Source organism: Cnephaeus nilssonii (assembly GCF_951640355.1).
Source record: "Cnephaeus nilssonii genome assembly, chromosome: 6".
Lineage (NCBI taxonomy): Eukaryota > Metazoa > Chordata > Mammalia > Chiroptera > Vespertilionidae > Cnephaeus > Cnephaeus nilssonii.
The window spans coordinates 46,108,647-46,376,434 of NC_137077.1; the positions used below are offsets into that span (position 1 = coordinate 46,108,647).

The 267,788-nt window shown below is 52.2% G+C and overlaps 5 protein-coding genes across 18 annotated transcripts; 2 read left to right on the plus strand and 3 right to left on the minus strand.

The window, feature by feature from the left end:
• The first annotated feature begins 11,338 nt into the window (after positions 1-11,338).
• Positions 11,339-18,608, plus strand: SLC48A1 (solute carrier family 48 member 1). The gene is made up of 3 exons (XM_079774315.1): positions 11,339-11,570; positions 16,752-16,919; positions 17,447-18,608. Exons 1-3 carry the CDS (start codon positions 11,435-11,437, stop codon positions 17,581-17,583), a joined length of 441 nt encoding a protein of 146 aa, XP_079630441.1. The 5' UTR covers positions 11,339-11,434; the 3' UTR covers positions 17,584-18,608.
• Positions 18,609-19,530: 922 nt separating this feature from the next.
• HDAC7 (histone deacetylase 7) lies at positions 19,531-55,736 on the minus strand. Of its 9 annotated transcripts, none has more exons than XM_079774310.1 (26): positions 55,490-55,688; positions 55,047-55,216; positions 39,763-39,813; positions 36,118-36,305; positions 35,912-36,014; positions 35,493-35,604; positions 34,809-34,924; positions 34,546-34,671; positions 34,087-34,178; positions 33,812-33,922; positions 33,114-33,674; positions 32,727-32,897; positions 31,767-31,986; positions 29,983-30,116; positions 29,704-29,824; positions 29,407-29,456; positions 28,057-28,164; positions 26,848-26,903; positions 26,625-26,712; positions 25,427-25,546; positions 25,101-25,198; positions 23,577-23,695; positions 22,499-22,632; positions 22,097-22,181; positions 20,849-20,987; positions 19,532-20,679 (listed from the first exon to the last, which is right to left on the minus strand). In XM_079774310.1, the coding sequence occupies exons 2-26, from the start codon at positions 55,063-55,065 to the stop codon at positions 20,634-20,636; spliced, it is 3,168 nt and encodes a 1,055-aa protein (XP_079630436.1). In that variant the 5' UTR covers positions 55,066-55,216; positions 55,490-55,688; the 3' UTR covers positions 19,532-20,633. The 9 variants fall into 9 exon arrangements, with proteins under 9 accessions (XP_079630440.1, XP_079630438.1, XP_079630439.1 ...); XM_079774308.1 differs by lacking the exons at positions 55,047-55,216; positions 55,490-55,688 and adding an exon at positions 50,328-51,991 and having other exon boundaries at positions 19,538-20,679; positions 33,114-33,310; positions 33,494-33,674; XM_079774314.1 differs by lacking the exons at positions 55,047-55,216; positions 55,490-55,688 and adding an exon at positions 55,712-55,736 and having other exon boundaries at positions 19,531-20,679.
• A 20,304-nt stretch (positions 55,737-76,040) lies between these two features.
• VDR (vitamin D receptor) lies at positions 76,041-140,482 on the minus strand. Its single transcript, XM_079773602.1, has 10 exons — positions 140,433-140,482; positions 119,832-119,912; positions 116,700-116,847; positions 104,509-104,639; positions 96,733-96,917; positions 96,377-96,497; positions 94,736-94,907; positions 80,478-80,629; positions 80,171-80,287; positions 76,041-78,855 (listed from the first exon to the last, which is right to left on the minus strand). The coding sequence occupies exons 3-10, from the start codon at positions 116,843-116,845 to the stop codon at positions 78,596-78,598; spliced, it is 1,284 nt and encodes a 427-aa protein (XP_079629728.1). The 5' UTR covers positions 116,846-116,847; positions 119,832-119,912; positions 140,433-140,482; the 3' UTR covers positions 76,041-78,595.
• A 48,619-nt stretch (positions 140,483-189,101) lies between these two features.
• TMEM106C (transmembrane protein 106C) lies at positions 189,102-200,456 on the plus strand. Of its 6 annotated transcripts, none has more exons than XM_079773434.1 (8): positions 189,102-189,239; positions 195,059-195,270; positions 197,002-197,065; positions 197,546-197,705; positions 197,797-197,937; positions 198,362-198,411; positions 199,104-199,157; positions 200,212-200,456. In XM_079773434.1, the coding sequence occupies exons 2-8, from the start codon at positions 195,087-195,089 to the stop codon at positions 200,306-200,308; spliced, it is 750 nt and encodes a 249-aa protein (XP_079629560.1). In that variant the 5' UTR covers positions 189,102-189,239; positions 195,059-195,086; the 3' UTR covers positions 200,309-200,456. The 6 variants fall into 6 exon arrangements, with proteins under 6 accessions (XP_079629560.1, XP_079629557.1, XP_079629556.1 ...); XM_079773431.1 differs by lacking the exon at positions 189,102-189,239 and adding an exon at positions 194,393-194,486; XM_079773430.1 differs by lacking the exon at positions 189,102-189,239 and adding an exon at positions 194,545-194,669.
• A 4,519-nt stretch (positions 200,457-204,975) lies between these two features.
• Positions 204,976-235,618, minus strand: COL2A1 (collagen type II alpha 1 chain). Its single transcript, XM_079773918.1, has 54 exons — positions 235,316-235,618; positions 231,032-231,238; positions 229,578-229,594; positions 229,350-229,382; positions 229,213-229,245; positions 229,063-229,116; positions 228,826-228,927; positions 227,757-227,834; positions 227,081-227,125; positions 226,927-226,980; positions 226,460-226,513; positions 225,655-225,708; positions 225,231-225,284; positions 225,047-225,100; positions 224,701-224,745; positions 224,165-224,218; positions 221,174-221,218; positions 220,673-220,726; positions 219,086-219,184; positions 218,764-218,808; positions 218,570-218,668; positions 218,343-218,396; positions 217,841-217,948; positions 217,401-217,454; positions 217,217-217,315; positions 217,039-217,092; positions 216,495-216,593; positions 216,057-216,110; positions 215,636-215,689; positions 215,269-215,322; positions 215,027-215,080; positions 214,762-214,806; positions 214,476-214,574; positions 214,158-214,265; positions 213,777-213,830; positions 213,446-213,499; positions 213,027-213,080; positions 212,575-212,628; positions 212,170-212,277; positions 211,547-211,600; positions 211,084-211,137; positions 210,226-210,387; positions 209,916-210,023; positions 209,659-209,766; positions 209,353-209,406; positions 209,087-209,194; positions 208,935-208,988; positions 208,681-208,788; positions 208,362-208,415; positions 207,861-207,968; positions 207,241-207,529; positions 206,634-206,821; positions 206,083-206,325; positions 204,976-205,560 (listed from the first exon to the last, which is right to left on the minus strand). The coding sequence occupies exons 1-54, from the start codon at positions 235,398-235,400 to the stop codon at positions 205,414-205,416; spliced, it is 4,464 nt and encodes a 1,487-aa protein (XP_079630044.1). The 5' UTR covers positions 235,401-235,618; the 3' UTR covers positions 204,976-205,413.
• Positions 235,619-267,788: the final 32,170 nt, after the last annotated feature.

Genomic DNA, 267,788 nt, shown 5'->3' on the forward strand with positions numbered 1-267,788 from the left:
CAACTAGGGTAGTGTGTCTGAGGAAGACGTCCCAAGCCAGATGGTGAGTCATCTTGGGGACACATGCCAGGCCCTACCCCGACTGGACAGATTCATAATAATAATAATTAACATGCACGGGCCCTGTACTTGATACTTTATATACATTCACTGATTTAATCATCACAACAATCCTGAGATAGGTATTATTATTACCTCACTTTACGGATGAGGAAGCTGAGACACCAAAAGGTCAAATGCCATGCCCAAGGTGCCATGACTAGGAAGATGTGGAGCAGTGAGGGATTCTCCCAAGCAGTTGAGCCCGTGTGCATTACCACGCGCCATCCTGCCTCAGCCTGACAGTTCCCGCCAAGGGGGAAAGCCCACATCCAGAGTCACGGCCCCCAGGCCTGGGTGCTCACAGGCTGCAGAGGTGGCGGAGGAACAGGCAGATGATGGAGGCTGAAGAGCAGGGCCCCTTGACTCAGTCTATCCTTTTGCCCCATTCTCTTCAGGCGGGTGGCAGGGTACCGCAGAGGCTCCCAAGTAATAGTTGAGGAGGGTGAGTGGGTAAGGAGGGCTTTTCAGCCCCTGGCTTTCATTCTGGGCCATATTCCTCCCACACAGGCCTGTTTGCTTGTAGAGCCTAAAGCTTCCTGAATGTTCACAGGTCCTTCTCACTAGGCAGGTCTAAAACTCCCTTTCTACCCACCTGCCCCTCCTCCTGCCTTGCCCCTCTCGGCTTCCTACTCCAGGAGCCTCACCGCTGCCTAAGCAAGGAACCTTGTTCCCTCCTTCTCCCACATCCAATCAGCCACCAAGTCTGGTGGGTTCAACTAATGAATAATCTGTTGCATCCATCCATTATACCCCGCCTACTCTCCCCCCCAACACACACCTGCTCTAGCCCTGTGATGGTCTCTTCCAGCAGTCCTATGTGCAGGGCACTGTTTGCCATTTTATAGACATCACCTTTTAATCCTCAGAACAATCCCTATTTGCAAATGAGGATACTGAGGTCAGAGAGGTAGAGTAGCTTGCCCAAGCTCACACATTGAATTGGGCGGAGCCCGACTCAGGCAGTCCGGCTGCAGAACCCACACTCTTCCCCACTATTATGTACTGCCTCCCTGACTACTACGCTCAACATCCTCCCTATGTAATGCCACAAGAATGTGTAATTCATTCCACAACATTCACTGCAAGTGCCAGGAACTCTGCTGTACACTGACGATCTAAAACTGAGCAGATACTGGGCTTCAGGACCACAGAGTCTAGTGGAATTTTCGTTTATCACCCTAACACACTAATCTGGTTGGGCCTCTCTACCCAGCACAGTGTCTGGCATAAAGTAGGTGCTTACTGATTATGGGTGGAAATCAATGGGAACTGTGGGAAGTCATCTGGTGCCAGCCCAGGGCCTACACCCAGCGCAGGGTGGAAGGGATGGGGGGTGGTTTTTCAGTTCCTTTTCGGGGCATTTTTTTTTTTTTTGCCATCTCTCTCCCTCCTTGCTGCTTCTTTGTCTCCTACTCTTTTCTCCTGGGCTGCAGACTTTGCTCACAGACTCAGCTATGTCATTTGAGGTTGATTGGCGGAAAGGAGAGTGGGAGGTTGGAGGAAGTTTTAACTAACAGGGCTCCACTGAGCCAGGCCTCCTGCAGAAAGGGCCAGCGTGGAGACCAGAGGATGTAAGGGCCACTGCAGCCTCCCTCGGCTTCCCTGGGACTCCACCTTGGCCATGGTTGATCCACATGGAGAGGGACTGAGAAGAGAAGATAGGTACCGTCATGTGGGCTCTACCTTTGGGCTCTGGAAGGTTCAAGGTCCAGTGATGCTTGCCCAGGCTCCTTCCCCCAGGGGTGATTCCACTTCAATTCCCTCACCTCCCCCCTGCCCATTCCTGGGGTGGGGGCAGAGGCAGGGAGCTGGAACCCTGGTGGGCACTGAGCCAAACCTCCTTAGGACTAGCAGGTCACAGCCAGTCACTTATGACAGAGGTGGGGCAGGGAGGCAGAGGAGAGATGGGCTCCTGTCTTCTCCAGGAGGGAGAGGTGAGCAAGTTAGAAGGAAGTTCATGAGGGCTAGGCAGGGCTGGGACTAGTGGGGAGATGACCGAGGCAAGAGCAGGGACCCCCCCTACCCCACTTTCATGGAGGCACATTCTTCTGACTGGTGCTCACACTATCCACGCATGAGAGGGGCGAGGAAGCAATCAGTGAGCTGGCCAGCGGTGGTGACTGGGCCGTAGGGGAAGCAGAGGCGGGGAGAGCAGCAGAGACTAGGAGGGGAACAGGCCTGCCTACCAGGGAAATTGGGTGTTATATGAACGTGCATAAATCCGTAGCTGAAACCTCCCTCCAGCTGCTACTTTTTCAAGGTATGTGTGTTCCAAATACCCAGGAGACACTGCATCTGACCTTGAGGAATCAATGTTCTAAAATGGTGGCTCCAGTCTGGTTTTGGCCACTTTTCCTCAGGCTCGGAGTGTCCTTTTCCCTCACTCGTGCACCATATCCCAGCTTCTGGTCTGCACTAGCCTCCCCCCAGCTACACCACTCCCCAGCCACCACCCACACTACCTCCTCCCCCTTCCGTCTTTCCATCATTCCCAGCCTTTCCAAACCCGGTCTCAAACCCTCCCATCATCTAGCCTATCCTGGCAGCCTTTGTTCAGGACTCAGACTCTGTGCTCACTGCGCCGCGTGTTTCAGAGACCAGACAGTCAGCTACAGGGGCCTGAGAGAGCCCCAGCCCCAGCTCGGCTCGCAGATGCCCGGTTCTGTCTGGATCCAGAGCACTGGCTGAAGAGGGGGCAAGAACGTGGGTAATGAGGCCAGCAAGCCAGGGAGAGAGGCCCCTTCCTAGCATCAGAGCAGCCCGAATCCTGCCCCGAACCCTACTCAGGAAGTGCTGGGGCCTCGGAGGAAGCTGAACATTCAAAGACTTCCAGGCACCAGAGCTTCTGCCCATTTCCTCCCTCCAGGGAGGACCTCTGAAAGCCCAGGGAAGGCTGCAAAGATGGGGTCCAGGGCGGGACGCGGAGAGAGATGGGGTCCAGAGCAGGAAGTGGAGGGGAGAGAAGTCTGCAGCTATGAATGGGAGAGCCGCAGGCCACTTCCTCTCCGCTGTCAGTCTTTCCCTCCCTACAGAAAGGCCGCTCCCGCTGCTCAGAGGTCCCGGCCCAGGTCCCTGGCAGTCCCTTCCTGCTCTTGGCTGCCCCTCCCAGTGAGGCCTCGAAAGGCCTGAATCCCAGTTTAATCTTCCCTGAGGCTTCAGTTCTCCCTGGGCCTCAGGCTCCTCGGACCTTAGCCAGGGTGCTCACAGGGGCCCTGGGAGCCGGGCAAAGCACCCCTGAGCTCAGCCTGGTTCCTCTCCCCTGGTAGAGCCCCAGCTTGTGCCAGGATTCCCCCTATTTCCCTGCCAAACGCCTGGCGCTCACCAGAACTGAATTGAAATCTGCCTAATTATCACCAGCGATCCCTCCTCTAGGAGAATGTAAGCTCCCAGAGCGCAGGGACTGGCTCTGCTTTGCCTGAGGCTGCAGCACCTCAGAGTCAGGGGCCTGCACGCGGAGGCCCTCCCCAGAAGTTTGCTGAGTTAAATAGGTGAACTGATTTCCCCTCTCCTGCCCTGGGTCCTTTCACCTCCCTCATACCCTCCCCCGCATCTGTCCTTCTTCCTGGTACCTTTCTATCCTCTTCCTCCTCCTGGAAGTGCCTCAGATGTGGCCTCTAGGGTGCTATTTTGGGGTCCCATGCTCTGGACTGAGCATAGGTGACAGACAGCCTTATTTCTAGTCCCTTACCTTCACCCAGTGCCTTGCAGCTGGACTAGAGGAGGATCTGTATGTATTGATTAAGCCTCCACAGTTAACTTTCCCATTCAAACATCAAATCCCCAAATTCAGATGTAAAGGACAAATATATATACTCATCCCTGTGCCAGGCTTTGTCCTTTAGGAAGAGTTAATGACCTCCCCCTCCTTCTCTCAGCCTTAGTATTCTCCCCCCCTCCCCTCCCGCTGTACCAGGTACAAGGCCATGTAGAGGTTAATTGCAGGCTTTGCCGCTCTCCTTCTCTCTCTTCTCCCCCTCCCCTAGCCAACAACAACCTCAAAGTGGAAGGAAAAAGAGAGTTGGAGTAGGTACCTTGGTTGGGGCGTTCAGGTCAGGAGATGGAAGTCGCCAGAGAATGTTAGGAGAGGTGAGCAGGCCTGGGCCCCTCCATGCTGCCCCCCCAAATGCTACTGCAGCTGCACGAGCACATGCTTCCCCGCCCCTCACCTTGATGCCTCTCACCCTGCCTCGGATACTCAGATACTCATTACGCTCTTGAGCTCTGAAACCTGTTGCTTCCACTCAGCATCCTCTCAGCAACCTGCCCACTGTGTGGACTTCCTGACTGTCGGTGAGCAGGCAGAGGAAGTGGGTCTCAGCGAGAAGCCAGATGCTGAGCAGTTTCTCTAGCCCTGAGGAGGGAAGATATCCCCTTTGAGAGTCAGAAGACAGCCACAGCCCTGGGGAGCAGCAGTGGGGAGCCAAGATGAGCCCCTGGATCTAAGCCCTCAACTCAGGATGCCTTCCTGCAGCCTGGGCAGCGGGGATGTTCATGATGGGGCCAGCACCTCCCTGCAGTGAGCCACCTGCTCCTCCTCTCTAAGACAGTCTTTTCTGCTCTGTGGTCTGTAAGCCTGACCTGAGGAGGAAGATGAAGCTGCAGAAGGGGGCCAAGGTGGGGTGGAGACAGGGGACCCAGCTCTGTGTCAGGCACAACCTTGGGCTGCCTTAATCAGAGTTCGCAGCCTTGAACTCCACAAGAGCTGGGGATGGGCAAGGGAACCATATAAGATTGTTGGGGAGGATCATGTGGAACTCACCACCTAAATTCATGCGCAGGAGATTTTAGCCCAACTTTGCAAAGCTGGGTGTCAAGTCACAAGGTTGGGGAAGGCTGCCCCCTAGAGCCAGGATCAAAGAATTCTTTATGGACAGCCAGCTTTTTCCTTCATTCATTGCACAAATATTTATTGAATTCTACCTATTCACCTGGCATTAGACTAGATGCTGGGAACGCAGAAGTGATCAAGGCAGGAAATAGGGTGACTAACCATCACGGTTTGCCCTAGACGGAGTGATAAAACCAGGACAGCTCTGAACAAACCAAGAGAAGTTGGTCCCCAACCGATAAAGCCCCTGCCCTCATGAAGTTATATTCCAATGGAGTGGCAGGGGCGTGGATGGAAAGGATAAACAAATACATAAGGTAATTTCACATCGTATAAGTGCTATGGGAAATAAAACAGGCGAGGGATTGTACTTCACATAAGAACAGGATTGCCTCTCTAAGGAGGTAATATTTGAGCTGAGACTAGAGTGATGAGGGATTGATCTTATGAGCTCTCAGAAAAGAGCTTTCCAGGCACAAAGTACGAAGACCCCGAGGCAGGAACAAACTCGGCACATTCGAGCACAGAAAGAAGGCCAGTGTGCCAGAAGTGAAACCGGCGGGGGGGGGGGGGGGGGGGGGGCAGGGCTGAGACTAGTTGGAGTTGGCGAGGCTCCATCACTGCACCCTACGAGCTGGGGGAAGCTATTGGAGGGATTGCGGCAGGGTAGTACCATGTTCGGGTTGTTGTTGCTTTTTAAAAAAAATTTTTTAATTGATTTCAGAGAGGAAAGGAGAGGGAGAGATAGTAACATCGATGATGAGAGAGAATCATTGATTGGCTGCCTCCTGTATGTCCCCCACTGGGGGTTGAGCCTGCAATCCAGGCATGTGCCCTGATTGGGAATCGAGCCCTGACCTCTTGGTTCATAGGTCGATGCTCAACTACTGAGCCACACTGGCTGGGCAGGTTGTTATTTTTAAAGATCACGCCAGCCGCTGGGTGGAGAATGGATTGGAGGGGAAAGAACGAGCAGAGAAGACCAGTTAGGAGGCTGTTGCAGCGGGCAGTGGAGGTGATGATATGACGGGACTAGGGTGGTGGCAAGGGGATGGAAAGAGGATAGGGCAGACCCAGCTCATGAACTGGATGTAGGGGGTGAAGGAAAAGGAGGACTCAGTAATGGCGTCTAGGTTTGGGGCTGGAGCCACAAAAAACTAGGACATGCTCTAGATGACATCCTGCTGGGTGGGGATTAAGGAACAGAGAGGAGGAAGTCCTGACAAATTTTATCAACTGGAATATAGCTTAGTGAGGGTAGCCTTGGCGTAGCGTTGTGGGAGAAGATATGTCTGGAATGTGCCTGCTTTGGGGGAGTGAGAAAGAAATGCCTTCGGAGGCAAGGTTCCTGCAGGTGGGAATCAGAAATCTGCCTTAATATTGGTGGGACCCAATTCAAAGTGACTTCAGAGGGATTGATAGTTCAGACAGGTTAGCCATATAGGCTATGTCTACATGGCCTGCAATGGAATGAAGATGATGTGTTGTAATAATAAGGTTAACTGTAACAAACAACCCTGAAATCTCAGGGGCTTAGCCCAACAACGGTGCACTTCTCACTCATGTTACAGTCGGATGAGGGGCTGGGGGATGGAGGGAGGTGCTCTGCTCCATTCATTCATTCAAGAGTCCTAAGCTGTCTTCAACATGTGGCCCCTGAAATCATCACAGAAGAGGAAGAGGGAATGGCAGATACACGGGACATTTTTATGGGTCCAACCTGGTAATGGCACACATTGCTTCTGTGCTGATTCCATTGCTCAGAACTCCCTCCCATGGCATCCATTTAACTGCAAAGAATCTGGGAAGTGTTCAAAGTTCAAAGTTAGTATGTCACATGCCAGAAAAAGCTGCTAATAGTGGGCATTTGCAGTTTCTGGGGGGTGGGCAGTGGTTTCTGTCTTGGATTGGGCTGGGAGTGTGCTTTCTGAAAGTACTTCAGAAAGGAAGCTGATGTGGGAAGAATCATATGTACACCTTTCTGCTTGTAGCTCCATAATCCTTCCATTTTTTCCATTCTCATGGGCTTTCTCAAATAAGAGCTCAACGCACACTTTACCAATGAAATAGCCTTATGAATGCTTTCTCTTTTATAGTTTTCTTTCCCATTCAATCTAACCTGAATACCACAGTCTAACTAATATTCCCAAGACATGGCTTATGTCATGCTATTCCTGTTCAATAACAATAGTAAACAATTTCCAACAACAGCAATAAAAATGTGTTGAGTTATACTGTGGTGAGTGCTTTAACTGAAGAATCTCAATAAACCTTAACCATTACAGCCAGCCTATGCGGCAACATCATTCTCATTAGATAGATGGAGCAATAGGGGCTCTGAAAGGACCACATGCTAATATGATAGCCACATGTGGTTAAATTAAAATTAAAAACCATTGAAAATTCAGCAAGTCACATCCTATCTAAGAAAGAGGGGATATGCTAATTGACCATCACACCCTCACAAAGATGGCGGTGCCCACAGCCAATAAGGAGGGAATATGCTAATTGACTGCCACACCCTCAAAGATGACAGCGCCCACAGTCACAAGATGGCAGCACCCAGTCCCCTCAGCCCCACTGGGGCGGCAGGCGTGCAGCACAGCCAGGCCCACCCTGCACGCCTGCCTCCAGAGTTCCCCAGTTCCCTCAGCCCCCCAGCCACCCAGGACCAGCCTGAGATGCAGGCAAGCCTCGGATGGTGGCTGCCCAGCCACCCAGGGCCTCCCGAGGCTCAGGTAACCAGGGCCGGCAGAGGCTTGTGCTGCCGGCAGTGGCAGCAGCAGAGGTGTGATGCGGGCATCACCTTCCCCTGATCACCGAGTCGCCTCCCGCCCCTGAGGGCTCCCAGACTGTGAGAGGGGGCAGGCTGGGCTGAGGGACCCCCCACTCCAGTGCATGAATTTTCATGCACCGGGCCTCTAGTATCAAATAATACCGATATATGAATAATATCATTTTGGAGAGTGCAGATATAGCAATTTTTTTTCTTGGCAGAAACTTCTATTAACCTTTTGCACTCGGATGTCGAGTATGACTCGACACGGTTAGCATCGGTAGCAGCTCGTATGTCGAATTGTATTGAATGTATCAATAATTTGAAATATAAAAAAATCCAAATAAATAAGTTTGTATGAAAAGAAACTCCAGTTTTTTATTCTACTGTCGTGCTTTGTAAAATCTGGGGTATTTAAAAAATTAAATCCCGAGTAGAATAAAGGAATCGAGAAAAAAGCGAGTGCAAAGGGTTAAATTAGGAGCCAAGGGCCACAGAGTAAGTGGTAACCCTATCTGAGTATAAAATCCTTCAACAGTTAGGAAAAAGTTTCCACAATTAAGAAAAAGTTTCAGCCTGCCCTTACCCTTCTTGTACAACCTGGGCCCAAGCTACTGTTGCATCATTATTTCCTCATTATTTTCTTGCACAATTTCATACTCCAGCCTAACAAGTTTGCTCCCTACTCTATAATACTCCTAATATGTCCACTCATAATATTTTTGCTCTCCTCCTTTCTGTCGGCCCAGCTAATTAGTTCCTACCTGACCTTTAAGGTTCTGATAGTTTAAGTATCTCCTGAGTCAGCTCCCTTGTTTCCATTCTCACTGCCTTGACCCAAACCACCTTTCAGACTCCCCACATCATTTGCCATGGCAGCTGGTCTGCTGCTACTAATCATGCTTGTGGACATTCAAAGAGCACCTACTATGTGCTAGGCACTCTTTTAAGCAGCATGTCCTCATCACAACACTTGTAGATTTCACTGCTGTCCCCACTTTACAGGCGGGGGAAATTTCACCCTCACTATTACTCTGGCCACCTTTCTAGAACACAGAACTGTTACTCTCTTCCCTCCCCTGGCTCCACAGGGAGGGGGCAGCCTTCTTAGCAGAGCACTCAAAGCCTTTATGTTCAGAACATTTCTAACTTCCAAACCCAGCACTCCACCCACAGACCACAGACTACTGACAGATTCCCGACCTGACGTGCTATTTCTTCCCTCGGTGCTGTCTGCATGCATGCCGTTCCCACTGCCTGGAGTGTCAGGCCAGCTGGCCAGTGTGCCGTGGACTCTGAGGCCATCCACGGCAGTGTGCTGTGGACCTGGGGGCTCACTCTCTTCTCTGACCGTCAAGCTCTGCGTCTCTCCATCAGTGGTTCCCGGAGGAGGGCTGGGTTCTCACCACATTAAAATCACTTCTCGTTAAAAAAAAAATATACTCCCAACATTCAAACGTAATGGGCCAGGAGAGGCGTCTGGGGTCTTTTTGTTTTTAAAGAAGCTCCCAGGCGATTCTGAAATGAGGCAGATGGCGTTTATTTACACGGGTTTGCATCACTCATTTTGCAATTAATTAATCATACCCTGCCTAGGTTTCATGTGCATGATTGCTATTTAATGCTTACCTTTATTCACTTGCATTCATTTTATTTATTTATTTATTTATTTATTTATTTATTTATTAAAATATATTTTATTGATTTTTTACAGAGAGGAAGAGAGAGGGATAGAGAGTTAGAAACATTGAGGAGAGAGGAACATCAATCAGCTGCCTCTTGCACACCCCCTACTGGGGATGTGCCCACAACCAAGGTACATGCCCTTGACTGGAATCAAACCTGGGACCCTTGAGTCCACAGGCTGACTCTCTATCCACTGAGCCAAACCGGTTTCGGCAGTTGCATTCATTTATTTAACTAATGTGTATTAAGGGGCTATTGTGTGCCAGGCATTCATCTAGCTGTTGGGGTGAACAAAGGTGGTGCAGGCCCTGCTCACGGAGTTTACTTTCAGAAGGTGTGGTAGTCAGAATAATGCCTCTCCCAAGATGGCCATGTCCTAATCCCCAGAACTTGTGAATATATTACTTTACATGGCAAAAGAGATTTCGTTGATGTGATTAAGTTAAGAATTTTTAAAATATTTTTTTTATTGATTTCAGAGAGGAAGAGAGAGGGAGAAATAGGAACGTCAATGATGAGAGAGAATCATTGATGGGCACCTCCTGCATGCCCCCTACTGGGCATCGAGCCCGAAACCTGGGCATGTGCTCTGACAGGAATCCAACCGAACCCGTCACCTCCTGGTTCATAGGTTGATGCTCAACCAATGAGCCACGCCGGTTGGGCAAGTGAAAGATTTTGATGTGGGCAAATTATTTTGGATTATCCAGATTCTTAATCACCAGGGTCCTTACAAGGGAAAAGAGGGAGGGAGCAGAGTCAGGGAGAGGGAAGATGTGACAACAGAAGCAGAGTTCAAAGGAATGCTTTGAAGATGAAGGAAGAGGGCCTTGAGTCAAGGAATGTAGTTAGCTATGGACGCTGGAAAGGGCAAGGAAGAGAGTTTCTCCTGGAGCCTTCTGGAGGGCAGTCCTGCCACCCCTTTCATATTAGCCCAGGGAGACCCATTTTGGGGTGTACAGACTAGATTATAAATGTATGCTATTTTAAGCCATTAAATCCGTGGTAATTTGTATGGAAAAGAAATGAATACAGATATACTGGCTACTTATTCTGTGCAGGTATGTGATGGGCCTTCCCAACTTGATTCTAAGTTCCCTGAGGGCTCTGTGTTAGGTCGGGTTTTCCCTTTCTTCTGATTCCGAGGGTGGAGGTGATGTTTGGTAGGGATTGGGGGGATTGGGGGGCTTGTGGAGATGAAAGGAAAGGGGAGCTGTGAGCGATAGTTAGAAGGTGATGGTGGCAGGGATTCTCAAGCTTCCGTGTGAAGTACCGTCTGTTTACCCCAAACATCCCCGTCTGAAGCAAGTCTGGGAGAGAACCGGGCAGGGCGGAAGGAATCATATTCACTGTGTACTTTCATGTTTCTTTTGTTTGTTTGTTTTAATTTAAAAAAAATATATTTTATTGAATTTTTACAGAGAGGAAGGGAGAGGAATAGAGAGTTAGAAACATCAATCAGCTGCCTCCTGCACACCCCCCACTGGGGATGTGCCCGCAACCAAGGTACATGCCCTTGACCGGAATTGAACCTGGGACCTTTCAGTCCGCAGGCCGACGCTCTAGCCACTAAGCCAAACCGGTTAGGGCTCATGTTTCTTAATTTATGTTTCCATTTTTAACGAGGCATTTAAATCTCAAATTTTAAAAGAGAATGTGCCTCCTACCCAGAGGTTAAACGTTTAAAGCAGCCACCGCAGCTGGCTTCTGTAAACATGTATTGCTAGGCCCCGCCAAAGCCCAGGTACCCTGATCCGGTGGGTCTGAGGACACGCCCGGGATCTGCCCTTTTAACAGGTAACCAACCCCCTGACGATCAGAAAGCCCAGCCACCTCTGGACCTCAGGCGCCAAGCTCTGCGGCTCTGCGGCCCCGGCGGCCTCCGGCCAGGGAGGGCGCTGTGCCGGCGGCGGCGCGGGGAGGGGAGAGGGGGCGGGCCGGGGCGGAGCTCGGGGCGGCCGGCGGCTCCGGCTCGGCTCCCGGCCCTGCACCTGTGACTCTCCGCAGGCTGTGCTCGCCCTCGCGCCCGGCGCCCGCCGCCCATGGCCCCGTCTCGCAGGCAGCTCGGCCTCCGCGCCGCCTACTCCGGCCTCAGCTCCGTGGCCGGCTTCTCCATCTTCATCGTTTGGACGGTGGTGTACAGCCAGCCGTGGACGGCGGCTATGGGGGGACTCGCAGGTACCCCGGGGCTCAGGGGGCGTTGGGGCCGGGTGGTGGGGCGAGGGGAGGCGCTCTGCTCCCGAGGCTCCTCGCGGGTGGCACCTCCCGGGGGAGCAGGTGGGGGGTTTACCCCAAACATCCTTCAGCAGCGCAGGCCTCTCCCGGCCCAAGCATTCTCCCAGCCCTGGCGCTGCCCCGGGCGCCCACGTCCCGCTGCTGGGGCTGGCACCAGCCTGCCCGCCGGGCGCCGCCGCCTGGGTTAGCGCGCGACCCCCCCGGCCGCCCACTGCCTGTGACAGCCTCCTCCCTGCGCCCCGCTCCGCTCGCCACCGCTCCACAGGGCTGTCCCTGCGCTAAGTGTGAAGGACTCCCCCCAAGCACACCTGTTCTGGGGGGTCCCGCTCCGGAAGCGCCTCTTCCTTGGGGGCTGGGTGAGAGCAGAGAGGGGTAAGGGGAAAGGAGGGCTGGGGGTTCCCGGGAAGCCCACCTGCCTCTCTCCAGGGTGGACCCCGCCCAGCGGAGTCCTTGGTGGAGACCTGGAAGAGCACTCTGGGGATGTGAGGGAAACGGGACATTTGTTTCCGCCACGTCGGTGTCTCTTTGCCACCCTGTGCTGTGACTCCTCCACCAGTATCTGCTCACCCGCCCTGGCCGCCCTCTCAGTGCCTCTGGGAGGGAAGCGGAGGCAAGGACCAAAGTGAGGACGTCAGCACCCTGGTGGCAGCGCTGTGCACCTTTGGGCATGCCATTAGCCTCTCTGCGTTGTAGAATTGGTGTGAAAATGAAACATTTTTTTTTTTCTACGTGCCAGACACTGTTAAGCAATCTGCTTCCATTGTCTCGTTTAATCCTTATGTTAGTCCTGGGAAGTAGGGATTATTATTGGGCCTGCTTAAACTGAGGCTTAGAGTAAAGAAATAGCTCGCCCGGGGTTACACAGCTACATGAAATAGTACGTGTGGGAAAAGACCTTTGGGGAAAAAAAATACATGTAAGGATAACGCTTTTACCTGTGATGTACTTATTCCATTACTAAAATCCTCTGCCCAAAGAGATCTTAATGGTCTAATGCAGTGGTCGGCAAACTCATTAGTCAACAGAGCCAAATATCAACTGTACAACGATTGAAATTTCTTTTGAGAGCCAAATTTTTTAAACGTAAACTTCTTCTAACGCCACTTCTTCAAAATAGACTCGCCCAGGCCGTGGTATTTTGTGGAAGAGCCACACTCAAGGGGCCAAAGAGCCACATGTGGCTCGCGAGCCGCAGTTTGCCGACCACGGGTCTAATGACAGATAACTAGATTTGCTCATTGCCCCTGAGCTTACCGAGAGCCATCCCTGGGTAGAAAAGGAGCGGGAGGTGAACGTTCTGCCTTATAAGAGGGCATACATAGCCACAGCCAACGCAGTGCCAACCAGAGCCCTGGGGAGTCACCAAGGGCGGTGGGTGCCTTGGCTGGGCCGCTCTCCTGCCCGCCTGGATGCCCACCACCTGTGGCTTTCTGTTCTCCCTGTGGGCCGCCGGACTACCTCTGTTCACCTCTGCAGACCCCTGACTCCGCCCTCCACCCAGAACCCTCACCGTCTACCCTGCTTCTCCTGGTTCCCTGCTTGCAGTTTTTTCCCTGTTTCTTGTCAGCCCTCTGCTTTCCCCTCAGAAAGGTGGTGTCTTCAGGCCAGGCGCTGTGGTGGTACTGATAAGACCCCAGATGGGGGCTGGTTGGGGGTGAGGAGGGAGGGCCATCCCTGGGATCAGAGCTGGGTGTGTTGGAGTCTGGCCTGGTGCAGTGAGCCCAGCTGTGTGACCTTGGGCCCATCAGGGCCTCCTGGGCCTCAGTTTCCTCATCTGTAAGGAGTGGGAGGAGATGCCAGGGAAGGAGATGATCTCAGAGACACCCCTACCCCCTCCACCCCCCTCCACACCCTCCCTCCCCACCCCCCACCCGCTTTTCAGGCCTGAAATGTTACAATTTGTGTCCTCTCTCATTCATCTCACAGCTGCCGGTTGGAGGGCCATGAACTAGCTTATGCTCCAGGGAGTCCTGGGGCTTCCCTCTGACCCCAGCTCTGCCCTCTCTCCCTCCCTGCAGGCTTCCCTCTGAGGCAGGCCAGCTGTGGAGTTGGGCACCAGGGCAGCCATCAGCGGGAGCAGGTCCTGGTGCCCCCCTGACAGTCTGGCCTTGGACAGCCAGGAGGTGGCCATGGGAGAGCCAACGCCGCCTGGCAGTGGTGTGCTGGGGCGAAGGAGGGCTTGCTGGGCCAGGGCTGCCCACGTGCCCTCTCCACCCTGAGTGGGTTCTGAGAGTCTGTAGCCAGTCAGACTTCTTCCTCTTTTTGGGGGTGATGCATCAGCGAATTTACTGACTTGTGAGCACCCCACTTCTGACTTGGCATTTTCTAGCTCAGAAACTGCCGAGTCACCAGAGGGCAGCCCTAGTGTGTTCCTTCTTCCTGGGTACCAGGCAGTGGCCAGTGGGGTGCTGGTTTCTGGGACAGGGTGAGCCTGGGGCCCCTGGGGCCAGTGGGAAGAGCGTTCATGGGTGGAGACCCGCGCTCTCCCATCCTGGTAGTGCCTGGGAAGAAGCTTGGAGGAAAGGCAGTTGCAGAAGAAAGTTCTGCGGTGGGAACCCTGGGGAAACACGCACGCTCTTACTCTACGTCCTGCAGACAAGGAAAGGGGAAAAGAATAGAAAAGTTACCCCAGGAGTCCAAATGGCTCTGTTCTTCCCATGGGAGCTGTGAGTGAGAGGAGCTCTGGGCCTTGCTTTCCCCTGAGAGCAGCAGGGTCTGTTCCTGGAAGCAGGTCGGGTGGAGCGAGGGGTGAGGCCTGGCATGGACATGCGTGTGGGTGGGCCCGGGGACCTGTCCATTCTGCCTGGATTGAGCAGACCAGGCTCCTGGAGCCCAGGGCTGAGGGGCAGTTGCCTCCTGCCTGAGGGGCCAGTGGGGGCTCCCGCTCCTTCACCTTTGGGTGGAGTGGGTGAGAGAGGTCCTTCTTCCACAGAAAGTGGTGAGAGCCGGGGTGGGTGAGACTGAGCCTGCTCCCAGACTTGGCTTGTGTTTACCTGAAGGTGAGCCCTGTGTGCAGGGGAAGTGAGAGGTGGGGAAGGTTGTGCCTGCTGATGAACAAAGGCCTGGGACCTGGAACACCCAAGATAGCCATCTGCCTTTTCCTCCTGCTCAGCCCTTTTTGGCATGTGGGTCTATGTGGGGGTGGGGGTTTTGGGGGCACCAGTGGACTAAGAGATGGCATTTCCATAGGCCCGTATTTCAGCATTAGAAATTGCTGAGTCACAGAGGAATTGCTCTGACCTTTTTTTTTTCTCCTGAGCTAGCTTCCAGAATCTTTGAGTGGCAGAGGATCTTAGAGCTCAGCTACCCCAGCCACTCCGTGGCATATTAAGGAGACAGAGGGCAACGGGGCTGGCCCAGACAGGTGCCATTCTGACTGTTCCTCACACACACTCAGTGACAATAAGCCTCCTTCCTGGGCCCTTTAAGAAACCATTGGCTCTCCAAATGAGCACTTAGGATGCATGCGAGAAGGCAGGGAAAGACTCTGGGAAGGGTGGCTGGCACACAACCCAGATCACAAGATGTGAGCTGAGCTGAAGCCGTGGGGTTGCTACTCTGTCCACCTCTGGCCTGCTCCCACTTCCTGCCTCAGCCATGGAGAGATGCTTGTTCGGGCTCATCCTGATCTCAGAGGTGGAAGGACCCATGTTCCAGGCCCCCCACTCCTCTTGGCAGGTCGGGGTGGGCAGGGGCCGAGCTGGGAGAGTGTGGGTGACACAGGGTAGGAGGGGAGGCTGCAGGGTTGGCAGGGCTGCACCTCACTAGGGTGGAACTGGAGCCGCCCAGGTTTCCATGCTGGCGGGACCTGTGGGCTTCACCCTCTTTAGATGTGAAACACTAAGGCTCTGAGGGGTCACGAGGGAGTGGCGTGGAGTACGGCCCCGGGCTTCCTGGCTGGCAGTCTCACGGTTTTCCTCCCTTGCCAGGCTGCCTGAATTGTGACAACTTCTGGGCTGGTGACCAGAGCATCGCTCTGTGAGGATGCTCCCCTCTGCCTTTTGTTTCCCCTAACTTCAAAAACATTTTTATGAAATATTTTGGGCAACTGAAAAAGGGTAGATAATGTAACCAACACTCTTACACTTACCACCCAGCCTAAGAATTAAGAGATCGTAGATTCAAAGCACTCTTCCCACCCCCACCTCTTTATCAACTTCCTTTTCTTCTCTTTCTTGCCACAGATAACCAACCCCTTTCCCCAGCCAGATGGCCCTCCTTCCTGTGCGTGTGCGCACAGGTCTCCTGACTCCCAGGACCCCCGGCCTGTGTGGCCACACCTGCCAGGCTTGCAGCTGGCTCTGCCTCTGTCCTCATTCCTTGCAGGGACCCTGCAGGCCCGCTCCGGACCCTTGCCAATGGAACTGATATTTGTTCCACTCTTGAGGCTGTGCGGCAGGCACGGCCTGGCACAGCAGCTGTCATTGTAAGGGAGATGCCCAGCCTGGCCCAGAGGGTGGGCCCGGGAAAGGCTGAGGGCATCGGGCCTGCCCTCTGCCGCAAACTGGAGGAGTGACAGGGAGTATGGCCATGAGCAAGGTCTTCAAAGCCCTGCGGGCTGGGTGGAGGAGCATCAGGGTGGGAGGACTGCTTCCCACACCTGTGGCCCTCAGGCCGGGCCCCTTTACACTCTTGAAAAGTAGTGAAACCCCAGGAAAATTTTGTTTTTGTGGGTTATATCTATACGTACCATATTAGAAGTTAAAACTGATAACATTTTTAAGCATTTAAAATATTAAAAATAACATTGCATTAACACAAGTAATATTAGTGTGTGTGAGGAAATAGTCATGTTTTCAAAAAAAAACAAAAAAATTAGGGAGAATGATATGGTTTTATCTTTTTGCCGATCTCTCGACTGTGTGACTGAAGAGAAGGCAGATTCCCTTATCTGCTCTTGCAATCAGGCCCTCGTGGTATCACAGGCCCTATAGCCTCCAAAAACTCCATTCCAGTCACGAGACTGTAAAGACCAACACTATCTTTGTGTTTCAGCATTTCCCAACCCAGAAATAGGTCTGGCCTAGGGGTCCTAAAGGTCCCTGGAGGTCCCGGGGTCACTGGCTGGAGGCTGGGAGGAGAGGGTGATGGCAGTCTGTCCCTCTGACCGAGTCTGTCCCACAGGTGTGCTGGCTCTGTGGGTCCTGGTGACGCACATCATGTACATGCAGGATTACTGGAGGACCTGGCTCAAGGGGCTGCGTGGCTTCTTCTTCGTGGGCGTCCTCTTCTCAGCTGTCTCCATTGCCACCTTCTGCAACTTCCTTGTGCTGGCCATCACCCGACACCAGAGTGAGGGCCGGTGCTGGGGGGCGGGGTGGGGGGAAGGGGGTGCTTACATCCAAGGGTCTGGGCAGATCACTTAAAATCCTGTGTCTGTTTTCTCACTGTTAGAGTGGGTTGAATGAGAGTACCCATCCCCTGGGGTTGGAAGGGTTCAGTGAAATGCGTGGGAAGTGCTGAGCACAAAGCACACTGCTGGTTAATTGCAGTACCATGTAGTAGGATGGGAGTGCCCCCTGGTGGCTGCAACCAGCAAGAAGCCAAAGGCCCTTCCTTGTTCCTGACCCTAGGGAATCTGGTGTTCAGGCAGGTTCAAGGGGGTGGGAAGTGGCCGAGGGTAAAAGTGGCAAAAGCAGAAGATGCCACACACCTGTGAACGGCCAGCCCTGACCTTCCCTCATCCCCCTGCCTGCAAACCCTGAAGGCTGGTCCAGCCTCTATTGGAGGCTGGAGAGGGTGGCCCCAGCCTTGTGGGATGGGGCTGGGAAAGAGGGCAAGGCCCTCTAGAGTCACAGTCGGGCTCCTCTCCCTTGCAGGCCTCACAGACCCTAACAGCTACTACCTGTCCTGCGTTTGGAGCTTCATTGCCTTCAAGTGGGCCTTCCTGCTCAGCCTCTACGCCCACCGCTACCGGGCTGACTTTGCCGACATCAGCATCCTCAGCGATTTCTGACGCAGGGGGTGAGATCTCTGCACCCTGGGGTCCTCAGGACCTGGACTCAGCTGCTGAGACATCAGGTGGGACTGTCCCACCCCTGGGGTACCCCAGCACCGTGGCAGAAAACACACGACAGGAAGACTTTGGTCTCCCAAGACGCTGTCCCGTCCCCTTTGGGGGAAACCTGGGGGTGGTGGAAAGGGGTCCTGCTCTGTTGCTCCTCATTAGCCTGGCTAGAGGGAAGCTTCAAATAGATCTATTTTCTTAGCACTCAGTGAGGAATCCTTGTAAGGGCCAAGGCAACAGTTGAGGGGCAGAGAGGCCCTGACCCATGCCTGGGGGCAGGTGATTTGGTCCCTGCTGCCCCAGGAACTTTCCCTCAGTCCAGGGTGGAAACCTGGGAAGGGAAGGTCAAGTAAGGGGTCTCTAGTAGAGACCTCACCCCAAACCCCAGCATCCCATCCTGTTGTTCCCCCAAGGTCTTGGGCAGAGAATTCAATGTCCCTGTTCCACCCAGAGCTGGCCTCCCGAGTGTGCTGGTCAGTCACCTCCTTCACCACCCAAGTCTTCCCTTACACGCATCACACACCTCAGAGCAGGACCCCCAAATGAGGCCAGACTAAGGGTCTTGGGGAAGGTGCTCCTGCCCCCAGAAGGGCTTGAGTAGGGGGCAGCATGGTGTAGGCCGGAAGGACCCCAGATATGTGCCTACACACCTGCAGCCCTGCATTTCCACTCGGCCTTCTCACACCTGCCCCTGGTTACACCCAGATCACCCCCTGCTATGAGATGCCCCCCAACCACTGCCCCTCACCTAGAGCTTGTATCTTTATTTTATCTCCCTTTTGAAGGATAAAGCTGCTCTCTCTGCCCATATACTGGCCCAAGGGCTCCCCTGACTCGGGAGGGAAGAGGCTACTGGGATGTGTGTCTTTTTATGTTAGTTGCCATTTTGCACGGTCTACCCCTTTCCCACCTCAGCTCTTTGCCTTATCTGTGTTACTGTCACTTTAGCAGAAATACAGCGACTGTTTGTATCAGACAGCCTCTGGTTGTTTCTTGGGGGGATTGCGAGAGCAGCGGGTGGGAGGGCTGGTGGTGCTGGGTCTCTGGTTATCTCGTAATGCCATTTCCTTAGCTCACAATGTGCCCTGGCGGGCAGGAGGGGCTGGTGTCTCGGGCTGGAGACCCTCTCCCGCTGGTCCCCTTGGCATGGGGGAACCCACCGGCTTGACTTTCTTCCTCTGGCTCTCAGCACAGCCTGGCCAGGATGAGGATGCCCATGGACACAGCCTCAGCCAGGACGGATAGGATTTAGTGTCTGTCACCCAAGAGGCAGGACAGATGGGAAGGGGATAGAGCCACTTGCCTTCATACTCTCCCAGGCTGTGAGGGCTTGGGGCCAGGTCTGAGGTAATGAGGCTCTACTCCCGCAGGCTGGACAAGCCTGGCCCGCTCAGAGCCACAGAGACCGGCGCTGGCAGCCCTGGCACCGTCACCTTGGCATGCGCTGAGCTTGTCCGGGCCTGTGGCCTCACCTGTTCTCTCTCTGAGGCTCAGTATACGCTGAGGAAGTCATGGTGCATTAGAGCAGGAACCATAAACAGGGCCTATTTCTGGAGCCTTTAACTGGTAAACAGAGGCCCCTAGAGGTGACATGACACACCTGACCTCCCAGCTGGGACTGGAACCAGGTAAGTGTGATTCACAACTCTTTGGGGATGCCTTCGTGAGCAGGTTCTGAACTGCTATATACCCGCCCCCCCGCCTCCCTCACCCCACAGTGGGCCCTCTGTCTGTGGACTCAGCCCAAAGCTGCCACCTCCCTATTACCCCAGGTGGGGCAGGCGGGGGCAGCTAGTGTGTGCAGAATGGGTTCTTCCTGCAGGGCAGCTCCACAAGGGGCTGGAGGGGGGCTGGTCCCTCCTCCACAGCGAACAGATGCACGCTGAGCTGTGGAGCTGTGTGCCCACTGCACACCCCATCCCCTGTCATGTGCACCTTTAAAGCAAATAAAACATTTATTGTTCAGATTTTTTTCCATTTTTTTTCCTCTTTTTTACAAAAACATGCATACATACACAGGGTATGCTAGTCCTAGGGAAGACATGTACGCACACACACACTCGCACACACACACTCGCACACATGCGCGCACACACGCTGTCCTTCTTGGCCCCAGAAGCCTTGACTTTGCCAGTCTGCCTCCCCTCCCCCATGTCTTGCATCTACTCTCCCACCCCCTTCCCCCTCAGCCAAGCTAGTCCTATGTGGGGCAGGAGTCAGCTGGGGTGGGAGAGACCCCAGAGAGAGAACACTCCTGGAGGGGGCAGTGACCGGGGGATCCCTGGGGGTCACACTGTGCTTCTGAGGGGAGATGAGGGTTTGGCACCATGGGATCAGGAAGCACGGAACTCCGAGAGCACCCATCTCCTCCACCAGGGCACTGAGATGGTCAGCACCAGAGGGGGGCCTACCGATGACTGCTCTTGAGGGAGCTTTGTCTCACTGCCCGATGGCGGTGTGGGGGGTTGGGGTGGCTTCCATAGTCATGTGAGTAAACAGGAAAGAGGCGGGACTCCCCCTGCACTCGTGGATATGGGACCCCTTGGCTCCTATCCGTCTCCCTCCCCCCCAGTCCAGCCCTCAGAGCCTAGGAAGGGCTACCCTGGCTGAGGCCAAGTTCACATTTCTGTGAGGAGCCTGGGGCTGTGTGCAAAGTCCAGGGTCTACAGCGCCAAGAATAGTGGTTATGGGTGGGCCTGACTGAGCCAGTCCTCCATGCAGTCCTGAGGAATGGGGGCCCAGCAGGGCCTGGACCCCACACGGGCAGACTGTTTTTAGGAGAGCCCTACATGGGGTTGGCCGGCTGCCCTGCCTGCCTCCTCAGTGTCCTCTTTGGTCCCTATCCTAGACCCAGGGGCCTTGTCAGTCAGGAGTGTTCTCTGGCCACAGCTACCTGCCCAGAGGACCTCTGAAAACCCCAGGAGCAGGTACTATTGCCAGAGGTCAGAAGAGAACCAGGTCCGAAGGGCAGGATGGGCCAGCAGAACCATTCCAAAGCCTTAGAGATTCATAGGTTCTTCCTCCTCCACCAGCTGCTCTGAGGGCCTGGGGGAGGATAAGCATGGGGTTGCTGGGGGGCCAGGGCTACAGAAAGGGCCTCAGCCCACCTTCCCAAGAAGACCAAGAAGGCTGGGCTGGCTGGGCTGGAATCTGGGATCCTCAGGTTGGAAGGGCTCAGGGGGTGGAGAGGCTGTCGGCCGGGGGTCGGGATTACCTCTCTTCAGCCAGGATGCCAACGGAGAGGGATGCCAGTGCAGTCACTGCCTCCACTTCTTCTGTGTCGGCTCCTGGCACCCTGGGCACCCAGGATTCTGGACAGGCGGCCAGGCGCTGCATGCAGCCCCAGTATTTACCTGGGACAAGAAGCCTAGTCAGAGAGGGTTGGGGAAAACAAGTCCTCCAGCCTGCCTCCCCACACAGCCTAGACCGGTACTGAGACCGAATATCTCAGGCCAGGGTCCAAGAGTAGTGGCCGTGTCCTCAATCTGGGGTCAGTTCTCTCACCTGCCTCTACCCTCAAGACACAACCTTCCTCGACTTGGCCCCCACAGCCCTGACAAGGGGAGCAGAGCAGGTTCAGCATGGCTACAAGGTGGCCTCATAGGTGCCCACGCCATTCTCCCCCCTTTGGCTGAAAGGTCGCCTCTAGCCTATTCCCATAGGTGCAGGGTTCCTAAGAGCATCAGCCCCAAGCAATGGTCAGCCCAGGACACAGGAAAGGAGCAGATGGTCAGTCCAGCAATGGTCAGCCCAGGACCCAGCACGGGGAGAGCTGACTGTCATCACGGGGTGGCCATCGGCTAGCCACTCACCCGCCCCGGGCTCCCACATGGACACGCCCACCCTGCCTACTGTCGGGTCCAGGGAACACGCCCAGAGCCTGGCCCAGAGAGAGGGCTCTGTACAAAGTGCCAGCGACATCTTTATGTTACCTACATGCCCTTACTGAGCCCGGATGCAAGGAAACGTAACTTATTCCTTTTTGTATCCCTAGCATAGATCATGGGTTTTTACACAAAATACTCCATAGACAGAGTTGAAATGGAGATTTTAAAGTGCTCTCCAAATGTGGGATTATCTTAAGACCCAGCCCCCAAAACGGGCAGAGCTTCTGAGGCCCTCGTGGCCGGGACTGAGGGTTGCCGTGGGAACCAGCACTGTTAACCAACAAGCCTGAGGGTAGCTGTTCACTGGCCCGGGCCTGGGGCTGTGGCTGGAGATCAGAGCTCAGCCCTGCCTTGAGGAGGCAGGCCACTGTCGGGTGGTCCCTGCGGGGTCCATGGGGAGGCTCTGAGGGTATCCACACTTGGGGTGCTGCCCCACCATCCGGCTGAGGTCACTTATAGGAAGCCTGTTCCTGGCCAGCCCCAAGGTTCCTGGCAGCGGAAGCCCTGGTGACTGGGAACAGCACCCCTGAGGTCCTCCCAAGTCTGGGGTCCGCAGGTGTCCTCTCCACACTCACTGTGCACCCGGATCACAGCTTCCAGAGAACGGATGGCGTTGAGGTTGGGTTTCTGTTTCCAGCCTTTTTCTGCGAGGGGATCGACCTACGGAAGAAATTAGTACATCAACCACCAGTCTCGGGGACCCCTAGCCCAGGTCCCCCCACGCCAAGGGCCCTGGCTTTCTGGTTTCTGGGCACAGAGAGGCATGTGCCTCTGGCTCTGCCTAGGGCAGGAGGTTCTGGCTCCAAACCTTACCTGGGGAAGAGGCATCCCCTCTGTCCCCCTTATTCCAGGCCGGGCCATCCCTGCCCTATCTGTGATCCCTCAGGGACGCACCCCCTTTGTCTGCTCTTTGGGGCAGTCCTGCGAGTGCCAGGCTCCTGTTCCCACAGAGGCATGGATGGGGGCGAGCAGCTCACCTTATTGCCCAGAAGAGCAGCCACACAGGCCTCGGAGGCGTCACAGATGGCTGTGAGGTCATGGCCGCCCTCCAAGGCCAGCACCACTGCACCTCCCGCCAAGCTCATCAGCTGCTGCGTCATGTACCCAAAACCTAGACAGTGGAGGAAAGGGGAGGAGAGGCAGGGAGAGGGGTGGAGGAGAGGTGGACCCTCTCCACCTATTATGTCCCTGCTTGCTTCTTCCCTTATAAATAACTAGAGGCCCAGTGCACGACTTTTGTGTACTAGGGGAGGAGAAGAGGGGTCCCTCAGCCCAGACTGCACTGGCGATGACCCGAGGGGTCCTTAGCGCTGCCTTGGAGGCGGGAGAGGCTCCCACCACCGCCTCTGTGCTCACTAGCTGTGAGCCCAGCTTCTGGCTGAGCAGCTCTCCCCTGTGGAAGCGCTCCTGTGTTGAGCATCTGCCCCCCTGGTGGTTAGTGTGCGTCATAGCAACCGGTCGATCTGCAGTTCGGTTGATTTGCATATTAGGGCTTTATTATACAGGATGATTCAGATGCAACACTCTAGCATCCCAAGCGCTTTCACATGGAGTCCCATGTAAAACCTATGAGTATGCCTCACTCAGGGCTCAGAGAAGTTAAGATCCTTGCACAAGGTTTCACAGCTAGGACTTGAACCGGGGGCATTGACTCCAGTGACATCCTTTTCAACTGAGCCTCACCATCTTTTCTTTCTGTCCTGCAGGCCCCGTGGCCCAGCAGGCTGAGGGGGCTCTCTCAATTCTGAGAGCACTGCACCTCTTATCCTCCCTCAAGAGAAGCTGCAAGCCCAGCCTGGGAATGACACACTTAGGGCGGGGGGAGTCCTATGGCTGAGTGTCCTGTGTCCCCAGGGTGTGACTTGGTCAAGCTTTCCATGGTGAATGGAGCTGGTCGTGAGAAAGGGCTCTGGGCTATGCTAGGCTAGGAGAACCCAGGGAATCCCAGGGCCAGCACCATACCCCAGTCCTCACACTCGACTTGTGGTCCTGGCCGGACACAGCCGCCTTCCCCTCCAGCCCGGCCCTCATTCCCCTGGGCTGGGCCCTCCTTACATTTTGCGGAAACATGGTAGCCACCCAGTGGGGCCGGGTGACCCTCGGCAGCATCAAACCCAGCCGACACCAAGACCAGGTCCGGAGAGAACTCTCGGGCAATGGGCATCACGACTATCCTGTGAGGGTGCGAGAAGGAGGGCTCACCACACTGTAGCCTTGCAGGGCGGAGGCCAAGGGCCCCCATGGTGCCAGCTCTCTCCACCACCTTTACTGTGGGGCAGCCTGCTATTAGGACTCCAAGATACCCAATCTCCCAGAAGGATTAATGGATCCCTCTGACTTCCTTTTGTTTTTTTTAATCCTCAGTCGAGGATATTTTTTCCATTGATTCTTAGTGAGTGGGAGGGAGAAAGAAACATCGACATGAGAGACATCAATTGGTTGCCTCCTCTCCCCGCCGCCCCCCCCACCCCCCCGCTTGAGCCCCAACAGGGGCTGAGGTCAAACCTGCCACCGAGTTATGTGCCCTTGACCAAGAATTGAACCTGCAACCCTTTGGTCAGTGGGCCACTCTAACCACTGAGCAAAACTGGCCAGGGCCCCTCTAAGTTCTTTGACCTTAGCTTCTGCACAGGAATGTGCCATTACCCTGACATAGCCTAAGGGCTCAGCCACCAAGCGTGCTTAACTGGTACAAGGCAGGAAGGAGCCAAGATGGGGTACCAGAGGGGATGAAAGAGTATGTGTGTGTATCTATAGAGTGCAGCGGTCAGAGCCACAAAAAAGGTACAGGTCACTGAACCTCAGGGATTAGAAATACTCAGTACTTAGTTGCCACCACACCTCGCCACTCACCACCCAAGAGCTGACCAGGGTGCCTAGACTCTGAGATCCTGGGCTACCCAGATGTACTCTCTCCTGCTCAGCCCCTGCCAACCCCACAGCTGCCTCCCTACATCCCTGACCCACCTCTAGGGTCCATTTTGGTGTCTTCCAAAGCCCTGGGCTATGGGCAGGGATTCTACAGAATGAGCTCTCATGGAAAATGTCTCCAGGAAAGTATTTGGAGACCTACTTCCAGATTTCCTTTTCCCAAAAGGAGTAGTGGAGCCCCAGAAAGAAATATATAAGGGCTCTTGAACAGAGCCCAAAGCTGCTCTTCTAGAATGGCAGCAATATAGACATCATCTGCTTTCCCTCTTTCTCTGCAATTTAAGTTTCTCACCTTCTGCACAAAGCCCACCTCCTCCAGGCAGCTTTCTTGGACTGAATGCTCTGCTCACTCCACCAGCCTGTCACCCAGCACTCAGTTCAACATTGGCTCTTGGTAACAAGTGACTTTATAAAGTGCCCTTTGACTATTCCATTCTATTTCCTGTCTTTGCATTGGAGCTGGAGGCTACTAGAAGCCAGTATAACAGTGCCGTTGCTTTGGTTTGCCTCGGTTCTGGGGCTGGCTTATAATGTCTGGTAACTGAATGAGGACAGGCTGACAAACCAACTGATTGCCTCCAACCTGGTGCTGCTGGGAAAAAGGGCAGGAAAGGGTGGCCTTGATGTGCTAGGCCTCAGAGCACTTACCTGAAAGCAGCCAGGTACTCAGGATCCCCCATTGGGGGGTCCAGACCTCCGGCCCAGGCCACATTAACGTTGAAGCCCTCACCGCTGCCAGCTCCCACCTGGAAAACAGGACGCAAGAGAGACATGAGGAGAGTAGAGTCCCAGGAGAGGAATCCCAGATGTTAGCTCTGCAAGACCAGCCCTTTTACCCTCTTCACTTTCAGATGGAGAAACTGAGGATCAGCGAGGCTAAACAATCTATCCAGGATCACACAGCTAGTTGGAACAGAGGCAGACTAAGGGTCACGGGAGAGAGTCTGGAAGAGGTAGACCCGACACGTGGTTACCTCCTCCACAGCCCCGCTGCCCGGGAAGAAGTTGCCATCGTCATGGCGATGCAGGGAGATGTAGAGCACACTGGGGTCCTCGTAGAAGGTGTGCTGGGTGCCATTGCCATGATGAACATCCTGTGGGAGATGGGCAGTGGATTAGGGAAGGTATGAAAGCAGAGAGATGGAGACTGGAGCAGGTTGGAAGGGTTTTGAGGTTAGTGACCCGTTTGAGGGTCAGGACCCTAGACAGGGGGTGAGGAAACTGGAGACCCTAGAGCCAAACTGTTGAGTGGCCCCAAGTAATAAATCCATGGCCCTCTCTGAGCCTCAGTCTCCCCACGTATGCAGAGATGTGTACATAACATGCTGAAGGGGGGTGGCTACCATATGAGCCCGAAGGGGAGGAAGCCGGCCTGACCGTGAGAGAGTGTGTGGGAGTGGGTTAGTGGGAGAGAGGGACGAGTCCAGGATTATACATCAGAAAATCTCACTGCTGTGTCTTGTCCAAGGTCATGGAATGATGCGGGCGATGAGAAACAAGCTCAAGTACCGAGGGGCAGGTACGTGAGGCCCATCGCCATCCATCCTAGGGAAAGCAGTGGCTCTGCAGTCGGTAACTCACGGCCATGCATGGCTGCACGTGTGGAAAGCTCCACTGTCCTCAGCTTCTGTACAGGCGTGTCCCATCCACAGGTGTCAATGCAGAGTGGGCTAGCTTATACTTAGATGCACGTACGCTAGCACTAAGCAACTGGTTTCAAATCTGGCTCAGGACAGACTAGGTGCGTGGCTGTACGCAAGTTACTTAACCTCTCTGTGCTCACTTCCTTTGTCTGAAAACCAGGTTACAGTCAGGAGTAAATACGTCACATGTGAAATCCATCCGTGTTTGGATGTGATTAGTGGGATGTTAACGTTATCTGCTGTTACTATTACTGTCACTGCCTACAGGGGAAATGCAGAAATTAGAGCTGCAGAAAGAAGCCAACAGAGGCCAAAAGCCAGCACTCAAATGGTTCCTTCCTCCCACTGTGGGGGTCTGTTATGGCTGAAGGCCTTCCCAGACACCCTCTTCTCCCACATTTTATACAAGGGGGAAACAGGCTCAGGAGGCCAATCCCGAACTAGGACATGAACCCACATATCCTGACGCCAGGCTCAGGACGCTTTCCACAGGGCTGTGGGTCTGAAGGGGCGAGGCACCAGGACATACCCAGTCCACAATGAGGATCCGGCCGGCCTTGCCCTGTTGTTGCAGCTGCCGGCAGGCGATGGCCACGGAGTTGAAGAAGCAGAAGCCCCTGGGAGGAGGAAAGGGAAGTCCTGACAGCCCATCCTTCCTGCGCCTCCACCTCTCCGGCCTCCCCTCTCTACCCGCTCCTGGCCTGGTCCCGCCCCAAAAGGCTCACCCCACCTGGGCCTTCCCCAGACCTTACATGGCTGTGGAACGGTCCGCATGGTGTCCTGGGGGCCGAACCACAGCAAAACCATTCTGGAAATGGAAAGAATGCTTATCAACCCGAGGGCCAGCCCTCTGACCCCATCCCCATAAACATGCCCCAGCCCCAGCTCCTCCCAGGGCCAGGATGGGTCTGAAGTGCCCGGAACTCAGCCCCAGGCTTGGCATCCTCTGCTTTCAGGCTGGATGTGAACAGAGAAACCCCCGCCCTGTGTGTCCTGGCCATTAGCACTTCGTAATAACAGCTGTTCGTTGGGCCAAAACTACGTGCCTGGCACTGTGCTAAGCTCTTTATAAACACTGGATTTCATCCTCATAACATCTCCATGAGATAAGCATTATTATTAGCTCTAGCTTACAGACAGGAGAAATCTGACGCTTAGGTGGGTTAAGCAATTTGTGCAAAGTTGCCTGGTTGTAAATGGTGGAGCCAGAATTCTAAACCCAGTTCTGTGCCCTTAACTGCCAAGACCCACCAAAGGGCTTTGACACTGAGGACACCGTGACCACCTTGGGCTGAGCTCCTAAACAATGGGGGGGGGGGGAGAACCTCAGGACAAGCCCCTGTAAGGTGTCCAGCCCAGGTACCAACCCAGTCTATAAAACTTCAGCATTGCAGGGCGGGGGGGGGGGGGGGGGCGTGTTTTGGTGGGGGAGCCCAGCCGGTGTGGCTCAGTGGTTGAGCACCAACCTATAAATCAGGAGGTCATGGGGCACATGCCTGGGTTGCAGGCTCGATCCCCACTAGGGGTCATGCAGGAGGCAGTCGATCGATGTTTCATTGGTGTTTCTATATCTCTATCCCTCTCCCTTCCTCTCTCTAAAAATCAATTAACAAAAAACTTCAACACTGCAAAGAAACAATCTGCCAATGCACGGAGGTCCAGAGATGCCTGCAACTCGCCTACAGTCACACGCTGGGTCTATGTTAAATGATCCTGGGTGATCATGACCTGTGTCTCTTAGAGACCAAAGGTCCAGGGTCACAGTGGTGGACTCTCCACCAAGTAACATGAACCTACGGTTCAAATCTCATTTTGGTCCCCAGAGCTCTTGATTCCCCTTCCAAAACCCTGTGGTGCTACCCAAGAGAAATGAGATGTTGGGGCTCTGGGTCTGGCCCCCCTGCCGCCCCATTCTGCTACCTCCTTCCGTGGCCTGCCCACCTTCAACCCAGATGCCCTACCTTCAGCTCGCGGGAAGCCACTTTGAAGGCCAGATCGGTTACGCTGCCGGCGGCCCAGCGGGCTGCATTGGAGGAGTGCAGCTCGTTCCAGATGGTGTCAGTATCCACCTGTGGGGGCCAGAGTCAGGGCCCGCATCATCCAAGGCTTCCCACAGGAGCCAGGGCCCATGGGCGGTGCCCACCCCGTGGCCAGGACCCCAGGGGCAGGGAGCTGGGCAGACAGTGCTGCCTCCCCAGTGCCCCACCGCCCAAAGGCAAGGCCTCCTGTACCCCCAGTCCCAGCATGACGTCTCCTTCCCAGCTTCAGTCCACATCACCAGCCCATATCTGGCCAGCACTCCGCTGGCGGCATGGCGCCTGCCTCCCCGGTCAGAGGAGGGGGCATGGCGTTACCTGGGCGGGACTTGGGGTTTGGGCCTGGAGGGGGTTTTAAGCCCCAGCTGGCTCTGCTCAGGCCCTGCGGGACGTCGGAGCTCGAGGGGCCGTCTGCACCACTGTCTTCCACTCAGGGCCCCTAGCCCAGGCTGGGAGGCCCCCCAAACCCAGTCCCTGGGCCTCAAGGCTAGGGAGGGGCCGGGGGGCATGATGGGGAGATGGGGAGGGCGAGGCGGACCAAGAGAGGCGAGGAAGGCAGAGAGAGTCTCAAGAGGCTGGAGAAAGAGAGAGAGACAGAGAGAGAGGGAGAGGAGGGAGGAGAAAACAGAAGCAAAAACAGTTGGAAAAATCAGAAAGTGGCAAGAAATGGGAAGTTGTGAATAGGGCGCTGACTGGCTCCCAACAGTCCCCCCAGCTACAGCTCCCCTTTCCCTCCAGAACCAGGCCTCCATCCCCTGCCTCCACACCTGGCCGGGCAACCACCGCAGGGACCTTTTAGGCAAGGCGGGCACTGCTAGGGAGGCAGGAAGCCCCCACGCAGTGTGAGGAGGGAGGGAGCAACGTGGGGAGTGGGAGGGGAGTGCCTGAGTCCCCAAGGACAACGGAGGCACCCCACAGTCCCAGCCCAGGCGGCCCCGACTCTGCCTGGGGCTCACTCGGTGAATGGCCAGTCCCGACCCCTGGGGTCTTATGAAGGGAGATGATCTTGGCCCTGCTCTCTGAGCCTCACTCAACATTTACCAAGCACCTTCTAAGTGTGAGGCACAGGCTCCACACTGAGGAGATACTGGTGGGCTGAGGACACACCTGCCCATAAGGCGCTTCTAGCCAGCAGAGGGGCATTATGGGAAAGTCCCTGGCCCATCGGGTCTGGCAGAACCACAAGAACAAGCAGGCAGGGTGGGGCCTGGGGGAATGGGAAGGAGGCCTGAGAGCCCGTGGCAATGCCTGCTCGAGAACCCCGGGCACACTTACCCCAACCCCACCACAGGGCAGCATCACAAATATCCGCTGTGCCAGGAGCCCTGTGGAGAGAGAGAGGCCAGGGGTGTGGGAGCTGAACCCTGGCAGCCTCTGGCCTGGCCAGGACACAGGGAGGCCCTGGAACGAGGGCCAGGGTGGGTGCACAGGTGAGGGGATGTGCAGCAGAGGGGCCAGGGGAGGTGTGGGGATGTCAAGGATGCTGGCAGAGCTGGGACCCGAGAGATTTGGGATGGGTAGGCGAGATGAGCCGGCGGAGGTACGAGGGTCCCAGACGCCGCTGGGCCCTACCTGCCAGCTTCCCGTTGTCCAGTTTGAGGCGGCTGAGCGGGTTGGTGCCGTAGAGGTGCACGTGCCGCTCGGAGTGCACCGACTGCAGCTCCTCCAGGGAGGCCTTCCGGCCTCGGAGACACTGAGGAAGGGCCCACGGAGCTCCTGAGGCCCTGCTTGCCCTCCCCTGCCATTACCACCACCCGCCTACTCCTTCATCTCCTCTGGCTCTAGGCCCTCGGCCCCTTCCCTTCCATTACTCTGACCTCCCAACTCCACAGCCCCCACCCACCTCCTCACCTCACACTGGCCTCGGAGCCCCCGCTCCTGCAGCCGGGACCAGATGCTCTGGATGCGGCCCGCGTGCTCGGGGTGCCTGCTGTTGTCCCCACAGGAGCACTGGTGCTTCAGCATGACCGAGTCATACACCAGCCCTGGGGACAGCGGGGGTCAGAGTCAGGACCCCAGGGAGTCCCCAGTGCCCCCCCCCCACATGGAACCAAGCTTGGCACACACACCCCACACCCCATCCTACACCTTGGCCCTTCCCATGAATTCACACCCCCGGCTGCTCACCCAGGCAGCCTCACCACCTCACATGCACACCAACTCAGCCCCACCTTCCCGACACACGGATCCTCCTCACATGGCCACTACCTTTCCACGACATCAAGAACTCAGAGCCTAACAAAGGGAGGCCCGATGTTGGGCTCTCACACTGGATGTACTGACTCAAATAGGAGGAGTCAGAGGAGAAAGAATTCCACAGAAACTCCAAAACTGGGAGCGGGGAGGCCCAGAGTGACACGGGGCCATGTTACAAGACAGATGCTGTTTTGGGGAGGGTCTGTTTCAGCTTGATCAGCGAACACCTAGGAAGGCCCCGTGCACTGCCAGTGGGACAGTCCCTTTCAGCAAGTCTAGGATGCCAGGGTCTTCAGAATTCTCACACCACTGGACCCAGGGATGCCACTCCCTGAGACTGACCCTTGGAAAACAGTCCCAGGGATGAATGAAGGTGTAGGCACAAAGAAATTCAAATGAGGAAAAATGAGTAACCATCTAACTGCCCAACCAGTAAGAAATATATATAATAAAAGCCTAAGTGACCTTGCAGTGGAACGACCAGAACAACCAGTCGCTATGATGTGCACTGACCACCAGGGGGCAGCTGCTCAATGCAGGTAAGGAACGAGGGATCCCGGACTGCGAGAGGGCGCAGGCCAGGCTGAGGGACCCCCGTGCACTGGGCCTCTAGTCTTTAAATAAAAATAAAGTACTATGCTGGAACACTATAAAAACCTCATTTCTGAAAATTAATTTTATCACAAAGTGTTCGTAATATGTTAACTGAGTAAAGCGGGGTACTGTGTCTGTGGTACATATGGTGTTGTGTGTGTACAGGTGACCAGGACAAAGACAGAATAGAGCAATGTGGCTACCTCTGGGTGGTGGGATACTGATTGGCGATTTTTATGCTTTTCCTGCATTTTTCAAAACTTCTAAAATGCTTTTTTTTTAAAAAAAAAAAAATAAAGTATTTTTTATTGATAAGGGAGAGAGAGATAGAAACATCAATGATGAGAGAGAACCATTGATTGGCTGCCTCCTGCACGCCCCGCACTGGGGACCAAGCCTGCAACCCAGGCATGTGCCCTGATCGGGAATCAAAATGTGACCTCCTGGTTCATAGGTCGATGCTCAACCACTGAGCCATGCTGGCCGGGCAAAGCTTCTAAAATGCTTTTGAGCTCTTTTTCCAAGCAGAGCAAAACCAATAGATGTCATTTTTGAAAGGCCTGAACTAGTTGTCAGGAGCTCCCGACAATTCTTAGCCCCGTCTGCCAGCTTGCTATTTGACCACAAGCTTGTCACCTTAGATTTCCTGAGCCTGGTCTTCTCGTGTGTAAAACGAGAACCACCACCTATTCCCCTGCTTCACAGATGCTGTGTGGGCATCACGAGACCAAGAAAGTGCGCTGTGGCCTCGTCCTGAGTGGTACTGCGACGCAGACATGGACCCGTGCCCGAGCCTCTGTGTGTCCCAAGCCCTTCCTTCTGCCCCACTCTAATCCAGGACTTACCTGTGGTGAAGGGCAGGGTCCTGGCGGGGGCCTCTGAGCTGGGCAGGACACGGGCCTGGTTGGGGGGCTCCGGCGTTGGCAGTGAGGCAGGTGCAGCTGGGGATGACTGAGTCCTAGACAGGAGCCGGTGACCGCCCTGGGCCGGGGAGAGCAGCACAGAGTCCCCAGTGCCTACCCGGGGCAGGCGTCCGGCCAGTCGCTGCTGCTCCCAGAGGAACACCTGCGGGACACAGGGGCCTCAGTCTCCAGGTTCTCAGGATCCTGCTCCCTGTGCTTCTGCCCAATGTCTCGGAAACCTCCAAACAGGCCCCTTTTCCGGCGTGATTCCAGGGGTGATGCCTCTAGTCTTGCCTCCCAGCCAGGCTCCGGCCTTTGACTCTAAGCTCCCTACTCCCACTAGCCCCCAAAGGTCTGCACCTCAGACTGACCAGCCCATTCCCCTGAGCTCCCTGGGCCCTCGGGACTCCAAAGCCAGAACCCAGGTGAGGGATTGCAGGGATAAGGTCCGTGCACCTGCCCGAGGACATGGGGACAGCAGCCCTAGCAAATGCTGACCCCATGGCTTGACTCACAGGTGAGAGCGCCTGGTTAGTGAGCTAGAGCCTGGCTCTGCCCACTTCCTGCCCTAGGCACCTTCCTGGACACAGTACAACTGGTCCCGCCCGGGGAGAAGCACTGGGAGAGGCAGGTGTATGGCTCCATCCAAGGCTAGTCCCACTGCTGGACAAGGGACACGCTTCACCCAGAGCCTGGCACGCTGCTGGAGTGCATGTGTAAGTGCAAGTGTGCCTGCATGCATACATGCACCGTGTGCGCCTGTGTGTGTGTGTGGATCTGGCGGACAACCACGGGTCTCAGAGCTGTTCCCCGCACTGATAGCCTATCTCCCTCCCTTCCGTCTATGCCAGGCCCCCGCGTTAACCAACTACACCTCTGAGGGGCACTCGGGCACTGCCATACCTGCTGGTGCTGCTGGAGAACAGGGCCTCTGGCTTCATGCTGCCCCGAGCTCGACCCCCTGCATGCCAGGCTGTCATCCCCCGGGGGCCCCACTCCCCCACCATCCGTCTCCAGGTCCTCAGCCGAGGGTATCTGCCGTAGCCGGGGCTTCTCACTCGGCTTGGCTGACCTCTGGGGAGGGAAGAGGCCCGCTGAGAAGCCATGCTGGAGGGTGGGGTGTGGGGTGGGACGTGGTGGGCTGGGTGGCCATTTATTTGGCTGGGATGCCATTGGCCAAGTAGCTCTCGGCCCTCCAGATCCCTGCCCTTCCAAATCCTCCCTTCTTCTTTCAGCCCCCGTGGGCCCAGTGAAGCAACCCTTCCACCTCCCCTCCCCAGTTCCCCTCACCTTGATCAGCTGGACGTGAGGGCTGAGCCGCTCCAGGCGGGGCTGCAGGGGGCCCAGTGATGGGGGGGCGGTGGCGCTTGGGGGCAAAGGCTCTGAGCGGGTCCGGCTCAGCGGCCAGTGGAGGCCTGACCCAGAGAGCCGCTCGGTGGTCAGTAAGGACTGGGCAAAGTGGAAGGGCAGGGGCCCAAACCCGGGCACTGGAAAGAACGTGGGGGGTGGCATAAGGGGGGAACCATGGGGAAGAATGGAAAGAAGCAAGGGCACGGGAGGGGGGCAGGACCCAGCAGGGAGATGCACAGAAAGATGGGGCAGCGGAGGGGGTCGGCCCTTACCAGGGTGCAGGGATCCAGCCCCTCCCCTGGGGAAGCAGCAGGACTCACCAGTCAGCAGGGGGGGGTGAGAGACTGAGGGATCCAGGAGGAGAATGGGCTGCAGGCGAGAGGGCATGGTGCCCCCAGCCTCGGACTCCAGGCCAGGGGGCAGGAAGAGGGGAGCATGGGGGCTCCCTAGGACTGGCCCCCGAGGGCCCAGAGTTGGATGGGTCCTGCGGTCACCATCAGCCTGGGGGAGAGGCGGGGAGGGGGTCACAGGGGAGCAGGTTCCAGCAGAGAGGACAGTGAAGGCGATGGGTGAGGCAGCAGAAGGGAGTCAAGGGAGCTGGGGAACTTGGCATGTGGGAGGGCGCCACAGCCACTCACCCTGGCAGGGGCGGGCAGCCCCAGTGTGATTGCGGGCAGCAAGGACACTGTCGGCAAGGCGAACGGGGCCAGAGAGGTCTCCTGCCTCCGCAGCCGCTGGCCCAAGAGCGCCTGCCGTGGGGAGCAGGGCAGGGGTCACTGGTCCCAGACCTCCACCCCTGGGCACGCCTTCCCCAGAACACCCAGCCCCAGCAGCCCCGCAGCCCCAGGGCCCCTGCTGAGAGGAAGACTGAGCCTCAGAACTGCCCCTGAGAGTCCACCCAGCAGGGCCTTACCTCCGAGCCCAGGATGGGGTTGGGGCCGTGCTCGCTGTCATTGGGAGAGCTGCACCCTGACGCAGGTGTGCTGCTACTACTGGGGGAGGAGTCTGGGGAGCCGGGGGGGGGGGGGCGGGGGGGCGGGGGAGAGGGAGGCACAGTCAGAGACCCGAGTAGCCAGTAGCCAAGGGGGCCGCCTCAGCTTCCTGCTTGCCTCCCAGAAGGGCAGGAAGCAGGCAGGCCACCACTAGTCTCCAGGGCCTTTGCACGCTTTTTTCAGGCACCTCTCCTGGGCAGCTTAGCCAACAGAGCAGAGGCTGGCTTCCCGCCCCAACTCACCCCTGGCAAGTGTGTAGGGCACACCTGTACAAGCACCCGTGGTCACCCTGAGGAAGGGACCCATCTTGGTGGGACCTCCCCCAAAAGGACAAGATCAGTCACCCCTGCCTGCGCCCGGGCCCCGCTGCTGGCCCTCACCTCCGAGGGTCTCGGCAGGCCGCCGCCGGAGGCTGGGAGGGGCGCTCTCCTTTCTGAGCAGCGGGTTCTTCCTCCGCTCCAGGGACTTCTTGGGCTTGTAGCGCAGCTTCAGGTTGGGCTCAGAGACTGTGGGAGCCCCAGCATTACTTGGCCCCACACCCACCCTCCTCCCCTCTGCCCATTAGCCCTCCCTCCCGGTCACCCCATGTTCAAGGCCTTCCCCCTAACTCCCGGAGGGGTCCCCGCCTGCCTGTCGCACTCACCTGTCTTACGCAGAGGGTGGTGTTCTGGGGGGTCACTGGGCAGGCTGGGAACAGAAGGCAGGAAGCTGCTGAGCATGGAGCGGGCAGCTCCTTCCGTCTCCAAGGGCTCGAGAGTCCTGTGGGGTGAGTGCCAAGGCCGCTTCAGAGGGACGGGGGTGCCCAGAGGCCTGGCAGCAACCTCATTCCACAGAGGCCCCTTGCTCAGCATGGCCACCGGACCGGCCAGGGGAGGGCAGCCAGCAGGGTGGGCAGTGGGGGCCTGGCAGGAACAGGGGCCATCTCCAGGTGGCAGCAGCGGGCCACCCACCCTACCAGCAGCCAGGGTCCCAGACACACTGGGGACCGTCTCCCCGGAGAGGAACCTGCTCTAGGAACCAGGACATTTTTGTGCTTAGGGGCGACACAAACAAGAGAAGGGACTTGTGTGGAAGAAGAAAGCCAGGGTGGGTGGGTGTGTGTGCACAAAGATGGAAGCCTCGGGTGGGGGGTGGGGAGGTAACTAAAGAAGAGAGGAGGGCAGGTGTCAGTTGGGAGAGGGGACCGGGCAGGAATTACCAAGGGAGGTGAGGCATACGGATCAGGTGATAAGCAGCTGGGAGAGGGTAAATGAGTGCTCACAGGTGGACTTATAGGGAGGCGAGGGCATGGCAGGGACAGGAGGGAACAGGGGGGAGAGGGCGTTACCTGTAGGGAATGCTGGGGCTACTGGGATGGACTGTCCTCTCTAAGGCTGCCTGCTGTTTCTTCAGAATCACCTCTGCCAACTTCTGCTTGACTACACTGCTGGCCACGGCGCCTGCGGGCGGGGGGGGGGGGGACCCCGAGTGGGGCTGGAGTGGGCGGACAGGAGGCCGGCCTGCACATTTTCTGCCCGTTGCCTTTCCACACCCCTAGTATAGTACAAGGTGACCCAGGATTCCTCAGGCAAGAGCCAAGCCCGAGGTCCCACCTCAGACCCCCCCCATTTCTACCCCACCTACTAGTACATTCACAGGCAGAGCCCAGCAAGCAGAGGGAGACCTGAGCTGGCGTCACTGCCACCCCAGCCCTGCTGTGCCCAGGTGGCTGGGCCATGCACACAGGCGGGAGGCCTCCATCCTTACTTCGCTTGCTCTTGTCCTTATTGAGAAGCTGCCGCAGCTCTTGCTCCTGCTGCCCCATCGGCAACTCGGGCATCGGCGTGTCCATGGAGAGCTGTGGGCAGGGCTGGCCGTCCAGGAAGGGGCAAGGAGTTAAGGGCTGGGACAGGGTCTGGGGGGGAGGGGATGAAGGGAGAGAGGGGGCTTGGGAGCTGAGCTCGTATCTTTACCCTCATGGGCTCCACCGAGCGATGCTGCTGCAGGCCTGCCAGGAAGAGGTGGTGGTGCAGGTGCTGGGGGTGCTGCAGGGCCAGCAGCGCGGGCTCCAGTGGGGGCTCCACCGGGGGCCGCTGGCCCACCCGCAGGTCCATAGGCTGGGGCTGAGGGCCTGGCGTGTCGGCGAGGGGCCTGGGGCAGCCTGAGGACACACAGCAGGGAAGCAGAGTCAGCTGAAGAGTCTGTACGCAGGGGCAGGTCCCAGCCTCATGGCCGCCTTCAAGGCTCATGTGACTCAAAACAAAACATGCTTTAGGGGCCTTTTCCTCTCTCCATCCTCACCGTGGTCCTAGAAGGTAGGTATTTTCAACTCCATTTCTCCCAGGAGTAAGGATGTGATCTCAACTGTCCTTGGGTGGTCTATCGCTTGTGGGGTTCGAACTGAGCCTCTGACTCTGAGCATACTGCTTTCCCACTAAAAGACGGGAGGCTGGGATGGTGGGGATCTAGAAACAGCTGAGAGGAGCTGATCCTTATGCCTCACCTCCCTTAGTAATTCCTGCCTGGTCCCCACTCCAAACTGACACCTACCCTCCTCCCTTCTTTAGTTACCACTTTGGCGGTACATTCTGGGCCTTGCTCTCTCCTTCCCTTCTGCCCACCTGGAATGAGGATTTGACCCACTTGCCCCCAATGAGCTGGGCTCAAAGACAGAGATCAGACAGGTGCACAGCCCCCCTTTATTCAGCCTCCAACCCCAAAGGGCCTCAAAGGCCCTCTCAGTCATCACCCTCCCTACTGTAACGCAGGCCATAGGATAAAGAAGCGATGCCTCGCCCGGGCCAGTTTGCTCAGTGGTTAGAGCGTTGACCCGTGGACCAAAGGAAGGGTCTCGGGTTCAATTCCAGTTAAGGGCATGTAGCTTGGTTGCACGTTCCCCAGCCCCAGTAAAGGCCCATGTATGAGGCAGCCAATCACTGTGTCTCTCACATCGATGTTTTTCTCTCTCGCTCCCTCCTCCCTTCCGCTCTCTCTAGAAATCAATGGAGAAAATACCTTCAGGTGAGGATTAAAAAAAAAAAAGAAGCGGTGCCTCCAACCTGCAGCCAAGCCCTGGCCACCACCCAAGGGCTGCACAGCCCGTGTGCCCATGGAGCCTGCTCTCGGGTGCCCTCACCCCAGCTCTGGGCCAGCACTGATGAGGACGCGACTCAGGTGCCTCTTCTCGAGTGTCCTCTGCACCCACGCCAGGAGCACCCTGCCAAGGCTGTGGGTGCAGGGGCTATTTATAACTAGCTGCCGGACCAGGTTCACCCGCACAGCCAGCTGAGCCGGGTTGGGCTGAGCAGCCAGAGATGCTACGGAGAAGTGAAGGCAGACAGGGGCGGGAGCAGGTGCCCTCAGAGCACAGAGCACTGAAGCCTTTCCGGAGAGGCCTGCTTCGGCTCATCGAGTGCCGAGCAATCCCCAGCAGGGCAGCCCCAGGCTGTCCTCGGGGCCCGAGGCTGCGGGGGACTGACGGCGCTGTGGCAAAGCACCAGCCGGGGAGCCAGGAAACACGGCCTCCAGGCCCAGCTCAGCCATGACTAGTCACTGTCCGAGCCTCTGTAGCACATGTGCACGTGTGGCTGCAAAACCTTCTCACCTCATCACCACCATAGGCCCTGGGAGGTGGTTGTCACTCTTCTCTTAGCCCAAATAAGGAAAAGGAGGCTCAGGTAAAGGCCACCCAGCTCCGAGCAGACTGAGGGCATGGGTTCTGGTCCTGCCGAGGCCAGCGTTCCAGCTCCACCTTCCCAGTGACTCTCAGCCAGTTGCCTCCCCTGGTGCGTGTTTCTCACCGGGCACAGAGGGGCCTCAGTAGGCTGAGGCTGAGGGGCACCTGCTCTCACATCCTCTCGCCATGGAATGGACAGAGAGAGGGGCAGAGCAGGTGTCAGAAGCCCGGAAAGGATGGCTGTGCACCCAGATGCAGCCCGTCACGGGCAACGCACAGCTTTGATTCCCGGACCCCTGGTTCATGCATCCATCCGGGGAACCAGGTCACTCTGGGCCTCCACTGCCAACCCACTCCTGCCCCAGGAAGGGTCTCAGTTCTTCCTCATCTGGTGTCCCGGCTTCCTGGGGTGCCTCGCCTGGTGATGCAAGAGGGCTTGCAGCTGGTGGCTTCGGCCACACACGGACCGTGAGCAGCCCCATCCCTCACTCCCAGCACCTCCAGGGTCCAGAGCAGAAATCTTCTGGAAATGGCTCTGTCTAAAACCCTGGGAATGGCTTGCAGGGCGATTCAGCATGTGGAGGTCTGCACCGTCTGGTGCTAACCCTGCTTCTTTCACCTTTTCTCCTACATCTGAACATAAATCCTCCACCTCAGCCATCGGCTCCCATCCCGTCACAAGCCCATGTGCCTTTTGTCCTCTGAGTGTTGCGTACAACGTCCCCCTCCTGGTGCTGTCCTCTCTCTTCAATTCTGCTTTTCCAGGTCCTACCCTTCCTTCCAAGCCCAGCTAGAATCTTCCCTCTTCCCTGGACCCAGCCCGGTGCCACGTGGATTGCAATGACGTTCCCAGTCCTGTGCCCACAAGCACTGCGTGGTCTGAGTGAAGCCCCAAGGGCAGGGATTGGTTTTGCTTATTGCTCCCTGTCCCAGAACCCAGAACAGTGCCTAGGACGTGATAGGCACCCAATAAACACTGGCTGAATCAATGAATACATCTCTGTATCCCCCCAAAAAATGCATAGGAAGGTGCCCCTGGCACAGAGACGGGGTTAGTTTTTCTTTTTCTAATTTCTGTATTTAATTTTTAGAAAATTACACATTTCTGAAGACTAAATAGTAATAGATGGTGAATTTAATGTTTCTTGAATGAATGGATCATCAACACATTAACCAGATGTCCCCTCATTTGGCACTGGTCACATATTGCAGTCTGCTATTATTTTTCTCGCTTTGTGTCCTATCTCCCCAACCTACCCGTAAGCTTTTGGACAGCCAGGACGGATGCAAAGAGGCCTTCATTTCTCCCTGCCATGTGTAACTATTTGGCGTCAGGTATGTACCTAGTAGGTCCTCAGTGGATCCTGGCTGAAGTAAGGGAGCCCTCATCCAGCCTCAGCCCCAGCCCACAGGCATGTCCTAACCAGAGCAGCAGCAGGAAGTCCACTCCCCCCCTCGCTCAGTGCAGCCTACTAGGAGGCAAGGGAGATGAGAGAGCCAGGAAGAGGGGTCCCTCCCCTCCTACCTGAGCAGCACAAGGCATCCTCCATCCTGCAAGAGCTGCCATGCCACCTTAGAGGGGGGCGTGAGGACAGAACGAGCCAACAACCAAGAACATGAGCCTGACGTGAGGCAGGGGCCCGAGTATAAATATGAGCTTCCTACTTGCCTTCCTGTTTCACTGCATCCTGCCTTTCCTCTTCCTGTCGTGCTTCCTAGCACTGGGGCTGGCCTGGATCCAGAGCGGCCTCTTTATCTCCACTCCTCACCCTTTCCCCATGCAACCCCAATTCACCCTCTCCCCCAGAACCCCAACCTCCTGACTCCGTGGCAGACCAGCCAGCTCCCCTGCCCAACCACTGCTCAGCTACTCGCCCGTCTCATGTCCTTTCCACCCTCAGCTCCCACTTCCCACCCAGCCTCCCGCAGGACTGATGCTTACCTGTGCCTGGGGGACTGGGGCAGTGGGCACCCGGGGTCACCTGGGTCCCATCTGTAGAGAGAAGAGAGATGGAGTGAAGGGGCTGCGGGAAGGGGGCAAGGAAGAGGGAGGGAAAATATCCAAGCCAGGCCGGCCCCTGCCTCTCCAGGGGGCCCCCCTCCAGCTTGAGCCCTCCAAAACCTGGCACCTCCAACAGAGGCTCACCAAAAAGAGAAGACTCCATCCTATTCCTTTCCTCAAATCCCCATGCCGGATGACAGCGATCCTCAGCTCCCTCTTCCTCATCCAGTCTACTAAGCGACTCAGATATCTCACCCTGCGGGAGCTCAGGCCACAGCAGGAACCCAGGGAGGCCCCGGTTCACCCAACAATGCCCTCAGCCCTCCCAATGTGCTCAGATACAATCTTCCCTGGGCCCAGGCTCCCATAGCCCCAAGGGAAAGGAGAGGGCTGGGAGGTGAGGTGGGGCTGGAGGTGGGACAGCAGGGCTGGTGAGACCTGTTGAAGATGCCAAGAGGGAGGAGGAGGAGGAGGGGGGGGGGGGACGGAGGAGGAGGAGGCAGCGGCGGCTTGGAAAAGAGGCTTCACAGTGGGGGAGGGACTAGGTCATGGCCTAGAGGTCAAGTCAGGCCTGGTGGGCGCTGTAAAGTGATGGGTCTGGAATGCGCAGCCCAGGGACCCCATAGTAGGTACCCCTTTCCTCCTCCTGCTCCAGCCTGCGCCCTTCAGCCAGTTCCCCCCCCCCCCCCCCGCCCCCCGAGAAAGAACTGCTCAGCCTTTTTCTTGAATAAGTTGTAACAGAAGTGTTTCCTTCTGGCAATGGCCACCTGCCCCAGCCTCCTCAGCCCAGCTCAGACCCATCCCATTCGGAACCCATGAAACGCACGGTAGGGCCCGAGCTGGTGAGCAGCAGGGAGGCCCTGAGGAGTAGAGAGACCATGGGGTGGGGGAAGACAAGGTGAGTCCGAGGCCACCTGTCCAAAGTGGACACTTTCCCGCCTGCTGTCCCAGCTCAGGGTCGAGAGACAGGAGGCCAGGACTGGAAAGCTGGGAGGGGGCGGCTGGTGGCCACACAGGAGCCCTCCTTAGGCACAGGACTATTTTCTGGAGGACAACTGGGGAGCGCTGCTCTTTGGGCTGTGTCGAAGGGGCAGCCAGTTCCTCTTCCAAAGCTGAAAAGGAGAACTCCCTGCAGGCAGGCGCTGGGGGAGGGGGCAGCTCCAGGCACAGAGACTCCCACCAACTGGCTTCCCTCACCAGGGCCCGAGCTTCGAATGGCAATGTTTGGGAGGGAAACACCACTCCACCTATTCAAATTCTGCCCACCTTGTGGAGTCCAGTCCAAGCCCATGTCCTCCTGAAGCTCACCCTGACCTCTCCTGGCTCCCCAGAGCAGCCATTCTGTGTCCACCACCTGCACACTCCATTAATCATGGTCTCTGGGTGTCGTGTGTAAGCCCTGCCCGTCTGCACCTAACACCTTGCTGGGCACACGGCGGACACCGGTGAATGGAACATAATGGCTCTCTCCTGGCCCCTTGCCTGGGACAGGGCATGCACATTTCTCAAGGTCTGTGAGCCCCAAGGAACACTGGTGTGGGAGGCAGCCTCTCCATCCCAGGACACGGAAACCCCTATCCCAAATTCTCTTAGGACCTCCTCTTTCTTTTGCAGGACCTGGTCCCCCAAGACAGGTTTCTGAACCAGGCTCCGGGGTACACTCTCAGAGGCCATGTCAGGCCTGGAGTCCCTGCCTCTGGGGAATTCTCTCCTACCTCAGTGGGTCCCTGCCTGAGGCCTGGTCAGCAGCCTTCACGCGCTGGAACTGAACCCGGTTCTCTGCGCTTCACTCCCCTGGGAACTACGGATTCTGGACACCCTGCACTTTGTGGATAGGAGAAAAATTAATGGCCCTGAACTCTGTAGTGTTTGCTGCCTGGCCCCAAAGGGATGTTCTGTGATGCTGATTGATGGTCTAAATTCTGTTCAGAAAAAGGGTGTGTGTGTGTGTGTGTGTGTGTGTGTGTGTGTGTGTGTGTTGCCAACAGGGGCTGCTTCCAAAAGCAATTCCTGGAAAAAAGTTCTGCTTCTCCCCTAACTCCCTGGCTCCGTGCTGACAACCTCCGAGTTCAGAAGAGCCCAGAACAATAGAGAAAAGATCCCGGGAACAGCTTTCCTGTGTCCCAGAGGGAGGAAAGCTATTAAAAGGGACACAGTCAGTGGTTGAACTGAAACCAGAAAGTGAACATCCTGCATCCCAGGCTTGGGGATAACGCAGGGGACCCCTCTTCTCCTCGGCCCCTCTCAGAGCACTGTTACCACGAATGTGGGGTCTAACTGTAATAAGATCAGGAGTGACTGGACCGGAGGGACCGAGAATGCTTCACAGGGCTGGATCCTTCTCCACACATCTCCTGGCCAGGTGGGGACCTCTCCTTTTCGGAATCCTGGCTGCCTCCCATTTCTACCATCTTGGGAAGCAGCTGTAGTCAGGCTGAAGAGGCAGTTTACTCAGCACCAAGGCACTGGGCCTACCGAGTCACCTCCCCAAACCAGAACACCAGCTCTCATCCAGAACCAAAGAGCCCCAGAAATCCTGCTCCGGTGGTCCACCCCGGCCCTCAGCAACCTCCAGAGCAGACACAAAGGCCATTCTTCTGTCCCTGGGCACCTGCCCGAGCTGCCCTGCCCTCCTACCTTGTTGCCTTGGGCCCTTACCTGCCCCGCAGAAAGCTGAGCCTGCCTGATCACCTGCTCCCCAGTGTGGCAGGCCCCGGTCAGGGACAGGGCTTCCCGAGGAGCACTGCCACCCAGAAGCCTCCTCCCAACACCGCCAAAACCTTTCTTAAGCGGTTCCACATGCCTGGTCTCCTGACCAGCTAAGGAGGTCCAGGCCCAGCAGCCAGAGGAGAGCAGGCAGCAGCAGCGGTAGGCCAAGTGCCAGGTCCGGGCCGACCCCTGCCCGCCCCACGCTGCAGCTCTGACACAGGCGGGACCAGGCTTGACTCCGTATCTGGCTGGCAGAGAAGAGGAACACTGCGGGGTGAAATGGCTTCAGGAAGATCCCCAAATAAACCAACACAAGAAAGAACAGCATGGTTGCCAGACGTCTCTGACACAGCGAGGGCTGAGCACGGAGAAGCTCTTCTTGAAGGCACTCAGGTCACAGAGTCTGAGAACTTTAGGAACTGTGGGCTTTAGGGACTGTTCAGGCTAACACAGAGGAGGGACGACAGAGGGAAAGGGGCTAGGTCACGGTCACCTGGCAGGTCAGTGGCACAGCCAGGCCAGATCAGACCAAATGCAGGGAAAACCCAAAAAGTCGATCCCAGACACAGGTACTTAGGACCTCCATGTGAGGTCACTCATGTGGGGGTTGAAGAGATGGAAATAGGAATGAAATCTGGTTCTCACTCTCAAGGAGTTTAAAATAAAGCACACTTTTTTTTAAAATTAAAAAAATGCTACTTACAGATACTAACACAGTTTCAAGGAGCCTCAAGAAGTATAAAACAAAGTTTCTCACTCACCCAACTCCCTTGAACTTCCCTAGAATCAACCCTTTTTGACAGTTTCTTGAGTCTCCCTTCCAGAAATTCTCTTACTAATTTTCTTGGCACGAAGCCGCCTATTGCTCAGAATTACCCAGAGCCCAGGGAGTGGAAGCTGCCTGGAAACTCCTGCCACGTGAAGTCATGGAAGTGAGGGTCCTCAGAGTAGAGGACGTTGGCTTTGAAGTCAGATGGACCTGGCTTCAAACTCTGACTCCCTCAGTGACCAGCAGGGAGAGCCAGGGACACAATGTAACCTGGTCAAGCCTCAGCTGCCCCTGTAACGAGCGGCTAAGAATATCTGCGTGGGAGCAAGTCATCTGAGATTAACCGTGCTGTGCGTGAAGCACCAAGCATGTGGTTGGTGCTGCCTTAATGGCTGTGATCAATACTACTGCTTGCTCCTGAACTTGCCTGCAGCCCCTCTGGCACAAGCATTTCATCCTCCTCTCCTCTACCACCGTCCATTTTCTCCCAGACACAGTCCCCAGCTCCCTCGTTTATCCCATGCCTCTCCCAACCAGTCTCATCGCTTTCTCTTCCATCTGAACTTTTGTAAACTAACACTTGACTGTATGCCAGGAGTTGCTCTAAGTGCCTTGCATGTGCTAATTCATCTAACCCTCATGACAAACCCACAGATGGTTACTGTTCTTATTGCCATTACATAGATCAGTAGGCTGAGGCCCAGCAAGGTTGTCTGAAGTCACGTAACTTGGAAGTGGCTGAGCCGGGACTTGAGCCAGGCCATGGGGCTCCAGAATCCAAGTTCTCAACCAATACACCCAACTGCTCCCCAACACTTTTTCTCCCCACAGGCCAGCAAGGGGAGAGCAAAGGCAGGACCTAGCTGGGCACAGGCCAAGTCGCAGAGCCCCCAGAGATCCCTACCAGCAGTAAACCCCACCCCTGCTGCAGGCTGCAGGGGAGAAGCTGCCTGTTCCATCTCTGGGCCCTGTGAAGGCAATCCTGAAGAATCGCTTCTGGAAAGCAGCTAACTGTTGTCTTCCCAGATTCCACGCGATGACTTCAAACTGTGTGTGGGCACACGGGGCTGGTCTTGGAGGAGCATCGGCTTCACCTCCCCTGCTCTCCAGTGCTCCGCCATATCCCTTCTCTAGAGGCTCCCAGGTCCCTCCAGGCGCTTCACTAGCATCCCAAAGCAAGGTCCACAGTGCAGGCAGAGGGGCCAGCGGCCCACGGGGGCAGAGGCTGGGCTCCCAGGTGAGCTGCCTGGGACGTGGGGGCTGCCACGACACAGGCCTCCTGTCAGCCTAAGGCGAGGGGACTGGAGCTCTGCAGGCTGGGCAGCTGTGCACCAGCAGGAGGCTGGATGTGAGAGCCGCAAAGCTGGCCCTCCAGCCTTCGCAGCAAGCCTGCCCCTTTCCCCGCGCTGGGGCCGGGTGGCAGCTATTTTTAGCTCTTGACACCTGGGTATTTTGCAGCCGCAGGATGTCCGCTTTGGAGTCTCTTTCTGGGAATCCCGCAAGCGGCTGTTGTAAACAGCCCCACGCAGCGGTGGCCAAGCTGGGAGCCTCGCCCCCCTCTTTCTGCTGTTCGAGATGAATCAAACAGGAAGCAGACGTAACCATGGCAGCGGCAGCTTGAGCTCTCCAGGGGTGGGAAAAGCGCCCTCCCTGGCTCCTTGCCCAGCCCCAGGTCCTCTTCCACTCCATGCCTCTCATGGATGGAGACCCCTGGACCCTAAGGCAGGGGGAACTGGGCATTCTGAATGTGGGCAGCCATCGGTTCTCGGGACTAGCGCTCTCTGGAGAGCCTCCCAGTCCCTTAGCAAAGAAAAACGGGGTTTCCTCCAAGCCCTGCCGGCCTCGGGGGGCCTCTGGGACCCACCACTCAGTCCTCCCAGCCTGCTCTTTGTGAAGGTGTGAGGGCAAGAGCCGAGCTACTTGCTCAGGGAGGCAGCCTCCACTTCCTGTCACCCACAGCCTTCTTGCAGCAGGGGAGGCCCGCCCTGCCACTTCGGGAATTCCTGAGCAGGCCGGCTCCCCTCGTCCCAGCCCCGTGGTCCAGACTGCCCCACTTCCTCAGGCCCTGAAGCACTCAAAAATGAACGTTCCCACCTACTCTCACTCCTTGCTCCAGTCGCTCCAATCCCTACGATAGGAAGTTCACCCTAAAGTCTAACCACCATCATTCCTATCTTAGGCAAAACATCCCGAGCAGTCAAGATGGGAGCCCCACTGTAACATGAGGAGAAGAGCTGAGGTTCTGTCAGCTTCTGCTTTGGTCTCTCCCCCTCTCCCACCTCCTGGTGCTCCACTTAAACCCGCTACTCCCTCTTAGCAGACAGTCCTAGACAATCTTTCTCAAGGGCCAGCGCTTGCCCCAACAGGGGTGCTTCTCTCTCTCTCTCTCTCTCTCTCTCTCTCTCTCTCTCTCTCTCTCTCTCAGGCCACACGCCTGGGGCTGCCTCTCAGGGCCTCCCCGTCCCCCCTCAGAGGTCTCATAGTCATTCATTTGCCATCCTTGTTGTTCCCTCCGCTCTGGGCCCTCCACGGCCAGACCCTGCCTCGGTGTGTGTACCCCACTCCTGCTTGCCCGCCCACCTGCCTCTCCCGGCTGCACGTGAGCCAGAAGCTGGGCCTTCCTCAGCTCCTCTCACCTATGCCAACCATGAGGCCACTCAGCCGCTCCAGAGACTGCCAGGGAAAAGTTTAAGTTATGTTAATAATTATCATATTATAATTAACATTAGTAATGATCAACAACCATGTATTAAATGTTCACTGTGTGCTGGTGACTGTACTAGGCATCTCTCTTTTACTGTCTTGCTTGGTCCTCAAAACCCTATTAAGGTAGATACTATTATCACCCTCATTTTACAAAGAAGGAAACTGAGGCTCGGGGAAATTAGGAAAATCGCTGAGGTCACACAGATGGCAAGAAGGGCTTCTGGGACTCCAGAACCTAAGCTCATAATCACTACCCTGGTGTGCACAACTAGTTCCACCCACCTCCACTGAGGGGCCACAGGGCACAGCTGGGGCCCGGCCTCTGAAGGCCTGGGGGTGATTCCCAGTGCCAACATGTTCCCACAGTGTGCTTGGTCTTCCATCCGGAAAACATCCACAACAACAAAAACGAAAACAGAGAATAATCTCTGCATGTGTCCCTCACATGTTTTTGGCCTCCAGGAGGCACTCCCCAACTCCATCTTCACTCCCTTTTTCATCCTCTATTTTTCCTGCTTTTTCAATGTACATGTTACCATTTTGTTTCCTGTGCACTGCCTCCAGCAGGGTTTAACTAACCAAGCAAAGCTCCCAGGGCTGCAGGGGAGGGTCACAGGCTGTGTGGAAGCACTCTGGAAACTGTTGGGCCTATATAAACGCAGGTTGCATAACCACAGCAAGTCACCCTTATAGTGAGCAAACTCCCTTGGGAAGAGATGCTGTCCCAAGCTCGCTCTCTCTCTCTCTCTCTCTCTCTCTCTCTCTCTCTCTGAGGCCACACACACACACACACACTGCACCCGTGGGCTGGTAGAAGGGATGGAGCACCCACTAGTGTAGAAGGGAGCACCCACCTTCATGGCAAGTTCCTGGGGACTAAGAATATAGCCAAAGGGCTATTGACACCCTTGCACCTGGGTTAGGGGAAGGCAGAGGCCACAGTGGGGATCCTGGCTTGTTCCATGGCTTGGGAGCATCATGGGTATGAATCTGTGAATGGCAACAAGCTATTGATGAATGCTGGCATTAACAGGGAAGCCACATTAATATTAATGACAGTAAATACCCTGGAGATTGCCATCCCACTTAGGCCTTGGTAGCTCCCTTATTTTGCCTGTTATTTTTGGAAGATGGCCAGTGTTCAGGGCAGATTCTCCAGGTGACATGATTCCCTTTTGTGGCCACGGCTACCCTTAAGACTTGGTGAGCCGGATTTTTCCAGATCACAAATCCAGCCAGGGTGCTTACCCAGCCTTCAGGGAATGCAATAGCCAGATGCCTGGTCCTGGGTACTGATTTGGACAAACCAGATGTGAACAATTTCTGGCCAACTGGGAATTTGATGAAATGAAAAGTGACCTTAGTGGGAGGTGGAGAGCACTGCCCGGGGGCACAGCACACACAATGTAATCTCATTTAGGTAAAAGGTATGGTGTATAAAGGCCTGTCAGGAAATGGGAAGGTGTGCACGGAGGTATCGTGGCAGTGATCTCCGACAGCTGGGATTGCTCGCCGTTTTTTTGGGGGTTTTTTTAGTTTTTAATTTTTGTTTGTCCGTGTTGTCTGATTACCTGCAACGCACATAAACTGCTTCTATAATAATAAAAACAGAATACACACACACACACACACACACACACAAATATAAACTGACACAGCCAATGGGTTGCAGAGTCAAGACCCAACCTCTGGTTCCCAGAGACCCACACCACTGGGCTTTCACTGACTCCATTTGAATTCTTGCACCTCCAAGTCTTTTGAGGTTCTGAGTGATCTACAACCCAGCGTCCTCTGCCTCTCCTGAATCACACAGAGGACCTAGCACAGGGCTGGGCACACAGTCAGGACTTACTCAATGAATGCCTGCAGGCTGAATAATGGTCATTTACTGACAGAAATGCCTTCTGCCTCTTCCAGGGCGCTGTGCTGGGAATACTCACTGCTGACATCACTGACCTTCCATCCCTACTCTGCCTCATGTTCCTCTTAAGAGCTGCCAGGGAGGGGCTAACCAAAAGGTCACCCCAGCAGATGCTGGCGAGGTGCTCCACATCGGGGCCATCGGGGTGGTCCCGTCCCAGGCCCTCTCCAATGCCAGCTGGACTCGAGACCCTCAGGTCCCCGGCGTCCTACCTCCCTGGGGAAGGCTGGGGGCAGTGAAGTGAGAGAGAAGTCCACCCTGTGACTTCTGGCTCCAGACGCCTGCTGCTCCAGGCCCTTATGGGTGGAGGAATCTGGAACAGAGAATTTGGCCTGATTTTTTCCTGTGAACTGGGGCTGGGCCCAGTTTCTGTTCTTAGCGTCTTCAGCATTCCCTAACCCTGACCTTCAAAAATATGAAAATAACACTAATAATAATGACGAATATTCTGTGTACACTGACTTCATACCGGGCACGGTGTGAACATTACTTACTTTAATCTTTATAGCATCTCCATGAGGCTGAAACTATTATTATTTTCATGTTACAGATGGAGGAATTTGAGGCACAGAGAACCACGTACCCAAGGTTACACGTAGCTGTAAGCCCTTGCGCAGGAGAAAGGGCTCTGCCAAGGTCATCCAGGCCTCCCCCTGTGTCCTTACAGGAAGGCCCTCCCGCCAAGCTCTGCAATGGGCACAGCAGACCTAAGGTGGTAATGAACTTCTGTCGGATGCTGTAGAATCCACCAAGTGCTTACACATGCATGTGAGAAAATCCCCACTTGAAAGACTAGGAAACCAAGGCTTAGGGCCCTTGGCAACCTTGCCCAAGGTCTCTCAGCCATTCGGCTGGGTTTCAAACCCAGGGCTTTGGCCTCAGAACGGCACACTTCTCCCCCTCTATGTCGTCACAATCCCCCTGGCCCAGTTCTCCAGACAGCCCCGAAGGCCAGGAGGGAGCTGCACATCCTCCCGAACCCGGGATGAAGCCTGCGCTCAACCCCTGCGCCAGGGTCGCGGTGCCAGCACCTCCTCAGCAGCTCCACGGTGACTCACTCCTGGGACCCAGGGGAAACAGCCCTGCGCTGTGGGCAAACACAGCTTGCCACCGCCCCGCCTCCAGCTCCCCGCCTCCACATTTGCTAACTGAAACCCGGCTGCTGCTATTTTTAACCCTCCAGCTCCCCCTTGCCTGGGGCTCCCCGCCTTCACCCCACCCCCACCCCCTGACCCAACTGGGTGCCACCAGCCTGTCATTCTGAGAGCAGTTCCACAACCTGAACGCCCCAGAGGGCGCAGCGGATGCCCAAGAAGGTTTGTGGGGCAAGCAAAACAAGCCAGTTTCAGCCCAGTCCCCAAATTCCCCCACCCCGGGCTCTTTCCGACCCTGTGGCTCCCAGCCCGCCCTGCTTCTCCCTGCCATCCTGGGAGCTGGGGGAGGGAGGAATGGGGTGACTACAGAGCCAGAGCTGGGCTCCTTGAAATGGGCTCTGCAGGGAGCTGAGCGGGACTCCTGAAAGGGAAGAGGGTATACCCCTCATTCTCTCCAAGGCTCAAGCTGGGCCCTGAAGGCCCAAAGTCTCAAAGCACCAGGGTTTCCAATCCCTGCAGGCAACTGAAGGGAAAAAGGAAGTGGCTGGAGACAGGGCGGGGATGGTGAGTGTAGCCCAGGGCCCTCCTCATTAGGAGAAGTCCCCTCCCCACCTTGCTGTGGAGGTTGTGGAGTGGCTAGGGTTGAGCCTGGCACAGGAGTCCAGGGGGTTTCTGCACCGAGCAGCCTAAAGGAGGCCCCGGGTGGAATGCCAGCCGAGGCGGGACAGGCGGGCCTCTTCTCTTAGATGAAGCCTCCTCCAACTCTCAGCTCTCTAGAGAGGGCTGCACCGTTCTGCAGCCTGCAGCTCCGGGGGCCCGACCAGAAGAGGTTGGAGGTGAAAGGGCCTGAAGGCTGCTGGCCGATGTGAAAGTTAACCTGCCCGAGGGGGGCATTGCCTTCTAGCTGATGACTCCCCCTGGGCCGAGAGTTTCAGCCAGTTTGGGGAGCAGATTCCAAGGGCCCAAGAGAGGCTCTGCAGGCCCTGCCAAAGGTCTCTTCCGCGCCCTCTCTTGGCCCTGTCCTCTACAGTATGTGCCCCAACCCTTCTTTTGGGTTCTGTCCTATCTTCCAGGGTCTAGGTCCTCTCTCAGCCTGGACCCCCTCCCTCTCTCCTCAGTGATTTCTGAGCCAGGTAAATAAATTCCAGTGGCCACAGAGGCAGCCAGGCTAGACCTAGAGGGGAGGGACTTGGCACAGGAGCTCCAGGGTGGGGAGATGGGAGGAAGGAAATGAGGTGGGAGGAAGGTGAGGCAGGAGGGTCAGGAATGGGGCGGCGCTTGAGAGCTCCTGGAGAGAGGCTGCTACCTTCCCAACATCCAACGTGCCCACAGGGCCTGGGCTCGCCTACGAAGGAGCGGCTGGCGGCTGCTCTCCCAAGCCACAGAGTGGCCTCAATGTGGACCCTGTCCAGCTCTCCATCTTCCTCTTCTCCTTGGCCAATCTCTGGGGGCTGCTGGAGGAACAGAGACCCTGCTGTGTCCCATGCCAGGCAAAAGGCTGGCAATTCAGATCCCCTACCTGGATCCAGGCAGTTTCCAAGCATGCTCAGAAGGCTCTGAGGGCTCACGTCTAGTCTGGGGAGGTGAGAGAAGGCGTCAATGTCACCTTCTCAGGCAGGCCTCCCCTGGCCACCCTTTCTAAGGAAGTCCCACCTTGTTATTCTCTATTACTGCACCCGGTTCATTTCCTTCTTAGAGCTTATCACAACGTGTAACTAGATATATATACTCATTTCTTTACTTGCTTACTTGTTCTGTCTGTCTCCTCTACTAGAGTGGAAGTTCCCTGAGGTCAGATGCTCTGCTTATGTGTTCACTGCATATCTGTGCCTGGCACGTGGCAAGGCTCAGTAAGCATCCGGTGAATGGATAATAGCTGAATGACTGGCTCAGTAAATAGGGCCTCCTGGTTGCCAACATTACCTTTAGGATTGACGCTCAATAGTTCCAGGATTTCCCCAGGGAGATGGAGGCAGGATGCAACCAGAGAGCAAGATTAGGAAGCCTGGGACCCCGAGGGAAAGGTCAAGGCCCAGTTAGTGTGTGCATCAGCCTCCCCTAGTCCCCTCCATCACGCTGAGTGTGGACAGGGGCATACCTGCACACACAGAGCATGCATAGCTAAGCCCGGACCAGTCTTCATAGGCTTGAGTTCTTCCTCTCAATAGCCCCTGTGTCCCTGGACAAACTGCACACCTTCTAAAAGTCTCAGTTTCTTCAAAAGAAAAAAGGAAGAGGTTGGCCCACACTGGTGGTCCTCATGTCCTCAAACGCGGCTTTGCACCGGAATTGCTAAAATCCAGATTCCCAGGCTCTTCCCCTGCAGATTCTGAATCTGTCTGGATGGGGCCTGAGGCTCTTTCTTTTTAATACGCTCCCAGGTGACTCCCAAACAAATGGTCCAGAAACTGAGACTTGAGGACCACGAGTGAGATGGTGCTTTCCAGCCAACATCTGGACTTCTATTAAAAAGCCATTTCTGCACAGGTATACAGCCCCCCAAAACATGAACACATTCCCCACACAGAGCCATAAACTGCAAAGGTATACACTACACGGATGACATACATCTGCATTACACGTGTACACACTCCCAAAAGACCCAACACAAAGCCACTACGTGGATCACAAACTGTCACAGAACCACACCTGCAAACATAGCCTGGGGCACACACACAGGCCCCCACTACACACCCAGTGTGCACACACACCCATCACATGTTGACCCACACTAAAGAGTCGCTATCCTGAATTTATTTTGCCTCTGGGAACTGGTCCAGGACCAAAGAAGCTATGCTCCGCTGATGAAAACACCCCTCCCGCCTCCGCCACCTCCACCCTTATCCCTTGCCCCAGGCAGCGTGCTGTCCACCTCCCCCTTTAGGGGGGATGCTGAAGGAGGGCAGTGGAGAGATGGGGTGAGTGCAGGCACAGAGCCCGCCCCAAAGTCCAGCAGCCCTTCTCTTCCCCTTTCCCTCACCCCAAAGAGATGCAGAAGGGCCTCTACCCAGTCATCCCTCAGTGCTCTGCCCACTTGCCTGGATTCCCAGGCCCTGGTCCTAGCAGCCAAAAGGGTTAAGGAGGTGGCCAGATTTAGGGACTCCTCCTAATACTCAGGCCTCTAAGGAAAGGGCTGTCTGGGGGCACCTTCCTGCAGCCCAAAGGCCTGGGTCCCCCAGGGAAGGTTACCACAGAAACAGGGGGGAAATATCACAGGGAAACACAATACCCGGCAGGGTCACCTGGTGACCAGGCTTCCTGCTGTATTGCCCACCACCCCCCTCATCTCAGCAGCCTCACAGCCTCCTTCTCCAGCCTCAGCCTGGGCCTCCTCACCAGTGCTCTCCATCCTGCCTTCCCTGGGTTGGGGGACCCAGCCTGTGCCACAAGTCTGCCCCCTCTGTGGTTCCAAACAACAACATCAGGGATGGCCCAGAGCGGAGCCCCCCACTCCTAATCCTACCAAACGCCCCCACCACAGGAAATCAAAGCTTCCTGCCCCAGAGGAAGTACCCCATCTAGTGAACAAATCCAACACACACAAACGCGGTCCTGGAGCCTCAGGGAGGACACATGCCCTCCCCCCAGCTCCCAGGCCCATGACAGGCCCCAGTCTCAGTCTGGGCTGAAGGCAGACCAGGGCCAAGCTCTGAGGGGCAGGCATGGACAGGACCTGAGCCAGGAGGGAGAAGGCCAGGAGAATGGCACCGGCAGGGTTAGGTCTGCCTCCAGCTCCACTCAGCCCGCCATTCCCTACTGTGTGACCCTGGGCCTTGCATTAGCTCATCTTCTCTCGGGCCCCTGCCAACTTCCAAATCACCAGCTCGTAATGAAAAAGAGGTGGAGGTTACATAGGCTTTTTCCTCCCGGGTCCTTGGGCAAGCATGCCCACAGCCAAGAGAGGGTCCCCACGCCCCCATCACACATGAGCTCACTCCCATTATCAGGATTAAGGAAGGGACGCAGGAAGGAAAAGTTCCAACTCTCATTCCCAGAAGCCACCAAGGATGAAAGCTGGTGTCTGTTATCCCTGAAGGTGGTGGTGGTAGTGGTGGTGGTGGTGGGCGCATAATAGCCCTCACACTGAACATTGATCCCTCTCTTTATAGTTAACCTCTCCTCCTCTGTGCTCTGGGAAGTGCCCCTGAAATTTTCTCCCCGTTTTATTGATGGGGAAACTGAACTTCAGTATCAGAGCAGAGTGACCATTTTAGATTCTTGGGAGGGTCAGTGCAAGACCTGGATGCAACCTCGCAGCCTCACAATGCCAGCCTAAGACCTGGTGGCCAGAGAGACACCCACCCGTGGGCTCAAGCTAACAAACACAGAGGCCTCAGGAGAACACTTCCCAGACCATTCCAGATGTAACACCAGCGGCAGCTCTGAGCTTGGCCCTGCTAGGTTCCAGGAGCATCAGGGGACTAAAGGCAAGGGAGGAGTCCCAGCAGGTCCAGGACCTGGTTCTAGTCTTGGTTCACTGTGCATAACACAGCACATCTGCTCTGTGCCTTAGTTTCCCTCAGAAGTGACTGCAGGAAAGAGGAAAATTACTTATTAACTGAGGTGGGTAGAAGGAACAGAGAGCAGAGAAGAAGAAGGAGATGCTAAGCTATGAGGAGCTATGAGATGGCTTGCAGATGCTGAAAAGGGAGCCTGGGATGTCTAAGAGGGCTGGTGTGAGGAGAGAAGTGTGTGTGGCAACCTAAGCCGCTTCATGGAAGGGTCCTGTTGGGGAGAAATGGGCTGCCAAGGTGCCCCGTTAGGGGGTGGGAAACTGAGTCACAGTCTCCCTTCTTTCAGCCCAGTGCCGGGGAAGGAGTCTTAAAGAAGACCCCTGGGTCCAGGTGCAAGTCCCGAAGGAGCAGGCTGAACGGTCCAGAGGCTGAGTCCCCAGCAGGGCCACTAAAATCCAATGCCCCATTCTCACCCTAGAATTTGGCAGGTCAAGCTGGGCCTCAAGCAGATGTTAAACTGGTGTGTGGAGAGGGATGGGCAGCAGCAATACAGCCAGTGTCCAGATGCAGGGGGAGGCCTCTGGGTATGCAGGACAGCCAACAGGGGCTAGGGAATGGCCTAGACTTGGTGGGAGGAGCAGCAGTGGCTGGAGAGGTCAGATCCAAATGTGCAGATCCGAATGGGCAGCCAGAGGGAAGGAAAAAGGGGTTGGGGGGAGCTGGGCGGCCTGCAGGCCCCAGAGAGTCCTCTCTCAGCGCACAGGTCTAGAAACTCCCCGTGTCAGAGCCCAGCCCAGCTTCCAGATCTGCAGCCTGCTCTCACACTTCCCTGCACCAGCAGACCCCAGGCCTGAGGGTGCACACATCCTGTCCCCAACACTCAGGACACCGCCTGCGGTTCTACCTCTGTCAGCCCCCCCGGCAGGCAGAGCACTTGGGCACAGGTGTCTCTTCGCCCTAATGGGTGAGCAGGGTGCGGGGCGGTGCTCAGAGAAACCTCCCAGTCCCGGACCCTCCATCCAGGGGATCACTTTGCCCCAGCCTAGGGGTCGGGGTAAGGCCCTGCCGGGATCCGCGGGATGGGATGTCCAGCACCACCGGCCCGGCCACAACTCAGTGGGTCCTGCCCTTTGCCCTCGCGCTTCCAAACCTTCCGCCCCGGAGCACCGCCCCCTCCCGGGGCCGCGGCAGCCGTCCCTCCTTCCCCGGTCCCCCGATCCGTCCTCCCCAGGAATGGGGGTGAAGGGACCCCGGGCCCGAGCATCGGCGGCCCGGGGCCTCCAACTCCCTCCCTCGGGCCTGTCGCTGCCCCGGGGCGGGCGGATGTGGGCGCCCAGCGGGAGGCCCGAGCCCTCCGGCCCCGGAACCAGCCCCGGCCGGGAGCCGGCCCGAGCCCCGCGGAGCCGGGTGGGGCGGGCGCGGCCGGGGGGCCGCACGCGGGACCGGGCCGCGGGGCGTCCGGAGCCCAAACCGGAGCCCGAGCCCGAGCCCGAGCCCGAGCCGGGCGGACGGAGCGGGGGAACCGCGCAGGGCGGGGCGGGCGGGGCTGGGGGCGGCTGCCCGGTACTCACCAGCGCGGGGACTGTGCATCCAGGGGCCGCGGCCCTCAGAGCGGGGGGCTCATGGCGGGGCTGGGGGCCGGGGCGCTGGCCTCACATCCCCCCAGTCGCCGGAGGCTGCAGAGCGACTGAGAGACGGCAAGAGGAAGGGAGGGGGCCGGGAGGGGGAGGGCCCTGGCAGCCTGGCCGGCCGGGTAGGATGACAATGGAAGGAAATGCTTTATCTGAGGCTGCGAGCGGGCCAAGGGGGAGGGGAGGGAGGGGGCCGGCGCGCGCGGCCCTGGGACACACCGCCCGGCAGACGTGCCCCGCGCGGCGGCGGACACACCGCGCGGCCGGGGAGGAGCGCGGGGCGCGGGACGCGGCCCCTCTCCGCGCGCGGTCGCCGCGCTGCCCGCCGCCCAGCCCGAGGCGCGGCGCACCGGCCCGCGCACAATTCCCGGAAACTCGGCTACCTGAGCGCCCACAGCCTTGCGTGCACGGCACAGGCACACATCCATGTTTACACAGGGCCAGGGTCGTTTACGCAGACACACTTTCAGGGGAGGACCTCCGTGCGCACAAGCACAGACAAGTCCAGCCCACGAGCACACAGTCACACTTAGGGACACGCGTGGAGTCTCAAGCCCTCTGAGATTCCTGGGCACCCCCCCCCCCGCCCCCCGCGCACGACTTGCCTGAAGAAGTTCCAGGATCTGATTTGAATCACTGCCCAGCCCTCCCCCTTTACCACCCCCCACCCAACGCCTGCAGAGGGGAACCGAAGGGTCCAGCCTGTTCCTATTAAAAGAAAAAGGGGATGGGGGCGGTGCGGATTTGGAAAGTTTTCTTTTTTTAAAGAAATTTCTCAAGGGATTTCCTTCCCTCCTCTCCTCTTCCTCTCTTCCTCCCATTCCTCCCCCCCCCCAACCCTCCCCCCTTCTTTCCCCCTCCCGGTCCCTATGAGTCAAACTTCAGCAATGTGCCCAGTGTCTCCCAGTGCATTACAGCGGATCACAGAAATGTTCCAGTCTGTGAGTCGGAATGCAGCCGCCTCCAGCCCTCCCTCAGCTAATAAACTCAGCTCCTGCCGGCTTTTTTGGCTTTTCGCAGCAGCCCTCCCTGACCCCCTCCACCCTTGTAGCCCAAGGAGGTCAGATTCAGGGGTCAGAGGCTGAGGACCTCACCACTCTGCTTCCCAGCCTAGTCTGTCAGCCCTGTCGCCTCTGGCAATCTGCTGGGTTAGAGACACAGGGGCTCCTGGGAAGGGGAGAGGTCCACAACCTGACCCACCAGGCTCTCGGTTCCCGCGAGGCATCACCACTGGAAGGCAGGGCGCAGCCTCCATCTGACCCCAATCTTCCCTTATTCCCAGGAACCCCGAGAGCCTCAGGATTCTACAGAAGGAGAAATTGAGGCTGAGCCAGAGGCAGCGTCATGTCAGACGGAGAAACAAGAGTCCACAGGGGCCTAAGAGGGCCTGGCCATATCGAGGTCCAACTTCTGGCCATAGACTCCTAGTTCCCACAAGCGCAGCTCCAGCCTGAGCACTGGTTGCTAACTGGGATTGTTAGCAGCCGACTTGGTCTTCCGTCCCTGTGGGTGTCCCAGCACTCAGTCAGCAGGCAGTGAGTGCACTTGTTAACTTATCCTCACAAAGTCCTTTCCTGGCCTCCGAGCCCCCCTGCTGCCTGGCTCATACTCCACCATCTCTCTCTCTCTCTTTTGCTGATGTTCTGCCCAGTGCCTCCTGGTACTTAGTGCTCAACAATGTCAGTTGCTATGATTACTATTATTATTTCAGCCAAAGTGGGCTGCTGGCTGCTCCCCATTGTGTTCTCATTCTTTCCCACTCCCTCACCTTGGCTCTCCATGTTGCCTCCAAAAATGAATGTCCTCACAGTCCTTTCTCCTCCTGTTGAAACCTTTCCAATCCTCAAGTCCATACCAACTTCTCCAGGAGCCATTCCCTGATTCCCATAGCCAGAGGGATCTGTCCTTCCATTAAAGGACCCCACCCCACGTTGTCAGTCTTTTCTCTTTACATTGACCTTTATCCTCCTAGTCTGTCGACTTGTCCCAACTCTCCTTCAAGGTTGGACATCCCTGAACCCAGCTACTGCCTTAGTCATGACTGCATTTCTTGTAGTGTCTTGCTAAGTGCCTTACACAGAATTCAAGCTCCCTATAGTTCTTTGCTGAATTGGGGCAGATATTCAAGGCCTTCAAGGACCGTACCCCAGCTGGACACCTCCAACGCACCCTTTTTTACTCATGACTCCCCATGCTGACTCTGCAAGACACATGTTCTCCCACCTCAGGTGTGTTCTTCCCAGCCCTTACTTCCAAACCACATCACTCTCCTTCCAGATGCCTCTTCTGTGCCCATAGCCTCCAGAAAAATTGCTTGGTTACTTCAGACACTCCGTCTTTTCCCTGTGCCTCTCTCCTTTAGCCCCCCGCCCCCCCCATGCCCTCTCTTAATCCCCTCAGGACTCCTGTCGTTATTTCTGGACTGAAATCAGGCCTTTGTGTACTCATTTCTACCATGTGCATCAATCATGTATTTATTTGTGAGCCTTCATTTTCTTTTTTACATAATCACTGAGCTCTGAGAGATTTGAACAAAAACAGTCTCTCCTGCCCTAGCTGGTTTGGTTCAGTGGATAGAGCTTTGATCTGTGGACTGAAGGCTCCCAGGTTCGATTCCGGTCAAGGGCACATACCCGGGTTGCAGCCTCAATCCCCAGCAGGGCGCGTGCAGGAGGCAGCAGATCAATGATTCTCTGTCATCATTGATGTTTCTATCTCTCTCTCTCCCTCTCCCTCCTTCTCTGAGATCAATAAAAATACATTTTGAAAAAGGGGGGTCTCCCCCCCTGCCTGTACCCAGCACCTGACTTTCTCCACACACCAGGACTCACTGCCCCCAAAGGATAGACAGAGAGAAAGATAGCTTGTGAGACCTGCATCTGGGAAGGTGGACTGTGCCCCTCCCTCCCTTCCCAGGTTTACTTACCATTTCACACATCCTAATTCCCATGACCGAGTCTTAAGCCAGTTTCTAAGTCACATGTCCCTTGCTGGGATATGTTAGAGAGCCTCCAAGAACCCTAAGAGACATGAGGCAGAAAAGTACAGGCTACCTCTCTCTCCTCTACCCTGGTTACCATGGGAAGTTTTTTTTTTTAAAAGGCTCTTGAGCCCAGGCTTCTCACAGACTGCTCAGCTAAGCACCTAGCAGAAGAGATGAGCTCCATGGGACCGCCTTGTCTCCCCTGAGTCTTCCTGGAATCTCTGCCCATACAAGCCTGAGGGGCTCCTCTTCTGCTCCTCTTTGTGGTCTGGGCCTACTGGACTTTTCTTTCTCCTTTTCCTCTTCTTCCCATACTTAGCTTTTTCTTTTCTTTTTTTTTCTTCTGACTATTTACCATGTAACAGTCCTATACTACCCCATTGGCAAACATCAGATCATTTATTCTTTTTTTGGTTTTTTTTTGTTTTTTTAATATATATATTTTTTATTTCAGAGAGGAAGGAAGAGGGAGAGAGAGATAGAAACATCAATAATGAGAGAGAGCCCTAGCAGGTTTGGCTCAGTGGATAGAGCGTCGGCCTGCGGACTGAAGGGTCCTGGGTTTGATTCCGGTCAAGGGCATGTACCTTGGTTGCGGGCACATCCCCAGTAGGGGGTGTGCAGGAGGCAGCTGATCGATCTTTCTCTCTCATGGATGTTTCTGACTCTATCCCTCTCCCTTCCTCTCTGTAAAAAGTTAATAGAATATATTTAAAAAAATAATGAGAGCGAATCAGCTGCCTTCTGCACACCCTACACTAGGGATCAAGCCCAAAACCCGAGCTTACAACCTGGGCATGTGCTCTGACCGGGAATTGAACTGTGACCTCTTGGTTCATAGGTTGACGCTCAACCACTGAGCCCTGCTGGCTGGGAAGATCATTTATTCTTAACAATAACCCTTATTATGGTCATGATTAAAGTATGGCTCATAAAGGGTTAAGAAACCTGACCAAAGTTACACAATTAGTAAGTGATGGGGCCATTCATTCATTCAACAAATATTACCGGGTGTCCACCTTGTGCCAGGATTCAAAGCTCCAGAAGGTCATCTGGTTTAAACTCAGGGCTCGAGATCACGCCTGATCCGGCCATTCTGATACAGGAGCCGAAGCCACAATCCATCCCCCAGCCCACACTTTCCACACACTCTCCACAAAGGCAATCAAAAAGCGCTCCGTCCCCAAAGGCTGGTGAAATCTCTGAGGACTGTCTCATTGAGTTGGACTGGGCCTTGCATTCCAGGTTCTGAACCTGGGATCAAATGCCAATTCATAGAGTTTTGAAGTGGCAGATTAATAGAGGGGGCAGGTCCCCAACTCCAAATAAAGTGTTTCATGGGACCAGATATAACAAGTGGAAGGCAGGAAGGAAGGGAGGGAAGATAATTAGGATTTACTGAGGGTCTCCTTTGTATCATATGCTGTTCAAGGCCCTTTCACTTACGTCTCATTATTATCCCTATTGTTTTAGTGAGCAAACTAAAACTCAGAAAAACAAAATGACTTCCCCGAGGCCACAGAGCCAATAAGTGACTTAATCCTAAATATGTCTGATTCAGAGCCTGTGCAATTCCTTCTAGCAGGTCACAACAATGGAGAACCTGCTGTCAAGTCTGGTAATACCTGGCTATTTGAGGTCCCAGCTGACCTAGGTGTGGCATCCTAGATGCCAACTTTTCTTCCTCACTGACCCAGCCCTGTCATTTCATCTCTGGTTCCCACCTTTCTCAGTTGTATTGCATAGGCGAGATTAGGGAGCTACATAAGTATTCTGGCTAGGATTGGGGAGCGGGTTATGTGGCTTTGGGATGCAGCTAGGCAGACCCCCATCCAGGATTTCAGGATCTGAGAGAAGAAGTGATAAGCCTCCTGGGCCATAATTGGATGGATAAATGAAGAAGAGGCTGGGGCGTGGCTTCAAGTCCACATGGCTCTGGTTGGGAGGCCGATGACCGTGGGGATTGAGGCAGGTGGAGAGAACTAAGCAAGTCCCTTCCCCTGTGCCCCTCCCTCCCTCGGTGTCAACAAAGGTGATGTGGTTTCCCCTGTGGTCTGTCGCCCTAGACACCTGCAGTTCTGAGTATATGTGTATGCGTCTATGTGCCAACAAAGCTGTGAGGGGACACAAGGAGAAAGCGGTGGGACAGGATGGGGAGGGGCAGGAAGCCAAAGACAGGCTTTCCTCAACCCCAGGATGAAGAAAGAGCAACGAATATACAAGATGGCAAAGATCACCCCCTTGATGACTCCAGGTGCTCAGGAACATCAGGAGAGAGCCCCAAGAGAGGCATTGTGGGTATCAGGGCCCCTGGTTGGGGCTGGGAGTCAAGGAACTTGAATTCTAGGCCTGGTTCTGCCATTAACTTCCTGGGTCTCACCTTTCTAAGTCTTAGTTTCCTGCTTTGTAAAATAACAATAATTTGGCTACCTACCTCACTGGGCTGCTCTGAGATCATATGAATAATATATGCAAAAGTTTGGACCAATGTGAGTTTTAGAAGTATTGTCCTGAGAGCGTAAGAAATATTATAATTACTTACTCTAGCCCTGGGTACAACACACCACGTGCGTGCACGCGCACACACACGCTCCACAGTGGAGATAAAGAACATTAAAGGCAAAAACAAAAACACAGCCTCTGCCCTCATATAGATCACAATGTGTTGAAGAAACAAAACAAACACATAAAATACTTGAAAGCCTCTTGGGAAGCCAACTATTTTAAAAATCTCACTATCTGTGCGATCTTGGCCAAGTCACAAGTCCTCTGGGCCTCAGTTTTGTCATCTGTCAAATGAGGGAGCTGGTTTGGATCATCTCTACTTATTTTTCTGAGTCTAAAGCAGTTTTCTGATTCTGTTATTCCAAGTGTAAATGGGTACATAGCAAAGAGGAGAGACTTGAGCAGAGCCTGGCTGGAATGAAGCAGGCGAGTGTTGAGCTGGGTTTTACAGGAGCCCAGAAATGTGAGTCAGTGTGGGGGCAGGGGGGGTGACATTCCAGGTAGGGAGAAAGGCATGTGCCAGGGCAAGGCAAGGAAGCAGAGGGGTGGCAAACAGATTAGCAGGCTCAGGAATGAGGTTGGTGAGGATTGAGGGAGTCTGGGGAGGAAGTCAGGTCTGGAGGAGGAGAAGGGGCAGTCCCCAGGGCTGAGGCAGCTGAGACACGAAAGTGGGGGAGGAATATGGGTGGGAAGACTCTCTCCCAGCCCCAGAGGTCGGTGCCAAAGCCCGTGCAGCCAAACTCCACCCAGGAGAGAGGGAAGGAAAGGTTCCCTTGCCAAGAGGCTCCACCCACCAGACAAGGCCCATTCCTCCCTTCCCCTTTATCCCAGTCTCACCCCCAACTTGGAGGTGAGGGTCCCCTGAAGCCAGAGCCTCATTAGTGATAGAAACAAACAGCTGGGGTCACTGCCATCTCCCTCCATAACAATAATGTCAGCATAGTAATAATAATAATAATAAATAATAGTGATGATGATGCTGATAATGAAATAAACTACTCCTCACTTGCCCTGCGATAAAACTTCCCAACACCAAAACCTCCTGATACACGCCCGTTCCATTTACTGGAATCTTTGCTCCTAAGAGCTGCAAGAGATTTATAAGATTATCTAGTCTGCAGGATCCCCCAACCCCGATAATACATCAAAATCACTTGGAAGAACCTGTGAAAACAGATTCCTGGGCCTCCTCACAGACCTGCTCAGACCCTTTGGGGTAGGGGGTACCCAGTAATCTGCAGCTCCCAGGTAATTCTAAATTGGGGTTAGGTTTGGGACCCCCTGGCCTAATCCAAACCACTCCTTTTACAGATGAGGAAACTGAAGACCCGCGGGGAAAGTAACTTGCTAGAGACGACCTGGTTCGTCATGAATCAGAGAGAGGAGCTGGCAGAGAACTCGGGCGTCCCAGCTTCTAAGTCAGCGCTCCTTCCACAGTCCGCACTGCCCAGCCCTCAGATGCCTGTGCCAGCAGCGATTACAGTCAGGGAGGCAGCCACCGGGCCATACACTAATCATGAGCAAGAAGAAATTCGTCTGAGTTGCAGAATGTTTTTCTGCAGCCAGCTCACGATTACTCGCTCCAATGGGCCCCTGCAGAGATGCCGGGGTCCACCCACTGGTGAGCCTGGGGCTTCGGCTTCGCTCCGTGCCCCTAACAGCACCCTCTGTAGCCCCAGTGGCTATATTGGCTGGAGGGCAGGGTCCCACCTTGTTACAAATTGTAAAGGTGCCTCTTAGGAGGCACTGATCTGCGGCCAGGGAACCCCCCGGGAAGACCTTGAGCAGGTCCTGGCCTAAGGGCACTCACCTCTCTTCCCCAGGAGTGGCTTTTGGGGTGGGTTTGGACAGGCCCCTGCATGTCTAGGGAGTGGAGGCAGGAAAGGAGCAATGAGCTGAGGTGAGGGTGAAAGAGGGTGAAATGGGGTGAAGGTGGCTACGAAGGGACATGGGTGGGAGTGTCCTTACTAAGACTTTGAAGTACTCCACCCACATGGGACCACCACTGCACTCTTTCTCATTGAGTGTGACTTACTTACTGAGCGTCTCCTCTGTGCCAGGTTCTTGGGCCCGGCACAGAGGCAAAAGAAGCCACAGGTCCTATCATGGAGGAGCGCATCATTTCCTGGAGAGCAGGAGGCCGCCGAGAAGAGCCCGGATGAGAGAGCTGTCAGACAGAGGCTCCAACAGCCTGTGCTGCCAAGGAGATGCTGGGTTCACCGGGTCACAGCAGTTCCGTGTTGGAAAGGACCCAAGGCAGGACCGGGTCCTTTAGCCTGGGGCGCGAACCCGGCTCTGACCGGCCCCCTCCGTGCCGGAGGCAGTCGTTGGGAGGCTGAGAGACAAGGCCACTCCGCTCGGGGGCAGACCCTGAGGATGGGCTCCACGCTTCTCCACCCTGAGCTTTAAAGGAACCATTTAAAAACCTGCGGAGGAATGGTGAAGGGAGGCTGCGGCATACTGTGCTTAAAAGCAAGAATTTGGAGTCCGGCTGCTTGGGTTGGTGTTGGTCGCTTAACCCACTGCGTGATCGTCAGCACGGAATTTGACCTCTCGGAGGCTCGGTTTCCTCATCTGCAGACGGCGTATGGAGCGCCTGCCATATTAGGGTTGTTGTGAGGACTCCTGAGATCAGGACATGAAGTGCTCAGCACAGAGCCTGACGCACACAGGGCTCTGCTGGGGATGGAGCTCGATGCTGACATTAGTAATAGGAGACAGTGTCCTGTCTCGTCTGTCCCTCTAAGCCGCAGTTTTCCCCCACAAATGCAATCACAACAATGCTGACCTAATTTATGCAAAGGAACCCAAATGGGTCTCTAACCCAAGCTGACCCCTGTGGGGCGTGCAGGGTGGCTTGGCTGGGCTATGGGAATGGGGACACTTGCTAGACCAACCCTCCCGAGGTCCTCTGGTCTTGTCTCAGTTGCGTCAGTCGAGGGGGACCTGGACCCAGCTGCTGGGAATGCCCAAACCGGCTGTAGAAAGAGCCTTGCCTCCTCTCCCCAATCCTGGCAACAGCACATCTGGAGTGATCTGCACATCTGGCTGCATCCCTGGAGTAATAGCCACAGCTGCTGACATTTGAGGGAGGAGAGATCTAGCTCCTCAGCCAGGGCCTGGGGGGCTATAAATAACTAGCTAAGAGGACCAGGGGGACAAGGTTGACCTTTGGTGGGGCGGGAGCGGCTGGCAACTTCCCCCACCCCCTTGGGTCCAGAGCCAGAGTTTTAGCAAAACAGGAAGAGACAGCAGCAGCAGCTGCTGGGAAAGTAGGAGTGGCTCCTCTTCCCCCACTTGCCTGGGGCCTTCGGATCCCAGCCAGGACCTGGGAGAGGTGGAGTCATCTAGGCGGGAGAAGGGGGGCAGACCCATACAGACTGTGGTCCCAGCTCCTGGTGCCCTCCTATGGCTCTTCTGGGGCACAGGCAAGAGAGAAGGGAGTGGAGAAGGGCAGCCCAGTGGGCTGTGCCCTCCCTCCTGGCTCCCTCCTTTTCTGTTCCCCCATCAGTGGGACAACAGGAAGGACAGACATTCGAAATTGAGCATAAAATACATCTGCTGACCCAGCCAATGTATCTACAGGCCCAGGGGCACGTCAAGCCCGCCTCCCTCTCTCATCCCCTTCCAGCCCACAGGTGGGCTGAGCCTAAGCGCAGGTGCGTGGGAGAGAGGGCGCTAGACAGGAGGAAGGACGCCTCTGGGCTTCTGGAGAGGGGCCCAGAGCCTGGCCTCAATGAATGATGAAGAACTTCTCCATGAACTATGGAGGTGGGTGGCTCTGGGTGACTGCGTGTCTGGAGTAACAGGGCATCACAGAGACAAGTTCTGGAGAGCCACACGCCAGCTCAGAGGGCCTTGTGAAATGCAGGGATAAAGAGGTTACCCAGGAAATGTTGCCTTGTCCAGGCCGCTGGGCCACTCAAAGTCTGCCCTGCGTATCCAACTGGGTGGTGATTTCTCCAGTGGGGTCTGCATCTAAATCTGTGGGGACCTGTCATCGCTTCTTAGCCTGGAGCCCCGAGTTTTGCCTGCAGGGGGGGTCTAGACCAGCACTGTTCAATAGAAACAGAATGTGAGCCACATATGTAACTTTAAATTTTCTTTACAAAAAGTAAAAGTAAAAAGGTGAAGTTCACATTAATAGTATATTTATTTAACCTAATATATGTAAAATATTGTCATTCAACATGTAATCAAAACAAAAAACTGCTAATAGTTTACATCCTTTGTTTCATACCAAGTCTTTGAAATCCAGTTTAGATTTTATACTTATAGCGTATTTCAATTCTAACTATCAAAATTGCAAGTGATGAAAAATAAAATAAAATAAAATAAAAAGCCTTAGCCAGTTTGGCTCAGTGGATAGAGCGTCGGCCTGTGGACCGAAGGGTCCCAGGTTCGATTCTGGTCAAGGGCAGGTACCTTGGTTGCAGGCTCCTCCCCAGCCCGGGCCCTGGTGAGGGTGTGTGCAGGAGGCAACCAATCAATGTGTTGCTCTCACATCGATATTTCTCTCGGTCTTCCGAGGAGAAGATTGGGCTCAGTAGGAATGGACGATGCTTTAAAATCATTCTTATAGAGAGCGCTCATACCGATTGATAGGAAACACTAAAACAATGCTAGACTAAAGTTCAAAGCCCAGAAACGGCTCTTCAGGGAAAGAGGAAACACAGCGAGTTAGCAAAGGTAGGGAAATGTTCAAAGTAACGCCAATTAAAACAAGATAAAGGTAGAAGCCACTTTCAGACGTCAGTGAGAGTGTGGTGAAATGTACACGTTGTTGTTGGTGGTGTAACCTCTTTTGAAATCAGTTTGGCAATATATAGTGAGAGCTATAACATGTTTTTACCCTTTGGCTCAATAACTCCACCCAATGTACCTAAACTAGCTGTCTATAGCCGAAACAGAATGGAATAAGTGCATAATGATGTCCACCACCACACGATTTGTAATGGGGAAAATTAGAAACAATTTGAACACCTACAGCTGGAAAATTGTGAAGTAAATTATATTTCCACTTAATAGAAAATTATAAAGCTGTTAAAAAGATGCATATGAATGCAGCCTAGAATCTCAGGAGAATATAGATTTGTGTATGCCCTGTGATGGCAACTGTATTAAACACACACAAACACACACACACACACACACACACACACACACACACACACCACATAAGCACAGAGAAAAAGATTCAGAGGAAATACATGCAATAGTAATGGTTATGTAAGGTGGCGTGAGTATACACATTTTTCTAGTTATTTAATAATTGTCAACCTTGTAAAGAGCTGTGGTGAGTGGGGATGAAGGTTGACCAGAATCCTACACTGAGCTACTCGTAGGCTCCTGACGTCCTCTTGGAGGTCATGAATTTATTCACTTAGCAGGTGCCGGTGTATCCTGGGCTCTGTCCATGTGCCGGGCACTGTCATTGCGGGTGTTAGCTCAGCGCTGTCCTGATGGGAAAAGCCCGGCTTCCCGCCTGGGTTCCCCGGTGCTCTGGCCACTGGAAGCTCCTGTGCCTCTGCTGAGCAGGACCTGGGCCTGGGCCTGGTCCTGGTCCTGGAGGGGCAGCCCCAGAGGGCAGAGCCAAGGGAGGTCGAGAGCAGATACTGGGGAAAGGGAACCGTGTGTGTGGGTAGCAGAGGCCCAGGGAGGTTCGGGGAGGGTGGGAGGGATCGCCAAGGAGCTTAGGGGACGGGAGGGCTGCTCTGCTCAGGGGAGGGGTTGGCGGGCTGTGGTCAGCCACCTGCCATTTCACATCGCCTGAAGGTGCCGTGAGATGTAAGTGGGCCATCACCTCCCCCCGCCCCCCCCCCCACACAGGAACTCCACCTGGGCCCCCACCTACGGGCACCATCCGCTGGGAAGCCTCCTGCTCCTCCCCCCTCAGTTATCTTCCTACAGTGACACACTGGGGCCTTGAAATAACACGTCTTTATTTACGCCATCATTTCCACATCATTTGCCTATGATTCATTTGTTGTCAAGAGGCATTAAAACCTCCAGGCCCACTTCCCAGGCACCCACCGGTCCTTGTTCCACCCCTCCTGTGCCCCCCCGCCCCCACTTACCCAGCTCTCACCCTAATCCCTGCTCCCTGAAACCAGCATTCCCCAGTCCCACCTGCACCCCCACCCCAGCTCCTCCCTCCCCGGCCTTTGTTGAGGAGTAGGAGGCAGGGGCTGGGGCTGTGAAGGGCCCAGATCACATCTGTCTGCTTCCCTGCCCAGACCCTGGCCTGAGGGAGTCCTCCAGCCCTAGGACCAGGGTGACCTCATGCAAGCAGGACCCTGGGAGAGGGAAGACCCTTCTCTTTGCCTAGAAGCAGGAAGCTCTGGAACCCCCATCCCTTTCTGCGACCCCCACCCCTCACTTCCTCAGGCTGGATTTTCCTCATACCTCAAGGCTGGTCCCTGGTCCCGCCCCCTCACTCTGTTTCCTACATGGCACACGGGTATAAAGTTTCCACCATGTGTGCACGTGTGTGTGTGTGTGTGTGTGTGTGTGTGTGTTGTGGGTAAGAAGAGTTGTCTTTCACACACTCATTACCCAGTAAGGCTGTAAGGCTTTTGGGGGGCCCCAGGCCTCCCAGGGGAATCTAGGTGAGCCTGGGGAGCTGTAAGGTGGGGGAGGCGGGGGAGGAAGAGAGCGAGGGGCGAGCAGGGGGCTGCCAGAAGCGGGGTTGGGGCGAGGGGAGCTGCTGTGGTTGGGTTATCTGATGTGAGGAGCCAGGTGTGCTCTGGGGGCGGGGGAAGAGCCGCCCAAGAGGCAGAAACTGCAGAGCGGCCTGCAGACACCGAAACAAGACAGGCTGAGCGGCACGGAATCAAAAGGGAGATAGAGGGAGACCAGATCCCTCCCCGTCAGAGGCTGGCTTTCCTCCTTGAGTTCTGGAGGCCACCCATGGGTGGGGGCAATATCCTCCTGGCCACCCTGTTCCTTGGTCCCCTGCCCCAGGGACACCTGCTCCTCCAGCTCCCAGAGAAGCAGGCCGAGGTGGGGGTGGCCAGGGACTGTGGCGTGGGGACAGGGTCCGGCCTTATCCATGAATCAGAGCAGTTGGAGACAGTTGAGGGTCTATAATCTCGGTTGGGGGTTGACGGGTGGAGGAGGTTTTGCAGGAGGAGATAATGGGACGAGGCAGAGCCCTGGCCTAGAACAGGGGGCCCAGGGCCAGGAGCTCCTCTACCAGCTCCCCCCCACCAGGGTCCCCTGCCTGGGGAGGCTCCACTCAAGACAGAAGCTGCCCTGCTGCCCTGGAGCTGGGAGGGGCATGGTGAGCAGGCTGAGTGCCTGGCTGGGGCGCCATCTCAGTCCTTCAATGACAGGGCCCACCTGTGAGTTCCAACTCCCACCCCTTCAGCCTTGACTTGGGCTGTGAGGGGAGGGTGACTCCTGTAAGGAAGAGGATGACTGCTTAGAGGAGGGGATGCCCAGGTGCGGATGAACATACTACTAAAGGCTAATAGTTCTCAGGCATTTACTACTGGCCAGGCCCAACTCTAGACGCTGTGTGTGAACTCACACCTATGCAGTGGGTCCCATTACCTTCACTTTACGGAAGAGCCAGCACAAGTACACGTGGCCGGCAGCCCCACCGAAGTTCAGATCCTGCTCCCCTCGGTGCTGCTTCTGCCGTCCTCACCCGCTACCCTAGGTGAGGCCCTGCCAGGCACCACGCTGCAAGCCTTTCTTTGTGTTACCTCCACAAAGACTCTGTGTCCCCATGCACAGAAGAGGAAACCCAGAGGGGTCAAGTAATTCCCCCCAAGTTGTACAGCGAGTGAGAGACACTATCAGAGGCAGACGATCTGCTTGTACAGTCCATGTTCTTATGCACCACCTTGCTGCTTCCCTCCAGGCTGGGAGTGGCAGGGAGGGGGGCTGGGAGAGCACCTGAGCTCTCTCTGCCTTTGCAGCCTTCACAGCCTAGCACCTTGCTGGCTTGTGGTAGGAGGAGCTCAAAGAATGAACTAACAACCAAGAGAAACAACAGCGGACAGACATCTCCCAAGGCCACTGGTATCCTGCCCAGCGACAGCGTTCCCTCCCCTCCCATCCATTCCTCCACCACCTCAAGGCTTTCCTGTCAACACAGCAGAAGGCAGCGAGCCCCTTGGGGTGGGGTCCCTATCAGAGCGGAAGTGGGGCTGGCCTCTCTGCCACCTCCTTTATCTCGTCTCCCCATCCCCACTTTATCACCCAGGGCTCTTCCACCATCCCCTCCCTGCCGCCCCCGTGGGGCTCCAGGGGGAGAGAGGGGAAGACATTTAAATCAGTGGATGGGGGGAGGGACTGGGGGGAGGGAAACAGAGGGACCCCAGGAAGGGGTTGCCCTGGCACTCTGAAGCTGGTGCCCTCAGTCCTGCAGGCCCAGGGTGGGCTAGCCTTGGTGGCAGAGCCTCTGCTGATGGGCTGCTTGATCGGGTAGGCAAATGGAGAAACAGGAACCAGGCGCAGACGTGGGGCCCCTGCCTCCCCTCACCCGAGCCCCGAGCCCCGTGCCAGCTGTCACAGATGTTCACAGGCATCCATGGGATTCTTAATTAGATGGGGTGGCACAGGCCTTTCCAGACGCCTTTAGGGTTCTGAGTGCAAGTGAAGGGGGCAGTGGGGAGGCCCCATGGAGCTAGATGAGGACGGCCAGGCTCAGTGACATGTGACTTCTCCACCCCCCACCACGATAGGGATGCCTACGGAGCGTTCTGCCCACTGCCCGTCGCCTTTCTCCTCTCAGCAGCCAGTATCTAGGAGACCATTTCTTTCTTTCCCGAGTCCAGCTCAGACAGAATTTGCAGAACAATTCAGCTTGGAATTTGACACTTGATCCACTCCTCCCTGCATCCCTATATCAGATATCACTGGATCTCTGATCCTTGGCTCAGATACGGTTTAATTCCCTAAGGATCTGTCCACACTTGGGGTGAGACTCTTGGGTCCTAAGGACGGAGGGGTTGTGGAAGCATGGACGGGTTTCCCAAATTGCAGTGGATGCCTGGGTCTTTGCAACTATTCCCTTCGGCAACCCAGTCTCCCATCGCACACCCCCTTCTCTGGCTCCCTCTGTCAGGAACAGCCGAACCACAGAGCACTGATATCAACCTGCAGGAGGGGCCTGGCCTAGGGCTCTGTGTGAATTAACTTTGTGCATGGTCTGCAGACCTAAGTTTTGGAAGATTCAAGGCCACGAGGATGGTCAGAATACTGAGTGACAAAAATGAGGACTCAAAAATTTGAGCAGGCTAAGATGTGGGATAAATCAAATCAGATAAAGATGAAGAGGGAAAAATGCCAATTCTGCATTTTGGTACAGAAAGCAAACTGTCCACCTACAGATAGATGCTTTAGGGAGAGGTAGTTAGCATGTGGGTTCTGAAGCCACAGGGACTTAACTTCTCAGTTTCCAAAGTTCAGAGGAAGGTGTTTAAATTTGCATAAGTCTGTTTGCATCTCATTTTCTAGTAGGGACCCGAGCAGGATTTTTTAAACTTGACGTCTCTTATGTAGAGCAGACGCTCACAAAAGTGGGTAGTACATGGCTTTGTGTTCATTCATTCATTCATCCACCTTTTCAGCTAATTTATGGAATCCCTCCCTCCTTTGCTCCAGTCTGGAAGGGAGCCCCAGAGGCAAAACAGAAACTTGAAACCCACTACAATGTACACTTCATTCTACAAATAGGGTAGGTGCACAATTCTACCCAGATGGGGCAGGCGGGGGGTATAGCAGGGTGATGTCCAGGGAAGAACTTATGGGAGAATGAAGCCTGAACTGGAAATCAAAGGAGCAGTAGGAGTTTGCCCAGGTGAGAAAACCGGGGGAGAGAGAGAGCCAGTGGAGGGCATGTCAGGAAATAACACGTAAAAATGCATACAGTGTGGATCTCAAAGTGTAGTCTGGGGATCCCTACGGGTCTCTAAGCCCCATTTAGGGGCTCTGCAAGGTCAATACTCTTTTCACAATAATATTAAGACATTGTTTGCTTTCTTACTCTTATTTCCTCACTTCTGTACAGAGGAGTTGTCCAGAGCTTCCATGATGTGTGATATCCTAACAGATGGATTGTAGAAGCAGATATGAGAACTAGCTGCCTTCTAGTAAGCCAGCATTAAAGAGATTTGCGAGACTGTAAAACCATACCCTGTTGTCACTAAATTTGTTCTGCTTTGGGAAAAAGGTTGTTTTAATAAAAATTATGTGAACTTATAATAGACTAGAGGCTCGGTGCACAAAATTTGTGCACTGGGGGGGGGGCTCCCTCAGCCCGGCCTGCGCCCTCTCACAGCCCAGGACCCCTTGGGGGATGTCTGACTGCCAGCTTAGACTCGATCCCCCCAGGGATTGGGCCTAAGCTGGCAATCAGACATCCCTCTCGCAGTCTGGGGCTCTCACAGTCCGGGACCCCTCGCTCCTTACTGCCTGCCTGCAGTGGAGGCGGGAGAGGTCCCCGCCACCGCTGCTGTGCTCACCAGCCGTGAGCCCGGCTTCTGGCTGAGCACTGACCACCACGGAGCAGCTCCTGCATTGAGTGTCTACCCCCTGGTGGTCAGTGTGTGTCATAGAGAACAGTCATTTTGCTGTTCGGTCGATTGGCATATTAGCCTTTTATTATATAGGATTCATTACTGTTATTTTTAAATACGTTTTTCAAATTTCTTAATTTAAATTTCTAACATGGTAAATATTGATGGATATAACAGACAGAAACCAAAGCTCTTTGCAGTCCTTATTTTTCTCTCGAGAACCGCTGGTTCGTGGAGGCAGGCTGCCAACACACACGGTTGGAGACCAGCAAGTGGTTGGAGGTGGCAGGGGCTTGAGTTCCAACATCTGGACAGTGGCACGTGACCCTGGAGAAGCAGACAGACCTGATCATAGTAGACTTTTTCTCACCAAAGGAGCTGGGACCTGGGAAGTGCTTGGGTAAAAATGAGAAGCAATAACAAAACAAATACATAGAGTAAACCTGATGTTTGAAGCTCATTTTGATTCCCCTTCTCTGGGCATGAGCCACTTCTTACCAGAGAATACCAACATTAATTATGGGTTGGTTGTGTGTGCAATGAAATTGGGTGGTGGTGGTCATTGGGGAAGCAAAGCTGGCAAAGAAAGACCATAATTGAAGGAAGTTGGGGACCGTATTAACGAGAGTTCCATGTGTTTCAGTTTATGTGCCTACTTTCCCATCTCTTTCCCACACTTTGCTCTCCAAGAGGACTGTTTCAGTTGGGACCCATTTGGCTTATTAAGTTGCATACCTGCCCCCTGGTGGCTAGATGGCATAACGATGCCTCCCAGCTGAAGTAGATATTCCTGGAGCCTGCAGGAGCCCATAGCTCCAGAGGCCTAAGAGATCACCTGGGGCCAGTCCAGAAAGCCCAGCAAGGATCAGTGGTCAGGGGATGAGAGCAGTGTCAACATCCGATGCAAACTGATTTGACCATCCCTCCACTTGGCAACGAAATAATGATGCTGGCCAGCATTTGTGATTCATGGCTACGCCCAGGTAGTGTGATAAATGTTTTACACAGATTATAACACAACAACAAACCTGGAAGTAAGTACTATTATTGTTACTGTTGTATAGATCAAGATTCTGAGGCTCAAAAACATTAAGTAACTTGCCCAAGGTCATGCAGGTAATAAGTGGCAGAACCAGGACAAGGGACCCAGCAGGTTATACTGTTAAATGTTACGCTTTGTGGCTTCTGCTTGTACTGCTTGGTTATGGTCTGTTTATAGGTCTGTCTTCTCCCACGGGATTGTGCCTTTCTCCGGGGCGGTGACTGTCTTATTCATCGCTGTATCCCCAGCACTGAGTGCAGTGCTGTGTTTGTGCTTGGAAACAACCAGGCTGGACCTCAGAGGGAACCTGGGGCCTGCATGAAAGGTGCTCAGAGGCCCCAGGCACCAGAGCTCAGCCTTAGAGGGCCATTGGCTAAGGTGTGAGTGTCAGAATCTTCCCTGGCGGTGACTCCAGAGGTGTCCTGGAAAGCCAGAGAGCAGGTCCCTTACGTGTTCTGCTTGGTCACTGGTGTGAGGAGAGATGAACACCACCAAGTGCCCGCAGTGTCAGGGACTCAGCGTCACAGAAATAGAGAAAGGACAGGAGTGGGGGAGAGAGGAGAATGGGGGGAAGAGAGAAGCCAAGCCCACAGCCCAAACCTGTCCATGTAGAGCAGTCGCACCACCTAGTGGTAAAGCTCAAGATGATTTAGGAAAAGAACAGATAGTCCAGAGCTGGGGAGAAGCTGGCCACATCCTCCTCTAGAGGGAGCGTCTGGGACTTGTGAGGTCCCACTACCTAGAGCCCTAGGAAGGGCCTGGAAGCCTTCCAGCCCCTCCCCAAGGCAGAGCCGCCCATTCTGAAAGGGCCCACCTGATTGTACAAAATGTGAAGGAACAGCCTTCAGTCCTACCTGCCCTTGGCTGACAAGAGTCACCTAGCTCAAGGTCACATGAAGGTCACACTCTTTGTGGGACAGGCAACATCCAGCGACTAGCTGATGAAGGAATATAAAAATCTGGCAAGTGCCATCCCATTTAGAGTTCCCCATGAGGGTTGGTTGAGACCTCGGTGGAGACCAACTTCTCCCTAACTGATCCTACTTCTTTCCCTGCCATCAAAGCTGGTGACCCAGAGACCTCTCCCCAGTACACTCCCTGCCCTTCAACCCACATTTCACAGTCAGCTTCCCCAGAACCCAACTTGCACTACCTCATGTATCAGATATCAGCGGTTGCCAACCGGTGGTCCGCGGACCACTGGTGGTCCATGAGGTCCGAGAGGTTGGCGACCGCTGTCATATATGACATGTCTGAATAGAGATTCAGAGCAGCTGTCTGGAGCAGGGACCCCCCTCCTCCTGAATCCGCCCCCCATCTGCTACTGCTCCACACCCCACTGTGCCTCTTGGTCACTTGGCGCGCAGACTCCTTCAGGAGCCTCACAGACTTCTCGCCCACACGGTGCTAATGTCTGAAAGGGTGTTGGCAGGCATCCCCTTAGCCGCGCTGTCTTCTTCGCCGAGGGCAGGCGGGGAGACCCCACACTGCACAGACAGCCTCCACGGAGTCCCAGCAGAAGCCAGAGACACTGACCCGATGGCTCCGGCCACTCCTGGCAGGCCCTGTTGGATGCCCTCCGACTACAGAAATCGGTATTTCCCGGCATACCACTGACCTACCTCTGCCACAGGAAGCGCTAAACCCACAGCCCGTGAGTTGCTTTTCCTTTATGTCTTTCTTGAGGGCCCTGTTCACAGCATCCAGGAGCAGCATCGCTTGATGTAAAGGGAGGGTCGTCCCTATCTATCGCCTATACGATGTTCAACAGTTTAGTGACTACCTGCCCACCAGGTCACCGGGGCATGTCATCCACGATTAGTACCAGGTAAAGGGTGTTGTGCGGACCCGTGCTGTCCAGCAGGATGTTCTGCGAGGACAGAACTGTTCTGTGTCTGCATGTCCTTTCCAGTAGCCCTGGGGCCACGGAGTAATGGAAATGGGGCTAGTGCAGCAGGAGAGCTAAATGTTGGCTTTAGTTTAGTTTCAATTAATTGGGAAAGTCACACGTGGCACTTGGTTGAATAGCACACATGTAGAATCAGAAACGGAATGTGAAAACTTAAAATCACTTCATCCCAACTTGAAGGTTTTCTGGGTGCATTTCTCTCAGTTTGCCTGGAGTTTATTGTAACACACAGTCTTGGAGATTCCGTGGTCTTCTAGATCCTCTATAAGACACCAAATAGGTTCTCCAAACAGTTTCTAAGAACTTCATCTTCACACTTCACCAGCCAGAGACATGCACACTTAAGCAGTTGTTTCTAAGTCCTTTCATTTTTTTTCATGACAAGTGGCCCTCAAGCCCTATCCTCAGTTCTTCTACTCCCACCCCACCCCCAGTGACACATTTGGTTTGAAATCTTTGCAGATACTTCTGAAAAATTAAAGTAAATCGCACCTGCAGGTTCCCAGGCCAACTTATTCAAAATACTCTGGTTGGACGTGACTTCCCCCGTGCAGATGACCGTGTTGTTTTGGTGGGCTACTAGTATTTTTGCTTGCTGTGTTAAGCAATGTTGCCCCTTATAAACCCCACATCCTTGGGAACAGAGCTGGGTGCATTGGCTCCTCTTGGTCCCTACAATTCTCTATCACTGGCACAGCAGCATTTCAAACACAAAACACATTTTTGTCAATAGTTGCTTGGCTTTCATTCTTGAGATTCTCAGGTAAGGACCATACTTGATGGAACCCCATTGAATGCTTCCTGAGAGTCGAACACCGGTTGATCCAGCCCCTCCAATTCTCCCATCACCGGGCCTCCTTTAGGAATGGGAACCTCCCTCACCTGCTCTTTAGTAGAGAGCTGGCAAGACTGTGACTTATCAGGTCACTCGGCTCAGTAGAAGCAGCAGAATGTCGCAGCTCATCAAAGGCTTTTGGAGCTAGCTGCCAAGGGTTCAAATCCCACCTCTCCACCAATGTGGCTTTGGGCAAGTTATCCCCTCTGTCAAATGGGGGTAACGGCAGTCCATCTCCCCTGGGGTCCTTATAAGGACAAAGCAAGTTGGTGTGCATAAAGCATTTATTTACAGCAGCGCTTCCCACGAAGTAAGTGCTATGTAGTATGAGCCATTTTCACTACCATAAGCAAGCCTTTCTTCATTGGGTTATTTTTGGCAAACGTTTTTTGTTTTGTTTTCTCTCTGGAAATAACTCAAGAGGTTTTCTGTAAAGCCTGTTTTTGGCCCTAGCTGGTTTGGCTCAGTGGATAGAGCATCTGCCTATGGACTGAAGGGTCCCGGGTTCCATTCTGGTTAAGGGCATGAACCCCGGTTGCAGGCTCCTCCCTGGCCTGGGGCCCTGGTCAGGGCTTGTACAGGAGGCAACCAATTGATGCGTTTCTCTCATGTGGATATTTCTTTCTTTCTTTCCCTCTCTCTTCCACTCCCCCTAAAAATCAATGGAAAAATATCCTCGAGTGAGGGTTAACTAAATAAAGCCTGCTTTTGCCGCTTCATTCTCAGCTTTCACCAAGTCTGTCGTACACCCCAGTCTTCTCTGTTCGCCTCACTTAGATTCTCCCACTTTTCCCAGTTAGGCAGCAGAAGGAGCTCTCTCCCGGAATCTTGTTTAGTTGGCATTTTGGGGCACTCACTTTCCAGAGTTTCCAATAATGTACTTTAAAAGTTTTTGATTTATGAACACCTGCCTTCACCTTCTCTCATTCTAAAGCAAAATAGATGATCCTCACATTTCCTTCCAATTCAGCCCCGTGAAACCTCACTTTTCCTTTTTTTTTCCATCCCAGCTCCCAGACTTCCCTTTGGGAGAGGGGTGGGTTGTTGTGGGGCCCAGGACTGAGGAGCTGGTGTCCTCCATGTCCAGTTGGGCCCCTGGAGGAAGCAGGACCAGGGGGAGAGCTGGGAAGGTGGAGACATCACAAAGACAAATGCACTTTATTGATAAGGCAACAGCATTAGAAGGGATGAGGCAGAGACCCCATCTGGCCAGGGCCACATTGGGGGTGGGGGTTCTGATTCACATTGAGACACAGGCTGGCCTGTCTCTCACCCTCCTGAGGGGTCAGTGGGTGACAACCCAGGGAAGGGAGGCAGGGGGTTGGGATCTAGACTTGCTCTGTCTAAAATCCAGCACTTCCCCCAAAGGATTGGGTTGGCCACTGGGGGGATGAGCAGTGGGGTCTGAGCTCAAGCGTGGTGTAGTGAAAAGAGCACTGGACCTTAAGCCCAAAAGTCGGGGTCCAGTCTTGGCGCTACTTCTAACTAGTTATATGAGTTGGGGTGAGTCACGCCCTCCTCTAAGCGGCAGTTTTCTTTAATGAGGAGGCTAAATGACGTCAGCAATTTTCAAACTTTTTCTCCCACTGAACAGCAAGCTGGACCAATGTGTTTTGCAGCTAAAAATCAAATAACAAGGGTCTCCCCCAAATTTACAAAACAACAACAATAACAACAATAATTACTGTATAGACTTTTCACAATATAAGTTCTCCCCCCATAAATATCTCTTAATCAGTGGTGCCTACTACCCGCTATATTAAGAGTGTAGTACAAAATGGAGACTGATTCCAAAAACAACTCACATCTAATAAACACAAGATTCGGCCATAAGGATGGTATTCTGCAATGAGGAATGTGGCTGCCAGATGTTTCCCATCTGAGGAAACACTGGGCACTAACGGCTCTAGCTGTGGTAAGTCGGGTTGCTCCCAGCTTTTTCAGGGGACACAGATGCAGGTGGAAAGGTATCGTACTGATACGAACTCCTCCATATTGAGACATCGAATATGGCTGTGTCCACCAAACTCAAGAGATTATCTGAAGGACCCTCTAGGGCTCCTGCGAGAACCCTTTATGTTGGTCCCACACACCTACACTGAGGAACCCCACCCCAGAGTAAACGGGCCTAGAGTTCCCACCTCCTGGGCTGGGCTGGCTACGAAGAACACGAAGTTTGAAGTTATGTACCCCACCCCCACCCTGCCCGCCAGGCTCCTTCCGACTTTGGGGTGGTGGAGCAAGAATAAGAGGGGAACCAGCCCCACACAACTCCACCCCTAAATGCTCTCCGACTAGGCACAGAGGCCAGCCAGCCCATTCTCCCGGCACCCACATCCTGAGGTCTCAGAGCACAGCAACTGGGTCTCCTGGGAGAATGGCCACCTGAGAACTACAGCTAGGTGGGCAGGGAGCGTGTGACTTAGGCTGTTGGGGTCTGGAAGGTCTTCACCTCCATCCCACCCACCAGGTGGAAAAGATATGGCCCCCACTGGTAACAGAGCGGGCACTGCTTCTCTAGGCTATGGGGTGGTTGGGAGAGTGGGGAGATCTTTGGGTCATCCTTGGCCATCCTAGGGTGAGGTCCCACCAGCACCCGGGGCCACAGTGGGAGGGCCCGGGAGCTTGCAGCGGGTTCTCTCTCTGGGGTGGGAGGTAAGGCACTGGCAGGGAGGGTGAGGACGGTGCCTGGTGCTTCCCTGCAACCTAGGGGCAACTCAGTCCTGCCACGTGGATTGTTGCAAGGAGAGCTCCTGCCTCAACGAACCTCTTAGATCCAGGCTGAGGAGCCAGGGGGCTGGTGACAGGGACAGCTGTGGCCACCATCCACGACTCTTCTGTGAGGCAGGGTTTGCCTGTGTCCCACCAACTGGGCCCTGCTTTCTTCCCTCCTTGGCTCTCTCGGCAGGTGGGTTTTGGGCCAGTGGCCCAGCCATGGGGAGAAAGCTCCCTCACCATAGCTACCTCCAAGGAGAATGTTACCATGGTGATGGGATGAAAGTGGGCTCTGAGGGAAAGGCAAGTGCACTTTGGCCAGCAGAGATGGGTGGGGGGGGGGGAGTTGTGACCTTAGTCACCCTGTTTTTGGTCATTCTTGGCAGTGAGTATCCTAGACAGGCCAGGGATGGGAAGACAGAGGGAGAAGGCCCCATCATGGCATGCTGCCCTGAGACAGAGCAGCACAGACTGGTGGCAGGATGAGGTGGGGATAAAGTGGGGGTTGTGGCCAGTTCTTTATCATGGTGGTGCAGGGGAGGGAGATCCCCACTAGGCTCTGGACCTGTGGACCTGAATCGGGGGGAGGTATGGGTATCTGTCCCTGAGGAATGGGTGTGTTTTTCCTGCCCACCTGTTTTTCCTTTCGTAACCCTGGGCACCAGCCAGCAGCCACTTCTGGAATGGTGGGGGCATTCCCAGGTGAGGTCCTGCCTTCAGCCTTTGCCCTCTGCCCCGACTTGAGTCTCTCTGTCGAATAAACAGCAACTCCTCATAATTGAGGTCGTAAGGGACTGGGGTCAGCCTGTGGCCTATAGATATCGGGGACCTGGCGTTAGGTTGGGCAGGGAGAAAAGGTGGGAGAGGAGGGGCTATACTTGGGAGTGGGTGGGCAGGGCAGTCATCCCCAGGCCCGGTCACGCAGCCCTAGAGGAGCAGCCCCACCCAGGCGCCACCACAGGGTGCTGTAGTCAGGAGATCTCATTGCCAAACACCTCCAGCACGAGAGGTGTGAGCTTCATGCTGCACTCGGGCTGGAAGGAGAGGCAGCGGTACTGCTTGGAGTGCTCCTCGTTGAGGCTACGCAGGTCAGCCAGCTTCTGAATCATCTTGGCATAGAGCTGGTGGCTGCCTGGGGGTGGGTGGCGGCAGCGGATATAGGTCTGCAGTGTGTTGGACAGGCGGTCCTGGATGGCCTCGATCAGCGCAGCATCCTGCACTCCGGGGCGGTCTGTAGGCACAGGGAGACAGGAGGCGGAGGTACAGGAGCTCTGAGCTGGGTCCTTACTATTCAATCTCCCCACCACCCCTCGGTCCACACACAGACACCCAACTTCAGCATCCTCCTAGGCCACCCCTGTATGACTACTGACCTGTGACATCACAGTCCCGAAAGCCCCTCAACCACTTCCTGTTGCATTTAGGATCAAGCTGCAGGTAATTTTATGGGCCCATCTGGCCCTGTCCCTCTATCTTTACAGTCCATCTTTCCATCAGACTCTTTGGCCTTCAGATATACATTTATGTTCCCTCTGCCTGGAACTAAACTCTGCTGAATCCCTATGCCCAGCAGAGTACTTAGTACCTGGTAGGTGCTCAATAAATCATTGCTGAGTATGTGTATGAATGAATGAGTGAATGCTGGCTGAAAAGGGGAGGGGATCCCATATTCATCCCTTGGTTCCCCAGCCTAGGAAAGCATTCCTGGGTAGAAGTCACTCACTTGCTCCCTGAGGAGAGTCCAGGCTGAGAAAGGGCTGCACCACTTTGGGCCTCATCACCAAATATAGCATCCTTAGGACCACAATGACCTCCTCCTCAGCCTCTCTCCCTCTTCCCATCCCAAACAGGTAGAAGAGTTCATGGATCATAGCACAGTGCCTCCAAAATTAGTCAGGTATACTGTCTAGGCCAGTGATGGCGAACCTATGACATGCGTGTCAGCACTGACACGCGTAGCCATTTCTGATGACACACAGCTGCTGAGGTGGCCGCATGCCAAGGATGAAACATTTGCGAAATAATGTTTTTTCCTCAAAGTGACACACTACCCGAGTTATGCTCAGTTTTTTGGCGAAGTTTGACACACCAAGCTCAAAAGGTTGCCCATCACTGGTCTAGGCAGAACCATTCATCGCTTCCCAGGTTGTTGTTGTTTTTTTTTTTTTTACCCTGCCCCCCTTAGGAGAGCTCAGTGTCAAGGAAGTTCGGTGCTATTCACACAAGAGCAAACCCTGAATATTGGGACTATCCAGGACTGTCTGTGGTCTGAGAAGCCCCATCTACCTGGCTCCCAAGAATCCCACATATGAATCACTAAAAACCTCACTAGGTAAGGCCAAGGACAGTGCGGGGGGTGGGGGGGGGCCTTAGTATACAACACCATATGAGCTTTGCAAACCTAGCAAAGTGGTTGTTTCCTAGTCTGTCTGTTTAACATTTGCTCACTTCTCTCTTAGGACTACCATGCTGGCTCTTATTAGGGCTTCATTTTTCATATTCCCCATGTCCCAGGTCCCTGAGTTCCTCATTACTAGGCCTCATACCTGGGGAGACAATGCAGATGGCCATGAGCAGGACATGCTCTTCCTCATGCAAGTTTAGTTTCTTTAAACCGACCTGGAACTTGATGAGCGGCTCAATCAGTTCCAGGCTGTGTCCAGCTATGAGAGAGAATGGTCAGATGCTGTGGGCCGAAATGAGGAGACACCCATTGCACCCCACCCCACCCTACCTCCAACCCTGACCAGGCCTGACCCTTGCCTTTCTCTCCCTGTTGCTGCCTGAGCAGGGCCCATGACCCCAGAATGGGTGAAGCCAGAGTCGGGGAGCTAAGAGAGGGTGGAGACATACCTTTGGCCACATCACTGATGCGGTACTTGTAGTCCTCGGTCCCACAGGTCCAGGACATGTCGTCCATGGTGAAGGACTGATTGGAGCGTAACATGATGACTTCGATGGCACTTGACTTCAGCAGCACAATCTGGTCCTCAGCGGTCAGATCTCTGCCGGGGAGGGTAGAGGTGAAGGTTAGATCTGCAAGTTATGCAAATCAGTGTAGTATTTTGACAGGTCTATACCTCCCAGGTGACCAGTATGTGCCCTGGATCCTCCTTTGAGGAGCTTAAAGTCTGGTTGGAAAGAACAAGACTGTTTCTTGAGGGAGAACAACTCAAGACTGTATGTCAAGATAAAAAATGAAGTAGCTCAGCTACTAAAAAAAAAAAAAAAAAGGAAAACCCAGTGGCTTGCCAGGATCTCCTGGTTCTAATCAGCCAGAGGTATTTTAGGGACAGGAGGATAGAGCCTGAAGAAGCTCCCAGGGTTATGACATGAATATGTGGTCTACAAATGTATGGCCACAATAATCTTTAACAGCTCCCATGCTTTTCCACACTCTCCCTCCTCCTGTCCTCCAGGCCTTCCTAGTAGTAAAGGTCAGCCAACTCTGTCTCTAGGACATCTCTGGAACCCTTGTCCTCATTCCCACTCCCAGGTGATGGTTATAGCTTTTTTAGTTGCCTCCTACTAGAATTCTGGAGTCAAAACTCTCATGTCTCTCATTCATCTTTCTTACTGCTGCTACAGGGAAGTATCACACTCCTGTGCTTCGAAATCCTCACTGATTATCAAATACCCAGGATCAAGCTTGTACTCTACAAATCGTCTCCAACCTGTCTTTCCAGCCTGTTTCCCATTGCAAACCCCACCAACCCTCCATTCGAACAACTGTGGACCACTCCACATTTCAATGCTGTGTTCTCACACCATCATACCTCTGAGCATATGACAGCTGCAGCCAAAACTTCCCTTCTTCTTTCCCTCCATCTGGTCCTCCTGATCCTACATCTGATGAGGTCTCCCTTGGAGTCCCCCACCCTCTGATTCTCTTCAATAGAACTGGAGCCATTCCCCTGCACATTGCTTGTACTCCTATTTTGTCCTTTTCCCGTTGGCTTTGTTTTTTATATGCTTGATCTGGACCTTAACTGTAAGCTACTTGAAGGCCAGCACCACCTCTTAATTACCCACACACTGACCACTTAGCCCTGAGCACAAGAGAAGGTCAACAAATATGTGCTAATGGATCAAAAGTCCAATGACTCGTTCCACTATTCTGCATCATGAGCTGGGCTTGTCTGAACAATGACAATAAAAAAGCAGAGCCTGCAGATAAAATTGCTTCTGGTTTTTCCTGCCCTCAATTCCTGACTGTATATTTATGCCTGGCTATCCTGTAGATAGGTTGTCATCCTCTCTGTGGCTATACTTTAGTTCATAAAAAGATGATTAGGGTGACTAGCAAAGAGTCTACATTGAAAAACACACACAGAGTGGTAGAGTTGGAAGACCTCTCTTAGAGGGTATGTGGTCCAGTGTCGTCTTCAGCATTCCTGACACATGGTTCCCACACAGCCTCCCCAGGATTCTCGAGCCAAGGAGCTCATGCCTCTAGATTCAGCCACAAACCTGTTAGCTCTTCATTAAGAGTCTTTATTCTATTGATCTATAACTCACATGGTGACACATTGCTTGTACTTCTATCTTCTCAAGGAACACAGAACAAGACCTTTCCATTAGCTATGGGCATCCCTTTAACCATTTAAAGAAAGCTACCATGTATACCCCTTGCATCTTCTCCAGAATAGACTGCCCTGGTGGCACGGCGTCTACACATCTCACCATCCTTGTCACTTTTCTCTAGATGCTCAATCCACATTTAAAAAAACAGAAACACCCTCACTTGGGTTTTAATTCATTATATAACGAATACATGTTCATCATTACATCTTTAGAAAATACAAAAAAAAATATAAAAACAAATAAAACTACTCATAACCACAAAGAACATTTTGGTATATTTTCTTATCTTTTTTTTCCTATGCAAATATCTTTTTAAAAAACGTGCTCAAGTTCATAGAAATTCTGTGTCCCACTTCTTTTTTTCAAAATGTTTTTATTAATGTCAGAGAGAGATATATAAAGAGATATAAACATCAATGAGAGAGAAACATTGATCAGGTGCCTCTTGCATGCCCCCTACTGGGGATTGAGCTCGCAGCTTGGGCATGTGCCCTGACTGGGAATCAAACCTGTGACCTCCTGGTGCATAGGACATGCTCAACCAACTGAGCCATATCAGTTGGGCCTGTGTCCCACTTCTTCTTCTTCTTCTTTTTAAAAAATATATTTTATTAATTTTTTACAGAGAGGAAGGGAGAGGTATAGAGAGTTAGAAACATCAATGAGAGAAAAATATAGATCAGCTGCCTCCTGCACACCTCGCACTGGGGATGTGCCCACAACCAAGGTACATGCCCTTGACCGGAATCGAACCTGGGACCCTTCAGTCCACAGGCCGACGCTCTATCCCTGAGCCAAACTGGTTAGGGCTGTGTCCCACTTCTTACATCACTAAAATTTCTTTAGCCCAATTCATAGAGGGTTAGATAATGTTATATTATATCAATACTATAAGTTATTTAATCAGTCTCCTTTCCACTTATTTTGGGGACATTTAGTTGCTTCTAATTTTTGTTATTACAAGTAATTTTGTGAGAATTATCTTAGTACATAACCCTTTGTTCAATGGCCCACTAAAAATTAATGTTCAGAAGTGGTCAAATATCCCATTGAGAGATTGGTGGGGAGACCACTGCCTATTGTGATCTGGACATGCTACTTCTATGAAAGCCAAACTAGAATGACCTTGAATTACTATCCATGACCTGAAAATACAGGGCATTTCTAAGTGCAGCTCACAGCCAGAACTGGAACTGGTGGGGGTGAAGGTGGAGTTGGAGAAATCCTAAGAGACCTTGTTCCTGCTATGACAGACACCAGCTCAGGTGCTGTCTTCCTCCCGGGGCCTGTGTAGTGTTTATACCCTGATCAGTTTTTGCACCTGTGGCCGCTTCAGGGCACCTGTGATGAGCTCTGGAAATGTGTCTCAATCTCGGCTTTCCCACCCCACAGGCAGAATCTAGCCCCTCCCGCCTGTATTCCCACGGTCCCTCTAGCAGGCCTCTCTAGAGCTCTTATCTCTTCCCAGCAGTTGTTCACACGTCTATCTCTTCCATCAGACACTGATCCTGGGAGGAGAGAGATTGTGTCCTTGTCAACTTCAATCCCTCACAGTCTATGTAAGAAAGCAGCTGGCTGGATAGATGAACAAGTGAATGCAGAGGGAAGGGCATAGGAAGCACTCTGTCCCTCAGGTCTGAGACCCAGGAAGGAGCCCCGGGAATGGAAATGACAGTGAGGTTGAAGGCTTTTAGCCCACAGGGCCGGGCTCCAGCTGATTTGGTCTGGTCTCTCCTGCACCTCTCTTGGCAGTGAAACTGTGGTCCTTGATTCTCAGATCCAAAACTGCTCCTGGCCCCACTTCCTCCATGCATTTGTTTTGCAACACGCGGGAGGGATATTGGTGGGATGCAGACTGAGAGTCTGAGGGAGGGGAGGAGGGAGTCAGGAGCAGGGCCCAGGCCACACCACAGCACTGTTCATACCCAACAGTCCATGCCCACATTAGAGTCTCATCCTGTTCCCCCCACCCCCACCCACTCACCCACACAGACATCTAATCCTGCCCTCCCCACACACTCCACCCCTGCCTACAGGCAACAAGATCAAAGCCACCAAGGACATAGCCACTGTTCTTTCACTTCTTGGAAAAACAGAACCCCTAAGTATAGAAACTGGCAGAACCGGACAGCTGATGGGCTGGCCCCACCTGGGTCCCCCGGAACCTGGGCTCTGGCCCTCTTCCAGGCTCCGCATCACCTCTGTATCCACATCAGTGTGCCCCCAAGAGCTCTTGCCAAGGCCTGCTCCATTTCTATTAGAACACAGTCCGATTAGTGACTTCTCAAGTCATGCTGAGGAGAGGGAAGCCAACCCAAACATGCCAGGATCAAGTTACACAGTTCTGGATCCATAACTGCACAGCTCCAGTACCTGCTCATGTACATGTCACTTTGGCCATGACTGCAAGGCTAGGCAAAGGGACTCTGGAAATGAGGCTTGAAAGGGAAGAAAAGTGAAAGACTTCAATTCATCCTTGAGGAGAGAAATTGAAGAACTGGTAGTGTTATTTGTTTAAGGGTATATGTGCCGAGGTTAAGGGATAGGGGCCAAGGGCATGGGAGGAAAATGGGGGTTTGGGTTACGTAATGGAGGGGGCTGCCATGGAGTAATCTGGTTAAATGAGTGGCTTTCTTTTCAGAACCATTTCCCTTGTGTGCCATCCCAGCCACCACTTAGAATCACCAAACCTTAGCATCAGACGGTCTTCACCCTCCCCCGCCTCACTTGGCAGGGAAGGATGGAACCTGCATAAATGAGAACTGCTCCCTTAAATTCAGATGAAAGCTGGGTGCTACCATGTATCCATTGGCACCTTGAGGTGTTTTTTTCCTCTGGCTGTTTACATAAAACAATACTCTGGAACACATGGAGTTTGCAAACAATAACATGAGGAGTGGAGGAGAAAGTTGGAACTTGTACTAAGCGGAATGTGCTGTCTGTTCCAAGGAAAGGCTCTGGAGGGTAGATCCCAAGCCCAGCACAATGCTGAGCTCACAGGTGACAGCAGCTCGCTCCTGCCTGACTGCTAGAGTGCCCCTTACTTCCTTTGCTACAACCAAATGTACAACGCAGTAAGTGTCTCAATGCCATTTGATGTTTTTTTTTTTCTTCTTTACAATTTTCCCATTAATTCTAGGGGAAGAGCATTGGAACATCCCTGGCATTTGGAGTGGTGAGAGGCATAAAATAACACAGAGCCAGCAGTCTTGGGGCAGAAACAAACTGGGAAGTGCTGGGTTTTAGCCCTGTGAATTACCATTATCTAGCTGGCGTTGTGGTAACTTAGCTAGTAACTGATGCCTTCCCTATGTAGCAGAGAGATTCACAAAACAATAAATGGTACCCCATTTTAGTTTCCATTCAGAGCTGGCCAATGTGAAATTGTTTTCTGGCTCCAGTACTGACTCTGAACATCAGTATCTAGGAGCCATTCTGTGCCTGCTGCTACAATTGCAACTATTGCCATTACTTGAATGATGATAATATTGCGTAATATTGATTTATTTCTATTTCTCAACCACACTGTATATGTATTTTATGACAATGTTCTAAATAAACTTTTAGAAAGAGTGAGGATATGAATATACATACATATAGATATAATTACCCTTCAACTATCTACTAAAGGTGTCAACTTTTAACTATTTTAATACTATTTGCAGTGGTAGAGAGGAGGAGGAAAAATAGTGGCTGAATAGGCAGACATACATGTCCTGCGCCTTTTCCCGGAGCAGATAGAAGAAGCAACTAAATGGAATAACATCCGCCCGGAATTGGCAAATTAGACACAGCTGGTGAGACAATTTGCAGCCAGGAAGGGCAGAGGACGCCTGAGAATGGTAGGATCAAAGATCTGGGCAGAAGAGAGAGACGCGTGACCACTGGGCTGAGAGGGTCAGAAAGAAGTTGCACTGCACCAAGTCTGTGTCCCTTGGGGACAGGCATAACATCCAACTGTGGAAAGGAAGTCACGGAGCTGCTGGCGGCTGGGGAATCTAGATCTAAGTCCACAGCCACGAGAGGCTGCGCTCAGAAAGGTGACCCGAAGAACTGCCCAAACTGTACAGTGCTGGAGGGAAGCAGGGGAAGAGAGAAACTTGTAGTTGTGTGGTTGTTTTGCCTCTGTTTGTCTTTGCTTTAATTCGCTAAACCTAGTTCATAGGACCTTTCTATTACAAACACTCACTCAAGGCTGTGGTGCAGGTGGAGGTGCAGATTTGTGGAGTCTGGAGAGAGGTGGTAGAGGAGAGCAGGACAGGGAGAAGTGACCGGGAATCTGGCACTGAGATGTTCCTGACCCTCCACACCTAAGCAGGCATTTTCCCCCTGAAGATCCAGCCCCTCCCAGCAGCTTCAGGGCAGCTAATACAGCCTACGCCATGAGATTTTCAAAGGAAACAAAGACTCTGAATAGCCCCAAAGGGCCCTCAGGGACTGAGTTGAAGAGGGGCCCATTCAGTCCCAGAAAGTAATGCAGCACCACCTAAAGCCCTGTCAGAAACAGATACTGGAGTGATTAAGATTGACAGCAGGCAGACAGGCAAAGTGGGCAGATGGTCCAGCCTGCTTGCAGCCAAGGCTGTGGAGATAGACACAGAGGAGTGGTGGATCACTTGGAACTTCAACACAGTGCTGACTACCTAACAGGAAACTGAGAAGTGGCAGACAAAATAGAAGAATGAGATCTTAAACCAGCCCCCATGGGGCATTAAAACTCTGCTGAAGTGAGCTACACTTTTTATTTTATTTTTTATCTTTTATTAAAAAATTTTCTTTCTTTATTTTTTTAACCTTTTATTTTTTGTATTATTTTTTCTTTATTATATTTTTATTCTTTTTTTGTTATTTTATTTTATCTATTTTTTTCTTTTTTTCTACCCTATTCTCCCTTTTTCATCCTTTCTCTTCTCCTGTCCCCATTTTAGTTTTTCTCTTTCCTTTCCTTTTACCTCTTGTTAAAAATTGATCTTCTTTATCTGCTTTATTGATGTGTTATTATTATTGTAGTCTCTGTTGGCTTAGTCATATATCTAATTTCTTCTCCCCTGCTCCAAGTCCATGCACCCTTCTCTTTTCTCTTTCTTCACTAGTCAATTTTTTATGCTTTTATTTTCCTTTCCTCTCTTGCTCTCTTCTCCTAATTGTTTAATTAGATTCACTCACTAAACTCAAGTCTATCTGTTCTCTCCTCTATTCTCCTTTTCCAAAAATAAATGAATAGCTAAATTAAATTTTTTTGTTCTATCTATCTATCTATCTATCTATCTATCTATCTATCATTTTTCTTTTCTCCTTATTCAGTCATTCTCTTTTTACTGAACTGTGGTCTTTCCCCTATTCATTCAATTCCTTAATCTTACTTTCTGTATATAAGCTCTGCCTCTACAGATTCTGTACTCCTCTTTTTCTGGGTGTTTGTTGTTTGCATTTTTTGGTTTATTTGTTTGCTTTGTGGTGTTTTCTCCCCATATATTTTTTCTTCTTTTTCTTTTCTCTCTTATCTTTTTTTCTTTTCTCAATATCACTTTTTCTCTCTCTGAATACTCTTTTCTCTGGTGGTCACTTTTATTGGGGTTATCGGTGTAGTAAGTACATTCGTGTTTTCTTCCCTTTGTGTTGTGTCTTGTAGAGTTGTATTTTGTGCTGTTCAGTCAACATGGTAGAGAGCAATCTACATAACTAGACACCCTGAGAAGAGACTCCATCCACGAACAGAACAATAATATTCAAGACCCAACTACACCAAGAAAATGCAAATATCCCAAATAGGGGGTATCCATAGAATACTCAGCCCAGAAGACCTGAGATATTGCACCATTGTGTCCCACAAAAAAATCTACTATATAAGACAAAGTAAAAAAATCTGGGTGGCATAGAAGTTTAATCTAATAAATAGAAACAATCACAAAGGAACAACAAAAATGGGGAGACAAAGAAACAACCCCTATGAAAGAAAAGAAGGAATCACCAGAAAAGAAAAGAAATGAAATGGAGGCAAGCAATTTGTCAGAGAAAGAATTCAGAGCAATGGTTATAAGGACGCTGAAAAGGCTGAAAGACAAATTCAACAACATGTGTAAGAATCAAGAGGAAATGAAGAAGAATTGAGAGGAGATTAAGAATGACATAGCTGCAAAGAACACAATGGAAAGTTTCAACAGTAGACTAGAAGAAGCTGAGGACTGCATCAGTGAGTTAGAAGACAAGGTAGAAAAAAACAAAAACAAAAAAACACCTAAGCAGAGCAGCAACTGAAAATAAAACTTAAAAAGGAGGAGGAAAGCCTAAGGGAGCTTTGGGACAACACGAAATAAAACAACATCCACATAATGGGAATGCCAGAAAGAGAGGAAGTGGAGCAAGAAATAGAAAATCTGTTTGAAGAAATAATGACAGAAAACTTTCCTGATCTTGGGAAGAAAAAAGTCACACAAATCCAAGAAGCACAGAGTCCCAAACAAGATGAACCCAAAAGACCAACACCAAGACACATTATAATTAAACTGGCAAACATCAACAACAAAGTAAGAATCTTTTTAAAAATATATTTTTATTAATTTCAGAGAGGAAAGGAGAGGGAGAGAGATAGAAACATCAATGATGAGAGAGAATCACTGATTGGCTGCCTCCTGCATGCCCCCCACTGGGGATGGAACCTGCAACCCAGGCATGTGCCCTTGACCAGAATCAAACCCAGGACCCTTTCGTCCTCAGGTTGACACTCTATCCACTGAGCCAAACCAGCTAGGGCAAAAGTAAGAAGCTTAAAGGCTGCCAGAGAGAGAGAGACACAGAAAGTTACCAACAAGGAATCTCCCATTAGGCTATCAACTGATTTCGCAATAGAAACACATCAGGCCAGAAGGGAATAGAATGAAATATACAAAGTGATGCAAAGTAAGGGACTGAATCTAAGAATACTATAACCAGCAAGGCTATCATTCAAAATTGAAGGTGAAATCAGGAGCTTCACTGACAAAGGCAGGCTAAGGAAGTTTATTACCACCAAACCAGCAATGCAAGAAATGTTAAAGGGTCTGCTGTAAGAAGAAGAAATAAAAAGGGAAGAAGGAACACAGGCATAAAGAATAAAGCTGGCAACAAACAAGTACCTATCAATAATAACCTTAAAAGTAAATGGATTAAATGCTCCAATCAAAAGACATAGGATAGCTGAATGGATAAGAAAACATGACCCATATATTTACTGTCTTCAAGAGACCCCCCCCCCCCCTCAGAACAAAGGACTCACACAGACTGATAGTGAAGGGATGGAAATTTTTTTTTTCAGGCAAATGGAAATGAAAAAATAGCAATACTTCTCTTGGACAAAACAGACCTCAAAGTGAAGTCCATAACAAGAGATAAGGAGGGGCACTTCATAATACTAAAGGAAGCAATTCAACAAGAGGATATAACTCTGGTAAACATATACACTCTATACAGGAGCACCCAAATACATAAAAAGACTTCTGGAAGATATCAAGGGAGAAATTGACAGCAATACAATCATAGTAGGGGACTTTAATATGCCATTGACACCACAGGATAAATCCTCTAAACAAAAAATTAGCAAAAAAAACAGCAAACCTAAATGACTCACTAGATCAAATGGAATTAATTGACATCTTCAGAACATTTTACCCCAAAGGTACAGAATCAAACACTTGGAGGCTAAATAGCATGCTATTAAACAATGATTGGGTTACCAAAGAGATCAAAGAAGAAATAAAAAGCATCCCAGAAAAAAATGACAATGAAAACACAACAATCCAAAATCTATGGGACTCAGTGAAAGCAGTTCTGAGAGGGAAATTCATAGCACTACAGGCCTACTTCAAAAAAACAAGAAAAACAGTAATAAATTATATAACCCTACCACTTAAAGAATTAGAAAGACAGCAACAAGAAAAGCCCAGAGTAATCAGAAAGAAGGAAATAATAAAGATCAGAAAGGAAATAAATGACATAGATACCAAAAACAAAACACAATAAAACAAAAAAACACACAAAGACAATAAAATCAAGAGCTAGTTCTTCGAAAGGATAAACAAGATTGATGAACCTCTAGCCAGGCTCACCAAGAAACAAAGAGAGAGGACCCAGATAAACAAAATCAGAAACGAAAGAAGTGAAGTAACAACTGACCCCACAGACACACAAAGGATTGTAAAAATAAATAAAATAAAATACTACAAACAACTCTACTCCAACAAACTGGAAAACCTAGAGGAAATGGACATATTCCTAGAAAAATACAATCTTCCAAAACTCAATCAGGAGGAATAAAAAAACCTTAATAAGCTGATAACTACCGATGAAATTGAAGCAGTAATCAAAAAACTTCCAGCAAACAAAAGCCCTGGTCTGGATGGTTTGCACAGGGGAGTTTTACCAAGCATTCAAAGAAAAACTAAACCTATTCTTCTCAGATTATTCAAAAAAAATTCAAGAGGAAGGCACACTTCCAAGCTCTTTCTGTGAAGGCAGCATTACCCTAATCCCAAAACCAGATAAAGACACTACAAAGAAAGAGAACTACAGGCCAATATCCCTGATGAACATAGATGCTAAAATCCTCAACAAAAGTCTAGCAAATCAGATCCAGCATTACATTAGAAAGATCATACACCATGACCAAGTGTGATTTATTCTGGGGATGCAAGGCTGGTACAATATCCACAAATCAATAAATGTTATACAACACATAAACAAATTGAGAGACAAAAATCACATAATCATATCAATTGATGCAGAAAAAGCTTTTGACAAAATCCAACACCCTTTTTTGATAAATATTCTCAGCAAAGTGGGACTAGAAGGATCATACCTCAACATAATAAAAGCCTTATATGACAAACCTACAGCCAACATCATACTCAATGGGCAAAAACTAAAACAGTTTTCCCTAAGAACAGGAACAAGATAGGGATGCCCACTTTCACCACTCCTGTTTGACATAGTACTGGAAGTACTAGCCATAGAGATCAGACAAGAAGAAATAAAAGGCATCCAAATTGAAAAAACTGTCATTATTTGTAGATGACATGATTTTATTTATACATAGAAAACCCTAAAGATGCTATCAAAAAGCTACTAGACTTAATAAATGAATCTGGCAATGTAGCAGGATACAAAATCAACACCCAGAAATCTATGGCCTTTTTATACACCAATAATGAACTCATAGAAAAAAAAATCCCATTTACCATTGCAACAAAAAAATTAAGATCCCTAGGAATAAACTTAACTAAAGAAGTAAAAGACATGCACTTGGAAAACTACAGGATGTTGAAAAAAGAGATAGAGGAAGACATAAGCAAATGGAATAATATACCATGTTCATGGATTGGTAGACTCAACATAATTAAAATGTGCATACTATCCAAATTAATCTATAGGTTCAATGCACTCCCCATTAAAATACCAATGGCATATTTCACAGACCTAGAACAAACTCTCCAAAAATTCAAATGGAATAAAAAAAGACCTGGAATAGCTATAGCAATCCTGGGAAAGAAGAACAAAGTTGGAGGGATCACAATACCAGATATCAAGCTATATTACAAAGCCACTGTTCTCAAAACTGCCTGTTACTGGCACAAGAACATACATATAGACCAATGGAACAGAATAGAGAACCCAGAAATTGACCCAAGCCATTATGCCCAATTAATATTTGACAAAGGAGGCAAGAGCATACAATGGAGTTAAGACTTCAATAAATGGTGTTGGGAAAATTGGATGATACATAAAAAAAAAGAAAGAAAGAAAAAAAGAAAATAAACCACTAACTTACACCATACACAAAAATAAACTCAAAATGGGTCAAGGACTTAAATGTAAGACAAGAAACCATAAAAGTATTATAAGAATCCATAGGCAGCAAAATATCAGACATATGTCGTAACAATATCTTTACCGATACAGCTCCTAGGACAATGGACACTAAGGAGAAAATAAACAAATGGGACTACATCAAAATAAAAAGCTCTTGCACAGCAGAAGAAACCATCAACAAAACAACAAGAGAGCCCACTGCATGGGGGAACATATTTGCCAATATTATATCTGATAAGGGTTTAATCTCCAAAATTTATAGGGAGCTCATAGAACTTAACAAAAGGAAGATAGACAACCCAATAAAAAAATATGGGCAAAGAGCACATCAGTGGATTAAAAACCTGTGGTACCTCTACAGAATGGAATACGATGCTGCTATAAAAAAGAAGGAATTCTTACCATTTGCAACAGCATGGATGGACCTGGAGAGCATTATGCTAAGCAAATAAGCCAGTTGGAGAAAGATAAATGTCACATGATCTCACTCATTTATGGAATATAATGAACAACATAAACTGATGAACAAAAACAGAGCCAGAGACATAGAAGCATTGAACAGACTGTCCAACCTAAGAGGGAAGGCAGGGGAAGGCAGGGGAAGGCAGGGGTCTAAGAGATCAACCAAGGGACTTGTATGCATGTATATGAGCATAACCAATGGACACAGACAGTAGGGGGGTGAGGGCATGAGCTGGGGGGGGGGGGGGGTGGGAGCGGCCAGGGAGAGGTCAATGGGGGAAAAAGGAGACTTACATAATACTTTAAACAATAAAGAATTTAAATTTTAAAAAAATGGGCCAAAGACCTAAAAAGACATTTTTCAAAAGAAGACATAGAGAAGGCCAAGAGACATATGAAAACATGCTCAAAGTCACTAATCATCCGAGAGATGCAAGTCAAAATGACAATGAGGTACCATCTCACACCTGTCAGAATGGCTTTCATCAACAAATCAACAAACGACTAGTGCTGGTGAGGATGTGGAGAAAAAGGAACCCTCGTGCACTGCTGGTGGGATGCAGACTGGTGCAGCCACTGTGGAAAACAGTATGGTGTTTCCTCAAAAAACTAAAAATGGAACTCCCATTTGACCCAGTGATCCCACTTCTAGGAATATATCCTAAGAAACCTGAAGCACCAATTAGAAAGAATGTATGCACCATGTTCATAGCAGCACAATTTACAGTAGCTAAGATTTGGAAACAGCCTAAGTGCCCATCAGCTGACGAATGGATTAAAAAACTGTGATACATGCTGAAACCGGTTTGGCTCAGTGGATAGAGCGTCAGCCTGCGGACTCAAGGGTCCCAGGTTCGATTCCGGTCAAGGGCATGTACCTTGGTTGCGGGCACATCCCCAGTAGGGGGTGTGCAAGAGGCAGCTGATCGATGTTTCTCTTTCATCGATGTTTCTAACTCTCTATCCCTCTCTCTTCCTCTCTGTAAAAAATCAATAAAATATATTAAAAAAAACACACAAAAAAACTGTGGTACATCTACACAATGGAATACTATGCTGCTGTGAAAAAGAAGGAACTCTTACCATTTGCAACAGCATAGATGGACCTGGAGAGCATTATGCTAAGTGAATTAAGCCAGTGGGAGAAAGATAAATATCACATGATCTCACTCATTTGTGGAATATAATGAACAACATAAACTGAAAAACAAAAACAGATCCAGAGACAGAGAAGCATCAATCAGACAGTCAAACCTCAGAGGGAAGCCAGGGGAGGGTAGAGGGGGTAAGAGATCAACCAAAGGGCTTGTATGCATGCATATAAGCATAACCCATGGACACAGATAGTAAGGGGGAAGGGCATGTGCTGTGGGGTGGGAATGGCTGGGGAGAGGTCAATGGGGGGAAAAGGAGACATGTAATATTTTAAACAATAAATAATTTTTTAAAAAGCAATGGTACATTTACACAATGGAGTACTACTTGGCCGTAAAAAAAATAAAAAAAGACTAGATGACACTTTAAATATGAGTATTATACATGCCATTACTACCAAGACAATAAAACACTTGAATGAGTGAAAGAAATTTGTATGAATGAATCCATAACGGGATCTCTACTCCAGTAGAACTCACTATGCATATCCTTTTGGGCAAAAAGGTCTCAGTATGGTTAGGAAATGGCCTTTGGGTGAAGGGTATATTGGGTGAAGGATGCCCAGATCTTAAATGCTGGTAAATCTGTCTCCCTCTAGGACTCCTAAATGCCTTCACAAGTCTTCGTGCCCAACCCTCTCTCCCCTCTACCACTTCATCCTGGTTTCAGAATTGAGTGTGGAGGGTTAATGAGGGCTTAAAGGCATACTATGAGGATGAAGCCCAAGCCAGCTGAGTGGACACAGCAGTGAGCTAAGAGTTCCAGACCTGGCTCTGACCCACGGGCTCCAACGCTGGGAGTCCTGGCATTGGCCACTAAACCTTCCTGGGCTTCTGTTTCATCCTCTACAGAATGTGGGGCAGGAACAGCTCCCTCAAGTAATGCTGGAGGGTCGCACTTCCTAAAATGCAGACCCCTGGGCTTAGCCCAGAGATTCTGACTCAGGAGGTCGGCGGTGGGGCCTCACTCTCTATTTTGGGGAGCAGTGGATTTGCGATCTTCAAGCCTCTTTGCAACTCACTCCAGGACTCTAACTCTACTCCCCAGATGTCCCCACATCTTCTTACCTGAATCCCGGGATCATCTTGGCAAAGCCAATGACCTTTTGGATGCTGTAACTGACCAGGTCAGCCAGGTGGGGCAGCATGGAGAGCTGGGACAGGTCTAGGGTCACAGAAGAGTTATCTGAGTTTTCTATGCTCAGATCCAGGTTGGAGAAGTTGGCCTGCTCCATCAGGTCTGAGGAAGGAGGAGGGAAGAAAAGGAACTCCTTAAGGATACTTGAGCCTGGCTTCCTCCTGCTGGGCCCTGTGCGGGCCTCCTGTGCCCTGGCAGCTGGGCCAGTTGGGAATCCCACAGTGACTGCCTCTCCCAAGCTCACTCTTCAGCCCAGGCTTCCCTCTAGGATTCCCCTGTCTCTTCTCTCAGCAGAGCAGGGCAGTAAAACAAAAAAAAAAATCACAGATACTCCAAAAATGAGACTTCCTCAAGTCAAGGTTTTATGTTCTGTGTGTTGCTCCTAATGCTGCCAAATCAAAATTAATTTGGAACCAACAAACCTGTGGGAAGCAATGTTTAACCTCACCAGTGATAAAAATTTGTCACATTAAACCTCTACACTTTTCACCTATAAACTAGAAACAAACATGCTTAGATGTTGAGACCAATAGTTATAAAGAGGCAGGGAACTAGGCAATTTTGTGCACTAAAGTGGGCACCAGTCTTCACACGTCACCTCGCAAGCTATTGACAATTATGCATATTCTTTAACCAGTACTCCCACTTCCAGGAATTCATCACAAGGAAGACATTCCCAATAAGTGCAAGTATTTAGCAACAAGTATATTGTTATCTTAATGAAAAGCTAAGAGTAAATCTTAAAAGTTTTCATCACACACAAAAAATCTTTGTAATTATGTAAGGTGATAGATGTTCATTTGTTATATATAAAATCATTATGTTGTACACCTTAGACTTATACAGTGTGATCTGTCAATCACCCTATATAATAAAAGGCTAATATGCAAATTGACCGAATGGTGGAATGACCGGTCGCTATGATGCACACTGACCATCAGGGGGCAGCTCCTGTGTTGAGCGACTGCCCCCTGGTGGTCAGTGAGCTCCCATAGCAGGAGTGCCGCTCAGCCAGAAGCCGGGCTCATGGCTGGTGAGCGCAGTGGTGGTGGTGAGAGCCACTCCCACCTCTGTGGCAGCGCTAAGGATATCCAACTGCAGGCTTAGGCCCGCTCCCCGCAGGTGTCAGTCGGACATCCCCCGAGGGCTCCCAGACTATGAGAAGGCACAGGCTGGGCTGAGAGACCCACCCAAGTGCACAAATTTCATGCACCAGGCCTTTAGTATTTCAATAAAACTGGAAACACTAAACAAAAATCCCATAGGGCCCAGGCTCAAAATAGAGGAACCAGGTCTCCCCCAAGGAGGGAGCCAGGGGCAGAAGCCTGGCTCAGAGGGAGTAGCAAGAGACTCCCGCAGGCAGACCTTGCCTGGGACCCCAGCTTGGCCTCTTCCCAGCGTGGGACCTTGGGCAAGTTCTGCCTGTTCTGAGTTCTACCTGTTCTGAAGACACCATGTGGCCCACAGTGTGATAGGACCATCCTCCCATTGGCAGCCTCGGACAGGCAGGTGGGGAAGCTCTGGGCTCCTCTCCCTGCTCACCAGGGAGCGAGGTGTGCAGTCCCGCTTACCTGGGGAGCAGGTGTACTGATCTGAGCAGGAGGAGGAGGAGTCCCCAGAGAAGCTGGGCATGTGTCTCAAGGATGGCCCTGACACATTGCTGCTTCCACCCTCAGGTTCTCGAACCGGAGGCTGGAAGGGAAAGATGGAGTGTCAGAAGCTCACATTTCAGGCCACCTTCCTACGTGGGCCTTGATCTCCGACAGGATGGCTTTAAGGAAGTTCCATGGGAGGGGGCGGCCGCCCTAAAGTGAGAGGGACGAAGCAACCTCCATTGCCCTTCCCCGTCGGACTGGGAGGCCTTGGCCCTCTCCCCGCGCCCAGGATCCCCTTGTGGCTCATCCTTCAGGGCCAGTAGGCGGCCTACCCGGAACTGGCTGAAGTCGGCATAGGTGGGGTCGTAGGTCTTGTGGTGGGCATCCAGCAGGATGGTGATGATGCGCTGCTGCTCCTCCGACAGCCTGGGCCGCAGGCTGTCCTTCAAGGCCTCCTCCTCCTTCCTCTTCAGGATCATCTCCCGCTTCCGCTGCACCTCCTCATCGGTCAGGATGACTGTGGGCAGGAAGAGAGCATCGGGAGGGCTGGGCCTGCAGCTCCTCCAAGAAACCTTCCCCTGGTCTCTAAAGACACAGGATGGGAGGGCTGCCTCCCCCACCACACACTCAGAGCTCACAGAAGGGGGAAAAGGGTGCCTGCCTCAGGGGAGGCCAAACCCACTCTATGGGTAGAAAATTGGATTTTCTATGTTGAAAAGGCAGGCACCTGAGAGAGGAGGAAAGGAGGATCTGAGTGGTGGATGGCCTGGACATTAGAGAGGCTGGGTTCTCACGCCCATGGTGTATGCATCTGGACAAACTATTTAAACTCTCTGGGCTTGTGTTTGGCCCGGCTGGTGTGGCTCAGTGGTTGAGTGTCAACCTATGAACCAGGAGGTCATGGTTCGATTCCCAGACAGGGCACATGTCTGGGTTGCGGGCTCCATCCCCAGTAGGGGGCGTGCTGAAGGGAGCTGATCAATGACTTTCTCTCATCATTGTTGTTTTTATCTCTCTCCCTCCCCCTTCCTCTCTGAAATCAATATAAATATATTTTAAAGAATGACAAGTTTGGACCCTGCAATCTCTTCTAAGTCCCCTTTTTTTGTTCCTTCCTCCATAAAATGTGTTCAGGGGTGGCGAAGTAAAATATCTGCCTGGAAAGATGGACTGCTTTGAGAACTGAATGTGATGCATGTTGAGCATAAAGAAGCTGCTCATTCAACATTAATCCCCCCTCTTCCCCCCTCCCCATATTCCCTGATCCTGAGGGAGACATCAGGGGGAAGGGAGGGTGAGTGAGTCACGGTGGGGACAGTCACAGTGTTGGAAGCTGGGAGGTTCTGAGAAGACGATCCCATGTGGCCATTTCCACATCCAACTTTCCAGGCATGGAATTCAGGCATCTGATCTATTCTGACCAGCAGCAAAAGGCTTTTCATCTTTGGTTCCTTGCAAAACAATACCTCCCAGCCTGTCCAGTCTTGAAATTTCTGCCCGAGGGAGTTTTCAAGTCCTCTAGAAGTCCCCGACAACCACACCTCATTGTTCTAATCTGGGAAGTTCTCTCCAGCTGCTATCCAAGTGTCTGAAGATGGGGAGACCTCACACCCCTTCATGCCGTGCAGGGGCTTGGGGTGGTGCTGGGGCAGCTGCCTGGAGGGCGGGGCTGGGAGCAGGGATGCCTGGCACAGAAGCCAGGCAAACAGACCTCCTGGCGGGGCTTGCTGAGAGCTGACTGCAGGAGTGGGCACTGGGGCCCGCGGCCTGTAGCTACTTGCTCCGTGCTGGTGTTGCCAAGGCCTCTGCCCACAGAACTGGGGAGTTTCACAAGAGCAGGGAAAGCAACCAGAACCTCAGAGTGGGTGGGTTCCAGGCTTCAAGGAAGGCCCATTGGCCCAGGAGATTCAGGAGGGGGGAGGATGAGAGAAGTTGGTGGGGGGTGTGGAAAAGCTTATGGTGGTAGGAATGGGCAACCAGAGCCTCGGGCACAACAGAAAAGGGATGCCTGCAGCAAAAGATGGCGCGTTCCGTACTAAGAGGAGGACTGGGAGGAGGCCACGCCCAGATGACTGACTCACCTTCCCTAATTGCTGCCAACTATCCTCCCACAGAGGGTGTCTGCTCAGACCCCAAGAGGTCAAGTGGAGAGGGAGCAGGGAGCATCCCAGTCAAGGGAGGGAGCCAGGCTCTAGCCTGGAGAACCCAAGAGTAAGTGTGGTCTTCCCTGCTCACCCGAGGGGTGGCCAGAAGAGTGATGAGACTGGAGCTGGAGGGGCTGGCTCTGCCCGTCATGCCAGGGTGTCCACAGACTTGGGTCAGTCCTTGTGGTTCTATAATGTCTCTCCTGCTCAGAAACTTCTCCTGGGTCCTTATTGCTTACCACGTGCAAACTAACGTCAAGGTTCTCCACGATTTCGCTTCTTCCGGACTTTCCAGCTTCATTCCCCAGTGCCTGTGGCTGCACTTCCGCTCTAGTCGCGTTGGGTCTGCTGACCCGTGAACATGACCTGCTCCCTCTTGGCACCATATTTCCACTCCTGCTGGACGCCTGTCCAGCTGGGTCTTGTCTCCCCAGTAGCTGTGCAAGTTCTACCTATTCTTCTGCACCCAGCGTACAGGTGGCTGTCTTTTACATGAAACCTTTCTTGATTGCCCGGATATGCACTGACCTCTCCTTTTTTAACCCTGTGGTATGTCTGGTTTTTCCTACATACATTGGCACCCAATTGCCTTCCACTCTGTAATATTTATGGTTAGTACGGTGTGCAATAAATGCCTGTGTAGAGAGAACCTAAGAAGTTCAAAGTCTCCTTCACTGGAACTATAGGCTACTGACTAAGGCAAGGGGCCACATTTTATAATTCCTGTTTCCCCCATAAAGGCTAGCTCAGTGGAGCTTTCTGGCCATGGTACTTGTTCAATAGTCTGATATATTGGATTCCAACACATCAAAACTGGCTGTACCTATTATGTGCTGGTTGCCCTGGGCCCAGGAAAGGACTGGGAGAGATGCACCAATGCTGCATGTACCTTACAATGTCAGGCATACACACGCTGAAGGCCAGTCTACCAGATACTGAGCTGAGCTTACCTTTTTATTTAAATCATTGTTACTGAAATATTTTCAATACAGAATACCCTGTCACAGAACACCTGTAACATCATGTAATCTTTTCTTGATGATTCAGAGGCATCATTCCGAACAATTACTGGACTTTGCAGGAACAAGGTTATGACCTCAGAATTCTTCAGGGCTGTTTCCCTGCAGTGCATGACTCAGCCTGCTATGATTTTTTTTCTTGTGCTGCTTTCCATGGCTTTTGGTCTCCCTCTCTCTGTTAAACTATGTGTTGTCTCTTCCTTTCGCTGCCTGCCCCTAGAAGTGTGCCTTCTCCCCTGAAGAGTTACTTCAAGTCTGTTGGGAGCTGGCAATTCTGGTGATCAAGTTTTTTTGCAATAAAAAAGTGTAAATAAAAATGGATAACATATATAGAGGTTTTTATGTACTGGGTACAATTCTAAGTGTGGTTTTGTTTTTTCATATTAACTCACATGTATTTAGTCCTTGTAAGAACCACCTAAAGCAGGTGCTATTATCCCCATATTGCAGATGAGAAAACTGAGGCCAAGAGGCTATATACCTTGCTCAGAGTCACACAGCTAACAAGTGGTGGGACTGGCATTCATCCCAGGCCAGGGTGGTTCTAGGGGTGGGGGGTATCTAGGAACTCATACGGCCTCTGATTAGAATCGGCTAAGTGCTCAGTAGGGCCCTGGTCCTCAGCATTGAACACACAAAGTGTTCCAATCCATTTGAAGAGTATGAAAAATTAATTAAAGTAGCAAAGTTTGTAAATGATTTACTTCAAAAGAAGATTCAATGTTAATCGTATGACACTGTTCCTCTGGATCACTAGTGTCAGTAGGGACCACCATCCTTCGTGCAGTCCCAGAGGAAGAAATGCTGGGATCGGCTGGTTTCAAACAGGGGCCACCAATCCGTGGGCCTCCCTCCAGGCCACATTGTCTGAGGACTGAATAAATCATAAGTCTCTCACATATGCAGATGCTACTGTGATTTATGAAATACATCATTTGTTTAAGGGGCTATTAATTCCGTAGGAGATCATCATTTGCTCAGTGAATTGCTACTAAAAATGCCATTACTATCATGTAGGAGGACATTTTTTTTTTTTTTTGAAGTTAAAAGCCACTGACCTAGAATAAGAGCAAATAGGTTCTGAAAGAGCATTTGATGGGCTCTCCAAAGAATAAAGTGCATGAGATGTGCAGTTAAGTACTTACCTAGCATGTGGATAGATTCTATAACTAAGCAAAATGACAAATAACAAAAAACTGTTTCACCGTATCCTAAATGATGCGAATAAGAGTTAGTTCCTACCACATTTCATCAATGTTATAATGAAGCAACGTTGAATAAAACTTATTCGAATATCTGCTGTACATGGATTTTGTGAAACCCGTATGGCCTCCTAGTAGCTTTTCTCGACTCCTACTAAGTTCCTTGCTGAATGAGAAAACAGCTTTGGGCAAGTTATTCCCATGCCAGAGAATCGAGTTAGGGAGGCAAGATCTGAAAGCACAAACAACTTAAAAACATTTCAAATTGTCACTGGTGCCTAACATCAGGGAAGCAGACATAAAGGTTTTCCAAACGAACGACACAGATAATATCAGGTTTGGGGGATCTTCTTGATCTATAGACCAGTGGGAGATGTAGTGGTACAAAGAAGCAAATGGGAAGCTAACATTCAATCATTCAACACATTTATTGAGCACCTACTATGTGCCAGGCTCTGTGCTAATGCTGGGTGCAAAAGATGCACAACTGTAAACATGTTAAACAAGTTAACAGAACACGTACTTCTGTGTAGGACTGGTCTACAAGAAGCAAGAACTCAACTATGAAATTTCTTGGGCTCCAAGGACATAAAGTCAACTAGGACTTGAAGAGAGAGAAAGGGAGACTTCAGTAGGACAAAGTTCTCTTCAGCTCATCGGTAGGGCCCTAGGCAGTGCCTGGGAATGCAGGATGAAGGAGCTCTGGCCCACTGGGGATACCTGGGGGCTGTGCTGGGCTGGAGCACATAGGTCTGGTCTTTGGAAACAGACAGACCTAGGTTAGAATGCCCACACCATCATCTTATTAGCTTAGAGCAGTGGTTCTCAACCTTTCTAATGCCGCAAGAACCGCTAGCAGGGTCGCCTAAGACCATCGGAAAACACAGATATTTACATTATGATTCATTAACAGTAGCAAAATTACAGTTATGAAGTAGCAACGAAAATAATTTTATGGTTGGGGGTCACCACAACATGAGGAACTGTATTAAAGGGTCGCAGCATTAGAAAGATTGAGAACCACTGGCTTAGAGGCATGTTCTTTTAATTCTTCTGAATTTCCTCATCTATTGAATCTTAAAGGGTAATTACATATTTAGGAATTGAAGAATTTAACAAGAGAATGCATGTGTATGACACATCTGGCACTCAGTAGGTGGTCAATAAACATTGGTTCCCAGGCTCATCCCTTCCCCCTTCCTAGCCTCCTCCAGGGAAGGGCCACCTCCGTTGCCCCATCAGAAGGGACCTGGGTTTGCAGCTGGGGAGCCAGGTGTCCTATGGTTTACAAATGCTGACACTCAGTTGCCTCTAGGAGGGAGGCCTTGGGGCAACAGCCTGCCCTGGTGATAAATGAGCAGCAATCCTAGGGATATGACTGGGAACTCCTGATCCCAGGGGCATGACCGGGAGCTGACAGGCCTCCCAAAGCTTGGCGCCCTGAGACAGGGACCACATCTGTCCCTGGAAGACCTTCCCTTCCAGGAAAGTGGCCTAAGAGCTTAGTGCTAGGCCAAGGTTTCTATTCTTTTCTTTTTTTAATTCTTACCCGAGGATATGTTTATTAATTTTAGAGGGAGGAAGGGAGGGAGGGAGAGAGGAAAAGAGAGAAAGAGATAGAGACATCGATTGGTTACCTTCTGAACATGCCCGACTGGGGATCGAACCCACAACCTTTTGGCGTATGGAATGATGCTCCAACCAGCTGAACTACCCGGCTGGGCCAAGTTTTCTATTTTAAGTAGAGCTCTGGGGTTCATCCCTAACTCAGTGTAGCTCCCTGCACTGGCATCTAGAGAGTGGTGGGCATGGGCCACACTGGGCATACAGCAGAACCAGGGACACGGGGTTCCATTGGGGAGGACTGAGGCTAGGGTTGGCATGGCTGGGGCACAAAGCTGATTGGGGGCAGGGGAGGATGGCCACATGGTGCTCCTGGGCAGGGGTCCCCTGACCCACTCAAGGTCTGCTCCTCACTATGGCTGCAATGCTCTCCGTGGGGCCCAAGAGGGATCGAGGAGGGGACTCCGAGTTGGAGTCGAGTCTCAACTTGCTTTCTGACTCCAATCCTGATAGCTTTACCTTCATGGGGCTCAGAGGATTTCTTGCTGCAAGCCGTTAGTCATCTCCTTCCCCTGAGACACAGGAGAGGGCCCCCCCCCCCCCCCCCGGATATCAGTGAGGCCGGCCCTGACCGGAACTCCTGCGGCAGAGCCTTACTGAATCCCAGCGGTGTTACTCTGTGCTGCTCCTGGTTGGCAGGAGCCATAGAGCCCAGTCTCCCCGCCCTGGAGGCTGCGCACACACTCCGCGGGGCGGAGCAGGGGCTGCGGCTGCACCTGGTTTGGTGTCCAGCACCAGCTCACACGGAGCAGGCCGCACTGAGCCAGCGCGTGAGAAGCCCAGGAGGCACCCAGGCCTGCAGCCTGCACGCTCCAGGATAAACACGGGAGCCGGGCGGGGCAGGGGCCTGGGCACGGAGCGATGAGCAAGTCGGGGCCTGCAGGCTCTCGTGGGGGCGAGGAGGAGCAGGGCCTGGAAGCTCCTTCCAGGGCTGCCAGTGCTGTCTGGGGAGCCGGGATCCGCAGTGCGGGGCTGAGACCTGCCACAGGGGACCCTGTCAAGGCCTGAGGAGGGGCCCCAGGTGAGGGCCTCCACTCTGCCTCTGTTTCTCAGCAACGGAGATTGTTTTTTTTCCCATCAAGGAAGAAATTTCCCATCCCCTCAGCCCTGTATGTGACTTTTCCTCTTGTTCCAGATACATCTTCCTTATACCTGCTCCCCCCACCCCCCAAATAAACAGTCCCATAGCCAGGGGGGCCGCCAGGGGGGCCTGTGTCTTAGCGCCCGCGCCTCCCCAACCTCCTCAGGCCTATGGCCTAGAGGGCCTAGGCCCTGTCCCAGGGTCGAGTGCAGATCGCAGACAGGAGTGAGCAGGTGGCAAAGCAGGGGCTGAATGTACAGAGGGCACCCATGCCCAGGCCAGCTCAGTGCCCTTGCCTTGAGCCCCCGAAGGCGCTGGTTAGCCCCTCCCAGGATCCACTGAATTCAGTGTCTACTCTGGTTACCAAGTAACTGGTACCAGAGCTCAGATGCAAAGTCCAGGGGTCAGAACATCTGAAACTGCCCCAGAGCTGGACAGAATGTCCTGTAGGATTGCCCCTCTTTCTCTGTCTGGATCTAGAGGGTCATCCGAGAGTCCAGTGCTTCCCCTCACAGGATCTTTCCACCCAGTATCCCCTGGGCACCAGCCCTCCGATTGGCTCCCAGGGCCAGAGGCTGGAAGGCTGGGGTGGGGCGGACCCTCATGCCAGCCAGGCTCTGAACATTCATTCTCCCCACCACTCTTCCCCGCCCCCACCACAGCAGCCCCTCTCCCAAAGGCCAAAGCACCCCGGGGTCCTTGAGCCTCATTCTTTCCCCTCGGATCCAGGGAGCTGTGAGCACAGTGATGACATCTTGGAGGAAGACCGACCTGGGAGCTCAGGAAGGCAGTGCCTGGCCTCTCCCTCCCACCAGCCTCACGGGAGGGCTCCTCCTGGCCTCCAAGACCCATACACACAGAGGCTTTCACCCTGGCGGTTCGGCCACCCTCCCCAGGCTGCTGGCCCGGATGCCAGGATGCCAGCAGCTCCGGGGAAAGGGCGGGCACACCTCTCTGGCCAAACCTGCATACACAGCAGCCGGAGATCCCTCTGCCCCCAGTCCCGCCCCGACCCCCTCCCTGGCCCCTGGACACTCACACTCCTTCATCATGCCGATGTCCACACAGCGCTTGAGCCGGCAGGCCTGGCAGTGGCGGCGGTTGTCCTTGGTGATGCGGCAGTCCCCATTGAAGGGACAGGTGAACAGCGCCTTCCGCTTCATGCTGCGCCTGCCGAGAGAGGGCACGTCCCCCACGGGGTCACCCACCTTCTAGCGCCTCCGTCCTGGCTGCTGTGACAGCAGGAACCCGCCCACGAGGCCCCGGATGTACATTTCTCCCCCAGAGGACCGGGCCACTCTCAGTGACCTCCCCGCCCCGCACCGTGGCAGCCGTGCCCTCCTCTCCCTGTCTGCTCTGCTCCCATCATTGCTTCATTTACTTCTACAGCACTCTACCCCTCACTCTTCTTGTTAATTACACAGGAAATATATTAGTGAATTAACCGAGTAAAAAAAAATTTAAATACTGAAATCTGCAAAGTAGCCCGCACTGCTTTTACAGAGCCATTTTGAGAGGTGAGGATGCTAGTCGCGGCCTTTACTTCCTAGAGTCCAGAGATCTGGAAGGCTGGGGTAGGGCACCCCCGATCCAGGGAAAGACGTGTGCACAGGCGCAGGGAGAAGCGGGGAGAGCCCAACCATAGCTTTAGACATCCACATAATCTGTCCAGAAGGAGAAGGGGCCAGGTGGGGGGCGGGGGGGGGGGGGGCTAAGGTCTGGCTTTGGTTTTCTGAAAGGCAAGGAAACAAAGGTTCTGTAAGAACAGAAAACTGTCCAAGGTTCTCGGCTAGGAAGCCAACACCCACCTGGTCTCCACCGCGAACTTGTATCTATGTGTGCAAACGCATTTTCCTGGTTCCGCTTCCTCTCCCGCTGCCAACCATCCCACAGGGGAGGCTGCACCAAAGCCACCTTCTGAGGGGCTTCCCACACCTGTGTCTTAGAGGCTTTTCTCACTCCCCCGCCCCCTCCAAGCCCCAGCAAGGGGAGGCCCCACTTTCCCCCCAGGACAGGTGGCGGGATTCAGCTGGGAAAGACGATGGCAGAATCATTTTCTCCCTGAGTAGCATCCTCCGAGGCACTAAGCCTTAGAACTGGAGGCCCAGGCCTGACCTTCTCCTTTTCCCGGAGATGAGCTGATGACATCATCTTCCCCAGAAGGCACACACTCATGTTTCTTGGTGAAAAGTGACTCACTGTTCACATTCACTAGAACGTACAGGGGGTTCAGGAAAAACACACTCAGTTGACACATGGGGGCCAAGCCAACCTGATCCTAGAGATAGGGGAGAAGAGGCCAGAGGACCAGCTTTGCTGGCAGTCACAGTCCCTAAGACCCTCAGGGGCCAGAGACTGTTAGTGCACCCCCTTGTTTCAGGGAAGGGACCACTGATGTAAAGAAACTCATCAGTGAGGCGAGTCAGCAGGAAGTGAAGGCTCCCAAGTTGGAATCCTCAGGGATGTGGTGCTCAGCGTTTAGCTTCCTGGATTGAAGGTGCTACTTCATCCCCAGAAACTCAATGTGCTCCATGAAGCTGAGCCCACAGGCAAAAGGGGCTCTGAGCAGCTGGCCCTTGAGCACAGTCAAGGTGAAGGACAACCCAGCGGTCCAGGAAGTAGCTGTTGTTGGTTTTGGCATTGGCCCCTGTCCCTCCTGCCACAACCCTCATTACCTGAGGCCAACCAGCAGACCAGGCTATTCAGGGAGGTGGAGTAGCCTGGGCTATTGGGGGTGGTCTAGCCCCGAGCCCAGGCCACCCAAGGCTGTGTCCTGCCCCTGTGGTGACGACCCTGGGAAACACTGTATAGCAGGCGTTTGCCCACCTTTATGGAAATAGGAAACCTTTCTCCTTGAGCCCCCATTCCTCCCAGCAGCTTCCCAGGGGGACAGGAGAGTGTGGAAGTACTCTGGGCACTGTGAGGGCTACCCCGGAATGACATGCTATCATCACCACAGGGCATCTCTCTCACTCCGGAACGTGAGTTTGGTCCCCGCCCCCCCCCCCCCCCTTTAATCCTTTCCACTTTGCGGTTCTCGAGGCTCCACCTGTTACCACAAATGCTCAAGCCCCCAGAATGCCCATAATTCTCTAAATCTACTCAAAGACCAGAAGTTTTTAATTCAGAGCAAACTCTCATTCCCTTCCCCCCTCTTTTTTTTACAACTGGGCATTTCCCCCGGGGGCTGAGGGGCTATGTCCTCCCACCCACTGCCCTGTCAGGCTCAGCGATCTTCCTGTTCATTCTCTGGGCCATGGGCTCCAGGAGAGCACACACAGGCCACCTCCAGACACAGGAGCCAAGGCCTCTGGCCAGCCCCGGCTGTGGAAAAGCAGTGCCCTTGCTTCCAGCTTTATAGTTGCAGTTTGAGGCCTAGGAGTATTGAGAGGAAGGGAGGAGGAAGAAGATGAGGAAGGAGAAATGAAGAGGAAGAAGAAGGAGGAGGCAGGGGAAAGGGAAAGAGAGAGGGAGGGAGAAAAGCAAAATGTTGAAAGTCCCCGGGCCAGGCACATTATCTCACAGCAGGGCCCAGGCCTGTGGTGAGAATGCCACCCGTGCTTTTCACTCTTTGCCACACCTTGCCTTGCATTATTTGAGCAATGCAGAAAGTCGCCTATAAACTTATGAAGCTCTTCAATTATTATTTAAAAAAAACACAGTTAAGCAGCTCTTCCCATGCTCCTCTACAGGCCCTGGAACGGTAGCAGGGAAGATGGAGTTTACCCATCACCTGGAGCATCATCAGGCTCTGGAGTGGGTCAGCTTTGGGGGATGGGAAGCTCCCTCGCCAGTTCAACAGGCAGCCCCAGGTCCTTCCTGGAGCCCAGATCCCAGAGCTGCCCCTCAGGTGTGTCTGGCCCAGCACGGTTGTTTGCCGGGACACAGGTCCCGCGGGCTCCACGTCCTAGCTCTTCTCCTGCCGTCTAAGGACACTTCCACACTTGTGGCTGTCATCTAGCCTATGCCCACGAGGAGTCAGGGCAGCAAGACTGGCCAGGCCTGGCTCTGTGCTCTGTCCTGGAGAGGCACACCCTGCCCTGCCTTCTTCCCAACGCTGATTGCCGGTGAGCTGGTTCGGTTTTGAGAAACGAGAGCCTCGCGTTTCCATGGGAACCCGTAGCCTTTGCTGCTCTGAGCCTGGACCCTGTCATCTTCTGGACGGTTGGCAATTATACCCCAGTTCAGGAAGGGGGTAGGGGCGGTGCAACAGGGCTAAATATAGACGCGTTTCTAGAAAGTCAGGGGTGAGAGAGGACATGGGCCCAATCTCATGCCAGAGACCAGTTCATCAAGGCACGAGAGACAAGCAGGTCACAAAAGCATCAAGTGCCTGGGGCTCGGGCCTGGGACAGCAGGGTCCTTTGCCAGGAGGTGACCCTGCCAGCAGAGACACAACTTGTAAAACCTGAGCCTGGGGCCAAGTACCAGCTCTGGGCTTTGTCTCTGCTGCTGCTCTGAGTGTCACAGACATCTCAGAACCTGGTCTGCATACAGGAGCCTGGTGGCTGGAGCTTCCGACAGGAAAGACCAATGTGGTCTGACAGGTGGAACCTACATGGCTGTTTGTATGTGGTGGCACCCAAGCGTTCTCAGCAGGTGATTTTTAAAAAAATCAACTTTAACAGAAGGTAGGTTAACAACGAAGTAAAGAGCACAGGCCTTTTTTTTTTTTGGAGGGCAGTTTGGCAATATCCACCACCATGTAAAAGGCACAGAGTCTTTAACACAGTAAGTCTACTTCCAGGAATTCATCCTGTGGGTAATTCAGCCCATGGGCCCCAAGATACGTGCAGAGGGTGGTTACCGCGGCACGGAGAAGCCGAGGACGGAGCCTAAACGCCCAGCAGCGGAGGCCTGGTCACGGAGGCCGAGTGCAACGTACAGAAGGAGGTGGCTGTGGGCAGGACACAGGAGGAACGGGAACAAGCTTGAAGAAGCGTTCTTCACCAGATAAAAGCAAGACACAGAATGGCGAGTAGCATATACCTGCCCCTCCCACACTTTTATATAACTAATCTGAGCTGGTAACAGTGACAGCTTCTGGGCAGGAGATAGGGGCCTGAGAACTGGGCTGAGAAGGGACTTACTTTTTCACTAATGTCCTTTGGAACTGTTTGCATCTTAAAAAAAAAGAAAAAACATACGCAGGGGTTTGCTTTTTTAAACCAAAAAAATCTACCACCCACTATAACTATGTAACAACTTAAAAAGAAGCACAAGGTGATTTTTATTTAAAGGGAGAAATGGTATTTTTTCATTGTTTGGCTCAAAAATGCACACTGCCCGGGGCAGCTTGGGTCTAAAAACTAACTTTATTTAAACTTTTGGATACAGCCTCCTCCCAACTTTGAAATGTGCAATGAAGAATACCTGTGTTTTAGTTCATGTAGCATATGTAACTGTTCAATGATTTAGAACATCATGAAGAATATGAACATTTCCTGTGGAAATGCTATAAGAACATGTATTTCCATTTATTATCCTGTTTTTAGTGGACACCAGTTGAATACAAAGCAACAGTGTTTATAAGCTTGAATTTTTAAAGTATCTGGTCACAAGGACTGTTACGCTAAAAATGTTTACTAAGAGATTACTGAACTTTATCTCCCCTCTTGCTGAAGTTCTTTTAGTGGAAGTTCATTAAAATTTGGTTATTAATGTCCCCCCCCCCAAAAAAAATCCTCTCTAATAAAAGAGTAATATGCAAATTGACCATCACTCCAACACACAAGATGGCTGCCCCCATGTGGACACAAGATGGCTGCCACAAGATGGCCTACAGGGGAGGGAAGTTAGGGGTGACCGGGCTGGCAGAGGAGGGCAGTTGGGAGGGACCAGGCCTGCAGGGCAGGGCAGTTGGGGGGGACCAGGCCTGCAGGAGAGGGCAGTTGGGGGGGGGGGAACCAGGCCTGCAGGGGAGGGCAGTTGGGGGGGACCAGGCTTGCAGGGGAGGGCAGTTGGGGGTGATCAGGCCAGCAGGGGAGGGCAGTTGGGGGAGACCAGGCCTTGCAGGGGAGGGCAGTTGGGGGGGACCAGGTCTGTAGAGGAGGGCAGTTGGGAGCGATTAGGCCAGCAGGGGAGGGCAGGTGGGGGGGACCAGGCCTTCAGGGGAGGACAGTTAGGGGCAACCAGGCCTGCAGGGGAGGGAGGGCAGTTGGGGGTGACCAGGCTGGCAAGGGAGGGCAGTTAGGGGTTACCGGGCCAGCAGGAAGGGCAGTTGGGGGTGACCAGGCCGGCAGGGGAGGGCAGTTAGGGGCAATCAGGCCGGCAGCGGAACAGTTAGGCATCTATCAGGCTGGCAGGGGAGTGGTTAGGGGGTGATCAGGCTGGCAGGCAGAAGCGGTTAGGGGCAATCAGGCAGGCATGCAAGTGAACGGTTGGGAACCAGCAGTCCTGGATTGTGAGAGGGATGTCCGACTGGGAACGGGCAGTCGGACTTCCCTCTAGGGGTCCGAGATTGGAGAAGGTGCAGGCTGGGCTGAGGGACACCTCCCGCCCCCCCCATGCACGAATTTCATTTACCGGGCCTCTAGTTAAATAAATAAAATAAAAGAAGTACAGCTTTGGTTAGATTGATCTGTTTGGGTTTAAATCCTGATACACAACCCTGGACATGTTACTTAACCTCCCCAGGCCTCAGTTTCCGCATCTGTAAAATGAAAGCAACCCTACAGAGAGGGTGTAAGGATGAAGTAAAGGACGCAGGACTGGACACAAAGTACACACTCACTTAAGGGCAGGGAGAGGCAGGGGGAGGGAGTGCTGCCGGAGGCTGCAGAAGGCGGTATTGCACCATCCCAGCGAGAACCTGAGACCTGGGAGCCAACACCAGGGCTCTGCAGGCAGCAGAAACTCAAACATGCTGCTGCTTTTTATGTTTCTGCTCCTGATGTCTTAGACCCGCAGCCCTTGTGGGAGTTACAGCGACGGTTGTCCAGTTTCCCTGAGCACCAGCCAGTTTCCACGGAGCCTCTGACTGGAGTAAAGGTCGCTTAGAGCCTCCTGGCCCAGCCTTTCCTTTTTCACACCTGATAGTTAACTCCTGTGCAGGCACCTTTTCTCAGAGATCCCCGCGGACACGTCATAGTCACGGGCATCCCAGGGTCCATGATAGAGGAGAGCAAAGGATGACCTGTTCTCAGAAACTAAGTCACTGGGAAGGGAAATAATCATTGTCGCTTACTGAGAGCTTCTCATGCCAGTCCTTCACATATTATCTCCAAGGCTCTCAGCACCCTTCCAGAATAGGGATTATCCCCATTTTCCAGGTGATAAGAAAGGGCCCAAGTGACATCACTTGCTTCTTGTCACACAGCTAATAAAAGTGAAAGCTGCGATTAGAGTCAAGTTCTGTTTGATTCCAAAGCCTCTGGGGTTCTTACATAACATGGTCCTTATCATGAATCTCCCAGATCTCAGTCGCAGAGAGAGCAGCAAACATATGCCGCCAACAGCCCAAGAGCGTGTTTAAAGGACTCCTCTGGACTCACAAGCCATGGACAGAGGCATACCTGAGCTGTGCGGCTTGGAAGTGTGGGGTAACATCTGGCCGTTCTCTCTGCCGGCCCTACATTACCACAGTGCAGAGTGGACTCATGCCAGTGCGCCCTGAGAAAAGTGCTGAGTTCCTAAAGAAACAAAACACTGGCCAAAAAGAAATGTAAGGTCTTCCTCACCTCTTTGCAGCGGCCTTTCCTGACAACTCCAGTGATCTTCCCTTTCCAAATAGTCTGGCCTTCTCTACCCAAGCGTCCAACATCGCTCTGAGCCCATCCATAGAGAAAGTGCCCACCCCACCCCTGTTCCTTCCATTCACACCCCTGAGCAGCTGTGGCGGGAGGCCAAGCTGACCTGGACAAAGTTCTCCCAGCAGCACTGACTTCTTGGTGACTCATTCACTTGTGCCCATTGAATGGCCTGTGCGGCCGCTCCTCCCCTCCTCTCTACTTATTTACCCCATTGACATTTAAGCACTTTGAGTTTTAAGTCATTGGACACCTGTCCTACGTGTCTGCTTCCCTTCACATCACAACTTCTACAAATATCACCTGGGAAAACTTCCTGAAAGCACATTTCTTGTGTTCCTGCATCCTCATCAGCCTTCCCTTTGCCCCCCTGCACTCTACAAGAGCCCTAACTGACAAGGTCCCTGAGAACTTCAGGGCTAGCAATTGAGAAGGCATTTCTCCACACTGCCTTTGTTCACTTGGCACTTTGCAACATACAGCTTCACAGTGTTCTGATTAAGGAGAGATTAACAGGAAGGATGAAGACAAGATGGAGAGGCAAACAGTGACCTGCTTCTCAGTCTCGCCTTCCAGGACAGCCTCTTAAACTTCACCATAATCTTCATTCTCTCTATCAAGGGATCCCTCTGGTTTTCTTCTCTGTTCTTTACACCTTTCCCTTTATATTAGAGCCTGGACAGAGCCTTTCATGACCAGAGATTCATGCACCCCTATAGGTCATCCACTACATAATATACTTTGCAGGAGACCCACATATTTTCCCCTCTGGCCCTTATTTACGCTCTGGTTGTTAACATACACTGAGTGGCCAGATTATTATGATCTCTGAATGCATAATAATCTGGCCACTCAGTGTGTGTGTGTGTGTGTGGTGTGTGTTAGAGGACTGGTGCGTGAATTCGTGCATGGGTGGGGTCCGGCCAGCCTGGCCAGGGGGAGGGGACATGGGTGGTTGGCCGGCCTGCCTGCTGGTCAAACTCCTGGTCGAGGGGACAATTTGCATATTAGCTTTTTATTGTTAGGATATACACTGAGTGGCCAGATTATTATGCGTTAAGAGATTATAATAATCTGGCCACTCAATGTATAGACAAGACATATAACCATCTACAAGCCTGCCCATGCACTGGACATGCCATCTTTCTCTGAGGATGTTCATGTATTCCCGAGGAGCAGGAAGCAGGAGCAACATGAATTAGCTTATAGGAGGACTGGCTCACAACTGTCTCTAATTCCTGACCATACAGCAATAGAACTGTCCAGTCTTCATAATCACACTTCACTTTGATTGTGAGTCTTGGACCTGCTGGGATGACCTAAGTGTTCCTAAGTGCAAGAGAGCTGTGGTGTGCTTTACAGGGAAAATACATGTTAGATAAGCTTTGTTCAGACATAAGTTCAATGTTAGTAAATCAACAGTATGTATTAAATAAGGTGCCTTTAAACAGAAAACACACAAAAAAACAAGGTTATGTATTGATCTATTGTGATCAGAACCGCACAGGAACTTGACCCTGTATTTCCCCTAGGAGCTTGATTATGAGTTTTGGACCTGCTGGGATGACCACAACGAGCTCCTAGAGCAGTTTAGTTTGCCTACCTTAGAAGTCAATTAAACACTAATGGTCAAACAGGATTACTGGTCCCCAGGGCTTGAAAAATAGCCAGTGACCCAGCACTAAAGTGATGCTCTTTCCTTGAGAACTGGCTTGAAAGGGTTGGGTGAACTCCTTGAGAGGAAGGACTTGGTTGCCTTATCTTTGTGTTCCCAAGCTTGCAGTGCTCGACATAGATGGTACCCACCACTGACACTGGGATCAGGATTTCACAGACCTAGTGACAAGGGATTCCCAAACAACTATCTGAACTAAACTAAAATGGAAGAATACTAAGTAGATTTGAATGAAGCAAAGGAGAAGTAGGGGGAGAGGAAAAGAGAAAAGGATAAATTACGTAAAGCCAGTCCATTCTTGTTTTGCGAGTAGTTACATTCTATAAAGTCAACTATAACACTGAATTAGGGAATACTGAACCACGGCTTCCAGAGGAAATACAGGGTTAGCCTGTGAGCCTCCAATCACAACGTTTTTGTCAACTGATCAATACATAACCTTGTTATGTGTGTGTTTTCTGTTTAAAGACACCTGTATTTAATATACACTGAGTGGCCAGATTATTATGATCTCTGAACGCATAATAATCTGGCTACTCAGTGTATATCCTATATAATAAAAGGCTAATATGCAAATTGTCCCCTTGACCAGGAGTTCGACCAATAGGCAGACTGGTCAACCGCCCATGTCTCTTCCCCCTGGCCAGGCTGGCCAGACCCCACCCATGCACGAATTCATGCACCGGGCCTCTAATATATATATATATATATATATATATATATATATATATATATATATGTATGTATACACACACACACACACACACACACACACACACACACACACTGAGTGGCCAGATTATTATGTGTTCAGAGATCGTAATAATCTGGCCACTCAGTGTATATGCTGTTGGTTTGTTAATATTGAACTCATGTGTGAACAAAGCATATCTAACATGTATTTTCGTTGTAAAGCACTTCACAGCTCTCTTGCACTTGGGAATACTTGGCGGCACTTCACACCAGGCTTGGGGGCCATCTGAAAGAGTGAAATCACCAGCACAAAGCACACATATGCAAGACACTTGTCACGAAGTAGAATGCAAAAAGGACACTTGTTCAGCACAAGAAGTGAACAGAAGGCAGAACAACATGGCCCTTGGCTGGGAATGTGTGCATTGGGAGACTCGAACTTTTTACCACTCTGCACATGCCCACAAATGACCACAGAATTGCTGCAAGTATTGATTTTGAGGTTACAAGTAAATTTTAGCAGGTGAGCAAATTTGCAAATACAGAATTCACAAATAATGAGGATCGATTCTGAGTGTGTGTGTGTTTATCAAACAAAACTCAAACTAAACCCCAACAGAGATGTTGACACTTCAGATAGTGCAGCCAGGCTCAGTCATCAAGACAGGGACAGTAAAGATACAAGCAGACCGAGGACAAGGTAACAAGATAACAGACCCAGAGCCATCCATGTCACCACACACCAACAGTGTGGCTGTGTTGCCTGTGGACACACTTTGCTACCATATGCCATCCTTAGCTCCTCTCTCCAAGATTCCTTAGAGTATATTCCTGGCTCATGGCCAAAACCCCTGCCTGCAAGTCCTGGCATTATGGGCAGCATGCTGTTTTTGTCTAGTTCAAATTGTTGCTCGAGAATCCCTTGTCACTTTTGTCTGTGAAATCCTAATCCCAGTGTCAGTGGTGGCTACCGTCTTTGTCCATTTTGTCATTTCCCACACTTGGCCCTTGGCATGAGAGAACCCATCCTCCCTCCACCCAGATGCCTCACCCAGTCTTGTCCCAAGGATTCAGAGCCTACAGGTGTTTCTGAGGGCAGCAAGCACAGATGCACAGAAATTCGAGCTACTCTAGTGAGGAACTGACCTCCAACATGCCATAATCCAACCAGCAGCCACCTGAGGGTCCTATCTTCCAGAGTTGAACCCAGTAGTAGGTGGCTGGGAAGAAAGGGGACTTGTGTGTGTGTGGGGGGGTGTCCATAATTAATCAAACAGCCCCAAGAGCTGTTGCAGACCTTTGGTGAGATGTGACCTAAGGTGAGAGTCTCCATATTAGTAGCTCATAGCCAATGTCTGGATCATAGATGCTCATTAAAATCTGATGAGGGAATGTGTGAAAGAAAACACAAAAGGAGGGTGGAGGGCTGGAGAAACTTTTGTTTATTTTATTAGAGAGGCGTTCTACTAAGAACATCAGTGTTGACCCATGACACTAAAAATAATATACTTATCTTGCACTTTATGTTTTTTTCAAAGCACTTTTATATATAATCCTGTTAATCCTCAGATTAACTGTACATAGTAGAGGGATTATATATTAATGTACCATGTGGTTTAGTTGAAGTAACTGTAACATAGAAAAGTCAAGAGATTTGAGCAAGAACATACAGTTAACGAATGGCATGACCAGCTACACAGCTCACACATTTCTGACTGGTTTCGTGATAGCAAGCAGGCCCTAACCTGCACCCAGACTCCCCCATGATCACTCAGGAGCAGCTCCTCATCCCCAGGCCCTCACAGGAAAGGCTCCTGGTACCCTCGGCCTGGGCTCTGGAAGGCCCACCCCGCAGGAAGTGCAGGCTTCAGGCCAGAGGAACGAGAGACGTGGCAACAGAGTCAGAGCCAGCGATGCTGCTGGTCTGGTTCCCCAAGCTGGGGAGCAGGCTGCTGGGAAGCCAAGCGGGGCATCCCGTGCCAGGCCAAACAGGCAATTAGCACCCACAGAAACCCCGCTGCCCAGCGATTACTCAAGGCAATGAAACTCCAGGCCTGCTGATTCCCGGGACAGAGGGCAGGTGAGCTGGAGCATGTGTTTATAGAGAGCCCAGGAGCCCCTGAGCCAGCGGGGATCCACACAGGTCCCGGGGCCTCTGGTTCACGCTGTCCTCCAAGTCACGCTGTCCTCCAAGCTGAGTCCTGCAGTTTCAGAGAACCAGGCTGACCTCCGTGTCCTTGTTTTGGACTCGGTTTGCTCTTTCCGCCTTTGGTGGCTGCAGCCCTGCCCTGCCCTTTGCCTACCTCCACTCAAGACTCCTGCATAGAGCTCCTTTCTGGATACCTTCTTCAGGTTTCTCTCCCTCCACTATATGCCCAGTGCCAGTTCCTCACGGCTCCTAGTCCCATGCTGTAGTTCATCACGTTCCCATCCTCCTTCCCTGGCTTTGGATGGGAACCTCCTTCATTCCCTTACCAGTACTTTCCCCATACCAATCCCTTTGGTAATGCTGCGCTCACAGAGAAGGAGAAGAGGCAGCTGGTAGAGAAACTGGCACTGACCAAACACGACACCAAACTGACACTGCCTGGGCATTCTGAAGCCGGCTTTCCAACCCGGGACAAGCAAGCCACAGAGGAAGGAGGACACGGCACAGATCAGCTATGGAGGTCCGGCCAGGGGTGCAGGTTCCCTCATTCCAAGAAATAGTTTGATTTGGAGGGGAGGGCAAGCTCTGAGGTCAAGGTGTTGGGCTCCCCCAAGGACATGCCTGTCTCGTGGATTAGAAAGCTGCCAATGTCAACTGGGGAGGAAGTTCAGTGGGAAGGACAGACAATGGGTTAGTGCAGAGCGCTGTGGGTCAGGGGGTAATGGAAAGATGGGGACCTGCACAGTGACCTCAAGAAGGTATTTTCTTGGAGGGTCAGAGGACACAGATGGAGTGAGGAGGAGAGGGGGAGGAGATACCCTTACCAAGACCCTGTGGCTCCCAGTGGCTGTGAGAACTGGCATGTGCCATGGACATGGTAAGGAAGGAGACATGGAAAATGCAGGGGTTTTCTTCATGGGGAATCTTGCTCCCTCTCCTCCTTCCCGCCCTTGGGGAGGACTCACCTGAAGAAGCCTTTGCAGCCTTCACAGGTCATAGCGTTGAAGTGAAAGCCTGTGGCTCGGTCTCCGCACACCCCACAGATTCGAGGCACATTCCGGTCAAAGTCGCCAGGGTCAGTCAGGGAAGTGCTGGCCGCCATCGCCTCCATCTCTGCAAGAACAGCGGCAGGTTGTGGCCAGAGCCAGCAGGCATCCCTGCCCCCATCTACCGGGAGCTCTGTGCAGCTGGGCAGCTCCCTGAGGCCTGAGCAGGATCGCTTTGGTGCCCTCACTACATGCCTCTCCACATCCCAGCTTACCCTCCTGGTCACGAGCAGGAGCAGGGCTCCCTTTCCCAAGAAGTAAATCTGTGGGTGATGCTGTGGTGAAGTTGCTCATAGCCTGGGTGCAAAGGCTGCCTCTGCCACTTGCTAGCTGGGCTACTCTGAGTGAAGTGATTAGCTTCTCTGTGCCCCACTGTCCTCGTCTGAAGAATGGAGTTTTACTTCAACGGTTGAGAGGAAGGACTATAGGAATGGACCCATGTGCACCAGCGGCATCAGCTCCACTGGCATCAGCAGCAGGTGAGAGGCCTCTGTGTTGCCCAGTGCCCAGTGCCCCCTTCAGGAGAAAAGGAGAGGACCACCAATAGCCTTAGACCTCACAGGCAGAGAGGACCTCCCATCCCCTCGGTTCTTGAAGGCGAGGGATTAAAGGACTTACACCCAAATCTGGGCCCTTGTCACTCCTGTCCCGGTTCCTCACAGCCATCCGGCTCAGGACCCACGGGCCTTGTGCCCCTGCTGGGCTGTACCAAGGTAATCAAGCCCCCTTCCCCCCGCCCCAGTATAAATTTAGCACATTCTTTTCAATGTCCTTCTGAGTAATGTGAGTCATATACAAAGAACTGATTTTGTTTTCAGAGATGGCTTTTATAAATAAGCATTATCATCTAGAGATGGATTTCAAACTTGAGAAAAGGGGGAAAGAGATAGAAGGAACAAACTATAATAGTTCAGAGAAATCATTTTCAGGAAACAGCTGACGTCACTCTCCCATTAGGCACGCTGGGTCCTTGGCTCCACCTGCTGCCTCTGATCCTGAACACGGTCAGCCTCAGAGCTGCTTCTGGGGTACCTCGGGCCTCCCTAAAATGGGTTCAAACCCTGCTGCCTCCCAGTTTTATTTGAGTCCTTGCAAGGATCATCACAGGTGTAAGTGGCCCCCTGACCCCACAGTAGGAGGGTCCCTCAGGTCAGAAGAAAAATAAGAAAGAAGGCCAGTTACGAGGGGATAAGCACCCTTCTCCCTCCCACCCATGGTACCATGTCCTTTCACCCCGAGGTGAGAGCGGTAGACTCTGGGGGGCCCTTGGAGGCTCTGAGATTCTTTTCCATGACTAGGCACATGCTCCCTGGGCCAGGGTTTGACACATCAAAGCCCATGAGAGTTTTATTTCATTTAATCTTCATATCACCCCAATGTGGGAAGTGCTATTATCACTCTCTTTACACATGAGGCCCAGAGAAGCCCAAACCTTGAGGTATCTCTAGCAACTATGATTATAAAATGCACAAAACGAATATTTAATGTTTTTAAAGTTCCACAAAGAGCTTCAAGCCAAGGGAAAGAAGTGGGACAGATAAGAATATGGGATGCCAGTCCCAAAGGCACAGAGGAGCCCTGATCACAGACAGGTGTGGTAGGCCCCCTAACTTTCTCCTTCAGCTCTGCTTTTCCTGGGAACTTTAATGTAATAATAGTGACATGTTACCTTTCCCTATTGCAGCTAGATTGACACTTGTTCAACTATAATGTTTATATATACTGAGGGGGGAGGAGAGAGAGAGAGAGAGAGAGAGAGAGAGAGAGAGACTTTAAAAGAGAACAGTGCAGCCCTGGCTGGTGTGGCTCACTTTGTTGAGTGTTATCCTGTGCACCAAGAGGTTGCAGGTTTGATTCCTGGTCAGAGCACATGCTCGGGTTGCAGGCTCAATCCCCAGTAGAAGGGGATATTGTGTCCTCACATTGATGTTTTTCTGTTTCCCTCTCCCTTCCTCTCTCTCTAAAAATCAATAAACTATTAAAAAAAAGAATAATGCAATGATTAACAGAAACCTTTGAGGGGGTGAGATGGGCATGGGAAAGGGCATGTGGAGGCATTATGTAGTAGCCACAATCTATTTCTTTGAGTGGTAAGTATATGGGGTCTTATTATGAAAACACTATTTTATGTTTTATATGCCTGTCTGTATATATAAAACATTTCACAAATTTAAAACAATTTAAAAATAAAAGAAAAAGTGACTGTGGGTCTGTCAACAGTGTCCCTATAATCCATCCCAAGTCTAGGCTGGCTCCCTGGGCTACTAGAGTCTCACACACATCTAACATTTGGGCAGGGATCGCAGAGGCCCAATAGCACTGCAGGGCAATAGGAGAAACTGTCTAGGATGCCTGTGGCTTAACCCCAGGTCGGCTGAGATGTTGCAACTCCCCGTCATCATGACGTTGCCACAGAGTCTGCATCATCTAAGAGCCCAAACATCTGGTGGAAAAGAGAAGTCAAATGTGGGGGTGGGGGGACATCAGTCAAATCCGTGTAAGAAATGTTCGGCATCACATGGGCTCATTAGGAGATGTTACGATACAAGAGGGCTGGGAGAACTTGACATCAGCAAGGCTCCTGGCGGGGCTCTGGGTTAAGCAGGCCAGATGGCTGGGCCCGGCAGCCGGAGGCTTCCTGTGAAACGCACCATTTTCGGGTGAGCTGAGAGAAAATGCAGCCCTGCATGGAGTTATTTGCTGATGCCAGGAAGCCAGAGTCAAGGACCAGAGGTGGAAAAGAGGCCTAGGCATCTATGGCCGGGGGCCTGGCAGTCCCACGAATGGCACACACTGGAGGGCAGGAGAGAGAAAGAGGAGCTGCGAGCAGGAGAGGAGACGTCACCATGCTGGATGGTCCCCGGGGTCCCAGCCTGGGAGGCAGCAGGCCCCTCCCTCTGAGCCCCCACTGCCACTCTGGCAGGTCTCTGGGCCTCAGCTGCGGGCTGCTTCGAATTCTGCTGACACAGGACCAACCCGCATGTGCGAAGCCCAGCACTCCCCATGGCCCATCCTGCCCCGGGAATCAGAAAGTCAGGGTGGAGCACCCACCTGGAGGAGCAGGGGGCAGGTAAGGCGAGCCCAGGGGTGCCCTTCTGGGAGGTCTTGCAGACACTTCTGACCAAAAGGGCTCTGAAAGGAAAAGAGAGGGAACGTTTTATTTACAGCTCAGCACTGACCTCACAGCCGGTCCTCTGAGGAGCCCAACAAGCGGGTGATAGAGGCTCTTTCCAGGGACATTAATCCAGGTCAGGGACTGAAACCTGACAGAAGTGACTTGTTGAGGGCAGGCGTGCCATGTCACAGCCGGCAGGGGTGAGGGGGCGGGAGCCAGGCAGCACAGCCCTCTCTGGGGCAGGCAGTAGCAAGGAGCAGTGAGGGCAGCGGGGACTGGAGGTTCTTCCCTGGCGCAGGGGGTGTCAGGGGGAGGAGGGCTTCTTTATAAGGGGGCACTCCCGCTCCATAGCCCTCACCCCAGGTGTGAGGGGTGTTCGGAGAAGTAGAGCCACACCCCGTGTCGGACACAGAGGAGCCGAGGGGAGCTGGGGGCCGTAGGCTGGGGTCCGGCCCAGGGCCTGGCCGGCTTCAATGACAGGCGTCTGGGATCTCTTGTCTGCGGAGACTGGGTGTAGGCGGCACAGTGCTGCAAGGGTTAAATCCAGCTGCGCACTCGCAAACAGGATGTTTTCTGCCACTTTTAGCTCTTCCCCAGACAGTTTCTCAACTCCCCCGGCCTCAGTGAGGGCTGAAGGTGACTCTGCTGCCCAGTCTCTGGGTTTTAGTGGCATGATGGGTCACTAAGGTGGGGCTGGCAGAATTTCACCCTCCCCACTTCCACCCACACCCAGCCCCGCTTATCCACCTGTAGGCGCGCGCGCACACACACACACACACACACACACACACACTCACACTCACGCACCCTCCCTTCACTGATGCCAACAGGAGGTGGCTGGGGAGATAGAGAGATATGAAGGTGTCTGATCCTGCAACCTGGTGACAGCCTCCCAGATGGGGAAGGCTCAGACCCCCAGCTTTGGTCTCCCTGCCTCCTAGTGGCCCGACTAAACAGGGGAGGGGCGTCCAAGATCTGGGCCCAGGCCTAAGGCTGCCAGCCCACTGAGCCCACTTGCCACCCTCTTGGGCACTGCCAGCCCCCGTGGAACATCCGGGGAAGATGCCAGTGAATCATGAACTGAGGTAACCTGGGCTAGGCTGGCCCGCTGCCCAGGACCTTGGGTGGGAGGAGGCATACCTGCGGGGACAGACATGTTGTCACTTACCCCCAAGCTAACTTCTCCTTTGCTCCCTCTACTTGTACTGCCCAAGGCCCCAGCTGACCACGCACTTCAGGATTCTACCCTGTGGCCTTATCAACCCTCCGATGCCCTGCTTGCTCCCACAGGCTGAGGTGAGAGCCCAGTGGGAACAGAAAGGACCCCTGCTTTCCTGCCCTCCACCTCTAAGATGCTCAGAAGTCAGACAGGAGATCCAGGTAGACACCACTCTTGAGTTTAAAAAATAAAGTGTATGGAGTACCTACTATGTGCCAGCCTGCTAAGCTCACACGCATGATCTCACGTCAGCTCATAACATCCTGTGAGGTGAGCAGCAGCCCCTTCTACAGATGGCAGCACCAAAGTCCAGAGAACTCTGAGTGACTTGCAGTGGGTTCCATGGCCCGGCAAGTGGGGGACCAGGGGTCACACGAGGACAGGCTGACTGCCATGCTCAAGTGCGTCCCTTGCCTCCTGCTGGCTCCTCCCATCCCAGCGATAAGCATCAGCATAGACACTATCACTCTGCCAGGCCCTGCTCCAAGTTCTTCACATGCACTCACTCATTTAGTCCTCACAACAACCTCGAGGTGGGTACTGTTATTATTCCAATTTCAGGAGTGGGAAACTGAGGCACAGAGAACTCGACTGTCTCTGGAGCTCAGATATGAACCTAGGCATCTTAGCCTGGAGTCTCTGCTCAGTTGCCTTTCCCAAGGGAAACATCTGTCATTTCCCCAAGCCAAAGCCCTGGACACCTCTCACTTCCGAGTCAGGGAGCAATGGAAAGGATAATCCCCAAGCCACGAGGGGAAAATGTCTTTTCCTCCCAAAATCAGGGCATGGGAGGCCTGAGTCAGGACCTCCATTCTGCCCATCAACTCTTTTTTCTTCTTCTTCTTCTTTTTTGTAAGCCTCACCTGAGGATATTTTCCCATTGATTTTAGAGAGAGTGGAAGAGAGAGGGAAAGACAGAGAGAAATATTGATGTGAGAGAAACACATTAATTGGTTGCCTCCTGCACGTGCCCTGACCAGGGTCCGGGCCGGGGAGGAGCCTGCAACAGAGGTACATGCCCTTGACCAGAATTGAACCCGGGACCCTTCTGTCCACATGACGACACTCTATCCACTGAGCCAAACCGGTTAGCGCCAACCAGCCCCTCTTATCTGGGAAAATACCATTCCACATACCGGCCTCCCCTCCCCTACAGCTGTGCACTACTGGATGGTCCTTGTCAGAGAGATTATCTTAGGGGCAGCTCTCAGGTCCAAGTGCATGGAATGCGAGGCAAAGACACGGCAAGAAAAAGGACAAGTGGAAAAACACCACTTACTACCAGCCCCCTTTGCCACGTCATAACTCCCACCCCCAGTTCATGTTCTGAGAACACAGAACGTCCCACTGCTTTTGCTGGGGCTGTCCCCACAGCAACCCCCTCCTGCCTCTGCTTTAGAAATACCCGAACCCCAGCACAGAGCCATAGCGAGGCAGAGGGGGTGGAGCTCAGCCCTGCAGAAAGCCCCTGGCTTCCATTCCTCTAGGGTCTGCATCCCACATCAAACACCTGCCTGAACCTGACCCCAGGCCTGACCTCGCCTTTGCAAGAAATGAAGAGATAACCTGTTTCCTTCCAGTCATCTAAACCAAAACCACTGCCTCTCCGCACGTCTGCCCATCAGCTCACACAGCAGGCACCCCATCTTCCAGTGGCTTCTGGGAAATGGGCACCCCAGGCCAAGTCTCATCAGGTCAGTCTCGTGGAGTGGTGTCTGCAGGGTGTCCTGGGCAAAGCCCAGGCAAGACAAGGATCAAAGAGCCACTGGGCTCAGGGTGACGCCACCACATTCACTGGACTCTCCTCGGAGCCCTGAGGGTGGTGCAGCTGTGACTCTGGGAGGACAAGAGGTCTGACCTCTCAGGGCTTTGCTGCTCTGAAAACGTGCCACTCCAAGGCCAGAATCCCCATCCCGATGAGGCCGAAGACCATTCAGGAGGGAGATTCCCGCACCGAGCTTTCTCCCTGACCCCCAGTAACCGGATGAGGCCCAATGTACGTGCTAGTGCAAGGGAGGCCCACTCACCCTCAGAGGCTAAGGAGCAGAAAGGGCAGGAGGGACGTGGCCCCTAAGGAGCCCCGTGGAGAAGAGAAGCCCAGGAGTGGGGCCTAGCTCAGTGGGCTTGGAACTGGAGTGATCAAAACTGGGCTTTCCAATTGTTGACATGGACACAAGATCCTCCTCCGTCTAGAAAGAAATAGAAAGCTACGTGATTTCCCAGAAGGGGAGAAAACTCTGCTGCTTCCTAAAATTGGTACAGAGTCAACCACACGTGGGCTCTCTGGAGCAGGCAGGCCCGTGTGGATGCCAGCCACAGCTGTACATGTGCGTGCACGCCCTTTCCTCGCAGCTTCTCATTTAATCATCCTTTCAACTCTGCCCATAGAGTGGTGAACACTGTTTGACCCCCCTTATTCTTTATTTGGCATCTTTTTATGCCACTGTAACTTAGGCACAGCAATATCATGGCCAGCCAGGGTGATGCCCTTTCTTCCTTCTCCACTAGCCCTGACATATACCCACATTCTTTTTCCAGAGCAGTCTCAGCATTACCTACTTCCCAAAAGAAGCTGAGGGGGAACAGAGCAAAAACGAGGGCAAGAAGAGAGGAAGGGTACTATAGAAATAGATACCTTGTCCAAACCATTTCTTACCCCCATTGTCTCCCCAGCTCCTGCATGCACATATTTTAAATATGGGTGATAACGGTTGGAAATTATTTTCTGCAGACTACAATGTCCAAAGCAAAACCAAAGAGATACCAGTCATCTCAGAACATCTCAAGATGAGAAGGAAACTTCACACTGCCTAGTCTAACCACCTAAATCCCCCCCATAACATTCTAGCCATTTTGCTAGCCTGCACTTGAACATTTTTCCTCATGGAGAATGATCTCCCAGGGCAATCCACTCTCTTTGGACGGCTCTATGTTTAGAAAGTTCTTCATTATGTTGCTTAGATCACTGGTCCTAGACCAGCTCTTTGCAGCCACCCAAGATAACCCTAGTAGGCTATTCCCACAGGGTCTCTAGAGGAGGGGTCAGCAGGGCCACCACATGGTGCCACTGTGCAAATTAGAAAAAGGGGCCCATTTCTCATCCGCTGAAAAATTGTCATAAAAAGGAAAACTGTTATGATGTGAGTGAGGTTGCAGGGGAGAAGCAGAGGAGGCTAGACTGAGCTACACTGAATTTGATTCGACCTCATAAATTTTCCAGGTATGATCTTGAGTCCCACAGGGCAGTAAGTAGGGGTGCATGCAGACAGCATCGGCCTCCGTGGCCTTCACCTGGAGAGAACAGTCCTCAGCCCAAGAAAAGGACGTTGTGTGAACAGCTGCATGAGCTCCACCAAGCCTTCCTGCCTCCTCCGTCTGGGGTTCCATTGTTTCCAGAGTAGGCTGGCCCCAGCACTGAGCTCTAAGACACAGATGAGGTGCACTGAACTATTTAATGACTGACTGAATGATGGGAAACGAAGTGGCTGATGACTCAGCAGTTGCACGAAGGAGTTTAGCCCTGAAGGTGCTTCTTTTTAAAAATTTGACTTTAGAGAGAGAAAGGGAGGGGGTGGGGGATAGAGAAGAGAGAGAGAAACATTGATGTGAGAGAGAAGATCAATTGGTTGCCTCCCACACATGCTCCAACCGGGGACTGAACCTGCAATCTCGGTAAATAACCCTTTGGGGAATAACAGCACCTTGGAGAACCTTCTAAAAGTCATGGGCTGACGCCCCATGCAGCGTCAAGGGTTAACAGGTCACTCCAGAGAAATGAGGCTACAAACTCCCACTCTACCGACCTGGCCATTCCTTGGATGACTTCCTGAAGTCATTCCTTGGTTGCCTCCAGGAGCGGCTCTTGGGAGCACTGGCAGCTTCTTGGAGCGGAGCAGTGTCTACAGGCAGGGTCCTACGAGGCCCCAGGCCATGAAGCAGGAGATACATAGCTTTCTTTGATATATTTCCATTTCTTATCTACAGCAATTATTCCTGCAAGCTGCTTTTTTCCAGTGGAAACTCTGCCTTCAGCCTTGTCAACAAGATTTCTGGGTTGATTACTGCTCTCCAGGTAACAGGCAGGCCATGCCCTGTCACTGCTGGAACATGTGGGCAGCGGCAGTGGCCAGTGAAGCATAGGGCACCAACCCATTCATAAGCTACAGCCCAATATCTCTGGTTTTACAGTTGAAGAAACTGAGGCCATCAGAGGGGGAGCGACTTGTCCAAAGCCACACAACGAGGGAAAGTGGCTCTCCACCTCCACCCTGGCCAAATCCCAAGACCTCTCATCACCAGCCTGAGCAGCTTCCAGGGGGACAGAGTGGGGTGAGAGAGAAACGGGCCACGGGAGGAGGGGGAATTTCATTCTTCAGAGGAGGGGAGCTGTGGGAGTCCACGAAGGAGGCCTCGTGTAGACTGCAGTAGGACCACCCAACACAGCTTCCATCCATACACGCAATACAGAGAAACAAAGAGGTGGGTGGAGGTCACCCTCGCTTCTGCCTGACCAACTCCAGCTCCCTGCTCTGGCCTCCGTGGCCTGAAGAAATGGACGAGGACTGAAGACAGGGAATATTCTAAAGCAGGGGTGGGGAACGTCCGGCCCGTAGGCCGTATAAGGCCTGCGAAATCATTTGGCCTGGCTCTGACAAGGCATTAGGAGTGACTTAATTAAATGTTTGACTAAATATAGGCTAATTTTTAAGTTGATAATTTTGTATGGCCTGAGAATATTATAAATGTCTAAATGACCTTTGGCAGAAAAAAGGTTCCCCATCCCCATTTTAGAGGGAAGTAGGATACGCCTGACCTGCTCTCTCCCTCTTCTGGGTTGCTTTCCTCAGATACTAGGATGAGGGTACTTCCCTAGGGCATCAGCTACAGGTGAAAGTTGATAGGGCAGGGAGGCTCTGGGTCCGGTGACTTGGAGACCAAGGAATAGAAACCACGGCAGCCCAAAGGAAGAGCATCAAGAATACAGGGAGAGCGAGGCCAGCCTTCTTCTGGGGAGACCTGAACCCCTGCTGTTGCTGATACAGCTGATGGCTAATGAAATCTCCCCTCCCCACATAAGACCCAATGGCCTCAGAACAGCAAGGAGAGAGCTGCTTCTTTTTCCCAAGAGATTCCCAGCCCAGTTTTTTAGCCCTCTGGGGGCCTCTACCCAGACTAAGCATCCCCCAGCCCAAGTCTACCCTTGCTCAGACAGATGGCTTGGAGGCCCGCTCCACCCACAGCCTCCCTAGCCAGTCTTCTTTTCCTCATCTTTCTTCTGGGACCAGTGTGATCTCTGAATCACTCAGACTTTTCCTGTTCTGTATGAAGGACAGTACCCAGCCCCCGGGCCCGCCAGCTCTGAGATACTCAAGATCCTTGGCATCATATCCCTTGTTTACCTCACAACCAACATGGCCAGCTGACGCCCTTGGTTACCCAACCACCATCCAGCTCTCCCCAACCCATCTCCAAGACATGATAGCACTTCTGTCTCAGGGCTATTTCGGGGACCAAGATATCTGGGTCGCACTCAGCACGGCTCCTGGCACACTGTAGTTTTATATGTTAGCTCATTATTAGAACTAACTAATTTATACAATAGTCGGTGAGCTGAGGGCCTGGAAAATGAGAAGACTTGCAGGGCCCAAAGAGGTGCTGTGGGGGCGGGAAGCCTACTTTCACCCCAAACGCTTCACCCCAAGCAAACATTGCCCAGAGAGCCACATTTCTGCTGAACTGGGAAGAAACTGACCACCCCGCCCATTGGCTGTGGCTTCCAAAAATCTGGCTGCTCAGAGGGGGGAGAAATGGATCGTTCTACTGTCTCTCCAATGAGCAGGGTGGCTGAATCACACCTCTGGACTTTTCCTCCAGAAGGAAGGTAAGGCCCGTGGCTTCTAAGGTTTCACTGATTACTAACCTTTCTCACGCTCATCACCCTTCCCTTCCCTCTGTCACCGAGCACTGTCTCTCTCCTACCTCCTATGTCATCTAGAGCTTATCCTACATCTGCATGCACCTGTTCTCCTCTTAGTGGGGCCTGAAGCTCAGCAATCCCATCATGTCCTCCTGTTTGTCATCGGGGCAGTGGCACCTCCTCCCCCACCCATCAGCGCATGCAGCAGAAGGCAGAGCACTGGGAAAGGCTGCAGTGGGGTGCAGGGGCGGGGAGGGAGAGGGGAAGAGGGCGAGGAACCTGAAGGTGGCAGTGAAGGCTGCAGATGCCCTGGTAGCAGGTGGCCCTGCTGTGGCCCCTAACCTAGACACTGGGCTGGCTGTGGCTCAGTGGGCCTGGACTCCTGGTTGCCTCCAGCTTTTGGCTTTGGGAGGCCATTCACTTATCATGGGCTAGATTCTGAAGCCTCTGTCAGAATCGATAAAGGAACCCGGGTCCTCTGAGACGGGGAGGCCTGGGATAACTCTCTATCAGGCAGCTTCCACCCCATACGGGGCTGACTTACCCACAGGCACCCTCTCTATCTTCTGGATTGTTAGCCAGGGTAGAAACTCCTCATGTATTCATGAAGCTTCTAGGGCTGAGGCCAACAGGGAGGTTCCCATTCGCCTAGAGAGCAGAGCAGTCACCTCGGGTGACACCAGCTGCTCCTCAGGTCCTGATTAGAAGGATTCCCCCTCGAGAGCTTTTCCAGAGCTTCTGTATGGTCGGGTTCCAGCATTCTTCTGTGTAGATTTTCTCTGGGGGACCCCTTGGAAAGCCAGGGGGGGGGGCACAGCATTTCTTCTTGGCCTCACACTGTGGCGGGCATTGGTTCTAGCCTCCAATGCCTTATCTTTGACGGTGACCCTGCCTGGTTTTAAGTACTTGACTACGTGGCAAGCCCTGTACTAGAAGTCACAGACATGATGGCGAGCCACACACAGACACTGCCCTCTTAAAGCGCACAGTGTACTGGGGGAGGCCAACAGGAACTACAATTCACTACGGTCCATGCTGTGGTACAGGTACGCACAGGTGTGACGAAGCATGCAGGAGAGAGAGCATCTGGCCTGTGTTGGCAAGGTAGAGAAGGTTCTTTAAAGGAGGTGACTTCTCAGCCTCTCCACTGAGACAGGCAGTGGTAAGAAGGGGAACAAGGGTCCCTAGCAGATTTGCATGTGCAAAGGCCAAGCAGCAAAAGGAAAAGAGTGTAGTTGAGGCAGAGAAACTAGCTCTATATGGCTGGAGAGAGGGGGGAGGGCGACATCAGGAAGAGATGAAACAACTGGCCATTTTAATAAAGTATATTCTATTCTTTATTCTACTGCATGCTTCTTCTAGTAAAACCACTGAGAATTGAATAGCAGGAATTTTTAATTATTGTAATAATATTTTGAAACGGAAGACTTTCAGATGCCATTCAGATCCGCATTCCAACCTGAATCAGCCTTGATGTTGTAAAGCAAATGAAAACGAACCCCTCTCCCATTGGTTTGTTTGGAAAGGGTCCTCAAGGTCAGCAAAGCAGCGGCCACCCCTGTAGCTCAGTTAAGGTCCCAGCTGGTACACACCCAGAACCACCACCCCTACCCTCCTTTTTTTTGGCGGGGGTCGGGGGGAGTGGAATCCTTTACCCTGGACCATCAGTAACTGAGCTGGAAGGGAGAAATAGAGGAGAGAGTTCTGGAAAATTCAGCCCAGATGAATAGGGAAAACTGTTTTCTGAGAGAAAATAAAAAGAACAAAAGGTTCAACAAGAGCAGATGGAAGTTGGTGAACTCTCAGCCACACATCACCAGTTCAATCCATATTTAATGCATCAATCTGTCCAGGGTGGCCAGATATGGTTGCTGGGCACAGGGAGACCCAAGTTACCACACAGCCAACTGATCCCAAACCCAACTCCACCCATCCCCAGGGCCCACTCCTCTCTCCTGGTCAACAAGGTCACTTCCTCGTTTCCAGGAATCGCTCTAAGGAAGAGCATCAGCCACAAACACACGATGGTCACAAACAACGTGCAGCATGGACATGTGTGGGAAGTCCCCTGCACGTGTGGGCACATGCCAGCCCACACTCTGAGTCAGGGTGTCCACACGCACTGCTGGCCGATGTAACAAAAGCCCAGCCTTCCCCTCAGAGCTATGACAGAAGATACCCTTTTGTTGCAATGTTTTGGGTCAAAACGTCCTAATCTGTCAGGAGGATTCTTTCCCAGGGCCACCAAGTGATATGAAATAGCTCCCTTTGTGGTAACCCATGCACTCCCTCCTAGCTATCACCCCCCTCCCCAGCCCTATCCATTGGCCATCTTCCTCTTCCTTGTTTTTCTTTGGTGCCCAGGGGCAAAGATGGCACAGATTTGCTACACAGAGCAGCATTCAACGAGGCAGCTAAACCAGGGTCTCCAGAGGAACGACTTCTTTCCTTCCTCAGCAGTCAGCTATCTGCCCGCCTCTCCCCTGGCTGCCCCCCACCCCTCCCCTGGCTGCCCACCTGGGCCTCTGTACAGGGTAACAGACATCCTACTCCCTTCACGCAACTCTTTGCAGCAAAGGCAAGCATCCCCGGGGAAGGGATGTGATGCACCAGCTCATAGCCTGTGCCCAACGAAGGAGCTGTGAGTGAAACTCCGCTCCGGCTGGCTGGGCAGGCTCCTCTCTGTCAGCTGGAGCTGCTGCCGTCAGGCAGCCTGATGGGTAGGGAGGAGGCCAGCGGCTGTGGCCCGTCACCGCCCAGGGGGGAGAGGTGACGGCCCCTCCACCCACCACTTCCCCTTTGCTCCCCCACCTCTTACTTTTCCCAGAACTCCCCCCCTTTGACCTGAAAAACAACTCCGCAGCCAGGTTCTTCAGGGATTGAAGTTTAACAGAGACAAAAATAATTCCCTAGTGAGCTATTTTCTGCTCAGCTTTGGGAACAATAGCTCAGGGTGACAGGCGGTAGGGGTAGGCATGGGAGAAGGCTGGCCACTGGCCACCCAGAGTCAGTTTAGGGATTTTTTCCCCTCCATGTCTACCCCACACTTCCCCTGGATCGGGATTTTCAGGGAGGAGGGGACCTTAGTCAGGGGCTCAGGACCATCTGCCCCACCTGCTCCACCTGTGGACCCCAGGTGAGGAGTGAGGGCGGCAGGTGGGGAAAGGCCGGTGGAAGCCCGGGGCTCCCTGCACAGTGGGTTTCAGGCCTCCGTGCCTCACGGCCACGTCACCAAGCCTCACAAAGGGGATGCCACACCCATTTGCCCACCTCACGGGACTGTTGTATTAGCAGAGATGAAATACTGAAAGTGTGTTATAAAAATTGTTATAACCCATAAAAATGTTACTTAATCAGTTTACTACTATTCGCTCAGGTATTTATGAGAAGGAGGAGGACTAGATTCAGGTGTAAAGTAGAGTAGAGGCTGTGAGAGAACACGCTGAAGTATTCCATGGAGCATGACCCTCTCTGGCAGCGTGAGGTCCTCACAGCCAGGAGGGCCCAAAGTGCAGATCATACGTGATAAGCGCCATTCATTGCCTACCAAGCCCTCCAGAGCATTCCATTTTTTTTTTAATACTTAGAGACCCATTCCTTACTATTAATTTCTGTTTGATTTCTCTATAAAGAATTTTCTTTCTAATAAATGCTAGAAAAATATTTATTAGAAACAACTGACTGGGGAAACAGAGTAGGGGAGGGAAGAGGGAAGAGAGGATTCGTTCATGGAATATCATCAGACCGAAAGATTTCATTATATCTCTCAGAAAAACCCTCACTCCGCATTATAAAGTACCCACGGAGAGTGCTCTGTGGTGCCTTTAGAGAGAAATCCTATATAAACAAGGACTATCCTGGTCCCGTTCTATGGAACAGGCACCTGTTAAAGGAAGGAAACGAGCAGGGGACACACCGGAGGCCTGCAGGCCAAACGTGACCGGGGTGTGTTCTGTGCGCCGCCCCACCCCCATCACCACCAGTAACTATACATTTTTAAATTAGTTGTCACTGTTTGAAAAGTAGAGAAATTGCACTTTTGGAAAAAAAAACAATCTGGATGTTGATTTTTCTATTTTAAAAATTAGATAATTTGGACATACTGGGCTGCAGTTCCAGTGGCAACCCAGGGTGTGTATCCCTCCAGCCTCACTCTTAGCCCTGGCCCCGGCCCCCCGGAACCAGCCCACAGTGACACCACTGGAGCTCTGTGATCACGGAGACACGATGCAGAGAACAGACTGCCTGGGTGTGAACCCCGCCCCGCCTTCTGCTCCCTCCCAGCTGTATGACCAGAACCAATGACCTGGGCTCCCCAAACTTCGGTTTTCTCACGTGTAAAATGAGAATAACAATACCTACCTCACAAGTCTGAGGATGAAATGAAATAATGCAGGTTAAGTGCTTAGCACAGTGCCTGGCACAAGCCACGGGCGCGGTGAAGGTTATTGCTGGTTATTATGCACCCGTGGTTCAATAACCGGGGAGAATCTATGTGAGTTGCAGCCCAGCTCTTTAAAGATGTGTCAGCCACACAAAGCAGTTGCCTTTCAAATCTCCCTTCTAGCTCAGGGGACCCAGTCTACCTACAAACATATTTCCACCCAATAAACATCTCTTGTGTGTTTCTGCGATGGGTTAGGTATTGTTGAGTGGTGACACCTGAGAGATGCGTTTCAGGCCTGTTCTCAGGGGCTCCCAGCAGAGTGGGGCTTGCGCAGTCACAGTCCTGTCAGGTGGAGGTAAGCACAAAGCTCTCCCCTCCCTGCCCTTCCCCAACTGTCCAGGAGCTCAGCGTTCGAGAAGAAACTGGGGATGTGTCCGGCTTCTTCCCTTCTAGGCTCCAAACCTTTCCGGAGCTTCACTGAGAAACACTCAATGGCACATTAGCTCCATTTCACCTCCAGATTCTCAAGCTGCACACCTGAGTTCTTCCACTGCCCACAGGTCAACATAATTCCATTTCGACAGAGCTGTTCAGATCTCAGATGGAGTTCATTATAATGGAATTTTACCTGAGGCAACCCATCCCCCACTTCTTAACATCATGGCACCCCAAGACGTTGGTGCGCTTGCCAAATAGGCTGGACAGGAGTACCTTCCCACCCCTGGCAGAGGCCGGGCAATTCAGAGCGCTTGGAACAAAGAACTCTGCCCCGAAGGTGTTTTCCAGCATCCTCCGGGCCAGCCTGGAACTGCCCCACTCACCTTCCACTGGCACCACCTACTGCCTCCTTTCCAGCCTCCTTAGGGGGGAGGGGGGCGAGGGGCGGGCGGACTGAGCTGAGTGCCTGGACACTGTGTGGAAAGGTAATGAGCAGGTGAAGAAGGGACATGCATTCAGGACTTGGGAAGACCTGAACCTAAGCTTTGGTTCTGATTTAAGAGCTCCGTGGCTTTGGGCAAGAAAGGAAGCCACTTAACTGCTTTGAACCTCAGTTCTCTCCTTTGTAAAATGGGGAGAATATTATTATCTAACGCATAGGATTATTTGGGGGCATAAATGAGAAATGCAGGAAAACATTGAACACAGTGTCTGGAATATAGAAAGTTACAATAATCACTGGCAGCTATTATACGATATGTAAGCTTCAGAAGGGTCAAAGGTTGATGCAGAGAGAAACACTGGGACAGAGTTGGGGGTGGGGGATGGAAGAGTTGGTGGGGCCCTGCCACTGAGCCCAGCGTGGGCCTGGAGGGGGGCCCCCAGCAGAGGTGCTCCCCTTGCCTCCAGAGCTGACAGGCACCGACTAGATGAGTAATTACAGGATTTCGGGCTGGGGTGGCCCAGGCAACTGCCCAGCCAGCCACATTCTTCTGCCCGGTGAGTGGGCAGCTGGCTGCTTACGTGGCTGCCAGAACACTGGGTACATCTAGCACCTCTTAAATCCAGCACCCCCAGGAACAGTGTTCAACCCTTGGAAGGAGAAGGGGTTCTCTGTGGGCATTCTGCTCCTTCCACATGGCACCACCTCCACGGTCTCCCTGCCAATCCTTCAGCCACTCCCTGCTTCTCAGATTGGACAAATCAGACGGTCAAAGAACAAGGCCAGACTCTGAATAATCAGTCAGTGGAAACCATTAAATTCAGTTTACCTCACCTGCAGCCTTGAAATGATCAAGAAGCCCTGGACAGACATCAATCCCACACAGCCCCCAGCCCCATGTGCTTTGGTCAGCGAGCACACACGTGGTTCTGTTACTCCCATGTCCTTTTCTCAAAATTGATGCCCGAGGAAAAGAAAACATACGTCCCTCTTAATGCACTTGACAAAAAATGCAGTTCAATGGGCATTAATTGAGTACCTCGTGTGTGCTCAGCACTGACACCAGGCTTTTGAGTAAATGGACAGAACACCAAGTGTGGGGAGGATGTGGAGCCCGGGGGTCCCTCACCCGCTGCGGATGGAAGCACAGAGACGAAGAGCTTCAGCGGCACCCAGAGACCCTGCCCAGGCTCTCAGTGAGGCTGTGGCACGTCCGGAGCCACCTGAGCACAACACACCGGACTGGCATATACATAAAGCAGAAACCAGGTCCTTAGGTCAAGGATGGTACAATTATTGTAGTTGAAAGGGACTTCAGAAACTCACCTAGTACAATGTTTAGAAATGAAGTCTGTGCCAAATACTGAAAGAATGAGAAATAAGGAGAACTTTTATTCACTACTGTAAGGAGTAGGGGGTTTTTGAGGGGGTGCAACCACTGTGGAAAACAGTTTGGCGCTGCAGAGTAATTCCAAACATAGAACTTTGTCTGAACTAACCATTCCATTCCTGGGGATGTGCCCTAGAGAATGCCTACATATGCACCAGGAGACGAGCACAACATATTCCAAGCAGTATTATCTCCTCACAATGGCCCCCAACTGGCAACACCCCAAACGCCCATCAACAAGAGGGAAGACGTACAAATGTGGCATCTTCTCACAAACGAATACTACATGGCAGTGAAAACGCACGAGCTACAGCTGGGTGTGTCGGCATGGATGCCTCTCAGGAACATGATAATGCGTAAAAAAAAAAAAAAAGTGCATCACAGAGAACATAAATGTATGTAAACTTCAAAGACATGTAGAACTAAATATATTGTTTTGTAAAACGTGTAGATGATAACTTACAAAGAAAAGCAAGGAAATAATGAACCGAAGATCAAAATATTAATTATTGTGGAGCAGAGAATGAGGAAGAGGATGCAAATGGGCAGGGCACAGGGTGCTTCTCAGGAACTGCAAATGTTCCATTCTGAACTTAGGTGGCAGGTACAGGGTATATTATATTGTTCTTTAATCTATACGTAAGTGTACTGCATGCTCACGTGTGCATGATGTATTTCACAGTTTAAAAAATAAACAAAAAGAACTGAAGACTCTGAGAAGCTAAATGACTTTCCCATGCTCCCATCAGCTAACAAATGACAGAAAGAGAAATCAATGTACAGAATCTGAGTTTAGCCAAGACAGCCATTCCTGGATTCTAAAGAAACCTCTTGCAATAATGAGTTTCTGGTCTAGTACATTTGAAAACAATTGTAAGAGTCTTTTCACTGTTTAATCCCCAGGATCTTGAATACTGCCTGGCACACAGAAGGCCCTTGACATGTATCTACTGAATGACTGTCTGCACATGCTTTTCAGGGGCCTATTTCATGCCAGGCACTTGATTTCCATCATCTTCAATACTCACACAATCCTACACGTGAATTATTATAACCCCCAGTTTACAGACAAGAAAGCTGAGATTTGAAGAGGTTAAGAAACTTGCCCAAGGTCACAAGCCAGAAAGTGATAAAGCCAGGATTTGAACCCCAAATGCAAATCCTGGGTTTCGCTCATCCCACCAGGCTGCTGGCACAGCTTTTAATAGCACTGCCTAAAATGCCAGCCGTGTATACCAAGGAACCCTGAGAACCAGAGCTGAGGTTGGTAGGCTGAGTGCTTTCTCCTTCCATCTCTGTGTCTGGGCTCTGGCACTTGGAGTGGTTTGTAAGGCCAGCCCAGCACCAGCAAGCAATATAGAGCATGGTCACGGATTAACTTTGCAGCCACGAGCAGGTTACTGCACTTCTTTAAACCATATTTTCGCCACATATACGCTGGAGAGAATAATAGTAACTTACTCCAAAGAGAAGCTGCGATGATGGACGGAGACAAGCAACGTGATGGGCACAATGCCCAGCAGAGGCTATCAGATGAGGCTAGAGTCCACCTCTCCCTCCATGCGGGCTAGATTCAAGAGTATTCTTTAAGGGTAGCCAGGAAGGGAAGAGGTAAACAAGGCAAGAATAGCTCCCAGGTGACAATGGGACAATGGCCTTTTCTTTCTTGGTACACTTAGCTCAGAGAAGATTATCGATAAAGTGGCTTGCTTGAAGTTGAAAGTGTTTCTTATTTGCCTTCCAGACCATTCAAGTCTTATTTGCTCCCATGCGGTCACCCAGCACAGAGCCACCTCTCTCTGGTTCTTGTCAGCTGTTTTTACCCGAGTAAGGTACCCAGGACTGCACGGAGGCCCGAGGGTGCTGGCAGAGAGAGCCTCCTTCTGAGAGGCCACTGTCCCCAGAGTAACCTTTGGGCAAACCAAGCTTGCTCCCAGGTCAACTTGTTCAAACTAGTTAGTGAATCGAACCCTGCCGCTCACAAACATTTATTGCAGGCCTATTATGTGCAAGGCATGGCCCTGAACGCCCTGTGGCTGTCCATAAATGTAGAGGTGGTAGGGTTCCATGGAGGTTAAGACAGACCCAAGTGTGAGTCCTGACACTCCCACTCACCAGCTGTGTCACCTTGGCACGCTTCTCAGTCTAACCAAGATTCAGCTTCCCGTTTGTGAAAGGATCACGGCAGCTCTCTCTCTCAGGTGGCAGCAGGCTCGGAAGGCTGCCCATGCGCTTACCTAGCACAGCACCTGGTACAACTGTGGGCTCCGTAAGTAGCTGTTCCTGGAGCTACAGCTTCAGTGCCAGCAGGTGGCACACACTGGATGCGTGACCAGCAAAGCCTTAGGTGCCCCACAGTGCCTTGGATGTCACCTTGCATAACACCTCAAAGCTTCAACCTGTCATCAGAAGGCCAGCGAGAGGCAGCAGCTTCCCAGGAACCAGCTGCTGGTCCTGCCCAAACTCCACTTTCCCGCTGGTGCAGCTGCCCACACCCTGCTCAGGATCAGGACTCTCCCCTGTGCAGAATGGGGACTTTGTGTGGCATCTGGTTGTGGGAACACTGCCTGGTCTATTCCTTGGCACGGGACCTGCAGGGCAGGTTTGCAAAAGCATGACACACAATCAGAAGCCTGCTGCTTCTGCCTCTCACTCCTGCCATTTACTGATCAGCCACCTCCCCCCCCTCCTTGCCGGCCCAGGAGGTACCTCCCCTTCCCACCTCCCCATAAGTCACTTAAAAGGGTGGGACTTCCCAAAAGGTCTTCATTTGCCTTTGTCACTTGTCAGTGATGAGAATGACTTCCTTTCTGCAGAATAGACAGAATCACTGCACAGTCATCAAGGAGGCTCCACCCCTCCGCACTGACTTCCCAGTCACTCAAACACTTGCTCTGGGGACTCTCCAGGGAATCCACCCTGAGCATCTGGACCACAAGGACCAAGGACTCAGAAGGGAGGGCAGTTTCTCTTCCACATGTCACCAGGGCAGGATGCAGTCACTGCCACCAACGCCTATGATGTGGGTTGAGCAAGAACAGCCTGTCTCCACCCTGGACCATTTCCCCAATAGTCAGACCAGACCAGGGAGTTAAGCTCCAGTGGCCCAGGCACTGACCCCAACTCCTGCTAAGCAGCTTCTCTCTGGCTCTGGCTTCCACTTTGCTTACCATGTCCCCGGAACCCGATTACACGTGACCTGCGCCCTTTTCCCACATGGGCAAGGTTTGACTACGCTTCCCTTTCTAGTTGTTTACCTGAGTTAGAGCTGGCTGTTCCCGCAGAATGGTGTGGCCCCCAGAGATCTGGGAAGCAGAAATGGGGGAAGAGGGAAGAGGAAGCTTGGGGCTGAGTCTTGGCTCTATTATAAATCTGATTCCCCCAGGGGCAGCTGAAGGGGAATTGGCAGGCCTTCCTGTCCCTGTCTGAGGTAGGGGTGGGGCAGGAAAACCAAAGGTGAAGCTGGTCACAAGTCAAGGGTGAAAGGAAGTCACCCGAATGAGAGGTAGGCTGGGTCCTGGGAGAGGGTGGCTGGGAGCAGTGCTGCCCTCAGGGAGGAGAGTGAAATTGGCTGATGATACGTGGGGAGCAGGCTGGGGGGCAGCTACCCCCACCTTCCCCTCCCCCATTAAGCACACCTCCATTTTCTCCTCCTCATTAAACCCATTTCCACCTGCCTTTCCCTCTGTGACCTCCACTAGGTCTCGAGTGATATTTACTAGACCCGTGGTCGGCAAACTGCGGCTCTTTGGCCCCTTGAGTGTGGCTCTCCCACAAAATACCGCGGCCTGGGCGAGTCTATTTTGAAGAAGTGGCGTTAGAAGAAATTTAAGTTTAGAAAATTTGGCTCTCAAAAGAAATTTCAATCGTTGTACTGTTGATATTTGGCTCTGTTGACTAATGAGTTTGCCGACCACTGCACTAGAATGATTAAATATGCCACTTTGCCTGGGGCAGTTTTGGTTTATTGGACATAACTAGCAATAGCACCTCCTTTCACGCAAAAGTCTTAATAGACAGTAAATTACACCGTCACTCGCCAGCACATCCATGGGGCACTGACACAGGCGGGTCAAGGGGGAATCAGAGAAATGTAACTAGAAGTGAGGCCCTGGCGGCCCAGAGCAACAGCCAGAGCTGCCCATCCTGGCCTGAGACCGTCTCTGGGAAGAGGCCTGGTCTGGTGGGTTCTGCTTCCTCTCATCCCTCAGAGGGTCTGGCATCATTCTGAGCAGACAAGAGGCTGTTAATCAAACCCCGGCATTTCCTTACTTCTCTCTACCTGCATCCAGCACAGACTTGCAGCAGTGACAAGTGGGAAACTGGAGTCCTGTCACTCATCCTGTGCAGTAACCAACCAGAATGTCCTACTAGCTCAGACTTCCAGGTGCTCCTGACTCTGGCTCTCTGGCCACTAGAACCCACCTGCTGGACGTTGATGACAGCAGGCTCCCAGCAGAGGCAGATCCCGGCCAGGATGGCCGCTGCCTCCTCAGGGTGTGGGGTGAAGAACTGAATGACTGAAAGGCCTTCTCCTATTGTGGATAACCATTTGGCCTGGTCCACTGAGCCCCAGGCCTTTCTGCAAACATGGAAAACATTGGCTTTAGACACTAGCTATTCTGGGAGTGAAGGGTGGGGGACCAGGAGGTCCTTGTGGAGCTTTCTCGGGCACTCAGTCCCTAAAGGAGACCAATTCTGAGGAGGAAAAGAGGAAGCAGACAGAGAAACCTTAAACACCAATAACCAGTGCGCCCCAGACAAGATCAGACCTTCCACAGTATTTATATAAATAAAGTCTTGGCTGAAGAGCTGTGAGGGGTCAGGAAAGCTTTCTAACTCTCTTCCTTTTCCTCCTTCCTGTCCCACTCTCCTCTTTTCTTAACTTTTTTTCTCCCCTCCTTTTTCTTATTCTTTGTCGTGGAAAGGGTCCAAGTTGTGGCTGATGAGAGATCAGCCAAACAGAAGCCCTGGGACCAGCCAGAGTACAGATTGAATTCCCCAGATTTTTTCTCAGTTTGATTCAGCCCCACAACTTCTTGTGGAATATTCTCCAATGGGTTCAGAGAGGCCAGTTGAGTGAGGGGCAACGGACTCTGGGGGCCTCTATTTCTGCTCAAGGATCTGAAGTGTCCAAAACAAAACCCAGAGAAAAACACTGCAGTCCTAGTACCTCCAGGCCTGACTGCATACCAGTCCTGACACCATTCCAAAAGCAACCCCCCCCCCCCAGCACTTGGACAAGGAAGGGACGAGGGAGGCCCCCAATACACAATACTTTTGGTTCATAGAGTTGAGACTCCAGTGTCCAAATAATCCATTTCTGCCTCAGCAAGTCACCTCCACTTCCCAGCCTGGCTTACAACCTTTGCCAACACCATGGCTTCCCTAGCTCCAGAACCTTCCTGACTTCTTGTGCACACCCACCTCGCTAACAGAGACGGGCAGCTAGTAAGCTCACTGGGCAGACATGGAATGAGGGGCTAGAAAAGTCTGCAGTGCTGGGATGCACCTCCTGATCCTGGAAGGAGAAGAGATGTGGATTTACCACAAAGCCGCAATCCCTTCAGAGTCAACCCCTTCTGGAATCTTATCATAGCCATCCCATAATGATTGCTGTGCCGGGTGTTTCCTTCAGAAGTGGCCACCACCGGCCATGAGGAAGACGGCCTTCCAGCTGGGAGCAGGAGCAGAGCTGAACTCTGCCCAGGAGAGCTTCAGCAATGCTCCCAAAATGCCTGCCCAACTGCTTGCCTGGGCTCTGGCCCTTCTGGCTGCAACTGAGCCCAGACAGGAGGCTGACTCACTCACCACACAGAGTAGGAGGAGGAAGAGGAGGAGGAGGAGTAGGAGAAAGAGGAGGAGAAGATGCGGGAAGGGCCTGGGCTCAGAGACCCAGGGCTCTCCCAGCCCAGGCAGCCTGGGTCTCAGCCTCAGTAGTCCATGGAGAGGTGGGCAATGTCCACTGCTCCCTCGAGAACACATGTGCCCTCCTAGATACTGCCCCTGAATCCTCCTCACCCACGGCCCACAACGTGCCAGCTCCTCACTCTCCAAACAGAAACTGCTCCCTGAGCCCCCTCCTCTATTAGATGCTTGCCCCTGAGTTTGGCTGGACGTTTAGGGGCAGCTCCTGAAAAATAAAGCCAGTGCCCTAGGGCCAACTAGGTCTAAAGTCAGTAGTGGTTAAAAAGTCAAGAAAAGGAAAGAAAAGAAGAGAAAAGAAAAGAAAAAAGAAAAGAGAAAAGAAAAGAAAAGATACTCTACTTAAAAGATCCACCATGGCAAGTGAGTGACCATACTTGGTTCCTACAAGATAATAAGGCTACACACAGTCCACCCCTAAGAGACATTAGCACCATCGACAGCCAATCTCTCCCTGTCTTATTCCTCCACTCCATGCCAAGGCGCCCCAACAGAGGAAGGAAACAAATGCTTCTTGTTGCCCAAGTGCTGAGCACTGTGCTAGCGGACCACGTCTGCGTTAAGCTGCTTGGGCACGAAGAGGTCGCTGCTCCCTCGCCAGCCTGGCATGAACTTCAGCTCTTCCTCAGACCACAGTGCCTGTCCCTTCAGTGACCCAGCCTCATGGCACGGCAGCCCGGATCTTAGTCGCCAAGTTTGCCTCTGCGACTTAGACTCTAGTTTTGCACCTGGACACTCAGGCCTGGTACTCCTGACGCCCCCACCTCGGGCCTAATCCCGACCCTGGGGCCCCCTTCCCCGCCGCTCCCGGGTCCGCACCTGGTCTGGCGGGTGGGCACGCTGCTCCGCATTCCCGGCGAGGTCTGGCTGCGCGGCTGCCTTTTGACAAGCAGAGACAGCCCGGCACCTGGCCCCGCCCACGCAAGCCCCCGCCCACAGGGCAGGCCCCGCCCACTGGCCCCGCCCACAGGTCCAGTCCTTGCTTGCCAGGAACTCCAACTGTGCTGCAACCATCTTGGACTTGGGATCAACCACTGCACTCTGGTTTGGGAGACTCTGCCTGGTGTAGTCCTCCAGGGCTGCCGTCCGCAGGGCAGCGCATGCTTCTGTCCTCCGTGCGTGGGCGTTCTCGAGGTTTACGCGTGTGCAGATCAGCGCTTCTGCCTGCGATCATCTGGGATGCATCCCCCCACTCCCTGCCGCTGTGGTTCTACCCAGCCGGCTGCGGACGGCTTTCCAGGTGCGTCACCCCCACCTGGGCTGACCCGGCCAGGACTTCTCCGTCTTCGGGGCGCTGGAGGGCGCCTGCCGCTGGCACCAACGGTTCTCACCGAGTTCCTGGGAAATTCCGGGCGCAGCTAGCCGTCGTGTTACTTCTGCAGAGCTCCAGGAGGCTCAGCCCTACCCCACACCCTAAAATAAAAGAGCAAATAGAAAACGTGGCCAAAGTGTAGTTGCATCATCGCCCCCACCCGCGACCCTGGCTGACCACATTCCTGACCAGTCTTAACCTTTTCCAAGCGAGCTTAGTGTTAGCCTCCCTGGGCCCTGGGCCCTGGGCCCTGGGCCCTGTCCCCAGTACCCGCGCCCCCCTCTCCCCCCGCCCCGTACCCCATCTTACAACTGGTGTGCAGAGAAGGGCGGAGTGAAGTACATCCTGAAACCTGTAATTGTAGGTGGATGCGGAAAATTCGCCATAGAAAATTTTGGCTACTAATTATTCTACTCTGCTTCTTTGGCACAGCCCTAGACGCTGGAGGAGATATGAAGACGTGGTTACCTCCTCAGAGTTCACTGTCCAGTGGGAGATTGTATGCATAAATAGTAATTACAACATACTCTTCTACAACAAAGATGCCCACCAAATCAGGGAAGATATCGCCTTTAACAGAGGAGGAAACTATGGCTCAGATGTACAAGCTGAGCAGGTGGGCAATTGAGGCATGGAGAGGTGAAGTGATTTGCCCAACATCACACAGATGAGACCAGATGGCTTCTGAACCATTTCTGAGACAGCTATGCTAGACTATGTGGTAACTAGCCCTTCTCAAACTCCCAATAATTGAATCAAGAAAAGTGGACTGAGTCTAAACAGAAGGAAGAACCTTCTAATGGTATGGGTTGTTAAGCACTGAAACAGTCCATTAAGGGAGTATCATAGAAACGTTCTCTCTGGAAAGATTGAACAAAATAGAAGAGAGACTCATTGATTGAACGAGGGTATGGACCATCTGTTCTGAGAAACAGATGAAAGAATGTGCCCCTTTGGAGGCCCCGCCAGTCTGATGGATGTATTCTCATCTGTAATGAAAGGAAAAGGAATCTCCTTGCCCAAAGCATTGTGGGGAAGCCAGCAGTAATTCTCATGCAAAGAAACGTATGAGAGGAAATCTCTGACAACCAACACTTTGGGACATTCTCAAGAAGTACCATAAGCCTCTGGACAAAGTTAATGACTCAGAAGTCACTTCCGTGGTGCTTACCTGGCCAAACAGGTGAACATGGGAAAAATAAAACTCGTCAAAAAGTGATAGAAGACGAGTACTAAGTGTTTCAATAGTAATGGACTGTTAGTCTCTTTTCACAGTTTTTCATTTGATGAGTCAGGTCGACGAGAAAATACTCTCTCCATTGTAAACTGGTGTGCAGAATTGTCAAAAGTTCTTATAGCCGGGGAGCAATGGAGTACTTGAACCCAGGTCTTCCCTCTGCACTTTCCACTGCTCCATGCTGCCTCTCTAAACAAAAAAAAATTACGTCCGTGGGCTTTTTAGCTATGGAACCACGATCTAGATTGCCCAGCCTGGAGAACTCAGAGGCTCTGGTTTTGGCAGATTTGCAGGATTATAGATGTCAATGTGGTCCCTCCACATGCAGTCATCAGCCTCATCACTATGTCCCTAACCAAGTTCTTTTTATCTTCCCCCCAAAACCTGATTTTCCTTCTCTCAGCTGTCTCTCCAGACTCTCTACTCTTTCAGATCCCATCTGTCACATTAGGCCTCTCCTCTTCATCTTCAGGCCAAAAGGACCTATCATTCTCTGGTCTTTGTAGCATGTATTCTATGTATTGCATAGTTTATAACCTGATATTGAGTCATCCTGTACTTAATGAACAAAGATGGATTTTATTTTTTTTTTTACTTCAGCTTTATTGTTAGGAAGAATGCTATTTTGTAGAAGTAGAAAAGCAAAATACATGAGATTCACTTCTCCCAGTTTTGCCATAATCACTAATTGTCTCCTGATCTTGCTTCTTCCTAGCCAGGGACTGGCTATCCATACCCTGTTCTCTTGAAGACTTTGATGACAGACAGCATTCCTAGACTCGAAGTAATAGCTTTAAACTCCTTTAGCTTGACTGCTAGATGCTACATGTACCAGAACCTCTGCTGAAAACACTCATTTTCTTTCTTTCCCCCAAAGTTAACATTTTTTGTATTCTCACTTGTCCCTGGGAAGAGTAGTTCTTATAGAATGTTCAGATTGTGTTTTTTGTCAGTTTTCCTCTCTTAAAAATTATATCAGGGACCATCTACGAGGCACCTGGTGTGTGCCTACTAGATGCTATAGACTCAATGGTCTGTATAGAAACAAAAGAGCTCTTCCAGGTGTGGCCTGCCTGGGAGAAGAGGTTCCGAGATGCCAGGCTGAGGCCACCTCGGTGTACTTCCTTTCACAAAATCGGGGGAAAGGCAGAGCTGGCTTTTCAGCCTCTGCCAGGCTCCAGGTGCCTGCGGGTGGCATGGCAGGCCTCCAGTCAGACCACAGGACTGCAGACTATCCTCAGCGAATGGTCTCCCCTTTCCTGCAGCCTGGTCACTGTCCTCTAAGCTGGCTGGCACCCTCTGAACCTCTTGCCATGGTGCCAGTGCTGGAGTAGACCACCTTGTCCCTGAGAGGTTCCCAGAGACCCTATCCCCAAGGACAGAGGTTTAAAAGCTGTCCAGAAGCCGCTGTCTGGATCCAGGTAAAATATGCCCTTTGAGCTCTCCCTGGAGCGCTCCCATCTAACTGTTTACTTTTCCTTTTTTTTTAGGGCCCCCTTTTCCCCTTAAAAATTTTATGGTTATGGGCACGGTGGGAATGAATGGAAGAGTCTCAATCAGCCAATTCCCAAAGAACAGTCTGAGAGACAGAGTCATGGATTCATAGAGACAGAAACCACCAGGCCTCTCAGGCAGTTCCCTTGTTTTAGAGATTTTTAAAAATAATTAAGTCCAGAAAGGTATTTACCTTTTCTACGCTATGTTAGGGCTGTTCTCTTGTGTTTATGTTCTAGATAGTAAAAATGGAATGATAAATGGAAGGAGCTGTTAACAATGAAATAAATCAACCCAAACAAAAGTGTCTTTCCAGGACAATGTTTTTCAAAATTTTAACTGCAACCCATAGTAAGAAATAAGTTGTATTATGACCTAGTTTATCTATGCTTACATATAAGGTTTATTAAACAAGAGACACCCTGCAATGCTTTCTATCATTTTCTCTTCCCACCCTCCTTCCCCTCCTTTTATCTTTCTGATTTTCTTTTGGGGGATCCACCAAATTGATTTCACAGTCCCTAATGGATTGTGACCAAAGTTTGAAAAAGTCTCTCACCATGGGATGCCCTCATTTAGCACCTGCAACATGAGATCCCCGGGAAGGCCTTTGAGAGACCAGCCCAGCTTACACAGAGTACCCTCAGAACCCTAAAGTGGCTCCATGGTGGCTCCGGGCCTGGAGAGGACTCTCCCTCCAAGGCTACATGGTCAGGGTTAAGTCACTGAAGCAGAATGAACCTATCTCCCCAGTGGTTGCCTTTAAGGCCTGAACTCAGCTGTTACCTTACCATGCTCCTGCATTTTCCAGCTTAGAGGAGTCCTTTCAGCCTCAGGAAGTTTTATTGCAGCTCACAAACCCTGACTCCTCCAGAACAGGACAGCTGTGGGGGAGTCGTGTGCAAAGCCATGAGAAGTGAGTGTCCACAGACTCAGCCTGCCCTAGAAAGAGTAGGGCACCTCCGGTTATTCAAGCCAAATCTGTCTGGCTCCAGGGCTCCATTCCTAGTAGCCCAGCTCATGTCTCTGTCCTCTGGGCTTTTGGCACTTGTCTTTCCCACCTGCTCCCACCTCCTTGAGCCCTAGGCTGCCAGCCTGCTGGCCCGCACACAGCGTCTGCTGGCATGGTGAACAGAGCCTAGGGGCCGGATGAAGGAAGATGTAGACTCCCACCTGCATCTCGAGGCAGAGACAGCTCCAGAGTTCTCTCAAGCTCCCAGGTATTTGCTTGGCTTCCATCCAAACCCCAGCAGACAATGATGACTCTTTAAGCCCCAACCTCAACCATAGAGACCAGTGAAATACACTAGAGGCTCGGGGTCCTTTCCCATCCATGACTCCTGTGGCTGTCAGTTTTGCAACCACTACAATGACTCTAGTAGGAAATGAAGTGACCGCTAGCCCCTCACCCTTGGGACATTCTGATTTGCTCCTGTAGGGAAGTGTCTTGTGGGAGAGCCCAGAGAGGGAGGTAAGATGAAAGGCTCTGTGGCATGGGGGTAGGTGTCCTGGGAGCAGGTGAGAATGTCACATCACTGCTGAGCAAGTCAGTTGGGAAAGGCTGACTATTTTCAAAAGAAGCTTCCCTTCCCCAGAGGAAGGTGTCCAGGTAAGGAAGGTGATGATGCAATGATCTCCTATTCTTCTTACCAATGAGCAGAAGCCCCACACACCTCATCCTGGGCATGTCAGCTTCTCTCTCCAAAAGAACAGAAAGGGCATTCTGTAAGCAGCCCAGGAATGCATTAAACAACTGTCTCCTGGGGCCCCAACTCTAGAAAGATGTGTATGCTGACAGTTCTCCTTTGCCTTTAGTCTCTGACCTGGAACAGACATACTGTATGACATAGGTACCTCTCTCTGTTGTATTTGCTGTGTTGTCCTATGTCATTAAACATGTCGCCATTGTTGAAACTGATGTTTCAGGTATCCACCTCCACTTTCAGCAGAGTTTACTCTGGACTACATGGCAGTGGTGTGGTGCTGCTTTGTATCACCCATCCTACCTAATAATAGACAAATATGCAAATTGACCGTACCTTCGCTATGCCCGCGATTGGCCAGGAGGCGCGGGGGGGGCGGGACTCGGGGGGGCCCGGGTGGCCGATTGGGCCGGCGGGACGCTGAGCTCGCGTCGCCAGCGGCAGCTCGAGCTCAGCGTCTGCACCATGGCTGTGCTGTGGCACAGAAGGGGCCTCTGGGGCAGCGAGCTCACGTCCCACCGCGGACCATCAAAAGCGTGGAAGCTGGGTGCCTGTCCACTCAGGCACCAGGCCTTTCAGAAGCCTCCGCCGCACTGGAGGCTTCTGAAAGGCCTGGTGCACCAGCGATCAAAAGCAAAAGCGTGGGAGCTGGGTGCCTGTCTGCTCAGGCACCAAGCCTTTCAGAAGCCTTCGCCGCGCCGGAGGCTTCTGAAAGGCCTGGTGCACCAACGGACAGGCACCCAGCTCCCCTGCGATGGAAAGCAAAAGCGTGGGAGCTGGGTGCCTGTCCACTCAGGCACCAGGCCTTTCAGAAGCCTCCGCTGCGCTGGAGGCTTCTGAAAGGCCTGGTGCACCAGCAGACAGGCACCCAGCTCCCCCGTGATCGAAAGCGAAAGCATGTAAGGGACCCTACACGTGCATGATTCAATCATGCACTGGGCCTCTAGTATGTTCTATAACCAAGAAGTGGTCATTAAATGTTTTTTATTGTAAAACCCTATTGACAAAAAAGTTGTCATCCCCATCTATATATATAAAAGGCTAATATACTAAGTGTCCATCTGACTGGTTGCTATCAAGTGCACTGACCACCAGGGGACAGATGCTCAATGCAGGAGCTGCCGAGTTGCAGTGACTTGGCAGTGGTGGTTCTCGGGTGACGCACCCTGAAACCAGAGAGGAGGGAGCCCAATTCCTGATTCCTCACGGGCCATGCGATTTCACCTTCTGCTGGCCGTGCGTTATGTTGTTGCTGGGGTACTGTCAGCCATGAATCTGGTTTACTGCACACTTGGATTTGCGTTCCACACCCTGTATGACAGCAACTTTGCAGAGTACCCTCTCACACTCCAGGACCCCTGGGGGATGTTGGAGAGCAGGTTTGGGCCAGATCCTCGCAGGCCAGGCCAAGGGACCCTACCTGCCAGAGGGACCCCGCTCACTCTGCAGACTCCTGGGAGGGACTGTGGGAGGTTGGCTCCAGGGCATGTCCAGCCCGTCTTGCCCAGTCCTGCCCCACAGGCCACCTTCTAATTAATTTTCTTTAAATGTGCACGAATCTGTGCACCAAGTCACTAGTATACGAATATGATTTTAAAACTTCTATCATTAGTTCACATTTCAAGTCACATTACAGTTAGGGTGAGATTCATCATCAACATTAGTGAATGTAAATCTGTATGTCAAATGAGGTTCTTGATACTTTTGAGATTTTTACTGACTTTCCTGACACTACCTTCTTCATATTCATGTACTTCACCCAACAACCCTCATATGCTGACTGTCTGATAAGAGGACAAAGTGACGGTGCTATATATTAAACATATTAAAGCTTAATTTTTAAAAGGTAAAATATCAAAAAGGAACCCTTTGATACTGTCCTCCTATACCCAGTGGATCATGTTGCTCATCCTCCCTGGGAGACCTTTGCTCTAGAGAAGAGAGAAGTAGGATTTAAATCCAAAGCATACAGCAAGTTTAGGTGACACATCCATGTTTATAGTCAGTGAGTTTCAAAGCAGGAACTAGAGGCCAAGTCTACTGCCTTGAAAACCAGGTCTCACTGTTCTCATCACCTTATGTCTCCTCTTCCCTCTGCTTCGTGGAGAAATGGAAGCACACCGTGTGTGTATGTGTGCGTGTGTGTGTGTGTGTGTGTGTGTGTGTGTGTGTGTGTGTGTGACAGAGAGAGAGAGAGAGAGAGAGAGAGAGAGAGAGAGAGAGAGAGAGAATCTGTTGAGGGCTGAGAAATTAAATTCTTGGCTTATGTAATCAGGGTCTGAGGCAAGATCCAGGTAGAATTCATTGTGATCTGTGTCTCACAGTGGCTAATAGTCTGATGCCACAGGCTATTAAACCAGATTAAACCAGAGACAAAAATAACACAGACTTTCTAGGCAATGACTACCAGCCTAGGTGGTGGCCTACTTTTGGTATTTAGGAATAGGAGAGTGCCTGTAAATTCTTAGTTCGTCCACCACCAAAAACCGTCCTTTAACCCTCATTCTCAAGAAGCGCTGTCACTCAGTTGGGGTTCCGGAACCTGGGAAGGAGGGATGTCCAGCTTGACTGACTTTTGAGCAGCAGCTATCAAGCCCAGAAAGAACATGGTGAAGAGGCCAAACCATCAAGGGGTTTCCATCCCTTCTTAACAGACCTCATCTCAGTGGAATGTTTTACCCTTTAACCTTCCTCCACCCACTCTTCTCTGTCCAGAAAAGCCAAGTACTCCTTAAAACTTGCTTTTCTGCCTCCCTTTGCTCTCCAGTTTACCTCACATACCTCTGTACATTATTCATCACCAGGCTCTTCATCTGTCAAGTGCTGGGGAGTTTAAGGTCCAGAGTTGGTGGTCAATGAGTCTATGACTTGCACCTGCCCAGAAAGGAGAATATCCCAGTGGCCATCATTTTCCCTGCCGTTTCCTCCAGTGAAACCCAAAACACGAGTGAAGATAGGTCAAGAGAGAACATTTAAGCAAGAGTTCAGGTGCCCAACTCATTGGCTCCTCACAGGATTTGGATGGAGATTCTGAATAGGATGCCAGATTCAGAACAATGAATTACAGCAATTGAATTTGTGATCTCTGTCCTTGAAGTAATTTTGGCATCCCAGTTCCCTGTCCTGAACCTTATGCTGGATCTCAACAGGAATTGGAAGTAAATCCCATAGGCAGATGTCAAAACCTCCACTGTTGCTTCCTAGAGTTGAATGAAGTAACTCAACAATCTCCACCATTGTTGGGAGCTGAAACTCTAGAGAAGCACATGTCTCTACATAACATTTCCCTCCCACATATTCTCCCCCTTTCCATGAGGCCTAAACTTTGGACTTATACCGTACACCCTATTCATTGTGACAACGCTGATAGAGGTTGGTTTTGTGCCTACAGCTGGTTTACTTCCTTGTCACAGCTCTGAAGGTGAGGAGACACAATCCCTGCTCTGTGATTAATAAGTCTCCCCTCCAATCCCTTATCTACTGCATTAAGCTGTACGTTGACATTTGATCTACAGCAATTAAAGATTTATTGCCATGTTTCTTTCTCCAAAACAGCATACACCCTTTAAGTAGAGAGCATTTGAGGACAAATGATGTTGGAATGAGAACAATTGACAAAGAATTGTATGTGTCTAGGTTGCATTACCTTTTTCTCAACCCCAGCCTTGAAAAAGATGTTTCATTTCTAACAGTACAATGTATTACATACCCTGAGCAACCTTCCCAACTGAAGCAACAATTTTAATAACAGCAATTTTAATTAAACAACATTTTATCTTAAATATATCACCAAGCTGGCACAAAAGAACTCAAAATAAAGTGAAAGTAGGAACACAGGTTGGTAAGTGAGGACCAAAGCTGGTCTTTGCCCTGAAAGAGTCTTTCGAACCCTGGGAATCTTGAGCTTTCACTTTGATGGCTTCACAAGGCATAGGAACAGGAGACAGGTCTGAGGGATTATTTTGCATAAAGCTGGGCCCTCAAGAGGTACATTCCAGAATGCTGTATAGGCAAATGAGATATAAATCCTCCCATAGAAGGTGACAGCAAATAAAGTGGCCTGGTTCTTGCTGGGTGGTAGGGAAAATAATAAATATCCCCTCAGAATTCACAACACAGCCAGTGCTCAGCTGGGTTTGCAGTCCAAATTCACATGCTGCATAATTCAAAACACTCAAGTAGAAAATTTAAAGTGATCCCAGATGGTTCTGCTCAGGTAACTGGTTGGATCCGATGTAAATCTTCTCTGTAGGACTTATTCAACCTCATCTTAGCATGCAAAGACTTGCCTCAGTTGAAAATTCAAGGAAAATTATAACTCCTGGTTAAAGTCACAGAACACACATGGAAATAAAGCACATTGAGTGAGAATTGGCAGAAATAGACCCACAAAAGCTTCAGATGTTGAAATTTGTAGAGACAGAATATAACGAAGTGTAATAGGTTTAAAGAAACATAAAAGAAGCTCAAAAAGTGAGCAGAGCCCTGGCCACTCCTGTTTGGAGCAGAGCCCTGGACACTCCTGTTTGGAGCAAAAGGTGGTGGGTTTGACTCCTGGTCAGGGCACATGCCCAGGTTGTGAGTTCAATCTCCTGTTGGGCCACATACAGGAGGCAACTCTCTCTCTCTCTCTCTCTCTCTCTCTCTCTCTCTCTCTCTCTCTCTTCCTCTCTCTAAAATCAATAAAGAAAATTTTAAGAAAAAAAGTGAGCAGAGAATAAGAGACTAATTAAACAAGGAAAAGAACCAAAAAGAATTTCTAGAAATAAAAAATGTGTTGAATCTTAAAACTCAGTGGATAGGTTAAGTAGCTAATGAGACATGGCTGAGAAAAAAAAAATTAGTAAACTGGAAGCTAGAGATGAAAAAAAAAAATATATCTATAGACCAGAAAGATAAAGACATGGAAAATGTTAAAAGTTAAGAGACATAAAGATGAGAGCAAATTTAATTGTGCCTAATTAGAGCTCTAGAATAAAATAGAAGAGCAGGGAAGAGGTAATATTCAAAGAGACATTGGCTGCAATGTTTCCAGAACTGTGGAAAACGTGAATCCTTCAGGAAGCCCAGTGACTGCCAAAGAGATAAATAAAAAGAAACTCACATCTAAGAATATTATAGGAAACTAAACACCAAAGAAAAAAGAGAAGATTGTGAAAATTGCTAAGGAAAAATATCGCCTACAAAAGAATGAGGGTAACTAAACTTTATGGCCAACTTCTCAACAGTAAAAATGGGGGCCAGAAGAATGAGGGATACAGCAATATCTTCAAAGTGATGAAAGAAAGTGACTATGGGTCAGAATTCTATGTCCAGTGCAACCATCTTTCAATAATGAGGGCAAAACAAAGGTATTTTCTAATAAAAATTGAGAGCATTTACAACCAACACATTCTCACTAAAGGAAATTCTCACATATTTATTTCAAGCAGACAGTAAATAATCTTAGATTGGCCATTTGACATACATGCACAAATGGTGAATAGATCCTGGTGAATACATAAATGAATACTAACAAATATTAACTACTTAAAATAGTAATGATAATGTCTAATTTATGTGTGGTGGAGGAAGGCTAGAATTAAAGGAATGGACAATAAAAACATCTCGGTTGGTCAGGGGTATTTAGGGTTAAAGTGTTCTAAGATCTTTGCATTGTTCAAGAGGAAGATGCAAAAATTGATTAACTGCAGTCTTCATTAAAGTAAGAATAAATATAAAAATAGGTAAGATAACCATCAAAAGTAGAGCTAGAGTGTATAATAACTTCAAGAAAGGCATATTAAAGAAATAGATACAAAAAATCAAGACAAAGCACTTAGTGAGGTGGGAGCAATAAATAAAAATATGTCAATAACCACAGTAAATTACAAGTAAATAAATGTTCCAGTGAAGGATGAAGATAGGTTGGATGTTTGAAATTCCAGATATGCACTGTCGATCAGGAAGAGTCGATCAGGAAGCTAAAAAAATAATTATTAATTTGCATGACTTAATAACAGCCTCAAAACTATAGAACAAACTGACGGGATGATAGATGATGGTAAATCACTATCATAGTAGGAGATTTGAACGTATCTCGCTCAGGAAGTGATAGACTAAGGAAACAAGAAATCAGTGAGGCTAGAGAAGACAGTTAACAAGCTTGAAGGAGCATTGTACACAACAATTAGAGAACAAATATTCTTTTTAAGCACTACATGGAATGTTTATGGAAATTGGCCACATGGTAGCCCATTAAGCTAGTCTCAACAACTTTAAAGGACTGCGTTCGAACCAATTATATTCTTTGACCATAATTCAATTAAAATGGGAATAATACCAAAGAGAATAGGCTAGACCTGTGGTCAGCAAACTGTGGCTCGCGAGCCACATGCGGCTTTTTGCTCCTTGAGTGTGGCTCTTCCACAAAATACCACGGCCTGGGCGAGTCTATTTTGAAGAAGTGGCATTAGAAGAAGTTTAAGTTTAAAAAATTTGGCTCTCAAAAGAAATTTCAATCGTTGTATTGTTGATACTTGGCTCTGTTGACTAATGAGTTTGCCGACCACTGGGCTAGACTATGCTGTAGTTATGACATCAAAACTTAATGTCATACACATGCTGAGATGCAGGTGCCCTCCAGAGTAGCTGTCCAGAGTAGCTGCCCACTATATAGCTCTGTGTTCCAGACTGCTTTGGTCTGGTGGCACCTGCATCTCAGCATGTGTTTCCTCAATCCCTGTGGAAAGAGAGAAAGCATGAAGAATTGCATGCTGCTTTCCTAAATGCTTCCACTCACATTTCATTGATAAAAGCAAGTCACTTCGCTGTGACCAACTTCAGGGGTCGGTGAAGTGTAATCCTCCCATAGGCCCAGGAAGGGAGGACAACGGGAAATATTGATGAACACCACAGTAATCAAAAATGAAATGTTCAGGAAAGAACCTTTACAACAAAACATACTTCTGAAGAATAAATTATGGTGGAAAAGAGAAGATACTCAGAACTTAAAAATAACAATATTATGCATCCAAACTTATGGGTATAACTAAAATAGTACTTAGAAGGAGATATACAATTCTCACATTTATGATGTGTCGGGCATTGTTTTATGTGCTCTACACATTTTATTCATTTGATGTTCATAATGACCCTTGAGGCAAGTGTAAATGAAGAAACTGAAGCACAGAGAAGCAAATGAAGCCACACAGCTAGCAAGCAGAAGAGCCAGAATTGGACTCAGACAATCTGGCTTCAGAATCCATGTATTGTAGTTGCAAATGCTTACATTAGAATTTTTAAGTTCAAAATTAATATGCTTAAGTACCTTGTTGAAGAAGTTGGGGGGAATGGCTCCAAAAAGTATTTTAAAAAGTAGAAATTAAACTGATATATATATATATATATATATATATATATATATATATATATATATGTATAACAGAAAAATCAACTAAGTCAAAAGTTGGTTCTTTGAAACAACTAGACAAACCTATTGCAAGACAAAGGTTAAGATTAATCAAGAAAAAAGAAAGAAGGTACAAAGAAACTATATTAACAATTAAAAGGGGTTCTAATTAGAGATGTTGAAATTAAATGGTTAAAGCAATATAAACAACTTTCTATCAATAATTTGAAATTTTAGAAGAAAGAGATAAATTTATAGAAAAACACACTTTGCCAACACTGATTAAGAATAAATAGAGTCAGGTCGGAGAAAGAGAAATAGCACATCATCTCCCTCAGTTGTGGAATATGATGAACAACATAAACTGATGAACAAAAATAGATCCAGAGACAGAGAAACACCGAACAGACGGTCAAACTTCAGAGGGAAGGCAGGGGAGGGGGGGGGGGGGTAAGAGATCAACCAAAGGACTTGCATGCACGCATATTAGCATAACCAACGGACATGAACACTGGGGTGGTGGGGGCTTGTCCTGGGGGGTGGGAGTGGCCGGGGAGGGGTCTATGGGGGAAAAAGGAGACATATGTGATATTTTAAACAATTAAAAAAAAAAAGAATAAACAGAGTCAGGGCACATGCCCAGGTGGCGGGCTCGATCCCCAGTGGGGGGCGTGCAGGAGACAGCCAATCAATGATTCTCTCTCATCATTGATGTCTCTATCTCTCTCTTCCTCTCCCTTCTTCTCTGAAATAAACAAAAATATATTTAAAAAGGAAAAAAAAAACCTGAATAGTCTATTTTTTTAAATGACTTGATAGTGAAAAATGTTCCTATGAAGAAAGCACCAGACCAAACAGCTTAATCATAGGCAAGTGTCATAGCCTGGGTTCCTCCAGAAAGTAGAGCCTGAGTCAAGAGCTTGTATGGAGGTGGTTTATTTTAGAAAGTGAAATGTTTAGTTGTGGGAATGGGGAACTAGGAGAAATGAAACAAGGAAAGAAGACTAGCCAACACAATTGTGTCACCCCTATGGGGAAATAGGGCGCAATCCTGCTAGGTGGAATGCATCTTAGAATTGTTTGTCTGGGGGAGGGAAGAGGAAAGCATTTATCCACCACTTTCCATCTCCCATTGGTCAAGGTAGTGTTAACTTTTTTGAAATTCCAGACTTGCAAACCCTCAAGTGCTAAGGGTTTCTCCAGGCTCCCCTCAACAGCGGTAGTGAGGAAAACCTAGGACGGAAAGTGATAGACGAGGCAGCTGAGGGGAGATGCTGTCAGGTTAATGGATTGCTTTCAAATTAACTGTGTTCTTTTACCATTATTCAATTAAAATAGAAATAATACCAGGAGGATAGGCTATATTATGCTGTGATTACAACATTCATGTTTATTTTTTGCTCAGGTGCAGACTTCCCTCCAGGGTAGCTGTCCAGGGTAGCTGCCCACCATGTACAGCTCAGTGTTCCAGACTGCTCTGGTCTGGTGGCACCTGCATCTTCACACCTGTGGGAAGCTGGTTCTCACTGCAATTTCTGGAGTGAAAGGGGTGTGAAGTGGGACACAAGAGGTGATGCGCTCAGTAAGTTCTAGCAGACATTCAAAGACCCCATTATTTCAATCTTATACAAACACTTGCAAACAATAAAGAACATTCTTCAACTCATTTTATGAGACTAGTATAACCATGATACTAAAATCAGACAAGCACAGTGTAAGAAGGGAATATTACAAACTAATCTCACCCATTAACATAACAGAAAAATATTAGACAAACTTTTAGCAAAACAAATCTAGCAATGTGTAATGCACTAGTGGATTAAAGGGGAAAGGACCACATAATTTCTAAAATATATGCAAAAAAAGTGTTCAATAAAATGCAACATGCATTCTTGGCTCTTAAAAATATTTTCAAACTTGATATAGATGGGAACTTCCATAACCTGATAAAACATATAGAAAACAACATACTTAGCAATGATGCTTTGAAATATTTCTATTAAAATCTAGAACAAAATAAGAGTGCTAGTTATTACCAGTTCTATTCAACATTATACTGGAAGTACTAGCCAGTCAATATAAGTCAAGAAATATAAACGGAAGCTATGGGGATTAGAAAGGAAGGAGTTAAATGGTCATTATTTGTAGGTGATGTGATTATCTATGTAGAAAACCCCAGATCATTTACAAATAAACATTAGAATTAACAACATTTTAAGACAATTGCTGGATACACAATATAAAATCACTTGCTTTTCTATATGCCATCAATTATCTGATGGAAAAATTAAAAGAGAGAAAAGAAGAAACTTGTAATAACAACAACAATATACAGTTCCAGAAAATAAAATCTAACAAAAGGTGTTTGAGTTCTTCAAGGAGAACTCTACAGAAATGTATTAGGGAAGATCAAATAGGTGGAGAGGTTCACCATATTCTTTGCTAAGGTGGCTCAGTATAATAAAGGTGTCAATTATTTACAAATTGAATTATGAATTCAGTGCAATTCCAATAAAAACCAAACAAAATGTTTCTTGGAAATGGGTAAGCTAGTTCTAAAACTTATTTGAAAAATCAAGTGCCAATCACAGGCAAAATATTTCTGATAAAAAAAAGAATAAGGTGGGTTACTCACTCTGCTCAATATCAAGTCACAGTATAAAACTCTAAGAATTAACATTCTGGGATATTGAAGCAGAGAAAGACAATTAGACCAATGAGTCAGAATCGAAACACAGACCCACACCTGAATAGAGTCCTATTTGTAACAGACTGGGTATTGCATGTTAATGGAGAAAGGGTGGACTGCTCAGTACAGAAGGCTAGAACAACCAGTTATCCATATGAAAAAATAAAAAGATTAAATTGAATCTCTACCTCAAACACTATACATAAACCCAGGACAATTTGATTAAAGGTTTAAATGGGAAAATGCAAATTTAGAAAACTCTTAGAAGTTAATATGGGAGACTCCTGATAGAACACTGACTTTAAAAATGGATTTTTTATACTTTGGGTTATAACTCAATACTCTATAATTTATTTTGTTGCTCAAACTGTTTCCAACTTTGACCACAAGGAGCTCTCAAGGCTTCTGTGTTCCTTTGACATACCCCCATCATTGTGAGATTTTGAGCACTTCCTTACTTTCTGTCCCTTTAAGATGCTCCTGGCTCATCTTGTATATTTCCTGCCTAACCCTCTAATGGGACATTTCTCCAAGGTTCCTGGTTCTTTATATTGGTGAATGGTATTAGAAATTAAAAACTGAATGTTGGGTGTGCTCATTATTTTGGGGTGTTGTAGACTCTCTCAGCAGACAGAGCTAGGAAATATATATATATACTAGTATACACACATGTAATTATTTCTATATTTATCCATATTAAGTGTCAATATCTATATTAAGCTAAACCTGAGTTCATATTAATGTCTTCAACTCTCAACTAGAATGACATGGTTTGTTCCAGCCTTATCCACTTACTTATCTGTAACCTTCCTCTCCAATAGTGAGAAACTTGGCTTCCACCTTCAATGGTCCATAAATAAATATCCAGGATAAGTAAATATTAATTAGTGATTGAATAAGTAAACAAATAGGGGAGAATAGGCAACTCTCCCATAGAGAATAACTCCAGATAATTTATAATACTGTCCCCTTAAGGAGGTGGAGCATAATTCCCTACTCATTGAGTGCAGTATGCACATTATGACTTCCTTCTAAAGAGTAGAGGATGGAAAGTGGTGAGGGATGGAACTTTACAGTGGAGAAACCTGACAAAACTACCTCACCCAAGTGATCAAGGTTAACATCATCAGTGATGAAAAGCACTTACCTTGATATGATAGAATGAAAATGGCACTTTACCTCTGTGGTCCTCTTCCTGAAAACCCGTTAACTTCTGTCTAACCATAAAAGAACATCATTCATACCCAAATTGAAGAACCTTCTATAAAATACTTACCAGTACTCCTTAAAACTTTCAAGATCACCAAAGACAATGAAAGTCTGAGAAACTGTCATAATCTAGAAAAGCCTAAGGAGATTTGACGACTAAATATAATGTGGTAACCTGAATGGGAATCTGGAACAGAAAAACTAAGGAAATTTGAATGAAATATGGACTTTAGATCATCACAATGTACCAATATTGGTTCATTAGCTGTGACAAAAGTACTGTAGCAATGTAAGAGGTTAACAATAGGGAGAACTGGACATGGTATATAAAAATAAAAAAACAATCTGTAATACTCTTTCAACTTTTCTATACATCAAAAACTATTCTAAAGTTAAAAGTTTATTGAATGTTTTAAAAGAAAATTTCTTAAACAAGAAAGGAAAGGGGTAAACTAAGAGAATACTAACAAATTTGACTGTATTAGATTGGAGAACTTCTGTTTATAAAAAGAAACCACCAAAAGAGTAAAAAGATAAGCCAAACAGTGGAACAGGAGAGTTGCCACAGAGATAACCAACAAAGGATCAGCATCAAGGATATACAAAGAACAGCTACAAGTCAATAAAAAAAATACTGTCACATAAAAAGAAATGAGCAGATAGGCATTTCACAGTAGACAAATGGTCCATAAGTATACAGAAAGAAGAAATCCAACTTCATTAGTAATCAGGGAACTACAAATTAAAACCACAATAAAGTACTACTTTACACCTCCCAATTAAAGTCAGTCAACTCAAGTTTTAGGAAAATCAGAAGGCAGGGTATATTGGAACTAGCATAGAGAACACTTATCACTCAAACCTTACAGCCCAACAAATATTTACCCGTGGTATTTAATAGATAAATAGTGGTATGTTCCAAAAATCAAATACCATAAATCAGTGAAAAAATGAAGGCAGTACAATAATACATACCCACATGGCTGGATCTCAAAATATGATATTGAGCAAAAGAGGCAAGTGATGGAATAATATATGCAAAATGGTTCCATTTATTTAATGTCCAAAGCATGCAAAATTAGATCATATGATAGGTAGGGATACATACACAGGTGGCAAAACTATAAAGAAAGACAGGAAATGATTAACAACAAAGTTTGGAATAGTGGTGAACTGTCAGGGGAACAGCACACAAGTGGGGGCTTCTGATGTATTGACGATATTGCTCTCTTAATCTAGATATATGGGTATTCGCCGTAACATGTACTAGAATTGGAATTCAACTGTGTATAATCGTAATATGCTCTTCTTGAATCATATGCATGTGCATTAGTTGATAGTAACTAACTACCTCAGTGAAAGATGTGTAAGTGAGCTATGTGGACATGTTAAGATGGTGGGCATGAGCCAAGAGCAGCATTCAGTAGGTGGCATTCCTTTTTTCTTCTTCTCACTAAGGCTGACTCCATTATACAGCCCACCAGGTTCTCATTCTAAATTTGTGTTCATAAGTCTTTTCATTTTCTATCTGATCATTTCAGGTAACTGTGTGCATGGTCTTCCCAGTGCCCTCTGAGCTTCCCAGTCACTCCAGGCACGCGCTTCCTCCCAAGGCTGCACAGTCAGGCCTGCTCTCCTCAGCTCCCACTGCGGCCGGACTTGTTCATGTTTGGACATCTCTCCACATTCCTCAGCCCCAGGCTCTAGTTTACAAATCCATCCTATTATTTGAGGCTGAAGGTCTTGTTTCACATGAACTTCTGGTCGCCATCTTTTGCGGCAATCTTGCCCACTCACATCTCAGTCTTCTTCTTATTCTGCTGTTTGTGTTCTTCTTCTCTCAAGACAAGAAAAAAATTAGTTTCGAGATCTGTACATTGATCTAAGATTTTTCAAAATTCCTTTTCCCCATCTTACCTTCAAATTCAGCAAGTTAATAATCAATGCCCTGCCTCCACGTTTGGGCAGTGATTAGTATTAAGGGTTCTGGGCTCAAACTGATCTGCATTTGAATCCCAGGCCTGCCGTTCAATAACTGCATGTCCTTGAGCTAATTATATCACCACGTGAACCCCCAGCTTCTTCATTTGTATAATAGGGATTTTTTTTTTCCTACTTCACAGAGGTGTCTGAACATTAAATTACATAACGTACACAAAGCATGTAGCAGGTTGTCTGAGATGTAGCAAGCACTCAATAAATGTCAGATACTATTCCTTTGCTTTTTATCTCAATAATATGGATTTGCTTTGGAAGCTGAGTTCTTTCTCGTGGTGAAACTATTTCTTGTTAACTTTCTTGGACTCTGAAATAGGCCTTTCCCCAGATGTCTTACCTTCCCACTGTCACCTCCACTGTCTTGGCATCAAAATAAAGTTCCAGGAAGTTAACCTAAAATCTCCCCAGGCTCCTGAGCTGCTAGAACATTCTATACTATTTCTCAGTAATTTCTCGCAGGGCCACATTTTTCTGTTGGTCTTGAGGCTCTTCCTGATTTCTGATTTCAATTCCCTTTACTGGGCCCTGGCCTATGTGCTTATTCATTCCTCAGGGAGGATAAGAAATAACTGCCCTTTATCTTTAACTCTGTGATAAAAATCCTCCATTCCCCTCTCTTCTCTTTTCCACACAAAAGAATCTTAATTAGTTTACCCCTCCCTCCTCTCTTTCTGTTGTTCAATCATACCGATTTAAAAACATTTCAGGATGTAATTTTAAAAGCCAACCTTCAAGAAACATTGGCATTAAAATATTTAAAACTTACAAAACCAATAATTTACATACATAACCTTTTGTAAACTTTTAAAATAACCTCTGACAACAAGGACATGCTTTAATATTAAAATAAACATCAAAAGAGGAAAGAAAAGAAAAACTCTCCCATTTGCTTGTTGAAGTCTGCAACTCTACTTTAGAGCTTTATTCTGGTGGAATAAACCCCTGTTAGAACACAAATCCCCTCAAGAGGATGCAAACATTCTGAAAGGGATGAAGCTTTTAGGCTGGGTTTTGCAACCTAGTTCTATGGCGTATGGATAGATAATTGTAAACTGGCAGGGGGTGTGGGCGGGAGAGTTTTCTGATCAAATAAGGCTAGAAAATGCTGGGGAAAGGAAATACCTTTCTGAGGATGACAAGGTCCTGAGTGATCTAGCCCCTTGCTAACGATCAGCTCTCGCCTTATTCTCCTCTAGTCCAGGTGCACCTGGCTTCCATCTTTCAGACCCCAAACATGCAAAAGCTCACTCCAGTGTGAGCACCTTTGCATCTGCTAGAACCTTTGCCAGGAATGTGCCCCCAAGATCTTCACATAGTTGACTTCTTTTGGTCATTGGGTCTTGGTTTAAATGTCACATACCCAGAGAGGGTTTTCCCTGAACTGCCATTTAAAACAAATAACCTCCACCCTGGCCTGTCTGGCTCAGTTGGTTGAGCATTGTCCCATGTACCAAAAGGTCACTGGTTCGATTCCTGGTCTGGGCAGATACCCAGGTTTCAGGTTCAATCCCCAGTCAGGGTGAGTGTGGATGGCAGCCAATCAATGTTATTCTCTCTCTCTCTCTCTCTCTCTCTCTCTCTCTCTCTCTCAAACAAATAAAAACATATTTAAAAGATAATAGTATAACAAGATAGATACCCCCACCACATTATTCTTCATAACAATCTTTAACAGTTTGACTTGTATATTACCTACTCCCACAAGTAAAATGAAGGGAAAAAAAGACTATCGCTTTCCTATTCATTGCCATAGCTCTAGTGCCTAGAATAATTCCTGGCACACTGTAGAAACTTAATAAATATTTAAATGAATGCATGAGCCAACTTTAAATAGATTTCTTCAAAACAGGACTTCTCAGCCATTCATGTGTGAATCTGTGTTGGAACTCTTCAAGCAGGAGATGTAAGGTGCAGGGCTGTCCAAACCTAAGTGTTCCTGGAGCAGCTAGTGGAAAACTTTTTCATCGTTCATACTTTTGGACATGCTGCTTTAAGTTTTATAAATGACTTTATACCTAAATAAATGTTATATTCTGCCTCAAAGCTAATTTAGAGGATTGGAGAGTCAAGATGATTTGTGAAACTGTACATTGAGTGAAAGTGTATAGATAATGGGAGTGGAGATGGAAAAGATCATGAATAGTAAAATGGACACCTTCACCCAAGGTTGACCCCGACATCTAGCCCATTAGGTCTCTCATAGGATAAGTCTTTGAAAGGGCTTGCTCAGACCTTTCTAGTGCTGGACTCATTTGTTTCTGCTGAAGCTTTTTTTAAAAGAAAAGTATTTATAAAAAGAAAGGTTGCCACTCTCAATAAAAAGTTACACACACACACACACACACACACACAACACAACTTTGATAAATGCTTCAGATTACATCCTGACAGGTAAATTGGAATGTAACTAGCAAGGATTCCTACATCTTTCCAGTGTATGGCTGTTCCTTATTCGATCGTCTCAGTAATTGTCTTCTTTCTGCATCCATCCAGGGCTGCATTCAGGGCAGACAGGGAAAATGCCAGAGAGATGGTTTTGTCCACTTTCTGTCTTCTGGAGAGAAAATATTGAAATGTCCTTGAAAATGTCTTCCTGAACTTTTTGATTGTTTTAATCTGGGTAGCGGCAGATGAGCTGGGAAATAAAAAGGCCGTGGTGGTGAGGAGGAAAAGAGAAAGCTGCCATCTGGAGAAATTAAAATAAGACCTCATCTTCATCTTGGATGAACTGTAAACAGGTTCAGTACTTTGCTTGAAAAAATGATTTTGCTAGACACTTCTAAATTGGCTTAATAGTTCAGAGGAGAGAAAATGATCTCTATGGAAATCAGGCCCCACTTAAACTGTGTACTTGCTGCAGAAGTATTATGATTAAGCTTAGAATTCAGGTCGCATAAAAAAATTTCCCCAAAGGAGCTATAAGAAATCGTCAACAATGGCAAACTTTAGAGAGAGGAACTTAGGGTGGGTGAGGGATGTGTGGAGGAAGGCTTTTACTTTCTGTTTAATCTTTCTGTTCAGCTTGGGTCTTTAGCATGTACATGTATTACATTTATTATTGTTTAGTGTCAATGCATTAAAAGGACGTGTTTTCTTCATCGAGTCACCTTTCTCTGTGATGGTACCTGGGTCTGGGGTAGGAAAAAGAGGAAACTGGAAACATGGGAGAAGGACCAGAAAGGACTGACTTGGGACTCCTGCAGGAGGAACTGGGGTCTGGCTATGCCATTGGGTTTGGAGCTACCTGCTTTAAGTGAGGTCTGTGTCTTACTACTAAAGAAAGAGAAGAGCTGCATTAAAGGGATCACTGCCTCCTCTCCTCCACTGGTGGAATACCAAGAAATCTGATACCCTATTGTTGAAATGTATGACTCTCCAAATAGACAAGGATTGGATTTTTTTCATTCCCTCTAAAACCTTGGTGCTAAACTCAGAGACCTCATTGGGTTCATATCTGTTCGAAGCTGGAAAAATTCCCAGACCTCCCAGGCTTTGTCCTTTGTGACCTGTCATCTTGGTCCCTGCCTTGTGAAAGAATGACCACTGGACTTACACTATTTAGGACAAACTTCTTGGGTGAATAGAGTATGCACTTGGGTAGGAAACAAAGGTATAAAATATCAGTTCTTGCCTCCTGGGGGTCATAAACAATGCTGATTCCGAAACTTTTCCAAATCAAGGTTGAAGAACAAGGAAGAGAAGAGGGGCGGATAGAGAGGAGGTGGAGCAAACTTAAAAAAAAATAAAGTGGTCCTAGTATCCTCAACATCTTTATAGAAATGTGTTTCTTCAAACCAGATGACCTTTCAGGTGCTTTTCATTTTGTCCTTATGGCCTTTTAAAAGCAGAAGCTTTTATCTAGCCGGTGGCAGAAGAAGGGCTCAATATGCCATCGCTGCTCTGCAGATGGAGGGGCCATGAGAAGGAGTGGGGGGGATTTAAGGCGCTGAGAGAGACCCCTGGATGACAGCCAGCAGGAAACAGGAGCCTCAGTCCTGCAGCCCCAAGGAAATGAAGTCTGTCAATAGCGTGAATGAGCGTGGGAGCAGATTCTTCCCAGAGCCTCCAGATAAGAGCCTACCCTGGCTGATACCTTGATTTTGGCCTTGGGAGACCCTAAACAGAGAACCCAAGGGAGGTCATAAGTAGATGATACTTACTACACAGCAATAGAAAAGTAATACAGAGTAGTTTTCTACTCAAAGGGCAAAGCATGGGCACAATGATGTTAGAGTGCTAGAAGACTGTGGGGGAAGGCACGTGGCTGGGAAACTTGAGGTACATGAGTGCAAGGGAGTGTCATGGAAAGTCTACAAAGTTGAATTGGAGCCAGACTGGGAAAGTCACTGAGTTCCATGCATGTCAAGCCGTTCAGGCTTTATCTTGAGCACCACATTCCACCTCCCTTTCCCCTTTAGCAACTACATTATCTCCTGCCCAGCATGGAAATGCTTCTCTTGCCTGATTAATGTCTGGGATAGTCATACAGTTTTCTATGCTTCCGTCCCACTTTTCTGTTTAATATCCACCTGCCTCATTCCTGCTCTCCACTCTTGGCACTTGACCCTTCATGCAGGAGGATGCCCAAGAGTCCTTCCAGGTGATGGTGGGAAGAACCCATACATGTGTGGCCATTGCTTTGACAACGTCCTCCTGTTCAAGTCCAGCAGTGTCCACCACCAGGCCCTTATAACGGGACTGGCTTATGATGAGAGAGAACAGAATCAACTTTTCCAAATGCAAGGACCAGAGTGGATCAGAGTTGGGGTATCTCATTTAGGCAGTAATGGAAGAAGTATGGGCAGCAGGGCACTGAGCATTGACCCAAGGATCCTGGGTCAAGTGCTATCTCTGTGGGCAATGAAGGAGGTGAGATGTGTCAGTCAGGCCCTAGCAGGAAATATGACCATTCCTACATGATTCAAATGAAGAGACTTTGAAGAAGTCATTTGAAGTCAATTGACAGATGTGTGGGCAAGGTGACGGGGGGGGGGGGGGGGGGGAATGAACTTTAGGAATGAAAGTAAACCTTTACAACTTCTACCTCAATGGCCTGAGGGATAAAGAAAAAATTGTCACCAGAACCAGATGAGAGCTGAAACCATGGAGAATGGGCCACCTGGAAGGAACCTCAGTCATGGAGGCATGAACCTTTTGCCACAGGATTACTCTGAAGCAAGGAAGAGTGGGGAGCAATACCCAAGCTCTCTCTCCTGCCACCCTCTGATCCCTTGTAAGTGCCTCCCATGGTTGGACCCAGTTGGAAGCCTGTCCACAAAGGAGCTCAGTGAGATGTAGTCCAGAGGGGTCAGCCTCTGAGAATGTATCTGGAGGTGAGGAAAGAGGGTCAGAGGATGTTCAGTGTATAAGGGAACCTAGAGGCTTATTGGGCTTGCCATGATGTTGACCTTGCCATACCTAGGCCATCTATGGGCTCAACCATGGTGACTCTTAACCCAGGGACCCTCACCATAGCTCTACTCCATGGCCCAAATTCCCTCTAAAGCCCAGAGAAAGCTCCCATAGCGGAGGCCCCAAACTTGTACAATCAGGCCCTCTTCCCTTGCTGGTGGGATCCAGAGGAGGGATAATCTGAAAGAGGGAAAGACCCCATGACAACATCTTGGCCCTCCATTCCAGGGACCCTCTATTGAGTGCAATCACCTCCCATAATAGGAGTGGATTTGGGGAAAAACACAGGAGTATCATATGTCATTGTGGGAGCTCCTAGCCTGAGGACAATAGGGGCTTCCCAGAGATCACAGCCTGAACTATTTAGGGTCTACACACTCAGAGTGGTGGGAAACCATGCTTAGAGTTGTGGGCTGGACTGACCATTTCTGCCAGGGCCTTATAGCTGTGTTTTGAAGGGAGAGGGGTAGCAAAGAGATTGCACAGGGGAAGGATGTGGTTAAGTCCTTCTTTAAGAGCACAACTTGTTATCTTTTGGGTCAAGAAAATTATAGGGGTTTGATAAATTTACTAGAACAGCAAGAATCACACTGTTTTATTCAGCTTTAAATAAGGACATTTTCCCCTAAAATATCTTTCTTAGTCTTAGAATGATCCCAGGGAGTTTCTGACCAACCAGAGACTTAAACATTAATTCTGATGAAGAGCCACAGTCAGTACTATAGAACAGATGGAGACCTTGAATGACCCAAATCCCATTACACATACCACCGGGCTTCCTTGCCCAATTTGGACAACCCCTGCTCCCTCTCAACGTTTGGCTCAGAAAGGCTAAGTACTATCTCTCACCCCTCACCTAACCCCACACCTGGCCCAGGCCCTGGGCTCACCAAAGCAGGCTTTTCCAGCCTTGTGGGACTTTAAGGACCAGGTCAGCCACCGTAAGCTAAGGTAAGGAAGACTGAAGCCCCAGATGAAGGGCCAGGGAAGGCATCGGGCACAAGAGAAGACTCACCCTTTGGCTGAGTGCAATGTCCCCTCCCTGAAGATGATTCTGTGTGGCCTGGCCCACAGGCGCTGGGTCTGGACACTGGGCCCTCTCCCTCAACCTCAACCAGCTGGTCCGGGTAGTTCTTCTCAAGAACATGTCCTGTTTACTCCATGGACCAAATTCCCTCTTGAGAAGGCACCCACAGCAGAGGTCTAATCCCAAACTTGCACAATCAGGCCCTCTTTCCTGTGTCCCCAGACACAGGGAGACCAGGCCAAGATGGGGGTGGGAGGCCCGGGTCAGCATGGCCAGTGGGGAGGGTGAAAGCTGAGCCCAAGACCACGCTGTCCTGTGGTATCTGCAGCCTGCCTGAGACCACAGGCGAGACGCACACAGAGGCGTCATAGCCCCTGCTGCCCAGGCCGCCATGGCTCCCCAGGGACTCCTGGAGCCCATGAGCTTGGCATGAAGTCCTCAGCCAGGCTTTGTACATTAAGTGCAGACTAGAAATATGGGAGGGGGTGGGTAATGGATGGATGGGGATAGCAGCCATCATCAGATCCTCCCTGCTTTGATGTCCAAAGACAAACTTAGGGCCAGGCAGGACTTAGAGTTTACTAGCTTCGCTGTAAGCAAGAGAAACCCACTGTAAGCAAACGACCCAAAGTTAGGACTCTCTGGGCACCATCAGTACCCCCACCCTCATCCTAACCCTCAACTCCAGACCCCAATGCCCCCTGGAGCAGATTCTTCCTTCCAGAGGTACCAGGTGCAAGAGTGCTCTCCCCATCAATAAGCCAACTTTCAATATCCTAAACTCACTTTGTTAGGTTCAACACCCCTCCCTGCACACCCCTCCCGCCCCATGACACACACACCCTAGCACAATGACACACCTCACCTGCCATGGTGGTAATCAGTAATCGGGCCAATTACTCTAATGCAGGGTGCCAGGGAGGAAGGGACCCACCCACACACCCACTGCTGAGATGCTTTCTTCCAGAGCTCTGAGTGGGGCTGACACCGGGTGCTCTCCGGGAACTCAGTGTACCCACTGATCCCGACAACTGCCACCAGAGGAGACAGGATCCAAATCAAGTCAAGGGGAGCAGAGAGCCCTCCCCATCCCCAAGATGCTGCAAACAAACCTCGAGTCTATCTCAGCTGAGCAAGTGAGTAACATGGGGGTGATGCCTGCACAGGATCTATCGAAAGATTTGGGTTTGTGCTGAGCTGCCTGGAGAAAAGCTGAGATCTGGGGAGATCCTAAAATTTAGACACATACCACTCTATACGGTGGGTGGCTGCCCCAGCTCAGTGTTCTTTCTGCCTAGTGCCCAGAACTGAGAACGCTAGCCTTATCTAGCTCTGTCCATCCAGGTAGTTCCTGATCAGCTGATGCTAGATGGCTTAGTTATACCTGGGTGTGCTCGAGACAGACCAAAGTAAGAAAGGAAGTTACCAAGTGAGAACATGCCCCTGTTCCTGCTGTAGATGAGAGGGCCACAGAGCTCATTTGGGGTCAGCATCTGAAGAAGCTTTGACTTCTTAGCTTAAGCAGCCCCAGGTGTTGTACAGATGTTCCCACGCACACGGTTATTGCCTTTTATCCCACCCTTGAGTACTGAAATCTAGGATGATTGGCCAGAGGACATTGTTTAAAAATTGTTTCAATGTTTCATTTCAGTCATTGATTTGCCTGAACATATATTTTGGTTCCCAAGCATACCTTATAGTTTCTGAGAAACCTCTTGTTGCTAAAAAAACAAATGAACAAAAACCCCCTGGCCTCTTCTATTGTTCCCCATCAATAGGAAGGCGTTCAAGCAATGGAAGCTATCCATGGCTCCCAGCCCCAGTAGGGTCTCTGATGAGCTGGTCTTCAGATCCTGCCAATTCAGTGGAGGTTGAATGGTGGTGATGGCCCTTCTTCACTCCCACCCCTAGGCTCTGTCACCCCCATCTCCCTAGGTCCCTGGACTTCACCTGGTACCTGATCTGGCCCTAAGAGAGCCCCCTCTTGCTGGCCTGAAAGATGGTGCGGCATTGTGCAAAGGTTAGGTGCTCTCTTGCTCACAAGGTCTCTAGGGACCTCCCTTGACTTGCTCACATCGCATCCCCTGAGACTCCTGGTGTGCTCGTGCACATCAGGGCCCTGTGCAGCGCATCAGGCCCCTGCCTCCTGCCTCCTGCCTTCCATGCCTTTCTCTGGACCACAGACACTCACACAGCCTGCACAGTTTCCACACCCTAAGCCACTAGGGTGGGACTTTAGAAATGATACCACCTCTCCACTCAAGCTCAGCTCAGCCTTTTGAAGTCTAACCTCAGGTTGGATGAGGAGATAGCCTGGACACTCCAATCCCAACCCTGTTCCGTGCGGGAAACATGGGACTCACAACTGAGTGACTACGGGTGCTTCTTAAATCCACCAATGTCATTTGGCCACCAGATCAGTGCCCCTACCTACACTTTCCCTTTGTCCACTCTCACCCGAGACCAAAATGTTTGCTTTGCTGACTTCAATAAAAGCAGAAACATTTCTGCCAATGGAACTCATCAGAGCAAAATTGTCCCTAGCCAGTTTATACTGGAACCAGCATAGGAACCCGCAAGCACGTGTGTGTGTGTGTGTGTGTGTGTGTGTGTGTGTACGCGCGCGCACGCCTATGTGTGCAGTGGGAGAGTTGAGGAGGGAACTTTGAGAAACCACAGTGACACAGGAAGAGGAGGACAGAGGGAGATGCAGGTGGACAAAGCCTGGGAGAGCAGAGGGTTTGGCTGAGACTTGCAGATGCAGGTGAGGCTCACCATGCTGCACCAAGTCACCCCATTTGTACATCCTTCCTCGTGCTGAAGGATATGGACACCCCAAGTAAAATAGCCTCCTATGGATTGTTTGAGCCAAGCAGTGGGGGACGGGGGAGAGATCCAGGGCTAAAGTGAGAGAATAATTCACGTTCATTTCCCTGGGAATGGTAATGTCATTCTCAATCCCTCTGGATACCTCTTGCTTAAAACCCAGGGGTACTAAAAAAAAAGTAAATGTGTATCATGATAATGAATATAATGGATCTGCTAAAGGACAGAGCCTTTCAGATTGGATTTTTAAAAATCAACTTATATTTTGTCATAATTCATAATAATACAAAAATATTGAAAGTAAAGGTATATAAAAAGAAAGTTTCTATAGCAACATTAATGTCAGACCAAATAGACTTTAAAGCAAGAAAAAACTACAAGTATTACAGGGCTAAAAAGAATCATTACTTAAAGATATTATACCAGGAAGACATAGTAATATCTATATTTGTGCACATTTAGCAATATAGTCTTGAAATACAGGAAGCAAATATTGATAAAATTCCAAAGAGAAATCAACAAATCCACAATTAGAGTGGGAGATATTTTTTACATGAGCATTTAGCAGCTTTATTTATAAGAGCTAAAAAATGGAAACAACCCAATGTCTATCAATATCTGAATGAATAAACAAACTGTGATTAGCCACACAATAAATACTACTCAACAATAAAAAGGAATTAACTATTGATCCATGCAAGCAAAAATATGAATCTCAATTATGCAGAGTGAAAGAAGCTAGAATTTTTAAAAAGTACAGATTATTCCATTTATAATGTCCTAGAACATGCAGATTAATTCATAGTTACAGAAAGTAGACCAGTGTTTGCTTGGGGATGGAATGGGGGACAGAGAGAAGCAGGATTAAAATGAGGCACAAGCAAACTTTTGGGGGTGATGGACATGTTCATTACCTTGATTGCATTGATGGCTTCACACATATATATATATCAAAAATCACCAAACCATTAACCTTTATATAGGTGCCATTTGTTGTATGTTAATTATACCTCAATAAGGCTGTTTGAGGGGGGAAAACATTGTGTTAAGTTTTCATAAAAATGAAAGGACAGCTCTGACCCTCTGCCATTAGATTGGGTAGATCGAGGGCCTACTTCCTGTGTGGTGTTCACCGCTTCTTGGATGTGGGCTATTGTGATGTTTTATCACTGGACGATAGGAGCTTATGAGTAGAATCCATCTTGGTCTTCCCCCAGCATGGTACCCTTTCAGAAACTCAAAGCTTAAGGAGTCAAAACTGAATGAGAACATAAGTCATTTTAATGGAATTTATTATCACATATTGATCTGAAGGACATATATAAAAGCTTGTACCCCAAAACTGGCAAATACGTACTCTTTTCAAGAACACATGACACCATATTTACAAAAGTAGACCATACAGCAGTCTCAGAAAAGATAAAAACATTTTTATGTTCTGTGACCACATGAAGTAAAATAAAAATTCAATTTCAAAAAGGTCAATAAAATTTTTATTTGGCAAACTTTACTAGTTAAGCGCTCTCTTAAATAATTTATAGGTTAAAGAAAAATAATTATAGGTATGGAAGTTATAACCAAATAATGAAATCAACACATATCAAAATTGGTGGATGCAGCGAAATCAGTGTTTATTAGAAAATGTATAGTTTAAAACCTACTGGCTAGAAAATAAGTTTAAATGTTAATGAGCTACATATTCAATTTAAAAAATCAAGAGGATATTCAAAGAAAGAAGAAACAAAGATAAAAGCAAAAATAGATAAATAAGGAAACAAACTCAAAAGCTGGTCTCTGAAAAGATTACTAAACATGACAAACTGAGAAAGGAAAAGAAAATGGCCAGATCACCCAGGAAGAAGAAAGAACGAATAAGAACGAGGCGGAGAAACAGCCTTCATGGCAACCAGAGGTGGTGCAGTGAGATAAAAGCCTGAGAGAACGTGTCCTGGGAGGAGACAGACCTCTCTCCCCCTCTAGCTGGCCACAGAGTGTCCATGTTTCACTCACCTGTCTCTTCCAAGGCGGGCAGCCTGGTTCATAATAGACATCCAGTGGATCTGTTGTATAAAATCAAATCCCGTGTTTGAGCAGGCGGTCCCTGGCCCCATACTGGAGCAAACAGAGTCTGTGGACAGAATTCTCAAGAGTGTCCACATGTCACTATTTGTTCCTAACGGTAAATAAAGCACCAAAGTTTAGGAATGCTATACTTTAAAAAATAATAATCAGAGCAAATCACGGTTATCCTTATAATATTATTCTTCTCCCTTGCTTGGATGAGATTGGCCTGAACAAGAGAGAAAGGGGTAGAACCACAGCTGGGCTGGGGGCCGGGGTGGGGGTGGTATGCAGTGCCCAGGGCACTCGGAAAAGACTGTGCCCCACACGGGAGCATCCTCTGCCAAGGCCGTCCCAGGGGAAGCAGACTGAGAGCCTCTGGTTGGTAATGACAGCTGTGCCCTAGCTTCCACGTGGCCAGGAAACCCGGACCTGCCAGATGTTCACATCAGTCCATAAAATCAAAGGAGCTGGTCTCAGCGTTCACGGACACCCAGCGGGTCAGGAGCACAGCAAGGTTGGGATGTTTCTGGCTGGAAATGGGAAACGGCAAGGCAGACAGACGCAGGACACTGAAGTCTGGGATTTCAGAGGGAACAGAGAGGCCTCGTACCCACTTCCAAAAATGCCGCCCCTTCCAGGCACGGCTGCCTGAACTGTTCCCTTGTGGTTCTAACCCTCATCTTGGCTTTGTCCCCCAAGGAGAGGTCACCCCTAAGCCTTATCAGCCATTGCCAACTCCGTGAATTGGAGTATCAGGCGCTTTCCTGGCCTGAGGTTTGCTGGGGGCGGGTTGGGTGGGGTGAGCTGAGGGCAGCAGGGCATGAGGGCGTGAGGGCACTGGCTGCCTGAGGGGAAGACAGAGGAAAAACTGCCGAGTGCAGAGTTCTGCCCAGGGCCAGCCCTGGTCCTGCGGTGAGCTAAAGGGAGAGCCCACAAGCTGGGAGGGGGAGGAATGAGTTCCAGAGGCCCCAGCACAGCTGGAAGCCGTGCGTCCTCCCCGGGCCAGGAGCACAAGCTGACCTGCAATCAGAAGGGCGGAGGGAGGAGATACAGGGAGCATCTGGCTCCGCAAATAACAGCTTCCGGGAAACAGCTGCACGTGAGCGCAGCAGTGGAGCCGAGACGGGAAGCGAGGCTATAGCTCCATCAGTCCACCTACCAGGTCAGCAGCTCCCAGGAGTGTTTCAAGGTAAAGCCGGGCACCCCCGAAACAGTAACAACAAACATTGTAAGGCACTTTACGACATGGAGAAGGCTATCTCCTATAGTCTCACAGCGTCCTTTGGGAGAGTGTGTTTATGCCTGTTTTTATTTTTCAAAAGAGGAAAAATGGCTCAGCAAAGATAAGAAGGGATGGACAGACCGGGACTTCTCAGACCCAGTATGTTTTATGCCTCTCTTTCTTCCAGTGTGGTCCTCGGATGGCAGCATCGGCCACCCTGGGAGCTTGTTAGAAATAAGGAATCTCAAACTGAGGCCTAGTGACTCAGAACCCACATTTTAACAAGATCCCCAGGCGATTCACATTTAACATGGACACGAAAATTTGAGAAGCACTATTTCCACCATATCAGACCGCACCTTATAACACCTGATGGAACTACTTGAGTTACACACTCTTGTGTTGGGGGCTGGGGGTTGGGGGTTGGGAGGGCGGTTCTTAGTATTTCAAAGCTAGAAGGGACTTCTCAGAAAAGACCTGGACCTACGCCATCATGATGTAAATGATGTCGCTGACAAATTTTCAACGCAAGTCTCTAGCAGAACTAAGGCGAAAACCCACCTCTCTTTTCTCTCAGAAGTCTTCATTATACCTGCCCTCTTCCTATCTCCCTTTCTTTCTTTCTTTCTTTCTTTCTTTCTTTCTTTCTTTCTAGTTTCATATTCACTGCTATTTATTTTGGGTTCTGTTTTAAAAGCAGGCTTTCTTTGCCAGGTATGTGCAATTTAGGCTAATAGTTAACTTCACTGCATTTTCTGAGCACGCATTAATAGGGAATAAAAACAATCATAACAGAAGCAATCATGGCCTTGTCTTTGTTGAGTATGTCCTACTTTCTCAGTGTTTTATATCCATGGGCCAGTCACATGATAAGCAGCTGTAGAAAACCAGCCTTGTATGAAAGATTGGTCCCAGATAATCTGGGACAATCATTTAGTCGGTTACAAATACATATTAGATGTAATAACTATGGAAGGATAGACTTAATAATAACGTGTGGGGAGATATCTATGTATCTGCAAGGATGTGGGCCACCCTAAAACTGTGTCTGTTCAGCTAAGTGCAGGACTTTGGCAATTTTCTGGTTAATTTGCTAAGTCTAGATGGCCAAACCAATAATTCAGGCCAGTGGTAGATTTTCTGAACCTAAATATTCTGGTTTGGCTGTCTTCATTTCTAAAGTTAACCTGATACTTGCCAAATCACTGCCTCATTCACAGTCTATCCAGGGAAAGACATGCTCAGGAGCGTGAAGACATGTGTATTTTAATATGTGCATTTACATGTCATTCAGCTTAGATCATTTTGTTCTTTGAAATGAGGTAATATGAACTCAAACATTCATCCCACAGGTCCCTCCCAATATCTCTAGAAATGTTTGGGGTGGGAATGGAGTTGAGCTTGTGGTTCCCCCCGCCCCCGCCCTCACTCCCCCCCCCCCGCCCCCCCCCCCCCCGCCTCCTCTCCCAGTCACTTCTGGCTCTATGTTCTTGCTTCTGTGCAATTTTTTCTCTCTCTTATGCTCTCATGTCTTGCCTCCTGTAAACATTTCTATTCTCCACCTGCATTGAATCAAACATCTAATTCAGTCCATTTACCATGATTTCTTCAAAACATCACTCACCAAGGTCCGTGGATGCAGGACACTTTCCCTGCAGATATGAAAGTAACCGAAGGGCAGTTCTTTGTCGCACAATAAAATAAATCATAATGTCGATTACTAGAATCTGTGTCCTTAAAAGTCTTTCAGCTATTTCCTTTCCCCACATTCCCCACCATGGGGAATTGTCTTCTACTTGGGTTCAAGCCTCCTATTATGTATGGCTCCTTCCTCATCCAAGCTCCTTCTAAGCTAAACAGCCCTCACCACAAATTCCTATGTTGATTATCTCTTTGTCTCAGTCCGAGCCCATCCCATTCAAGGACTGCCTTTCTCAACCCAAATGGCCCATCATGATGTTTGTTTCAACAAAGGGCCCAAGGATGAATTTTCTTACAGACTGTCAGTGATGTGGGCCCTCTCCTGACACACCAATGCCTTTTGTTACAGGGTAGACAGATGGATGGCATGCAGGTGCTGGTGTAAGTGTCTGAATGTATGTGCAAGCATGGGTGAGAGAACACGTGCATATGTGTCACTGTGTATGTGCATGCACGTGTAGGGAGCAGCCCTAAGAATTAGACCAAATGTAATTAAGAAAATGTGTGAAGTGTGTGTCTAGACTCACTCCTTGGATGTTGGATCCATTCGCTGAGAAATCCCACGTGTCAGTCCCATGAAGAACTCAAGGAGATCCTCCACACTCAAGCTACACCTCCTTGAATATTAACTAAGTAATTGGGAAGTAACATGGAGACACAAGGAACATAAAGATATAAAGCCATGGAAACTGGAAAGACAGAAAAAGAATTAGTTGAACAAGAAATTTCAAGGTCATCTTGGTTCTCAGAGACATGGGCTCTAGCAAGTTGCCACAAATGCCAGTGAAAGGGAGAAAGCTGGAAGCTTCTACTCCTCGGGCAGAGAAGACTTTGGGAAGATGAGCAAGATGGGCTGTGCAGCCTCTCCTTCAGGGATTTCTGATGCCTACTTGTCAACGTGGGGAAGGCCTGGCCTTCCTGGAGGAAGAAGGAGGACAAGGATGCCCCCCTTGGAGCCCAGACTGATCTGAGAGTCTATGAGACATGGGGTCTCCAAGCAAAGAAATGTGAGCCCAGCTGTAACCCCAGAATCAGAAGGGACAGGGGTTCTCAGGGTGTGGGGGGGGGTCAGGTGGGGTTAGCATTTCACAGCCCCCTTCTTACATAATGCTTGTATTCCCCCAGGGTTTAGAAGCTTTGGGGGGGACTGAAGTCAGTAGACAATATGTTTAATGTCACTGGGAGAGGGTGGTGGGACGAGGACGTGTGCAGTGGCCTGTCCTATCATGTGTCCAGGCAACTTCTCTGGGCCTGGGTGCAAAGCGACTGTTAGGAAGTTTGTGCTCCTGCCCTTGTTGCAGGGCCTGAGGGAGAGTCCTGCCCCACTCGCCTCCTGCAGCCCAGCTCTGGCCTGGCTCTGAGAGGGAGGAGTTCTTTTCCAGGTATTTGCTTCCAGCTCCATGTCTTACTTCCTGTGGGACATTTGCTAAGCTACAGAATCAGCTGAACAGCTATTCTCCTTGCTTATGAAATGGCAGCAAAAGTGCCTTCTCCTGTGGGGATCTTTGGAGGGTGAAACAAGATGAAGCAAGGAAGGCGCCCAGCCCTGTGACTGGGACCATGGGTGCTGATGATGGCTTGCCTCCCAGGGCCGGATCTGGTTGTCCAGCGCTCAGGTACGGGACACTGAAAGGAAGGGACAAGTCTTACCCATCTTTGCACCCTTAAATTTGACAAGTCAGTAGGTCATGGGAAAATGAAGGGTCTGGCAGGTTTGCCTGTGACTTGAAAGGACAAGGACCTGAATTCCCACCCCCACCTCAGGACCCAGTCCCGCAGCCCCCAGCCCGATCTCCGCCACTGGCTCTCAGAGCTTCCTCTGCACCTCACCCCAAGGGCACCGCACACTGGTACACTGTTCACATGCTCTGCTGTTACCTGAGTAGGTCTCAGGACAGCCCCTGACTCCACTGGTCCTGCATGCTGTCCCTCAGCCCTCTACACCATCAGGCTCCGGCCCCTCCCTCCCCACCCTCCTCACCCACTCCACCCTCTTCACTCACCTGGTTGCCAGATAAAATACAGGATGCCCAATTAAATTTTAATTTTGGACATACTTATACTAAAAAGGATTTGTTGTTTATCTGAAATTTGAATTTAACTGGGCATCCTGTATTTTTATTTGCTGAATCTGGAAACCCTATCTAGGAAGTGTCTTTCTACCAACTATCATCTTCCCTTCCTCCATACCTCTCTTCCAGCCCCACCAGAACCTAACTGGCTTTAGCAGCTTGAGGCCATTCATTCATTTATTCATTCACTCATTTTGGTTTTATTGCATGTCCACCAAGCACCAAGCCTCTGCTAAGCATTGGGGGTACAATGGTGCAAATGTCATGGTCCTGCCCTTATGGAGCTTACATTCAACAAAAATAAAAAAATTAAAAAAATGAAAGGATTCTAAACATAGTAAGTGCTAGTATGCAAATAAACTAAATAAAGCTTGTCAAGCTCGTGGCCGGCAGGCCGCAGGCCTTGAGTTTGACATGCTTGAAATAAAGGCTTGAAATAGAAATTAGAGGAGGAGGGCTGGTTTGGACAGGACAGTGAGGAACCCTCTCTGAGGCGATAATAGGCCTGAAGGGTGAAAATGGGCGGGCTGCCGGCTAGGGGGAGAAATTCTAGGCCCTGAGGCAGGAAAAGAACTTTGACCCGTTAGGAACTGCAAGAAGACCCAAGTGCCTGGCCACTGGGGAGGGCATGAGATGAAGCTGGAGAAATGGGAAAAGTCCAGAATCACTGAGAGCCTAATGGGCTACAGTAACATTGTGAACACACACACACACACACACACACACACACACACACACGCGCGCGCGCGCGCAGAAAGCCTTATGCGGAAAGGGTTGTGGGGTCTGAATGACGAATCTTAATGCTCAATGCACACTGAAATGGAGGAGCCTCAAGCTAGAAGCAGGGAGGCCAGTTAGGAGGCCACTGAAGAGTCCAGGTAAGAGAGGAGGGTCGTGTAGAGAAACACGGGGTGGGGTGTCACGTGAGAGAAATGGTGGAAGTAGAAGTACACGTTGGAGGTAGGATTTGCTAGGCTTGATATAAATTGGATGTGAAAGGTGAGGAGGAATCAAGGACCACAGTCTTTAGCAACTAAGGAGGTGGAGGTGATGTAGCAAGACTGGAGGTAACAGGATGAGAATCAAGAGTTCCTGTTGGGCCCTAACCGGTTTGGCTCAGTGGATACAGCGCCGGCCTGCAGACTGAAAGGTCCCAGGTTCGATTCTGGCCAAGGGCATGTACCTTGGTTGCGGGCACATCCCCAGTAGGAGGTGTGCAGGAGGCAGCTGATCGATGTTTCTCTCTCATCCATGTTTCTAACTCTCTATCCCTCTCTCTGCCTCAATCAATTAAAAAAAAAAATAAAGAGTTCCTGTTGGGACAGGTTAAGTTCAAAATGTCTGGGAAACCTCAAGTAGAAATACCAAGTGGGCACTGATTCTGAAAGTCAGCGCTCAAGGAGGAGGAACGGGCTAGAGTCAGAAATGTAGACTTGCCACCATATGGGTGGTGTCTGCGGCCATGGGAACGTAGGGGAAGAAACCCAGGACCAAGTCCAAGGGCACTGGCATTATGGTGGCTTTGAAGAGGAACCTGCCAAGAAGCCTGAGAGGGAGCCACCAGCAGGGCAGGAAGGCAACCAGGAGAGGACCCTGTGGGGGACAGGGAGAGAAGGGCTTCAGGGTGGGGGTCAGCTGAGTTTAAGTTGTTGAAAGAGGGAGGAAGGGAGGCCGAGACATGTTCATCGGCTCTGATGGGTTTTTTTTTAAATTTTTATTGATTTGAGAGAGAGAGAGAGGAAGGGGGAGAGAGAGAAACATCGGTTTGTGGTTCCACTTATTTATGTATGTGTGAAGAGGGAAAGTCTGGGGAGGAAGTAGCAGGTGCACCTGCCCCCAGGCTGGTGAGGGGCGTGGCTGTGAAAGGAGCAGAGTGATGGGCGGTGGCTGGAGGGACCTGGGTCTTGGGGAGGGATTTTATTTTTAAGATGAGAGTTAGAGCACGTTCGTGTGCTGATGGGAATGGTCTAGGACAGTGGTCGGCAAACTCATTAGTCAACAGAGCCAAATATCAACAGTACAACGATTGAAATTTCTTTTGAGAGCCAAATTTTTCAAACTTAAACTTCTAACGCCACGTCTTCAAAATAGACTCGCCCAGGCCGTGGTATTTTGTGGAAGAGCCGCATGTGGCTCGCGAGCCGCAGTTTGCCGACCACGGGTCTAGGAGGAAGCAGGAGAATGAAGGTGTGAAGGAGAGAGGGGTTAAGCCTCCCTCAGATGTGACGAGGGCGACCCTGCTCTTGGCCCCGGGCCCGGCACCCAGCTTATCCAGGGCTGGATGGAAGGAAATGCCCACCGAGGCTCGGCGTGGAGGAAGCCGGGCGGGAGGGCCTGCCTTGCTCTGGAAATAGAACCCGACACTGGTAACTGAATAACTCGTGGAGAGGGGGCAAAGGCACTGGCAGAGTCTGAAGGAGCGAAAATAATCTGTCCCGCTTGGGCAGCGAGGCGAGTCGGATGTGGTCGGTGGAGAGGCCTGGCCTGGCCTGGGCCCGCAGCACCCCTTTCTGGCCTGCAGGGGTGAGCACTGCTCTTCTCAGTCCTGCTCTGGCCCAGCCAGGTTCCCGGTGGACAGAGCATCATCAAGTGAAGGTCGTGCACTCAGCACTCGGCCAGCGAGCTTGATTGCCTGCACAGCCGCTGCCTGCTCCACACTCCAGACAGACGGACAGAGCAGAGCCCACCGAGCCCCAGCCAGGCAGACAGGGATCCAGATAGGCTACCCTGCTTCCCTCCACCCCACCTGCCACCTCCTCTCCGACCACACCAGCTGGCCCAGTGTTCACTGGCCTCCCACCCCTCCAGGAAGCAGGCCTTGGCGTGCCAACCTCTCTCAGATCTCCCTCTTCTGAGTCCTAAACCGGGATCCCATCCAAGGCCGCACATCTCCGGCACCACACCCCTCCACACACAGCTGGAGTAAAGGTCCCTCAGACGGGATGCCGATGTTCTAACAGCATCTAGGAATTGACGAGGGATAGGCTGGTGTTTTGAGTACAGAAGCTGCGGAATGAAGATCTGAGATTTCTCCCTTTTTGCTTCAGCACCTGTGTCCTCCCTCACCTTGGGCTGGTCTCCCATCTCTCTCTGCTTCACCTCTCCCTCCCCAAGCTCACCCCCAAGGTGGCAGGAAGCAAGAGGCACGCCTGCTCATCCAGCAGACAATGCCGGGAGGTGAGGTGAGACCTGAGGGGGATGCTCTGCTCTGGTTTGCCCCCAGGTCCACCCCTCTCTCCCACAGCATGCCATCCCTGAGGAAGGAAGGTGCTAGGCTCCAGAGCATGGGGTTTGGGCCCATTTCTCCTAAGGAGGAAAGGCAGGTGAGAATCACTGACCTGAGAAGGTCCCGTGAACTCTGACCATGAGAGAGAAGTGGGGGAGAGGGCAGCAGGAGCTGGGCAAGGCGCTGGGGAGGGAAGCAACCTACCAGAGTGGTTTCCCTGCTGTAAACTTCTCATTGGGTCCCCTGGGAAACAGACACTCTGGAACTGCCCTGAGGAATGAGAAGGACTGGGAGCCACCTGCCACTGGGACATTAGGGGAATTAGGGGTGTTCGGAACAAGGGGAACCATGGCCCTGGACAACCGGAGGCCGATCCTGGGTGAGGGAGGCAGCTTATGCAGGAAAGACAAAGAAGACTGTGCCCATCCTGTTCCCTCTGCCCACCCCTCCTTCCCCCACCCCCAAGAAGTGCGGTCTGTTTATAGGTAAACTATGTGAGTGTCCGTGAGAAAGAGACGTTGTCGGGTTGACCCTCAGAAGTGCCAGTTCTGTACCCAGCTGCTGGGCTGCTGCCTGAGCCACCTCCTACCGTCCCCTCTCAACACCTCCCTCCCAAGCTGATGGGAACAAAGAAGCCGAAAGTTTCCAGTAGTAAAAATCGGGGAGGAGCAGTCAAGAACAAAGATCAAGGCTTCGGATTTTCCATGACACTGTTGCCGAGGCGGAGGCTCCATCCTACCTGGCACAGTTCCCATCACCCTGCCCTCTGGGAAGCAGGAAGCTGCCATCCGGGCATGAGGCAGTGCCAGCCTCACCATCAGCACAGCTCCTTCTGCGGAGGCCATCACCCAGGCAGGCTGTCTGCTCAGAGCCTCCTGAACTCTGGTCCCTGAGCCCCATTCTTCCCAGCTCTCTGAGGTCAGATGGTCTCAGGGGCCAGGCGCTCACCCAGCAGCCCCCAAACCTGTAGCACTACACACGGGCCCAGGGTCAGGAGGGAGAGGGGAAGGGGACTGGAGAAGAAAGGCTGGACTTTGGGTGGGTGGGGTGGTAGGGGAATCTATTGGCAGGTCAAAGGGCAGCTGGGGCTGGGCTGCCTCCCAGGGTGGGGCTAACTTTTGAGAAAACACTTTCCTTGTACCCCACTCTCTCAGCTTCTAGGAGACGAGGGGAGCGAGGACACAGAGGGGTCCACCTCGTCACCCACAAGATGGCACATCTATTTAATGGAGCACTCTTCAGCTGCTTAAAAAAAAAGTGAAATAAATCCATGCATACTGACAGGGAAGATGGCAAAGGTATATTCAGTGAAAAAAAAGTTTAAAAATAAGTAGATTTTTATACTACTTTGTTAAAAATAATTAAACCTAAAACAGCTGCATTTGGAAATTACGTCTGGGATCATTTGGATTAGAATTAGAGGAAAGACTTTTGTATTTGAATTTTTTATAATGAGCATGTATAATGAAAAGAAAAAGTTGAGGGTGGGGGAGTGGTTCAGAGTGATCCAAGTGTGTAGTAGAGTGGGGCATGCACACGGACATGCCAGGTGCGGTCTGTTTATAGGTAAACTATGTGAGTGTCCGTGAGAAAGAGACGTTGTCGGGTTGACCCTCAGAAGTGCCAGTTCTGTACCCAGGACGGTAGGAGGTGGCTCAGTCAGCAGCCCAGCAGCTGGGTACAGAACTGGCACTTCTGAGGGTCAACCCGACAACTTCTCTTTCTCACGGACACTCACATAGTTTACCTATAAACAGGACATGCGCGCGCGCACACACACACACACACACACACACACACACACACACGTACATGCATGTTCACACCAGGCATACCTGGCCCACCAAGGAGGGCACACCTGGTAAATCTGGCAAATACTTGGGCACACACCTGGCTCAGCCACATCCCAGAGTCCTGGGTGCCCTTGGCATGTGTCAGGCAGGGCCCAAAGCTCTCTCTAGGCATTGATCCCATCCCACATCATCTCCCAGCACCTCTTGCTTCTCAGACCTCCAATTGCTCTCCACTGGGCTTCCATCATTTCCTGCCAGGTACTCAGAGAGCAGAACCCTGGAGAGTCAAGAGAGCCAACCAATCCAGGAGGGGAGTACCTGGCCTGGCTATGAAGTTGGCCTCCCCCTTCTCTGGGGCACTAGGGCACGGGTCGCCAATGCTGGGGCTGTCCTACCATCGCCTGTGGATTCCGGTTTGACTAAGAAACTTTCCTGGAGGCAATCAGCCAATCCAAATATGATCCTGGTTCTGCTGCTTACTGGTTGGGTGTCCTTGGACTAGTTATTTAATCTTGCTGAGCCTCAGTTTCCTCATCTGTAACATGGGAATAATAAGGTTATTGTGAAACTCAAAGATGATAATATCTAAGAGACCAAATGCTTTGGAAAACAAACAAGGAAATGACGATCACAAAAGTCAGGATAGTCCGTCTGACGTGGCTCAGTGGTTGAGCATTGACCTATGAACCAGGAGGTCATGGTTCGATTCTGTGTCGGGGCACGTGCCGAGGTTGTGGGCTCAATCCTCAGTTGGGGGCATGCAGGAGCAGCTGATCAATGATTCTCTCTCATCATTGATGTTTGTATCTCTCTCCCTCTCCCTTTCTCTCTGAAGTCAATAAATATATATATATATATATATATATATATTTTAAAAGTCAGGATACTGGTTCCCTCCAAGGAGGAGGGATGGAGTTGTGATCAGGGAAAGATACAGGAACCTCTGGGGTGCTGACAGTATTTTATTTCTTGACCTGCGCAATAGATACATGCGTGTTTGATTTATAATTATTTATTCAGTTATAATAGATATTAATATATATCTATGTTATGTTATGTTTCATAATAAGAAAAAATGCTTTGGGAATTTTCATGTTCAATCCTACATAATAAAAGGGAAGTATGCAAATACATCACTCCGCTACGCCCACGATTGGGCCAGCAGGAGGCGCGGGGGCGGGACTTGGGGTGCCAATCACGCTGGCAGGAGGAGCTGGGAGCTGAGACTCGCAAGTGATCCCTGGCAAGCCGAGCTGGCTTGGGCTGGGGGATCTCAGGCCGCCAGGCCTTGCCCCCAAGCCAAGCCAGCTTGGGCTGGGGGTGCCTCAGGCTGCCAGGGCCTGCCCCCAAGCGCGATGGCTCTCAAGCCAGGCCGGTTTGGGCTGGGGTCTCAGGCCGTTAGGCCACGCCCCCAAGCCGCGTGATGGCTGGCAAGCCACACCGGCTTGGTCTGGGGGAACTCAGGCCTCCAGGCCTTGCCCCCAAGCCGCGCGATGGCTCTCAAGCCCCGCCGGTTTGGGCTGGGGTTTCAGGCCGCCAGGCCTCGCCCCCAAGCCGAGCCAGCTTGGGCTGGGGGTGTCTCAGGCTGCCAGGGTCTGGCCCCCAAGCGCGATGGCTCTCAAGCCCCGCCGGTTTGGGCTGGGGTCTCAGGGCGCCAGGCCTCGCCCCCAAGCCGAGCCAGCTTGGGCTGGGGGTGTCTCAGGCTGCCAGGGCCTGGCCCCCAAGCGCGATGGCTCTCAAGCCCTGCTGGTTTGGGCTGGGGTCTCAGGCTGCCAGGGCCACGCCCCCAAGCTGCGGGATGGCTGGCAAGCCACACAGGCTTGGGCTGGGGGAACTCAGGCCTCCAGGCCTCGCCCCCAAGCCGCTTGATGGCTCGCAAGCCCCGCCGGTTTGGGCTGGGGTCTCAGGGCGCCAGGCCTCGCCCCCAAGCCGAGCCAGCTTGGGCTGGGGGTGTCTCAGGCTGCCAGGGCATGGCCCCCAAGCGCGATGGCTCTCAAGCCCCGCCGGTTTGGGCTGGGGTCTCAGGCTGCTAGGGCCATGCCCCCAAGCCGCGGGATGGCTGGCAAGCCACACAGGCTTGGGCTGGGGTCTCAGGCCGCCAGGGCCACGCCCCCAAGCCGAGCTGCTTGGGCTGGGGTCTCAGACCGCCAGGGCCTGGCACCCAAGCCGCATGATCCCTGGCCGAGGCGGCTGCCTGGGCTGGGGTCTCATTCCTGCAGGGCCGGGCACCCAACTGCATGATCACCCAGCCAGCAGCAACGGCAGGGTGGTGCACCCCCACCAAGCTATCTTCAGGCCAGTGAAGGCAGCCTGGGCTGGAGACGCACACCCCCACCGGACTATCCACAGACAGGCTGAGATGGCAGCCTGGGCAGGGGTCTCAGCTTGGCTGGACTGAGGCAGCAGCCTGGGCTGGGGTCTCAGCCTGGCCAGGGCCCCATCCCCTGCCAGCGGTGGCAGCCTGGGGTCCCAACCATTGAGTCACATCAGCCAGGCAGATATGGAGGAACCTTAAATGTTTCTTTTTTTTATAATATATATTTTATTGATTTTTTACAGAGAGGAAGAGAAAGGGATAGAGAGCTAGAAACATCTATGAGAGAGAAACATTGATCAGCTGCCTCCTGCACACACCCCACTGGGTATGTGCCCCCAACCAAGGTACATGCCCTTGACCAGAATCGAACCTGGGACCCTTGATTCTGCAGGCCAATGCTTCATCCATCCGCTGAGCCAAAACAGGACTGTCCAATATGCTAAAGAAAAAACCCTATCTAATAAAGAGGGAATATGCAAGGGAGGGCATTTGGGGGTGACCGGGGTATCAGGGACTGGCAGGGAAGTGGTTAGGGGGTGATCAGGCTGTCAGGCATAGTGGTTAGGGGCAATCAGGAAGGCAGGCAGGCGAGTAGTTGGGAGCCAGCAGTCCTAGATTGTGAAAGGGATGTCCGACTGCCTGTTTAGGCCCGATCCTATGGATCGGGCCTAAACAGGCAGTCGGACATCCCCCAAGGAGTCCCAGATTGGAGAGGGTGCAGGTTGGGCTGAGACACACACACACACACACACACACACACACACAAACACACACACGTGCACGAATTTCGTGCACCGGGCCTCTAGTGTAAATATAAAATGATATAAGAAAGTGTCAATTCCCACCTTCCTAGCCTCTGAATAGCTTCTGGGACTCTTAAATTTCGCTGTGGTCCAAGTTAACCGGTGGCAAGGATCAGCTAATATGTAGAGATTTCATTTCTAAACCTAGATTAGTGCTGTTCTCCTTGCTGGAGGAGGCTTAGGAGGCCAGAGGTGCCTAAAGGGTGTGGATGGCGAGGGGTAGGCCTTGAACAAAGCTGTAAACCAATCCATTCAAAACTGAGCAAGCTCATCCTGGCCAGAGTGGCTCAGGTGGTTGGGCATCATCCTGAAAACCAAAAGGTTGCCAGTTCGATTCCCCGTCAGGGCACATGCCCAGGTTGTGGGCTTGTTCCCCGGTAGGGGGCATGCAGGAGGCAGCCAATGGGTGTTTCTCACATCCATGTTTCTCTCTCCTTCTCCCTTCCTCTCTCTAAAAATCAATTTTTAAAAAATCTTTAAAAACAAAAAACCGAGCAAGCGTTCCCTCCCCCACGGTTCCTCCCCCACTGCAGACTGTGAGAGCGGCAGGCACTCTTTCCCACCCAGACTTTCTGCTGGTGTATAGTCACCCCTGCAAAGCCCCCATACCCTCCTTTCCACACCTGCCCACCACCCCCTAATCCTCAACAGCACCCCCCCATTGGTCCACTTACCTGTTGCACTGGTATCCCACCTTGTTCCTAGAAGATCGGCTCCCCACTTCCCAGCCTTTTCTACGCCCCCGCCGCTGGCTCCCCTGGACTGGGAGGCTCTCTCTACCACCCACAGCTCCTCAAGGCATCACCCACTGCCAGCTCTGACTCCAGTGGAGGGAGCCCTCAGGAGAGCTGGGAGTGGAGGGCAGGGCTTCCCTGTCTGAGACCCCATGCTGGGCCCCAGCCCCCCCCCCTCCCCAGGCACCAGGCAGCCCTGGGGCCGAGCCCACCCTGCCATCACAGACCACAGGAATGTCCATGTGGGCCGGGCCAGGGGCACTGCCTGGTGACAGTCAATTCCCTACCCCCACATCTGACTTGCTCCCTGTCTCTTTCTGACTCGGCTTCTGTTCAACTCTATGATTTAGTTTCTCTCCCGTCCCTGATTTTCTGTGCGCCTCTGTCCCAGTCCTCCCAGCCAGCACAGGGGCAGCGGGAGCCTCCATCACTGTGTGTGGTGGCCTTGGGCTCCGCTCCTGGCTGTCAGCCTCGTGCCGCCTGCTCCTGCTGGGAGTCTCCTCACCTCAACCCCCCACCCCCCTCAGGGAGGTGGTTGAGGTGAAAATTTCCAAAAAGAGCCTGAGGGCCTCAGTGGCAGAGCCGAGCTCAAAGGGAAGAGGAAGGATGAAGCCTGAGGTGCAGGAGGCGGGACAGCACTGTTAGGAGGATGAGCAATGGGTGTGGGGGTGGGGGTGGGGGTGGGGCAGGCTGTCTGAGGCGTTATGTAGTAAGAGCTCAGAAGGAAGTCAAGTTCTGGAGAAAAACAGAGTCTTGGGGGACATAAATGTGGTTTTCTGGGATGGAGTCTGACATTAATTTATTTTCAGTATCTAACCTCAGTCGGCCTGTCGCAAAACTAGCTCTTCCCCATCCATTCAATCCCTGCCTCCTCAGAATCCACGCAGGGCCTAAAGCGGAAGCACGCGCAAGAGATGCTTACAAGGGCAGTCTTCCTCCTTGGCCTGTGAAGCCACCAGTGTGTCCCCTCCCCACCCCCAACCACCTGATGGGAGTCCTTGGCACGACCCCGAGCCAAGCTGTAGACCACAGCAGCTCCAAGCCATTCAGACAATCTTCCTTTCACAAGCTTATTTATTATTCTTTTCCCACCTCTCCACCTCTTCCCCACCAGCTGCTTAAAATATTTTTCAAACAGAAAAATCTAACCGCAGCTGGAAACCAACCCTAAAGTTAGTCCAGAACGTGGGAGCTGCCAGGGAAAATTGCCGGAGCTCAGGCGGGGCTGTGGGAGGAAGGGCCACAGCCACGGAGACAGCCCCGCTCTGCAGGGGACTGAAGCAGGGGCAGCAGATGAGAGAAGAGGGCACTTGAGTCCATCATCATTCCATAGCCAGTCACTGAGGACGCCCTGTGGCCAGGCCCTGTGCTGAGACCACAGGGAGACACAAATCGGTTTAAAGTAAAAGACGGACCTCAGAAGTTGCAGGCTTCATTAAGAGACAAAACACAGCCAGACACAAACACTCCAATGACAACGATAGCACACACTTAGAAAGTGTTGCCTATGGACGGGGTCATGAACCCACTTCAAGCCCCATCAACCCTGTAAGGAAGGTGCTATTGTTATTCCCATCTTACAGAAGAGGAAAGGGAGGCACACGGAAGTTAAGAAACTCTCCCGCCACCGTACACCTGGTCAACGGTGGAGTCAGCCTCTGAGCCAAGGGAGTCTGTCCAGAATCCACGCCCTCAGCCCCTGTGCTATGCACTCTACAGGGTGGGCAAAAGTAGGTTTACAGGGTTTACAGTTGTGAGTACACATTGTATTATTATTTATTATATATTTATTACAAAGAACTGTACACCTACTTTTGCCCTCCTCTGCATACGATCCTTCAAGGGTGAGGCAGAAACCCTTGAGATCTACAAAGCAAGCAGAGAAGTACAAACGAATCAACATGAGAACTCAAGAAGGGAGAGATGGTGTCTGGCAGAGGGTCGGCATCAAGGAGTGCTCCATGAGGAAGTAATATGCTCCCTGAGGGCTGCTTCTGGAAGAATAGCGGGGATTTTGAGCCCATGCTCAGTGAGAGGGTCAGGAGGCAGTTAGCAGAGAAAGCTGAGGCTGGAGCAGAGGCAGAAACAGGACCCATGAAGCCCAGCTCCCACTCAAGTGGCCGGAGGGAAAGGATGGGCAGCCAGGCCAGGCCCAGCCATTGTGGACAGTGATTCAGATTCACGTTCCATCTCTGCCGCATCCTGAACGGCTCTCTCGCCTGCCTCCGACACCTCCCTGCCCATACAATTCTCTTATTCTTACCATTTGTACCGGTCTCCTTGCAAGCCTGCTCACAGGGGGAGGATGAAAGACAAAAGCCACAAAACTGCAAAAACTCTTTATAATTCAAAAATTGGTGGCATCTAATTTATTTTTAAATTTGCACTTTTTCTTGTTTATTTTTTCTGAAGTATGTTGGCCATGGTATTCTTATCTTATTATAGGAGAACAGTTAGCCAGTGAAAAAGTCACTAGTTTATATTTACAGTGGAGAAAATCTGGTAGTACATTTCAGAGATATTGAGAAAAGTTTAAGTTATACATTTCAACATACACAGATTGATGATACCAAAGATATTGATCCATCTAGAGCCGTGGTTGGCAAACTGTGGCTCGCGAGCCACATGCGGCTCTTTGGCCCCTTGAGTGTGGCTCTTCCACAAAATACCACGGCCTGGGCGAGTCTATTTTGAAGAAGTGGCGCTAGAAGAAGTTTAAGTTTGAAAAATTTGTCTCTCAAAAGAAATTTCAATCGTTGTACTGTTGATATTTGGCTCTGTTGACTAATGAGTTTGCCGACCACTGATCTAGAGCATTCCACATTTTGGTGGCATCTAATCTAGACGAAAAGCACCAAGCTGTCTTGGTTGGGATGAATGACTCCGTGGGGTGGCCACACAGCCATGTGGCCCCAAGAACCCAAGAGATAGGCTAGTTGGTCAGTGGACTGGTCCCTTCTCCCTGCCCTATTTCCACTTGTCGCTGTGATCTTTTCCAGGTTCACATGGCATCTCTGGGCCACAGTTCTCTCTTTGGATCTATCTGGTGTGCTCGCTTTGGGGTCCAAAAGCCCCGTGAGCTCAGAGTACTAAGTCCTCTTCTGCACAGAATGACCAGCTGGGTGGAAGCTCGAGGCTAATCTAAAGATACAGGACCAGCTGGTGTCCTGTGCCTTCACCTGCAAACGTCTAAGGACCTGCTGCTAGAGAATCATCATTGTGATGACAGTTTTCGGTTGTTGAATGTTTGCTACTTGACAGATACTATTCTAGAAGGCTCTCGTGGAATAACTTATTTTATCGTTCTAACATCATTACACATGAAGATATTGAGGCACCGAGGGGTTAAGAATGGTGCCCAAGGTCACACAGCTAGTGAGGTGCTGAGCCAGGATTCCCACGCAGGCCGCCTGGCTGGAAGGGCACCGGCGCAGGGCTTCCATGGAGGGTGGGGTGGGGGTTCCTGAAGGGCAGGGACTGTGTCCTGCTCCCCACTGTCTCCCAAGGCCCCAACTTCCTGGAAGATGGGGTTGGCCTTGACTGGCATGAGGTGACGGGGGGGAGACAAAGCTATGGATTCTAATGAGTTACCAGTGTCCAGGAATTGATGCTAACGTCCTTCCCCCTGGATGTAAAGGGCTCTGAGCCTTTTCCCAGCTCTGGGCCAATTTGACTCCAGCCACAGCCTTCAGCTGCAAGGCCCTGTCTATCCCAAGATGGGCCTGATCCCAGGCAAGGGCAGGCCGGGCCAGTCCCCGGCTTGCTGCTGTGGTAACCCACCTTTGGGTGGGCTCCTTCCCTGGGATCCTGGCTGCCTCGTGAATCCTTCTATGGAGGGAAACAACCGACCCACACCTCAGTGGGTTTTAAGGCTGAGGCCCCAACTCCCGGGCCTCTGGCGCCCCCTGGTGGAGGAACAGAGCTGTGCCCAGGCCTGCACTGCTGTCTAAATCCAATCTTCCCTCAACTCTCCTCCCCTCCATCCTCTCTCCTCCTTTTGTCTCCTATTCATTCACCCTGACTGCATGTCCACTGGGTGCCAGGCACTTCCCATGAGATGGGAACACAGACTGTGTCCTGTGACTATGACATTGTCCCTGCCCCAAGGAGCTCCCCATCCATTCATTCAGCTCCCTCACTCAATCAATAAACTATTTATGAAGCTCCCACTCTCTGCCAGGCTCTTCTCTCAGCTCCAGGGACACTATCCCAGCCCTCATGGGGTTTACAGTCTAACTGGACACCCAGGCAGGCTCACGGGCGACAGTAGCGTGAGGAAAGCACAGACACTAGAGAAGAGCTCAGAGGCGGAGACCGGCAGGTGTGAGGACAGCTGCACCGCGTGGGCAGTGTGTGCGCAGGGGCGGCGGGAGACGGGATTGGAGGGAAGCTTTCAGAGTGACCTCTGGGCTGGGCTTGCACGGTTGTGGGATCTCTCCGGGCACAGGAAACGGGCTGTGGAGTGAGGGGGGGCGGGGAGGAAAGAATATCCTCTGCAGAGAGGACAGAGCGAGCAGGCACATGAAGTACCGGTAGGTCGAGGGAGCTACAAATAGCCCTCGGTGGCTGGAGTGTGTGGTTAGTGGGGGAGGGCAGCGGGGGAGTGGAAAGGGCCTGGCAAGCTGTGGGAGGGGGTTGGTCTTTCCCTGCAGCGGCTGAGGAGCCACCGGAAGTTTTAAGGAGCAGAAGGGTAGGACCGCATTTGCACTTTAGGAAAGGACCGCGAGACTAGAGCACTAGACCAATGGAGTGTGGAGGAAGGGCCGTGGCTGGGAAAGATGCTTGTATCCCAGCTGTGACCCTGGGCAAGCGGCTTCGCTTCTCTGAGCCACAGACTCCACATCCATCAAAGGGGGGCCGGTGCCCAGCCTGCGGAGCTGTTGAGAGGACCAAATGAGATAATGTGCAGGAAGTACCTACTATAATACATAATCGTCAGTACATTATAATTTTTTTTAAGCCAAAAAGCCTGCTCAGAAGGCTACTGCCATTGCTTAGGCAAAAAAAAATGTAGAGGGCCTGGCGCTGACAGTGACTGCGGACGGGGAGGAGGAACCAGGGCTATTGCAGACTGTTGACTCTGGGGTGGGGTTGGGTATGGATTGGTTTTTCTAAAAAAACCTCTTGGAGTTCATCTCTGCCTTCCGCCCTCAGGCTCTGCCCTGTGGCTCCCTCAGTCCCACCCCCTCCCGTGTTTTTCACGGGCTGCTTTGCACAGGGTGTTCCCTTGTTCCGTGCTGGTCCTGCTTCCATTTGTCTGGCTGGCTCTCAGGCGGAGGCTGCAGAGGCTCTGCTGGCCGAGGCCCCAGGCACCGTGCCCAGCACCACAGCAGACACAGACAGGAGCTGAGTGGCGGTTTCTGAAGACAGTCACGTGTGGATCTGTTCAGCCACCAGGTTTGTCCCCGAAGCTGGCACAGTGGGTGAGAAAGGCAGCGAGGGGCGGTGGAGGGGGGGGGGAGGGGGGGGAGGGTTTGACCACAAAGATCGGCGGACCATTGCCTGCGTTTCCTCAAACACTAACTGCAGAGTTAGCATCCAGCAAGCCCACCCTGGATGCCCCTCAGGCACAGCTTCCCAAAGTCTCCAGCACAGGCCGCCTCCCGCCACACCTGCCCTGACAGAGCCGCTCCTAACACAGTTCCTTCAGGGGTGGCCCAGAACTTTTGGGCAGAGGTGCTCAGGGGTGGCAATTCCGGGGAGATGGGCCGGGGGGGAGAAGGGGCCACGCAGTTTGCATGGGTACAGCACGCACGCTGATGTGACTCAGCGTGTGCGTTCACCTGAGGCGGCCGGGGCAGGGACATTGGCAATTATTAAGGACCAAGGCCCCAGAGCCATCACACAGAGCCTGGGGACAGCTGCTCACGGCATTTAGGGGCCGGGCAGTATCTCCTCAGCCTGCAAGCCCCCCTGCAAGAGCCCGGCTTAGGTGTTCCCTTAAAGCATCAGCGTGTGTTTGGGTTTTCCCTGTTTCTGTCCCGTTCCCAGGAGATAACAGCTCTTTGCGTTACTTTGATTTCCAAGGGGGGGGGGGGGCAGAAATCTTTCTTAGAAGATTACTTTAAGACATCACCTTGGACTGTCTTCCCCCAATGGCTCGGTTGTTGGGGAGGCAGTACCAGGTGCTCCTGAGCTGCCATTGAAGGGAGAAAGGAAAAGAGGAGGAGAGCAGGGAGAGAGGGAGCCTGGTCGGCTGGGAGGGACCTCCGGGGGAGCCTTCTGGCAGGGCCGAGGGGACAGAGACCCTCCCTGGCATGGCTGTGGGGAATGGCTGCGCTGGGCATGCCCGACCCTGGGCACCAGCTCTGGGCAAAGATTCCCGGGCCTGAGGTAGCGGTAACGACACCCACATCGGAGGCCTGCGTGGCGTTGGACAAGGAGGAGAGAGCGTGCGGGGGGCTGAGCGAGACGCCCTTCCTTCCCTTGCTTCCTGGACTCGAAGAAGCAAGTCTCCGGGACTCCTGAGTGACCTTGGCGAAGGGAAGGCGGCCTCGGTCACCAAGGAGATTAAATTCCCTGCCAGCCATCAGGATGGGGCTCTGAGTTGGACTTAAACGCACCCGATCTAATCTTGTTTCCATTTATTAAAAATAGAACATCTTTTGCCCACCTGGGCCCGTGGAGGACGAGTCCTACCTCCCGCGGCAGCCAGCACAGAACAGCGTTGGCTGTGTGGGGCGCATCCCTGAGCCAGGTACACGGGAGCCCTCCAATCAGCCTCCTTTATGCCCCTCAGGGAGGGAGCTGAGGAGTCCCCGGCCTTGCAGGCCACCTTGCTGGACTGTGGCTTCGTGGGTCCCCTTGACCACGTTGTGGTGAATTGTCAGTTCCTTGAACACACAAGTCCCCACAGCCCCACGGAGTCCCCCCTCATAGGGGACTTCTCTGAGCAGAGCCGCCTGCCTACAGCTGCTGCGCACAGCACACAAGCACAGCCCGACCCAGACCCCGTTATTTAAGCTGCCGCCGCGCCACTCCTTTCCGGGAACTGGTCTGTAAACGTCCTTCACAGCAAACAGCACAGGAAGAAGAGACAGGACTTGGGGGCAGGAACCCCGCGATCCGGCTCTGACCTCACCGCCAGCGCTGGGCAGCCGGCTTCCCTGGTTGTGTCACGGAGGGGGGGTGGGGTGGGGGGGTGGAAATGAGCTGCCTCACAGCAAAGGAAGTGCCCGGTAAGCGGCAAAGTGCTCTGCTGCGATCAGGGGTCCTTAAATGCAAGGCCCCGGCGTCTCCCCTCCCCCCCCCCCCTAGTCCTTCCCACAGGACCAAACCCGGAGCTTCAGGGCATGGGCCGTTTTCTGTTTACCCAGAGAGCACATGGGCCTGCGCTTTGCGCACTGAGATCTCCGATTCGCGTTACAATAAACACGGAACCCACTACACAAGAAGGGTTGCGTGGCCCTTACATCCCCCTGTTGTACCACAGTGGCTGCAGCCGCGGGGCTAGGACCTGGCTTTGCCCCTACCTCTCCAAGCTCCAGCAAGTCCCTTTGCAAAGTATAGCAAACAAGCAAACAGCAGATTTGGTTCCAGCCCTGATTCTTTCCCTTACTGGGTATCGTTTAACCTTAAGCCAGTTTGCCCAACTGTGGGATAAACACATGGGCCGAATGAGGAACAGGAAGAGAGCTTCCACCGAGAAGCCCCCAGTTTCCCCCTCAGTGCAGAGGGAGGTTAACCCCGTCCTAGACATTCCCCTGCCCGGCCCTGACCTGTGTGTGAGCCGAGAGGGTGCAGAGCAGGTGCCTGGCCGCCCCCTGCCCCTCAGAGCTTTCAGGACAGCAGCCCTTTGAGGTCTTTACTCCCCTCAACTTGTGGGGCCCGGGGGACATAATGCACATGGAGAAACTGAGGAGGCTGGGGGTGCAGGGACCCCCAGCTGGCCCTGCTCTGCCCCGGCCCACCCGGAGAGCCCAGTGAGCTCATGTCTGCAGAAACCTCACTGCTCATAACCGGGATGATGAGATAAAGCTGGCGGCCAGGCACAGGTGAGAAGTGATGGGTGTCTCCTTAGGAATGTGCTGCCCAATTAAAACTGCCTCCCAGATGGCTCAGGTGGGCGCTGGGACTTCTCCCCCGGGCCATGCTGGCCAGCCTCTAGGCTGAGTCTTTCTGCAAGCATTTATTGAGGGCCTGCTGGGTACCAGGTGTTGCGCTGGGTGCTGGGGAGACAAGGAGAAACCAGAGCCACACCAGAGAGTTCAGTCCATCTGTCCTAGACACACTTTTGGAAGCAGGTTGTCAGGAGGCCTTGAGGGTTCTGCTTTTCCCCGCCACAGGCCCCAGCCCTTAGCCTCTTTCTCTTCCTTTCAAAGCATCCATAGCCCTCAACCTTCCTCCCACCTACTCTTCCTCTCCAGCTGGTATGGATCAGGCTGCTGCCTCCTCACCTTCCCTGCTTCTGGGGCAGGCTGGACAACCTTCTATACTGTCCACCCACAGTACGGACTTCAGGCTTGGTGCGCCCTGTCTTTGGCAGGTTCCAGCAGAGGCCACAGAGTGAGGCGACACCCATGTCACTGAGGGACGGGCTCATTCCCCAGATTCCCTCGCTCATTCCCCAGATTCCCTCGGCGGATTCCGTCAGAAGTGAGTCCTCAGACAAACTTGGAAGACAGGCCTCAGACAGACAAGCGGCCTCCCTCTCTCTAAGGGCATGTACCCCAAGGGCAGACATTTTAAAAGGGTAGAAACCCAAGTGTGATCTACCTGGCATGTGGTTAAAGCAGTCTCCCCTTTACTCTGTGTCTGTATCTTTCGGGATTTCACCCTACTGTGAGAAAGAAACAACCAGAACCCCTCACAGTGTTGAGGGGTGGTTATTTTTCTCGTGTCATGAGAAGTCAGAAGATGGGGAGCCCCGGCTCTGAATGTGGCCCCGAAGGCCATCAGGAACCCAGCTCCTCCTGCCCCGCCTTTCTCAGCAGGCACTTCTCGCCTCCTGGTCACCAGACGGCTGCCCCACCTCCAACGTCAAGTCCAAATTTCAAACAAGAGGAGGGAGGTCAAAGGACTAGTTGAGTCTCCATCCCTTTGAAGAAGCTTTCCTGGAAGTCCCACACAACCGCTGCTTACATATTATTGGCTTGGATTGGCAAGAAAGGCCGGGAATCATATTTTTAATTGAGCATATTGCTGCACCCAACAAAACCAGGTTGGTATAGATAAGGAATATAAACTGGTATCGTGTTTGCAAGGAGAGAGGTGAAGACCAGATTTCAGGAAGGAGAAGGTGTGGGCAGAAGTGAAAAAGGAGGAGCAATGGCTCCTCGTTGCTTCTGACGAAGATTTCTTGCTTGGCCAAACTTTAGTCAGGCTCCTGAACCTTCTGCTAGGCCCCTCTGTGCACTTATTGTAAAATTCAGTTCTAGCGAGAACTCCCAACCCTCCATAGCTGATCACCTCCAAATCTGATTGGATCCCTCAGCCTCCACCAGGCGATGTCGGATCACCCTGGCCTGTCTTCAGCGAGAATTCTATTAGGTTGCTTTTGCCAGAATTCTCCTTACTCCTAATGTCTCCTCTTAGTAATTTCCCATCCACTGACCCGCGCCCTGCTCCTGGCTATAAATTCCTGCTTGCCCATGTAGTATTCAGAGTTGGGCCCCATCTCTCTTTCCCACAGCAAGACCCTACTGCAGCGGTCCCTACACCTGTTGCCATGATCCTCTTGAATAGCCTGCCTTACTGTCTTCAACTGTCACGCAATATGTTTTTCTTCAGCGCTTCTTATCCTAAAGGCTCAGGGAGGTGACGGTGACCAGCGATTGGGCAGTTGGCTAGACAGATGCAGGGCCCTCAGCCTTCCCCACAGGAGGATGAAGAAAGAGAGATGGAGGTGGCAGAGAGCTCGGAGGTGAACAGCCCACTCTCCATTGCCAAGCAGGCCCCTCATTCACTCAGTTGAGAATCTCTCCTCTCCCCAAGCATCATCTTTAGTAACTTCATCTGCTTAATGCCCGCCCAGACTTCCTTCTGCTTGCAGGCTAAGCTCGCCCTGGCAGTACCTACAGAGAAACCCACCTTTTAAAGTGTTCTCTAGGCCGGCGGGGGTCTCTAGCGCTCCTGCTTCCATTCTTGGTCAGGTCACATGCTGGGGTTTCCGGCTCCATCCTCAGTAGGGGGCGTGCAGGAGGCAGCCGATCAATGATCCTCTCTCATCATTGATGTTTCTATCTCCCTCTCCCTTCCTCTCTGAAATCAATAAAAACGTATATATTTTAAAGTGTTCTCTAACCCCTATGGGCGTGTCTTTTTTGCTTGTGGACGGCTGGGGGAGGGGCGGGCATCTTTGTACCTTCAGCATCTACACGGCCTCTGTGCTCAAAAAAAATAGTTGAGAATGGCTTTGGCTGCCGGAGCCTCTTTATTCCTCCCCGGCGGAGAGACATTCTCCTTTGGAAACTTGGCGGGAGGGAGCCTTTCCCAACATTTCTGGGGAACAGCAGAGCATCGCGCTCTCTCTGTGCGCTTACCTCCCCCGGGCCGCTTGGGGCGCTGCTCTCCCCGCACTCCGCAGCCCTCTAGCGGCGCCGGCTGCTGGGCCGCGAAGAGCGCACGCGCAAGCCGCGTCCCCGGCCCGCTCACCATTCAGCGCGTGCGCACCAAGTGCGGCGGCTCGGAGGACCCGAGAGACAGGTTAACTCGCCGAGGCGGGCAGGGGGCGGGACGGGGTAGGGTGCGCCCAGGAAGGAGTTGTGGGAGTTTGCGCCTTGCAGGTGCAGGACTGCGACCTGCGCTCCCTGCTGGGCGGGGCGGGTAGTCTCCGAGCGTCGCTCTTTGCCAGGGTGCTTGACCTGAGCCCGCCTCCTGGGCTGACAGGCGAGTGGGAGGATCTCTGGGGCTTGTCCTTAATTTGTTGTCCGTTGTTTGTTGAGGAAGGCTTTCTTGAGGGGGGCACAGAGCTGGCAGTCGTAGGCGAGAAGGGGCAAAGCTGGGCCAGGTGGGAGCTGGGGTGCTCCGAGTCCTGGGACGGTGAGGAGCTGGGCAGGTCGGCGGAGGTGACCCAGTTCCTCCAGCTGCACGAAGGGGTCGGAGGGGGGTGGGGAGCACTGCTACAAAACGAAGGCTTCGGAGGAGGTGTACAGGTGTTTGGGGTCACGCTTAGGACAGCAATTTGGTCACGGTTGTGTTTTCACTTCTCTCAGTTGCTTCTCTCCTTGCGCAGCGTGGCCATTAACATGCATCACCTTTGACTCTTCGCCCCCTAGGACATGACACAGGTGGCACATCCTGGCCATGGGGTCTCAGCATTCCGCCTCTGCTCGCCTTCCTCCCTACAGGCGAAAGAAAGATGACAGAGAGGATATGCTGGATGAACGGGAGCAGGAAGAAGCCATTGCCCAGTTCCCATATGTGGAGTTCACCGGGCGGGACAGCATCACCTGTCTCACGTGCCAAGGGACAGGCTACATTCCAACAGGTGAGAACCTTTGATCCTGGGAAGGATGATTCCCCAGCGAGAATCCCAAAGGACCCACAGGGCTTCTGCTCCCAGACAGAGCTTTTACTCTAGGCAGGAATGTCACAGTGGTAGCTGGTGCCCTGCACAGGAACCAGCTCAGCTGACCTGATACATTTGGGCAGGTTGCACAACTTCTGTTGGTTTCCTTATATTTTTGAAAGCCTTTCTTTTCTTCGCTTCCACTCTTTTGTTCTTTGTTTCCTTGGTTTGGAACTTTTGGTTTTGTTAAAGAGCAAAAATTCAGTCAAGTAAATTGGAAGGATCTCATTGTCTTTAGTGAGTGATTCATAAATCGAGCGGCATCCCAAGTACAGAGGAGCCCCAAGGAGCTGTACAGTGTGGATGCTTTTATAGGCAGCAACTGGGTGAGCCATGAAAGTTGTTAGCAAAAGAAAATATGTGGGGAGCCGGCACGGCCAAGGCATACTGAGCCCCAGGGCGCCTTATGTGCCGTGCCACCTCCACCAGGTTCAGTGATCCTGAGTGGGGGCGGCTGAAAGGATTAGAAAAGACAGACAAGAGAAGGAAAGCTGGGACTCGGTGGGTCACTGCTTCCCTGATGGGGACCCAGCAGCGCCACGGACCACAAGCCGTGTCGTGGGTTTCAGTCCCACTCAATTCCATGCACCTGATCAAGCCTTGTTTCCTTGCAGCCTATATCACTCAGGCACGTGGGGCCACGTGTTCGGACCATAGGGTCAAGCTTACAACTATAGCTGTTGACTATCATTGTGCTGGGAGGGCTCTGCCCTCCAAGCTGGGACTTGCACGTGGCCACAAGAGGACTGTGCCCTCTCATCAGTCCAAGGCTTGAACCTGTCCCAACACTGTAGCCGCGCCCCACAAAAAGAAAGGATTGTTTTCAGGCAAAGGGGATTGTTCTTGGGGGTGGGGGGATGACGAAGAGGGTCCACGTGACAGACTTGGTACTGACCCGAAAATTCCAGACTGACTGATTAAGATTACACTCCCGGAGAAGTCTGAAACTGTAATTAGGTCAAGTATTAAGTCAGGGTTCACGGTCATGGTTTCAGCACAAGTGGCTCCACTCTGGGCTTGCGGTTGTCTCTTTAACAGTTTGCTCTGCATTGTGGGATTTGTTGACAAGCACGTTTCTTTATTGTTGTCGCTTATAAGACTTGGAACAGCTTTGCTTGGTGGGAGGTGGGGGACCACCTTGGAAGCTTCTTTCCAAGGGAGCAGATGGTGAATCATTAACAACCTAAGATCTGAAAGATATGTATATCAGGTGGGGAGAGAAAAACAAATGCTCAGGAGTGGAGCCTGGATTAGGTAGGTGCAGAGTCATACATCACGAAGCTGGTTCCCAGAAAGTCATAACGGTTTAGATCATCACAAAGCTGTGAGAACCATCTACTCCAAAGCTTTCATATTAGAGGCGAGGGGACAGTGGCCTAAAGGGGTAATGCCTTCCCCACGGCCATGCACGAAAGCCAGAACAATACCCTAGATTTCTCCACTTCCACGTCACTGCCTAGGCAGCACTGATGCATGTTTTGTAATTTGTGGCACTCTCTATAGATTTGTTTATTTATTAGACCCAAAATGCGAATCTGTGTCTAATTCCAAACAAGTATACGTTGTGGCAGACTGATGTGCGATGTGAAGGGAAGTACTGCTAGCACGTGAGATTTATTTTAGCAAAATAATGGTTTGGTTCTTTTATAGAGCAAGTAAATGAGCTGGTGGCTTTGATCCCACACAGTGATCAGAGACTCCGCCCTCAGAGAACGTGAGTTACCTGTCTCTCTCCTGTTAATACCTACTTCTATCCCTAGTCCCTTTTTATACATATAAATGCCAGTTAACTCTTTGAAAACTTTTATTTGCTCTTGTCAATTCCTCCATTTCTTTTAATACTATTTGCTCAAGAAAGATATTTCTTCCCTCATCACCATCTGGGGAGGAAACTTGAAACTAGAAACATTCTGAGGGCCAAGGGAAGGAACTGAATTGGAAGGAATTGGAGGCGGGGTGTCCTGGGAGTTGAAAAAATGTTTCTGTCTGCACAGCTCCTCTGTCCAGCTTCCCTTCCCAGACTGCAAACAGCAAAGGCTTATGCCTCTGCACTCATTCTTGCCTGGTTTGTGGTTCCTAGCCCTTTGAACTTTCCTGTCCCTGCCCCCGTCAGTCCTGGTTGTGCATTTAATCTTAACCGATTGGACCTTGATATCTGACTACCCACGTTGGTCATGTGCTGTGTCATTTGCAGTAAGCAGTATGTCCTCCTGTCTGTCCTGCTCTGTCTCCTGGCGTTTGGTTTGGTGGCTTTCTTCCTGTTTCCACATTCAGTCCTTGTGGATGATGACGGCATCAGGATGATGAATGTCACATTTAATAAGCAGGACTCCCTTGTAATCCTCGCCATCAAGGTAAGACTTAGGGCCTCCCTTCCTGGGTTGTGTACCTGCATGTCTCGGACCCAGGAAACTTACACTTATTTCCTCCCGTGCCCTGATGCAGGCCACCCTGAAAATCAGGAACTCCAACTTCTACTCTGTGGCAGTGACCAGCCTGTCCAGCCAAGTTCAGTACATGAACACAGTGGTTGGGTCATATATGACAACTAACATCTCTCTCATTCCACCTCGGAGTGAGCAACTGGTATGGCGGTTTTTTTAGGATCCTCACCCCCTAGGCCTGAGAGAAGAGTGGGGACTGTGGGAATGCCACTTGTAAGAACTGGTTGATGAGAAAGACCTGGTGAGCTCTGTAATTATGAAAAAATTAGAGTTGGGGGCGGGGAGATCAGCTACCATTTAAATATTAGAGGAACAAAAGAATATGCAAAAGAAAGCAATTGGGTACAAATCAAGACGAGGCAAAATGATAGTCTGAGGTCCACTGGCCTCTCAGAAGGGAAGAGGTAGGAAGAATTTGTTAGGGGCTCATAGTCTGTGTGAGGTCAGTCTTGGGGAAACGTGTGTCTGAGATGGAAGGATGCTCCCAGGTCTTTAGATGCTAATGACAGTATTGTTCGGTGTCAGTCCTGCTTGGCCACAGAGCGACTCTGGTGTTCCCTCTACAGGTGGACTTCACGGTGCAGGCGGAGATGGGAGGACCGTTTTCCTATGTGTAGTAAGGACGCTGTTCTCTCTCTGTGTTCTCCGCTGGATGAAAGGGATGCAGAGTTGTGCTCAGTTGATTGGTTGGGGCTGGTCCTGCCTTAAGTCCCAGCCTTTGGCCTATAGGCTCCCTAACTTTGGCTGTCTTGAGATTTATTTGGACAGTGGTCGGCAAACTCATTAGTCAACAGAGCCAAATATCAACAGTACAACGATTGAAATTTCTTTTGAGAGCCAAATATTTTAAACTTAAGCTTCTTCTAACGCCACTTCTTCAAAATAGACTCTCTCAGGCCGTGGTATTTTGTAGAAGAGCCACACTCAAGGGGCCAAAGAGCCGCATGTGGCTCGAGAGCCGCAGTTTGCCGACCACGGTATTTGGAGGCTGTGTTTTTAGCTATGTGACTGAAGTGCTGGAATATCTAAAAGAGAACATTAAGCCACTAGAGACATTTCCAAGCCCCAGCATTTATATAATGGGTTTGAAAAAACAAAGAGTGTCCTGGTGTGGGAGGATGCAAGGACACGAGGGTTTGGGAGCCAGTCAGCCGTGGCAGCGCCGAGGTCAGGGGAGCCGGTGTGGGGACGGGAGGCGCCCAGCCAGGGCTGACTGCCCCTCCGTGTGACTGGAACGCCGTACTCTTTTGCTGTTTCTCATTTTCGTTTTGTTTTAACTAAACTGTCTCTATATTTGCTGTTTGCTAGCTTCTTCTGCACGTTACCCGATATCCAGGTGCACAACATAGTGATCTTCCTGAGGTACGTGGCTCTCCTTCCCGTTCCACGGCCTCTGTATTTGAGTCTGGACCATGAGGCTGAGAGAGCTCGCCACCTCCGCGCAGGAGCCCGTGTGACCCACACGGCACCCAGCCAGAGGGGGGAGCCTGTGCCCTCAGACACAGATACAGTCAACTTTTGGTGTCCCCTGGACGCCGTGTCCAACCCCCCGTCACGAATTCCCAGGCTCGCGGTGAACAATTAGCTGTATAATGTTTCCTGTGAAACAAGGCCTAGTTCTGTGATCCCTTTAGAATTCTGACGAGACCAGTGAAGAACAGAAAGCTCCCTCCAGGTGTAAGTACTGAGCACTTGGCCAGGCTGTCTCTCCAGCCACACAAATTACCTACCACGTATCATGGACCTTGAGGGTCACTCCTAGAACCATGACAAGGGTCGGCTGCAGACATTTGAAATAGGAGAGTGCAAACCAGGCGCGGGGAACCTTTTTCTGCCAAGGGCCATTTGGATATTTGTAACATCATTCGAGGGGCATATAAAATTATCAACTTAAAAATTAGCCTCCTGTATTTGGTCAGACATTTAATTAACTCACCCCTAATGTCTTGGCAGGGCCAGACCAAATGATTTTTCGAGCCTTATACGGCCGGAGGGCTGGACGTTCCCCTCCCTGGTGTAGAGCAAGGTTTCCCAGCCTCGCACTATTGACATTTTGGCTGAGACAGTTGTTTGTTGTAGGTGCTTTCCTGTGCATAGTAGGATATCTAATGGCATCCCTGGCCTCTGCCCACCAGATGCCAGTAACACCACCTCCTCCCCCCTCCGTTGTAACAACCCAGAATGTCTGCAGGCATTGCCAGAAGTCTGCTGTGGGGTAAACTCTTCCCCAGCTGAGAAATGTCACAGCATCCCTGTGGATATGAAAAGACTCTCTGGGTTTCTGGTTGCATAACCATGAAAATAGATGTGTGGGACACATGGATATTGTTGCCTGAGTTTGCAAGAAATTATTTGGGCAATTTTTCTTATTTCATTTCAAAAGCAGAATTAATTCTCCTTGGTTTCTTTTTCCTAGAACCTCAGTGAAGATTTCGTACATTGGCCACATGACCCAGAGCTCCTTGGAGACACATCACTACGTGGATTGTGGAACAAACTTCTCAGCCGTTTAGAAACTGCCTTTGGTTCTCCCACCGTAGCACCTGTTGGAAGAGACACCCATCTGTTCCTAGGGCCTGCGTTCTGTACCTACCCAGGTGGTAGAAGTAGAGGAGAAACTGGTTCTCTTAATCCCCAGCAAACACCCTCCTGCCGCTTGGGAGGAAAACTCGCCTCGGTAGCACCATTTCCGTTTCTCTGAACCAGCGAATCACTGCCCAGTACCCACTCTATGGCCAGCAAATAGCAGGCACTCAAGGTTTTAAGAATTTCATTCCAATCTTGTCAGCTGTGCTTGGAGATTATAAATTGAAAGCATACCAGGATACTAGGTTATAAAACCAGAGAGGGACGTGAGGTAGGACTGTTCATGCGGCTGCACAGCTGTCATCAGGACCTCATGGCACCGAAGAGGCAGCCGGGAGGGAACGTTTGAATACATAAAAGAAAGCGCAGACCATTCAATATGTGACTTTTTTTTTTCATCTGCTCCTAAATGCCTAGGAACTTAAAAAGAAAAACTTTTTTTCTTGTAGACATTTATAATTGTTTTTACTAAGAGTCTATGTGGGGCTTGATTAACCCTGCATCCATTGGCTGGAACATGGATTGGGGGTTTGGTAGAAAAATAATTATGTCCTGCTTTTGATTCATCTGTGTCTTCTCTTGCCTGGATGTCTTAGACACCTGCGTGGGGGCGGGCGGGGAGGGCGGTAGAGGGCATGGATTAGGTGCCTGCTAAGTAGGTCAGTACAGGACGGGAGGGGAAGAGAAGAATCCCTGATTGTGCCATCCCCGGAGGCTCTTATCACAGAGAACAGCCTCACTCCCCCCCCCCCCCCCCCCCCTGGTGGTGACACGCTGCCCTATTGCTCTTCCGAAACAGAGCACTTAATGCCCCCTAGAGGATGGAAGAGGTAGGGCAGAGATGCCTAAGGAGTGAAGCTGCTTCTTGGGGCGGAATAACTACCCCTCCTCCCGCCGCCACTGTTTGTGGTTCTGATGAAAAGGGCCTGGTTTGAGTTTGAAAGTTTCTTGCACTGGCTCCAAGCTACAACCATCAAAGCGGACTCCAGCCCCACAGTGGGAAGCTTGAGTAGTCGGGTTTCAGACCTCCGCTGAGGTAGCCGCGGGAAGCCCTAACAGCAGCAGGTGGTGGCAGGGGTCAATCTTAGTCCTCATTCCCATAGCTTCATCCTCAATATTTGCTCATTGATTTTGACACTGAATCTTTTTTTTTTCTTGTTAATCCTCACCTGAGGATATTTTTACATTGATTTTTAGAGATACTGGAATGAAGAGGGAAAGATGGAGAGAGAAAAATATCTATCTCACATAATAAATTGGTTGCCTCCCGCATGTGCCCCGACTGGGCCCGGGATCCAGCCTGCAACCGAGATACGTGCCCTTGACTGGAATCGAACCCAGGACCCTTCAGTCCTCGGGGACTACGTTCTATCTGAGCCAAACGTGGCTAGGGCCACACTGAATCTCTTAAACAAAGGCTAAATTTTGTGACTGCCTCTCTGACCTCGACCACGATTGAGTAACCGCACACTGAGAGCTGAAAGCTGAGTTTCCGTGTTACACTGGGCCCTTTAATTGTCTCTCTGAACACAGCGGTGATGACTGTTCGGTATATCGGTGATGGGACAGGACTTGCTAATGTACACCGTTTCTGAGAATATTGCCCTCAGCACAGGAAGATGCTCACCTTGCAACATTTCCTCTTTAGTTTTTCCGTTTTCCAAGTAGCCTCTAGCGTATGTTTTTATGTAATTTTGGGAAAGCTACCCATATTGGTACTTAAGTTTCAATGATTTTTGTGACTGTGCTTCAATGGCATTTCTTGCTTCTCAGAATTACCTTTAAATCCAGCTGTGATATGCAAATGAAAGCACTTAATTGTTTCAAACAGAGCAGTAAGTCTGCCCTCATAATGCTATGAAATCTCATACCTGTTTATATCTTAGCCCCCCAAGCTGCACTGTGGGATACTCTGCATCGTTGTGCCAGGCTACCCGTCAGTTCTTGAGCAAACGCGTACGGTTTGCTCTCAGCAACACCGAAATAGAAAGGGGAAGTGGCTGGCTCAGCTGTCATTGCCATTATCATCGCATTTCTAGTGGATTGAAATTTGGGAAGAATGTGCTTCTTGAAAATGAGACTCAGAGATCTCTCTTTCTCTGTAGCTTCCAGCTTGACCTCTCCTGTGACCCCTTTTTTGCTCTCAAACTACTTAATGCGGTGTCACCTGGTTGAAATCTCCATTTGTTCATTTACTCATTCCAAAAAGGTATTTATTGAGCACCTGCTGTATGCTAAGGATTGCATTTTCTGATGTGTTTTGTCCAGAGTCATAGCTAGAAGTTTAAAACATCATCACAAGCCTTTTGTTTTAGATTTTTTTATTAAACATTTTTAATGTTGACATGATTGAAGGTGTCCCCCTTTTCCCGCCCTTTGCTCACCTTCATTCACCCCCACTCCCTCCTCCCTTGGCCTTCACCAAACTATTGTCTGTGTCCAAAAATATCGAATGCTTCACGAGTTTGCATGTCGTTCCTGTGCAGGGGCCATGCTAACTCGGAGCATATCACTTCTCCTGCACTAATCTACCCAGAGTCCTGTGCCATGTTTACTGTCAATTTGTTAGTATATGTGCTGAGAAAGCAAGCACCATCACAAGCCTTCCATATTCACCAGGCTCCATCTCTTCCTTAACTCTAGTTACCCCAAAGTAGGATCCCCTCAATCTCCGGGTCAACTGTCTAGGAATTCTAAACCCAAGTGTGAAACATTACTGAAAGAATCAGCCTATTTGTAAACACTCTCCATGAATCCTAGGGGTTCCCAAATATTTCCTCTGCTCAAATAGTCCTTATTCTTTGCCTTAATAAGTAAGATTCTTCAGTAAGATTCTTGAGAGCACTCTTTTAAGATTCTGTGTTCCTTCACTTGTTTAGAAGGGGAACTAATTCAGAAGTTGTCCCATCCTCAGAGCTTGAGTAAGTCTTGGCTGGAGCAGACTCCTCACTCCCAGTTAAAAGCCTTCAGAAACTTCAGTAGAGCTGAGGAAGCTCAAGAGAGGAAAAATAACCTGACTGAGGCCTCACAATTAGTAAGCCAGGTCTGTCTGCTCAAGCCTGCTGGGGGTCAGGATTTTATCTGAGAGGTTATTCTAACTGGAGAGACCTTCTGCCTTTCCTGGGGCATCAGGGGCCACAGGAATTAGTATGAACCTGGTTACTCTCACCCCCTCGGCCAGGTTGGGACAAGGAAGCAGCAGTAAGGAGCACATTCCCTGCCAGCCAGGGTGGTGCATTTCAATTTGACCACACACAGGCAAGGTTCTCTGTTCCTCGGCTTCTCTTCCCTTAAGCTCTACCTCAGGTTCACGCCCCGATTACTATGCAACAGATACTACAATTTCTAGGGTTAACCAGGTACCCAGGAAGTGTGTGGGCTGCGAGGGATCACCTGTATGTCCTGGTGCAAATGGGACTTCACTTACAAAGGTCTGAGCTGCTTTAGTAAGGACAAGTAACTCTGCCCTGGCCAGTGTGGCTCAGTTGATTGGGTGTCGCCCATGCACCAAAAGGTTGCCTGTTCCATTCCCTGTCAGGGCACATGCCCAGGTTGCAGGCTTGATCCCCTGTAGGGGGCATGCAGGAGGCAGCCAATTGATGTTTTGCTCTCACTTCAATGTTTCTCTCCCTTTGAAAACAAATAAACTATTACTTTTTTTAAAAAAGGAATAAGTAGCTCTGATGCCTCTGTGGGAAGCAAAGTGAGCTAGGAAGCAGACTGGGCTCTTGGAGTGTGGTTGCCAGGTTCAAACCAAACTCAACTCTTCATTTCCACCTGTTGTCTAAGGAAATATTTTACTAAGCATCTGTACACCTCACTGCTCTCCCCTTGGCTCCCATTAGCTCTCTTGATAGATGGAAGGGTGGTTTATTCTAAATTATGAACTAGCCCTCTCTAGTGGAGAAGGTGTCAGCTTCCGCATTTTTACCACATACACGAGGCATTGGAAAGCAAGGGACACCTGATGGTAAGGAGAGATGGGAAGCTGTCTGTTCATAAACCCGATGTTGGAGGAGGTGTAGAGAAGTACTGAATGGGGGGACCAGAGGTACAGGGGCAGGAAAGAGGAATAGGGGTGGGTTAAGTGTTCAACACTCCCACCTCTCCTTGGTCTAAAAGCCTTAGAAAAATACACAAATAAGTAGGTCACCAAGATTGCCTGATGGTGTGTATGTAGCATGGGCCCCCAAAGATCCCCTCCCCTCTCCTTCCCCACTCTCCACACCCCCTCCTCCCTCAGGAGCACCTTCAACCTCGCCCACACATTGTCCCATCCTCTGAGCTCAGAGCATATCACTTCTCTTGCACTAACCTACCCAGAGTCCCGTGCCATGTTTACTGTCATCCCTCCTTTGTCCCTCCCTTCCCAAATCTTGGTCTCTAGCCCCCATTCACCCCCGGGTTCCACACAGTGCCAAGGTTTACAAACAGCGGCAAGTCTGTGTTCACGTGAGGTCACTGAACCAGGCAGTGTGGCCTCAATGCCCTCTCTTTGGCTGAAAAGTCAACAAAAGAGCCTTCGATGGCCATCTGGTCACGCCTACAGAACAAAGACTAATGGAAGATAAAGAACAAAGCTCGAGTCCATATATACTTTCCAATAATTTTTTTGTTTTTAATATCAATCGATGTTTTAAAAAATACAGAGGTGTTTGACACAGAATAGCACCATTGTGTAGGACACACAGTTCCTGCGCCCGGCACCTGAAGTGGGTCTTCTTGCCTGGGCTTGGGGGGCAGTCACTCAGGGGGCGTTTGACTCTCACCAGTTAGTTTCCTGCCTCTGCTTTGACCCAAAGGTCTTACAGGAAGACAATAAATAAATAGAACACCGAGATTTTATTTTGCAGTCTGCCCAGTTCAGGTCTCTTAGAAAGAGACGGGGGGAAATCCAAACTGTGAAAGGGTGGGATGAATGGACATCAGGTCAGGTCGGCCATTCAGTGCAGAGTCCTAGAGTGACTGGGATTGGAAAGTACTTGGGTCCTTTGGGTTTGCAATGGATTGTGTTGTTTCTGGGTTCGGGTTTTTACAAGAAGCAGACAGGCCCTATGTCCACACCAAATTCCTGCTCGGGCCCTCCTATGTCCATGGGTGCAATGTCAATGATGGGGAGGCGCGAGGTCTTCTGTGACCGGTACTCGATCATAGTCTTGCCCCACTTACCGGTGTGTTTCTGGAGAAGAAAGAGAGGAGACACTATTCAGTGATACCTTGAAACCCAATGCCAGCTGCCCAGGACCCCAACACTGAGCATTGCAGAACACAAAGTGAAAAACACACTTGGTGCTCCTTAGACCTCTTCTGGGCTGGCCAGAACCCTCTCCACCTCCACTCCTGTCCTTCCCAGCAGGGCCTCCCTTCTCCTCCTTCCCACTCCCCACAGTGAGCTCCCCGCCTGTGACCCCCTTGGCATTCCATCTCATAGTCAGCCCATAAACATTACAGGAATTCTCCTACAAGAGTCCTTGGACACACTGGGTAAGGTCTTATTTCCCCTGAGCCACGGAGAACAGCATACACCTCTCCCTCACTGTCACTCTGCATGTCTTCTCTACGTGGCCCCTCACACACACCTCTGATAAGTCCATCACTTGAGGACCACAACACCTGCTGAGGGCCAACCCTCCGCCTGCTCTAGCCTGACGCCTGGGCCCCGGGCAGCTCACGTCTCTGGCAGCTCCAGCAGCCGACTCACCGTGCAGCCATCCTTCAGGACCGTATACGTGAACCTGCTGTTGCCCTCAGCCCGGATCTCCACATCGTTGGAACCCTGGATGAGCAGGGCCTTCTTGAGGTTGCCAGCTGCTTCGTCCAGGTAGGCGATGCTGTTCTTGCAGTGGTAAGTGATGTTCTGGGAGCCTTCAGTGGACAGCAGGCGCAGGAAGGTCATCTGGACGTTGGCAGTGTTGGGAGCCAGGTTGTCATCGCCATAGCTGAACTGTTAGGGCAGAGAGCAGTGGTGTGAGGCCTGGGAGTGACATTCAATGGGACCTGGGGCGCCAGGGCCCAGGGCTCAGAGGAGCTGAAGGGGGTTGGGGGAGCAGGTCAAGGGAGGATGGTTTTGCTTCCAGGGTGTAGAGCCAGCCTCCAAAGACCTCTTCCTCCACCTCTAAATGGGAGAAAATACTATTCCTCCTCTTTCCTTCCTGGTAGACCCCAAAGAAAACTGCTGAGAATGTGGGCGAGGTGCTAAAAACTTCCAGGGAGAGAGAAGAGCTCTCTGGCCAAGAGCAACCAGGCACTCACGTGGAAGCCACCGTTGATGGTTTCTCCAAACCAGACATGTTTCTTGTCTTTGCTCTTGCTGCTCCACCAGTTCTTCTTGGGAACGTTCGCTGGGTTGGGGTAGACGCAGGTCTCGCCAGTCTCCATGTTGCAGAAAACCTTCATGGCGTCCAAGGTGCAGCCCTGGTTGGGGTCGATCCAGTAGTCTCCTGCAGGGGGAGGAGGCGACACCCCTTCAGGGCTCAGACAGGCACAGACGCACCCTCCCAAGAGGCTCAAAGACAGAAGGTATACCAGGGGGAGAGGGGCAGGGTGTGAGGGCCACGTGTGGGGGGACTGAGGGATCAAGGGAAGGGGGGCTGAATGGGAAAGTCAGTGCTAAACGGGGCCGTGAGCAGCAGGGCAGGTGCAGTGTCTGCCTGGAGGATGGAACTCTACCATGCAGCCATGGCAGGACAGGAGCCAGGGCTTCAGTTTCTCTGCTATGAAATGGGAGAGCCACTGTCTGCCAGAACCTTCCAGGCCCACCTCTGCCCTGCACTAAGAGGTGCCTCCCCCCTGGCTCTGAAGGGGCCAAGCCCAATGGCAGCCCTCCTCCCCGGGGCCAGGTCCTGCCCTCCAGGCTCACCGCTCTTCCATTCCGGGTGGCAGAGTTTCAGGTCCCGGCAGGTGCGAGCGGGGTTCTTGCGGGAGCCCTCGGGGCTGCGGATGCTCTCAATCTGGTTGTTGAGGGACTTGAGCGTGGCATCCACCTCCACGTCATGCTGCCTCAGATTGCCGGCTGGCTGATCGGCCCGCATGTACTGCATGGGGTCGGGGCCTTTCTCTCTCCCGCCTAAGCCGGCGAAGGCTGACATGTCGATGCCAGGGCCAGGGGGACCTGGAGGGCCAGGGGGTCCAGGATTTCCAGGGGGACCCTGCATCAGAAAGTGGAGAAGTCAGCCTGGAATTGTGGGGAGGTGCCCTCCTGTGTCCATCCTGCCGGCCTAAGGGCACTAGAGTGTTTTCTTCTCAGTCCCAGGGGTGGGGGAAGGGTGAGCAGGCCAGGACTAAGAAAACTATAGCACCTTCCCTATTTCCTGATTAGCCCCTCTCTTCTGTTTCCCAACACCAATCGTGGGAGCCTCCAGGGAGAGCCCGGGAAAAAGGGTGCCGTCACCATTAGCTGCAGGCTGCTGCCCCAGAAAGCTCAAGCCTCGGGGATGCTGGGGACACCCCAGGCAGCAGGGAAGGAGTCAGAGCACTTACAGCGGGGCCTGTTTCGCCAGAACGTCCACGGGGACCAGGAGGTCCAATGGGGCCAGGGATTCCATTAGAGCCATCTTTGCCAGAGGGACCGACGGGGCCAGGAGGACCCTGCAGGCCGGGGAGAGAGGCAGGGAGAGAACAGTCATCAGCAAACGGATGGTCAGGAGTAGCTGGGGCTGGTTACGTGGCCGTCCTGAGCACTGGCCACTCTGTCCCAATCTCCCCATTTCTCAGTCATAGACCCCAAACCGGTTTCACACTCCCCTGCCTTCCTAAGCTCCTCTTTGTAATTCCTCTTCCTGGGAGCTCCTTGCATGTTCCTCCTACTGTGATCTCAGGCGCTTTCCTGGCCACAGTCACACTGAGCCGGTCCTCCCTCCACTGCCGAGTGAGCCTCTGAGCACAAGGCTTCCCCAGAAGCAGCCACACTTCCCTCCCACTTGGACGCTTGGCCAGCGCCCGGGCCCCACCCTGAGGCAGGGTCCGCTCCATCCCACTTACTCTAGGGCCAGAAGGACCAGCAGGACCAGAAGCACCTTGGTCTCCAGAAGGACCCTGTGCAGAAGGAAGAGGCAAAGGTCAGAGGTCAGCACAGACAGGGCCCCGTCTTCCAGGACGGGGGCCTTGAATACATATATCATGGAGTTGGAGGAATAGGTATGTGCCCTACCCTATTCCCATCCCACTTGCTCCTCCCTCCAACCCTGAGAAGTCCTGGAAATTTCTTAGGCGGATACCACGTCTTAGCAGCATGGGAAACTCAAGTGGGCTCCGAGCAGTGGGAGGCCTTGGGGAGCCAAGCACAGGCAGCAGTACTCACAGGAGGGCCGGGAAGGCCCTGCAGGCCCGTGAAGCCACGGTGTCCCTTCAGTCCCCTCTCGCCAGCCTCTCCAGTCTCTCCTTTGTCACCTCGGGGGCCTTGAGGGCCCTGGGAACAAGACAGACAGACACAGGTTGGGTCAGGTCCGGCTGGCCTTGCCTGAACCATGAGTCCAGGATCCCAGGGCACCTGCTGCCCGCCCCCCGCCCCCTTCAGCCTGCCCCTGTCCGGGACTCATTCGTTCAAATGCTCACTGGGATTCCACGGGCTCCAGCTGGTCCTGCGGGTCCCATGGGGCCTTGTGCGCCCTGTGAGGAGAGGGGGGAGCAGCGTCAGAGCCAGGCGGGGACAGGGCCGGCCTCCTCTGCGTCTGCCATCGGGCTGGGCTGGGCTCCATGGTACTCACCGCTTCTCCTCGGTCTCCCTGCTTGCCAGTTGGGCCGGCGGGGCCAGGAGAGCCAGGGGGCCCAGGGGCTCCAGGAGCACCCAGGGGACCGGTCTCACCACGATCGCCCTGCCAGGAGAGAGGGCTCAGGCTCAGAGAAGAATGTTCCAAAAGAGGCAAGGAAAGAAGACGCAAAACTCGGACCCCAGCCTACTCCTCCGGCTGACCTATTAGGCCCAGCGACTGTCCTCCAGGTCCCACTGCCCACAGAGACCCCAGATACTCACCTTGACTCCAGCTGCACCATCTCTGCCAGGGGGGCCGTCGGCGCCAGGGCTTCCCTAGGCAGAGGGAAACGATGCCGTTAGAGCTGCCCCTGCCCAGCTCCCACTCGGCTCCCCTCGGAGCCCCAGGCTGGCTCTGTCCAACTGCGGCTTTGGAGCCAAAGCTTTCCCACAGAGCTCCTCCCGCCTTCCTCCCCGAGCGCCCGATTCTAAGTCTTCATCACGACCTTCCCATGGCACCCGGTGCTTGAGCCTCCCAGCCCCGGCCCATCCTGTGACCCCTTCTCCGTGGTGGGACCCACCACTCACCTCTCGTCCGGGTTCACCAGCAGGACCAGTCAGGCCAGGGGGCCCCACGGGGCCAGGGGGACCTCGGTCTCCAGATGCACCAGGAGCTCCCTGCTTGCCAGGCTCGCCCTGCAGGGACGACAGTGAGGGTGAGCGTGGCCTCTAAGTGTCCCTGTCCCGGGGAAAGGCTGACGGAGGCACACCCAATGCTCTGAGTGAAGAGCGTCCAGCCTGAGGCTGGGCCCCCTCACCCAGAGGGAGGGGCACCCCTCACTCACCGATGGGCCGGGCAGGCCGGGGAACCCTCTCTCACCACGCTGTCCGGGCAGACCAACGATGCCCCTCTGACCAGCCAGACCCTGGGGACCTGGAGGGCCGTCAGGACCCTAAGAGGGAAGGTGAGAGATGAGAACTTGAGGACACAGAGCGGCCCAGCCACCCAGCCAGCTGGCTGCCAGCTCTGCAGGGAGCAGCACTCTTCCTGCCCTGGAAGTACACGTCTCTGCTCCCCTCCCCGCACCCCACAGCCCTGCTGCCCTCCCCCTGCCCCTGCTCTGAGCGCAGAAGCCTGGCCTGCGAGGGACTTACAGAGGGACCGTCATCTCCAGGCTCTCCCTTCTCGCCAGGGGCTCCGGCAGGACCTTGGAGGCCGGGGTCACCGGCTCGGCCGGGGGGGCCACTGTCTCCTCGAGCACCTTTGGGACCATCTTTCCCAGAAGGACCAGGGGGACCAGGGGGTCCAGGGTTGCCCTAGAAGGAGCAAATGCAGGAAGTGAGGACTCAACTCACTTGCCCGTTGGGGCTGCAAAGCCACCGCGGCCCCAAGGACAGCAGTTCCCCTGGGAAGGGGTCCCCCCCACCCCCACCCCAGTCTCTCTCTTCGATCGTCTCTCCCACATGACAGTTCCGGGCAGCCAGCCCTGGCCTCTCCAGCCCCGCATGCTTGGCTTTTTCTAATCTGCTTGGAGTCCCTCCTGCCTCCTTCCCTTTGGCCTCAATTCCCCCACCCACCTCACCCCCATTCCCCAAGGAGGGGCGCGACCCCAGTTCCTCTGCCCCCTGAGCCTGTGCACCCGCTCCCCCGCTCTTCTGTGCTGCTGGTGAGCTGGATGCTTTTCCTGATCTCTCCTCCCTCCACTGCAACCCCTCAGGGCAAGATGTGTGACCTGTACGGCCGGTGCGCGGAGCACGCACAAGAAAGCGTGTCCGTGATGGAGGCACTTGTGCCAGCGCATCCTGCCCACCAAGCCAGAGTTTGAGGGTTCGAGCCCCAGCCAGCTGGGAGGGTTGCCCATGACCAACAAAAGGGTCACCCCTGTTCCCCTTACGCCTCCCAGGAGAGGAAGTGGGCACAGGGGTGAGGCCCTGTCAGGACTGGGCAGACTGGGCAGCCCCTGCCTGTGCCTCACGTGCCCGGAATAAGGAACCAACCAGGAGAGCACTTACGTTGGAGCCTGGGGGTCCGACGCGGCCAGCAGCTCCGGGGAATCCGGTGGCTCCCTATGTGAAAAGAGGAGAGCCCCTGAATCCCTCGGTCCCTCAGGAGCTCCAAGAATTTAATGTAGGGGGTCCGGGAGGCCGGTGTGGAAAGGGACGGGGAGCCAGAGGGGAAAGGGCCTTGTGGGGCAGCTGTAGCTTCTCTGCAGGGGCACAGCGGGGGCACTCAGCACCCAGGGCTGTCTCCGGGGATCCCTGCGCCCCAGCAGCGAGGGGCGCCCTCCCTCGGGATGGGCTCAGACTGGGGCAGGAGCAGGACTGAGGAGGGAGGAGGGGGTGAATCCCAGAACACCACAGTGGAGCCTCTGCGGCCAGGTCTTTGTGAGGCCAGGGCTGCAGGTGTGAGAGAAGCTGCTGCCCCCACAGCACCCTCCCCACACCTGGGTCAGGGCGGGAGGGGGGCCTCACTCACCGGGGGGCCTTGAGCACCTCGGGCTCCTTTAGGGCCAGTCACACCAGTAGGACCCTGGGAGAGAAGGAGGGAGGGAGACAGTGAGGCCTGCTCGCCCCGGGGAGGGCCTGTCGGAGCCCCAACAGTGGACTCCTGAGGGCTGATTTCAGAGATGCAGCTTTCTTGGCACCAAACTCCCAGCTCAGAGAAGCTGTCACAGGCGGGCCTGCCTCCCGGCCACCTACCTCTCAAGGAGGAGCACCCCTCAGGCATGCACAGAGCCAGTCACCTCTCCCCGTCACCCCTCCCCCCGTCACCCCTCCCCCCAGGAGGCTGGCTGCTTTGCCCAGGGCTCTGCACCCTCAGCCCCCACCACACACCCCACACCCACACCCACACCCACACCCACACCCAGGAAAATAAAAGCCAGTTCAGCTACTTGAGCCTTTATCCCTAAGTACCAACTCCTCTCCCTGCAGCCTTTCCCTCCTGGGGCGCGGCAGCAGGCCCCACAGTCTGCTGTGGGGAGGCCCTAAACTCAGGTGGGGCGTTCCCAGCCTCCCAGCCGTTCTCTGCCTGTCCGCCTCCCCCTGCCCTGTGGGGACAGTTCCTGGGGGGAGAGGGGGGCGCTCGGTATGGCTCACCTGAGGCCCAGGAGCTCCGGAGGGGCCCTGCGGCCCGGGGGCACCAGCGTCGCCTTTCTGGCCGGCCTCTCCTTGCTCGCCCTTGGCGCCTGGCTGGCCATCAGCACCCTGTCCCAGGAAGGAGGAAGCCGTGCGTGAGGGGCAAGCCACGTATTTGCGGTTCTTCCAAAGAGGCCAGAGACTCTGAGCGAGTATGTGTGCGTGTGTCTGTCCACCGGGGCCTGAGAGTTGGGTCTGAGGACTGTGGCATCCGTGTGGAGATGTAACAGGAGAGGGGGAACGGGACCATTTCTCTCCAGTTTAAACTGCCCCTCCATCCCCACAGGCTGCGAGGTGCCCTCAGGTCCCGGATGTGGAGCTGCCTGAGTGGAGGGGCTGGGAGGAGGGGTCCGCAGGGGCACTCACAGGAGGACCAGCGAATCCAGCGGGTCCGGGGGGTCCGGTCTCTCCACGTTCACCCTGTGAGAGAGGAGGCCGAGGCGGGTAAGGTCCCACTGCCTGCCTGCTCTGTTCCCTCCTGCGAGCCCAGAGCCGCTTTGGGCCCAACCCAGCCTCCTGCACTGCAACCCCCAGAGAGAAGGCATCCGAAAGGAGCTTCAGGAGGCTCCGTCCTCAATAACGGGACCCGGGCCGAGAGCCTCTCTTGGTCAGAGGACCTAGTGACTCAAAGGCCCCCACCCTGATCGCCTCGTGGGGGTGACCTGCCTCCTCCCTTCATTTCTCATCCGTCCTCCCACCCCCAGGCCCAAAGGGCAGGGCGGGGGCGGTCCAGGGCTCGCAGGGCCAGGCAGAGGCAGAGCTGGCTCTCTTGCTCCCAGGGGCCTGGGGAGAGACAGGCTCAGGGGGCAGGTACTCACCGGGGCACCTCGAGCACCAGCGGTTCCCGCAGGACCAGGGGGGCCAACTTCTCCCTAAGGGTGGGAGGGGGAGGGGTCAGAGGGGGGCCCTTTGAGGGCAAAGTGCATCCAGGAAGTCCTGAGGATGGACAGGGGCTCTGGGTTCCCCCTCCCCACAGTCTTTCTCCTGTTGCTTCAGCCACCACACCTGTGCGTCTTCAGGGCCCTCGCTGAGTGCATTCCCCCCCCCCCCACCCCACCCCCAGTCCCTCTCCACTCCACAGGGCACACGGCCAGTGACTTTGCTTCTAAGACCCACATACTTTACTCCTCCCAGGCCCTGGTGGGCAGGAGGGTGGCAACTGATGGGTGAGGAGAAGAAATGACAGTCCTTGGCAAGACATGAGAAGGCTCGATGGGGGAAGGGAGCCAGGACTCACCTTCTCACCGTTGGCGCCAGCCGGGCCAGGGGGGCCAATGGGACCTGTCAGACCCTGGGGAGAGACAAGGCGGAGGTGAGGAAGGCAGGGAGCGGTGGTCTGGGACGTGGAGCCCAACAGGGACTCTGGGACCCCACACCCGATGGCCCCAGAACTCCCTCTCACCCTGTGGCTCCCAGTTTTGACAGGAAGTCCCGGTGGTTGCCCAGCCCGGACAGCTGAGATAGGACAAGGGACTGCACACATACATGGCCCCTCCTCCCCGAGTGCAGGGCTGGGGACCTATAGGGCCCCCTGCATTTGTCCCCACCCAGGCCCAGCATTCACTTACTCGTCCACCGTCCTTCCCAGGGGCTCCCTCTGGGCCTTTCTCACCAACATCACCCTGTGGGATAGAGAAAACGGGCCACCTCAGGGGTCAGGGGTCATTCCAAGAAGCCCTTTGCCAGCTCAGTGTCACCCTGAATGGGGCTCCAGGGAGAGCTCAGACTCTGGCCAAGAGGGACTTGCTGGGGCCTAAGGGTGAGTGACAGGAGTGAGATGGAGGGAGGGGTGGGGGGACGATGTCACTAAAAGGCACACAGAGACTTTGGAGGGGGGTCTCCAAGTCCCTCAAGACAGGTAGCTGGGAACCTCACCCCTGGGTTCTGTGGGGCAGGGAGTGAGTGTGGGGGCCACGGAGCATGGATTTGGGGGAGGCACTGGTACTTACCCTGTCTCCCTTGGGCCCAGAAATACCAGCTGCTCCCCTCTCACCGGGCATGCCCTGCAGACCTGGAGGGCCCTGAGCCCCAGGGGGGCCAGCCGGGCCAGATGCACCCTAGGGGGAGGGGGAGAGAAGGAGTGTGTGGTGGGCAGCACCTCCCCCGGGACCCCAGTGCCCAGATGCCCCTTTCCTTCTCGTCCTCCTCTGCCCAGACCTCCTTCCTCCTTCACCCCCCACTCCTCCCTCCTTCCCTTCCTCTTCCACCCTCAGCAGGCCTCCCAGGCCAGCCCAGGGGAGCCTGCGGGCAGGACCCGCCTCACTTACTTTGGGACCATCAGTGCCGGGAGTGCCGGGGAGGCCACGGGGACCCTGGAGGCCCTGGGCACCGGGAGAGCCACGTTCACCTGGGAAACCTCGTTCACCCTGTGGCAGAGACACCAAGGAGCCATCAGGCCAAAGAGACGGGGTGGAGGCCCAGGAGAAGCAGGGAAGTGGGGGGCAGAGGGGGAGCCCAGGACTCCAGGCAGCTGTACTGCAGGGAGGCCTCGCAGGCTGCACAGGGAGAGGCAGGCCCAAGGATGCCATCGGGAGTGGTCAGCAGGACACTCACTCTGGGACCCACGAGGCCGGGGGCTCCAGCTTCGCCAGGAACGCCCTGCAGGAAGAGAACGGTGATTGAAAGACGGGAAACTTTTATGTCCGAGTCCTGGCTGAGCATCCCGCCCCTGAGCTCAGACTGTCGTCTCAGAGCTCAGATGTGTCCCAGGTATCCCAGGCCTCAGGGGCTCCTCGTGCCCGCCTGCCCTTGTCTCTTGGGCGTCAGAAGAGATCTGCCCATCTGAACAGGTTGCAGATTTGAAGAGCCCCAGACTCACCTGGTCACCTGGTTTTCCACCTTCACCTGGGGGACCGGGAGGGCCAGGAAGTCCCTAGAAGCCAAAGTGACAAGCATTAGCAAAGGGGCCAGTTTGCTGCCCCCACCCTCAGGGAGGCCCTGCAGGGAAACCTCATTTCCCTGGTCCCCTTCAGTGGGTGGGCCTCCGTCCCCAGGGCCTGCTGCTGCCCACGGAGCTCTGGTGTGGAGGGGACCGCAGAGGAAGCCTGGTCGGCTGCCTACCTGGAAGCCAGATGGTCCCGGAGCACCCTGCTCGCCTCGTTCACCGGAAGGTCCCTGCAGAGGAAACAGCGGTGAGCGGAGCCAGCGCTCCAGAGTCCTGAGAGCCTCAGCCAGCGCCCTGGGCGGCCATGGGAGGGCAAGGCTGACTCCTCCTGCACAACGCCGGCAGGTGTGCTGCCTGCGGGCCGCGCTGCTCTCAGGGACAACCAGGGTGGGGTCCACACTGCCTCCTCAGGGTGGGATACCCCACCTCGGCTCAGGGTTAGCCCAGATCCACATCTGTCAGTTCCATGACTGAGTGGCCTGAGGTTCCCGCCTCCCCGCCGCCGTCCCACAGGGCCACCTGAGGAGCTGGGCAGGTACTTACAGCGGGTCCAGGGGGGCCTGCAGCACCTGTCTCACCATCCTTGCCAGGAAGACCCTAGAGGAGAGAGAAGGGTGATGGGATGACACACTCCTTCAGTCCCGCAGACCCCAGCCCTGGACAAACAGGTACAGCGTGGCCCAGAGTTCCCACCCTCCACTATCCCACACCCGGAACTCCGTGTCCACCCTTCCCCTCCCCTTCCTTCCCTGGCCCCTCCTGTTCCCTCAGTCTGTCTCCCCGGGCTGCTGACGGACAGCAACCGGAAGTCCCCCTGTGGGGACTCCCAAAGGGCCCAGAGCAGATGGGCTCGGCCACAGGAAGCCCCCCTGCTAACGAGGGGTCCCAGGAGCGCGCCGTAGGGATCCTCTCCCTCATGGGTGTTCAGCCAACACCAAGGCAGGGCACTGGGGCAGGTACTCACTCTCAGACCAGGAGCACCAGGCAGTCCTTTCTCACCAGCTTTCCCAGGCTCGCCCTGGAGGAGAAAACGCAGGGCTGTGAGGTGGAGGGCTGGGGTGGGAGTGGAGGGGAGAGCAGGCTGTGGAGCCTGGGGCTTGGGGCCCGATGGACAGCAAAGGCTAGAGCCGAGAATCAAGCACCTTCTCTGACGCCCAGAGGCATGAACTGAGAGCACTGCCCATGGGGCGATGTCATGGCTGAGCATTCTCAGGGCTTTAGGAGCCCTGGGTGTGCCGGGTGGCATGCGCTCCTGCAGGACACGAAGGCCCCAGCTGTCTGAGGCACAGGGACCCTGCTCAGCCCTGCCCTGCGGTTAACTCTATTCAGGAGCCAGCCCTCTCTCCCCAGGGAGGGAGGGAGCACCACGTGGGAGGAAATGGAAGGGCAGGTTGTTACTTACATTGGCACCTTTGGGGCCAGGGAAACCCATGACACCAGGCTGCCCACGAGCCCCCTGAGGACCTGGAGGCCCAGGGCGACCGTCTTCACCAGGGGCTCCCTGAAAGAGAGGACACCGTTCTCAGAACAGACACTCTGACCACGTTCCTCCACCCAACACTACTAAGTGCCTACTGTGTAGCAGGCCCAGGACTAGGCACCAGCCAGACACAGCACGTGGGATTGACCGAGGTTGCGAGCAGCGGCCCACACCACGCAGTGGATGCCTCGGTGACAAGGCCCTGGTTAGCTTAGAAGCTTTGTTTCTGAAAGGGCATACTAGGCTTTGTCCTCCCCCAAGGAGTGGCCCACGGGCACAAGGGGGTGACATTTCCAGAGCTCACAGACACTGCGCAGGCCACACCTGACCCCAGTACCTACCTACCGTCTGCCCCTCCCCAGTTCTCAAAATCCACAGGCTGCCCCCACCCGAACGCCTGCCTCTCTTCCCACCTGCTTCCCCGGGGATACCCCACCCCGCCCAACACACCCGATGATGGACTTACAGAAGGACCAACTTTGCCTTGAGGACCAGCATCACCAGGACGGCCAGTGAGACCCTTTGTTCAGGAGAGAGAGGAAGGTGGGTGTCAGAGCAGGTGCCGGGACCTCCCCATCCTGGCAGCTCCGGGATGAAGGGAACACGTGGGGAAGGGCCGAGGGCAAAAGCAGCTCAGTCCTTACCCGAGCTCCAGGAAGGCCAGGCTCTCCGGGGCGGCCAGGGTCACCGTTGGCTCCCTTGGGTCCAGCAAGGCCGCTGGGCCCTCGCTCTCCGGGGGCTCCCTACGCCAGAGGAGGCAGGGCGTCAGCGGGAGGCCATTGGACGAGGGATGCAGGCAGGGACCCCAGCCCTTCGTCCCTGACTCACCTTGGGACCGGCCAGACCATCCTGACCAGGGAAACCACGGTTGCCGGGAGCCCCCTAGGAGGAAGTGGAGAGGAAAAGCAGTGAGTTGGATGGGGCCTGACCACCGTGGCTGCAGAGAGACTAGCCAGGCTCCGGGGTCCATCCCCTCAACCACAGTTTCTATGGAGCGGTAGCTACAGCTTGCAAGACTCTGAAAGATTATGGCCTCCTCTTGGGCCCATCTCCACCTGTCTGGGAAGGAGCTCAAACCATTTCATGTCATCCTGGGCCGGGGGACACAAAGAAGGAGGAAGGAGCCCTATCCCGAGGGCGGTGGGTAGAGGAAAGAGGGGCCTGATATTCAGAAGGTCACAGGACTCGGCGAGAACACGGAGCCACAAGGACTTGACTTCCCTCTCGGGCCACACCCCAGTGAAAGTGGGGACTCCTGGCCCACTTACTCTTTCTCCAGGGGGGCCGATGGGCCCAGCACCGCCAGGCTCTCCGCGGGCTCCTCTTTTGCCTTCTTCACCAGCAGGACCAGGGGCTCCCTGGGGGCCCGCAGGGCCCTGAAAACCAACACAAAGGAGAAACAGGGTGAGCCCTCACCTGGCCCTGTGCAGGCACCGACCGACCGGCGCGTGAAGAAAGTGGCCGTGATCATTGTCTCAGGGCTGGGGGACTTGGGAAGGGAGGCCATAAAGGGTCATCGTGGAAGAGCAGAAGTGGCCCAGGGGAGACAGAGGGCGTAACGTTCAAACTGTTCACAGTGGCCAAGTCAAAGACGAGAGCTGCAGCTGCAGCCGTGTTACATGCCCTCCTCTGGGCACAGCCTGGGAGCTCCCAGGTGAGGGGCGGGGCTACAGAGGGGGTGGGCAGTGGGCGGGGGGTGGCCCTGGATCCCCTACCCCCACCCCGAGAGCAGCAGTGTGGAAAGACAAGGACTGACGGGCAGATACTCACAGTTTCTCCCTTGGGGCCTTGTTCGCCTTTGAAGCCAGCAATACCAGGCTCACCCTTGACAGGGAGAGAGGCAGGTTCACCCTGGGTTCTCCCCGCGGACCCTGCCCCCACCTCTGAAACCCTTCCAGGTGCCCACCCGAGGACGCCAGTGCGCGTGTGGGAGGGAGGGCGGGTGGGGTGTGACTGCAGGGTGTCAGTGGGACTTGGGGTTCACTCCAGGCTCTTACCGTCTGACCTTTCGGGCCCAAAGGACCAGTTGCCCCTTGAGGGCCGGGAGGACCCCGGGGCCCAGGGAAGCCGGGAGCACCAGCAATGCCAGGAGCACCCTGTCAGTGTGAGCAGAAGAGAGGCATCAGGAGAGGATGTGAGGGGGCGGGGGGCAACCCCACCTGAAGGAGCCAAGTCCAAAGGCAACACTCACAGCAGATCCTTTGGCTCCAGGAATTCCATCGGTTCCGGGGTTGCCCTGAAAAAGGGACGTGGTCACCACAAAACACGCAGCAAAGCACAAACCCCAGCCTTCCCAACCCTCCCAGGCCGCGGCTCCCTGGGCTGGGCCAGCGGCTGCCCTTCCCAGGCTCTGTCCTGCTGATGCCGCAAGGGTAGGACGGGGGCTGGAGGGAGACTGGTCTGCAGAGGTGGGGGTGGGGGACAAGCATCGGGTCAGAGTGAACGTTTCCCTCACAGCGAAGCACAGGGTCAAGTGTCAGGGCCACAGGCCCCAGGCCTGAGGCTGCACTTACAGAGGCACCCGCCGGCCCGGGGGACCCAGGAGTGCCAGGTTCACCGCGAGGACCTTGAGCGCCTTCAGGACCACGCGCACCGGTGGGGCCAGCTTCACCCTGGGAGGGACGGAGGGACGGGGTGAGAAGACTGGGCTCGCAGCCCTCTCGAGGACCAGCGGCAGCGCAGGGCCAGCCGTAGGCACGCACCAAAGAGCTGAGCCAGCCGTGTGCATCCACCCTGCGCGCGAGCACGCGGGGCCACCCCATCGAGCTCACCGTCCCGGTGACTTCCTCCCCCTGCCTCCTCCCCCATCTCCCCTGGAATCTGTGCACCACCAGCAGCAAACGCAAGGTTACACGCTACAGCGATGGGCGCCGTGGGGGTCCCATCAGCACCCTGGGAAAGCCTGTGCCGGGGGTCCCGCCATCCCAGTGTGGGGGATGATGGACGCAGGGCTGAGACTGGCAGGTACCCCTATCTCCCCCTCCACCTATTTTCCTCGGTTACTGAGGGGAGGGAGGCCCTGGGCCGGGGCAGCTGAGGGCACTGCTCCACTGGTCCTGGCTGATGTGAGGACACCGCTCGCTACCCCAGGCTCGGGGCCGGCGGTTAGAATTGAGCCAGATGCCAGGGCCAATGCGAGCTAGGACCGCGCCCCCTCTGCTCTTCCCTGCGGGAACTCTGAGACGGTCCAGTTCTCCCTGGCTTCCGGCAGCGCCCACCCCCGAGATGGCTTCTGCTTTTACTTTCATTTTTTCCTCAAAGCTGCAGCTGGTGCGACCTGGGCTCTGGAAGGCAGTCCCTGGGGAGGGCTGCTGACCTGCAGGGAAGGCAGGGCCTCCTCGGGTTTCTTCTCCGAACATTCTTGCTCACTTTTGTAATTATTATTTTCTAAAAGTCAGGCCCCCCTCACCTTCCGCTGTCCCTCTTCACAATGGGTCTCCTTCACGCGGCTCCCAGGGCCTCAGACACTGTCTGGTTGCCATGGAAACCCCCAGGAGCTAAAAGCAACCTGATGCCAGTGACCACACGGAGGCTCCTTATTCATCTCCTGCCGGTGACAGGGAGAATTCCCAGGGACGTGCGCACTGGAGTCCCTGCTGTGCCACAGGGGCCTTTCCCTGCGCGGGCTGGCCTTCCACTGGCCTCTACTAATCCTCGGAAGGACTCAATTCACAGGGCTCGGAAGAGCCAAGCCCACCCTAGCCCCCCACCCCAGCCCCAAGGAAGCCGGGAGAGGGAAGCATGGAACCGGCTCCCTGCCCCTGTCCACGTCCCTCCAACTCTCTTCTGGGTCCAGAGTCAGATGAGCTTTGCCCTCTTTCCTTCCATCCCTGGTCTTCTGCTCCCTCCCAGGTCCCCAGCATCTCTCCACCTTTCTTGGTCTCCCCCTCTCTGAAGCTGTAACTGTAGTACCTCCAGCTCCTTATCCTTCCATCTCACTCTCCCTTCTAGCTGGTGACTCTGCAAAACGCCCGGCTCTTTTCCTTGGAGAGCAGCGGTGGGGTGGGAGACATTCCTCAGAAGGGAAGGGGATCGTCCGGGGGGCAATCAGCAAAGGATGTGGGGAAAGGGGTTCCCGACTCAACCACCAGGGCACGCACCTTGGCACCGGGAGCTCCAGGGAAGCCAGGGCCGCCAGCAGGACCCACGGGACCCTGGAGGAAGGAAGGGGTAAGAGGTGAATCCCGTGTCTGGGCGGAATCTTTGCAGACCCCTGAGTGAGCGACCCCCACACTTCCCACGCCTTCCCACCTTTGTACTGACGTGGCTCTACATCCATGGTGGCTAAAAAGTCCCTGGGTGAAAACTGTCCCCCTGCCAAGTGTCCCCATGCCTGGCTTCAGACAGCAAAGCAAGACTCTGGTGAGAAGCAGACGATCCTCCCAGCTCTCTCTCTCTATCTAGCCCCCTCAAAAACTGCTGAGAAGGTCTCTGAGAAAAGCAAACAGCAGCTTTAAAGCTTGTTATCAACAAGCTCGAGCAACCTGCACCGATTCCTCCTCCTCCAGGAGAAGGCTGTGCTTACACCAAACAGCACTGAGACTCGGGGGGCTGCGGAAGGGGCCTCAAGACCACACCTGCCGAGGATGAAATGAACTTACCGGAGGCCCTGCAGGGCCTGGTTGACCGTCGTTGCCCCGGGCACCCTGTGAGCAAGGAGAAGGAAGCAGACATTATGAGCAGTGCCACCTGGGTCCCTCCCTGCCCACAGCCCACCCACACAGACACTGGGGGCAACGCTGTGCCTGGGTGTCCCAGCCCAGGACTGAGCATGAGTTACGAGGTGGGAACCTCGGACAGAGGAGAGGCCTGGGCTGGGCGTGAGCAAAGGGGAACTGTGGGACAGCCCCATGGAGGGAGCAGCCGGGACACCCCTCCATGGTGGCTGCGTGAATGCTCGTTCTCAGTTTAAACAAAGCTTGGGTAATTGGCCAGCTGTTCCTGTTTCTTTTGTTGTTGTTGTTGTTAATCCTCACCAGAGGCTATTTTTTCCATTGAATTTTTAGAGAGAGTGGAAGGGGGGGGGGTGGAGAGAAACATCCATGTGAGAGAGACACATTGATTGGTGATTAGTTGCCTCCTGAATGGGCCCCAACTGGGCGGGGGAAGGAGGAGGGAATAAACCAGGTAAGTGCCCTTGACCGGGAATTGAACCCTTGGCCCTTCAATGTGCAGGCCGAGGCTCTAGCACTGAGCCACACCAGCCAGGGCCCCATCATTTCTTAAACTTCAGTGTCGATCTCAAATATCCCCACCTTCAAGGCCAAGTTACCATTTAAAGATTCAGAGAACCGAGCCAAAGGAAAATGGAATAGCCGAGGAGCAACCTTGACTGGGATCCTCCCGCCCGCTCCTAGCAGGCAGGCTTCCAGGGCTTGGGGAACCTCCCTGATGCAGGCTCGGTCACGGCCTCCCCGGGGTTGACTCCAGCTGCCTCTGTACTCCGGCCCCTCCCTACCTGCTCCTAAGGACACTAAGATGCTCCCAGGATGTCTGCCCAGGAAGAAGCTCCGTGAGGGGGACAAGGTACCAGCACAGCCCGAGGACACGTCCGAGCTCGTGCCCCCGAGGCTCCTTTACACAGACAGGCAAGGCTGTGGCCCTCTCTCTCTCTCTCTCTCTCTCTCTCTCTCTCTCTCTCTCTCTCGGACCTGCACTTTGAGGGTTTTCCCAGGGTTTGTGGTGAGCACCCCTCAGTGCATCTTTCAAGGCCCTGCAGGGTCCAGGGAACTTTCACCCAAACTCCAGGCCCCGTTAGGCTAGGCTGAGCGGGGCCAGCACCTGGTCCTTGGCAGGGGACTAGGAGGCCGAAGGCAACCTTTCCCCGCCCACCTGCCTCTGCCTCTCTGCGGCAGCTGCAGAAGAAGGATGCTTTAGGGGGAGCTCATGTTTTAAATGAGACTCAACGCTTCTTCCTGGCTGTGCTCCATTTCTCCCGACTGGCATTACGCAGGAAAGCGAGAGAAGACTCAGGAAAATGTCAGAGGGAACTTAAAGCCCCAGCATTGGCCAGAGCGCCTTCTGGGCTGCCCTGGCTGCCCTGGCAGCTCTGGGGCACCCTCCCTCCAGGGCTCGGCCAAAGGAGAGGCCCGGGCTGGGCATGAGCAGAGGGGAACTGTGGTGAGGCTCCGGGAGGCCAGAGCTGGGGTGGCCTCTGAGGCTCTCCCTGCAGCAAGCCCCGGGGGAAGACACAGTCTGGCCCAAAGCTGGGGGGTGGGGGGGGAAGGGCACGTGACTGCAGCAGGCAGAGGCCAGCCCAGCCCAGTCCCTGGCCCAGCCTTGCCGCCAGGCCTGCACGTGGAGCTATGTGACGTTGTTAACCTTCTACACCAAATCCTACACACACCCTGCCGGCTTGACTACCATGGGGGCCAGAACCAGAAAGGTGGGCCAGGAAGCAGGGCCCACTGTGCCAGGGAGGAGGGAAAACAGGGCAGGGGGTGCAGCTTGTCTTTGCCCCACACAGGGGCAGCCCCTGTGGCTCTGGGCCTGGCCAGAAAGCCACAAGCCAGGCCCTGCTAATCTGAAGAAACAGCGGTGTTCCTTGGCAGGCTCGGCACCCTCTAATCCCCTCACACAAAGTGACCCTGGGACAAGGCACTTCAGCAGCTCTGGGTGACAAATGGGGGTCGTGGCTGCTGGTTCCTTCACTGATCTGCTTTGGAGAGCTATTTCTGCCAACCAGACATATTATCTGGAAAGCAGCACAACGGGGTGAAGCCGGCTTGCTTTGGCCAGCCCTGCGAGGGCCGGTGAGGAGGGGCCACAGTGCGTGGGTGGCCGGGGCACGAAGTCAACGGAAAGCATAATCTTTCTTAGACACGGCTTTCATCGCCCCACTCGCCTGACTGAGCCCCTACGAGGGCCTCTACTGCCACGGGATCAGAGCTAAGCACCTGCACCCTCCGGTTGCAAATCCCCTCGCTTCTCATTGCCCACATTTACAAGAGGCCACCCAAGCCTGAGGCTGCCAAGCATTGCCTTAAGCTATTTAACCTTCCTGTGCCTCGGTTTCTTCTTCTCTAAAGTGGGGAGAAGAATAGAATCCACTCACAGGATCTGGGGGAGGACCAGATGAGGCAAGCATGTAAGGCCTTGCACAGAGGAGGTGCCCGTGACACGGCGGCCCGGCCGCTGGTGTATGTCACGGTAACAGCAGCCGTAGGGTCCCGGGTAAAGGCTCTGTCAGAGGATACTAGACTGCTACACTTTCTAGGGCATCATCTGAGTAACCAAGGGAACAAAAAGTAGCACCGCGCTGCAGCCAGCTTAACTCTGTCCGTACATTCAAACCGGATTGGCCGGGGAGTGGGTATGTGCTGTTGAGGGGGTTGCCCGAATAATCCAGACTGGTTAAGAGAGAGTGCTGTCCTCGCCACCACCTTCCCAGGGCCCGCCCCCTGCTCCCACGGAGCAGACCCAGCCTGGCAATTTGTGATGGCAGATCGGAGTGCACCCGGAGGGATGATGGTACTCCACCCCTCACAGCGTCGTGCTGAGAGTCAGGTGAGTTACTCCATGTGAAAGGAAAGTGCCTGGTGAACTCTAAAGTGCGGAGCAGAGGGTGGCTTTGGGCCTTGTCAATCACTCACCACGGCGCCTGCAGGGCCAGTCCGTCCTCTCTCACCAGGCAGGCCACGGGGACCCTGGAACACACACCAGGACAGCACAGCGTGAGTTGGCTCAACAACACTACGGGCCATCACTTCCACCTGCAGGCCCTTCCCTGACACCGCCGGGAGGAAGCACACAGGCGCCCAGCAGGCATAGGTGCGGGCGCCTCCCCGCCCCCACCAGGAGTCCTAGCACACCCAAGGTCTGTCTGCCCGGAAGAACATGCAGGCGCTCCTGTTACTGATCAGGATCCTGGCCACAGGCACAACTGGCCTCCTAAACAGAATGTTTAAAACTTCAAAGTGTGTGAGGGCGATTTCAAGGAACAGTTAGGGAAGCCTTGGCCAAATCATCTATTGAATACATTTTGCTTTTTGCTAATAACGTAGATCAGTCTACAAAACTGAATATCTACTTTGCACAAAGGAAACCCTGTTGTTGATGGAGGGGCGTCTGCTGGGTGGAGGAGGCGTCTCAGTGTCTGGGGCCCTGCAGGGGGGATGCTCATACTCACCATGGGGCCCGGAGAACCATTCTCACCCGGGGAGCCACTCTCGCCCTGGAAAAAAGATGCACACGGTCACTGACTGGGACCCCACTGACCCCCCCACCCCCAGAAAACTCCCAAGGAAGAGGCTGAAAGCTCTGGTCACCCCGCCTCGCACTGACACCCCCAAGCCTCAGTTCTGTGAGGACAACCCCTGAGCGTGCTTCGTCCGTCAGGATGCAGGACTGGGTGCTGCCAACCAAAGCTGTTCTGACATCCTGACTCCACTAGCTCAACAGTGTCTCCTTGACTGGGAAGAAAGACTCCATCGCCTCCCTGCGTGCCCTGTCCCAGAGCGCTCCCTAGTCCTCACCTTCACACCCGGAGCACCAGCTTCGCCCTTAGCACCATCCAGGCCGGGGTAGCCCTAGGGACGAGAGGAAACATCGATCACACTTCTGGGGAACCCGGATAGGAAGACATACACATGTCCCCACATGCTCTTCTCTCCCCCAGGGCAATCCCTTCCTTCCAACACCCTCACCCACGATACTTACTCTGTGACCTTTGACACCAGGAAGTCCTGGGGTTCCTGGGAAGCCGCGAGCACCCTGAATCCAAAGAGGAGAAGTCAGGGCACAGAGCAGGGGAGCCCGGTGAAGGCTGCCCGAGCTGCCAGACAGCCTTTAGAGCCACCGCCTCAGCCGCCAGGGAGAGGGGAGAAGCCCGCACTTAGATGTTCTTTCAGTAAATCCCAGAACGCCCCCCACCCCCGCCACCTGCCTCACCCCATCTCATGCAAAGTAGGTAGAAACAACAGCTGCCCGGCCTCCCCCGAGGACCCATGTTAGGATCATGGGCATGATCATCAGCATGAAGGTGTGATACATGTGGGATGGCTGGAATTTCATTTTGGAAGTGAGCTAACTGAGCTGGATGAGCAAAAAGGGAGGTTTGAGGCTGGGGAAGGTGGGGCTTCACCTGAGGGCCGGGAGGGCCTCTTTCACCAGATTTTCCAGGCTTTCCAGCTTCACCCTGCAGGAGGAGATGCACCTCAGCTTCTTCGGAGACACGGTGGCGTGAGGGGCCCAGTCCAGACAGCGTCTCTCCTCTCAGCCCTCCATCCTTCGCCCGCCTGCTTGCTCACCTCCCTCACCTCCTTCACTTCCCAGACTGCCCTGAAGGCCTTTCCCAGGTCACAGGATTCTTGGGGACAGCTACATGCTGGGTGGGCAAGCTCCTCCATCCCTACCAGTCTCCACTTCCCCTGGGGGGCTCTCCCTCTGCCCCTCGGAGCTCTGCTGGCAGGGCTCGCGTCCCTAACCTGGGGAGGCTTGGCTCGCTGATGCCAATCGTAAGCATAGCTCACGGGCCACCGCTGTCTCTTCGCTGTGTTTGCATCCTTTGTAGACATCCTGACTCAGGCTGAGCTAGTCTGCACTCATTTACAATTAAGATAATGTTGGGTTGTTGAACCGTTTCTTTCTTTGTTTTTTCTTCTCTGTATCTTTTCCCCGGGTGTTCTCCCTCTCCCTTCTCTTGTTTCTCAATTTCCCTTTCCTGGAGCTAATGATGTTTTAATTATTTCCCTTCCCAGTGAGTCCACCGCAGCCCCTGGGGCACTGGAAAGCTAAGTTGCAAGCAGGAGGGTAGACAGCAGACAGGGTCCCAGACTCTGACTGACCAGTCTCACCCTTTCGGGTGCTCCCACCCGGGGCCAAGCCCCTCACTGCCCAGCACACACCCTCCAGGCCTTTCACAGAGGCAGCCACTCGGGAATACTCACATCATCACCAGGCTTTCCAGGGGGGCCTGGAGGACCCCGGGGACCCATGGGACCCTGCAAAGGAAGAGCGTTTCAGAGGTGGTTGAAGGGGGAAGACAACGAATCAGTGGACAAAGCTTTGGGACTGTCGTTCTGGAAGCTAGTTCCCCTCTGAGGAAGGAAGATAGGACAACCCCACTTTGTGCTCAGAGAGAGCAAAGGTGCACAGCAGATGCCCGTGGGAGGCAGCAGGCAGCTCGGCCAACGATGGGCCGAAGGGGACAGCAAGGACAGGGTCCCCGGTGGTCCTTGGCACCCTGGTTCTCTGTCAGAGTCCCTCATAGCTAAGAAGTGACGCCTGGATCTCCTCTGAGCCCCCCACTGTGGGAAAGCCCAGGGCAGAGTGTGGGAAGGGGCGGTGACAGGACTGGGGTCTGAGTGGTTCCTCTGGGAGACTCCCCAGGAGGAGGGCCCGCGCTGGTACTCACTGAGACGCCGGGTTCCCCGGGTTCACCAGGGTTGCCTTGAAATCCTTGAGGTCCCTAAAAAGTAACGTGAGAACCCAAGGTTGACCCCCACAAACTGACAGGGGGGCTTGAAAGCAGCTGCGCTGTCCCCAAGAAGAAAAGACCCGGTACTTACGGGAGCACCAGCGGGGCCTGGAGGTCCTCGCGGTCCCATGGGGCCCTGCATTGGGACAGAAAACGAGGAGGTTCCCTGGAATTGCTTCCCCAGAGGCCTCCAGGGTGCCACCTCCTTCCGGCCAGCAGCCCAGACAAAGGACAAGGAGCTACTCTGTGGGCAGGGGGCCTGCAGTGGCTGCTCCCTCTCATTTCCCACTCCCCACGCAACAATCCATTTTTATTTATAGGCACCATTTGGACAGAAAAGCTGGCCTCGCTTTCTCCTGGACAGCAGCCATGTTTACTAACGTCTGAGTTTCATTTAGCCTGTGCCAAGTCGGAGCTGCAGGGCTGAGATTTCCTGCTGGAAGTCTTGTGGATGCGGAGAACAGTGGCTGCTGTCTGCGTTCTTCAGTTCTCCTTCCAAAAGCAATAGCAACTGGCCTTCTAACAGATCGGCCTATATGCATCTCTCCATCCTCATTCTTCTTAGCTGCCCCAGCACATCATTAAAACTGGCATCCATGGCCATTAGACACCAAATGCTTTGGGGCTAACTAAATGGGAGGTTACATAACGGATGGAGAAGAGCTGCTCTAAGCAATTATCTGAAAAGTGAGGTTGACAGAGTCTCTGGCTCTGCTAAGGGCCGCCTCCTGCCATTTTGGCTGCAAAGAACCAGTGTCCTCTCTTACCATTGGTCCTTGCATTACTCCCATCTGAGCGCCACCAGCCTTCTCATCGAATCCTCCAGCCATCTGGGCGGCAAAGTTCTGCAAATGAACCCAACGACATTAGGAGCCTGAGTGGCCCTAGTTTTTTCCTACTTGGCTAGGTAAGCTATCTCTGGGCAGAAGACCCTATTTAGATAAACTCTTAATTGTTGGAGATTAACCTAGCATTGATCAGAATTACAAGTGGTTCCTGAAAAACATTTTGGAAGTGTGTGTGTGTAGATGACAGTGGCATAATAATTTTCCTGGAAGATAAAGCGTTATTTGGAAGAGTAGTAGTTATTTGCATTTCATTTGATAAAATTGTTATTTTTAATTCTAAAATATTAAATATGCTAACATGTATTGAAAAATATGACTAAAACGTCACTTCTAAAGGTGGTTACCCCACCACCACCACCACCACCAAGGCTTTAATGCCCAGCAAAAGACGAAAATCAAGGTCTTGAAATATTTTAGCAAGGGATGTAGTAGGCGTCAGTGAGTTTAAAGTTTAAACATTTAAAACATAGCCAACGTCAAAATGGCAAACCTGAAGAAACTGGGCAATAATATAATTTGTTGATTGGTTTGCTTCCAAAAATGACTTTAGCCACACACCTTCACTCAGTGGGGCTCTTTCATGAGAATGAATAGTGGCTTGGAATGTACTTGGCAAGGACCGAGAAGAAATGTCTTCCAAGGACAGTGGTCACCCTTCTTCCCGGGAACTACAAGTGCCCAGTCATCCCCTCCCCCAGCCCCCACACCCACTCCCAAGAACTGACCACACAGTACAGACGCCGGGGAGCCAGGTAACTGGAGACTTTCTTTGCTGAAACCCAGTGAGTGAAAAAAGTCAACCCTTAGTGCCACAGTCTCATGCCTAATATGTGATTCCACTAAATTACAGGCCGGGGGAGAGGCCCATGGGCAGGCTGTGTACACACTGTTGGCAGCCCTGGGAGCCAGCCAGGTGAGTGTGAGTAGCAATTTAGAAGCCACATTTCTGGAGGGACATCCTAAAGAAAGGGGATATAAGGATACTTACTCCACCAAGGCCAGGGGGACCAGGGGGGCCAGGAGGGCCAGGGGGGCCAGGATTTCCAGGGGTCCCAGGCTCTCCATCTCTGCCACGAGGTCCAGGGGCACCCTTGGCAGAAAGAGGAAAAGGCGCCAATGTGAAGCAGTGTTAGTGCAAGAGCCCTCTGTCCACTGGCTGCCCTGGAGGTGGTGGTCAGGCACGTGGGGGGCCTTAGAGGGCTGGCAGCATTGTTTCTCTACTCACTTTTTCACCTTTGTCGCCACGATCACCTCTGGGTCCTTGTTCACCGGCAGGTCCCTGAAGGTGAAGAAATGTTGAGATCACAGCAGGACCAGGGCCTGCAGACCAGTAACTTGAGGAAGGCGCAGAGGAATGGCTTTCTCCCTTGCTTACCTGAGGCCCAGGGGGTCCTTTGGGTCCTACAATCTATGAGAGAGAGACCCACAGAACGGCAAGTTAGAGGGGACCCCGAGAAAATGACCCAGTGAGAGCAATAGGAGCCACACGGCGTGAGAATAATTTTTACTTACATCCTTGATGTCTCCAGGTTCTCCTTTCTGTCCCTAAAACATGACACAGTGTCAGGAGAGAGCAGAGCAAGCCCACCAAGCCCCCCCCCCCACAAAATCCTGCCCAAGGCGCCCTCGGAAACGGACCTCTGCTGACATCTAAAAAGTGACAGGCTGCGTGGGCATAGCATTGCTCCTGAAGAAGGAACTAGAGAGGCAAACGCAAAAAAGAAAAAAAGAAAAACTCACCTTTGGTCCTGGTTGCCCTGCAAGTGGAGAAAATAGAGAAGGAGAATGTGAGACTTGTGAGATAGAGAAGTACGAGCTCTTGTCACTCACACACTCTTTACGGAACCAAACCCAAAGAAGGACACAACCGGGGAAGGAGGCAGCTTCCTGTTCCTCCACTGAACCCGCTGCTGGGGTGTTAGAGCTACTGGGGTCCTGGGGTTGCTGAGGTCCTGTGAGGAACCGAGGTGACCCAGACTTTGTTATTCAAAAAGCAGCCAGCATGCAAGAGAATGGAGCGGGGCCAGTGAAAAGAGAAAAACGAAGAGCTCAAGGTCTAATCAGCCACCCAGAAAGCCCCGAAAGCAGTCGGTTCAGTCTCTTCTTTCCCCCACCGCGTCGGAAGCTCTCCCCGCACAAGCCCTCCCAGAGAAAGTGAGGTAGTTAAAAAGGTCTTACATTCAGGCTGGGTCTCCTTGAAGCAAGCACAAGAAAACAAAAACAGCAGGGCACAGGCGTTATCAAGGGCATCGCAGCCAGTGCCACCCCAAGCCAGTGGCCTCTTGCCCTTTATAACAGCAACAATAAAGGCAACCGACACTTCACTCAGAGGCCCCCTCAGAAATGACCTGGGAGTCTGGGCCCTAAAAGCAGCTTCCCCAAGCAGCTCCCCAGGGCTGGTGACGTGTTAAGGAAAGGCAACCTCTCACTTCCTTTCAAGTGCTTCTCTACCTGAACAGAAAGGGAACCGCGAGGCCACCCACGAGGCCTGGACATGGGTCCCCATCCCTCTGCAGGGAGACAGGGCAGGTAATGCAGTGCTGGGGAGGTCACCTGCGCACGCATCATCCGCCAGCACTGGTCCTAGCTGGGAGTTAACTGCCCACCAGAGTGCAGGCCCAGGACGCAGCCCCAGCCCCATCTCCACCTTCACCACTCGGACTCCCAGAGCCCCGCTCCTCCTTCTCCGACTAACGTGCTTCTGAACTGGCAGTCCGCTCCAAGAGGGAGGAACAAATGGAATCTGCCATCCATGTTCCCGCCTCAACGACGGAGGCTGCCCTCTGTCCCCGCGGCCAGCAGAGGCTGCTCCTCCCTGGAGGCCCTGTCTGTAGGGGTCTCCTAAGGAGACGGAGGGGTTAACCTGCGGCTTGGCCAGATGGAACATGCGATCTCCACTGTGGCTCTAACCATCTGCAGGGATATTCCAGAGGCACTTTGTGGAATCACATCTGTCCTCCCCTGTGTCTGGGAAGCGTATATTTTGGAGGTAAGGCAGGACCCTCTAATGTGGGAGGCTCCCTCAAGTTTCAACCCGCAAGCGAGAAGTGGCCTTTCCTTTCAGCCTCAGCTGCTGGGGTCCCATGGATGACCAGCCCCTCGGCTCTGCAGAGATGGCCAGCATCCATGGGAAGGCGGTTGCTGCACCTGCAAGTAATTTATTTATGTGGAACGGGAAATAAATAAATTACGACCACTGGCAGTGGCGAGGTCAGTTGAGCAGATGGGGCAGCACTCTCCGAAGGGGGTCTCGGGGCTGAGGCAGTCTTTCACGTCTTCACAGATTATGTCGTCGCAGAGGACGGTCCCAGTGTCACAGACACAGATCCGGCAGGGCTCGGGCTTCCACACATCCTTATCATTATACCTCTGCCCGTCCTGCACGCAGCTGCCAGCCTTCTCTGCACCAAGGGTGGAGCAGGAGAAGCAAAGAGCCAAGGGGAGGAGGGGGTGGGAGTCAGAAGAGAAAAAGAGAAAGAGGTTGCAGTCAACTTGACATCCTTCGAAGGCTGAAGTATGGGGCCTCGGGCCGCCCAAACATAAAGAACTTGAACATTGTTTTTCTAAGACACCATTCGTTCTTCCATGTATTCAACGAATATTGATTGCGTGCCTTGCACTATGCTGTCTATTCACCAGGGAAAATCCTGAGCCAGCATCGAAGGCGGGAGGGGGAACAGTGTACTGACTGTGCAGTGCTATCTTCTCTTCCTGCCTCTAGCATGAGCCCTGATGATGGGGGCGGGGGGGGGGCAGCGGCAAATTACGGTGGGAGCAGGATGAGATGAGACTCTGAATGGGAACTCAAGGACTGTGCGGGTAGACGAGAGGGGGAAAGGGAGACACCCTCCCCCCAGCACAGGAACAGAGGCCTTCTTATTCCGCCTTCCCCTCGGAATGCCGGGATTCGCTAAATATCACTGATAGCTAATAGTCAGAAGACATGTAGAAAATTCTACCCACAAAAATTAGAATCTATAAACCGCCAGGTTCCCACTTGTGGACATGGGATGGAGCAGCTGAAAGAAGGAGCTATTAGAATTAGGATCTTGTCCCACTCTTGAAACTATTTTAGGATTAGGGCCAATTTGGGGAGGAGGACAGGCCCATTCAAGCAATACACTTGGACCCAAGCGGGCTAATAACATGTCCTGGGAGGCCAGCAGGGCCAAAGGGCTCCCAGTGCTGACCTCCGCTGTGGCCCTCCCCAGAGAAGCCCTGCCTCCATCTGTAGGCAACACCCCCATCTGCAGGGCAGGGGGCTCTGAGTGCTGGGCCTGGGCTAAGGTTAACCGGTGGGGGCCTGGCCCGGGCTAAGAATGCAGACCAGGAACGGGAGGGACTAGTCCCTTCCACAGCGTCCTGCCATCTGGCATCCACCCTGCAAATGAAACCTGTGCTGACAAGAGCGCCCAGAGAGCGCCAAGGTCTGAAGAGCCCGCACCACGCGCTAGGGAGCGCCCAGCGCTGTTTTTCTCATCAAAATCCCCAAAGCAATGGCAACTGCCGGGGATGAATAATAGGAAAGAGCCACAAACCAGGTGGGCGGAGACCGAAGCGGGCCTGCCCCCTGCTCTTTAAGCAGACTCTGAAAACCTAAAGATAAACCTCTCTTCTCTTCTTTTCCACTAGGAGAAATCCTCCCCGCCTTTAGGCAAGACAATCAGGAGGAGGGGAGGGGAGCCCAAAGCCGCTGGGACACACCCGCCCCTAAAATTGCTGGCACTGTAGAAAGCCCGCTGCGGGGAAGGGGAAGGAGGAGAGGTTAACGGTCTCTGGTCCGGACTAAGGAAGAGCCCACTCTCACCTAAGAAGGCCCAGAATGCAAAGAGGGGGAAATGCAGGCAGAGGGAGGTGCGCCCCCAATGCGGATCGGGTTTCGCTAGGCCAGGCAGCCGGGATGCGCGGGCGCAGGGGCGGGGCCCGGCGGCGCTGGGTGTGAGAGCCGCTGGGTGACTCTTTGTGGAGGCGGCTCTGGACACGGCTCGCCCACAGACACCGGGAGGGTGAAAAGTGGGATTAAGTGACTGCCCCAGAAAGGAGCCAGCACCGTAACCGGATCCCCTAGGTGTGGACGGAGGAGCCCAGCACCACCATAATTGCTGTTCCAAGCGGCTGCCGATAGCATCCCGGCGCGCCCGATCGGGTTCCGCTCATTACCGCAGCGCCGTATAAGCGATTCTTTGTCGCAGGCCCATTAAAAAGTTACCTCTTTCGGGGAACTGCTCCGCTCCGCCGCCGAACTGCGCAGGGCTGGAGTCCGGGAGGTGGCGGCGGGCGGGCACAGGGGCGCATTGTGGGAGAGGGTGTCGGGGAATCCGGGGGAACCCACCGGACCTCGCCTCGCATGAATGGGGCTTTTCTCGAGCGCACACAGAGCCCGATTCACAGGTCTCCGCAAGGAACCAGTTTAAATAAATACGGGCAGCGTTTCAGCCCCATCTGGAAGCCATCGCTGCCAATCTCCCAACGCAAACAAGCCTCACAAAGGAGGATTGAGGTCTCTCCCCCCGCGCCGAGGAGCGCTTTCGGAGGCGAGGGCTGTGAAATGCAGATGTGGGTCAGAGACGCCACCGCCAATAAGTTTCTCCAACTCTTGGAAAGACGGGGAGGAGGGGCGTGCCCGAGCTCCGGGTTTCTGACATTCCTGACGTTCACGCCGACTGCGCCTTTCCCCAGGTCCAATATTTAGGTCCGCCGACCTTAGCGGATGGGGCTATGGAGCTGGGATACTCCGGGGCGCAAAAACCAGCTACTGGGGTGCACTCTCCCTGGGGAGGAGACGCAGCGACTGGGAGAGCTGGGCCCGCGAAACGGTGGCATTCACTCCCTCTGGAGGAAGCGGCGGCGGTGAGAGAGCTCGGCCACTTACGTGAGCGCCTCCACTACCAGGTGGAGAGTTTGGGGACCATTTTACGGTCACCTAGCTAATTCCTTTGTGCGCTAAAGCCGAGGTCAATCAAGAAAACAGCTTTGTGAGTGTGTTCATGTAAATGTAGGACAAAATATATCATCAGTCCTACCTTTACATGACACCGTACAGACACCGTATTCCAACAGGTGCCCCAGAGCGCACCGCCAGCTTACTTAGCGCACCACCCAACCACCCGGCCGGGATCTCCTGCCCCGGGGCTTCCTGCGGCTGCGCAGCGGGCTCCCGGCCTGCCCCCGCCTGGGTCAGCCGCTCTAATGAGCGGAAAGTCCTCCCAGGCCCGCAGCCTTAAAGAACCATCTCTGGGGACAGCCCGGTGGTAGCCGAGACAGACAGCACAGAGCCTCCTCGAGGGACTTTGATTCCCCCCTCCCCCCCCCCAAAAAAAAAAAAGGTTGCCCTGCGATTGATTTACAATCTGTAACATACAAAGACAGGGCTGGAATCCCAGCCGTCGGAAACGTGCCCAAACACGTGGAAAAAAAAGTCTCTCTCTACCTAATACACTTTCCAGGCTTCGTTTGTCCTGAATATAATCCCAGACTGAAGGACTCTGCGGAAGGAGGCCATGGCATGGTGCGGTCCCAACCGCCTTTGAACCGGATTGTAAAAAACTGCCATCTATCTCTAACTCTATTGGGTTGGAATAGTTACAGCAATCGACCAACCGTGTGTACACACACACACACACACACACACACACACACACACACTCGCAGCCTGGCTCAGTGAGTTTCAGAAACAGAAAAGCAGCTCGTTGTAGTACCTCGGGGGTTCAGGGGGGAAGACCGCGGAGAGGGGGCGCTATTTCCAGGGGCGTTTGCAGAGCACGGTCTGATTGGAACGTTATCACCTTTCAGACGGCCTCTCTTGTGGGAAGTTTCAGGGGGGAAGCCGAGAGGCGAGAGAGGGCTGCACCTTGCTCCGGGCCGGCCCGGAGGGGGAGGGAACCGCGCCGAGGGCTCAGGGCGCCTCTCCGCAGCCTTTCTTTGTGGCCTCGGATTTCAGCCCACCGGTTTCCGAGCGTCTCCTTTGTCTACCTCCTCTTTGAACCCCCCGGCGACCAACCCCTGGACACGACTGCAAGGTCCACCCCTCGGCGCCGGCTCGCTCCGTCGCCAGTCCTTTCTTTCCTACTTCTAAGAACGATGGGCCACGACCTGTTTTTGCGCAACTCTGAGTGCTTCGAGGAGGCGAGGTGTGTGCGTGTGCTCCTAGCCATCCAAACTGGTGGAAAAGAGCGCGCTTAAACCTGTGCGCGAGCCTCTCCCACCCGACACTTGGCTTATTTGATATTCCGAGGCAGAGGAGGGACCTGCAAATGCCTCTCGTCTAACCCGCTTGGAGGGCTCGGGACAGAGCCGCTGCCTTGCAGACCTCCCCTCGGCGAGCTCCCGAGCACCCTGCGCCCAGGTCTCGGCTCCCTGTGACCCCAGGAGCCGCTCTCACCCGGACCCGCGGGCTTCAGAGCAGCGGGGACCGGCTAGGGAGGAGGATGCGGAGGGACCGCACGGAAGGGCGGCAGGCAGGGGCTTGGGCGACTTACGGACATCCTGGCCGTGACACCGAAGGACAGCGGCGACGAGCAGCGTCAGCAGCACCAGCGTCTGGGGAGCCCCGAGGCGGATCATGGCTCACCGCGGGGCCTGGCGGGGCCGGCCGAGCGGAGCGCAGCGAGGCGGCACGAGCACGGCGTGGGTGCGGGTCTCACCGCGCCCTCATGCAGGAGGCCCGCGGAGCAGGAGGAGGCGGCAGGAGACCCGGCAGCCCAGCGGCGCTCTGCGTCTTCTCCCCGCCGCGGCGCCCGTTATATGCGCCGGGCCCCACTGGAGGCTGGTGAACTGGCCCAAACCGCGGGCCGCCCCCGGCCCCCCGCGGGGCTGTAACCTGAGACCCCGCCCCCGGAGCCCGCCCCGGCCCCGCCAGAGCCCGCACCTGCCCGGCCCGGACCCCCTCTCAGCTAGCCCGGCTTCCTGCCCCCCACTCCCAGGGTGCCGAGTGGCCTGATCGGGCGGGGCGCGGAGTCGGCCCCTGTCCTCCCCCCCTCCCCCCGGGGGCTGCGGCGCGGCCCCCTCCGACCACATCGAGGAGGGGGGCCTCCGGCCCCTCCCCTCGGAGTGCTGCCCGATTGGAGGGGCGGGGGGTGTTTGCAGAGGCACAGGCCGCGAGCCCTGGACTGGGACGGAAAAGACTTGGGAAGGAGGAGGGGAAAGTGGCAGAAAGGAGCAGCGCGGGAGGTAGAGGGGGCACCGCGTTGGGACCTTGGACTGCGAGGGCGTGGGGGGGGGGGGGGGGCAGGGCGCCAGGGGAGCCCACGGAGGTATCTGGAACCCTAAATCTTAGAGACTGGCAAGCAGGGTCAAGTTTGGGGGCCGCTTTCCGGGGTACCTGGCCCCCGGGCTCCCACCTGGATGTTCAGAAGACAGCCCCACCCCTCCCCCACCAGCTCTGCGATGAAAGAGCCTCCTCGGAGCCCGGGCAGACGTGGGCCGGAGGATCGCCAGGAAAGGGGCCGGGGCGCTGCCGCACAGAGGGAGACCTGTGTGAGGTGGGGGGGGGGGGGGGCGGGGGCCGGTCCTGGGAAGGGGATCGAGGAGCCAGGGAGGACGGAGAGAGCCGAGACTAAACCGTGCACGCTGCCGAGGTGGGGGACTGTCTAGTTCCGGGCTCAGACGTGGTGTCTGCTCTTCCTGGCCCGGCTCCGGGGCCCGGGGGGAGTGGGCGCTGCCGCCCTGGTTGAGCAGCTCCAGCCAGAGACAGTTGGTCACTCTGCCGCCCCGTCCAGGGAGCGGGGAGGCCTCTCCAGCTGGACGCAGTTCCGTGAGCCAAGGGAGATGCCAGAATTTCCTGGTTGGCCCCCTGGCCCTCGGCTTCCCACCTCACCTCACCTTCCCTGGTGAGCGCCCGCTGGCACCTCAGCCCCAGGGCTCAGCTGCGCCCCTCGCCTGGCTCCTGCTGCCTCCTTTGATAAGAGGGAGGAAAAGCCCCCAACGGACCTTTTTCTTCTTAAAGAGCCAGTTTTCTGTCCCTGAGGATTGTACGGTTCCCCCAAAGAACTTCAGGCAAAGACAAGCTTGCATGAAACTCAGAATTGAGCCCTGACTTAACCGGAACTCCCCTTCTCGGCAGTAGGGTTTCTGCAGCCCTTTCCTCCTAGAAGTTGAAAGACCCTGCTTCTACCCCCTCCCCCGGGCTTCCACAGGGGATTCCAGGCTCTCCCCCCCACCCCCCCCCCCCAAGATTTGAAACTTCTGAATTCCCAGTGTGCAGAACTTGACTTGTGTGCAAGTGTGCAGGCTGGAAAGGGGAAGACGTTCCATTGTTTAAGGAGACGCTGCCACGCTTTGTCCAGGCTGGATGGAGGTAGATGAAGGTTGGAACCACTGATCCCAGCGTCTCCTCTTGGGCCATGGGCCTTCCTTGACTCTTTCCCCACCCGCCTGTTCAACTCCTGGCGCTGAGCTCTGAGCCACGCCCCAGCCCCAGCCTCTGCCAAGAGAAAGCTGGTCTCAGGGCCACAGTGTCCTGTGCCCTCCTTGGGGTCATGGGTTCTGTCTTCTCCGCCTGGAAGGTAGAATGACCAAATCCCACTCATTTCTTAAGACCCTCTAGGTGAAAACCCCTCTGGACCCTTCCCTGATCTGTCTAGAATGCAGTGTCTCCCTGCCTCCCTCTGGCATGTATACCCTGAGTCCACAATTATACTCTAAGCTGCACACTTTGTGTTTAGTTCTCATTTTCCCCCTTGTAGTCATTGGTCGCATCTTACCAATGAGCCTGGAAGCTCCTTGAAGACAAGCACAGGGCCCAGCACAATGCTGTCACACAGATAAATTCAGCAAAACTCCCAGGGACTAAGGCATTCAAATGCAACCTATGATTTATGATGCAAGCAATATACCAGCAGCTATAAAGTTAGGCATTCATCCATTTGACCTCAACTGCAAGTGGCCATAAGAATTCAACTGAAAAATAAGGGTTTTGTTGAAAACACGAAGATATATGAAACTTTGAAATCTATTTTAAAGTGATCTAGTTCAGGGGGCAGCAAAGAGATACATCGTTCTATTGCTAAGTTGCTCTTGATTTCACTCCCTGACTCTGATGATTCATCTTTGCCAGTGAACTGTATCTACATATAAGAGCTCCGGATTTTTTCCCCGTAATCGTGGTTCATCTGTGAATGCCAAGTTTAGTTCTCCACTCCCTGTGGGGGGGAGAGCTTTCTTCTCAGAGATGAGAATTGACAAAAACAAAATAAAACTTAAGTTGACAAGGCCAAAATAAACTATGGAAATTAGTTAAGTTCTAAAGTCAACTAAACACCAATATTAATATTTTACTGATTCATGAATCCAAACAACTACAATTTTAAATCTTCTAATTTGTGACTCTGACTGGACTTGAACCTATATGTGGTGAATATATATATATATATATATATATATGCATTTTGAACATAGTAGAGTACTTCTTTACTCTATTAGCTCATAGTTTACATAGTGTATTAACAGGTAGCGTCACCTGACCTCACCATTCAGAAGTAGAAAGAGGTAATATAGGAGAGCAGTTGTTGGATAAAGGCACAATAAGAACAGAAAGAAGGGACCTGGCTGGTTTGGCTCAGTGGATAGAGCATTGGCCTGCGGACTAAAGGGTCCCAGGTTTGATTCCGGTCAAGGGCACGTACCTTGGTTGCAGGCTCCTCCCAGACCCAGCCAGAGCCAGCAGGAGGCAACCAATTGATGTGTTTCTCTCACATCGATATTTCTCTCTGTGTTTTTCTCTCTCTCTTCCACTCTCTCTAAAAACCAATGGAAAAATATACTTGGGTGAGGATTAAAAGAAAAGAACAGCAAGAAGGGACAATAAGAGAGGAGATAGAAAAGCAAGAAGAGTTGATGCAATGAATAAAAAACATGGGGGAGGGGCTGGGCAGAGAGGAATAAACGGGGTGGGGGGATGGGAGACATCTGTCATACTATGAACAATAAGACATATATATATATATATATATATATATATATATATATATATATATATATATAAACTTGGCAGCCTACGGCCAATAGGGTGGGGTCAATAGCTCTATAGTCCTCAGTGGTTCCAGGGACTATTCTGTTTTATAGCATCGCTACAGTCCCTGCGGTTTATAATGACGAACTTAAATGTCCAACAAAATGTTAATTTAAGTGTATTGTGGTCTCCTTGAGTAGACAGGAAAATACATATGTTTTCCACTTTCGAAAGGTCTCCATTAAACATAATGAAAATAAATGTTCGTTCACTCAATGCGAAGAATCTATGTCCTGGCAGAGTTAGATCGACGAGGACACACTGTGATTTCCAGGGCTGTAGAGCTGGAATCAGAGCTGCTGTTTCCCCACTTGGCAGGAGACGGCGTCGGTGGCTGAGAACAAAGGTCCCACCTCCATCATTCACTTGCACCTTTAAGCACAACACGCCTAACTGTAGGTAGAACAGCTAGAAATAAGAGACACAATTAGTGTATCTACCCCAGATCAGACCAACTCAGTGAGACAGATGGATTGAACCAGTCATTTTGTGTTGTGTAGACAAAACAACTGTTTCACTATTTTTCTCTCTTTTATGGGGATATTAAATTTAGACGTATGTAAACACAGGCTTATTGGGAAAGATGTTTGTAGGTAGACGGTAAAGAAAAGATCTCTTTCTCTCCCTGGACACAAATCTCATTTTAAAATAGTGATAAAAGCGAGGAAGGATCCACATTCCAAAGAGGCGAGCCCACCCCAAATATGGCAGGTGGTGAATGCACAGCCTTCACCCAGCCTCAGCCACACTTCACACAGACGGGCCGGGCGGCGGGGAGAGGGTCCAGCTCCCCCAGTGACATTCCGCTTCTGTTGGTCAGCTCGGCTCAGACATCCTTTCACGATGTGTTTATGTTTTGCTTTGGCATTTTGGGGGCAGAGTAACAGGATCAGGACTGTCCAGGATAGGATTCCCAGATTTATTACCTTCTAGGAGCATAAACGTGCTATTCTGTCTCCTCAGTCGCAAACAGCATTAAGAGTCCCAGCCAGTCTCCTCGGCCCTGCCCCAGCGCCACACTGGAACTGAACACCCACTCCTGTCTGAAATGGGAAAACAGAGAATATTAAGAGACTATCTTTGAATCCATTGAGGAAACAAGAAAAAAAATGACTGAAAAATGCTGCAAAGAAAAAAAAAATGCTGCAAGGAAGGCACTCTCCTACCTCTTAAAAGACAAATAAAAACAAACAAACAAAAACAAAACAGAAAGAGCAGCATTCTGGAAGCCACAGAGCAAGCTGGAGAAGGTCCCTGGGAGAAGTGAGTCTCCAAGGGTGGGTGGGATTTTGTTTTAAAGGAAATGATTTTATATATATATATATATATATATATATATATATATATATATATATAAATTTCAGAGAGGAAGGGAGCAGGAGAGAGAGATAGAAATATCAATGATGACAGAGAATCATTGATTGGCTGCCTCCTGCACGCCCCCCGCCCCCACACTACTTGGGATGGAGCTCCTGGCATGTGCCCTTGACCAGAATCGAACCTGGGACCCCTCAGTCTACAGGCCAACGCTCTATCCACTGAGCAAAACCAATTAGGGTAGGTGGGTTGGATTCTGAAATGCAGTGGGATAGTGAGAGGGCAGGGCCCCTACATGAAAGCAAAGAAGGCAGACAAACCAGGAGACAAGGCAGGGGACCCAAAACACTGTGGAGTCGGCCATGGGAGCCACTGGGATTAAAACGTGTCACCAGAGATGAAATCGAGGTCAGACACGGAGGACTCCACGAATGCCACTGGTTGTCGCCGAGTCAGGCTCAGACCTGCCTTTCCCACGTCTCATTGTCCCCTCTTCTATCTGTCTCCTACTAGATAAGCCTTTGGGGGAAAGAGAAATATGTCTGGGCTTTTTTAAGGCTTACTTTTGGAAGCAATGGCTATACTTTTACACAGAAATGATCTTCCCATTACACTTTTTATTTTTTTTTAACACACAGCTCTTCATGCCAAATCTTGCATTTTTTTGAAGTGTGTGGCTTTAAAAACATATGTCTCTCTCATCAGCTCCCAATGGCTCTGGGGTAAAGGGACGGCGTAAGCGCCCCGATGCCGAGCTGTCGGAGCGCTCCCAGCAGAGGTTGCATGTGGAGCTCGTGGGTCCCCATCCGATGGTGGTCCAGCCACAGCCGTCGCCAAGGGCCAGACAGCGTTTGCTCTGGGCGCCCCACACAGCCCAGTGGCTCCGGGAACACCCTCCGAGGGGCCAACAACCTGCCAGACATATGTAAGCGGATGGCGTCTATCTCCTGTCTCTCTCCCTCCCATGAACTCTTCGCACTTACACATGGCCAGTACCATGGAGTTGCCCTCATTCATTCATTCATGCATGCATTTGTTCATTCATCTATCACTCAAACATGCAGAGAAATCCTGTATGAGTCTATTCACATACCTTCTTGAGAGAGGGGCCATAACTTGGACATTTAAAGTGTTTTCCAGTCTCCCTGTCACTGTGCTGTCACCTAGGAAATGCTCTAAATTCTTGCCACTGGAAGTGTGGGCCATCGACCAGCAGCATTAGCCTACATGGGAGCTCGTTAGAAAAACAGAATCTACAAAATCAGGATTGGCATTTTCCAAAAATCTCCAGATAACTCATTTGCCAGTTAAGGGTGGATACGTGCTGGTCTAAATATTGGTGGACCGGTAGTGACGCGTGGCCCCGGCTAAGAGCAGCGTGGTCTGTTAGTGGCTGGGATCATGTCTGCGCCGCGAGGAGGGACGGCAGAAAGGAGAAATGAGTTGAGGGAGAGGGGTGGACAGCGGGTTGTAGAGCAGATGACAAATGCATGACTGGAAAGCCTGCTGCTGGGGCGGGGGTGTCAACTCTCAAGGGCTGTCTCCTTCTGAAGTCTGTGGGAGGTCACTTTTCCCATGTCCCATTTCTCTGACAGGAAACGGAACCGGTGCTAGGAAGGGACTGACCCTTTCCAGAGCTCCGTCCTGGATTCCCTGGAGAGAGCATCAGGGCACAGCTGGGCACAGAGTAGCTGATGTCTCACCTCTTTCCCAAGGGCCTCCCAGCCCCGCCTCCCGGGAACTCCTGACCCACGAACTCTTCCTCAGTGGGAAGTATCATGGAAAGTAAGGAGCTCGACTGGGGTGCCGCTGGGCCGAGCAGGGTATGTGCCCCCTCAGAGAGCCAGGCACCTGGAAACCAAGTTTATTCTCTCCAGTGGGTGGGGCGGGTCTGCCCTCCAGGAAGTCCCTGAAAAGCTCAAGGCAGCGTGTGGTCAGCTTCTAGTGGGCCCCTGTGCCAAGAACAACCTCGGGAGGGAACAGAAGGACAGTGCGTGCCACCCTTGCCCATGCAAAACTAGTGAGGGCGCCTTGTCTGCTCTGCCCGAGGCCCCTGTCCAGGGAGGGCGGGGGCACCACTCTGCTCTGCACATCTGCACCCCACTCCAGCCGGCAGGCCAGCTCCTCACCTGGCACCACCCACTGCCCGGACACCCCTCCTGCCCTCCCAGCCTCCTGGGCTCAGACCCTTGGAGTCCTCCTTTACTGTCTCCCCTCACTCTGTCTCCCGTCCCCTCCCCCTCCCATCCCTGGGCCAGCCTTCCTTCAGCTCTACTTGCTGAGCTAGGCATTTGCTAGGTGGTGTGGGGGACACCAAGCAAGATTGTTTGACATGGATCCTGTCCTCAAAGAGATATTCACATAAAAAGCCACACTTCGAGGCAAATGAGTTATAATATGATCTATTGTAACATGGTGACACAGCTCGGCGCCATGCCACAGGTCCAGGCGCTCCGTTCTGGCCTGTAGCTGAGAACAGCTCTTCCTGACACAGGCTCGGGCAGTGAGGGCAGCCTGGTCACGTCTGTCCACAGTGTTTACTAACTGTTAGGATCCGCAGCAATCTGCCTTCTTCCACCCACCTCCATCCCCAATTATACGTTTCTTCCTCTGGCACATTAACTAAGATACCAGCAAGGCCCCCACAATGGTTTTCGTTCCTTGTCAACTGGTTATAAAGGACTCCATTCTCATGGGAACAAGAGTAAAAACATCCTGCTTGCACCCAGTTTCCTCCTACGCCTGCCCATCGAGAGGCCTGTCCACTTTCATCCTAAATCCTGTTAGCATTTTTATTAAAATGCACAATATGCGTAATGTTTTCATTAATTAATATATAAAGAGATAGGGTGGCCCTTCACCTTGCCGGGTTAGACATGGGAGCTGTACTTCCCAGCTCCATCCTCTTATCCTCTCGGGAGAGTCATTGGGCTCCTTCGAACCTCACCCACAGAGCAGGGAACTGTGCTCACGGGCTCACGGTGAGGCTGAATGAAGGACAGAGGTGAAGTCTCAGCAGAGAGCTTTGCTCAGGATGCTCAGCGCCATGGGCAGTGTCCTCAGCACTGCCTTCCTTGGTCTCTGCCTCATGTCTTTGCCCTTGTCCTCCACCCCCCACATACCAGAAAGAAGCAATCTCACATCTCAATTTCTCATTTAGTTGAGCCCTGTTAGCATTTTTATCTTACCAGTTACGTTTCCATGTGTTTGGATTACATTGGACAGGATCTAGGTTGATTGATGAATAAGCCTGGAATCTGAGGTGCAGAGTTGGAGATGTTTTAGTTGTAAAATCAGTAAAGCAGACTCGGCATTCACAAACTTTCAATATTACCTGCAAAGGAAACTTGGCACTAGGGACACATGGGCCCAACGCTTGGGTACAACTTTTCCCTAAGAAGGAGAACAGGTTATCATGAAAGCTAGGAAGACTAGGAGAGCGACTGTCCTCAACAATTATCAGCTTCCACAAAAAGACACGTTTGATATAACTGTGAAAAGATCAAGATTTGAGAGGAAATGACCTGAAAGGCTTTTTTATCTGGTTTGAGGGGACTCTCCAGAGGATCTAATTCTGAGATATGAGAGGGAGAAGTTGTCCTCAAGTCAGCTGGTATTTCCAGGCAGGGAGAACAATTCAAAGTGAGTAAAAAACACTTGTTTCTAAGGGTTTCTGTCTCTTTAAGTCTTGCTTGAAATTGTGTAACTTTATTTATAAATTAGTTATCCTGATCCTCTGTGATCTTTGTATCTAACTGTAGTAATAAATGGATCTAGTTTGTCAGGAAAGCTATATTTAAATAGGAAACTGCATATTCCAGGTTGTTCCGATTGCCGGCAGATAAGATAGAGCCTCCACCTGGTGGCAGAGGGTCACAATTGCAGGCCCAGCAGCAAATGGCCAGAGGCGTGCTGACTTGGCCAATGCCACCTAACAGCAAACATCACATCCTCTCCTCTTGTAGAAGGACTGTAAATACCTCACATGCTACTAGTGACGTTAGTTAGAATGTTAGTCTTGGTGAGATTACACTACTGATGTTAAGTACATTAGAGCACTTAACAAATGTTAGCTTCCCCAATATTAATGCCTGGTGAGTGTCTGTCCACTTTGGTGTATTGGTCCTTGATATTAAATTAAAGGGCCGTGGTGACTTTTGTCTAGCACCGATTCTCAATGGAGATAACACTGGGTGATGAGAACTATCGGATAATTTTCTATCCTGAAAACTTGTGAGTAACATGATCAAGACTGGGGTGGGGAAGAGATAAGGAAATTTTGAGAAACGTTGGCTGTTGTCAGTTTATGCATTCATTGAGAGCGGACTGGCCACCACTTTGGCACGCTGGGCTGCACAGCCTGCAAATGTGCAGGGTGGTGTGTCTGGAGACTCACAAAAGGAGCCACTGTTTCTTCTTTCCAGCTTGGAAACAGTGTTCATCGTGTCACCTTTCTTTACTCACAGTGAGTTACCCATTAAAGAGGTTGCTTTATTGCTGAGATACATATATGTGTTGAGGGGGGAGTTTTAGTTATCCCAGAAGGAGTGTGTCCAACACCTTGTGGTGGGTAGAGGTGAGAAGACAGGAAAAAGGCAATTTCATTATCATCCTTTCCAACCAACATTAAAGAGCACCTGGATTTTGTACTGTGCCATAAATGCACATGTATGTAATGTTCTATTCCTTTCCTTGAATAACTTATACGTTCTTGCAAATCTCATGAAGCAGTAGAAAAAACACTGGCCTCGAAGTCAGGAAACCTGAATTTAACACCGACCTATGCCTCTAACTAGCCACGTGATCTTCATTAAGCTGCTTTACTCTGAAGGGCCTCAGTGCCTCTCCTGGGAAGTGAGGCAGCTGCCTGTGGTTTTGTGATGAGAGGCACCAGCTCGTTTCTTTCCCTCTACCCCTTTACCTTCATCCTCACAGAATTTAGATTTACTATCAATGACCCATCAATTTAATCTGAAAATCAGCCACTGGGAAGCTAAAACAAGAGATCAACTGGCTGAAGGGTTAACTTTCCCACCCAGTGTGGCTAAGTCAGCTGGACCCTCCCCTGCCTCTGGGACTCAGCACCCCGCTCCCAGCCCTACCTGTCTCCTGGGTCCAGGCCAGTTGCCCAAGGAAAAGCAGAGCAGTTGTCCACAAATAGGAAGCAGGCCTCCTCCAGACATGTCCCTTTCCCCAAGACCCAGAGAAAATGCCTTGAGAGAGAGAATGTGTCTAGATTTGTCCCCTGTGCTTTGGGCTTGGAAGACGACGAGTCCCCATCAGCTGCTCCTGGGCATCTCAGCTGGTCTTCTGGGCTCTCATGACTCATGATGACAGATGCTCTGATGCTCTGACAGGAAGTTCACCTGGAGCCCTGTGAGTTCTTGCCTGAGTTATGGGCCAGCCAGAGGTAGGGGAGGAATTCCCAGAGCAACCTGGTGTTAACCTCTAGCCAAACTGACATTCCTATTGAGCTGTCCTGGGTAAAACTCTCCGAGAATGCTAATCGGCGCTCGAGGAGACATCAGTGAGTCAGCCAGTGTTTCAGGGTGGTAGTCTGTGGACAAAAGCGTGAGTGCTCTCACCTGAACCTACTACAGGTCCGGCGCACAGGCACAATGTGAAGAGTACAGAAGAAATGTTTTGTACTCCCTGCCGCCAATAAAGCTTCAACCACATTTAAAGAGATGGACACTTGCCCTGGCTGGGTGGCTCAGTTGGTTGGAGCATCGTTCCATGCACCAAAAGGTTGCGGGCTCAATTTCCAGTCAGGGCGCACACAGGAGGCAATGGATCAGTGTTTCTCACATGAATGTTTCTCTCTCTGTCTCTCTCTCTGAAAATCAATAAAAATGTATCCTCGGGTGAGGATTTAAAGAGATGGCCACTCAAATAGGGTTTCAGGGACAGAGCTGCTCTAAGACATCTGCCTAATAGAACTCTCAGATGATGGAAACATTCTATATCTGCTGTCCCTTAGGGTAGCCCCTAGCCACATGTGGTGACTGAGTACTTGGAATATGACGAATGCAATTGAGAAACTAAATTTTAAGTTTATTTCATTTTAATTGGTTTTACTTTTCATTAAAAAGCCAGATGTGGCTAGTAGCTACCATACTGGACCATACAAACACGTTCTTGCCTCTCCAGCAGCCTCACATCACCTGGGAGACAGTTAGAAATACAGACAGCCCAGCCCTACTGAATCAGAACCTTCATTCTAACAAGATCCTGAGGTCATCTGTTTGCACGTTAAGGTTGAGAGGCACTAGTCTAGGGCAGGGCTTTCCGTCTTGACTGCATGTTAGAATCACTTGCATATTGGGGAGCTTTTGAAACTCCCAATGCTGTGACTGCACCCCAGACAAATTAAACCAGAATTACTTGGGGGGGGGGGGGGGGGCATGGAATCCGGGCATCAATGCTACCTTATCCACTGTGTGATTCGGTGAGCACCCAAGGTTGAGAACAGCTGCCCTCAGGCCATGCAGCCAGCTGGGGCCACCCTCCAATGGCCAATGGCCGAGTCCATCTGAGGGCCAGCAACTTGTGTAGCCTCTGCATTCACTTGGGCCTGGCTGGGAAGCCAAAGGGAGTTATTCATCCTCAGCAAGTGTGAGAACTGGCCGGGCCTATGTTTGTTTCCAATGCCCAAGTGAGATGTTCATTAGCTTTTGACAAAACACATCCAAATGCCACACCATCAAAGCATATTGGACCGGCGGGTGACTGACGGGGGAAGGGCTGATTCATTCCTCGCTCTGCGACCTGGATCACCCTGCCATCCCGGAGCAGCCCCGTGAAGGGAGCTATTCTTCCCATCCAGGGTGGAGGTGGCTGGTTTTTCCAACGCCACTTGTCTTCGGCTGCCACTCAGCAAGTGTCTGAGGGCCACTGGGGCCAAAGAGAAAAGGTGGGTTTTCCTGAAGAGCCGGACTCTCTCATCCTGTTGATCCCAACGGGACCTGAGAGGCTCCAGCCACTTTCTAGTGACAAATGGCATTTGCAGAGATGAGCCCTCATCTCCCAGTTGGTGAAGGTTCTGGACAAGCAGGTTGAAATCTGCCTCTGAGGAAATCAGGTCTCAGGAGCAGCAAGGCTGGCCCAGGGCAGGAGCTGCAGCCCACGTGGAGCACCGGTTTCCAGTCTCACTGAGGAATGTCGCCCTTGACGTAGGTGGGATGGAGATGCAAGTGGTTCCCTTTCGAAATGGGATCCCCAACATACGATTATTAGCTCATTTGTCTTGACATGTCTATAGGATTCATAGTTCTTATGATCCCATGCCGACCTTAGAAGGCTTGGCCAAGACAAGGGTGCCCTCGGAAAGGTTACAAGAGAGCAAGCTGTGATGCTTTCCCATCGTGGGGCAAGGGAGGCGTGAGGGTCAGCCCTGGGCGTGTCCAGGACAGCCCGAGCAGGTGCCTCTGCGGCTCTCCCTCCACGTCCACCTCCACATGCCAGCTACCCGGCGTCCTGCAGATGTCCAGATATCCTTAGAAAGCTTTGTTAGCCAGCGGCCCCTGGGCCACAAGCCACATCTGAATGAGCTCTCTGTGCGCCAACTGGGCATGAGCTCATTTCCAGGGAAGAATGAGGAAAGAGGCAGAGGGAAGATTGTCTCCTCCATGGCCGTGTAGGGGAGGTTGTGCCCAATGGAAACAGACGTGGGCCAATGTTACTCAGCTGTCTCAACTCTACCGCTGGTCCGCTGTCTCAGTGAAGACTCCGTCACCCACCTGCACTGTTGTCTGTGCTGTATAGTTAGCACTTTGCAAAATGCTGCCTAATTCTTCAATGGCACTTATTAGCACGCCATAAAGCCTCAGGACCCAGCAGGCCACTTGAAGGTCCAATGGTCCAACCTCTTGACTTAGAGACAGGGAAGTGAGGCCAAGGGGGCAGAGCTGTGAACCAGAAAGGAAGCATCAGCAACACTTTAAAAAAAAAAAAAAAAGGCCCTGGCTGGTTTGGCTCCGTGGATAGAGCGTCAGCCTGTGGACTGAAGGGTCCCAGGTTCGATTCTGGTCAAGGGCACATGCCTGGGTTGCGGGCTTGATCCCCAGTAGCGGGCATGCAGGAGGCAGCCGATCAATGATTCTCTCTCATCATTGATGTTTCTCTCTCTCCCTTTCCCTTCCTCTCTGAAATCAATAAAATATACCCCCCAAAAAAAAAAAAAAAAAAAGATCTTCCCTTCTCGGGAGAAGCAGAGGCATTAACCTGGGAAGTGGTGTTTTAAAAAAAAGAACTTTGAGATTTTATTCATGTATTTTATTTTTTTGCATCAATTTTCATTTTAAAATACTGTTTATTCTGATTACTGAGACTCTTTAGCGCACCTTAAACTTTGCACCCAAGGCGAGTGCCTCGCTCGCCTAAACCCGAGGCCGGGCCCTGGCAGGAAGGCTAGAGACTTGCCCAAGGTGACACAGGCTTGGACAGGAGGCGAAAGGAGAACTTGTGTCCTCCAACTGTGTCCACCTTCTTACTCTCTACCAGCTTCCGGTGCAAGTCCTGTTTCTCCCAATAAGGGAGAACTTGTCGAATAACACCCCCTTACAGGGTTCTATCCCAGCCCAGGAAGCAATATTAAAAAATCCGAGAAACGGCAAAATTGTTCCCTAAGTAAAGGATTGTTGTTGGTGACAGTATCAAAACATTGACACCACGGTGAGGTACCAATAAATACAGAAACACATGCCCAAATGTGGACCACTTCCCCAGCCCAGCCAGCCCTCCTCTCGCCTGCCCTGCTTTGGAGACCACGGAGCCCCTTCCACTCCTCCTAAACCCAGGCGGATGTTCTTCCAAAGAGTTTGCTTCTTTCACCACACTCCCTCTGCTCAGAGCACAAACGGTACCACGCTACAGAGGCCGGTCTACACGGGACTTCATGCTGTGTATCTTGGAGATGCTTCCACATCAATACACTAAGAACATCCTCATTCGTTTAATGATTGCTTAGTATTCCACAAAATCATGACAGATCATCATTTCTTTTAGTCCCCTTTGATGTTCATTTGGGTTATTTCTAGTGTTTTGCTGAAAAAATATTTGTATAGATGTCCTTTGCACATGTGTGTGTTTATCTATAGGATAATTTCCTGGGAACAAAATTGCTGGGTCAAAATTGATGTGCATTAAAAATTTCAACAGATATTGCTAAATCCCCTTCCACGTGGCACATGCCATTCCCGCCAGCAATGCCAGCAACTTAGGAGAATGCATATTCAGGTATTTAGCGTAGCCTTCGCCAACCACTGCCCTGGGGTTTACTGCCCTTCTGGTCCTTGTCAATCTGCAGAGTGAGACACGGCGTCCCGCTGTGGCTTTGACGGGTATTTCTCTTATTAAGACCGAGTTTTGTTTTGTTTTCTAGGAACTCTTTGTTCACATTCTGTATCCACTTTTCTGTTGTATTTTTGTACTTTATACTGTATTTGACTTGGATGCGCTCTCTGTACAGAACGCTAGACCTTATTTATGAGAAGAGTTGCAAGTACTTTGTGATGTGACATTTTGTCTTTGACTCTGCCCATGGGGGTTTTGTGAGTTTGCCATACAAAATCTTTTTTATTTTTTATGGTTAAATTTGTCATTATTTTATTTTCTAGTTTCTGGTTTCATTCATAGACTTTAAAATAGTCTCATGGTTTCTTTAGGGTTTAATTTTTACATTTAAACTTTTGATCCACATGCAACTTATTTCATTTTAAGGTGTAGGTATGAATCTGACTTTATTTCCCCAAGTGCCTTCCCTTTCTCCCAGGACATTTATTGAGAAGTCCATCTCCCCTCGTTGGCTGAACTGCCATCTTTACCATGTTGTAAATTCCAGTTTGTTTGTGCCTATCTCAGCTCTTCCCCGGGGCCCCCTGGCCTGCATACCCCTGCACCGGCCCCTCACTCTCTCTCTCCTGAGTGCAACTCAGACTTGACTGCAGACACTGGGGTGGGACACAGCAGGGGAGGGGGAATAGTAAAAGGATTTGATTCTAACATCAGAAAACGTCTAATCTCTCTCCAAAGAATCCTTCATCTAAAATGTCTTTGCTCCCATAACTCCTCTCGAAAGAAAAACAAAAAGAAAACAAAGAAGTTTGTTTCCTCATTAAAAATCTATTTGTTTGTCCAGCCTGGAGGGAACCCCTCTCCTCTGTGCACGCTGCTGATCCCCTCTCGGCGGCCTTCCCTCCAAGGTCAGGAGCCCCAAGGCCTGGGAGCAGCCGCTTTGATCACCCAGTTGCTTCCCTCACAGGCTCCCTGCTGCCCCAGCCCAGTACTTGATGGTGGAGTGTAAATTGAGCTGGTCCTTATCTTAAAGACATTACAGCAGACCCTGAACAAACACATTAACAGCCACTAAGAGACCTAACCAAAGCCAGCCAACAATTAAGCCTTCAGGAGGTTTTGCAGAAGCATCATCCTTCCCTCTTGGCCCCTGAGCACCTGCTCCCTCCCCACCAGCTCTTTCCCACGCACCTCCCACTGGACTGGAAGCGCCTGGAAGGCAGCCGCCCTGACTTCAGCTTCTTCCACTTTTCCCTGCAATAAACAAGCATGATCCCTAAGGACTCAATAAATAGCCATTGCAAATAAAATGAGAAAATAAGTCTTAGATGAAACAGCTATCAAAAGGAATGCTTTCCTTTGGAGTCAGACTATCCTAGATTCCAGAGGGTCTAAATATAAAGTCAGTGAATGCACTTTTAGACACAGGCTTGGGGTGAGCATTTTTCTAAGAAATTAAAATTAATTTTTTAAAAATCTGTAGATAAAATAATTTGATGTCTGGAATTTGCTTCAAAACATTCCAGTCAGAGGTCAGGGAATGGGTGGGGGTAGGTATAGTTATAATGAAACAAGGCTGATAATTGTTCAAGCTAGGAAGGAAAGGAGGGAGGCAGGGAGGTGGGAGGGAGGAAGAAAGGAAGGAAGGAAGGAAGGAAGGAAGGAAGGAAGGAAGGAAGGAAGGAAGGAAGGAAGGAAGGAAGGAAGGAAGGAAGGAAGGAAATCCTTGCTACAGAACACAATAAAAATACAGACAGGCCGTAGTGCGTAGCTGTCATCTCAGTGCCAGCTCTATAGGAACAAGTTCTGCCCAGGGCTTTCCCTGATTCGTGTTTGGACGCCTGAACATTATTGTGGGTGCAGAAACAGGACCCTCTATCTCAGCATTACCCAGAGAGAGGGACCAGAGTCCCTGAGGCCATCTTTACTCATCTGCATCCTCTCTGCTAAGCCTCCTACACCCCAGCAGGGCTTCATGGGGTCAGGGAGATGGTTATCTGAGACCCTTGGCTCTCCGCCCCCACCCCAGGCAGATAGAGCCCCGGTGGCTGAGCTTGTGCAGAAGGGGCTATGGCTGCACCGTCTGGATGTGCTCAGAGTAGACAATTCACAAGTTCCAAGCTCTGCTCCCAAAGCAAACCTCCTGGGCCTAGGTGGCCGCGCCCTCCCTGCCCTCGGAGGAGCTCCTTGGGCCGCCAAGCAGGCGGGAGGCTTTGAAACCAGCTTGTGTTTGGGTTGTGAAAGCACCAATGTTTGCAGTGTTTGCCCAGCGGAAAAGGAGCATATTTTCTCCCCAAGACAAACTCCAAAGATGCTCCACAAATTTTTCTTCAGACTTCCCACGGGAAACATAAATCAGAAAGAAAAATGGCTTTAGGTGCTGAGACCTGAAGCGGAATTTCAACCTGAAGGAACTGCTTGGAACAAGCGCTCTCTTTCTTTTGATGAAGCCACCGAGAGTCTGGGTCCACATTTCTCTCCTCTGAGCAGCCTGCGCAGATGAGGCAAAGGGAGAAAGAGGACCAGTTCTCTGGCCCATCTAATGGATGCTGGCACTTCTGCTCATCAGCTTTTGAGATTTCTTAGCTAATGTGCTAACCTGTTATCTATCTTTTATCTTATTTATTTATTTATTGGTTTTAGAGAGAAAGGAAGGGGGGGAGGGGGAGAGAGAGAGAGAGAGAGAGACATTGGTTTGTTATTCCTCTTATTCATGCATTCATTGGTTGAATCTTGTATGTGCCCTGACCGGGGATAGAACCTGCAACCTTGGCATATCAGGACTACGCTCCAACCAACTGAGCTACCCGGCCAGGGCTCCTCAGAATTTATCTTTCTCAATTGTGTGAGAGAAGAAGAAACGTGGGTGCTTCCACCCCAGAGGCCTGCAATTTGCTGGCCTCGCTGCCCTTGACCCTGGTCTCTGCCCTCAGGGGTTTGTAGTCTGCAGGCCACACAGAATAAGAGTGGTCATAGCAGTGCTGCGTGTGCATCAGTCCACCCAGGGTCTGAATGATCTTAACGACTTTCTCTGTACAGAGGATCAGAGTGGTTCTGTTCATGGGTCGTAACTACCAGTTGGCTGCTTCCGCGTTAGGAATTTTTAGAAATTCTATATCACAGCTTGAAGGAGCCCCACAAAAGCTCCAGGCCCAAGGAAAAAAGGGGTGAAGTCAGTTTGTCCAGTTCTAGTGGGGCTAATGCCACACGCTGATAGATGCCTTTTGAGCGATGCATTGTGGGTTTACTAGGGCCATAGGAGGAATGCTTCCAAGCCACCATGTCTGTCTCTTGACATCTGAGAACCTTTCTTTTAGAGATGTTACCCTCTCCTATAGCATTCTGTCTTTGGATGGACCCATGAAGGCCATTGAGCATCTACAAGTTTTCAAAAAGTATTATCGATTCATACTGCCAGCTAAACAAAGCAGGGCACCACAGGACGGTGCTCATGAGAAGTTCATGCCTCCAGCTGGAACTTGGCTTTGATGTACAAGATTCAGAGAAAGACCCCAGAAGCCATTTCCTTTTTGGCCGAAGTTTATTTATCCTGTTTATCTGAAGCCAGAGCCAATAATCCAAAGGGCTTTGGAAGCCTAGAAAGGCTCCTCAGCACCCCCTCTGTCCCCTCGCGGGAAGGCCAGCCGAGCTGCCGGCCGAGCTGCCGCGTTCCTGGGCGGTGCCGGTTCCGACAGGGGCCTGGGGAGCAGGTATCTCCCTAGTGATGCGTAAGGAGAGGCCCAGCTGAGACTGGCTCTGAGAGGAGATGTGGGGGAGGAAAGGGAGGCGGTGCAGAGTGAGGAAGGCGGATGCAGCAGAAGTTATCAGGGTGTGGGTGGCTTTGGGGCCACAGAGATCTGGGCCTGAGCCCAGCGCAGCCATGGAACACAGGTGCAACCTGACACGCCGACAGGTGTCCTGACCTGTGACAGTGGCACAACGTGAGCACCGGCCTTTACAGTGATTGTGAGGATTACATGAGACAATGAAGGGAGAACTCCGTACAATCCCAGCTCACAGCTAGTGCTCAGCACAGGCAAGCCACCCTCATGAGGACAACAAGGAAGGACAAGGGGCAAGTCCAGGCTGGGGAGCGGGGAGACCGCAGCCCTCACCCGGCCCAGCGCCGGCCCATTACCTGGGAAAACACCTCTCCCGGTGCAGAGCTCAGATGTTTATTAAGAAGCCTCCCATAAGTTGCTGGGGACTTCACATTTGCAGCTCGGTCTCCACACACTGCCTGACTGCCAGCTCTCAACAAGGCCTCATTCACTTCCCCAGGCAGCACCCCCAGGGCCCCAGCCCCTCTGCTCCACACCCACCAGCTACCCCCTCTGGACCTGGTTTATGGAAGCTTCCCCTCCCCCCACACCCCCTCCCCACTCCCCGCCCCCGTGCCTGGCCTCCCCTCCCCTGGCTCGGAGAGATTTCTGACTTGCCTTTTCCAAATGTGAAATCTCGCATGAGGTCACTTCGACTGGGGGGGCCAGGGGAGGGTCACGGATATTTCCTCAGCGCTGACGTCACTGGGGTGATTTTCGGTGGAACAGGGGATACACATTTTTCATTTTAATAGTTACGTATTTATTTTTGGAATGGGTCTCTTTTAACGAGCACTGGAGGGAAAGGCATACCCTCAATCCCATGATATAGTCTTAAATTCAAATAAACTTGAGTAAAGCAAAAGAGATGAGGACGTTGATTGGAGGAAAGTATTAAATGCGTATTTGCCCAGCTGGCCCTCGGATCTGACAAAGGTCTCTGGGCACCCTGCACCCTTGTTCTCCACCCTCACCTAACGCTTCCTGGGCATGGCAGTCGAACGGACACCGTTTTGACCTAAACAGGCTGGCCCTGCCCTGGGCTGGTCAGGAAGAAGGGCGGCTCCGTGTCCACAGAGCCCGTGACAGGACGCAGCTCTCCTGATCGATGGGGTTCTGCCCGTCCCCAGCTCTCTGCACCTGGCCCGACCTGCTGTCCTCAAACCCACTCTCATCCTCTCTCACTCCGACTGCCCAGAAGTCCTCTGTAACTCCCCATTCCTCCAGGTCAGAGGCCAGCTCCCCAGCCTGGCACGCGAGGCCCTTGTCAATCCGTCTTTCCTGCCTCTGCCTCAGGCCCACAGCGCTCACTGTCTGAACATCTGGTCTCCCCTCCGCTCACGCTGCTCTGCTGATGGGAACCACCCGCCCACCTCCAACCTGTCCTGCTCCACCTCAACCTCCGCCCCGGCCCCCAGACCTCCTCCTTCCTGCCGGAGGGTCAGCGAGCACAGCACACTGCTCAAGGTCAGGGTTTGAGTCCTGATTCTAGCACTAATGCTTGCCAGCTGTGTGTCCTTGAACCCAGTGCTTACCCTCTCTGTTAGCCAATTGCCTCACGGGTAATGAGAGGGTCACGGCAGCCACAACGACCTCCTCTCAGGTTCGTTGGGAGAACTAAGTGAGATAATGCTCTTGGCATATACCAGACAGAGTAACAACAAGTACCTGCGGAGGCTGCCGCTTCCTTGAACGAGGAATTTCATTCTTGCCAAGAGCGGCTGTGGCAGGCGTTTTCCTGGGAGTCGGTGTTTGACAGACACGTGTCGCTGGTTGTGGCTGTCCTGTGATGTGTGTGATGTGTTTTCTACATGCTTTTTAAGAATATATATATTTTTATTGACTTCAGAGAGGAAGGGAGAGGGAGAGAGAGAGATAGAAACATCAACTATGAGAGAGAATCACCAATTGGCTGCCTCCTCCACGACCCCCGCTGGGGATCAAGCCCAAAACCCGGGCATGTGCCCTGACCGAGAATTGAACTGTGACCTCCTGGTTCATAGGTCGACGCTCAACCACCGAGCCACACGGGCTGGGCTACAGGCTTCTCTGGATCAGAGACCACGGAGCCTGAGGGCAGGGTCCCCGTTCCTGGGGAGCCCTTTGCAGCCTTGCAGAGCATCTATCCCCAGCCGCCTCGCGGCCTTCTCTTCTCTGGGCCAGTTAGGTTTGTCTTCACATCTGGCCTAACAGCTCGAGTCTTTCCAGGCGCAGGTGAGGCCGGTGGAGGCAGCGGCACAGGAAGCTTCCCCAGAGCAAGTGAGTGGAGACAAGATGGTGCCCAACACGCACTGGGCCCCCTTCCCCACAGCCCGCCTGCATGGACTGACCGGAGAGAGGCCACCCAGGGGCTCCTTGTGCCAGGCACTGTGCTAGGTGCCCCCCCCCCATGAGATCCAGGCCCTGCCCCTTGGTCCCCAGCCCTCAGCAGCCAGGGCCCACCCTGCAGCCGGCCCAGAGCGCGCAGCAGCCCTGTCCCCCGGCCCAGCCCTCAGCTTTTTCTGGAAGAAATGTTGTGTTCCCCGACCCTCCCCCTGCCACATCCCCTTCCTCCCACAGAGCCGGGCCGGGCCGGGCTGCAGGCCAGCAGCCCCTCTGTGTGCAGACTCCAGTGGCACGGCTTTGTTAGAAAACCTCATTAGCAGACAGAAAGGCGCGAGGCAGCTCAGCGCAGCATTCCAGGTGTCAGTTGAGAGGGGCCGCGGGAGCAAAGGCCATTAAACCAGACTGAGGTCAGCCCCCCGGGAGATGGAAATAATAAGCTGTGACCCGGGAGAGCGGTGGGGGGTGAGCTGGGAAGCTCAGAGGGGATGCCTGTGCTCAGGCTGGGAAGGGAAGGCCCCGGATCTGGAAGGGCCACCAGCTTCTCGCCCTCGATCCTGGGAATCCCAGAGGTCTGATCGGCCTCCAGTGCGTGGATTCCTGGAGGGCGGCGGCTGGGCCTCGGGAGAGGGAGCCTCAGAGCCAGGCATGTGCTCTGCACACGTGGGAGTCAACAAACTTTGAGGAGCAGAGTGAATATTCAGCGTGTTCCCTCCCGGGGAGGAGGGCCAACAATAGCTGACTTCATATATATACACATATATATATTATTGATTTCAGAGAGGAAAGGAGAGAAACATCAATGTTGAGAGAGAATCATTGATCGGCTGCCTCCTGCATGCCCCGCACTAGGGATCAAGCCTGCAACCCGGGCATGTGCCCTGACTAGGAATCGAACCCCTTGACCTCCTAGTTCCGTGGTCGGCAAACTGCAGCTCGCGAGCCACATGTGGTTCTTTGGCCCCTTGAGTGTGGCTCTTCCACAAAATACCACGGCCTGGGCGAGTCTATTTTGAAGAAGTGGCATTAGAAGAAGTTTAAGTTTAAAAAATTTGGCTCTCAAAATAAATTTCAATCATTGTACTGTTGATATTTGGCTCTGTTGGCTAATGAGTTTGCCGACCACTGTCCTAGTTCATATAGGTCGACACTCAACCACTGAGCCACATGGGCGGGAAATAGCTGACTTCTTAGCACTCACTAGGCACCAGGCACTCGGCGAAGTGCTGCGATCTATAAGCTCTTAGGAACGCGCGCCCTAAGTCTGATGGGCTCCGTTTTAAAGGGAAGGAAGTGTAGATACCAGAGTGTGTTATTCGGGGCTCCTCTGGCTCTTCAAGAACTCACTGGAACTACCTCCTGACACTTGGAATTTCTGAACCAGGGACACATTCCTTCCTTCCTTCCAGTTATTCATGAAAAGGCTGAATGGGGACTGGGGCTGAGGCAGCTGAAACACTGCTCTCAATTAGTGAGAATGGCTGGAATCTGGAATTCCCTGTCCTGGGGGGGAGGCTGCCCCAGGCCGGCTCTGCTGCGGGAAGCGGGAAGCGAGGACAGGGCTGTTTGCCTTTGCTGGGCTGGGACGGCCAACGGGGAATGCTTGTGATTTATGAAGTCTGTTTAACCTGAGGCTCCCTCATAAAGGAGCTTTGAGGAGACGATGGGAACTTGGGAACTCGTTCTGAAAGGCCTCCCTTTCTGGGCATCTGTCAGCACGGCGCTGCTGCCTGCCCTCAAGGACTAGGAACCCTGTGCCCACCCCAGGTCCCGACTGTGGCGATCGGGGACACCAGGAGAACTGGACAGGGATCCCAGCCTTGTCCCCACTCCTGCTCCGGCTTCTTGCCCTCTACACCCTCTTAGCAGAAGCCTGTCGGAGAGGTCTCAGAGCCCCTGGTCCCACGCTTCCCTGGACAGGCACGTCGCCTCCCTGCACTGAACCCCGGTTTAAGGGCTGCAGAAGGAGCATCACAGTGCCTGCCCCCAGGTCGTGCAGCCGCCGTCCACCCCCACAGCCCGCTGGAAAGCTGTCTAATCTCTCTCGCGGCACCTAACACAGGGCACGTAGCAGTGGATACAAAACTGCAGTTTGTCCAACTGCATTCTCCTGGATTGAACGAGGGGAATAAGTGAGATGTGTTTGAAAGCTCTTAGTAGGCATTTAGAAAATCTGAGTTAAAGCTGGATTTGAATCGGACTCCTTACAGATGTAGAACCTGGGACCCTGGACCAGGTTATGCGATGTGGCCCAAGTTCCAATCTTCTCCTCCCAACCACTTGGGCTAGCAGCAGGGGACCTCTGTCTGCCTCCCTCCCGGCGAGGGGGGGGGGAGGGGGGTGCCCCTCCCCCAGCCCGACCTCTGCCTCTCCCCATCCAGGCAGCAGCCCCTGCTGCCCCTCTGGGGTGGTGGGCGTCCCTGAGTCGGCACAGCCAGGCTGGGCCCCTCTCCAGGGAAGGGGCTGAAGAGTGTGAAGGGCTGGTGTGTGTGACTTTGTTTATTTTCTCTGAAGGCTCCTGCCTGAGCCCTGCTATAAAAATAACCTGCCTGGAAACCTCATCCCTGATGGGGAGAAAGAGGCTTTTGTATCCAGAGAAGTGGCTCTAACGGCCGCCTGGTACCTTGCCTCAGCCCCAAGCATCGAGGAGGAGCTGACTAAGGTGATGAGGGGCCAGGGCCCAAGTGAGAGGGGTGCAGGGTAGCTGCTGGGGGAGGGAAATGAAGGAGGGGGGAGGGAAAGGAGAAGGCATTGCTGAACCATCCCCCTGCCTGCTTGACCCAGGAGGTTCCTAAGTAGGAATGAAGGGAGAGAAAGAGAAAAGGAAGACATCAACAAGAGCCCTGGCTAGTGTTGCTAAGTGGTTAGAACATCAGCCTGGGAAGGGTCACAGGTTCAATTCCAGGTCAAGGGCACGTACTTGGGTTGCAGGTTTGGTGCTTGTGGAAGACAACCAATTGATGTGTCTCTCTCACATCAATGTTTCCCCCTCTCTCTCTCTCCCTCCTGCCCTTCCATTCTCTCTAAAAATTAACAGAAAAGATTCCCTCAGGTGAGGATTAAAAAAAGAAATCAACAAAAGATAAAACCCAACGGAGATACACTGGCTATCAAGACAGAAACAAAGAGTCCAGCCAGGAGACAGGAAAATCAAGTCCAACAGAGAAGAGAGACATGAGGAGGGGGCTGGAGTCAAGAAACCGGAGATGCTCACCCAGTGAAACAGAGTTCAAGGGTTGAGAAAGGGACTGCAGACGTGTTTCCAGATGTAGCAAAGGATTTGGTCCCTCCTGGGATCCCCACTGTGTCCCCACTGAGAGAGAAGGCCTGAAAGGTCAGAGCTGGTCTCTAGGGACCATTCCTGCCCAGCTGCATGGGCCGGCTCCCACGCTGGCTCAGCCTGGGCTCGGCATGAAGACACAAGCCTGAGTGGGTTTCTCAAGGTGACCCTTCCCAAGAGCAAGACCCAAAGGCAAGAAGTGAATCTGCAGGCGCGAGAGAAAACTGGCACTAAGACTCGGGAGGCCTGAATTCGAGTCCTCCTTCTCACTCCTTTTAGCTGGGCGGTCTTGTACAAACCATGTATGGTCTCCCAGCCTGGTTCTCTTACTTATAAACTATAAATAATAACATCCCTCCACCACCACCACCCAGAGCCATTGGGCAGATTCATGGAAGGGCATCCACATGGGCTAAGCTGTAGAGTGCCAGGGAGGAACAAGAGCGGATGACCCATTCAGACCCATTTCTCCAGGCAATGGGCTGGCATTGACCTAAGTCATCAGAGTCTTAGTCTGTCCTGAAAGCTGCAGGGAAGGTTCTCTCTGCTGTAGCAAGAAGGTCAAAGAAAAGACCACAGCGTCATTTGGAGAAGAGGAGATTCCAGTGTTAACCATAGAAGTGAAGTCCTTTGCTACAAGAAATCTCCCATCGTTTTTCATCATCCAAACTTGGGATCAATCCACATAGAATCAGAAGTTGGCAGGACACATGCCATTAGAGACACCCTTGAAACTCATCTAGGAGGGAAGATCATCTCTCCTGGGATAGTTTATGGGGCCGGCAGAAAGTGACATATTAGCTCCCCTGGGGCTCAGAGCTGGTGACACATTTCAGAGGAGAGACTGGAGCTGAGGTCCATGATGCCTTAAAACGACTTTTGGAGGCAGAAATTAAAATGTGGAGAGACTATAGAGGAAGCTCTACTTTGGGGACAAAGAGCCAGGCAGCACAGCTGTCCCCTGAATCTAGGAGAGGGCTAGGGAGCCACAGAGCCATGACTAAAAGCAGGCTGTTGGCACCACAGGGCCTAAAGCATTCCCAGTGGAGGAAGCGGAACAGAGGCCCGAGAGAGGAAGAAACGGAGGGGGCTGCAGCCACCTGGCTGCTGTGACATACAGGGGGCAGCACTGGACCTCAAAATCAAACCAGCCCTCAACAACGCATTTGAAAAGTGATTGGTGGCGTGTGCTCAGGATCGCAAGACAATAATCTATAATAATAAAAGGCCAGGCGTCAAGACCAGAACAGCCAATCGACCAGTCGCTATGAGGTGCGTTGACCACCTCTCGGTCCCTCCCCACAGCCCGCAGGCTCCCATCGCTGGATGGCCAACGGGGAACCACGGGAACCAGGCTGGGTGGCAGCGGAGCGGGACTGGGGACTGGACTCGCGGGGCGTGGGCGAGCAGCCTGGCAGAGCAGCGGACATGGCTCTGATCGCAGGCTGGACCTAGGGACCCTACCCGCGCTGGGCCTCTAGTAGTTAATGGAAAACGGTTAGCACTTATTGTGTGTCAGGTACTGCTCTAAACACTTTACATGAATCACCGCATTTAGCCCTTACAACGTCCTCTGTAGAGTACACGGTGGTTGCCCCCCTCGCCATTGGTCAAACCCCACCCCCACTGTGTAGCAGACTTGCAGTTGGGTAGGGTTGGCCCCAGTTCCAGCTCCAAGGGTAGGCCTGGTGGAGCTGGGCCAATCAGGATAATTCCATCACCTGTGCCGGGGGAACTCCTTCAGCTTGGTCCAAACGGAGTGTAGGGCAGAACTTGATTTAATCATGAGGGAAGGAAAGACTTCTCTTTCCTTTTTACGTCATCTCAGTGCATCTTCGCAAAAGCCTTTGGAGAGGGAAACTGCTATTATCCCTATTTTACAGATAAGGACACTGAGACTTAAACAGGCTCTGTAACATGCTCATCATCACATAGCTCTTTTTTTTTTAATATATTTTATTGATTTTCCACAGAGAGGAAGGGAGAGGGACAGAGAGCCAGAAACATCGATGAGAGAGAAACATCGACCAGCTGCCTCCTGCACACCCCCGCACCGGGGATGTGCCCGCAACCAATGCACATGCCCCTGACCGGAATCGAACCCGGGACCCTTCAGTCCGCAGACCGATGCACATGAGCCAAACCGGCTTCGGCCATCACATAGCTCTTAAGCAAGAGCATCCAGATCTCTCCAGTCTGGTGACCAGGGATGGCCTGCTCCTCTCCCTTCGAGGATGAATTGATTTCCAGTCGCTCTGTAGAGGTTGGTCCTCTCTCTCCATGGAGACTGCACAAATAAGGGAGCATTAACAGGAGACAGGAGGTCCATTTTTGCCCAACAGCAGGAAGAGAGTTGCTATGGTGTAGCAATGGAGTGGGCCGCCTGGGAGAGTCACTCTCCATGGCTGAGGCCAGCAGGCCAGGACACAACTGGCGCCTGCCCGAGGCAGGTGCTGGGCTGAAAGGAAAGGCCAATGTTCTAGACTCCTGAAAGCCTTTCCCTCCCTGGACCTCAGTTTCCCCATCTGTACAGTGGCTGGGGCAGGACTAGGTGAGGACTGAGGTCTCTTCCAGCTCTAACATTCTTGCATTCTGGAATTCCCGGAGGCAGGACTCCAGGCCCCAGGGTCTGGCTGGGAGAACAGAGACTCGGCTGTTTGGCCAACTTGGTAGAACAGTGGAGCTTATTGAGCTCGCGGTTCCCTGAAACAGAAACAGCCAAACGGTGCACGCAGAGAAGATAAATTCATCTGTGGGTCTGATGAGAGTAGCTGACAAAAATGCAATCCTTGAGGGCTGTCCAAGGAGAGGCAATTTTCAACTAGTAGGCTGCGACGGTGCGCCCAAACGATGGAAACAGCACACTGGGCCACATTCTGGCCCGGCCGGGAGGAGGATGAGCTTGGAGGTGACAGTCCTCAGTGACACCACAGGGACCAAGAAGCCCTACCTGAGGTCCGGTGGGGTTGTGTTTGCAATTAGCAAAGGGAGTCCTTTTAGAAAGTTGCCTTGAATTAAACCACTGTTGTTCACATAACCCACAGGTGTGTGTTTCAGCAACATAGAGACGACCCTCGCCAAGCTGTGAGGCCAGAATTAGACTGAGGGGCTGCGTTTCCTTCCCTAGATACCTTTGGGTTGGACTAGAACCCAAGAGGTGGACAAGGGGCACCATACAGTCTCTCCAGCAGGTTCCCTCCCCATGTGCCCTAATGATGACTAATGTTGACGTAGTAACTGTTTCCAATGTGCTTAGGCATCTGTGGTTCCATTTGACCTTCATTACAATCCACTGAAGTAGACAGATAATACTACTCAGCTGAGAGAGGAGAAAATGGGGGTTCAGAGAGCGTAAGCCCAAGGTCCCTCAGGTAGTGAATAATGGCTCTGGGGTTCAAACCAAAACTCTTTGGTCCCAAATCCTATGCCCTTTTCCTATGGCAAACTACCATCTCCCCACTGCTATTCTGGAGGCCAGAGAGGGCTGATTTTTCTAGGACAGGAAGATGCCTGAGGTGGAGCGGTAGGTGACTGCTAAGACCAGGGGCACCTGAGGAAGGTGCTCCATGAGTGGGGCCCAGGTCAGCAGCAGGAACAAAGCCCATCTGGGATCAGCCTCATGCTCTCCCTTGAGAGAAAAAGGGAGGCAAGGAAACAAGGCCACAGAAATGGAGGCTCCTGCCAGCGGTAAGTCTTATTCTTCCCAGGCTTGGGAAAGGCAACAGTGACTGTTGTCCCTACTCCCAGGAAGGAGGTGGAGCCCAAACCCAGAAGGGTCAGGGGAAAGGAATGAGAGGAATGGAGCCTTAGGAGTGTCCCCAGGGAGACAGGAAGGGAGTTGGGGCTTTCATGACTGCCCACTCCCTGGTGGAGCTGATCCCATCCTCCAGGACTCCTGAGGGCTAGGGTGCCTTCCTGTGTTCTCTGGGTCCTTCTAGACTTCAGTCTGAGGACAAAAAGCCTGGAATTAAGTTCAGGGGGACCCATCAATAATCCAATTGGCATGATTCCCCATTTCCCTGCTCCTCTTGATCCCGCAGAGGCTGAAGGGGGCAATGGGGAGGATTATGGAAAGAAGAGAATAGAGGATCAGTATTCACAAGTGGTTGGGGGAAATTCTGAGCCCTAACAGCAAATCAATAAGAATTTACAAAAAATCTTAACATAAAAATAAACAGCAAATAGCCTTTGATTCTCTGTCTCTAAAGAAGTAAAGCGTGTTTCATTATCTGGGGAACAGCCAGCTTACAGCCCCTCCACTCTGATTCTCCCTGACACAGAGTCAGTCCCTCCTGTCCACCCCTTCTCCCTAGCAGTCCTGCCCCTGGCCCCTGAGCCATCTTCCCTTAGGGACCCCATGGTGTGATGGGAGCTATCTTTTCTCAGGGTGAACAGAGGGTGGGAGGGACTGAAGAGCCCGTGTGTGTGTCTGGAGCAGCACAAGTTCCCTGAGGATGGAGATGGAGGACCCTGGGTGGAGAATTCCTGGTAGAAGTCAGAGCAGTGAAACAAAGAGGCCTTTGAGCCAGGCCTTGGTGAGAGTACGAAGAGCCAGAGCCTTCAGCCAAGCCTCCTTAGTGCCCGCATACCCCCAAGGACTGGCTTGGGCAGACTACTGGCTCTGGCCCCTTCTCCAAAAAGGGGATTCCTTATGCAGCTTTCTGCCCCAAATTCTCCGGTGAGGTGCCCAATTCATCAGAAATGTCACCAGAGAGGAAGTCATCTCCTCTATGTCCTCTCATTCCTTCTCTTTTACGAGTAAAAGTCTTTGGAGTCCTACCACTTACTAGTTGAGTGATTCAAAGCAACTGACAGTCCTATGCCATCTGTAAAATGGGAATAATGATTTTTTATTCACTTCATTGATTGATTACACAATGCCTGGCACATAGTAAACACTCAATAGACACCAGTATCATGGTTATTATTCCTAATATCCACCCCATCCTCCATTCTCTTTCTCCTTGACCCTTGCTAGGCTTGAACCTTCAGCCTGACCCAAGTCTGACCCCATCCCAGCAAGTGGGTCCATCAGATGAGAGCCTCAGCTGACCCTGAGCCGGGCTCCTCATGGAGGAGATGTGGTGTACAGTTCCCCAATCTGGGGGTATATTAGTGGGGTTCATGTGGGAGAACTTAGGCATTAGGTACCGGGGGCAGTTGACAGTGACCTTGGATGATTCAGTGGACTTACAATGGCCATGTTTGCATCACTTACAAAGCATTTGACTCAGAGTCCTGGAATGTCTAAGAAGTTCACTGGTTCTTAAGCTTTGAGGAAGTGCAAGGGACCTATGAGGGAGTTCAAGATACCATGAAACCTCTTTCTAACGAAATGTAGAATTCTACGTTTTGCATATAATTTCAGTTGGTTTATCTATGGACTTCAGGTTTAACCCTACTCATCTCACAGGTCAGAGACTAAAGCCCAGAGGGGTTAAATGATTTGTCTGAGCACCCACAGTTTGCAGGTGGCATAGCTGTGATTTGAACCCAGACTTTAACAGTTATCTCTCCTTCGCTGGAGGGAAATGCCTCCCTCCTATTCTTTGGCTGAGATTATGTTCCCTTCCCCTCCAGGCACTGGGGAGGCTTTGCAAGCCCACAGTGGGCTCCCTGTCATCCTGAGAAGGTTGTTAAAGGTTAACTCAGATGGGTCCAGGGTTGGGTAGAAGAGATTGAGAAAGGTAATGCCAGAGCCCAGGTTAAGCACCAAGATCACCCTGCACATGGCAGTGAAGGGTTAACAGAAATGAGTGTGGCTTTGTGTGTGTGTGTGTGTGTGTATTCGAGAGCAAGATTGCATGTGCAAATGCGCACGTCTCTCATTACGTGTGTTGGTGCTCCGGGACCAGGGGCGCAGGCCAGCCTGGGAGAGCGGTGCCACAGTGTCCTGGTATGAATGGGCCTCTGTCCTCAAGGCTGTGTGAGCCTCTGTGTGCACAGGTCCATTAACTCGCCCTCGGCCACATGTGGAAAGGGGAGGAGAGGCCCAGAGAAGCCCAAACCACCCAGTCCTTCTGATTTGAGAATGAAGTAGAAGACAGAAGAAAGGAACTACACAGACCCAAAATCATATATGAATAGAGTACACACACACCCTCCGATTAGACTCTTTTCCTCAACCCTATTGCCAACCTCCTGTTACTCATCTGGGTACTTGGGGGAAGAATCTCCAGGTAACGTCCTAACACAGTTTCTGGAGAGTGGACTCCCTTTGCTTTTGTGGCTGTTTCGGTTTTCTACGATGTGTGTCCGTGAGTCTGGGGGGGCTTCTCTTTCCCCTGCCTCACCTGCAGCTCCTGCAGTGCACACTCATACCTCCCACCCAGTGAGCGGGCCTCATTGCACCATTGCCTGTAATGGACAAGCTTGGCTCAAGTCTTGTCCTGAGCCCCATGTTTCCACCCCCTCTCTTAGTCCCCTCCGGGCCCCTGTTGCCCTTGGCTATGGTTTGTTTAACGGAGCAACTCCTGTCTGGGAGCAATCCAGAGCTCAGGACACAGGGAGACACTTGTCCAAACTTGCTATTTTTTCACCAAAGGAGCCAAACCACACTGATGGGCGCAGTGGCCTGGCTGGGCGCCTTCCTCATCCCTCTCACCACTAGCCTGGCCCCCATTCCCCTGGTTGGCCCTGATTACCAGTGGCCTCTAGTTCAGGACTTCTAGTTACCCATTGGGAGACCTCCTCATTGGAGTCTGGCTTCCAATGTGAGGAAAGAAGGGGAATCTGGGATCTAAGGAAGTAGCTCGAGGCTGAGAGAGATACCTTGGGACCAAAGGCCGGGCTGCAGAAACCAGCAACCTACCACGTTTATCCTTGTCCCCCAGTGGCTGGCACAGAACAGGTCCTAAAAGAGTGGGTGAATGGTTAAATGCATGGATGGGATGGATGAGTAGATGAGTAAATAAATAGATAAATAAATAATGAAGATTCTGAGGTTCAAGTAGACATTCTGATAAAAACCTAATCTGGTTCCTTGGTCCAAACATGGGAAAGAAGGAAGGAGAAACCGAAGTCTAGAAGGTGCAGCCATCTTACCCCTGAATCTAAAGGAAGTATCCTAGCCCCGATCCTCTGTAGCGTGTGTTTGAGACTCCCCTGGAGATCTGGTGGTGAAACTGGCCGTTTCTACCTCCTCACGTCCACTCTTCAGGCTCCTTCTTGTACAGGCTGCTCTGCCCACTGGAAAGGTGCTCTGCAGCTGAGCTAAGGAGCACTGAGTCGGGTGGGAAGAGTGAGCTCCAGGCTGTGGGGCTGCCTTGGAACAGGGGCAGGGACAAAATGATGTTGGCTAGAGTAGTGTTGTGTGCTTGGACCAGAGGATGGAGAACATTTCCAGCACCTGACACATATGGTAAGCCCTTATTGAACGGGTGAATAAAACATTTCTATGTCCTCTTCTCTCTGGCTTATACAACAAAATCCTTTTCTAAGGGATATATAGATTCTCAAAAGCTCTGGACCACTAAGGACCTTCCTCTGGGGGTAGAATGAACCGTTCAGCAGCCCTGTCTAGGGAAAAAGGAACAATGTGTGTATCTGCACCCCCACTACCCACAGTCCTCCTCCCCACCCGCATCCTCCTCCTCCAGCCAACCAGCAGGATGCAATACAACGCTGCTGCTGCTGCGGCTGTGTGTATGTGTGTGTGTGCATGCGCGTGCTTGCATGTGTGTGTGTGTGTGTGTGATGGTCACAAGCTCTGGCAAAGGCCTCCTCACCCAATGGCCGGGCATAGGATGATGTATGGGGAGCGGAGGCGGGGATGGGGGGGGAAGAGTTTGGTGGGTAAAGGCTGTTCTGCTGGTGGGGAGGAGGGGGGCTTGCCTAATAAATTAGGAAGCTCCACACCACCAAGCCCAGATAAAACTATGGGTTCGGAGACCCCATTTAGGAGTCCTGTCCCCCAGGTCAAACCCAGTAGATCTTTTCTGGTGCTGAGATTTTCATGGAAGGAACTGCTCAGAGCTCCTGAGCGGCCCTGCTGCTGGGAAGTGCTCCTGAAGTTTGATCACTACTCCCCACTGGAATCTGCCTCAGGAGAGGCCCAAGGGGAGCCTTGCATTGGATAAGTGGGAGCGGATCCATAGGCAAAGCTGCATTAGACCAGGGAGGCCCAAAGGGTTTCCTTCTGGTCTGAGTCCATTTTCTGAGCAGACAGAACTATTGGCTCAGGGCAGGCAGGGAAGGTCATTGAGAGCCAAGGGAAATGATTAGGAGTAATTAGCATCAAGAGAGGCCTCCCTGTGGGGGTGGGAAAGGCCGTCTGTTGAAGAGGAAGCTGAAAGTGGCAGACTGATTTGGGAAAAGAAATCCGAGAGAGAGGCTGGAGGAAGGCTGAGACGGTCTTCCTTCTCCCATCAGAGAGAAGGACCCCTCCCCCCTTGGCTCTCGCCGAACTAAGTTCCTCCTCTCCAGGGGCGCTGGGTATGGAGGTGGGAGGGGGAGCAGGAGGGCACAGGGCTGTGCATTCCTGAGATTCTCAATCCACCTGAATGGAATGGCAAAGGAAGCTTCATACTGAGGGGACAGAGCATGAGACACAGAAGTGAAAAGATCAAATGGAACACTGTGGAGCACCAGAAGTGTCTTCGCATGTCCCTGCACATACACAGCCTGATTCCTGAGCCCTGTGGCATGACCTTCACATGTCCCTGCACATACACAGCCTGATTCCTGAGCCCTGTGGCATGACCTTCACATGTCCCTGCACATACACAGCCTGATTCCTGAGGCCCTGTGGCATGACCTTCACATGTCCCTGCACATACACAGCCTGATTCCTGAGCCCTGTGGCATGACCTTCACATGTCCCTGCACATACACAGCCTGATTCCTGAGGCCCTGTGGCATGACCTTCACATGTCCCTGCACATACACAGCATGATTCCTGAGCCCTGTGG

Excerpts from the sequence above, each read along its gene's own strand:
- SLC48A1 (XM_079774315.1), top strand. The coding sequence starts at position 11,435 with ATGGCCCCGTCTCGCAGGCAGCTCGGCCTCCGCGCCGCCTACTCCGGC. Across the intron at positions 11,571-16,751 it reads GGCTATGGGGGGACTCGCAG|GTGTGCTGGCTCTGTGGGTC; the intron begins GTACCCCGGGGC and ends TCTGTCCCACAG. Across the intron at positions 16,920-17,446 it reads GGCCATCACCCGACACCAGA|GCCTCACAGACCCTAACAGC; the intron begins GTGAGGGCCGGT and ends TCTCCCTTGCAG.
- HDAC7 (XM_079774306.1), bottom strand. The coding sequence starts at position 50,565 with ATGCTTGGAAACTGCCTGGATCCAGGTAGGGGATCTGAATTGCCAGCC. Across the intron at positions 34,672-34,808 it reads CCACCCTCTGCGTAAGACAG|TCTCTGAGCCCAACCTGAAG; the intron begins GTGAGTGCGACA and ends GGGCTCCCACAG. Across the intron at positions 31,987-32,726 it reads TTCTCCAGCAGCACCAGCAG|GTGTTCCTCTGGGAGCAGCA; the intron begins GTATGGCAGTGC and ends TGTGTCCCGCAG.
- VDR (XM_079773602.1), bottom strand. The coding sequence starts at position 116,845 with ATGGAGGCGATGGCGGCCAGCACTTCCCTGACTGACCCTGGCGACTTT. Across the intron at positions 96,498-96,732 it reads CCGACTTCAGCCAGTTCCGG|CCTCCGGTTCGAGAACCTGA; the intron begins GTAGGCCGCCTA and ends TTTCCCTTCCAG. Across the intron at positions 80,630-94,735 it reads AAGATGATCCCGGGATTCAG|AGATCTGACCGCTGAGGACC; the intron begins GTAAGAAGATGT and ends CCTCCCCGGCAG.
- TMEM106C (XM_079773434.1), top strand. The coding sequence starts at position 195,087 with ATGGGGTCTCAGCATTCCGCCTCTGCTCGCCTTCCTCCCTACAGGCGA. Across the intron at positions 195,271-197,001 it reads GACAGGCTACATTCCAACAG|AGCAAGTAAATGAGCTGGTG; the intron begins GTGAGAACCTTT and ends GTTCTTTTATAG. Across the intron at positions 197,066-197,545 it reads AGACTCCGCCCTCAGAGAAC|TAAGCAGTATGTCCTCCTGT; the intron begins GTGAGTTACCTG and ends TGTCATTTGCAG.
- COL2A1 (XM_079773918.1), bottom strand. The coding sequence starts at position 235,400 with ATGATCCGCCTCGGGGCTCCCCAGACGCTGGTGCTGCTGACGCTGCTC. Across the intron at positions 210,024-210,225 it reads CTGGAGATGACGGTCCCTCT|GGTCCTGACGGCCCTCCAGG; the intron begins GTAAGTCCCTCG and ends CTTCCCTCTTAG. Across the intron at positions 206,326-206,633 it reads CCATCAACGGTGGCTTCCAC|TTCAGCTATGGCGATGACAA; the intron begins GTGAGTGCCTGG and ends CTGCCCTAACAG.